The sequence below is a fragment of the Hevea brasiliensis genome, chromosome 1 (genome assembly GCF_030052815.1).
Source record: "Hevea brasiliensis isolate MT/VB/25A 57/8 chromosome 1, ASM3005281v1, whole genome shotgun sequence".
Classification (NCBI taxonomy): domain Eukaryota; kingdom Viridiplantae; phylum Streptophyta; class Magnoliopsida; order Malpighiales; family Euphorbiaceae; genus Hevea; species Hevea brasiliensis.
In genome coordinates this window covers 121,763,401-122,047,155 of record NC_079493.1, presented here as the reverse complement: position 1 = coordinate 122,047,155, position 283,755 = coordinate 121,763,401, and the positions used below count along the sequence as shown (strand labels likewise).

Below are 283,755 nucleotides of genomic sequence, written 5' to 3'. Positions count from 1 at the left end.
TTGCAACAAAGACGCTGTATCGCTCGCAAGAACGGAAAACCCAAATGGCATCCGCTGTGTGCAATTATCTAAGCCAACAGAAAGCTGAACAAAGCACCTAGAGAAATTCAATGCGAACAGAAGCAGAATGTAACAAAAATTAGGAATCTTTAGAGCAAGAAATCGGAGAATAAAGAAAGATTAAAACAAAAAGAAATAAGGCTTTGGATTAGGGATCGCCTCTCAGAGAGAGAAACTCAGAGAGAGAGAGAGAGAGAGAGAGAGAGAGAGAGAGAAGGCCTTGGGTGCTTCACGAGGAGAAACTCGGAGAGAGAAATTTTAGTCTGAAATTCTGTTTAGGGGGGAAATTATTATTAAATGAAGAAATAATACGTGGCAGGTTATGGATCGTTGATGTGGAGAATATGTACGGCGATATTAGGGTACAAGAGGATGTTACTTTGCCGAAAATTATATTTGAAAGACGAAATGACAACAACGGCCTTCCAGCGAGTTGCTATTAAGGAACACTTTTGGACAGGTGAGTTAGATAATATTAAAAACTAATTTAAAATTAAATTTAATAATAATAAAATAAATTTTCCAATTTATTTTTAATGATTTTAAAATGGTGTGCTTTTTTTAACAGTTTTGCCCTCCAATTTCATCGCGAAACAGGCACTCTGCTATGTCTGTGGCTCTGATGTTCAAGTGTGCCTTAGTGGATAAATTTTAACAATTGAATTTAAATTTATATGGTTATAATGTTTTAATTTTTTAATTTTAAAATATAATATAAATTTTTTAATTTTTAATTATTAATTTTTTAATTAAAAATTAATGAAAATAATTTTCACATAGTATTTTATTAATATTTCTCTATTCTCTCTTATATAAAGTATAAAATTATTTTCTATACACATAAAAAATTATTTTATTTATAAAGAGGATAATGATTCAATTTACACATAGTTTAAGAGAAAAAAGAGAAATACTAATTAAACTCTATGCTAAAACTGTTTAATTCAACGTCTTACAGAAAAATTAATAATTAGATATTATATAAATTTTACTGTATAAAATATAAAAATTGATGAAATTTTATGTTATATTTTTAAATTGATAGACTATAATATAATAACTATATATATTTAGAGATGATTGTTAAAATTTATCTGCATATTAGTGTATATTTAGTAGCGAGATTCGTTGATCTTAACCGTTAGCTCGAGAAATTGTATGTTTAGTCGATTTGTTAACGGTTTTTGATGGAAATCCATTTTGATTTGATTACATATCATAACGGATGGCACCTATAAATTTATATTTTTATTATTTTAAATTCTATATAAATTTTAATTTTTTAACTTACTTATATTTAACTTTGATTTTTTTTTTGTTGATATTCTAAATCCTATTTAATTTTTTATATTTATTTACAATTTATATTTTTTGTACAAGAGGTGTATGCTACATTTGGAGTGGTATGAATATCTAAGCTTTCTTGAAGAACTAGAAAAAAAAAAGTTATTTTAAAATTAATTATTATTATTATTATTATTATTATTATTTTGAAAACATGTTAATAAATATTTCATAATAAAAATAATTAAAACCTATCTATATATAATATAGATGCGAATATATGTAATTAATATATATTTTATAAGTTATTTTATAATAATAGCTATTTATTATAATACTAATAAGTAATTATTGAATAATTTATAACTTACATATAATATAAAATATAAAACGTTACCTGATAATATTATAAAAGATAATATCAAATATCAGACAGAAACTACCGTGTTAATATACATAGCTATTAATAATTTTGATTTTTATATATATTTTTTAATTTTAATATATACAAATAATATAATATTTTAAATTTTTATTAATTATTTCAAATTTGATTTTTATTATTTTTATCCCTCAGACATTTTAATAAATATTTCATAATAAAAATAAGTAAAATACACATATAATATATATAATTAATATGTGTTAATACATAATAAATTACTTTATAATAATTACTATTTATTATAATATTAATAGAGTATCTATAACTTACCTATAATAGAAAATATCATATAACAATACTATAAAAAAGAATATCACGGGCTAGACTACTAAAGTTATCTTCTTACTTTATATATAAACATAAAGAATGAGGCGTTTTTTTATTCAATATTAATTTAATTTTTCAATTTTACAAAACTAATTATTGATTTCCTTTCTCTCTCTATTTATAAAAGAAATATATATATATATAGATAATTACTATAAAAAAAATCTTATGATTCATCAAATTTTCACAACAAAAAAAATATTATCAAATCACCAAACATTAAATAATAAATTACCCTTAATTATAGTCATCAACGGAAAAATGAAACCATGATACATGCACAATACTTACTTGACTTTAATTTAATTTTTTACTTTTGACATTTCAAATATAAAAGCAATTGTCAATTTTCCATTTAATTCAAACATAAAAAAAATAATTATAAAATATGCACAATAAGTATAATAAGATTAATTTACAATTTATAATTATTTAATTTATATACGAATATTAATTTAATTATTTAAATTGAATTTATAAAAAATAATATCTATTAATTTAAAATTTATTTTATCATATCTTTTCGTTTGGTATGATTTTTATGAAATTTTATAGATTATAATGAATCTAATTATTAACTTAAATATAAAAAAATAAAATAATAAATATATCTTATATTATTAAGCATTTGAAAATATAAATGAAAGAAAATAAATTAAAATGATGAAAATAATATTGCGTGTGAGCTGGCTAATGATATATATTAATTTCTTTCAAATTCTATTCTTTTATTCTACAAAAAATAATTTGTTTTTTATATTTTCTTTACGATTTATATTTATATTTTATTTTGTATTTTTTGCATTGAAATTGTATTATCTAAATTAAAGTAATAAAAAATTATTTTTAGAATTAAAATTATTATAAAAATAAAAATTTTAAAGCATTTTATGCAATTTTGGAATATATTATTATATTTTTAAGTTAATAGAAATGAAAATATATGATCAGTCAAATAGAATATATTTCTTTTATTATTAATATGATTGATAATAATTACTAATTAACTTATTAATTGTAACACCCCAAGATTTTAAATTTTATTATTTATGAGTATTTTTGGTATTTTAATTTTATTTAAATTTTAGGAATTTTTTTGAGATTTTTCGGATTTTAAAAATCGGGTTCGATTTTTCGAAAATATAAACTTTGATGATTTTTAAAAATTAATTTAAAGACCACGTGGCAAAACTAAAAATATATTTGGAGTCTACTTATTTTTCTGAATTTTCTAAAATTTTTTTCGAAATTTTTGGACCTCGTTTTCGGTCCCGAGGCAGAGTAAAAATTCAAAATTTTGTATCCTAAATCGGACCGATCGAATCGAACCGGACCAGATCGGACCGATCGAATCGGACCGGCCTTTTCTTTTTCTTCCTTCTTCCTCCCACGCGCGTCGACCTCTCTCCCTTCTCTCTCTCTTTTCTCTCTCCTCCCTCCTCCCCTTGCCGCGCCGCCACCTCTCCTGCCTCCCCACCTCGCCGGCGCCCCACCTTGGCCCTCCCCCACGGCCGGCCGCCGCCTGGAACGCCGGAAAACGTCGCCCGAAGTTGAGCGACGCGTGCGCAACTGTTGGTCTTCCCAGCCGAAATCCGGTCGATCCGGCCACCAATCGGACCGGGTCTTGTGTCTAAAATCATCTACTCGTGGAGAGCTTTCCATAGACACCAAGAACACTAAAATCCATCGAGCCGTTTATCCAATTTTTGCCCGGAAAGTTTTAGCCCATTTTGACTTTCGGGCTAGATTTCTCACAAACCGTGAATCCCATGAGAAAACTGAGAGTACCAGAGCACTCCACTCGTCGAGAGCTTCGCGGCGACATAAATTTCAAATTTTTCTGACACCGTTTTTCGGTGGGTCCTACGGAACTTCGCAGTGTCTTTCCGAGCATTTAATAAGCTTAGAAAATTCTGAAAAATTTATGTACTAACCCCCGTGTTGTGGGCTTCGTGTAGGTATCCTCAATTCGCGGAAATTCGACAGTTGATCGAGTCTGTGAATTTCTGGCCAGACAGACCCGTTACCGGAAAAGTCTCCGAATTGGACCGAAGTTTTGGCTACCCCCACATTGTTAGGCGTCCCGAGCGCGTCCCCGAAGTCGGAATCGGCAAAGTTAAACCCGAACCTTGTTTTTAAGTAATTTTCTAGTGCTTAAATAGGATTAAAAATTCATAAAATATTCGTGGTAGCTTAGAAAATTATGATTCTTTTTGCAATCGCTTAGTAATATTGCTAAGGACCGCGGGGCAAAGTTTTAGAATTTTTAGAGCTGATTTGGGCATTTTTTACAAAAATGGTCAATTATAATGACTAAATTGAAATTTTACATATTGTGATGGATGATTGATTTGATAGGCCCAGGAGGGGCTGTGTGATGGGATTGAGTTGTGGACATATGGATTGTGAATATAGAAGTGTGTTTTGAGCCCTTTTGCAGGATGGGTAGGTCCTAGGTATAGGGGAGACTCTGCCGGATTTTTGGCACGACTTAGGACGTATTTGGTATTTTCTTTGTTTGTATTGAGTCAAATTTATTAAATGATTGTAAAAAAATTGTCAGGTGAGTCGGGACAGCCTTCTTCCTCCGCCCAGCCGCCTCAGTGACCACCGTCAAGTCTGTGAGTAAAATATTAATTTTAATTGTAATTTCGATATTATTATATGTTCAAGCATGCCCATGCATCACTTATATGCATATATCTATGTAGATAAATTCTATGCACGATTTATGTTGCATTCATAACTGTGAAAGTGCCATGGATGTTGTTGTGGTAATTTTGAGCAGTGTGCGTGCATTGGCGTGCGTGTGATGTGGTGTGGACTATGGATAGGACGGGTAGACACGGCTTGAGATCTTCGCTGGGACTCGGTCCTTCGACGTAGACACGGCTTGAGTTCTTCGCTGGGACCCCGATTTGGTTATTAAGTGGAAGTCCGAGCTGAGTTCTTCGCTGGCACCAGGTTGGATTTAAAAGAGCTGTATAGGGGATCAGCTCCCATATATTATGATTGATGTTACAGAGTGCGTGAGTGCTTCAAATTACCTTTTTGATGTTATGATGTGAAAATGTTGTTGATGTTGCATTTCACTCTACAGGGTGCATTAGTTTTAGATAGTTATAGAGATTATGGTTAAAATTGATATTTTACTCTCTGAGTCGAACGCTCACTCCTGTTCAATATTTTTCCAGGCCATAGGAGGATATTTTTGAGCTTAATAACATTCCTTTCCTCGCAGGTTGTTTATCAATATTTGTGTAATTTTATTTACTCCTAAAATTTTCGCATGTGTTAGAAATGTTTATTTGATTTGGGTCTGTAAACTAAATTATTATTGTGGACCTGTAAAATTATTATATGCATGTTTGATGGACTGGATGAGGGAGCTGAGCTCCCATTTATCATTATGATGATATGAGTATGTGGAGGGTGAGCTGAGCTCCCCAATTGATTGTTTATTGTGTTTACAGGTCGGGTGAGTCAAAAGCTCCCCGTTGGTAGGTCCATTTTATGGCCGGACTCTGTCCGGTTGGTTTCTTGAAATTGGGCCCAAATGGGCCTTAGAGTTGGGTAAATGAATAGTTAAGGCTTACTACGGGCCTCGGGGGTTTTAGGCTGGCCCAGGTCCTAGTGCCGGTCCGGCCCATAGGTTGGGTCGTGACATTAATAATATTATGAAACCTAAGAATGAAATGATTTAGTCACACTATCTATATAATTTATAAATGTGTGCATGAAGAACATTAACTTCGACTAAATTGCTCTTTATTATTTATAGTATTTATAATTATATTTTTTAATATTTAATTTAATTTTAAAATTTATATAAATTTAAAATTCTTAAAACTTAAAATTTAATTATCCATATAATTATAGCATTTATATAAATTTAAAATTTTTAGTCTTACTTGTATTTAAAGTCTACTTAATAACTTTATTATTATTTTTTAAATTCTCATTTAATGTAATTTCTTATAAGTTGATTAAAAAAATCATATTTCATATAAAATAAATTTATATTTTTCTTAATTATAAATATATTTATAAAATTATTAATTATTATATTAATATATAAATTAATTCTAATTAAAATTGAATTCATAAGCCTTATATAAATACTATTAATTATTAATTGATATATATATATATATATACTTGACAATGAAAAAGAAATTCCTATTCATTGATTTATAAAAAATATTTAATTAGTATGCAGTATATATTAAAATTATTCAAATCTAAAATTTTAAAATGATATGTAATTATGTACAAAATATATAAAAAATAAATTATATATATGAGAAAAACTTTTAAATAGATAAGCATATATTATTTAAAAGATTAATAATTAACAGAATTTGTTAAATTTGAATTTGGTTACATAATTAATAGCATATTATAATTTATAATATTAATTATTTTTTATTTTAAAATAATACATTATTAAAAGTTTAAAAATATTAATGTCTGTATATATATAACAAAATATAATATTTTTTTATTTTTTTAATATTATAATGTTATCTTAACTTAATAAACAGTAAATACATATAAAAAAATTAGAAATCACATAGAATTGTTTTTTCAATTTAATAATTTTATATTTAAATATAAATATAAATTAATATTTTAATTAAAAGAGTCACAATTTTCATAAAAATATAATTATTACATCATTTAATATAATTTTTATTTATTTAAAATAAATAATTTCTCTTTTTGTAAAAAAATATAATTTAAAAATGCATTATAAGTTAATTTATTAAAATATTTTACTATAAACTGAATAATTTTTCATACGTCTTTAACTGTAATATGTTCAATTAAAAATAATAATATATTAATGTTAATATTTTTTACTTTATTAGTACAAATTTTTTATTTTTTTATAGAAAAGGAATATTTTAGTTATTAATTTATTATTTATAAATAAATTATTAATATTAATACGTTTTTCAATCATATTTTAAAAGCTTTTCTCTATAATAAAAAAATATAAAATTATGTAAAATATTACATATCAAATAAAAATTAATAATATTAGTATTTATTGATATGTATGTGCGTAATTAATTTTGTCAAACAAAATTTAAAAAATAAATTAAAAATAACTAAAACTAAAAAAATAGAGATTATATAAAATTATACCAAATTAAATTTATTTTACTATTATGTGCATAAACCCTTAAATAACGTTGAAAAAAGTTTAAATTTTTAAGTTAATTATATATGTTTTTATAAAAATTATAAAATGACAAAAACTAATTAATCTTGATAAATTTAATACTTATGAACCAACAAAATAATAAATAATTAAATTTATATATTTATAAAACACTTACAATTATAAAAATTATATTATAATAATAAATTTCTTATTATAAATTTCGCCTCTATAATTTTTTGTTTTCCTTGATATACTTTCATTTTCATTAACATAATCTAAAAATAATAAATACACATAAAATATAAATATCAAAAAAATATTATGTTATCACAATAATAATTAATATATTATAATAGTATTATATCATATAAAAAATTATTAGAAAATAATATGTAAAAATATTAAATTATAGATACATACAATAAATACAAAAAATATATAAAAAAAAAAAAAAAAAAAATAAAAAAAAAAAAAAAAAAAAAAAAAAAAAAAAAAAAAAAAAAAAAAAAAAAAAAAAAAAAAAAAAAAAAAAAAAAAAAAAAAAAAAAAAAAAAAAATTAAAATATAATAATAAAAAAATAATTTATAAATTTAAATAATTTAATAGTGATAAAAAGTATAAGTAGCCAAATAGTAGTAGTTAGGGGTAGCTGTCTAGTCCTTTAGGGCTCTGGTTCTTGTGGTCGGTTTTTTTGTCCTTTTTTTTTTTTTTTTTTTTTTTTTTTTTTGTTTTTTTTTTTTTTTTTTTTTTTTTTTCCATTTTTTTGGGCATCTTAAAGTTTTTAGTCTTAAATTAAAAAAAAGCTAGCCAAAGCTTTTTAAAAAGCAAAAAGCAAAAATTTAAATGAAAAGCTCATTGATCAGATCAATGATTTCATCAATGATATCATAATATCATTATATTCCATATTCATTTCAAAAAAAAAAAAAAAATCCAAAAATTATATAAATTTATTCATAATATATTGAATATTTTAATTTTATTTTTATTTGAATATTTTTTTTTTTTAATATTAATTTTTTTTATTTTTTTTTATTATTTTGTTTTTTTTTTTTATCCTTTTTTTTTTATAAATTTTTTTTTGTTATTTTTGTTTTTTTTTTTTTATGTTCTTTTTTTTTGTTTTTTTTTTTTAAAGTCTTTTTTAGTATTTTTTTTTTTTTTTTTATTTTGATGATTTGAAAGAAAAAAAAGAGAAAAAAGAAAGAAAATTGCCACAAAATTTAATTACTTAAAACCAAAAATTAAAAGGAAAAGGAAATTGCCAAAAACCACATCATGATCATACTCTTCTTGTGTGAATTTCTCTCAATAGCAGCAGCAGCATACCTTACCATCTCCAAGTGAGAAATCTTATGACCTTACGTAAAAGGACTAAAAGCAAAGGGTAAAGCTTTCCAGATAAAAAAGGGTAAAGCTTTCCCAAGAAAAGCTCATCCTAAAGTCTCACATGGCTATCATGCGTTTGGTCCGACGGAGCTCATGTACGGAAGATACGTTGCTGTGATCAATTTAATCAGTTTGTTTTTAATATATTAATTATTTTTTATTTATTTTACAACGATTTTTGTTTTACAAAATTAGTAAAATAAATAAAAGTGGGATTAATCAGTTAATTAGATGTTTATTATATAAACTTTACTATATATGAAAAAATTAAGATAATTAAACTAGATAATCAAGTTAGTTAAAATTAAGTTAAAGACTCATCCCATCAAATGATGTGGGATTATGAAAGGGTAACGGATGGCTCTTAAGTTGGCCTCCTTCTAAACTCCAATAAGGTTGAGTTTAAGACTGAGAAGTGATAGATTTGAGGTAATTGGCCACCTTTTTGTCTGCAACAAAGGTTCCTTAGTGAAGTAAGGAAAGAAAAGAAAGCAGGTATTGCATAATTATAATTTATTTGGATGAGCCCGAGATTGAAGACTTCCATGTGTTAAAGATTTAGCATTCTAAGTGGGTCTAAAAAGTCTATATCAACTTTCTTTAATTCTAGCTTTAACGTGCAATATATATATATATATATATATATATATATATATATATATATATGTGATCCGTGTTGAACCACAATAGTCAAATACTCCACTTTCAGCTTTTCTAATTGAACTTTGTGTTTGCCGTCCAATTATTTTGCTTTGCCTTGATACAAAGAGAGGATCGCCTGCCTAGTGTCTCCCGCATAATTTTTAAATCGAACCAGATTGATCCGCCAAATCGAGTCGATCAATATTCAGACCCTTGTTTAAAAAAATCTATTTATTTCATAAGAAATTAAGTTGTATTTAGAGTTAAATACGTCACCCACTTATGATTTCAATAAGTCAATAATTTATATAAAATTAGACTGAAATAAAATCATTGTAAAAATTTAATTCAATTTTAATTCCTAATCTCTTGCATAGACCTTAAATCAAAATCAAAATCGCACACTTGTAATCCAAATAATATAATTAAAGATGGCAAATAAATCAATTCAACGGGTTTGAATCGTCTAATTTTTTCCTTGTAGAATCTAGTTGGATTATTTTAAATTATATATAAATTTAAATTATTCATTGAATTATTACATAAAAATTAGATCAATTTGATGTTTATGTATCGCATTTCTTTTCTCTCCATATTCTGATTTTTTGTAAAATAATTTTATTAATACTTAATAAACGAAATGACACCAATTTGAAATTCTCCACATAACTTAGTTCACATTTTGTTATGTTTGTTTGATTACCTTTAGGTTAAAAGCAATTAAACACCCTCGAATTGACCTTAACGTTCCATTTTTTTTTTAAACGTGTAGAATGGTAGTCCCTTGATGGAACTTGCCTTTGATAAAAAAAAAATATATATATATATATTACATGCAATTCCACATGTCTCAAATCAAAGGGTTGCATGGTTCAACAACCACCTCCATAATATATATTCAAAAGGACCCCATAGCCAAAAGATCATAGGAAGTATGTTCTTGGCATGTTATGAGAGAGAGAAAGAGAGAGAGATTTTTAATTAGTGCTCTACAGAAGAAGAGTTCAATTATTGAGCACTGCTATATGGCAGCCTTCCCACCCACTACTACTCCCTTTCCCTTTTCTTGAGATTGTTTTCACATATTTGCTTTTCTTTAGGATCCAAAATCTAACAATGTTAGATTATTCTATTTAGTACTAACCTAATTGCAAGACAAAAATTGAATCCATAGTAATCCATGCATATATAATGCAAGTAAATCCATCCCATATAATGCCATTATCTAATCATAAAAAATCTATCCTTAAAAAGAGAGAGATGGGTGTGTGTATTATGATGATTTTGGCATGTGGGATGGGCATATATGCATGCATATATATTATATTATATTGTAGTTTGAAAATGAAATTAAGAATGCTTCGATTTGTTGTTGTTGTAGGTGTTGGTTTTCTTAATGGAGGAGAATGGAGAAAGCTTGGCATGAAAGAAATTAACTTTTTTCAAAGCCTCCTTTAGTACCATCTTTCCCCATGTTTCAAGCAAGTTTCCAAGCGCATGGTTTAAGACCAATCTAACAAAGCAAAGGATACCTTGTTTTTCTTTCAAACTAAAAAAGGACATTGAATTGGACATCTTTAATTTCCTTTTAAACAGCATCCAATAGTTCTATTAAAAAAAAAAAATTCCCCATCAAGCATTAAAGACTAGCTACTAGCTAGGTTTTTTTTTTTTTTAATTTTCCTCAATTCAATTTTAGGAATATAATATAGTTTTATTTTAATTATTTGGCTTGGCCTTATTATTTAATTAAGGCTTGAATTGTGTCTATGGAAGTGTCAATTCTCCAAGGACTTAGCAATCAATAATTGCATCACCCCTTGCATCACCCCATGCCAAAAAATTCTAAAGACTTGGGCTTCTTATCATTTTGTTTTCTTTTCAATCAATAAAGTTGAAGAACAAGTCCAAGAGTTAGTTGACATTGTTGAACATGTATAGGACAAATTAAATGGGATCTTTACTAGGCAGAACACCATGTTGGTAGAAATATCTCACACTGGATCTACCATCTCTATAGAACAATTGGAGACAATGGTGAAACGCATTATAACGTAGACAAAGTTAATTAATTATATTCATTGAATTTTAAATTATAATTAGCAACTTTAGGGAAAGTTTTTTCTTCTTTAGACTCGTATATTATGGTTTATTAATTTGACTTGTCAACTGCTTCCAAAAACAAAATGACAAGAATTAATTATAAAACAAAAGAATCCTAATTAACCTTGATATTTATTCAGAAATCAGCATCATAATTTAAGATGATTTAGTGGGTTAGCTTGAAGATGAAAATCAATTGTGTAAAACAATTGATTAATTAATTAATTACTAATTTATTTTAATTAATTAGTTACTAATTTTATTAATTAACTCCTAATTTTTTTATTATAAAAAATGTAAGATTATTAAATTATTGACTCATTATCATGCATGCAAGCAAATTTTTATAATTCAGTTTTTATTCAAAGGCAATTTCCTAAAGCTTATATGCAATTACTTTATTAAACCATAGACCCTATAATTTTACTAAAAAAGCAAATAGAGTCTAATAATAAATGATTAATAACCTACTTAAAACAGGAGAAATTTGTTAGAAATAGTAAGCCACCATGTAAGAAAGGCAATATATATATATATATATATATATATATATATATATATATATATATATATATATATATATATATATATATATATATATATATAGACCTTTAAAGTTACGTTAAATAATTATATAAAAATTTAAAATATTTGGAGTCTTATTAAACTTAATTTCTAAAAAAATTAAAAAATCTTTTCAATTTTAATAATAGATCAAATAAGCCTATAGGATAAATAAATTTTTTAACTTTTAAAAATAGATTAAAATATACTAAATTATAATTGACCTCTATTATATATCCATTTAAGTATTTGCATAAAAATCTTTTAGTGTATGGATTTTAATCAGCAATCTTATATGTCTAATTTGCAATATCCTGATAAATATATGTTATATCCTAGAGTATATTAATAAGTTAAATTTATTATATCTTTGAACAAATACTTACTGTGATGTTGCAAATTATAGTTTAATTTTTTTTATTTATTTTAAAAGTTGAAGAACTTAACTATCTCTAAAATAATAAAAAGACTTATTTTACCTACTTTTAAAATTCAAAAGGTTTGTTCATTATTTCTTAAAATTTGAATGGCTTTTTTTCACATAATTAAATATGAATAATTTATTAATTATGCCTTATAATGGAGGAAAAGCTTATGTACAAATTAAGAAATATAATTTTTCAAAATAGGAATTTTTAACATGTTTCTAAAATTACAGAATTAAGGTATTTTAACGACAGATGAATATAAATTACAGAATTAAGTATATTAAAAACAAATTATACTTATAATTCTATGACCTAAGTATACCGGATTTGCAGAGAACTCATACAAAATTGCTCTAAAAAACATATAGAGACAAGACCATCAGTAGACAGTTTGAACGATAAAATTCCACAAAATATTACTTCCTTACTATTTTGCTTTTAATTTTCTTGAGTCAAGGTTACAGATCAAAGAATACGTACATGAAGAAAAATCAAATTATTTTACTTTGTAATCTACTTTCTGATTTCATAACCCATCTGATAAGATTAATTATTTAATTTTATTTAATTAGGAGCTAAACTTTTTAAAGTCCTTATCAAATAATTATACTGCAATCTCAATTATTGTATAATAAATTCATATTTACTAATATAGACTTAGACCGAATTGAGCTATATGTTTATTTCTACAAATAAAATAAAAGTAGTGAAGTGTTTATTTCTAAGTTTATAATTAATGATAGGAGTTTTTTTGTATCATTAATTTTTTTTAAGGAAAATATCATAAATTGAATTATTTTTAGGGTTAAAAAAGTATATATAATTATTAAATTACTAACTAATAAGATGCGTGTAAACAAATTTTTATAATTTAGTTTTTTTTTATTTAAATGCAATTTATTAAAGCTTGTAAGCAATTTATTAGATGATAGACTCTAGAAATTAACTTATACTAAAAATGCAAATAGAGTCTTATTAATTAATAACCTACTTTGATTTAAACAAGAGAAAATGGTTAGAAATCGTTAGCCACTCTTACAAAAAAATATATAGAGAAAATGGGTCGAATCTAATATATATATATATATATATATATATATTATAAAATCTTTATTCCAATCAATTAATATGAATTATTGAGTACCACGATTTATTAAAGTTAAATCATGTGAGGAATAAATCATCTAAATAGAATTCACCCTTAAAAACTGGCTTGTAAGGGGAGGGTACCTAGAGACTTATTAACCTATTGTTAAGGTTATTCCTTAGTAATGTAAAATCATAACAATACCCCACGCTTGGAGTACTAACGTTCTTGTAGATCACGATCATGTTGGTCACAACTAGCATCCTATACATTGAACCACCTGGCCTTACACAATGATTCTAGGCCACCACTCCATAGGCCCCCATTTTGAGTATTGAGTGTCGTAAGATGGGGTTGGTTCTATTACTAATTGATATGAATTGTTAAGCATCACGAGTCACTGAAGTTGAATCATGTGAGGGATAGACTACCTAAGTAAAATTCATCCTTGAAAACTGGCTTATAAGGAGAAGATGCCTAAAAACTCATTAACCTTTCACTAAATTAATTTTTTTATTATTATTATTATTATTATTATTATTATTATTATTATTATTATTATTATTTCTTAGTCATAAACGTGTTAAATAAAATTATTTTAGACTTTCATCAAAGGTGAAATTAAAGGTTTTTTTTAGGTGAACTTAAAGGCTTTTTTTCTCTTTTACAAATCATTATTCATTTGATTAAATACGAATAATATAACAACCATAATAATGCAATAGAAAGGCAGCTTTCAAGATATGTATATGTAAGATATGAATATGTTTATGAATCATGTATATGTATAAATAATTTCCTTAATCATGTATATGTATATATAATTTCCTTTTTTTCTCTATGGGGAGGCCTATAGAATCAACATTTGATGATGTATGTAGAGAGATTCAGTCTTGGATACTTAAAAACTTATTGTAAAATGAAAAAAGAACAAGAAAAAGAAAAAAAAAAAAAAACTAAAAAGTTATACAATGAGTGTGTGGTATATGTACTTTAGTTATATGAGGTTCAAATGCAGATTGATCAGTGATTATATTTTCCCTTTTCTCACTTTAATTTCCTTTTAAACAGCATCCAATAGTTCTATTAAAAAAAAAAAAATCCCCATCAAGCATTAAAGACTAGCTACTAGCTAGGGTGTTTTTTTTTTTTTTAATTTTCCTCAATTGAATTTTAGGAATATAATATAGTTTATTTTAATTATTTGGCTTGGCCTTATTATTTAATTAAGGCTTGAATTGTGTCATGGAAGTGTCAATTCTCCAAGGACTTAGCAATCAATAATTGCATCACCCCATGCCAAAAAATTCTAAAGACTTGGGCTCCTTGTAATTTTGTTTTCTAAAATTTGAAAATTTTTCTATCAATAAAGTTGAAGAACAAGTCCAACAATTAGTTGACATTGTTGAACATGTAAAGGACAAATTAAATGGGATCTTTATTAGGCAGAACACCATGTTGGTAGAAATATCTCACATTGGATCTACCATCTCTACAGAACAATTGGAGACAATGGTGAAATGCATTATAATGTAGACAAAGTTAATTAATTATATTCATGGAATTTTAAATTATAATTAGTAACTTTAGGGAAAGTTTTTTCTTCTTTAGACTCATATATTATGGCTTATTAATTTGACTTGCAACTGCTTCCAAAAACAAAATGACAATAATTAATTATAAAACAAAAAAATCCTAATTAATCTTGATATTTATTCAGAAATCAGCATTATAATTTAAGATGATTTAGTGGGTTAGCTTAAAGATGAAAATCAATTGTGTAAAACAATAGATTAATTAATTAGTTACTAAATTTATTAATTAACTCCTATTTTTTTATTATAAAAAAGTATAAGATTATTAAATTATTGACTCAATAACATGCATGCAAGCAAATTTTTATAATTCAGTTTTTATTTAAATGCAATTTCTTAAAGCTTATATGCAATTACTTTGTTAAATGATAGACCCTAGAATTTTACTAAAAAAGCAAATAGAGTCTAATAATAATTGATTAATAACCTACTTAAAACAGGAGAAATTTGTTAGAAGTAGTTAGCCACCCATGTAAGAAAGGAAAAAAAAATATTTAGACGCTTAAAATTATGTTAAATAATTATATAAATATTTAAAATATTTTGAGTCTAATTAAACTTACATTTTAAAAAAAATAAAAAAACTCTTTTTAATTTTTAATAATGGATCAAATAAGCCTATAAAATAAATAAGTTTTTTAATTTTTAAAAATAAATTAAAAAATACTAAATTATAATTGATCTTTGATATATATCTATTTAAGTATGTGCACGAAAATCTTCTAATGCATGAGTTTTCATCAGCAATCTTACATATCTAATTTGCAATATTCCGATAAGTATCTATTACAACCTATAGCATACTGATAAATTAAATTTATTATACCTTAGAGCAAATACTTACTGTGATATTACAAATTAAATACGTAAGATTGCTAATGAGGACTTGTGCATTTAAAGATTTTCGTGCACAGCCTTGATTAGATTTATATTAAATCTTCGTGCGCGATTTTAACTGGATTTATATTAGAGTCAAATTATAATTTAGTCTTTTTCATTTATTTTAAAAATTAAAATATTTATTCATCTCTAAAATAATAAAAAAATTTATTTTATCTACTTTTGAAATTCGAAAGATTTGTTCATTCTTTCTTAAAATTTAAATGATTTATGAATATCGAAATACTTTAAATAATTATATGACTATTAGCATATACTTTAGAGTCAAAATATACATTTTGCTTTAAAAAAAATATTAGATCTCATTAATTATTTAGGCATAAATATGTTAAATAAAAAGTATTTTTATACTTTCATCTATCTAAGGTAAAATTAGAGGTTTTTTTTTTTTAACAAATCATTATTCATTTGATTAAATATGAATAATGAGTTAACGTTCAACGGTCATTACTCTCTTTTTCAAGTAATTAAATACGAATAATTTATTAATTATGCTTTATACTCTAGGAAAAGCTTATGTACAAATTAAGAAATATAATTTTTCAAAATAGGAATTTTTAACACGTTTCTAAAATTACAGAATTAAGGTATTTCAACGACAGATGAATATAAATTACGGAATTAAGTATATTAAAAACAAATTATACTTATAATTCTATGACCTAAGTATAACTGATTCACAGGGAACTCGTACCAAATTGCACTAATAAACATATAATTCTATGACCTAAGTATAACTGATTTAAGGTATTTGTTATTAAATTATAAATAAAAAAAGGGTTACTTCAAGGAGGAAAACAACATTATTAATAATTTTTTTAAAAAATAATATAAAAGCTTGATTAAATTCCACGTGAAGCATGTCGAAATAAGGCAAGGGTAAGTTCAGAATTAGACATCTGTCTTTCAAATTGCTATAATTCCACACTTTCACCTAACACTGTACCTAAACTTTTGGCTTTATAGGGTGTTTTAGTGTGTGAGTGATGAACCACCTCTCCTCACTTATTTAACAAAAAGTTAAATAACATCTGATCTCTGTGTTCCTTTGATCTTACCCTTCTTGCTTACCAATCACAAAGATCTTGCCCGCAAGAAATAACAATCCAGCTCATTTTCACTTCAATTATTCTTCTTATCCCCATTCGGGTCTTTTCAGAGATTTTTAATACATTTTTTCTTCTCTTTAATCAAATTAATCAATTAATCATTGAATGCTTTCACTTTCGATGATTTCTTTCATTAGATTTTTCTCTCTCTTGCTGAAACCACGGCAGTAATACTGCTAGAAATCCTTCTTTTATTATTTTATTTTACTATATTTGGAATTTAAATTCGACACTTTATATTTTTAAAAGTTACTTCAACATCTTTGTGTTGAATTCCATGTTCTAATTAATATTGCATTTCTTGGCTGAAATAATTAGTGCTGCATTAAACCGTTTTGCTATTGCTAGTCATCAGCTAGCTTAAATTCCAAGCTGACATGGACATTGTTTCCTTGCAGGTAGCCAGTTTAAAATTGCATAGACAAGACGGTTAATCATTTGATTTGCTATATACCTAATCCACAAATTAATAGGAAAATTTCAGAGAGCTTAGCGGTTAAAAATTAAGCTACATTGCACCCTATTTAGAGTTTGAATTCCACTAATTATTGTTGGAATCTCTCATGGGGGCTGGTGGTATGTAAGTATTTTAAATCTCTAATGGTCTGTGAACTCTCCCTGGCCCAGGGATGGGAATACACCTTGCCCCTAAACTTTCTTATACTAAAAAAAATAATAATTGGAGAATTCTTGGTCTTATACGATTTATGATAAATCTAAAATGCAACAGGTAAAATAGGTGAGTCCATGATAAATAAGTTTTTTCTAAATTAATATTTAATTTAACCAATTTGTAAAAAAACTGTTGTTTTTTTACTGCATGTTTTATAGATTGATAAAATGCTAAAATTTAATCGGATCCAACATTATATCATATAAATAATTAATTAAGCAAGGGCTAAGTGCAAATATTTGGTGACAAATGATGGAATTAATTGTTTCTTTCAGAATTTCAAACATAACTTTTGCCTTAAAAAATTTGTTAAACTAAGAAATTGACCAATCAATATATATAGAGAGAGTAGTGGCAAACCCTTTATGCATCATCAGTAGTGTTTTCAACTGAATTCAAGTTTTGGGTGTGACCACACAAGTTCAATCTCCAAAGTATATACCTAAAGCAAGGGATTGGGAAGTTTCTTATAAAATTTCAAAGTAGGAAACCAAATAAAGAGAAAAAGAAAAAGTTGAAAAAGTTGATTGTATTTAGCAGAGGGCCAGCTAATTAATTGTGTTGCTTTAACTTAGTGGAATCTCATCAGGACAAATAAGTGGGGCTGATGGCAAACCCAGTAAAAGCTGTGCTTATTAATTAAAAGTGACTGAAAAATCTTTAATTAATTCCTTAAATTAATAAAATCTTAATTAATCAGGGTTAATATATCACTATATATATATATATATATATATATATATATATATATATATATATAGGGAATTCCAATCCTGGAAATTTCAATTCTCGCAAAAAATTAAAAAAAAAAAAAAGGATAAAGTCCACAAATGATTAAAAAGCTTTAAATATCCCAAAATTTCATCCATATAAAGCATTTATTGATTTAGTGTATACAAATATAACTGAAATATATAGCAATTAAGCAAAGGATCAAGTTTTGATTCCCTGTAATATACACCTCATTTTAATTCATTGCTTAATTACAGCCTTCTTCAACATCAAGAACATTGAGATCCTGAACATAGACTCCATGAAACTTTTTATTAACAATAGAACCAAATTGAAACCACAACACCCTTCTCACTCATCGATCAGCCACTCTCTCATTTCTTTCGCTGCTGCTGCTGCCTCAGTTCCTTGTAGAACTTCTCTATAAACTCCTCAGCTTTCTTGTCCACAATACCATTATCATCATCAACATCTCTCAATGGAAACGGCGAGTCCGTTATCCTCAATTGTCTCACCATTGGGCTCTTGCCAAACCCCGGCAACATGGGAGACGCCTCCATCATCACCTCATTGCTGTTGTTGTTTATCATCTCCAAAGCCAGCTTAACAGCGTTCATGGTTGTAACATCATCATCAAGAGTTTGTGGAGTGTGGAATGCACATGAGAAGAAGTTATTATGGTGGCGGTGGTGGTGGTGATGGTGGCGACGCTTGTTGACATGGAAGGGAAGTGAATACATGGGGGTGTTACTGCAGCTGAACTCGTACTCGTGGGGTGGGGCAGGGAAGGAGATGTCACGGTGGTGGTCATGATGGTGGAACATGAGATTCCCTATGGCTTTAGTTGCAATCTTGTTGCCGCGTTTAAGCATCATGTTGAGATCAACCAGAAGCTTTCTCTTTAATATGCCCTTTCGCAGCATGAAGAAGATAACACGCACGGTTTCCCATATTCTTTTGGCTATCAACGGTAGATTTTGTTCCATTTTCTGTGATTTTGCATCGAGAAAGAGAGAGACCATTTCTTTGGAATCTGTAAGAAAGAGAGAGAGAGAGAGAGAGAGAGAGAGAGAGAGAGAGAAGAGAGAAAGATATGTTTTGGGACGAGAGGAAGAGAGGGGCGGTGGAGGGTTATATAAAGGGGCTGTGAGAGCTGAAGGTGGAAGACAAACAAAAGTAAAAGTAGTGTACTAGAACGACCTATGGGTGCATTGGTTAATTAGGGTTATTTTAGTGATTATGAAATAATTGGTACAATCATTTTTTGGAGGAGTAATGATCCAGTGTAGTTAACCTTCCGTGAGCTTGAAAAGAGCTGTCTAAGAAATTTAAATTTATTTTCTTTCTCCCCTAACCAATTGGTCCAACTTAATTCTATAGGCTATTGGGGAATGGATGTCAAACTTAATCAGTTATCAGCTAAAATATTTAGCAAAATATCAAATGTGCTTTATCAATTAAAAAATAATAAAATTTATTTATCATATTATTAAAATAAAATTAATAAATTCAATAATTATGAATAAAATTAAAAGTTAAATACCATATATCGGCTTAGTTTATATTAGATAATGTGCAGTAAAGTAAGTTTACTTCAGAATTTAATTTGAAAAATTATTATGACAAAATATTTATTATATAAAAATAAAACATATAAAAATAATACAAATTTATCTAAAAATAATTACACTATTTTAGAATTTTAAATAGAAATAAAATATATATATACCATATTTTTGTAACTTTCTCAATATTTAGATATTCTAAATTCAAACATAATAATAATAATAATAATAATAATAATAATAATAATAATAATAATAATACAAAACTCAACTAAAAAATTAAAAAAAAATCAAAATAAAGAAGCCAGATAATTATGACAATTGTGTATTTTAACTATTAATTAATCAGATAAATCACTCTTTAAGCTTCCACAATAACCTTAAAACTACAAAAATTAAATAACTAACTGTAAAATCTTAGATTAAGTAATACACTTACAACCTCAGACTCAAACGAGAGATCTTTCCTGAGTCTTCCTATAAACCATTGGTATTGCCTGACAATGTAAAAGAAAGGACATTGAAGCAATCATACAAACATTTGCTCCATCTATCTAGTACCTGGGCCTTAACTAAATATTAAATAGCCAACCTTTTGGTGGGTTGGGCCGCTACTTTATTAAGGAAAATGCAGAAAACGCTTATATGCGGATGTATGTATACCTAATCAATAAGAAGCAAACAAATCATGTTTTAAAAAAAAAAAAAGCAAATAAATCATAATAATATGATATTTTATAGATTAATTAAATATATACATTCGATAAAATATATTTGTAATATTCTACATGGGTGATGAGCTTTTTGTGATACGATTTTGGTGACTGGTGATAAGGGTGGTATCTTCGATGATGGACATATGAACGAAGTGTTAGGGTAAATATTTGGGGTGGTATAAGTGAAATACGTGTATACATGATGCTTCTACAATTTCTTTTAAACACTCGCATGGACTTGAGATCAATTTACGACTTCTCCATCAGCAAAACAACGAAGAGTTAGAAAACAAAAGGGTATTTATTTAACATTAGTGATTTATTGGTGAATTGGATATTTTAAAGAATAATTAAAAATTTAGTAACTATGTTAAATTATTTTTTTTCAAAAATATATAAGTTAAACCCAACAACTTATCTTTGGTGTTCTTCTTTCAAAATATCTTTTTCTTTTAAAGCATTTATATAGCACCTTTTTTTTAATACTAATTACACATTGTTATATAAACAAAATGAATTTTAAAAAATAACAGAAATATATAGTCTTTAAATTTATAAAAAAAATTAATATATAAAAGCCAAAATTCATTATTAATATATATTTTTTTGTCCTCTTCATTAAAATTAAAATGAGGAGATTTGTGGGCCTAAATTTGAAATTAGTAAACATTGATGGACAGGGCAATCATCATTTCTGTTGGCCTTTCGATTTTTCCCTGTGTAAAAATGGATTCAGAATCAGAGGGGCCGAACCACAGCGCGGCCAGCCACTCCACAATATATATATATTTTTTTAAATTGATTTCAGTCGAAATCCAAACTTAGACTTGAAAATAATTATAATCCCATTAAGCTGAAATTTATTGGTGCTTGCCATAATATTTTTTTAACTAAAATTTTATCAATCAATTATAATATATTTTTAAATAATATTATTAACCTCTCCAAATATTTTTATATTCTCATTTTGGACTTGGTGGATTAGTTAGCTTATATAGCCTCTTAAATGCTTAAGATTAAAGGAGCTAAAACAAAAATAATTAAAGAGAATAACATACTTAGCTATAAAACTTTGAGCTCCTTATATAAATATCATGTCGCCTTAGATTGTTATTACGATTATAGCAATATGAGATTCTTATCTTAATAGAAGTATAATTAGAGTGTGATTTATAATCTGAATAAAGTGTGGTACTTATTTTTGGTGAACAATGTTTGTATAAGATCATAATTCTATTATTTAAGTTTTTTGGGTGTCACTGTATCGTTAGTCTAATTATTAAGTACGAATTTAAAATACTAGATGATGTATTAGATGACGAAATTTTAGTCACGGGATAAAATAAACTATCGCTTTAAAATTTTAGACACACTATCACATTAAATATATTTATTGAGTGACTTATCAAATATTTTTATAGTGAATTTGTACTTTTAGATGGCTTGTCAACACTTATTCATATAAATTTATATCTTAAACGTCTTATGAACAATTTTTTAGATGGATTTATACTTTAGATGATTTTTTAACGCTTCTTTAAAAGAATTTTAATTTATAAGTTGTACTAATAATATATATAACTTTATATTATATGTTTCCAAAAAATTATTTTGTTTCATATTTGATATTCTTAAGATTTTAATTACCGTTAACTTCTAACCATTACTATAATGAGTATGATTTAAAAAATTAATAATTTATCATATATATACTTGACTGAAATGTAAAATCCTAAACTTAATTATAGAGCCAACGTAGTCATTTTCACAACAAATAATGAAGCTATTCGAATACGTCTTACCTAATTACTTCATTCACATTTGCCAAAATAAGTAAATTACCTCATTCATGTGAAATTCATAATTTAAATTTCACACGAAATTTTGTGCATAATTATCCTTGACCTATTTTCTTGAAGGTAGAAAACAATATAATTGCCTGTTGAAAAAGGATTATTAATTTCAGCCAAATGATTATTTAAGAAGTGACATATGAACTGTATGTAACATCACCAGGGTGTTATTCATATTTAAAATTTTTAAACAATTTATAATAAAAGCAGTGTTTTTATTATCTAAGCTAAAATTAAAAGCTAATCATAGAATGTAATAATTTGGTGATTAATTTGATGAAATTATTTTATCTTATCTTGATTTTATTCTTCTTATAACTAAATAATATCTATATTTAAATGTGTAATAAGCGACGACGATAAATTATTCAATGATTCATATTATTGAATGTCACTTTCAGTTTAATAATACACTTTGAGTTTAATGATATATTCATTCCTATAATATTAAGTTAAATCGAGAATTATTAACCGATGATCCCTAACTCCCGGTCAATGAAACTATGAAAGCCTTCATTTTATATAGTTAAAAAAAATCAAAATTAAAAGTTTAATTATTAGTAAGGCAGAACAATATAATATATTTTGATTAACAAATCAATAAATTTTATTAAAAATTTATTGTTAAGTAATTTTTATAATTATTAAAAAAAATAATAATTGGGTTGTCTTTTCAGATGAGGCAAACAGAATAGCTGTTGTAATAATGTATATTTTCAATTCTGATATGGTGACCAGATCAAGCATTATGATGAGCATGTCATCTCCCTACTACACATCACACATCCAACGATGAGCCTCAGCTAACAAGCACCCTGTCTGTCCCCACATTGCATCACACACCCACCGTAATAATACTATATATACTCATTTCACATGTCATGTCATGTCATGTCATTCATACCATACTCATACATCAAAGCTCTAGCATCTTCTTCTATGTGTGTATGTATATGTATACATGCAACGTATGTATATACGCCCATTACACACAATCACATTAGAGTGTTACGATTAAGCAGTAGCAGTAACACCAACAACCAAATAAGTCAAAGAACTTGAAAATTACGAAGGTTTGGTGTAGAAGCTCAATTGAGTCGTGACTGAAATAAATGAGTGAATCTGAAGGTTTTTCCTCTTATTTATGTTATCCTGGCAACTTCAAGCGCCTCTGGCGTTTGCATGCGGATTCTGCAGGTGTCTGCCATGATGATGACGTAGCATGATTTTATTGGTTAAATAAAAATTTTATTTTTATTTGTGGAATTCAGCTTTAAATCAAGATGCATGCCCCAGTCCAACACAAAACCTTCCTCTTTCTCTCTCCATGCCTCCGCTTCCCCCTTTTTTCATACTTTATTGCCCCTTTTATTTTTTTTATTTACCACTTTGCCCCTCACTCCCTCCCTTGCTGTCAGAATGAATGAATTATTACAATTGAATAGAATATAATAATATTAAATTATACAATGAGAAATAATTATTTTTTTATCATCATAAATGTGATGATTTTCATAATATATTAATATCAACCATATTATCATTGATTATTTTTATAAATTAAAATTTTAGCATAGTTTGTTATGAATAATTAGGATATGAAAACTTTTATTGGTTATTGCATGAAATTATTTCTCTTCAATTTATTATGTAGAGCAATCAATTAATCTTCATTCATTTTATAGAACTTTGCACCACCTTGTACATAATATTTGAATTTAATTAACATTTGTAACAGAGGTGAGGCCAGGATTTAATCTTAAAAGCCAAAGTAATGCATTATTTGTCCATGTATTATATAAAACATTTATTATTTTATTTTAATAATATAATTTAACATGTATTTTTTTATATTTTATATTTTTATAATTATATTATAAAATTATATTAATGATATTTATAATTTTATTTGAAGCGTTAATGTAACACCCAAATTTTTAAATTTATTATTTTGTGAGTAATATTAATATTTTTATTTTATATAAATTTTAGGAAATTATTTGAAATTTTTCCGATTTTCAAAATCAGGTTTGATTTTCCAAAAATATAAAATTTCGATAATTTTTAAAAATTGATTTAAAGACCACGTGGCAAAACTAAAAATATATTTGGAATCTAATAATTTTTCTGAGTTTTTAAGAATTTTTTTCAGAATTTTTGGGCCTCATTTTCTGTCCCAAGACAGAGTAAAAATTTAAAATTTTGTATCCTGAATCGGACCAGCTGAATCAAACCGAACTGGATCGGACCGATCGAATCGGATCGGCCTTTTCTTTTCTTCTTCTTCCCTTCCCCGCGCATCCCGACCTCTCTTCCTCTCTCTCCCGTTTTCTCTCCTCCCTCCTCCCCAGGTCGCGCCGCCGCCACCCAACCCTCCCCACCTCACTGGCGCGCCGCCCCAGTGCCTCCTCACTGCCGGCTGACGTCCCAGGCAGCCGAAAAACACCAGCGAACTCCTCCCTTACGCGTGCGTGACGCCTCACCTTCCCTGCCGAAATCCGGCCGATCCGGCCACCGATTGGGGCGGGTCTTGTGTCAAACACCATCAACACCTCGAGAGTTTTCCATAGACACCAAGAACACCAAAATCCATTAAGCGGTTTGCCCAATTTTTGTCCGGGAAGTTTTAGCCCATTTTGATTTTTGGGTTAGATTTCTCGCAAACCGTGAACCCCACGAGAAAACCAATAGTACCAGAGCACTCCACTGTTGAGAGCTTCGCGGCAATATAAATTTCAAAATTTTCTAACACAGTTTTTCGGTGGGTCCCACGAAACTTCATAATTTTTTTCGAGCATTAAATGAGCTTAGAAAATTTCGTAAAAATTATATACTAACCCCCGTGTTGTGGGCTTTGTGTAGGTACCTTCAATTCGCGAAAATTCGAAAATTGCTCAGGTCTGTAAATTTTCGGCCAGACAGACCGGCTACCGAAAAAATCTTAGAATTGGATCGAGATTTTGGCTACCGCACCGTTGTCAGACGCCTCGAGCGCGTTTCCGAGATCGGAATAAGCATAGGTAAACCCGAAACTTGCTTTTTCGTAATTTTCTAGTGCTTGAATTGAATTCAAAAATTCATAAAATATTCGTGGTAGCTCAAAAAATTATGATTCTTTTTGCATTAGCTTAGTAATGTTGCTAAGGACCGCGGGGCAAAGTTTTAGAATTTTTAGAGCTTATTTGGGTAGTTTTTGGAAAAAGGATCAATTTTAAGGACTAAACTGTAATTTTATATATTGTGATTGATGACTGTTTGGATGGGCCCAGGAAGGGCTGTGTGATGTGATTGAGTTATGGATATATGGTTTGTGGATATAGAAGTGTGTTTTAAGCCTTTTTGCAGGTTGGGTAGGTCCTAGGTATAGGGGAGACTCTACCGGATTTTCAGCACGACTTAGGACGTATTTGGTCTTTTTATTAGTTTGTACTGAGTCAAATTTATTAAATAATTATAATAAAATTGTCAGGTGAGCCGGGACAGCCTTTCTCCTCCGCCCAGCCGCCACAGTGACTTCGGTTGAGTCTGTGAGTAAAATATTAATTTTAATTATAATTTCAATATTATTATATGTTCAAGCATGCCCATGCATCACTTATATGTATATATCTATGTAGTTAAACTCTAAGCATGTTTTATGTTGCATTCACAACTGTTAAAGTTTCATGGATGTTGTTGTGGTAATTTGGAGCAGTGTACGTGAGTTGGCGTGCGTGTGGTGTGGTGTTGGCTATGGACAGGACGGGTAGACACGGCTTGAGATCTTCGTTGGGACCTGGTCCTTCGGGGTAGACACGGCTTGAGTTCTTCGTTGGGACCCCGATTTGGTTTATTAAGTGGAAGTCCGAGCTTGAGTAATTCGCTGGCACAGTTTGGATTAAGAGAGCTGTATAGGGGATCAGCTCCCATATATGTATTGTTTGACATTATCGGGTGTGTGAGTGCTCCAAATAACCTTTTTGCTGTTATGATGTGAAAGTATTATCGATGTTGTATTTCACTCTGCAGGGTGCATTAGCTTTAGATAGTTATAGAGATTATGGTTAAAATTGATATTTTACTCTCTGAGTCGAACGCTCACTCATGTTCATTATTTTTCAGGCTACAGGACGATTATTGTTATGGTTCCCTACTTTTCTCCTTCGCAGGTTATTTATTAATGTTTGTGTAATTTTGTTAACTTATAGAATTCCGCATGTGTTAGAAATATTCATTTGATATGGGTCTGTAATATAATTACCATGTTGAACTTGTAAACTTATTATTATGCGTGTATATTGGACTGGATGAGGGAGCTGAGCTCCTATTTATTTCTATGACATATGAGTATGTGGAGGGTGAGCTGAGCTCCCAAATTGATTGTACATTGTGTTTACAGGTCGGGTGAGTCAAAAACTCCTCGTTGAAATGTCCATTTTATAGCCGAACTCTGTCCGGTTGAATTTTTGAAATTGGGCCCAAATGGGCCATAGAGTTGGGTTGAGGAATAATTATGCTTATTGTCTCGGGGGCTTTAGGCTGGCCCAGATCCTAGTGCCGGTCCAGCCCATAGGTTGAGTCGTGACAGTTAATAAGTAAATAAGTTTATTAATAGATTTTTTTTATTATTTTAAAAAATTACTTAACATATATCAATAAAAAGATAAATAAAATAAAAAAAGACGTATGTTATATGATGTTTTTTGAAATATTATTATTATTAAAATTTTTATATTTAAAATATGGGACATATTTAAAAAAAATAAATGTTTAAATTTTATAAATAATTTTTTAGTGAATAATTATTTAAATATATGATATAATTTAAAAAATCATCTTGTGCAATCTAATAAAAATATTATTTAAAAAATATTTGGAGATATATAATATGACAAGTATAGTTTTATAATGCATGGAATTATAAATTTAAAAATTTTTAAATTCTTAAAAAAATAATAAGAAGAATTTTAGATAACTATTATCATTTTATATGAGATAAGATCATAGTAGTTGAAATGTAAAATGTTAAAATTAAAATTGATATTTAATATGAGGGAAAAGAGATTTTTATTTCTTTTAAAAACTTTTACTTTAAAATTAATATGAGAAAATATTTTTAAATTAATTATTTTGAAAAATTATGGACTATACTTTAAACATAATTTTTTATTTGGTCCACTCAAATTCGAACTTATAGTGAAAATAAAATTAATATTTTGGAGCAAAATGCTATAAATTCAAATAGATAAATAGTATAATAAAATATAAAATTTTTAAACTTATGTGGCCAATTTAATTATTAAATTTTATTTTTATGAAATTAAAGGGTCAACTTAATTTTAAATATATATGTAATAACCTGAATTTTAAAATATAAAATTTATATTTTTATATAGTATTTAAATATTATTTTAATATTATCTAACTAATTTATAATTTTTGTAAAAATTTTATTTATATATTTTTAATGTTATTTCTAAACATTTTTTGTAAAATTATTTAACAGTCCAATTTCAATTAAAATGATTAGTTTTAAATATTAATATTAATTCAATTAACAAAATATATTATTGCATTATTGTTAACCTTAGTTTTAAGATTTGATTAATTGTTATTAATTTGATTATTATTATTAATTAATTATTGTATTTTCTTTATTCTTTAATTATACACGTATTTGTATTTTAGGACTTAATTGAAAAGAATTTTGAACTTATTTGAATATACCCAAAAAGTTAAGAGACTGAAAGTGTAATTAAAAGTTAACAAAAAAAAAACTCAAAATTGCATAGACCCCCCCTTTTTTATCTCTCTCGTTTTCCCTTCTGGTCAACTAGTAGCAGCGCTGGCAAGGCACAAATGGATTCCTCCACACCGGTTGACCACCAGACGGAGGTGGCTCACGGCAACAGGCGGGAAGAGAGAGAGAATAGAGAGAGAGATTTTCTCAAGTCAAAATCTGGTCGTTCCGTCCAGTGCCTAGCGACACCATCAATCTCAATTAGGGGTGAGCATTCGGTTCAAACCGAACCGAATCAAGTTAAATTATGAAAATCAAATTACATATTTTAGAAATCGAACCGAATCGAAATTGATAAAAAAATCGAATTGAACCGCTCTATTTCAGTTCAGTTCTATTCAAACTGATCGGTTTTGATTTTTTAATTTAGACTTGATTTTCAAGTTATTTGGTCTAATTTTGATTTTAGTTTGAACCTAATAATCATTAATCAATGAAATTAAATAATATATATATATTGTGTAGCTTGTTATTTGATTAAGTTAACTGGTAAAATCTTTAAAATATTATTGACTTAGAAATATTTAGTAAAATGATTTTAATTAATACAAGGACAATGTGGAGGACTTTCAGGAATATTTTCATAATTTTTAAAGTGCTGAAAATAAATATTTTGACTACATAGGATTTAGGGACCCGAATTAGAGTTTGGAGGATTGGATCAAGATTATGATCCTTGTAAGCCTCGGATGGGCATTATAATTATTGTTGTAGGTCTGAGGCCCTATGTGTTGTTGATATTGTGTTTTTCTTGTAGGGGGTTGTCTAGTTATAGAGTAAGATCTTAGGATTTGTTTTGATTCTGTAATTTGAATTAATTATTTAATTTTGTCAGTTTTTTTATAGAGGTCAATGTGTATGTTTAGATGATTGGTACCGACTATCTTATCCTTCCAGCCGGACCAGCTGCAGTCCAATTGATCAACCTGTGAGTTGGATATTGATTATTTTTGTAATTTCCATATTAATTATATGTATGGCATGTTCATGCATTTTATAAATAATTTATTATGCACATGAATAGTTAATATATTAGAGATATTTTGATTATTGCATATTTAATTATTGTTATTTATTTGTGATTGCTGCCTGATGATAATTTGGAGCTCTTTGCGTGTGTTGGCATGAGTATGATGTGGATATGGATATGGGTATGATGGGTAGTCGTGGTTGGACCTTGATTTGCTAGGACCGGATCCTTGTATATATGGATAAGTCGAGGTGAGTATGACTTTTAGTTGATCTCACTGACTCTGCACTTTGATTATTAAGCGAAAGTCTAGCTTAAGTTAACCTTATTGGCAGGTATTAGATTAAGAGAGTTCTATAGGGGATCATCTCCCATATACAGATATATTTTGATATGATACACTAGGTATGTGAGTAATTCTAAATTAATTTATAGCGTGAATATTAGATGAATTATTTATTTTATGTGTTGGATGTGTATTTTTATTGTAGGATTGCATTAGTTTTAGATAGTTATAGAAATTGCGTCTATAATCAATACCTAAATTCTCTGAGTCGAATGTTCATTCCTGTTTAAGTATTTTTTCCTAAGTTGCAAGACGAGCGAGTTTATTTCTTCGAGTCTAACCTGCATTTTACTCTGCTGGTTGTGCTTTTTAGTTAATATAGTTTATTATTTTTATTTCTTTATTTAATAATAAGAGCTCCACTGTGATAATTGTTAATGTAAATATTGTATTAATTAATAGAAAATTTATGACATTAAACAGTTTATACATAATGGATATTATAGTTGAGCTGGACTCCTCTAATTTTGATTTTTTTATAGATATTAGGTCGAGTTGGCCTAAAATAAAATTATAGTATTTTATTTTATTTTTGATTGCATGTTGGGCCTTAATTTTGGTACTGGATAGGGCTTTGGGAACAGTGAGATTTACTATGGGATTCAGAGACTTTATATTAGTCCAGGTCCTAATGCTGGTCCGGCCCGTGGGATCAAATCGTGACAATATAAAATTATATTAAAAATTTTTAAGTATATTATTTTTTTTAAATGTCATTTAAAAAATAAGACTGTAACAACCCATAAAAAAAAAAGGTGATTTGAGTTTGGCGTGTGACAATGGATTTTCACTGTCACTGCCAAACATTTAAAAAAAAAAAAAAAAAGAAGTTGAAAATCGGGAGGAGGAAACCCCCCCCCCCCCCCATTCTCTCTTCTCTCCTCTCTCCTCTCTCCTCTCCTTCTCTCTCTTCTTCTTCTTTCTTTTTCCGGTGACCGGCCGGTGACCTCCCAAGCAGCTCCCCACCCGGCCGGCGACCCTCCGGCGATGGCAAGAGCCACCAGAAAACGGCGGCAAGAGAGGGAGGAGAGAGAGAAAACGCGCGCACAGTGGGCAGCGGCTTTCCGGCGCGATTCCGGCTTCATCCGACGTCCGATCGAGGCGATTCAGGTGGCGTTGGAAAGCTTGTTCCGAGAGCTTTCTTTTGATACCAATTTTGCAGCAAATGGAGGTCGGATGAGTGAGATATGGAGGAGAGAAGTTTCGGGTTTTTCAAGTTTTTTCGTCAGATCTACGACGATCTGACCGTTGGATCGACGATCCGAGACCACCTATGGACTGAGGAAGAGGAGAGGAACATGGTGGTATGATCAGATCCGGCAAAAGTCGCAGGCGATCGGCGGCCGGCCACCGTGCGCGGTGGTGCCGGCGGTGGCTCCGGTGGGCTATGGAGATGATTCAACTTCCAGAGGTTTCCTCATAAATTTTTGAAATTTTTGAGACACAGATAAACTTCGGGTAAGACAATTTTTATTATTTCTCTGTCTGTGGAGCATAAATACAGTATTTCTTAAACAGGAAAATTTGGAGAAAAATTGTAAGAAAAATATATGATGAAAGTAAAATTATTTGGAGATATTCTATGGTGCTTGTTGAATTTTTTTGAGTGATTGTAGAATGTTTTTGAAAAATATAGATGGATTTTAGTTAGATTTTTAGCATATGGGCATATCAGATTATTTGAAATTAAGATATTTAAATTTTATATGATTGGTTGAAGCTTGAGGGTGGAGGTTTAAATATGTGAATATTGAATTGGGTTGAATTAATAATATGTTAGCTGTTGGAAACTTATGGAATTGAGTAAAATTCTTGAATAAAATATTAATGGGTGATTAGAAAATTACAATTCATTTTACAATAGCCTTATAATATTATTAAGGACCGCAGGGTAAAATTTTAGAATTTTTAGAGCTTATTTGAGTTGATTTTTGCAAAATGTCAACTATAGGGACTAAAACATAATTTTTAAGATTTTGAGTATTGTATGATTTGGAGGGCCCAGGAGGTGCTATGTGATATTGATGAGATGTGATTGTGGAAATTGAAAATTTAGAAGTGTTATTTGAGTCTTTTTGCAGGTTGAGTAGGTTCCAGGTATAGGGGAAACTCTGCCGGATTTTCGGCATGAATTAGGCTGTCTATTGCCTCTTTAGAGTTTTATCTTAACTTAGTACTAATAGATTTATAATTTAATTATTAGGTGATCGATGTCAGCTATTTTCCTGCATCCAGCAGCCACAATAGTCATCGGTGTACTGTGAGTAAAATATTAATTTTAATTGTAATTTTGATATTATTATATGTTCAAGCATGCCCATGCATCACTTATATGCATATATTTATGTAGTTAAACTCTATGCACGATTTATGTTGCATTCATAACTATTAAAGTGCCATGGATGTTGTTGTGGTAATTTAGAGCAGTGTGCGTGCGTTGGCGTGCGTGTGATGTGGTGTGGACTATGGACAGGACGGGTAGTCACGGCTTGAGATCTTCGCTGGGACCCGATCCTTCGGGGGTAGTCACGGCTTGAGTTCTTCGCTGGGACCCCGATTTGGTTTATTAAGCGAAAGTCCGGCTTAAGTTCTTCGCTGGCACCAGGTTGGATTTAAGAGAGCTGTATAGGGGATCGGCTCCCATATATTATGATTGATATTACTGGGTGTGTGAGTGCTCCAAATTACCTTTTTGCTGCTATGATGTGAAATTATTGCTGTTGTTGCATTTCACTTTACAGGGTGCATTAGTTTTAGATAGTTATAGAGATTATGGTTAAAATTGATATTTTACTCTCTGAGTCGAACGCTCACTCCTGTTCAATATTTTTCCAGGCCACAGGAGGAGACATTTTTCAGAATAACCTGTCCCTTTCCTCTCAGGTTATGAAAAGATTACTTAATTGTATTATTATTCTCCAAATTTGTAATTTAGGACTCCGCATGTGCTAGTAGTAGTATTAAACCTGTTAGGGACTGTATGAATTCAAGTTTTAGTATTAATAAATGAAAAGAAACAAATTTTATGAGTTTTAAATGGTTATAAATGAGGTAACAGGGTTGAGCTGGGCTCCCCTAATTTTAGTTTCTGATAATTTCTGGGCTAAGTTAGCCCGAAATAAAATTATAACAGTTTAATTTAAATTATTTTATATGCATATTGGGCCTAAATTATGGGCTTGGTTATGGGTTGATGAATAGTTAGACTTACTACGGGCCTCGGGGGCTTTAGGCTGGCCCAGGTCCTAGTGCCGGTCCAGCCCATAGGTTGGGTCGTGACAAAGACAAAAGTCTAATTTTCTACAAATATGTTAACATTTAAGGGGACAAACTTATTTATATTTGCTCAATTATAAATTTAAGATATAAATATATAAATTTTATTTAATTATTTTATATATAGATCTTATTATACATGTTGTGTATTAAATTTACATAAATTGAAGCAAAAATTTATTTTATTGAACTTCAAAAATTGTTTAAAAAAAATTCAAAGATGCCTGTAAATAAACATGTTGGGGAAATTTTGACATCATAAAATTGACATTCAATAGTAAATTGAAGTCACACTCATGGTAATTCCATGAAAGGATTTTAACCAACCCAACAAAGTATTTTATAGTTGTGTTAAAAAACAGAAAATAATAAAAAAATGAGTATTGGTTAGTACATTCTAGTTAATAAATCTTTTCAATTAAAGAAGTAGAATTAACCCATTGAACTGAAATTGATTGATCTAGTTATAGTTCAATGAATTAATCATTTTTCAAGAATGATGTAACAGTTTTAGATAATTACCACATAATCCTCATCAAAGAAAAATAATATCTGCACAGCCAATATTAATACTCAAACCTTGAGTTCATGAGAAATATATATATATATACTTATTTTAACTTTACTAAGTTATGGGTTATGTATTTTACTCAGAAAAGAAAAAAAAGTTATGGATTATGTAACTGACAGTGTAGATATTTGATATTTTCATTTAAATTATTCATCTTTAGTAAATTATTATTTAATTTATGTATTTTAACGAAACTAATTATTTAATTTTTATATTTTAAAAATATACTATTTAGTTCATATATTTTACTTGTATTAAACTGCTTAGTTTATTCGCCATTTTTTCGTTAATTAATATTGCTTAACCTATTATTTAGTCTTTTCGTTTTAATTAAACTAACTAGTTAACCCCTATATTTTGAAAAAATATATTAATTGGTACTTATAATTTGATTCCGTTAACTATTTAGTTTTATAATTTATTTTATACTTAAACTACAATAATTCCCTCTCCTTATTTTCTTCTTATTCTCTCTTACTTATCTCCTTATGTTTATTTTCTTATATACCAACATCCTTCTCCCCCTCATTAAAATTTCTATTTATCCAAAAATATATTTTTCAAAATATATAAACCAATTAATTAGTTTTACAAAAATAAAAGAATTAAAAAATAGTATTTTTTAAAATATAAGAATCAACTAGTTAATTTTTTTAAAATAAATGGACTAAATAATAATTTATAGTATGAATAATGAAAATTTTAATAAAAAGATTAAATAATTTAAAAGAAGTAAAATATCGAGATTAAATAATATATTTTTAACATACAAAACTAAATAATTAATTTTATTAAAATACAAAAATTAAATTATAATTTTCACTTTATCTTAAATGTGTCAAATTATATCTAATTTTATTGTGCTATAAATAATACATCAACATTTATTTTTCATTAATATAAATAAATTTTATTATCTTAAAATATTATTTTAAGTATTTTTATGATATAAAATATTTTATTCCAAAATAAAAATATTTTTTTTAAAGATAGGTATAAAATTTAATAACATTTATTTTAATAATTTTTATATAAAATGTATCAAATTATTAATTATGATAATAAATTATTATATTTTAAAAAAATATAAATTTTATAATATGCATTTAATATTTATTTAATTAAATATTAATTCAACTGAAGGGAAGATATCAAAACTTTTCCATCTCTTCAATTTTTTGAATGAAAAAAAATGTAATAGAATTTTTATAATCTTCAAAAATTTCTTCACTCTTACAAAATATTTCTTTAAAATAAATTTATTATTTTAAAATTTTATATCTTATTTCCAAAAATTAACATCTATCGCGCTTAATTTTTTTTAAATAAATTTTTTTATATTAAAAATAGATTTATATAAGTGATTTAAAAATATAATATAATCTTTAATAAAATTATAGATATATTAATTTATATAAATCACATTCACGATTTACATTTGATGTAAGAACTCAAAAACTCAATCATTAAGAGATTTATACGAATTGGGATACTATTAAATTAAAATTTATTAATTCATCTAATTATTAATAACATAAATTTTAATTTATAAAAATCCAAAAAAGTTTACTAACTCCCTAACAAAACTAGGGCTCTCCCCTCACCGTGGAGCTGAGCTCGCAGATTCTCTCTCTCTCTTTGTCTGAAGACGAAAGTGACGAGCCAATGAAAAAACCCACACGAAAACACACACAAGAGAGCAAAAACCTCAAAATACAAAAGAAAAAACAATGAAAACAAAGCAACAAAAGCTCAACCAAAGTACTTTACTTCCATTTGCTTTTTTCCTATCCTCCGCCTTCAACCACTGAGGCTGTTCTTTCTCTTTATTTACTCTCTATTAAAATTTTCGATACCCACTCTACTTTTTCATTTTTCCCCCTTCCAAATCCTTCACATGTTGCAAAAGCCCTCAACTTTTCTCAAAACCGGAAACGCTTCCTTTTCATTTTCTGCCTTTTGTTTTGCTTTTTTGTTTTGGGTGTGTTGATATGATGTGATACGAGCCCCTAGAAAATGTTTCAGCACCTGGGAACGATTGTTTTTGGAGCTTGGATCGCTAATACGGTGCCGTTTTGGCTGGTTCTACGGCCGTGATGGGGAGATCTCTTGATGAAAGATTCTGATTCGCGTTGTTATTTCATTGCCGCAGAGTCCAGCTCGAATCGGGAGAAAGTTTTCTAGGTGTTGTTTCTGTTATTATTTTCGGAAGCATTTTTCAGTGTTTTGGTGAAATTGATCGTTTGGTGTTGAGCTCTGATCTCGAAAGGTTTATGCTTTTCTTGTGTTTGGGGGGTGTCTAGTAATAGACAAAGCGAGGATAACGATGTCTCCAATCTGGATATCGCTGTCTCTACTGGCTTTATCTCTATCCTGGCGCTTCAAAATCAAGCATTAGAGAATACAAAAGTCGAAGTTTTAAAGTGGTCTGGTGCCCATTTATTGTTCTTTCTGGTGGTAAAGGAGGATAATCTATATGGGTTTGCTTTAAATTCTGTGGGCACTGTAATTTGTGGTCGTAAGTTCTGAGTGAAGTTCCCCTCGTGTCGATTTTTATGCTTTTCTTATGTTCCAGGAAGTGTTATAATCTATGCTTAAGCGAAGCTTTTCGGGTTTGTTTTAGGTATTTTAGCTTCTTTGGATATTGTGGGGTTATGTCAATTGCAGTATCATTTCTATCTTGAATTTGAAGCTCCACAATTTGCTTTCAAGTGTTGCTAAGGGAGGGAAACTGCTTGGGTCTTATTTGGTTATGCGTGGTTATTTTGAATTTGCAGCTAAGAGTATCCGCTAGGATCCCATTTGCGCATACTTTTTGGTGCTAACTAAGTGCTTAAATTAGATTTTTGAGGAAAGGATCTACTTGGGTTTGTTTGGATTTTTTGGTGGGTATCTGTGATTTGTGGTGAAATTTATTTTTAAGATGGCAATGTACTGCAAGGATGGTAAGCAACCAGCGAACTTGGACAATGCCAAGTATGTCCGCTACACGCCTGAGCAGGTCGAGGCCTTGGAGAGGCTTTATCACGATTGCCCCAAACCCAGCTCCATTCGTCGCCAACAGTTCATTAGGGAATGCCCAATGCTCTCTAACGTTGAACCCAAACAAATCAAAGTTTGGTTCCAAAATAGAAGGTACATATAAATTTTAGTTTCACATCAAGGAATATCATTTTTGTTTCTTTTCTTAAGCTTAGATTTTCTCCATTTATAACTGCAGTAGAAACAAATTTTTTATTATGTTTTTCCAAATTTTCTTGTTTGGGATAATGCAATTAAGTGGCTTAAGATTCCCTCGGTGATGAAGTCGAATGACGCTGAAAACATTGCACTTAAAAATTTAGTATTTTTTAAGTACATTTAAATCGTTTTCAGTTGGTGTGAGAATTTAAGAAAATAATAGAATTGGGATGTCGAATTTTACCATTGATTGCCAAAAGAAAATAAACAAAAAGAAAGGATTTTTTTCAGCATGTAGTCTGGTTTGGTACTGCTTTTAATGAAAACTATATTTCCAATCATTTTTCTTACTGAATTCTGTTGCAATGTTAATCATAACAATGTGTTTTGTTTTGATTTTCAGATGCAGAGAGAAGCAGAGGAAAGAGGCATCCCGCCTTCAAGCGGTGAATAGGAAGCTGACTGCAATGAACAAGCTTCTCATGGAGGAAAATGATAGGTTGCAGAAGCAGGTGTCACAGCTGGTGTACGAGAATGGCTACTTTCGCCAACATACCCAGAATGTGAGAATTTAGGCTGGCCTTTATTGCTATATTTCCTTTGTACATACCATAGACTTTCTGATTATTTTGGAAATTGTTGATTTTTTTTTTGATAAAAGAAATTTTTGATTAAAGGAAAAAAAAAAAACTTTTGAAATTGCCTTTTCCACTCCATTCCTCTTGAGACTCAAACACAACATTTCTCTTTTTGTATTTTGTATCAGTAACCAAGAGGATTAATGCTTTAGTTTATTTTTTTTTCTTTAATTGAAATATTATTGAATTGTATGAGAATTGAGATAGAATGGTTGTTTTCTAACAGACAACGCTTGCAACCAAAGATACAAGTTGTGAATCAGTGGTGACAAGCGGTCAACACCACTTGACACCTCAGCATCCGCCAAGGGATGCGAGCCCTGCAGGGTTAGTGGGGATATGGTTGTTGGGTCCTTTTCTGTTATCGTGCTTTGTGACCACTTTGTTGTGTGTGAATGTGTGTGAGTAATATTAAATTCATGTTTGTATTTTTTCTAGGCTTTTATCCATTGCAGAAGAGACTTTAACAGAGTTTCTTTCAAAGGCTACTGGAACTGCTGTGGAGTGGGTCCAAATGCCTGGAATGAAGGTATCTTTTGTCACTTTTCTTTTTTCTTTTTAAAATTTTACTGCAAGCAAATCGTTTCTCTCATAAAATATTTCAAAACTAGCTAATATTTTATTTTGCTTTTGGTAAAATCCTATCCAAGGGAGATATAAATGAAATGCACAGTGAACTGAATTTATATCCTTAACGTTACTACAGACCTTGATAATGTTGGCTCCCGAACGCCTTAACTTTCTGTTAATTTTTTACCTTTTATCTTAATTTTGTAATCTACAGATACCGTAAAATCAGTTTGCTCTTGGGTCTTAACTTTTTCTTTTACAAGCATTTAATTTTTTTTTTTTTTTTTATGGAATTGGCTGTTTTTAACGAACTTGTTTTCTCCCTGCAAAATAATTTGTGCAGCCTGGTCCGGATTCCATTGGAATCATTGCTATTTCACATGGTTGCACTGGCGTGGCAGCACGAGCCTGTGGCCTGGTGGGCTTAGAGCCTACAAGGGTAAGTGCACTTGGTTTCTTCCCTTCCTTGCCATTCTTCTAGTTTGAGCTAATAAAGCTAATACATTATACTTCACTATTTCCATGCAGGTTGCAGAAATCCTCAAGGATCGGCCATCATGGTTCCGTGATTGCCGAGCTGTGGATGTGCTGAATGTGCTGCCCACTGCCAATGGTGGAACCATTGAGCTGCTGTACATGCAGGTAAGAATGTTAGTCGTTTGGTACTTTATCATGTCTGTTGGAGGATTTTATTATGCAGTTGTTTAAAACTACAAACTTTTGTTGATGTTATAGCTCTATGCACCAACAACATTGGCGCCTGCTCGTGACTTCTGGTTGCTGCGCTATACTTCTGTTTTAGAAGATGGCAGCCTTGTGGTATGTTCCCCAAAGTTTTCAATTTTTTATTCATAACTTCTGCTGTTTTAGCTTTTTTATATTAATTGTGTCTGTTTTAATTTAGATCTGTGAAAGGTCACTTAAAAATACACAAAATGGCCCAAGCATGCCACCTGTACAGCATTTTGTGAGAGCTGAAATGCTGCCGAGTGGTTACCTGATACGACCTTGTGAAGGGGGTGGCTCAATCATACACATAGTTGATCATATGGATTTAGAGGTGGGCACTCCTTTACATTTTTTCATTTGATTTTTTTGTTTGTGAAATGTGAAGTTTCTTATTGACCAAAACTAGATAATAATTTGAATATTAATTTGTCCACCAGCCCTGGAGCGTGCCTGAAGTGCTGCGGCCCCTGTATGAATCATCAACAGTGCTTGCTCAAAAAACAACAATGGCTGTAAGATTGCAAGTTTATTTTCTTCTTGTTGCAGTGTAATTTTTCTACTTCTCGAGATTTTAAACAATTGTAGTGGCCTATATGCTTCTGGGTGATGTAATTGCAAGTTAGGAACTGTAGAGGATCTAATTTTTCAATTATGTCTTTTGTACTTTCTCTCAGGCTCTGCGCCAGCTAAGGCAGATTGCTCAGGAGGTTTCTCAGTCTAATGTAACCAACTGGGGCAGACGACCAGCAGCACTACGATCATTGAGTCAGAGGTTAAGCAGGTTAGTACCTCCTGTTTTATAGTATGTAATCTGGTCTGTTAATTGTTACCTTGCATTTAGAATCTTGATATGTAATTATGGCAGGGGTTTTAATGAGGCACTCAATGGTTTTACTGATGAGGGATGGTCAATGATGGGAAATGATGGCATGGATGATGTGACTGTCCTGGTGAATTCCTCACCTGAGAAGTTAATGGGTTTAAATCTTTCCTTTACTAATGGATTTCCAGCTGTCAGCAATGCAGTTTTGTGTGCCAAAGCATCGATGCTTTTACAGGTTAGGATACCAAAATATTTCATTTGATAGGTTTGCTAGGAAATAATTGGAAATAAAGACTGCTTGAACAATTAACTATAATAGTTGCACATTTTATCATTTTGTTAGGCAATAGTGTCTCTGCAAGTCTGCAGGTGTTATGCTGTGTTCTAACTTCAAAAATGAAGTTCTTGTAATTGATAATCATATTTCCACAGATTTATTCTGTCCAATGATCATTACCTAGAATATATAGTGTAAGAATATATTTTAGTATATGTATATCATTACCATTTCACTACTTTTGGTATCTACCCAGTAAAACTGAAAGATTATGGGATTGTAGAAATTCTTTTGAAGTTGTACTTACTAATCTTCTGGTTATTGTATTTTACATCAGTGTTAACATTTATCATTTTTCTTCCTCTTTGTGCCATGGCCCATGTGCTTCTCCTTCAGAATGTTCCTCCTGCAATCCTTCTTAGGTTCTTGCGGGAGCACAGGTCAGAATGGGCAGACAACAATATTGATGCTTACTCAGCTGCTGCAATTAAAGTTGGTCCTTGTAGCTTACCAGGGTCTCGAGTTGGAAGTTTTGGAGGTCAAGTCATACTCCCTCTTGCTCATACTATTGAGCATGAAGAGGTGAGCTAGTTGATAAAATTATATAGCTGTTATATCATGAAAATAGGCAAGCTGTTTCTTTGTCGTTTTTGCTCTCTTTAATGTGATGAGTTGTCTGTGCTTATTAGTTTTTGGAGGTCATTAAATTGGAAGGTGTGGGCCATTCTCCTGAAGATCCAATGATGCCTAGGGACATGTTTCTATTGCAAGTAAGTATTGTTTCTTTACACTTCTTTTTGGGGTAATGTTATTATCAACACGATATGGAAGATGTCCTGGCAGGAGGAAGTAAATGGTTGGATCAAGGAGGTGGCATTTGATGGGATGGGGTGGATTTAAGGGCGTGATTGTTACCTTTCAATGAAAATAAGATTTCATTGGATATGACAATTGGATGATGAAATTGATTGTTGATTGAAAAAGGATATAAAGTGAGGGAAAGCATTTAGATTCTAATGAAGTTTTAGTTGGCCGATATATGGAGTGAGCTACAGGATTTGAAATATGGACAAGTTATTTTTTGAATCTTCCCCTTTGTCTGGTGTTCAACAATATTCAGTTATCCTTGTATTTACCTTAAATGCATTGTTGATGTATCTTCAAATATATGTGTACTTAGCAAAGGGAATCTCTCTCTCTCTCTCTCTCTCTCTCTCTCTGTTCATAACTTACACAAGTTCCTGGATTAAAATTATGGAATGAAAGGAAAATTCACATTTTTGGTTCTCCGACTGCCCCTTCTAGATAATGTTGCTTAAGCTGGATTGATTATGGTATTTTGGGAACAGTCAGTATGGTTAGTGGTTTTGAATAATTGGTTATCTCTGTTTTGTTATGTTCATTACGACTCTGAATTTTAGTAGTTTTAAGAGGGAGGGTACTGCTTGCTTATCATTATACTTCTGCTGCCATGGTAGCACCTTTTACCTTTATATAGCATTCTTCATCATGGTTCTCTGGCTTATTTATCCCTGTTTGCTCCATTTTGACAGCTCTGTAGTGGAATGGATGAGAATGCTATCGGCACCTGTGCTGAACTTATATTTGCTCCCATTGATGCATCCTTTGCAGATGATGCGCCTCTTCTGCCTTCGGGTTTTCGCATAATTCCCCTTGATTCTGCAAAGGTTCGTTAATTGTATTAAAAATCATGTATTTCTCAATTTGTTTCTCTTGCACGTTCTTTGTTGATGCATTATGAATAATGCAGGAAGCCTCCAGTCCAAATCGAACCCTGGATCTTGCTTCTGCTCTTGAAACTGGACCAGCTGGAAACAAATCCTCTACCGATTATACTGCTAATTCTGGATGTATGAGATCTGTGATGACAATTGCATTTGAATTTGCATTTGAGAGCCATATGCAAGACCATGTAGCATCCATGGCTCGACAATATGTCCGAAGTATTATATCATCAGTTCAGAGAGTAGCATTAGCACTCTCTCCTTCTCATTTGGGGTCACATGCTGGTCTTCGGCCTCCACTTGGTACTCCTGAAGCACAGACGCTTGCTCGTTGGATCTGCCAGAGCTATAGGTATGGCACTTACACTTTCCATGGTAGTCTCTCAATCTGATTAGTATTTTTCCATGATATCAATTTATGTGGCTTGGGTATTTGTGCTACATTTGAGTTACATGAATTGGATTTACTCTGAAACTGAGATATTTTCTGCTTACTGAATCTTTGATGTGCACGATAAATCAATTCTTTTTTATTGTGACTAGTTTCTCTGACTTATACTTCTTCTGGTTCTTCTTTCTAAATGTAAAATATATTGGGGCTAATGTGTTTTAACTTATGGACTTGAAAGATGAAATGAAGTTGGTTGTTTAACATTTTTCTCTGATCCTACTATATTTTATAGTTTTGATGTACCTCATTAATGCGACATTATTTTCTTAATTAGCTTGAATTTGGGGTACAGAAGAGGAAAAAAAAGCTAGGTTGCTTGTGTCTTTTCACTTGTATAATAATACCTTGTTGTAATACATTATATGAAGTCCCAACTTAAATAAGTATTTCAGGACATTTTGTGTTGGAAGCATTGCATTGAATAAAGGCTGTGTTTTGTTTCATTTGTATGGCCATAACTTTGCAGGTGCTACTTGGGTGTGGAGTTACTCAAATCAAGCAGTGAAGGAAGCGAAACCATTCTCAAAACTTTGTGGCATCACTCAGATGCTATCATGTGCTGCTCTCTGAAGGTGCATAATACTTTAATACTTTCTCTTTATCATTTTGAATTTTACAATATGAATACCTAAATTCGGAATCTTTTAAAATCTGACCTACCCACCTTGGCGTCCTAACATGTCTTCCAAAGGAGATATTGTACAACACTACACTAAATACATTGAATAGAAATATTTCATGCAAATTGTTAGTAATGTTGATTTTTTTTTCCTGAGATACTTAAAAAACATTAGGAGTCTTTTCTTTTTTTTTTTGTTATTTATTTTCCTGCTTTCTTACTAGATGAATCTATGGAACCAGTGAAACATTATATGTTTCATCCTTTTCATCATCAACATTCAAACCTAAATTTCAAAATTTTCATTCTGCCAGTGCAAGTGGAGTAGATATTATCAGCTCCTTTTCGTTTAGATGCATTTACAATTATGTATTTAGATGTGAATTGCCAAGTTAAGTGGTTCTTGTGAAATTTTTTTTTCAATTTCCATGGCTAAGGGCTACCTATATATTTGAAGCCATTTGCTCTAATACTATAAAAGCATATGCAGGCTTTGCCAGTCTTCACTTTTGCAAACCAAGCAGGGCTTGACATGTTGGAGACGACTTTGGTAGCCTTGCAAGACATAACTTTGGAAAAGATATTTGATGATCATGGTCGAAAGACTCTCTGCTCAGAGTTCCCACAGATAACGCAACAGGTTTGCAGTTCTCCTAGAAATCTGAATATCTGATCAAAGGGAATAAAGAAATAATGCATGACTAAGAAATTATGCTCAAGGAAGTAAGCATTAGCATGATTGAGCCATTCCAGGATATTTTAGATTCCTGGGTAAAACTATAGAAATAAATGGCTTGCTGTTCAAAAACTTCTGTTAAAACATATTAAAATTTACTCGTATTTTAATATATATATATATATATATATATATATATATCTTTTGGTCTAGCATTTTTGTAGTAGACTGTATTACACTTGACAGTTTGGCATGCTTCGTCTCATATGTCTTTCTTCTGCTAGGGTTTTGCTTGTCTTCAAGGTGGAATCTGTTTGTCAAGCATGGGCAGGCCAGTCTCATATGAGCGAGCAGTGGCCTGGAAGGTGTTAAATGAAGAAGAAACTGCACATTGCATCTGCTTCATGTTTATAAACTGGTCTTTTGTCTAAGATTCGGTCCATAATCCTGTGAGGTTCAAAGAAAGGGAACTCCAGAACTGTGTTGTTTTGTTGGCATGTCTATCTTTAATGTATAACAGCCTTGGAAGAACTAAACATGGTGCCGTGCTCTTGTTCATTTGCTATGTGTTAAACTTCATTGTGTGTTGGAATCGTTGTCCCAAAAGTACCTCGGATGGTTGTATTTGACTTTTATATTATTAGGCTGCAATCACTCTGTTTCAGTTGGTTTGATCTTTGACCCTGTCTCATTTTAATTTTCCTGATGGATTTTGAGTTGGTGTCTTGTTCTGGTTCTGTTGCATGAAAACAGATTAAGGCCTTGTTTTGGGTGATTTTTTTTTGGATCATTGTCTGAATGATTAATCATTAGTAATAGCTGCAATCTTTTGCATAAAAAACTACTAAGGTGGAAAGGGCTATGAATTATTATTCCCAAAGGTGAGAAAATTATTTTTTCAAACCTTTGACGCAGCAACTTAAGAATTAATTGCCAGTTCATTTATGTTACTGATCAGTGATCACTAATAGTGAGTCTCACTGACCGCTAATGTTCATTTATTAGTTGAATTGATAAGAATATAATTTATATGGATTTATAAATTTAAAATTTATATTTGTTTCTCAAAAATAATAATCAAAAAGAAAATAAAAGGCTGAAGACGTATTCAAAGCAGCATAATAATTTATTTAATCAATTCAAAATAGATATTTATCCAGATATATAGATTGAGTACATGGTTCAACGGAAGACCCAGAGGTTAGAGTGAAAGTGAGAACTATATTTGACACAGCCCTTCACAGCGTCTAACAACTAAATCCTTGTTATTACATAAATCATCAGCTGAAAATTGCCACATTTTGCCAATAAAAGAACTGCTAGCCAGAGGATTTTTATGCATAACAGAAGAAAGTGGCAGGAAGAGCAAGAGAATCAGAGGTTTTGGACAAATTCCACGAGAGAGAGAGAGACGTACTGATCAATTTTTGATCATGTAAGATAACCCAAAAGAGCAAAAGAGGGAAGAAAGCAGAATTTAGACCCACCTAGAAAAACCAAAGAAGTTAAAAATATATGAAAGGTGGATGCAGAAAACAACCAAGGGAAGAAAATAAAATGCCCTTTAGTTGAAAGGGATAAAACAAGCATGGATCAACCCAAAAAACCTTTGCAAGGTAACCAAAAAGGTTGTTCCATAAAATGAAGCCAGGAAAAACATGTGCAAGACCTGAAGGGGATACTCATAGAAAGGCAATAATGAAAAATAGTTAATGGTTCAGAAAAGATGAGGATATTTAAGAACATTAAGAAGTCTTTTGGCCACTCAATTTGCCATTGTAAAATTGGTCATGTCCCTTGTAATAGCTGCAATGCAGCTAGAACTCCTGGCAATCCCTCCTCCATTCTTTTGAGCACCTTTAGGACTAAAAGATTGTGCCCTTCTTGTGCTTTTCTTCAAGATCTCCCTCATGGCCTCAGCTTGGGACAGGACTGGATATGCCCTACCAAACTTGTTAAACCTTGCACATGCACTCATATGAGCATTCACGGCCTCCTCTATTTTGCATCTTTTTTTCTCCTTCTCTTCCTTCACTGCTTCTGCACACAACCCACAAATCCACTTCCCTAAAAACTTGTTACGAACGCGATCAATGTACTCGGGGGTGCACTCTTCACTCATGCCACAACACTCACATTTTGCATCTTCAACCTCAGATATTGGTGGGAGCTGCTTGATATCTATTGCTTCCTTGCTCAGTTCATAAGAGATATCGGATATTGTTCGATGAAGATTATTGTCGTTTGAGAGTCTTGGTGGCTTGGAGAAGCTGATGGTCTTATTGTAAGTGCTAGCAATAGCCTCTCCATCTGGTGGTGCCATGATTGACAAAATAACCAGAAAATAATCAAGGCACCTGCAGAGTAGGGTATGAGTGATTTGAAAGGGAGAAACTTGTAGATAATTAACTTGGAGATTGTCTTAACGGTTGCAGCTAGAGGGTAAGTACATGCACCATACTTATAGTAGTTCACTCCCCTTTTCTTGAGAATCTTAACTGTGAATTTCTGTGGATCTTGGAGACTCACCTGTCAATCATCAATTCAAGCGTGAACAATCGTGAACTTGCTAGATATTTCAGGAAAGATTAGTAAGCCAAACAAGTTGATTTTACTTTTTGAGGGTTAACTCTTAACTTTAATCAGCACCATATGACTACCACCTCATTGAAAAAATGAGGATATTTTGCATGTTCAACCTTCTTTTTTGCCTGTTTTGGTAGATATGTTGGGTGTGGATCATCCTCTACCATTCCTTTCCGTAGTTAGCGTCCAATAAATGCATTCTATTTGCGGATAAGAGATGGCTTTTTGTATTTTTGATAGGGTACTTGAATAGTTGAAGCTGTAATACTTCATAACTTCGTTATAATTAATTAATTGATCATATATATATTTTGTATTTTATACTTCCCATTGGAAAATAATTAAGGAATTATTATGGGATTATAATTTGATATAATATATAATTATTGGGTTCTTCTTATGATATGCTTTAAGGATATAGAGCTTAATATATATATATATATATATATATATATATATATATATATATATATATATATATTCTTTCTTTTTTTTAATCCTAATAATTAATTATGAATACTGTATAAAGATTACAAAATTTAATTTTTCATTTCCCCTTCAACAATTATTTTTTCATCTGAAAGTATTATAAAACTTTAGAGCATTCACGAGGGATTATATTCTGACCAAGCACAATTTAATTAGCTATACTTCACATATATAGATTCACGAGCATCTAAATCATGCTAACCACAGGTATTTGAAGCAGTTAGGGATCACAACTTGGAATAAAAAAAGTCTCTGTGATATGAATCTTTCTCCATACGTGGGTTATCACATATATGTTGTGGACGGCTACTTCATAAATGTTTTTAACCCTAACTTTTACGTGCATGCAATGTGATAGTACTGACATATAAATAAGCGGATGGATATGACCTCTACTGGCTTGATTCTTTGCATGGTTCCTGTGGATCATCATTAATGTGATTGAACCTGCATGCTATAATTGGAAATTGAAAAGATATTGGGCTTTTAGACAAAAAGCTAGAGCTCCGCCAATCCACTAATTAATCAGCTTCGTGATCATGTATCTCGATTCGTTGGACATTGAATTCTGTGTCAAACTTTTTTTTTAATTACTATTTTATGAGTTAATTTTGTTAAAAATTTCTGTTAATTCATTTTTTTAATGCTTTTAACGTTAAAAAATATAAATAATATTTTTTATGAAACATATAAAACCTAAAATTAAAAAAAAAAAAAAACGTATTTGTGTCTCTCGTTTCATTCAAAAATTGTGGATGAAAGAAGATACATAATCTTGTGGACGTAAATATATAATTGGCAGCTCAATCTTATGGAGTAATATTAAACATTTATGAGTTAAGAAAATTGAGGCTGCCATGCATGCCACTGAAGATTAAGTTGGCATCACATAAAGTAGATTACTTTACAATTTTATTTATACATCTTTCATGCGTCATCATATATATATATATATATATATATATATATATATATATATATGATGTAACTTCTTTAAAAAATATTTTTTAAAAATATATAAATATAAAATCCTCACATCAAAAAAATTATTACATAAAATGAGACTGTTTTTAGCGTATATCAACTTTTTCACATGAATAGAGTTTTTATTATTTTTTTTATAAAAAAAAATCTCACATGAATAATAAGTTTGGCATAAATTTCTCCAAAGCGAAGTCCAATCAGTGTATAATTTGATGCTCCACATTAACATTATGACCTTAACACATTAATTTCGAGAGAGAGATGAGAGCATATAATTTCAAATTACCTAGCTAATAATTTCTTCTATTAAATAGGGTTTTAAGATTTTGAGGAAGAAAAATATTTTATAATATAATAATTTAAAGATTAATTTATAATTAAATTTTAAATTTAAAAATAGAATTAAAGTGGAAAATATATGATTTTAATAAATTTTCAAATAGTTAATTAAAAATATTAAAAAAAATAAATATAACCTATCGATATTTAATATAAGTGATTTGATATTTTTATTACTTAAGCGATGTCGATTATTCAACTTATCATGGATAAAGAAAATATCCACTGACTACGTTTTATCCCTTAGTGGCGTTGACAAATAAAAATTAAATTTCATCCACTGTACTTTCATCAATTATTGTAATGAAATTGATTTTAAACTTTAATTTATAATATAAAATCTTTGTTAACTTTAATTTAGTGCACATGAAAGTCTCTCTTATTTTAGATAGTCATTTTACAAATTATAAATCGAGTAAATTTCATTTGCCATTTCTTTAACTTTGATTTTTATAATTAAAATATTTTTAAATTTTAATTTATAATATATGACTTTCTAAATTTTAGCAAACAATAAAGACTTATAGTTAGTTCCCCGATTATCAAGCTAATGTGACATGCATTAAATAAAAAAATAATGATCTCTATCATAGTCTCATTCTCTCTTTTTGTCTCTGCCTCCCACATTCCTCCCATACCCAGCTAAGCTTAGCTTCTGTATTGAATTGCCCTCCATGGCCCGTATCCGCATTGTGCCTAGAACGATTCAGTTCATTCTGGTCGACTGGTGAATGAATCGCTGAAAAAAATCAAGCGATTAGGGACGTAGACCTTGAATTAAGGGTGAAGTGGTAAATGACATCATCCTACTGCCACAACGTGTTAGCGCTTAAGCCATGTATGAGTTAAGAGTAAGGGGTGGCTACGGTTCAAGAATAACTGGTTACGATTCACAGACTGCTGGTTCATATTCAATGATATTATGAACTTGAACCAAACCATTAGGAGACGGTTTGGAAGACAGATCCTGAATCGTCAGTTTCGGTTCGAGCCCGGTTTAAAACGGTTTGAAGAATGGTTCGCAAAAGGACTGTTCAAGACGGTTTGGAGGATGATTTGAGAGCAGTTTAGAGACGGTTTAAAAGTGATTTAGATGAAAAAAATTAGAAAAAAATTTTATTGATTCATAATTTAAGTTATATTTATAAAAATATTTTAATTTTTCTTAAAAATCTTTCAATCAAAATAAAATAAGAAAAAAGAAAATTAAAATAATTTATCTTTAAGAAAAATTTAATAAGTAAAGACTTGAACTTTATTAAAAAATAAGAGATTAAATTATTTTTTTTAAAGAAATTAAAAAAAATTGTATGAACTTAATTTGCCTGTATATCCCTTTAGGATTTACAGGAATTAAAATTTATAGTTATAGATACTTGCCTTTTTTTTTAAATTATATGATAATTGATAATTAAAAAAGTATAAAGAACAAAAAATTAAAATAGAGGGTATTGAAAATTTTATTGAGGACATAAAATAATAATAGAGTAATTGAGATAGTATTGAAAATTTCAGTAAGCATATAAAATATTAAGGTAGGAAAATTGAGATAGTACTGGAATTAAAAGAAGTGTAAAAAATAATTATTTAGAGAATTTGAGAGAAATTGAAAAAGTATTAAGAATTAAAGAGAGTGTAGAAAATTAATGATATATATGAATGAATTAGGAGAGGAGTGAGGTATTTATTAAATTCTTTTGTATTTAAATCGCCGGTTTAGTCCTGTTCATAATTATTTATTCAATCCGATTCAGAACCGCCAATTCATGATTCCTAAAAAATACGAACCTAAACCAAATTGCAGAAGGACAGTTTCGATCCGATTTGAAACCGGTTCCAGTTTTGAGCAGTTTCGATTTGATTTTGACCGAATCAATTTCAGTTCGGTTCCAGTTCGAAACCAGACTGTGGCTGCCCCTAAGTTAGAGATTGAATTTAATGTAGGATTTTCTTGTTTGGTTTCGATCTATCATCATCAATTTATTAAATATATAAATTCTTTTTCATTCATGATAATAAAATTTAAGTAAAAAATTTCTTTTAGTGTCGTTGGAGTATTAGGTTGAGTTTGAACTTAATTATTAGAAGTTTTGAGGATGGGATAATAATTATAATAACGCTTTAAAAACAGGACACTAATTATATAATAGCGTTCAAAATCAGATGCTATTCATAATAACGTAATAACGTGTAACTGATATCAATTAAAAATTATTAAATAAAATAATTAAAAAAATGAAAGGAAAGCCGAACGCTATCGAGGTAGCGTTCAACATTATTTTTTTAATTAATTATTTTATTTTATATTTTTAAATAAAATGTAAATATTATTTTAATAAATAATGTTATAATAATTAATATTGTAGATCATAATATTTTTATTATAAATAATTATTTTTTAATTTAAAATTAAATTAAATTTTAATTAAATAAAAATTTAAAATATAAAATGTTATTAATTTTGTTTAATAATTACTTCTAGAAAATAATAAATTACTAAATATTTAATTAAATTTTAAATTAAATAAAAAAGTTACAAATATAAAATATTGTTAATTTCGTTTTAATAATTATTTCAAAAAATAATTAATTATTAAATTTAAATGTTATTAATTTTATTTTAATAATTATTTTAAAAAATAAATTACTAATTATAATTAAGTATTGTTATTAATTTTTTTAATTATTAATTTTATAAAATAATTAATATTTATTGCATAGTATACTAGTTAAATAAGATTCGATTCGAGCTAAATGTTAACTCTTAAACCTTTTACTTTCACCAGTTCAATGATTGAATCAATTTTATAAATTTGTTTGTCTCGATTAATGTGTGCATTTGGTTAATATTAATTTTATTTACTATATATTTAATTAATTTTAGGCCAAATGACAAAAAAAAAAATTAAAACCTTTATGTTAATTATCAATTTTAACTAGGGTGACAACAAATTGAGTATTTATGAGTACTTAATTTGACTGAATCATAATAGAATAAGTTTGGATAGTATATAATTAAATTTGAGACATGGTTGAATTTAAGAAATAATATATGTAATGAGTTCGAATTTGGGTAGGACAATTTTCACAAATACCTTACCTGTTATTATCCCTACTTTTAATCAAACCTTTTATTTTTATCGATTTAATTATAAACTTTTCATATTATTTTTAATTTTGACAATTATATATAATTAAAAATAATTAAACTCATCAATTTACAAATTATTCAAATATTTTTATTTATATGTCAGTTCTAGCTCATCTATTTAATTTTATTAATTTATTAAATAAATTTAGTATTTTTATTATTTTTAATAAATTTTTTATTCATAAAAATATAATAATTGAATAACATATTTAATATTGTAATCTTAATAATTAGGAAAATTAATAATAATGCTTAATTATAATTAGTAATTTATTTTTTAAAATAATTATTAAAATAGAATTAACAATATTATATATTTTAATTTTTATTTAATTTAAATTTTAATTTAATATTTATTAATTTATTATTTTTGAAAGTAATTATTAAAACAAAATTAATAACATTTTATATTTTAATTTTTATTTAATTAAAATTTAATTTAATTTTAAAATAAAAAAGTTATTTTTATATAATAAAAATATTATGATTAAAATATTAATTATTATAATATTATTTATTAAAATAATATTTATATTTTATTTAAAAATATAAAATAAAACAATTAATAGAAAAAATAATGTTGGAGCTTTCTTTTAATTTTTGTTTAATTATTTTATTTAATAATTTTTAACTATAATTAGGTGCATGTTGTTATTGACAACATCTGGCTCAAAAAACTGTTATAATTAGTGTTTCACTTTTAAAACGGTATTATAATTAATGTCTCATTCTCAAAATTTTTTAACTCAATATAATTTTACTCTTTTAATAATTAAATTTAAATTTATTTTTTTAATATATTATTTTTTTTGCTATACACGTCTAATAAAAAACTTTATTAGGTTTGTGTTGTGTTAGAAAAAGGGAAAAAAAAATGGAAGCTCTCTCCTCATACAATACCAATTTTTTTCTACAACATATTTAGTTTGGATTATTGATATTGATGACGAAATTGGGTGGAAAATGAAGAATTGTAATGATATGGACAATAAATATTTTTTGGGGAGGAGAGATATATTTTATTTTTTTTTTCTGATATTTTTCTTAGGATTTATAAATTGATTATCTCAAATAAGATAAAATTTTTTATGTATTAAATTAAAACTAAGAAAGTTTTATATCACAAATTAAATTTAAAAAATTAGTAAAAAAAAATAAATTTGAAGAATGATCTGTTACAAAGCCGCAACTTTAGGTGTGAATTTACGAAATATTATCGTATGCTCTTGAAGCATATGCTCTCCTTGTAAAACATTTGACTCATTGTTCTTAATTTAGACAATAAGTATATTTATGTATGCATAGAGAGCACTGAACCCGTATGAACGCTAGGACTTTCCCGAATTTACCCATACATAAACAAAACTTACCAAAGAAAACTCTGGCAGTGTTGTATTTTCCTTCGAAACAAACACTCCTCCGTTACTCCACTGACAAAGCACATGCCTTTTCAACGTTGAGGCCGCGCGTCACCTGCTCTCTTGTGTCTGCAAAGCAAAAGAACGAAGAAACTACAAAATCCTCAAGAAAATCATAATCTTCTCTGTTTTTTTTTTTTTTTTTTTTTTTTAATAAAAACAGAATCAATCAAATGGAAATCATCCTGGTGAAATGCGTGGAAAAGAACCAAATGATGCTCAGAAACCCCATCTTTCTCTACGAACGCCTGCGCTGAATTCCCCTCCGAGGTTCTTTTTTTTATCCCCTTGAAATTGGTTTAGCTTGGAACCCAATGGCTTCGTTTTCGTGGTTTCTGTTTCCAAACTGATTTGGTTAACTTTGAGAGTTGAGCTATAGTTCTCATGATTGCTAGTTTACTTTTACATTGGTGAATTTGACTTTGAAATTGGCTTTAAGCTGCGAAGCTGAATTTGTGCATTGTGAAAGAAAAATAATGTATTAGTTCAAAAGAAATGGATTAAATTGTTCAAAATTTATGCTTAATTCTAATAATTGCTGACAATGTAGGTGAACTTACAATTACTGGGTAGGTGTTACTTGAATAACAATCAAGCTTATCGTGCTTATCACATTCTAAAAGGTATTAACTCGTCGCTATGATTAGGCTTGTACTGACTTGAGAGTTTGGTGTATCGAAATCTCATTCTTGCTTTCTTTATAAAATTCGAGGCACAGAAACAGCTCAGTCTCGCTATTTGTTTGCAATGTCGTGCTTTCAGATGGATCTTCTTAGTGAAGCTGAAGCAGTATTATTGCCTGCTAGAGAGCCTGATGCAGAGGTATCCTTTGCATTTTAGCATTCTATTAATTGATGTTTATGCACTGTCATCACCAACATCATCTTATGTATTTCCTCCCCCAAGGCATTGAGCATTCAGTGCTTTAAAAGGGGGATAGGGTTCTTAGATGGTCATCACAGCAGATAAAAGTGTTAAAATTTTTTTGGTGTGGATATGTCCTGGTCTTTAGTTGGCTCATGTTGATGTGATTTCTGTAATATGTAGGTTCCAGAAGGCGCAGCTGGTCATTACCTTCTTGGACTCATATACAGGTTAATGGAAATTATTGTTAATTTTAATATCACAGTTTGAAGTTTTCTTTGTATTTGTATCTTTTCATTCTTCTTAGCTCACAAAAATTTGTTATGGCATTACATGCTACTAGTCTTCATTAATTCAAGATTTTACGAGAATGAAAACCAGAACCATGAAACCCTTTTTCTTTCCCAGAGGATTCAGGACTCACATGTTGTTAATTATGTGGGAACATGTTCTGAAGTTGTTGGATGAAATGAAACTGGCTTCACCCTCACCAATCTGGTACTCTGGTTTAGACATTTGTGTAAGATAGAGAGCTTATCACTGTGCCAAAAGTTTAAATTATTAGCAGAGGTGCAACTCTAACACCTTATAGCATGGTAGCCCAAACGTCATGGGTCGTGGACAGGATGCTGGCTTATTGAGCTATTCCCACTCCATGCCAACAATTTGTTTGAGTTTACTTCTACCTTTCTGATCAATTTAGCAATATATTCAAGCACGCAAGCTTCCCATGTGGGATCATGCTGGATCTGATTGGGCTGAGTTCATTGACAACATGCATATCTAAGCCTTAATACATCATGAATAAAGCTTTCACGTGAGCTTCTTGTGAAGATCATGGTTAACATGCATGGGGATGGGTATAGGCTTCTATATTTTAACATTACATATTTATTAGCATGGATGATTACTTTATCAGCTAGATATGTTAGTGCTACAACCCTCTTATGTCTCCATGTTCTTTTCCAGGTAGGATCTAATGCATTTTAGCTCATCAACTTGTTAAACATATCAACTTCTCATGTGCTGTTGGTTTTCTGATCTTTTCCTTTTAGGTATACCAGTCGGAATGAAAAATCAGTCAAACACTTGAGGAAGGCATTGTTTATCTATCTGTTATTTTGGCCTGCATACAAGGAACTGTGTACATTAGGTCAGTGCAAAGAATATATTTGCCACTAACTTTTTTTGAGATAATGGAAAAACATTTGTGTTATGAGTAAGGAGTAGAGCAATTAGGGGGTTGGTCCAGCAGTTAAATAGGGAGATTCTATTGTACTAGTCTATTGTAATTACTCTCCAGTCAGTTGTAACTGTAGAAAGCAGTTATAAGATCCAAAGAAATATAAATAAGAGCTTACTTGTAAAGAGGAGACTATCGGAGATCATTAATAATCAAAGATATCTCTCATCTTTGAAATATGCTCTTTCTCTTCTCATGCAATCTATTTCTCTTCTCTACTCTCTCTTCTCTTTTCTCATCTATTTCTATCTCTTTCTCTTTCTATTTCTCCGTTTTAGTAAATGTGCAGGCTGATATGTAACAATTTGATTGCTGAACTTCTTAATGTAAAAAGATTATCATGATTTATAAGGTTCTTTTCAGTAAAGTAATTACATTTTGTCATCTGTTTTTGATTTAATGGGTTATTAATTCTGGAAATTTTCATATGCATCTTTGAGTACAATATTTCAAGGTGAGATGGACAATAAAACACGTCTACTTGCTTGCACAAGTGTAAACCCACTTATATGTGTGCAGCATAATTGATGGGTGTTTCATCCATGAATTTTGGTCAGTTTTTTACGCAAACAACTGTATATCATTATTTGGTGATCTTTTCAATTATTTATTGATTTATAAGATGCATACTAATATAAGTGGAAATGAGACAGAATTTTCTGGCATTACAATCTATATCTATGTCCAAATGTCATTAATTTGTTATACGTACCCATTTATAAAGTGTATTGATTGTGATATCATGACCTAGAAGACTCTAGTATATTATTGTGCGTGTTTTAATTACTTCACTTCTGTTCATTTTTATTGCGTGTCTTGTTTTGTTCTCTTTCTTTTTACTTGTAAGGCTTAAAAATCTCTTGTAATACACGTGCATGCAAATCTAATAGAAAATCAATAATTAGGTCCTAGCCTTGTGTGATATGCCTCTTTAATGTTCTCCTTTAAATAATTTTAGTTTAGCCCTTTTTATGATCAATTAAATGGTTAATTGATTTTGAATTATGCAAGAAATATTGTATTTGCATTTGTTTTAAGGCCTAGCTGTATACTTTTCAGGTGCTGCAGAAGAAACAAATGTTGTTTTCAGTGAAACTGCTTATAGTTATGCTCAAGAGTGTCATTTGTGTGATGGATCAAGTTACTCGCAAACAGCTTGTGAGGATCAAAGCTCAGGTCGTGTGGGGCCCTTCTTGGAAGATGGGAATCTGAGGCACTTGAGGCATTTGCAAGAGCACAATCTCAGAGATTTTTCTGAAAATATTCATGAAGCTGCTGTTTTTACTGAACCATCTGGTGATCCTATACAATACTCTGTCACCAGTGCTTAAACAGGTAAGTTATAAACTATGATAATCTATTGGGTTGAAAGATACTACATTTTGTTTACTGCATGCATGTATAAGTCACATTATGCATATAGTTTTACCTAAAATCTTTTTTTATCTCAAAAAATTTTGCATAAGATTCAGGAAATTTTACATGGTTCCCTGAGTTTAGGTTCTTATCTGTTGGAGTTATGGACTTAGGGTGCACTTCATATGCCATCTAGTCTTCCAAAGATGGCTTAAGATTTTAGTCAATATATTCCATGTTTTCTATTTTATAGAAGTTTATGAGTTAGTTATTCATGAAAAACAATACCAAAAGCCATTAAAATGCACTTGGTGAAAAGCAAAGTCAAAAATCATTTTTAAGCAAAAGTCTAGAATAGGATAATTTGATTGAATGGCAGCAACTTTAATACTAATATGCTTAGTGTTATGATAAATTCAGTATTTAGTCTACTTGAAGAAACAGTTTTGAGGGCACATCATCTGAACCATTCACTTGCAAAGGAGGAGCTTGGAATAATATATACAGGAATAAAGAAACACATATATTCAGATATGATTGGATTATCTCAAATGTAAAGTTTCTATTGGAAAATTTGTCCAATTTATTGATTTAAAACATGATTGTGTCTCATTCCTTCAGTGGCTTTCAGTAAAAATTAATGCAGCATACATAACGGTTTATTCATATTGTGTATATAGTATATAGTAACAAGTTTGTTCACCTTGTTCTTATTGGAAGTTATATCACATATTTACCAATATGAGTACATTTAGTTGTTTTATTCAGCTTATGCAGATTGTTGATGCCTAGAGGCATAAAGCCAAGACTCACCAAGTACGTCATTAAGCACTTAGCACAAACAGAGCAATCATACATGATAAACGAGAATTGAACTGAAATGCTTTTGCATAGGTTTTATTTGTCTTGTTGAAAGCACGTTTAACTTTAACATTCTATCATTTCGCTAGAAATATCTGGGGAACCATCATTTTAAAGTTGATTAGGCCATGAAGCATCTAAATATTAGCAGTTTCAAACTCACATTCTGCACAATGCACAACAATTATGACTAACACTTTCAATTTAACATCCTCTACTCATACTAGTAGGACTCTTGCGAGGATGTTAATCTGTTAGTTCGTTAGCCTGCAATGAATTTTCATTTGAAATTGCTCGACTCTTGTTAAGATTCTTGGGCTCTGCCCCTAGGCTCATATGATGTTGGATTGATAAAATAGTAGGCATCTGGTGGAATCCCATTTTCATCCAGAAATGCCTCAACTCTATGAACATTTTCACCAATATCGTCCACTATCTCTATTTCAGAATCTTCGTTTGCAATTTCAAGATGAGACTTGGCTAGGTGTGCTGCTTCATTTCCACCATTTAGTATTCCAGTTTCTTCTTGTACAATTTCCAATACATTCTTTGCATCTTCATTATTTTTAACATCAATCTCATCGTCTCCTACACCTCCATCTTCTCTTCTTTCAAATTCTTCTGGACCATTTTTATCTTGGGATTCTTCCTTAGGTCCATTTAGTTCCTTCACCATCCCCTTGCGCCCCAAAACTATGGTTATGTTTCTTTCACTGGGATTTTGAGGATTCACATTGTAACTCTCATGTTGGTGGTGCGAGTTATTGACTTTGTATAGCAACCACATGCAAATTCCTGCAAGCAAAACAAACTGAAGAACCCTTTTCTTATCCAACACTTTCGATCTGTAATTTCGCCCACTTGAATGGTGGGATGTAAGATTTTGTTCCATTGATCCCTGGGAAAAATTGAAAGCAACTAAGAAGTGGGAAGATAGAAATAATATGGGCATAGAAAAAGCTTGTCAATCGATATAGATTCTTCTGAGTTTTCATCTTTTTGTGCCCCTTACTTGCCATGCGACTTCTAAAATTAGAGGCGTTCACTGTTAATATTATATGATCCTATTATTTAATATTTCTTGTTCGACATGAAAAGAAACATATATGTAAAGCTATTATGTATCTAATTAAGGTGAACTCTCTTGCCAAGAAAAGAAACTAGCCTTTGTACTCCTAGATTCCTACTTCCAAAACTTAAAAACAAGAAAAAAGAACAGCTGCTAAAAATTATTGATAATTAACAATAATCTCATTATTTTCAAAGTTAATCAATAAACATATTACAATCACAAGTATGATTACCTGAAGATTACTTGTTGATGATGACAATGATGCAAGAATGGTAGGAGTTGGAAAAGAACAACAGATGTGTATGAAACAACCTCTTGATTGTCAAATGTTAGAACCTGCAAAAGAGAACCCAACTGAAGTAGGAACAAAGAAATTCTATGCTTGAGATTCTTGAAAAGATATTAGAAAGAAAAGAATTCAAAGAAGGCGAAAGATATCGCCTTTCTTTGTACACTAAGAAAATTCGTTAAAGGCAGCTTTGAAAGTCATGTGATAGGTTGAAATTCCAATGTGAAGGTTACACTTTGTCAACTTCATTTCCAAAACACTCCCTGAAATCCCTACTAATGGTTTGGATTTGCTCTTTTTTCGAATTTTGATCAATTGGGATTTGTCAATTAATCAGAGGGCATTGATGGAAAGAAAAATTTTAGTCCGCCGTCCATTTTTCTTTCAAAATTGGCTTTTTCAAATTATAAGCAAGGCAATGAGATTTTGACTCAAAGAAGCAGCTTCAAATACGGCAATTCGGCAAATGGGCAGTGACTGGTGAGCACAGGACTAGTTTGTAATTTTACCGACGATTCTTTCAAGATTGTAACACTAAAAAGCTTTTATTTTATTTTATTTTATTTTATTTTATTTTTAACATTGTCTTTTATTCTTATAACCCATTAGATCTAAAATTAAGACTTTATTTGATTCAAAATGCCATATTTGTGAGAAGTATACTTTTCAGAAAGTACATTTTCATGAAATTTAGTATGATATAAATATATTTAGTATGTAAATAAATTCTCAAGAAATAATTTGCTTCAAAATTATAACAGACAATAATGAACTTAATATAATGTAAAGTGTAGCAAATTAAAGGATAAATTGATAAATTATATTACATTTAATTAAGAAATTGCAGTTTATCAAATTTGATCTAAATAAGTTATTACTTTTACATAAAGAAAGTAGAAAGGCATATTCTCGAAAAGTTAATTTGATAATGTAAATCAAATAAAATTATTTTTTACATATCCAAGAAAGTGTTATTTTCTTAGTCTACTAACTTATGCAAAGAAGTATCGGGCCTATCGACCCATTTTAGACAAAGAAACTCAAAACAGAAACTCCTCTTCCCACTTCCCTCGCATTTACAGTTTGAGAAATTCCAATATCACTAGGTAATTTTTGCCTTATTTTAATTCTGAAACATCTCAATTGGGAGATGTCTGATAAAAAGAGAAATTGAAATTCAGAATATGATAATGGACTCAAATCATCTTTCAACTCTATTGCTTGGCCACCTCATCATGTTGATCTTTGTTTGGCGTGCAGCTTCGCAAATGGAAATATATCAACTTTTTCTGACTCGAGCGTATAATAGTGGGTTGGAATGCATCTTTTAGGATTGTGCACAGCTTGTGCACCTGCTTATGCAGTAGACTAGAAAATTTTCCCGACTCACTAAACTCCTATATAACCTATGCACCTGTTTATGTAGTATCATAGAGAATCTCTAAAACTTATCGAAATATGCATAGGGACCTGCATGACCATATAAACTCATCTCCAACCTTCCTTTCCGGACTTGGTTTGGCATAACATGCTGCACAAGCACAATTCTAGCTATGCATCTTCATGTAAATTGGCTGAAGTGGCAAATCATTATACACATGTAATGACCTCACTCAACGCCATTTTTAGTCTATTCTAGGATTTTTGTTAGGTGATATTGAAGCTTTCTTATATCACTTTTTGCTGTATAAAGAAACAATTGAAGGAAAAGGAAAGAGAAAGTAGTAGACATGCCATTTTCAGTCTAAAGAGCTTGGATTCTTCTTTTTCTTCTTCACTATTTCTTCACAGCAAACATAGGCTTTCTGTAGTCTTAATTTATTTTCATGTTTTATTCTTCTTTAGTTTAGAATCTCTTATATTAAGCATGAATAGTGAGTAGTTTTTTAATATTCTAAATTTAAGAATATAATATTTGAATTATTTTGTGGATTTGAACTACATTAGTCGAAATTTTATGAATTTTTTGAAGTTTTATCCATATGTTATGTGCTTCATGACATATTTAGTGTAAAATCTCATTAAGTTATGTTTTAAATTTTTGGTCAAAAGACTGAAAGGAGAAAATTAAGTAATAGATAATCAGGAAATTAGACTTGATTAGTTTAGATTCAGAAATAGACTAAGGATTAAGAGGGCTTAATAGATTAATTAAAGAATCTAATGAGTCTTTGTTGATTTTAAACTCCATGAAAGTAAGATGTAATTTATCGACACACTCTTTGTCTCACTCGAAAGAGATTTCAAAGGATTTTATAATTGATCTCCTTAAAACTCATAATCTTTATAAAAAGAACTAACTAGGAAAAATCCTAATTTGTCTTGAATATGAATCCTTAACTTTGGAATCGTCTTTTTATAATTGTTACTTAATATTTTCTGAGTGCTTAATTAAATCTCATTTCATAAATTTTCATTGTTAATCTCTCAATTTATTTAATTAGCCAATTATTAAATAAGTCATTGTTTAATTGAATTTTGTATTTTCATACCTTAAACTTCATTTTTTCGCAAATTCATAGTTCATTTTATATCAAAAATTCAATTTATAACACAATTATTTAAGGTAACGATATCTATTTTCTTTAGTGCACTTACAATTGAATCATATCAAATCAAATCCAATCAAATTAATCAAATAAGGCCTAAAGAAAAAAGGGTAAAAAAGAAAATAAAGAAAAAAAAAACCAGTAAAAGAAGGGGTCTATTTAGTACTTGAGAGCCATGCCTGCCAGCAAAATCCAAACAAACGAATAGCACCCTTGGGCCTGTCGACCCATTTTAGACAAAGAAACTCAGGACAAAAACTCCTCTTCCCACTGCCCTGGCATTCACAGTTGGAGAAATTCCAATATCACTGGCCTTATTTCAGTTCTGAAACATCTCAATTGGGAGATGCCTGATAAGAAGAGAAATTGAAATTCAGAATATGATAGTAGATTCAAATCATCTTTCAACTCTATTGCTTGGCCACCTCATCATGTTGATCATTGTTTGGCGTGCGGCTTCTGGGATGGAAATATATCGACTTTTTCTGACTCGAGCACATAATAGTGGGGGTTGGAACGCATCTTCTAGGATTGATGAAGTTGACCCAGTTGGTGTAACTTTCATGGGCTCCATTGACTGCACCCTGCTCCTGCTGCTCTTATTGTTTCTGGTTTGCTTTCCCGCATGTGGGAATGGGTACCCAACTTGGGCTTTCTAAAGACTATTGCTGAGTGCTTCTCAGGATGAGAAGGGGACCAATGGGATGGTGAGGTCTTACATGATCTCTTCAAGGCTGCTGTTTTGAGAGATTAGTCTCGTGTTGGCTAATGTGAAGCTATGGGAAAAAGCTGTAAATGTGGCAACTTTGCCATGTATTTGCAGGCTCTGGACTAGTTATCTCAAATCTGCTTTCATCATTTTGATACTTGGTTCAATAAGTGTTTAGAATCTGAAAAACGATGCTCTGAGCATCTATAGCAAGATTACATGCTATTGAAATGCGGTTGTTTCTCACAAAAAATATTTTCTAGGAAACATGCATGGAATCACCGATCACTGTTTTCCATCTTTCTTTTCTCTGCATTTGATCATGAGCTCATGGCAAGCCAAGTTATGATGCAGATCATACTCTCTCCCTCTCTAGCTCCCACAACTTTCTTGTACAGATGATCATTAGCATGAAGCTCATATTACTGCATTTCTTGAAAATCTTTATATTAACTTCTTTTTTTCAACCAATGCATGCATGGAGATGCAAACCTTCTTGTGGATATGATAAATTAACCATGAATAACATTGATATTTGATCATTTGTGTACTGGCATTGAAATTCAATTCACACTGGATTTTGAGTCCGTAAAAAATTGCTTGCTTGTATAAGTGAAATATATTATGATAAATTCTTGAAATGGCTACGAATGATAGATATAAGGGTACAACTTTAATTAAATTCAAAACCTATGTTGATTTTAAGGCTTATTATTAGAAACAAATAACAAATTTTTGTAAACACATAATTATTAGGATAAATTTTAATCGCAATCACTTAATTTTACTAATCATTTTATTTTAGTTATTATATTTTAATTTATTTCAATAAAATTTTTTATTTTTTATTTTTTATTCACTAACAATCACTTAAACAAAAATCAGATAAAATATTTTATAAAACTCTCATGCAGGCTGTAGCGTGTTTTATGTGATTTTAAGTCATAAAAAAATTATATCTTTATCATTTACGATTAAAATTTATTTTTTTTTAATTTTTTTAATCTAAAAATAGAGATTAGTAAAAATAATAAATAATATGAAAATAATTTTTTTTTTATTTTTTAATCCAACATAGCAATAAGATAAATTTTTATGATTTAAAGTCACATAAGATATGTCATTAAAAATAAAAATTTTATTAAAATAAATTAAAATATAGTGATGGAAATGAACAATTAACAAAAATTAAGTGATACTGAGAAAATTTATTCTAATTATTAAGAATAGAGGCACGTGAGAACCACGTGATATGTAGGCGCATGCTATAATGTTAGCGTTAAACACTAACAGAGACTTGATTATCGGCCCTCGTCAATAGTTTAAGGTATGGGCCCAATTGAAATAAAATGGGACTTGGTTGGGATGATATTTGATTTGATTATTTCTTTTTAATTTTTAATTTAAAATATAATTTTTAATTTATAAAATAATTAAAAAAAATAATTAATTATTTAATAAAATTATTTAAAATTAATTTTTAAATAATTTAAATATTTAATTAAAAAGTAATTTAAAAGAATTTAATTTATTAAAATAATAAAAAAAGATATATTATTAAGTATTTTATTTATTAAAATAAGGATAGTGTTAATTTTTTTTAAAATTTTAAAAATAATATAGTATTTTATTTTGTTAAAATATAATTTTAAAATAAATAAATAAGTTATAAATAAAGTTATTTACTTGTGATTTTTTATTTATTTTAATTAATTTTTTTAATTTATAATTTAATTAAATAGTAATTATTTTTTATTTATAAATAAATTTAATTTATAATTTAAATTAAATTCCCTTAATAATTATTATAAACTAAAATCGAAAACGTCCTCAAATCAAATTGAAATCAGATTAGAACTGCCTAAGAATCGAAATCGGCTGAAATCGATCTTGAGTTACCGGTTTTGATCCGGTATGCGACCGGACCAGTGGCTAAGGCTACAAGAGCTAATGATGAAGCACAAACGCACGTGTGAGAGAAGCATCATCAAAGGACAGTATCAACTCTCAATTGGTTGGAGCCACGTGGAATTTGACCCACCTCCACAATTTCGTTAGCCTTTAGAAAATGAAACTAAAGAAAGAAAGAAGTCACATGATAACTGACAACACCACCTCCTTTGTCACGTGCCCAGTGGACCCCACCCCACCGTTCCCTTCCCCTGCCCTCTCCTTTTTTTTTTTTTTTTTTAAAAAGCCTTTATCTTATTTAATTTTAATCAGGGATTGGTTGAGAGGATGGCAGGATGCTCTTCACTTTTTTATCTCTGTTAAAAAAATTGAAGCAATAATTACGTGTAATCCATTTTACCAATTTCTATTTACCTTAACCTCAACCTGTAGAATGACGATTCTTTGGAAGAAATATTTAATTATTAAATTAAAATTTATTAATAAATATAAAAATAAATTAGTAAAATTTAATTATTCTTAAATATTTGAGGAAATATTATCAAATTTTGTATAATCTTCTTTAATATTTTAATTTTTTTAACATAAACCCAAGTGAGCGGAGGAGATTAAAAGTGAAATAATTCTCTTAATAGGCCACGAGGATGAGATCATGACCGTTATTTTGATTAAGTTGAGCTGTAACCATCGTGCTTAAACGTGGGTAGGGAATATTAATAGCAGGTAATGAATAATGAACAGCAATTAATTAAGTTCGGAGGGAAAAATGAGAAAATTATGAAATTAAGTTATACAAAGAGGAGAGTACAGTTCCCAATATTTAAAAAAATAATAGTAATAATAATTTGGAGCAGAGGAATCCGGCTGTAAACTTGGACGCTTTAAGGAATCACAGCGACAAAATCTGCCATAGATCGATTCTCTAGGGTTGAATTTTCGGACATTACATTTATTTTCAAATATTTAATAAACTTATTAATTATATAATTTTTTCATAAATATTTTTAAAATAATATTTAATATTTTAAGTATAATTAAAATATTATTTTTTTATTTATATTATTTTATAATATAATTTTTTTATAAATAATAATTATTTATTTTTTTAAATTATTAGCTACATCTAAAATATCAAAGGTAATTAATTATTTTTTAATTTTATATTTTATTTTATAAAATATAATAAATATTTATATAATTTTTTAAAATTAATATTACCACTTTCTTCTATTTGCCATGTTGTCGTTCGTTTTTTAAGATTTTCAAAGAAGAATAATTAAGTAAATTACTTATATTTTTTTTATGAAAATGATATTATTTAATTATTTTTTTAATTATAATAAAAATTTTAAATGTGATTATTATTTGTAGATAGAGAGAATAATATTTATATTAGCATTTAAAAATTAAAGGAGTAATTTATAAAAAAATTATTTCTTTTAAATTTTAGATATTAAAAGAGTGTTTTAAACATGATATAATTATTTTTATATTTAATAATTAATTTAATAACTATTTTTATAAAATATTTTAATTTTAAATTATTATATAAATAATTAATAACTAGCAATTAAATACTTGTAAAACTTATAACAAGTAAAACAATCAATAATTATTGGAACAATTAATATTATGCAACATATCTAAACTTGTTTTTTTCTCCCATTAATTTTTCAGGTTTTTGTATGTGAAATGCAACTTTTCCTTAATTGAAATGCGACTTATACCTACTTTAAGTTCGTAAATGATTTAAAATCATCTTTGTGCAGGTTTTTTTTTTTAATTATTATCTTCCAAGTGTCCAAAAAATATATTTTAAAAAAAATATATTTTTTAAATTTTAATAATTTTATTAAAATATAAAAAATAATTATACATGTATGATATAAATATATATTATTAGTTAATTTTAATGATAATTTTTTAGAAAATATTTTTTCTGAAAAATATTTTGTATTTGTATGGAGCCTTAAATACTTATTTCAATTTATAAGATTCAAAGTTTTGGACTAAGATTACCTGAATTGATTCGATTTCAATTTAGACTTGAATTATTTTGATTATTAATATTTTTTATTTGCTATTTTAAAATTTAAATTAAATCAAATAAAAATTATCTGATCAGATCTGTTATAATTTAAAAAGAAAAAGAAATAATTTTAATTCAATTTGAATTTATAAATTATTAACTGATTTTAATCTCAAAATGGAATTAATTATAAGCCCCAACCAGACTTTGGAGTCTAGGCATATTAGAAATCAATCGAGTCACCTACTCCAATAAATATTTTAACTTAACTGAACCCAAATTGCTGCCCACTTTTTATCAAGCATTGAATTTGCATATTTATAATGCACTCTTTACTTTTTATTCTTTAAGCTTTGATTAAAGTAATATTAAAAGGAAACAGCAAGTATTAGGCAGAGTAAGGCTTATTAGGAGAAATCAGATTGATTGAAGAAAAATATATTATTAAGAGAGTCATTATAAATTTAAAAAAAAAAATTAATTTTTTTATAAATTATAAAATAGATAAAAAATTAATAAAAAAAATAAAAATAGGGTTTACTTTTGTGAAATAAACTATATGTAATTTTTTAACTTGCACCGAGAACTTGCAAGTCACTTCCTTATTTTTTATTAATATTCCTTTTTCATGCAAAAAGATACTCCTATTTTCCATTATTTTCACTTTGGCCCCTCTTTTACTCCTCAAAACCCACCCGTAATCCACCACCAGTCTCCATTCTCACTCTCTCTAAAAGGCTTCACGCTCACTTCTCTCTCTACATTCCACATATCATTCACTCACTTTTAACACTCTTTCTCTCTAAAACCTCACCTCACACTTCCCCTTCCCCTACGTAGGGACCAATGGACGTACCGGACTTCTTCATGGGTGGGTACTACCGCGGAGGAGCAGCGGCAGAGTTCTTTCCAGAGAAAAGAATTTCCGATCAGAAACCTGGGGACCACTTCGCAGTTGATGACCTCCTTGATTTTCCAAACGAGGATGATGCTATAATGACAGATGATTTCTTTGATAATATCACTACAAACTGCGCTGCCACTACTGATTCTTCCACGTTCACCTCCAATGACAGCAGCAATTCTTCCATTTCTGGCAATCAAGTCGGTTACCAAAGCTTCGCCGATTCTCACTTCTCCAGCGAACTCTGCGTTCCGGTAATTACCTAATTATTATCGTAATGGATTCGATTTTGGGAACTTTTCATTATCGTTGAGCTGCTTAATTAATTGTGTAACTGAATTTTGAACTTGAGAAATTCTTTTCCGCTGTGCTGCAGTATGATGACTTGGCTGAGCTTGAATGGCTCTCAAATTTTGTGGAAGATTCTTTCTCAACGGAGCAAAACCTCCAAGCGAACCTCCACATTCTCTCCGGATCCAAACCACCCACACCCGAATCCTCTTCATCTGAATCCCACTCGGAACCATCAGCCCGTAACCTTAATAACTCAATGTTTCAGCCCGAAACTCCACTCCCCGGTAAGGCCCGCTCTAAGCGCCCCCGAGCAGCCCCCTGTGATTGGTCCACGCGTCTTCTCCACCTCTCACCCCATACCAAACCATTCTCCAAAAAGCAAGGAAATCATAATCCGAATTTTGTTACAGAGACTCCGGTGAGGAAATGTCTTCATTGTGCAGCGGAGAAGACGCCTCAGTGGCGGACAGGCCCAATGGGACCAAAAACCTTGTGTAATGCTTGTGGAGTCCGGTACAAGTCGGGTCGGTTGGTACCGGAATATCGACCTGCAGCGAGTCCAACTTTTGTATTGACCAAGCATTCAAATTCACATAGGAAGGTTTTGGAGCTCAGGAGGCAAAAGGAATTGCAAAGAGCACAGCAGGAACAGTTTCTACATCCAAGTTCCATTTTTGGTGTATCCAACGGTGGCGATGATTTCTTTATGCATCATCATAGTGGGCCCAATTTTAGGCATATGATCTAATGGGTCCGAGCGTAGGATTAATTGGTAATTTTGCCTCATCAGATTTAAATTCGTAGCTTTTTCTTTGAAAAAAAAAAAGAGAATTAAGTGGAAAAAAAAAAAAAAGAGAGAGACGAGGGGAAGAGAAGGAATTAATTGATTCTTCAATGGAAATAATTTTTGTTTGCAAAAAAATAGCAAATATCAAAACTAATTTGAATTTCATGGGTTTTTTTATTGAAAAAATTAATAATATTTAAAATAATTTTAAAAAAATAAATTACATGATGCATTAAAAAATAATGTAGCCATCACTAAAAAAAAAATCAGTTGTATTGAGTTTTTGCTGGAATCAATGAAATGGTGCAACACTTTAATGAAAACCTTTGGCCCACGGAAAGTATGGTGTGTCCATACCTAAAACACACTTGCACATGAAATGTTGGTTGGCAAATTCATTGCCTCTGGTACCCAATTTTCAGTTGCTCTTTTATTTCCTTGGTTCAATGTCAAGTTATTGTTTCACATATCACGAATAATTATTTTTTAAATTAATATATCCTTATCAAGAAAATTGTATTCTTTTTAGGATTTATTTATTGTTTTATAATTACTGGGCATGGATTTCAGTGAAGAAGAATAATGAAAAATAGGGATTGTGCACCAGCTAAACATCGTGTTCAGTACGTACCATCTTCATAGAAATAAGGTAAACAAATATATAAATATATGAAATCAAGGTATGATTATAATATCGAGAAAGAGAAAATAAAGTTATGAAAGAAGAAATAATTGCAAGTCAGCTTGCTGCAGAAGCAGTTAATGGTGCAGTAGTACATAAGGCCATGTGGATCAGTTATTAAAACAAATGAACACTTAATTACAATTAGGTGTTGCATTGGGGTGTTATGTAACTGTCCACTTGATCGTAGACATTGCTCTTTCATGCTTACTAAAGCTATTACATTTGATTAATATTGGAGTCGAGAATTAGCAAAATAGGAAAGCAGAGCTTTGAAATCTTCTAATTATTGGTCACTTTTATTTTTTTAGACCCAGAAAAGCCACAAAAAAAAAAAAAAATACTAATGTGTATAAGAGTACACTAAAGTACAGAGTGTGGATGTAGAATGCTACTAAATAAATAAATAAATATGTGGGCAACTCATTACATGCATGCATAGACATGTGAGATTATGCAAGAATAGACATGCATATGTGAGGAAGCAAAGGCAGCACATGCACTATGACGTGCATGACTGTTTCTTTGCAATTGTTTTTAGATAATATCTCCAAATTCCCACTGTGGCTTTGTTTCCCATTGTGTCTAGCGAAGGATCTTTCCATGTTATTTGCTAAGATGTTGATAGGGTTCCCATCACCCACCACCACCACCCCCACACTAATTATTTTAACTTTTGAATGCCCTTTTTACATAATAGTAATATTATATATGCCTTTTTTATTATTTGCTTCTTCTTTACATAATTTGTTGAATTTTGGAATTAATTTTAAATCTCAAAATTTTGCCATTCAAGTGTTCCTTTAATCGAGGACAAAGGTAAGCTCAAATTTTTCTCTTTCTTGGGAAATTTGAGGACTTCAGAATTTTGGGTAGTGAGGTAATGTTGGTCATCTGGCTTGTTATGGGCTAAGTGTGGGTCATTGTCGGTAGGTAAAAGCTGTGGTTAGTGATTGCTTGCCCCCATGGAAATGGTGGGTAATAGTCATCTTTCACTTCAGTGATTTGGCTCCAACCTATGCTTCAGAAATATGAAGGTGATAGAAACCAAATTAAGATAGTCATATTTATTTGATTCTATTGATTCTCTCATTAATTATTTATGGTCATTTTTTTTGGGTAGATATATGTATAATCATAATATATATCCACAATATTCTTTGTGAATTTGATTACTCAAAAATATCTGTAATTGGACAATCTCTCCATTTCTGATGGATCTTCTCTCACGTGGCCAAGAAGACAAATTTTCTCATTCAGTATGTATTAGGTTTCTTTTGGAGGAGTGGGTAGCTTCTAGCTTTCCATGGGTGGACGGTTCTTTGTATATATATATATATATAATAAAGAAGAGTTGGCATGGAAGAAACAAATAATCTACAGGGATATAATTGGGAACTTGACCTAGCTAGCTAGATGATGGTAAGCCTTTTGAAAAGACAAAAATAAATATTATAATTTTGACTGTTTATGAATACCCCATTAGCTTTAGGGCACATGGGATCCATGGGTAGCCCAATTCCAGTTGGGTTTTTATATTTGATCTTAGTACTGAAGCAAGGGAGGCTCCAGTTCATCATCCCCTTCTCCTTGTCTATTGTTTTGAATGACCGCTACTGCTTTTTGCAAAACTTATCTGTGTGCTTAATTATAACTATTACATAATCCCTCAAATGTCTCCACCCTTTTGAAATTGACCAAAGTTTATATGTGCTTAAATATATCTATGTATATGATTGGGCTACGTGAGATTGATCCATGTCATGTAGTGAGGAGTTAGGTTCAATGCCCAGTATCCCCAGGCCTCTAGACCCAAATTGAAATGAAAGAAAGAAAGAAAAAGAGTGAAGTGAGCCCGTGAACTCGAGTACGATGGCACGGGAATTGAATGAGAAAGATGAATGGTTTGCTTGCTTTAGTTTAAAGCCACCAGTTTGTTGTCAATTTTAAGCAAAAAACATATCTGTGACTGTGAGTAGGATAATCAAAATATTTATAGACAAGCGTGTATCCATGAAAAAGAGTGATAAGAACATCAGTGGAGGTGATGGTCTACAATCCAACTTGCATGCTTCAAAGGTTTTGGTTTCGTCTTCATCTCCTATGGCTAACGTTTGTTGCTCCATTGAAATGGAGCCTAGAACCTTGAGAGAAGGCCAGCTAACCCATGCTAGGGTAACTTCTTTATAATTTAACTTCAGTTCTTCTCTTTACTGATAAGTTAGCTAGGGGTTGAAAATTAAAAGGTTATTAAGTGCTACAATTGTAGAAAATAGGGAAATTATTATCAGTACAATGTTAACTGTATCTATTTTCTTAAGCTTGACCTATTCATTATTGTGATGCTCGCAGGAGGTGGCTGCAGATGTAGTGCAAAAGATGGAACCCAAAGAAGCCTCCAATGTATTCATTGAGGTACGTCAACTTTCATGTAAACCTTTTTAAACCCCTTAGATTCTGCATCATAATATGTTTCAAAGAATGTAAATCATTCGCGAAAATATAATTGTACTGCTACTGAATTTTGTTCAATGCTACAGAATAATATTTTCAGAATTTGGAAAATAAAGATTTGCATGTCACTGTTTTTTATAATTTGTTTCTGCAGGGATTGAGGTCAATTCCAAAAATGAAAGTAGAAGAAATGGAGGAAAATGAACATCAACAGAAGCACAAACTTCTTGTTGTTGATTGCAATGAAAAGGCTGAACCTGAAATGATTGAAAGTCCTTGCCAATGCTCACTCGATAGGAGCAACATAGAAATGGAATCCCCAGAACAAACAATTAAGGAGCCTCTTTCAGCCCCATTTTGATTTCCATTTGATTATGCTTTTGGATGGATGCACGTTTATTATTCACTAGATGACTTGGTTTAGTTTATGTGAAGAAGCTTGCAATTTGTAATATTTATACTTCTTATTAGGTTTGGTTTGCCATATGTTTCTTCAAGAAAAATCAATATGAATTTCATCAAGTTATGGGATTTTAGTTGTTAAAGAAGTCACTAACATAAGTAGGTTTGCTATAGTGGTGAATATTTAATTAATATATTTCATGGATTGATTAAGCGTTGGATTCATAAAATCTGATAGTTTGTGGAGAGCATCACTTTGCACATTCAACGTTCGAATGTAATTTAATATCCATAGTCCATTGATTGGTTTTGTTATAAAAATTGAAAGTTGGATGAAATTAAAAATTGGAATTTTTTAAGGATTAAATCAAAATTGCTCTAAAATGAAAAATTAAATTGTAAAAATAAATTTTTTGATCTAATATATATATATATATATATATATATATATATATATATATATATATATATATATATTTGAAGACAATTTTAATGTCATTAAGCTAAAAGCGTTTGTGTTGGTATGGTTGTCCTGCCTGAAAAGAGGAAAGACCGATAATTAGTCATGATAGACAAAATTACCCTTGCACTGATGAGCTGAATGAGTGGGAGGAGGACAGAAGAAGTAAGGTCAGTTTCGTCACCAAACTATTTAAACTGAGAATTTTGAATCGCATTAGATTGAGGTTTAGTTAGGGTTTCAAATTTTTGATTTTCGGCTCCATTTTAGCGGAGGGATCCCATCTACTGCTCTGGTGATTGGGAGGGAAAGCCATAAAAGCCCAAATCACAATTCACAGGTACTCTCTCTCTCTCTCTGTATACTTTTGCACGAATATGGTATTAGGAATCTCTGTTTGCATTCTAAGAAAATGTCGAGAAATTAGAAGAAGACCAGATTCGTTTTTCCTAAGCTGCAGAAAGAGAAGAGAAAATATAATACTTATAATATTGCTTAGCCTAATTTCAAGTTTATGTTAGAATTTGGGTACGAAATCGTTTTTCATTATTGAGCAATTGTGGTATCATGAGATGGCTTTGTGTGATTATTTCTTCCCTCATTTCTGAGTGTTGAGTTGCCTACTTGCAATTTAAGGTATCAGTCATGTTTCTCATTTTATTTTTCTATTTATCTCTGAAGGCTAATCATTTTGTTGTTTGCTGGTAAAGGCCAGCTTCTCTTTTGAAGACATTAGAAGATGAGTAATACAGTGCATAGAACTCCCAAATCCTCTGGGAATCGGTCATTGTTTTTCCAAGATTTGGCTTCCCCTGTCTCTACCCATAAAGGGAAATTCTCAACGCCAGGTCAGGCAGCAGCAGTATCTGCTTTATGGCGTGAAAATTTTGGTGGTTCAGATCTTCCACCCCCTCCCATGTATACCTTGGAGGACCGCTCAGATTTCTCTCCCGAGTCTGGAATTCCTGATTACCCTCTTTCCCCTGAAATAAAATCAGACCCAAGGACTCCATTCCAAAGTTCTGGGAGGGACTTCATGACTCCAGTAAAAAGCAAATCTGAGGCCAGCGCTTCGTTTGCTTTAATGAGTAGTCACCAGAATCAACAGGGTTCAGCAAGTTCAGCATGGTGGTCACCAACTAAGGCTAGTAGCAGTGAGCAAGAAGATAAGGGGAAAGGTTCTCCAGTTGAGGGTGTGGTCCAACCTGGTGCTTTGATCACACTTCCACCTCCAAGGGAAGTTGCAAGGCCAGAGATGCAGAGGAACTGCTTGCCTGCAGGGAATCTTGATGAGGAGGAATGGGTTACTGTTTATGGGTATGTTTTGTCTCTCATCTATATGTACTTGTTGCTCATTTTATTTACTTTTTCAGTGCTCTGTCATCTTATCTATTATATCTTCCTTCAGTTTTTTGTTTGCCAAACTTTCTGCATTGTTTTTGAACGTGATTTCTACTTTGTTCATCTATTGGCATTAAATCTCAATCTTTGGTTGAACACCTGTATTTTTTCAGATTTTACAAAGTTGTAAATGATATCAGCCTAGTATCATTTTCTTTGCAGTTGAATCATTTTGCATTTTACAATGATGCAATTCTCTTAGTTACTGTAGTGGAATTGAAAAGTAACTCATGGTTATTTTTTGAAAATTCCTTTTCAAAATACTTGTGTTCTATCTTAATATGCTTTCCCCTTTTGATAGGTCTAAATATTCTTCTTACAATTATTGCAAGCAATCACTTTAGTGCTATTCTCTTAAAGTCATCCAGAGCACTAGAGGAGACACACTTTAAAGGCAAACAAACGTATGAAATGTCTAATGCCTAGAGCCTAGTTGATACTTGATAAAGTTTGTTTATTAGAACTTCATTTGATGGGGAATATATTTTTGTGAAATATTAAGACAAGCAGTCAGATGAAAATGTGATAGCTCCCAATTTAATATATGTATCAGGGATGTATTCTTTCTTCTAGATGTGGCCCCAGTGTATATCAACATAAGTAGAGATGGCAGGTTTGATAAAGGCAAAAAGCTGTATTTTTTTTTGGGTAAAAAGTGTGCATGACATAATATGGTTTTGTGCAATTTTTTCTGGATTGAGCTTGAGCATTTACCTGAAGATGTGTTATAGCAACTAACGGCACCTATTTCCTTGAGGTTTGAAAGCTTTGAGTTAGACGATCGAGTCTCTTTGTACTCTTGTTCCCTCTCTTGAAGAATGTGAAGTTGTAAACTCTTTTGTAGCATTGTTCAATCCAGAAAATTTCATTGATAAAAGTTAATTGTCAGTGTTCAATCTCCATCTAACATTCTTTCCCTCCTCTTTTTCTTTTTAATTCTTTTTTGCATTTTCTCTGGTGTGTTCTGTTGGTTGCAGATCTACACTGCTGATCCTAAATATTTCTTTCCAGGTTCTCTCCTGGTGATACCAATCTAGTTTTACGGGAGTTTGAGAAATGTGGTGTGATCTTGAAACATGTTCCTGGTCCAAGGGATGCTAACTGGATGCACATTCTTTATCAGGTTCTACTTGTTTGCTAATATTATGTAATTTGAGGTTGAGGATTCTTTTTTTATTTTTGGTTGATTTAAGTGGAACAGTTGATAACTGATAAATCCAGGAGGTTGAACATGATGACAATGTCACGTTCGTGCAGTTAATTTTTTGAGATCTAGAGCAGTGAACTGTTGCACGGAATTTATGTAAAACGTGGAAGTGCCTGTGCATGTTATTTATCTTGTTATGTGTTGGGTAGTTTGTATATAATAGATAATGGTTGGTTTTGGCTGTCATTTCTTAGGATTCTTTTAATTTCAAAATATGAAAATGATATTTATAATCCTATTTTGTCAGTGTTTACAAAATGTGCTTACTGTTATTTGAACTTTTTTATGATCTGAAGAATTCAACTGAGGCTATAGGTCTGAAATGCTACTGCTGCTGTCTTTTTTCTCTTCTTCGTTTTCCTGCTCCTCCTTTTTTCAACTTTAAAAAAAGTTTGTCAGTGCTTATAGAGTATAGAGTCTATTGAACAATGTTATCCATCTGTTTTCATTAGTGTTTACCACAATTGAGGCCTTGTCTTTCTTAACTTGTAGATTTTGCTGATAAGCATAGGTAAAGTGGAATTGAGTTTTCCTGTTAATTTTTTAGCCAATGATATTAAGATATGACATAATTGTAAGTTTGCTGATGATATATTTAGCAAGTTATCATTAACTGAACTGTCATTTTCGTTGGTGTAGAGTCAATCTGATGCTCAGAAGGCTCTCAGCAAGAACGGGATGCAAATAAATGGGGTGCTAATAGTAGGCGTGAAACCAGTAGATCCAATGCAACGCCAAGCTTTGAATGAAAGACTTAACAATCAGGGATTCATGACTTTACCCCCACCACCATCTAGAAGTGCAGATTTGAAGACAATAAGAGCTTCTTCTCGCCCCTACTATCTTCAAAATGGCAGTGGCAGCACCCAGCAGTCAGCAGTTGCCATTGCTTCCCCAACCAAGTCTCTAGTGTCCAAAATATTTGATGTTATGTTTGGCATTTAGGTTAATATTTTGCTCATGCATGGCCTTTTATTATCTTCTACAATGAGATGCATTACGGCCATTGGCAATTCAAGTATGAGGTTGAGAGTCTTTCTTTCTCTTTTTAGCTTGATTCGATATATTCTCTATATGAGAGTTGTTATATTTTGAATTTGTAAAAGATTGGTGATAAATGTTTGAAGGTTGAGAAATGACTCCCCAAGCCTCCCAAATCTCTCAAACAGGGGTGCCGCAATGGTAATTGAATTTGATTAAAAGTTTTAATAATTTAATTATTGTAAATTTAATTAAATTATCTATATCAATTTAAAACTTGATTATTATTGGAATATTATTTAAATTTATTTGATTTTGTATATTTTAATTAATAATTTATATAAAAATATTTTTATTTATAATTTATATTTTAAAAATTCAATAATTCTATTTGTTCAAAATATAAAACTACAAATTATGAATATCATAATAAAAATATATAATATATTTAATTATTTATTTATATAAAAATAATTTTTAATCGTATTTGTTTCAGGGAAACTAGTCTTTGCATGTTTTAATGTTTAGAAAAATATATCAACAAAAAATATTTTTTTGGTAAAAGAGAATTAAATTTTTTTTAATGAAAATAATTTTCTCTTAAAAAAAATCATTTTGTGGGCTGTAGCAATTTTATTAAATGTAAAAATATTATAAATATATAATATAAATATATATTATTAATTTAATATTAAAACAAAAAATAAAGAATATTTTTGTTTAAAATATTATTAATGAAAAACATTTTTAAAAAAGATGTGATAATGTTAGTATGTCATGTCAGATATCGTGTTGACATTAGCATAATGTCAGTAGCATATAATGTTAAATGTAATGATGATGTCAGTATATCACACCAGCGACCTGTTGAATCCTTAAACTGTCAGCAATGGTGTTACCTATTGAATCCTTAAATTGAATCCTTAAACTGTCGTTAACGGCATGTTGGTACAATCCTCAATTTTTAACAAAATTTAGTTCAATTTTTGAATTGAAAATGTGTAAATGTACGTGATATTAAATTGTTTTTTTCTTAATATTTTTTATATATAAATTATTTTAAATGAATATTTAATATATAAAATTTTAACTTGAAATAAGCGTTGTTCACTCTGTTCCATTTCAATAGTTTTTCAAGGTTTTTATACAAAGATTAAACAGGTGGTTGAATAATATTATTTTTATAAAAGAACACTAATAATTGATTAAAATATCTTTATAGTATCATTGAAATGTGAAAATGTATTAAGAAGAGATAAATATTTTGAAAATAATAATAGATAAAAATAAAATTAAAAAAAATTAATATTTTTTATTTTTTAAAATAACAAATAAAATGATATATATATATAGCATTTTATTTGTTATTTTAAAAAATAAAATATATTTTAAATTATCTATTAGAAGTATGGAGTATTTTTGAAACCTAAATCTACCATAAACTCAATTCAATTGGGTTAGAAAAAAAATCCAAACTTTCCATCCCCACTCTCAAATTTGTTCCATTTGTTAGTTTTGGCACAAGTACTGAAGTACATACCCAAAAGCTAAAACTGAAATATATCAAATAGAAATATCTTCCCAAAATAACATGATCAATTTCAATTTTCAAGGTCGGAGAGCTCAATCAGTAACCAATAACCATCCACAGGCTCAGGACTTGCATAGGCAATTAATGAGCTTCAATTGAGGTAAGAAACTTTTGTTTTTCTCAGAAGAAAGAATTAAATTTCACTAATGTTTCCAATGGAAAGAAATGATCATAAAATGTCCAAATGTAAATCATGCATGCCCTTGAGTTCTGGCAATAGTTGTCGTGAAAAGAGCTTTGTTTTCTGATTTTGCTGTGGATAATCATAATGGGTGCCAGCTTCATGGTCAACGACATCCATCTTTATTGCCTGGTACTAAGGCTATTTCTTTGCCTTGTATAACTACAGGTAATGCGATGATTAAGCTTCCATCCATGAAGTACTTGGATATTTTATCTGCTCATGCAACAATTGTAGCATGGTTAATAGTAATTTTTTTTTAATAAAAGAAATCTACCATGAGATATTTGCTTAGATTAAATTTGAATGTAAGCCCTTTTTTTTTTATCATAGCCAGAAACTTGGTAAATTGTACTTTCATCTCTCAATTTAAATAAATATTTTATTTTAATTTATTAAAATAAAATCTCTTAATTTTAATTTTATTTTAAAAAAAAAATTTTAACTTGTTATAGCAAGTTTTTAAATTTTTTTTATTAATACTAAATTAATATTTAATCAAAATAAATATATAAATTATTATTTATTATTTATTTTTATATAAATATTAAAATATTGTTTAAAATTATTATTATTATTATTATTATTATTATTATTATTATTATTATTATTATAGTTTGTTATAAATTGAATTTAATTAAAAATAAATAACATATGTATAATTAATAATTTTATTAATAAATTTAGTTAAATTAAAATTATTTTATTTATAATAATTGTTAATTAATTTAATAATAAAAGTAAGAAAGAGAAGGAAAAAAATAGTAAAAGGGTAATTTTATTATTTTTAACATAAAACTTGTTGGAGGTTATGGTGACTTTTTTGGAAACAAAATTAAAGTTAGAAATTTTATTTTAATAAAATTAAAGTTAGAAATTTTATTTTAATAAAATTAAAGTTAGAAATTTTATTTTAATAAAATTAAAATTAAATAATTGAAATGAAATAACAGAGACTATTAATGTAATTTACCCCATAATCTTGAGTAGACGCAAAAGAGATATTTTTCTCATTTATAATTATTTTAGGTAATATTTGGTATAAATAAATTTTATAAAATTTTATGAAATTTATTCATAAATTTAAAATTTTAGGTATTATTTGGTATAAATGAATTTCACAAAATTTTATAAAATTTATTTATAAATCTAAAATTTTAGTATTTGATTTAAATAAAAATTCATTTAGAATTTTTAATAATTAACTCTATAAAATTTATTATAACTAAATTAAATTTCATCGAAATTGATAGAGTTTATAAATGAATTTTAAATTTAAAATCATATATATTTCAAACGATAAAATTATTTTCTGATTATATATCATTTTATTTTATTTTATTCTAAACACAAAATTTATTTCATTTGAAATAAAATTCATATTTAATATAAAATATATCAAATAAAAGAAATTTATTTATAAATAAATTCTATTATGGAATTTATTTACAAATGAGACGGTGCAATTTACCCCATAATTTTGAGTCAGACACAAAATAGATATTTCTTTTTATTTATAATTATTTTAGATAGTATTTGATATAAATGAATTTCATAAAATTTTGTGAAATTCATCTATAAATATAAAATTTTAATATTTGATTTAAATGAAAATTCATTTAAAATTTTTAATAATTAATTCTATAAAATTTATTGTAATTAAACTAAATTTTATCAAAATTAATAGAATTTATAAATAAATTTTAAATTTAAAATTATATATACTTCAAGTGATTAAATTATCCTCTAATTTATCATTTTATTTTACTTTATTTTAAACATGAAAATTATTTTATTTGAAATAAATCCTACATTTAGTATAAAATATATTAAAAAAATAAAATTTATGATAGAATTTATTTATAAATAAATTTCTTTATTTAGTATTTATTAATAAATAAAATAAATTTTATTATAAAATTGAATCAAACAGAATCTTAATCTCAATTAATAAAAAAAATTGTGAAATCTTTAATTTTGGTATAAATGATTAATCTTTTTATTAAATTAAAGATACAAATTTACTTTGGGGTCAAAAAAAACCTAAATGTAATATTATCTTATCACGATAAAAAAAAAAAAACTAAAAAGGATTGAAATGTAAAATGCATATGGAGTTACTAATTTCATTTCATTCAAGTCCAAATAGTCAAAATGTTTGGTTGATACCTTAAAATTGAAACCCAATCATTCTCCTCCAACTTAGTACATCTCATTTTTGAGCATGCTTAATATAATTTTTTTCCTATATCGTAAAAAATAATACAATAATTACTTATTAATATTATAAAATTATAAACTTTTGATAATTGAAACTAAATAAAAAAAAATATATATTAAAATATATAGTATGATGTTCTTTCTCAGGGTGTGAATATCATGAATTTTTTCCTGCCTCCAAGTCCTCATCTGGGTCGTCACTGCCTCCTCTATAAAGCCAACACCATTTCCCTTCTACGCTGCGAAAGCACCACCCGTCACAGAGTAAGACATTTTTAAAAGGTTAATCAAAAGTGAAGCTGTGATGATGATGAATGGCCAAAAAGTGCCGCCACTGGAGGTGGCTGTGCAGCTACCGGACTCCAAGGTGGCTGCTATGGAGAACAGTGGCACAATGAGTGGGCCGCTGATGGGGACGACGAGGCCTTTTGCACGGAAAGCTGAAGTCTTGCACGTGGCACTTAGGCTGTTGTGCATGGCCACATCTGTGGCAGCTCTTTCGTTTATGGTCACAGCCCATCAGTCCAGCTCTGTCTCCATCTATGGGTTTAAGCTTCCTGTTTACTCTAAGTGGTCCTTCTCTCACTCGTTCATGTAAGATTCTAAGTTTCTTGGGTCTAAATAATTGTCAAAATGTCGTGTCTTTGTTTTTTACTCAGGCGCTTTTTGTTGTTGATCATGATGTTTCTATCGTTTGGTCGCTGAGAAAGTGAGGGGAAATCAGTAGAAAAAAGGGAATTTAGATATCACATCATTTCCATCTAACGGGGGTTTTCCCTCTTTCCCTTAATCTTCTTTGGGTTTTTCTTTTTCACGGTTTCTGATGGTGCAAACGAGTTTAAAGTTTTCTTCTTTCTTTTCTTTTTTTTTTTTAATTCCCAACATTTTCATGGCAACCAAACAGTCCATCATAATTTTTTTAATTGACTGGAATGTCCTTAATTTGAGAATTGAATCACTGGGATTGAATGACCGTCAAAAGCCGGGTCATTTCCTCGTTTGTTTGTCATGTTATGCGGGAACTACTGATTCTGTTGAACTTTGTGTTGACGAAATTGCCCTCTTTTTTGTTGCTTCCACGAGTAAAAACAAATTTTTGCTACCTTCCAGATTCATGGCATTTGAATGAACAGAATAAAACTCGTGAGCCGTTTTTGTTTTTAATTACTATATTATTTTTTGGAATGACACGGAATTTTCAAGGTCATTGATGTTGAAATGACAAATGAGTGACATTAATGGTTGAGTGCATTTTTACTAAATTCCTGAAATGGATTGCCATTACATTATGACAAAGCTTCTATTCAGGGGTTGGGTTATATATAGATTTCTTAAAGCAAAATTTTGCAATCATTTTAGATATATTTCACTCCTCAAGTATCAATGACATGATTGTTAAAAGGGAAGGATTCAAACAACAGTGAATAGTCTAATTTTGAATAATTAAAATGCCTTGGAAAAGTGTATGATCAGTTTTTGTTGATTCTGTTATTGGGTGGTGAACAGGTATTTAGTTGGAGTCTCAGCAGCTGTAGTTGCACACTCCTTGCTGCAACTGCTAATTAGCATGTCAAGGTTGCTTAGAAAATCTCCAGTGATTACATCAAGGAGTCATGCATGGCTTATTTTTGCAGGCGATCAGGTATTGTATTTTGCTAGTTGTTTCTCATAGATTACTAGATTAACACCTTGGGGTAATTTTATGTTGATGTGCTTGGCTTTATTTATTTTTCTTTTCTGATATTGGAGCAGTTCTATATGCGCTGGTTGTACCAATAGAATCTTACCAACTAATATTATAGAACAAAGCCACATCAACAATAAGGAAATATCTATCATCACCCAATGAACTATACAGGTAAAGGCGGGATTATGAGTGGACTGGGAAACAATACTAAGCTGAAAAGATTTGAATTTGATGCTTTTAAACTTAAGAAATACGAAGGAAGATCTAATAAAAACACTGCTATTTTCTGTTTAGTGGTTAAGCATTGATCATGGGAAAACTATCTTGACGTTAGAAGAGCTAGATGTAAATGAAATTTTGTGCAAGTTCTTCTTCTTCTTCTTCTTCTTCTTCTTTTTTTTTTTTTTTTAATTATAAATACAACATATAGCAGAATATAAACAGGGTTAGAAAGTGATACAAGTTGCAGTTCCTCTTGTTCTTTTGAAAAAAAACTAAGGGAGACTTGGACAGTTGGACTATTGCCTTGGTGAAAATGTCATTATTGTATTTTTAGGTCAAGCCTCATTACTTGCATCATACCATGCTGTATAAGCTTCATCATCTTCTTCTTAAAGTATATATAAAAGAACTGCTTTCAGTATGTTACACATCTGATGTCAATAGATTGTCTATTTTTCTCGAACTGTTAATGCTGAAGCAGTTTAAGACATCTGATATTCCACTTTCTTAATTTTTTGGTCAAAAGAAATTTCACATTTTTCTTTTTTGGCAGAGAAACTATTTTAATGTAGTTCAGAATTTTGTAGCTTACCCTGGTATTCATCTTTCAAGAATTCTGTTTTCATCTTGTGTTTAACTTGGGCATCTTTCCAAATAGTCCTCATCTGCCATGCGCTTAAAATATCCGAATCTTTTATTAATTTTGTTTCACCTTAAGTACAATTAGTGCTTTTAAGGGCCTGATTAATCTTCAAGTTTGCAGGTGTTTGCATATGCAATGATTGGTGCTGGGGCTGCTGCATCAGGGGTCACCAACCTGAACCGCACAGGAATCCAACATGCCCCTTTGCCAAATTTCTGCAAGCCCTTACACTACTTCTGTGACCATGTTGCTGTCTCTATAGCCTTCACTTTTTTCAGCTGCTTCTTGCTTGCTGCATTGGCCGTTCATGAGGTTATGTGGCTCTCCAAGTCAAAGTATTGAAGTTCCTTTGCCTTCGATACTGGATGTTTGCGCACTTATATGAGCATGTACACTTTTAGGAAATATATATATGCTCTAATTAGTTCCACTGATCGACTTTCTTAATGGAAAATTCTGTAGTTTACCACGTTTAAGTTGCCTTAATTAGTAAAGAGCAAAGATGGGGGTTTATCTAATTATGATAACATGTTCTAATTCAGTGATTATGACCAGATTGTTGAAAGTCTTGTGTTGATGGAACTGGCCAGTTCTCTCTCATTCTTTGATCCTTTAATGTGGTCTTTTGGGTTGCGCAGAGGACAACCACAAGCCTCCCCATCGGTCTTTTCTTTTGGAGATGCATTTATAACATCTCGTGCAACGATTTTTTGTATCTGCAAAAAAGTTTTAAAGATTGAAACTTTAGACAAATTAAAACTTCTCTTCTTAGTTATGTAGGGAAACATTCACCACCAATAGTTCAAAGCCATTTCGGAATGTGCCAAATTATTCTTGCATGCAAACGAAGGAATAAGGCCAAGATTAGGATAGCCTAGCTTAGCTTTGTCCAATGCTTAAAAGTATATCACTTAAGCATTAACTTCGAGCCTCCATTCTTCAAAATTTTCAAGATTAGGATAGGAAATGAGATACTATAATCTTGCCTCAGACAGGAATAAGGCCAAGATTATGATTTGGGGATGCAACAATATGGATAATGGTATCCACTTCCTAATCTTTCGAGTAATATTTCTCAAAGCGCTAATTTTAACTGGGCTATTACTGTTGGTAATGAGGGTCCATTTTAAAGTCGGATTCTATCTCTTTCCTGACACCATCTTCAGGCGCGACATAGCCTATTGAAAGGGACTGCACTTCACTTTAACTGCTACCATTTAAAAGGAACGTTCCTTCTCTAACAAACCATAGCAACCACTAACTGCCAAATCCCGCCACTTTTTTTCTGAATAAAAACTACCCACTAGCTACCTTAACTATGTAACTCTCTTCCGATGATAAATCACATTCCGTATTACATCAAATGCACCAACATTCGTTTTCACATTCTCTAACCAGTAACCTTTCAAGGAGAGAAAAATGAAAAACATGGCCTTTCTTGTGGGTCTCTTTTGCACTTGTTCTCTATTCTTTCTAGCATCCATGAATGGTTTGGTTGGTGCAGCAAGGGTGTTCAAAGTGAGTGATGAGTTGGGTTGGCAAGAACCTGGAGGCAATGATTGCGTACTCTGCAAGTATATAGGTCGTTCAAGTAGTAAAGAAAATATATCGTCCCACAGAGATTTGTTGTTTGAGTACCAAACTACAAAAAGTTATGATTATTTGGACTATCGATAATTTGTGCCAAAAATAGAGTAAGAGATGCAACAAATTAAATTGGGAAAACTAAAGAAATTATAATGAATTAAATAATTAAAATTCTAAACACTATACTAATTTACTAAAATTTTAGCAAGTAACAAAAGATTTAATTAATTAATGGTAAAAATTAATTCCAGAGTTGAGATTCATGAAGTAAATTTCATTGAGATTTGGATAGGCAAAGCCAAGATTAAGGAAAATATAAGTTTGAAAGAAGTTGATTCTGATTTTCTTTAATTTCTCTTTCAAGCAAACTAAAGAGTATTTTAAAGGAAACTAAACCTCATTCTCATGCGATGTTTAATTACCCAAAACCCTTTAAGCATTTTAAACTTGAAATTACTCTTAACCCATTAGTTTATTTCTAATACTAGGTGATTAAGTTCATTATCTTGATTATCTATCATAAATTTTCACCTATCGGTCCTTCAATCTAAGATTAAGAACAAAACCCAAAGGGTACCAACAATGGATATGTAAATAAGCATACAAGATAAGAATCAAAGCTTATATATACTAAAATCTGATTAAAAATAGTCCAAATCCACAAATAAAACTTAAATCATTACACATAACTCTAAAATTTTAAGTATCTACTCACTCATGCTTGTATTTACAAGTAGAAAATATGAAATAAAGCAAGAAAACATGAAAATAAAACTAAAAATAAAAGAACTCAGAAGAAGAAAATCCAAATCTTAGAAAATGGAAGCTAAAAAATGTCACTCAGCAGGTGTTCTTTCTCCAAAAATGGCATGATTTCCTCTTTCATTCTTCTTTTGATTTTTTCTCTCTATTTCTCCTTATGGTAAAAATGAGAATATGATGCTTATATATCCCCTCAAGGTTTGCCCTAAAAATAGTCTCTAAAGAGATAAAAACAAAAAGTGTAAAAGGTGTGAAAAGAGAAAATTTTTCCATGTCAGCAAATAGCCAGCGCCATTCCACATGCCTCATGTTGATTTAAGTTATTTTCCACATGCCTCATGTTGATTCAGAGAAGGAGCCTTTAGATTCTGCATGACCAGCTATACGGGGCATGTGGGAGTCCCTGAAACTTTCGGCGTGTTTTGCTCCAAAATCTCTATTTACACGACCCAGTGTGAATTTACATGCCTCATGTGGATTCCTGCTGGCTAACTCTTTTCTTCACACGACTCTCAACACGGGGCATGTTGAGGCCCTTGAAAGTCTCAGCTGATCTTCTTCTTTAAGCTAATTTTCTTCATTTTTCACACCACTTTAGGCTTTCAAATTACTTTGAATTTCTTCTATATGGACCTTTTTGCCTTTAAACCTTATTAAAACCTCTAAAAAACATTAAAATTTCGAAAATCAAATATAATGAAACTAAAATTAACAAATTAACTAAAATAAACATTAAAAGCATAAAATTACTAAACTAAAAAGGGCAAAATGAATGTAAAACTACCCTAAAATACTTATATAAAATGAGTTTATCAAATTCCCCCAAACTCAAATCTTTGTTTGTCCTCAAGCAAATTAAAAACAATTATATGCAATTGGGGTACATTTTCTTAAATTCATGAAAATCACTCATTCAAGCTTTCAAACTTACCTCTAGCCACCAACAAACCATATACCCACCTTCAAGATATAAGGAATTCAATTCTCACCAAAGTTATCATCACTTAGCCTTAGGTCAATTATTCATTCCATCAAACCCAAACCAATCAATTACATAGAGAAATCATGCTAAAATAGACTCTAAACCAATCCATAAACTAAAGCATCTCAAATGATGATGAAAATAGTTTAAATGGATGAATAATGTGCCAATCCCATAGGCAAACCAACTAATCCAATCTCCACTAATGTAGCAAAACACAATCAAGAGATCAAAATGACTTTTAATGGATGTAATAGGGCTAAGGGGTAATAATGTAGCTAACAAAGAAAAGGCAAAAGGGAAGCAAAACATGAGAATAATTAAATTATTAAAAAGATCAAGATACAATTTTCTTTATTATTATTTTATTTATTGTTATTATTATTTTTTGAATCAAATGGGAGGAAGAACTTTACAATAAATCACCCATGCTAGCATACAATTTTTGAAACTTTTTTAGGGACTACATAAATAACATTGAATTTTGCATTGCAATTATCCCTTTTTAATCCACCCTCAAACTCATTTCTTTATATACTTAGGTGGTAAATAATTTTTTTTTTCACAACATGATATGATTGCTAGCCAATTTTATGTTAGTACTTCTCCCACTTGATTGTTATATACCCTTTTTTTCTATTATTTGCATATCTATCACTTAAATAAATTATTCTCATAAAGGGTAGGTAAGTGTTTAGGTTTATGGCTAGGTAAATTATGGGTGCTAAGGAAATAAGGGGTATAAATGAAGGCTCAAATTGGTTTTAAAGGGAAATTTTTAAAGTGAGGTTGGTTAAGGTAAAAAATGTGGGTCTAAAATTCGAAAAATGCCTTAATCATTTCTCTTTTCAAGTGAATGCTAAAATTTTGCCTCGAAAGGTCTAGAAGGCTTGTTCTAGGTTTGGTGAGATACAATTAGTTATTTCTTATTCTAGAGTTTTCTCCAAGCACTCAAAACTCAATGTAATTAATTGGGTGACCCTTGGCTAAGAAGATATAAACTTAGATAAGAATCTCATAACCTCATACCAATCCGAAACTTTCAATTCATCAAACCCATCAAGAGGTAAGCTCAATTGCTTTTCAAAATGATTCTCAATCTTCTAAAAATTAGGTAAAAATTTATTTATTTATATTTATTTATTTTTATGTATGCATGATTCCTAAAATGAATGCAAAAATTAAATAAAAAATAAAAATAAAAAATGAAATAAAAACTATACGTAATCTATATGATATCTATATGCAAGTGTATATATTTACATGGTGTAGGTATATGGTGTATGTGAACTAAGTAACTAGGTATAAATGAAATGCAATGAAATGCAATTTAAGTAATGTAAATGAAAAGGATTAAAAATTTTGCAAAAATTTTGCCCTCCCCCAAACTCAAATTAGACAATGTCCTCATTGGCTTAATCGAAGTGGCAGAAATATCAATGAAATCAATAAATGATAACTTGGAGAGATATAAACTAAGGAAGAGTGGAACAAGTTATCATGTAGAACGTACATGCCTCGTGGTGAATGATCAGAATATGTACATGAGGCATGTGAATTATAAGTATTGGGAGCATGAGGCATGTTAATCAAAAAGCATGAGGCGTGTTGAAGTAAAAGTAAATTAACATGCCCTGTGCCTACTGCTAAGGAATTGATGTGGGGTATCAACATGGGGCATGTGATGCTCCATGAAAAATTCGGTGGGTTTTCGAAAATTTTGAAAATTTGAAGTAATGCAAATAGCTCATAGGAGAGCAAGGCCCTTAGCATGAGGCATGGCAAAGGGAAGCAGTGTCAACATGTGGCAGATGAATGTCGAGAAGTTACCTTAGAAACTGAATTGTCAAGGCCAAGAGAAGAGCAGCTGCTGTATTGTCAATAATTCAGTTATATGACTATTAAAAAGCAATATCAGTAATGCTATTACAATAGTCAATAGAAACTTAAATTAAAGAAAATGATCAATTCAATAGAAATCTGGATAACAAGGATAGTGCAAGTATCACAGCAAAAGAAAACTATGCAGCCAGTAACAATGAACAAGCCAACGTAAGATTCATGAAACAAACAGAATTAAAAGAAATAAAAATTAAATCATTTACAAATAGATAAAACATATAAATGTTCCAATAACCAGGAAATTAACAGTTGAAGAATAAAGCAAACTGACCAATTTGCGCAATTAAAAGCTAAAGTTTCACAAACTAACTGAAATTAACAAAAACAAAATTCTAAAAGTAGACAGCTGGTTGGTCTTCTTCATTGGTGGATGGCATGGGCTCATTTGCTGCTGTAGGTACTTGCTCAGTGGATTTCTCAGAAGCAGTATCCAGGTTTTCTACCATATTCTTCATCTCTTTAAAAATGTCTTGGCCCCATTTATACAACTGGTTAAAAGAGGCTGCCAGCTTGTTGTAAATATCAATCATTTCTTTGTCATGGATTTTCTGCTTTTTCCTGAATGCAGAAAACTTCTTTTTAATCTTTTTCTCAAGCTGGGCTTGCTTTTGACCAAGAGTATCAACCTTAGCTTCTAAAGCCTTTAAAGAAACCATAATATCATAATTAGCATTAGAAACAGGCTATTGTGCTGCACTCATTCTGTCAATTTTTGCTTCCAAATCCTTAAGAAAAACAAGTCTGATTGTCCAGCAGTAGGTGGGTGTGAGCTAGAAGGACTAGCATCAGTATGTTGTCCTATAGTTTGTGATTGCTGCTGCTCTGTACCCTCATGTCCCCCATTTACCAACACATAAACATCACCCTTCTTTACACAAAATTTCATTTGAGTCATAATAATTATATTTAGAAAAGACTGGCCAACCATAGACACCATAGCATACTGGTTAGGGTTAAAACCAAATGATTTGGCAATTACAGTCACCATCCCTCCAATAACTATACTGCCAGCTGAATGCTTAGAGACTATATGTTCCATATGAGAGCAAAGAAAATAAGCACCATTTTTTTTTTCTTCTCTTTCATGCACTATAAAAGAATAAATCATTCTTTCCTGCAACCCCATTACTGTGCCCTCTACCTAGTATAGTGTAAGACATGAATCTTTGCAAGTATCTCAGAGCAGGTTCTTGAATAGCTGAGGCCTTAACAGAACTAGGGTTGTAGTATTTCCCATATGGTGCAATGGACTTCCAAAATGTAGGGGGATCGTAGATAGTTCTTTGCCACTCTATCACTTTTTCTCCATCATTACAAAAACCAAATAAAGCATTCACTTGAATAGTGTCAAATTCTCTGTCCTGACCCAAACACCTAAAGGAAATGGTGTCCCTATGGTTACTTTGCATAGGTTGGAATTCCAATTGCAATGAGCTTAAGAATTCAATTGTCAATTCCCTCGAAACAGGTTCTTGAATCCTAGCAAAATCACTCCAACCTATATTTTCTAAATATTCACTAACATATTCATAAAGCACTATCTCCCTAATACTGTGCTCATCAATGTACTTGGTGGCTAAAATTTTCTTTTTAGAAAGGGCCTCATAATTTTTCCTCATTTCAAAGTCCCTAAAAGTCCATGGGTAAGATGAGTTTACTTGACTTCCAGATGGAGGGATAACTGGAGTAGTTTGAGACACTGTTGGTGAATGATGCAGGGGTGATTGGACCCTAATTGGAGCAAAAGAAACCTGTGGTGAGATACGATTTTGGGCAGCAGAGCGGGTTCTGGCACTAACGGGTCTTGGGGAGTTAACTCTAGGCTGTTTCGGTGAAGCAGAGGAGTGGAGAACTGGTTTCTTTCTTTTTCGTGTCTCGTATATAGCTGAAGGGGCGGATTTGGTGTGTTTTTGGGAGGAAGGTGTGGAGTCTTGGGTGGCATTGTCGGGATTAGGGTTGGAATGAGAGGATTGGCGAGGTGGAGAGCTAGGGTTCGTATCGGGAATTTGGGGATTTGGGGACGAAATGTGTGTTTCTGGTTGAGCATTGGGTGGTGTAGGGTTTGATGTTGGAGTTGAAGAATTACTATTGGCAGCCATTTTTATGGCTCGCAGCTTGGGTATGTGGGTTGAAAGCTGTTTATTGCGCACCATGGAAGGAACAGTGAAGGCTTAGGTCGTGCGGTTGATGAGATGAAATAGGATAAAATGGCTAAGGTAAAGATTTAAGTGGTGATATACCTAGTGTCTAACATGAGGCATGTTAAGAATAATGAGGGGTGACATGCCCTGTGTGAATTGGTGTAAGATGAGTAACATGAGGCATGTTGGAATAAAAGGGAAAAATGACATGCCCGGTGTTATTGTACATGAAGTGCTACATGAGGCATGTGAGACCCCTTGAAACTCTCGGCAGGTTTTACATTTTTAGCAAGTTAAACTACCCAGAATAGGTTTTGGTGGTGACACTACCCCCAGCATACATCATGTTGAACCTAGTGTTAAATGACCTGATGAAAAACCTAGAACTGTGATCCCAAACACACTAAAACCAACCCTAAAACATAATTTGCATAGAAATTTCACTCAAAATTCAATAGGAACCCAATTAATTGCTAAGAACAATTAAAATCTATCAATCCACCAAACACAAACTAAAACATTATTCAAGTAATATTCACATTAACAATCACACAACAAGGAATAACACCCAAATTCAACCCCAAACTCATCATTAAAAATTCATGAACAAGTTCACATGGTTAAATTTCTGCAGAATTGTATTATGAAATTTCACAAAATATACAATGGCAAGTATGTCAATCTCAGTGCACTATATCAAAATTAATTACCCAAAAAGTAAAATCAAAAGCATATTGCTATTGATTACCATGAAAGTTCTTATATTTCTCACCAATTTCCTCAAAATGCTGCAACTCAAATGGCCTTTCACTCCACCATGTTGCTGCAATCAGACATAAAGCTTAAATTAGTTCAGATTTGACTTTGTTAAAATCAATATCATCATGGAAGACAAATATAAGGTTCAGCAACTTCCCATGCATTAATTCTTTCAATTCAGCATACATATTTGCTTGAAAATCTCCACCAACCTGCAGAAAGAAATTTTAATGTCAAATTTGAGTTCAATGGGATATAAGATGAAACAAAATAAAAGAAAAATTAAGTATAAGGAAAAATTTTTGGGGTGCCTCCCAAAGAGCGCTAATTTTAGGTCATTAGCTTGACCCTCTTTAATTTAGTGAATTGGTGGATCATCAAGGAAACAACTTGTTCCTTTCTCAATGGGCTGGCCTGTGATATAAATCTTGAGCCTTTGACCATTAACTTTAAAAAGACCAGAATTTTCACTCCAAATATCTATAGCTCCATGTGGATAAACTTTGACGACCTTGAAAGAACTAGACCATGTTGATTTCAACTTTCCAGGAAAGAGTCTAAGTCTAGAATTATACAATAAAACCAGATCACCCTCTTTAAACTCCTTTCTTTTAATATACTTATCATGCCAAAATCTAGTAATTTCCTTAAAAATCCTAGCATTCTCATATGCATCCAATCTTATCTCTTCAAGTTCATTTAATTGAAGTAACCTTTTCTCACCAGCATTGTTTAAGTCAAAATTCAAAGTTCGGATTTCCCAATATGCTTTGTGCTCTAACTCAACCGGCAAATGACATGATTTTCCATAGACTAGCTTAAAAGGTGTAGTTCCAATGGGTGTCTTGTAAGCTATCCTGTACGCCCATAATGCATCATCTAGCCTCAATGACTAATCCTTCCTTGAATGATTAACAGTTTTTACCAGAATTCTGTTCAATTCCCTATTAGATACTTCAACTTGCCCACTAGTCTGAAGATGATAAGATGTAGCTACCTTATGAGTAATCCCATATTTCTTCAAAAGATTTTCAAACTGTTTATTGCAGAAATGAGATCCACCATCACTGTTTATAGCTCTTGGAGCTCCAAATCTAGTGAAAATAAACCTTTTCAAAAACTTCACTACTACCCTTGCTTCATTTGTAGGGGAAGCAATTGCCTCAACCTATTTAGACACATAATCCACACCTACCAAAATGTACTTATTCCTAAAAGATGATGGGAATGGTCCCATGAAATCTATGCTCCAAACATCAAATAACTCAATCTCCAAAATTCCTTGTTGTGGCATCTCATTTTTTCTTGAAATATTCTCCACTCTTTCACATCTGTCACATCTCAAAATAAATTATCTCACAATTTTAAACATGTGTGGCCAATAAAATCCAGCTTGAAGTATTTTACCTACTATTTTTTTCACACTAAAATGACCTCCATAGGCAGAAGAATGACAATGCTCTAGAATGTTTCCTATTTCCTCTTCAGGCACGCACCTTCTAACTAGGCCATCATTACATCTCTTGAATAACAATGGATCCTCCCATGTATAAAATTTCACATCATGCAAAAATTTCTTTTTCTGTTAATAGCTCAAATCTGGTGGGAGAACTCCACAAGACAGGTAATTGACAAAATTTGCAAACCACGGCAATGTAGCAACAACAACTAGCAATTGCTCATTCGAGAAAAACTCATCAATTGGAAATTCCTCTTTATTTCCATCCTTACTTTCATACTTAATCCTTGATAGATGGTCTGCCACAACATTTTCAGCTCCCTTTTTATCTTTAATTTGTAAGTCAAACTCCTGTAGCAATAGAACCCATCTTATCAGTCTTGGTTTTGCTTCTTTTTTATTCATCAAATATCTTATGGCTGCATGGTCTGTATAGACAATCACTTTCGATCCAACCAGGTATGATCTGAACTTTTCCACAGCAAATACCACAGTTAAAAATTCTTTCTCAATGGTGGCATAATTTACTTGAGCATCATCTAGAGTTTTGCTGGCATAATAGATTGCATATGACCTCTTCTCTTTTTTCTGACCAAGTACAACTCCCACAGCAAAGTCACTAGCATCACACATAATCTCAAATGACAATGACCAATCCGGAGGTTGCATAATAGGGGCTGTTGTTAGAGCTTCCTTCAACCTATTAAAAGAATCAAAACAAGCGTGGTCAAAATTAAAAGGAACATCATGATTTAACAAATTTGTAAGAGGTTTAGCAATTTTTGAGAAATCTTTTATAAATCGTCGTTAGAACCTAGCATGCCCAAGAAAACTTTTAATTCCTTTCACTGAAGTTGGTGCAGGCATCTTCTCAATCACTTCTACTTTGGCCTTGTCCACTTTAATTCCTGTATGTGATACCAAATGTCCAAGCACAATGCCTTCTTACACCATAAAATGACATTTCTCCCAATTTAGCACCAAATCTGTTTCTTCACATCTTTTAAGCACTTTAGAGAGGTTAGATAGACAATCATCAAAAGAAAAACCATATACAAAAAAATCGTCCATGAAAACTTCCATAATTTCCTCAATAAAATCAGAGAAAATGGCCATCATACACCGCTAAAAAGTAACTGGTGCATTACATAAGCTAAAAGGCATCCTTCTATATGCAAATGTGTCATATGGACATGTGAATGTGGTTTTCTCTTGATCATAGGATGTATTGGGATTTGGAAAAAATCAGAATACCCATCCAAATAACAAAATATAAATGTTTTACTAACCTCTCTAACATTTGATCAATAAAAGGCAAGGGAAAATGGTCTTTCCTAGTGGCACTATTAAGCTTCCTGTAATCTATACACATCCTCCACCCTGTGACAATTCTAGTAGGTATCAACTCATTATTTTCATTTTTCACAATGGTCACACCTCCTTTCTTAGGAACGACATGAACTGGGCTAACCCAACTACTATCAGAAATAGGATAAATGATCCCAGCTTCAAGCAGTTTCAAGACTTCTTTCTTCACCACCTCTTTCATATTAGGATTTAATCTTCTTTGATGTTTTATGATAGCATTAAAATTATCCTCTAAAAGAATCCTATGCATGCACAGGGTGGGGTTTATACCTTTTATGTCATCAATGGTGTAACCAATGACTTTCCTATGTGCTCTTAACTCTCTCAGCAATTTTTTAACTTGTACATTACTCAAATTTGCATTAATAATGACAGGATAAGTTGAATTAGATCTAAGAAAAACATACCTTAATGTAGATGGAAGTGGTTTGAGGTCTACCTGTGGTGCGTCCTTCTCATCTAGCAAAGATGGTTGTGCAACTTCATATTTCAATTCTTCAACTTGCAAAACTTCATCTCCTACTGTACCAAACAATTCTCCAAAGGGTCCTCAGGATATCTTTCCTTAAATTTTGCTTCCACAATCTCATCAATAACATCCACCCTTAAACAAGGATCAACTCTATGATGTTTCTTCAAAGTCTGATTCAAATTAAATTCCACCTCCTCTTCTCCAACTTTTAATGTTAATCTATCATTCTTTACATCAATTATAGCCCCTACTGTGGCTAAAAATGGCCTTCCCAAGATGATAGGTATGTGAATATCCTCTTTCATCTCAAGAACCACAAAATCTACAGGAATGAAAAATTTTCCAACTTTTAAGGGCACATTTTCCAAAATTCCCACTGGATATTTGATGGATCTATCAACTAGCTGCAAAAAAATGGTGGTGGGCTTCAAATCTCCTACCTTCAGCTTTTCACAAATGGAGAGTGGTATCAAACTTATACTAGCTCTAAGATCACACAATGCCTTTTCAATACTAGTATCCCTAATGTGACAAGGAATAGAGAAACTTCCTGGATCCTTCAATTTTGGTGGAAGTTTATTCTGTAAAAGAGCACTACACTCCTCTGTTACTGCCACAGTTTCATAATCTTCTAATCTCCTCTTGTTTGATAAAATTTCTTTCAGGAATTTAGTATATGAGGGCATTTGAGAAATTGCATCTGTAAATGGAATGTTGATGTATAACTTTTTCAAAACTTCCAAAAATTTCCCAAACTGCTTATCTAGCTTTGCTTTCTGAAACCTCTGAGGATATGACAATGGTGGCTTGTATGGTGGTGGAGGCACATACTTTTCCTCTTCTTCTTTTTCAACTTCCTTCTTCTTGTTTGCTTCCTCATTAACTTCATCATGATTCAAAATAGATTCATTTTTGTCTTCATCTTCTTTCTTCTTTTCCTCTTCTTCTTTATCTTTCTTTTCATTTCCCAAAATTTTCCCACTCCGTAGGATCACTGCTTTGCAATGTTCTGTAGGATTCTCTGGTTGACTTGGAAGTTTTCCTTGTGCTTTGCTAGAAGAGCTTGCTTATTGAGCTATTTGGTTTTCCAACATCCTGTTATGAGTGGCAAGCTGGTCTATCCTTGAAGTTAATTGTTGAATCATTTCTCCTTGTTTTTGTTGAGCAGTTAAGAAATTCTCCATCATAGACTTAAAAATTGAATCTTGGTCTGAAGACTGAACTGGTGGTTGTGGAATAGGTGCATTTTGATTCCTTTGTGGTGGAAATCTAGGTGGTACTTTGTTTTGCTTAAAATTCTGCTGTTGTTGCTAGAAATTAGGAGGTTGTTGATAATTCTGTTGTTGCCCTTGTCGACTTCCCCAAGAAAAGTTAGGGTGGTTCCTCCATGTTGGATTATATGTAGCAGAAAAAGGATTACTAACTGGTTTCTGGTTGTAATTCCCAACAAAATCAACTTGCTCATTTCCAAACTCTTGCCCATAGGATGGAAAATCATTAATACAATGCATATTTCCCGCACCAACATCTTCTGTATGACTAGATCCTCTAATTGATGAGTCAACCTTCATGCTTAACTTATCCATTTTTCTCGTCAAAGCATCAAATTTGGCATTGAACATACTCACGGCATCTAATTCATATACACCAGCTGGTGGCTTCTTCATTTCATTTCTTTCACAGCTCCATTGATAATTGTTGTAATCAATTTTATCCAATGCTGAATAAGCTTCATCTTCTGACTTTTCTATAAGATCACCTCCTGAAGATGCATCAATTATACTTCTAATTGTTGGAGAAACACCATTGTAGAAATGTTGAACTAGCATCCATTTAGGGATTCCATGATGTGGACATCTCCTTTGAAGATCCTTATATCTCTCCCAAGCTTCATAGAGACTCTCATCATCCCTTGGTCTGAAAGAAGTTAGTCCATTTCTCAATTTTGCAGTCTTGCTAGGAGAAAAGTATTGAGCCAAGAAAGCTTGTGACAACTCATCCCAAGTAGTTATTGAACCCAGAGGTAATGAATGTAACCACTCCCTAGCACGATCCTTCAAAGAAAAAGGAAATAATCTCAGCTGGATGGCATCATCTGACACTCCATTTATCTTCAGCATGTCACTAATCTCAAGAAAATGTGCAAAGTGCACATGTGGACTCTCAGTAGGACCTCCCCCAAACTGTAATTGTTGAACCATTTAACAAAGTGAGGGCTTCAATTCAAAGTTATTTGCTTCCACTCTAGGCCTTGTAATACTGGGTCTAAAATCTCCAAAATTAGGAAAAGCATTGTCAACACCATATTTTGGCCGATCAAACCAATCCCCAGTACTAAGTCTCCCTTTGACAGCTAACCACATTTTCGATCTCTCTTTGCTAGATCACCACATTTCCGATCTTTCCTCACAAAGAATTGAATCAATGATAAGTCCTCACATTAGTCAAAGCCTTACCAGTCTATTAAATCACTCACCGATCTCTCAAACCCATTGTCGAATCTCCTGACCAGTCAAGTATATTCCTGATCTCTGTTGACAAACGAAATTGAACTGACACTAGATCTTTGTTACCATTTTTGTTGCCGATCTCCCTTTCGAAAGTTTAAAAATAATCAAAGGTTCCGTTCCGGTTTAATGATGATCCCGATCTTAAATGTTCAAGCCAAATTCCTAATTTTAATCAAGTCCCGTTTAGCGTTGGTTCCCTACCAATCTCATGCTCATTGTGTTTTCCGATCTCTCACACTTGGGTTAATAATCACTTTCAGTTATTTCAACATACTCAGACAATCAAGTGTTTAAATAATTTAGAAATTTTCCAATCACAACCATTCATCGAACAAAAGAGGCATTCCATTTCATTTCATTTCAAGAAGTTGTACAAGTTATTCAGCTGGAGGATCACCCCCAGCCTGATCTACATTTTGTCCGTTCCCTCTCTCACCCTCAGCCTCCTCCTCACTCTCCTCACCTTCATCCTCGGGAGCCAGGTTGGCCATCCAGGAGAAGTCCTCCTCAGGGTAACGCTTCTTAAGCTCAGCCAGGAGATCTTTGTGAGCATTCACATAAGCGCCGGCCACTCCAGTCACTATCTCTTCCTCTTTCACCTTGAGCTCCTCAGCAAGGCGAGTGAGTTGAGCAGCTTCATCGGCTCGGAGCGCTTGCACTTCTTCAAAAGACTGAGCTTGCTCGGCCAGCTTGTCCTCATAAAACTTCATTTGCCCCTCAAGTTGAGATATGTAGCCCTGAGCGGATGAAAGTTGAGATCGGAGGGAAGCTGCCTCATGACCCATCCTCTCGACCTCTTTACCCAGGCGATGCGCCTTCTCCCGTATGATGTGCTGGTTCACCAGGCACTCCACGTTCAGGCTCATGGATCGGGTCAGGATATCATCAAGGTTATCTGGAGATAGCCTATCCCGATCTTCTCGGAGACAGATAGACGACGCCAAGACCTTAGCGAAACCAGGGTTTTCTCGAACCGTACGATTCTTCTCCAGTGAGTGGACTAAGACTTGGGCACCGCGGGAGATAGTCCTCATGTTAGGTTGAGAAGAACCCTCTTCTGCATTCGGAGCAACTGGAGGAGGTGGAGGCGGCTCTTCCCGGCGAGGAGGGGATCGGACCACTTCTGCGATCACCGGTCCCGAAGGTTGCGACGAGCCTTCTTGTATTTCCCTGGGCTCATGCCTGGGTGTCTGCATTTCCTCAACTCGTTTCATCTTCCGTACCTTCCGGGATATCTCCCTCTTTCGCTTCCGGCTCTCCTTGGAGGCTTCGCCGCTGGCCATACCTGCACAAAGAAGAGGTCAGTGAGATCGCTAAGGTCCTGAGATCTGAGATGTAGAAAATACCGATGCCGAGGTCAGAGAGCTGGAGTCCGCGATCTTGGCCGGTGATCAATTCCATAGTCCAATGGTGCAGCTCGGCGGTCACTGCATCCAAGCAAGAGAACTTCTCTCTGGACGCCTGCTCCTTCAACTCCATCACCATGGCACCCTCTTCCCTATTCAATACGAGACGCTTCGGAATTAAAGGGCCTTGGTGTAGCTACCATTTAGGGAACCCTCAAAGCCGTTCAGAATTTTGCTCCTTAGAATGAAGAAGCGGTTCTTCCAGTTTTTCAGGGAGGAGGGCAGATCGATGAAGAGCCCGCAATGTGGCTTCGCCTGGAAAAACCAGTACTCGTCGTCCTTTCGATGAGTTAATCTATGCAGTTCGGCGAATACCTTAGGCGTAGGACGGAATCCCTTAGCTCGACAGAGGCCTCGAAAGGCTGCTAAGATCCGCCACGAGTTCGGGTGAACTTGAGCTATGCACACTTGGAAAAATTTTAAGACTTCCTTAAAGAAGTCGTCAAGAGGGAACCGCAGCCCGGCTTTCAACTGTTCTTCGTATACCATAGTCATGTCGTTCTCTTCGAAGAAATGATCGGCCCGGAGATCGCCGTGACACCGGATAAGTTCATATGAATCAGGCTCAATGTTGTACTCCTGGCTGAATGACTGTAGATCGGTTTCTTGAAGGACCGACGGCAGTTCGTCCATGGGAAGATTCTCTCTCCCTGAAGAAGGCGCATGCCTTGAGGACGTCACTTGTTCCCGAACTGGAACGGAGACTCTAGGAGGTTCAGGTCGCACCCTTGGCCCGACCACCTCTACTTCATCAGATGACCACGAGAATTGGATGGAAGGAGGACTCGCCGCTCTCTGACCTTCGGCGCCGCTCATTTTCAAAGAAAATAAAGAATTTGAACTAAAAGAAGGATCAAAACCCTTACCGGAGCTTGATCGGAGTCGGAAGAGCTTGAGAAAATGAGAGAATTTCGAAGTTGTTCGCGAGAAGCTAAAAATGACACAAGAGAGCAAATGGCTAACCCCCACCCCTATTTATACTCGTCCGAGCATTTAATGCTCACGGCATCCCAGGCGGTGCATCGGTCAGCGAGATCTGCCAGCTGTTTCTGACATCTCATGAATATTCCAGAAGTTCCATAAAGAGATCGGCTAACTAGAGATCGACAGATTAAGATAAACCTTTTGAATGGCGGATCGGTTTAGGGTCATTTAAATTAAAGGTCAGATCGGGTAAATACTTCAGAGATCGGAAAATAATTAATGCAATAATAATAAAATGATAATTGACAAATAAAATCTTTATTTCCAAAAGATCGGATTACATCATTTGGGCGATCTCTAGAGATCGGATTGCATTAAAATTGGACTACATCATTTCGGTGATCTCTAGAGATCGGATTGCATTAAAATTGGACTACATCATTTCTGTGATCTCTAGAGATCATATTACATTGAAATTGGACTACATCATTTGGGCGATCTCAGAGACCGGTGGAACATCCCATCTAAAAGGGGGCCTATGTCAAAGTCAACATTGTGACTGATCCAAAGGATGTCATCGACCGGAACCGAGCCGCTGTCGGAACACCCAATGTGAAGGAAAGCCGCTGTCGGAACACCCAATGTGGTGAGAAGCCGAATAAACTTGGAAGAACAACCGCTAAGGGTCAACAGAACATTAGTAGTCTTCTCGGCTGAAATCGGTTCACCGATTATACCAATCGAACGACTCGAGATCGGCACGATCAAGGTCCGCGATCCAGATCGGTTAATTGATCCAGTTCTCTCACCATCATCAGATAAGGTTATCACGATTATTCGAGCACTGGGGTCATAAATTTTCAGTCGGGGAATAAAGAGGTCCATCAGAAAGGGATCAACAGCCACAATCATGGCCGGAACATCTGCCGGAGCAGTTAGAACTGGAAAGTAAGAAGGAAGAGAGGGAAATCGAATGAAGAAAGTCTCCTCTGTCAGGGGGTATATATAGGGAAAATCGGGCATTTATTGCTAAGCAGAAAATGAAGCGGACGCTTCGGGAATCGAGGGGAATTAATGCTTTGACCGGACCGAGCCTGATTAAGGGAAATATCGGAATAACAGAGATCGGAAAATGGGAGACCAGTATGCAAGATCGGAGAAGGATCTCGTTGAAAAGACCGAAAAAGAGGTGAGGTCGGGAGACAAAGAAAATAAGACAGCTCCTGGCAATTATCGTCATAATCAGAGCCAAGGTAGTTAAAGCGTTGCAGGAGAAATCTCAACCGCATGCCCCAGAATCGCCTGCATTTCTGACATGCATACGTCAGGACAGCGCTGTACATGCTAATCTCCACCGTTGATCTTACTTGTAAGGACGAGCTCGGAGCCCTCGGATCAAAGAAGAAAAACGACAAAATCAGCGCCCTTCACTTTCAGCCCTCGGATCGCCCTGGACAAGAAAATTTAGGACCGTCAGATTAGAAGAAGAAAATGACAAAAATTCTGAAGGGGATCTCAGCCGTCCATTCTGATCCTCTTTAATCCCTGAGCCTCAGATCATGTCCTTCGAAATCCTGACCCTCCATCTCCCTCAAAATAGATCCTGACCCTTCACAGGAAACACCCGGTCCCTATAAATACCCGCATGAAAACTGTTCAGGGGGGACGAAAAAAAGAACGAAGTTACTATAGCGGAAGAACTCTGAAATTTAATTCAGATCGTTACTTAGCTTCCACAAGAAGAACTTTTGAAACTAGTTTTCTGAAGTGTTTTCTTAAAAGATTTGGAACGCTGAAACTCTCCATTTTCAGCTCGTTCCTTATCCCGTAGCGTTCACATTTTTCAGTTCCTTGTTATCTTTATTTTCACTTCCATCGCCCATGCTCAATCTCATTTAAACTCGGGTATAATTCTGACTCGATTGCATTTAGTGAAGCACTCTTTGTTCCAAGGAGAACCTTAGTCTCCCGACTATCAACTTGCAATCTTATTACGTTTTGTGATTATCGGTTAGTTCACTAGAATCGACTCCTTACAGGTCAGTATTCATGTTGCCATTTTATTAAGTTTAGTTTTTGTTCTACGCATTCCCATTCTTCTTTCTTTATGTATGTTATTTTCTTTAAGTTCATATCACGCTAGAAAGATATAAAGAAAGGTTGTGCTCTAGTTTATTTCCGTGTCAATACCTTTGTTAATCTTTATTATTTCTGAGCGTAAGTCATCTAGTTCCAAGCGATACATAAGTAGTTGAATGAGATGTAGGTAACGACAACTTAAGAGTCCTTTTGAAATAATGAAGAGTTTGAATAATAAGCCTGGAAAATGGTAAAGCTGAGTCACTAAAATAACTCAATAGGTTATAGGGCAAGACGTCCTAAGACGAGCAAAACCAAAACCCGGGTAACTAAATGGAATAGATCGGTTGCCAAAAATGCTGGTAAGACGACCATATTGGAAGGTCGGAGGATTCGGTTTGGCATCCCCTGCCCAGTCCTAAGGTACCAATAAGTTAAAGAGGTCTCGCGCAGACCCCCTGACACCTTTGAAAGTCAGAACCCTTAGCCTTAGGCTCTCTCGATAGGTAAAATTTAGAGAGATCGGAAAAATCCTCATCCGACCACCGTTTAATTAAAAGAGGTCGGAGGAGAGTTCCTATCCGATTCTCAATCTAAAACTTTAACAAATATTTTAAAGGAAATCGGAAGAGAGTTCTTATCCAGTTCCCAAGCTTAAAAACATTAACAAATATTTTAAAAGAGATCGGAGGAGAGTTTTTATCCGATCCTCAAGCTAAAAATAAATATTAAAAGAGATCGGAGGAGAGTTCTTATCCGATTCTCAAGCTTAAAATTTTAATAAATATTAAAAGAGATCGGAGGAGAGTTCTTAGCCGATCCTCAAGCTAAAAATAAATATTAAAAGAGATCGGAGGAGAGTTCTTATCCGATTCTCAAGCTTAAAATTTTAATAAATATTAAAAGAGATCGGAGGAGAGTTCTTATCCGATCCTCAAGCTAAAAATAAATATTAAAAGAGATCGGAGGAGAGTTCTTATCCGATTCTCAAGCTTAAAATTTTAATAAATATTAAAAGAGATCGAAGGAGAGTTCTTATCCGATTCTCAAGCTTAAAATTTTAATAAATATTAAAAGAGACCGGAGGAGAGTTCTTATCCGGTTCTCAAGCTTAAAAATTTTAAATATTAAAAGAGACCGGAGGAGAGTTCTTATCCGGTTCTCAAGCTTAAAAATTTTAATATTAAAAGAGATCGGAGGAGAGTTCTTATCCGGTTCTCAATCTAAAATTTAAATAAATATTCAAAAGAAATCGGAGGAGAGTTCTCATCCAATTCCAAAAATTGAATTCTAATAAAATAGCCCTTCAAACAAAACTAATATACAACAGTAACTCACTAAGGTTATCTCATTTACTTATGTATCTGGGTAATCCAAACTTAGTGAAAAATTAAATATTCCTTTTTGTTAAAAGGATTAACATTTCCATTCAAGCCCTCCTAACTAATTTATAAAATGCGAAGTTAAATCTACTTACCCTTATTAAGGGACGAGGTGGGGTGCCTAACACCTTCCCCACCCGTTTACAGACCCCGAATTTGGAATCTCTATTTTGAAGTGGTTTTATTTCAATTTGTCTTCACAAATGGTTTTCTTTAGTTTCCCTCAAAACTAAGGTGGCGACTCCTCATTCTTTTCTACTTCGGTGAGGGTTCGTTCAGGCGACCGCAAAATCCCGTGCGACAGCTTGGCGACTCCGCTGGGGATTTTATCCAAACTAAATCCCGGTCTAGAGGTCCAAAAGTAGATTTAATTTTGTGTATTTCATAGTTAGACGGGCTCACTCCGCAAAATTCTATACATTAATTATTGTTATTCCTGCTAACCATTTTTGTTTGTCTTGCTTGTCTTATTTCCTTACAGTGCTCTACATTTAAAAAAGGAAGGAAAAATAAAATCTCCCTGAATTGGGAAGAGGTAAAGGTGTCCCTTCACACACTGAACACTCACACGATGTCCTCACACACATCAGCCCTATACCCGGGCTTTCTTACCCTCTTAGGAAAGTAGGAGGGAGTCATGTAGCGGTACCCGTGGGTTTTACCCCGTTAGTATCCGTGAAGGCTTCTGCTCAAATTGAAACTCGTTCTATTCACTGTGATACTCGTGGAATTTTCCCGACAGTATCGTGGGGGATAGAATGGGGCTCTACTGTTTACAGTAGGGGCAATTTGGGAACCTGTGGCTCTTAGAAAACTAGATCCTGAGCTAAACTATCACGATAGCTGAAAGCCGTAGTAAGCTACCTTATAAGATAGAACTATCCAATTAGGTAGCACTCATCCGGTATCAGGAGTCTCCCTATCCTAGGACAAAAGGGGCATACTTACTCTTAACCTATTCTGTTTATTTTATCTTGTTCTTATTTTTAAAGGTAGTCTTGAATCATATTGTTAAGAAAACCTACACATTTTCCTACTTTGATAAATGTGTAGGTACCACTCCGCCAATAATATAATACAGGATTACCTGAATTTATCCTGCTAACGAGTTTTTCCGCAGGCGTCATCAAACCAAAAGTCTGTGAAAAGGATAGGCATCATTTTTATCATGGCATCCTCGAGTCAGTCGGCAGAAGAAGTCCAAAATGCTAAGCTTTGGTCCAAATCAGCTCATAGTCCAGTACCCCCGCAAAATGATGTTTCCAAGGCACATGCCGGCTTGCTACCTTCATTGGATCTGAATAAAATTGAGGTCAGAATGAACAGTCTCGAGGGTCTGTCTAACGGTTAGAGGTCGCTTCCCGACCAGATCAAGGCGCGATTTGAGAAGAAGTACGGGAGGATTGCAACCCTAATGCGAGTCAATGTCCAAATCTCGGCATTAAAGGCCATGCTGTCGGTTTGGAGTCCCAAGTATGAAGTATTCTCTCTCAATGATATTGATACAGTTCCCACAATGGAAGAATATCAGACATTACTAGAGATTCCTTACCTGACGCAAAATCGGATCTACCTTCATCTCGAGCATAGGCAGGCTTGGAAACGATTGACACATATGATTGGTATTTCCCCAGAAGAAGTAAAGTCAAAAGAAACTGTCAAAGGAAACACGCATGGTTGGTATTGGACACATCTCAAGAAGTGGTTAGATCAATACATCCGAGAGAAACAGTGGGATTGAGCTTCAGTAACACTCGCCTTGGGAATCTATGGCCTGATTTTGTTCCCGGGACCATCGGGAATCATAACCCGCAGCACGGTGGAAGTATTCTGGGCGGTAGAAAAGCAGGAGGTCAATCTGATACCGGCAATTCTTGCGGAGACCTTATTAACCCTTACCTACTGCAGACAACAGGGCAAAGGGTCCATTAAGTGTTATTCTCAATTGTTGTACCTTTGGATTATCAGTCACATGTGCCCTGTGGAGACAAAAGGATTGACTTGGTACCTTGACCAGCCTCCCATCGAGAAGATGACCCAGTTGGTAATCATCCAAGAATGAATGAAGCAGTATGGAACGGATTTTGAGTTTCAATAGCCATGATTACTGTTGGAGGAAACTGTGGGCGTCAGGCCAATCCGTTTTGATCAGCACGGGAGGTAATCGGTCGGTATCCCTAATCGGAGTGACTGGATACACAAGTTACACTCCGGCATTGGTAATGAGGCAGTTTGGCTCAACACAGTCCAGAATCAACATTGAAGAATATCACCAAGGTCATTTCTACCATGAGCTCAAGGAAGAGGAAGGGTTGAAAATGGCTCACAAATCTTGGGAAAACATCTCTCTGATGGAAAGGTCGCCTAAAGGTCCAAGTGCCACACGCGATTATCTTGAATGGAGGGCTGACAGGGACCGAGAACACTCAACTACAGAATTCGAAGACAGCGACCCTCGCCAAAACATCCTATTAGAAGAAGCTGATAATCGTCTGGCTGACTCACTACAAAAGGCAAATACCGAGAACTCACAATTGCAAGAACAAGTGAAACAGCTGGAAAACCAACGGCAGAACCTTAAAAGGAAAGTGAGAAGGCTCAGGGAAGAGGCAAAAGCCGAAAAGATAGGGTTCGAAGAGCAAGAGGAATGATGGAAAAAGGAAAAAGACTCTCTCCAAGCTGTGGTAAAAGAACTAGAAATGCAAAATAGTAAGCTTCAAGAAAAAATAAAATACCAAGAAATACTCGTTGAGGAGTACAAACAAGAAAACAAAAAGAAGAAGCTCGAATTGAAAGAACAGGCACTACTCATCAACGATATTCTGAAAGAGTATGCTAAGGAAAGGAAAGAGAAAGAAAGACAAGCCGCTCTCTATCAAGAACTGAAAGAGAATGTTGACCAGCTGGAGAGAACAACAGCACAGGGAAAACAAGAACTATTACCTGAATCCGAGTATGCTCTGAAAGCATTCGACCCTGCCAAACAAGAAGAAAGGTTATATGAGTATCTCAGAAAATGTCATCTCATTATAAAGAACCTCCCAGAGCCTAGGCCGATGTAAAGAACACGGTGTACAAATTATTCGGTTAATGAAATGATTTTTGGACCATTGTTTAGCAAATTTGTGAATGAATAATATGACTCCCGTAGGAACTCCCTCACTAGGGTTATGTGAAAAATTGAATGCGCTACATGGACAAGTATCATAAATGCGCATTCAATCCAGTCATTCACAGTCAGACTATCGAATGATGCCATGATAAAGTTGATGCAATTATCCTTTTGCAGATTATATTCTGGCTCCCAAATGCCACTGTATCCTTCGTCCAGACCAGGGCTTTTAGTTTTTTTTACGAAATTCGAAATTCATTAAAACTTTTTACTCCTTACAGAAAGTCAACATTGCTGCAAACAAGGCAAGCCTGACCAAGCACACGGTTCAACCTAAAAGAGTGTACTTAACAAGATCTCGAACAAAGAAGATAATGGAAGATCAGGAACAAGTACATAACCTACAAGGGCAGGTTTCCGAATTGAAGGATCAGGTCTCGGAACTTATGAGACTAATGAGAGAAATGTCCCAGAATAAGCCTGCTTCAGAACCTAACTTACCACTACCTCCTCCACCTCCTACAACAATGGATCCTCACCAGGCTTCAACTTCTTTTACCTTTCAGTCGCCTATTCCGGACCCGACAATCACTGTCAATCCGGCTACCATGAATAATGACCTACCTTACTCTCATTACCCAACCGTTTCAAACACCGACCCATACCCTTCAATTCTAATCCCTCCAGTCCACTCTACCCCTCACCTCCCAATTGGGGGAGCATTTCATGCAGTGGGAGGAGAAAATAAGACGAGAGAAAATGAAAAACTATTTGCTCTAGAAGAGAGATTGAGAGCAATCGAAGGACTGAATATGTATGGTTCAGTCGATGTAGCATCACTTAGATTGGTTCCTGATGTGGTAGTGCCACCTAAATTCAAGGTCCCGGATTTCGACAAGTACACCGGGAACTCAGATCCCCGCATTCACCTGGTAACCTACATTGCCAAAATGTCTGCCTTGACAGAAGATGATAGGCTTCTCATCCACTTCTTTCATGAGAGCCTCTCAGGAGCAGCCCTGAGATGGTGCATACAATTGGACAGGAGCAAACTGCACTCCTGGAAGGATTTAGCTGACGCCTTCTTAAAAAAGTATAAGTTCAACTGCGACGTGGCCCCTACAAGGAGAGATCTCCAAAATTTGGTGCAAAGGGACAGGGAAAGCTTCAAAGAGTATGCCCAGAGATGGAGAGAGAAGGCTGCAGAAGTATATCCTCCGGTGACCGACAATGAACTCTGCTCCCTATTCATCGAAACACTAAAGGCTCCTTACTTCAACTTAATGATTGGGAATACTTCCAACAGCTTCTCTGACATCATTCAGGCCGGTGAAAGAATAGAGGCCAATTTAAGAATGGGACGATTGCAGGATTTGGCTGAGAACCCTGCAAAGAAGGCTGCCAATTTTGGCAAGAAAAAGGAGGGTGATGTGCATTCCATCACTCGGCAGAATAATTACTCCCCACTTCCCCAAAATAACTATCAACCATACTCTTCTCCTCCTGGCCAAACCATCGCAAACATTCCGCCTCCTTTCCCGAATTATCCACACCCGCGCCCACAATATCCCCCATCTACAAATTACCAACCTAGATCACCTCCTCCTCCTGCTCAACCAAGACCACCACAAAACAACCCAAGACCCCCGAGAAACCCTGATCCACCTCTTCCCCTCCCGCTCAGTGAAATATACCGATACCTTATCGGTATAAACCAGATTGTACCAGTTCCCCTAGACCCAATTCAGCCTCCATATCCTAGGTGGTATAATGCCACTGCCCGTTGTGAGTATCATGGAGGGGCACAAGGGCATTCAACTGACAATTGCGGAGCACTTAGGGGGAGAGTGCACGCTTTAATCCAAAACGGATGGCTGAAAATTGAGGGAAATGGTTCCCTCCCTAATGTTACCTCAAACCCATTGCCCAACCATAATGCAGGCAATGGTGTAAATATGATAGAGTCTGACGGAGAGAGGTCAACACCGGAGGTAGACAAGATGATTCCTCACTTTGAGGATATTTTTGCCGTGGCAATAAAGGAAGGCTACCTTTGCCCTCGAGCATCAAAATCAGTAGAGGATGCGGGATGTCCTTACCATGGAGGGGCAGCTGATCATGAGTTGCAGAACTGTGAGGAATTCAAGCAAGAGGTTCAGAACTTATTATCCCTCAAAGTTCTGAGGTGCCGGACAAGGTCGAAAACGGAAGGGGGAGTGAACACAACTAGATACAGCCAGAATGCTTCTACTTCTAAATCCAAAATCACCTTCTCACCCCCAGTAGCCTCACCGCCAGTGACGGTTATCCGAACTCCTCCTCAGCTCCCTGTCACCAATACTCACGCTGTTCCTTGGAACTATAATTTTCAAGTTTTCACTCAAGGAGCGTCAAGCAGTACATCAGCTCCTAATCTTGCCTCACCCCCGGCACCACCAAAACCATGTTTTACTCCTCATGTGCATTTTAAAATGACTTATACCGGACCTACCGCCAGTACTACTCCCCAGGTTAATCTTCAGCCCGTTGCTGCCACAAAATCCTCCCCACCTGAGCAAGAAGTCAAGTTTATAACTCGAAGTGGGAGATGTTACGGGAACGAAGAGAAAGAAAAGAAGAAGGGGAAAGTAAAAATGGGAGAGTCACCGAAGGATACAGAAGAGGAGGATGAGAAGACAGGGGAAGTGGAGCCTGCCGGACGAAAAGAAGAAGAGGAGCTGCTGCTCCAAATAATGAAACAAAGTGAGTATGATGTGGTGGAGCAGTTGAGAAAGACACCTGCCCGAATTTCACTGTTATCATTGATCCTGAGTTCAGAAGTGCACCGACAAGCCTTGCAGAGAATCCTGGGTCAGGCCTTTGTAAACCCCGACATCACTCCGGGGTAATTTGAGAAGATAGTGGGACAAATCCAGGCATCCAGTTTTGTTACTTTCTCGGAAGACGAGATAGATCCTGCAGGCCTGACACATAATAAAGCCTTACATGTGACAGTAAAATATAAGGGTTGTATAGTAGCCAAGGTACTGATTGATAACGGATCAGCTCTCAATGTACTCCCTAGTGCTACCTTGGCTAGGTTGCCAATTGATCAATCAGATATACGTCAAAGTGCTATGGTGGTAAGAGCCTTTGACGGTGCCAGAAGAGAAGTGTTGGGAGATATTGATTTACCACTCCAAATTGGCGCATGTACCTTCAACGTCACATTCCAGGTGATGAATATTGAGCCGGCCTACACTATGTTGCTGGGGAGGCCTTGGATCCATTATGCGAACACCGTTCCCTCAACTCTACACCAGAAGATAAAATACATTATGGACGGCAAAATCATCACCGTAAGAGGTGAAGAAGCCATTTTGGTCACCAAGCCACAATCACTCCCTTATGTGGAAGCGGCTGAGGAGTCGTTAGAAAGCTCCTTCCAGGCCCTTGAGTTGCAAGAAACCAGAAATGAAGGGGCTCTGGCTATGGTAGCTAAGATAATGTTGAGGAGTGGGTACAAAGAAGGCAAAGGCCTAGGCGCCACATTACAGGGAATCGTTGAACCCATACCAACTATCCAGAAGATAGGCCGCTGCGGTTTGGGATATGAGGAAGATGCCCTTATGAATGGGCGATTCTGGATGAGGAAAATGCTTCGGGATCAGAGATTTGACCAGAAAATGGGAAAAGGGAAAGTAGTCCCGAGAATCACAGAGGTCTTTACTAAACCGGTCATCGAAAATCCGACAGAGGATGAAGAATCACCTGATGAACCATCCATTGACGTCATCCACCTGGATTCCTTGTATGAGGCTCTGGTTTCGCCGATAGCTGAGGGGCAAGAGTTGGACAACTGGACAGCGGAGGACATCCCTGTACTTAATTTCGAGTAAAGTACCTTTGGTTATATGCACTTGATCATTTTGTCCATGATGACAAGTGTAACATTGTAAATTGACCATTTTCTTATGTCATAAATTTTTAATCAATCAATAGCGCATTTATTTCCAAATCTTTTCTCCATTTGAATTCCATCCTTATAATATATTCTATTTTCGTTCATTCAGGACCATTCATCAATTAACACCTAATAATTCAATAGACTCGGAAATTCCTCTGGTTAATTTTGAAACCCCTATAACTGCCATTACTTCAAGTGATTCTGAGGTGGAGCTCACAGAAGAAAACGATGAAAAGGATGAACCTTCCTTAGTGCCTTGTGGCGATGAAACACGCACCATAAATCTAGGCACGGAAGAAGTGAAGAGGGAACTTAAGGTTATGGAGAGTGAAGAAGTGGGAGATATGATCAGTTTGCTTAGAGAATTCCTGGACGTATTTTCCTGGAGCTATGATGATATGGTTGGTTTGGACCCCCAGATAGTGGCACACAAAATTCCCCTTATTCCGGGGACAATCCCGGTGAAACAGAAACTAAGAAGAATGAATCCTGACATACTGCTCAAAGTTCGGGATGAAGTCAAGAAACATTATGATGCTGGGTTCCTGGAAGTAGTCAAATACCCCCAATGGATAGCTAACGTCGTCCCGATAATGAAAAAGGACGGGAGAGTTAGGGTGTGCGTTGACTACAGGGATCTTAATAGAGCAAGCTTAAAGGATGACTTCCCTCTCCCCCACATCGATGTGTTAGTAGACAATGCGGCGGGATTGGGCAGATGTTCATGCATTGATGGGGCATCTGGGTACAATCAAATCCCAATGGATAAGGAAGGCAAAGAGAAAACCGCTTTTATCACTCAATGGGGAGTATTTTGCTATCGGGTCATGCCTTTCGGGCTGAAGAATGCCGGTGCTACCTATCAACGCGCTATGGTCACATTATTCCACGATATGATGCATAAAGAAGTAGAGGTGTACGTGGATGATATGATTATCAAATCCAGAGGAGAAGAGAGCCACGTACAGGTGGTGAGGAAAGTATTTGAGAGATTCAGGAAATATCAGTTGAAACTGAATCCAGCAAATGCATATTCAGAGCTAGGTCAGGGAAATTGTTAGGATTCATAGTGAGCGAGAAGGGAATAGAGGTAGATCCCGATAAAGTTTGAGCTATTCAAGAGATGCCATCCCCAAGAACAGAAAGGGAGGTGCGCAGTTTCCTGGGAAAATTGAACTATATATCAAGGTTTATTTCCAATCTCACTGCTAAGGCCGAGCCTATTTTTAAACTGCTCCAAAAGAACAATACCACTCAATGGGATTCAGTTTGTCAAGAGGCTTTCGAGACAATCAAGCAGTATCTGTCAAGCCCACCAATATTGGTTCCACCCGTGGCGGGGAGACCTCTGATCCTGTATATGGCAGTCCAACAGAATTCGATGGGATGCGTTTTGGGACAACATGATGACACTGGCTGAAAAGAGAGGGCTATCTATTACCTGAGTAAAAAGTTCAATGATTGTGAGTCGAGGTACTCTTTCTTAGAGAAGACTTGCTGCGCGTTAGCCTGGACGGCAAACCGCCTCAAGCACTGCATGTTGAATCACAAGACATGGCTCATCTCCAGGATGGATCCTATCAAATATGTATTCGAAAGCCCATTCGTGCCAGGCAGGATAGCCAAGTGGCAGGTCATACTCTCCCAATATGACATAGTCTATATGACCCAGAAGGCGGTAAAAGGTAGCGTGATCGCTGACCTCCTAGCGGAAAATCCTATCCAAGATTATGAAGCTCTGGATTTTGAGTTCCCTGATGAACATATTAATGAAGTAGACTGCGAAGAAAAAGGGCCAGCCGATGTATGGGAAATGTATTTCGACGGAGCTGTCAATTTGTCCGGTAATGGAATTGGAGCTGTGTTGATATCCCCGGATGGAAAACACTTTCCGATAGCTATCAAGTTGAGATTTGACTGCACCAACAACGTCGCAGAATACGAAGCTTGTGTGATGGGTCTACAGGCTGCCATCGAAATGAAAATCAGAAAGTTGAAGGTGTATGGAGACTCAGCTCTGATCATTTATTAGGTTAAGGGAGAATGGCAAACTAAGGATCCTAAGCTAATCCCGTATCAGAAATACTTACTGAAGCTGATTAAGAAATTCAAAGAAATCTCTTTCACTCACCTTAGTAGAGACAAGAATCAATTTGCTGATGCCTTAGCTACTCTAGCTGTTATGGCTCAAATCGAAGAAGGGCAGATGACTCAGATACTGAAGATTAAGACAAGGAATGAGCCAGCTTATTGCTTCGTGATTGAAGAAGAACCTGATGATGAACCTTGGTATCATGACATCCTGGTCTACTGCAAAACCAGAGAATTCCCTTCGGGGGCAAGCAAAAATGAAAAGAGGATGATTCAGAGATTAGCATTGGGATACTTCCCCAGTGGAGAGACCCTATACAAGAGGAGCTCCAACGGCGAATTGTTGAGATGTGTGGATGCAAAGGAGGCGAAGAAAATCCTTTTCGAGACTCATGAAGGAAACTGTGCCACCCATACTAATGGACATATGATGGCTAAGCAAATCATGCGACGGGGCTATTTCTGGACCACCATGGAAAAGGACTGCATCGAATATTTCCAAAAATGCCATAAGTGTCAGATCTACGCAGATCCGATAAATGTTCCACCTCACAAATTGTTCAACCTCGTTTCGCCATGGCCTTTCGCAATGTGGGGCATCGACGTGATTGGCCCCATCAACCCTAAGGCATCCAACGGATACAGGTTTATCCTGGTAGCAATCGACTATTTTTCCAAATGGGTCGAAGCAACATCATACGCCCATATTACACAGAACACGTTTCTCAAATTCCTCAGAAACAACATCATTTGCCAGCATGGTCTCCCCAACGAAATCATCACTGATAACGCCAAGAATCTGAATGGTCCGAAGATTCAGAAATTATGTGATCAATACAAGATCCGACATCTCAATTCCTCCGCATCGTCCCGGATGAATGGAGCGGTGGAAGCCGCGAACAAAAATCTCAAAAGAATAATCCGGAAAATGACAGTCACATATAGGGATTGGCATGATATGCTTCCCTATGCTCTTCACGCATACCGGACTTCTGTAAGAACCTCAACCGGGGCAACTCCATACTCACTGATTTACGAGATGGAAGCAGTATTACCTATTGAAGTTGAAATTCCTTCCTTAAGGATTCTGAAGGAGTCAGGTATCGATGAGTCAGAATGGATCCAGTCAAGGTTGGATCAATTAAACTTGCTGGACGAGAAAAGGTTAGCAGCAGCATGTCATGGGCAGTTGTACCAGAGGAGAATGGTTAGGGCATTTGACAAAAGCGTTCGCCTACGCGAATTCCAACCCGGGGACCTGATTTTGAAGAAAGTACTGTCGAATCAAAACGATCCCCGGAGTAAATGGTCACCAACCTACGAGGGACCCTATGTGGTTAAAAAGGCATTTTCCGAGGGAGCCTTGATCTTGGCTCACATGGACAGTGAAGAATTGCCAAGACCTGTGAATGCTGACACCGTCAAGAGATACTATGCCTAAAAAAAAAAAAAAGGGATAGGAGTGAAAACCCGAAAAGGCGCTCCTAGCAAAATGTGTGAAAGAAGGCGAAAACCCTGAAGGGGCGCTTTCTGTAAAATGAGTAAAGGATGAAAACCCGGAAGGGCGTCCTGAAAAAGTGAGCAAAAAAAAAAAAAAAAAAAGGGGAGTCCCAAGAACCAAAATGGAGAAATAAGGAATGTGGTATGAAACCGAGGATGGAGAAGAAACCGTCACGACATGAGGCTTCAGAAGACTTGAAATAATGGCAGTTAAGGGATTTCAAAGCCAGCCACAAGGAATATGTGAGATCTATCCTTGTACCCTTTTCCTTTGAAACTTTATCTTTGTTTTTATTAAAGCTATAATAAAGTCACATTTCGTTCCCTATGCTTTTATCTTCTCTTTATACCCACTCTTTAACATTATCTTTCTGCAATCTCGTTATGTAATGCGCTATTAATCGATTAAAATTTTTGCCATAAGACTAAGATTTGACAATTGATAACCTCACGTACTTTACTATGAGATTTGCAGGAAATGACTTGGAAGAAAAGAGGGGTAGGAGTAAAAACCCAAAAGGGCGCTCCTAGCAAAATGTGTGAAAGAAGGCGAAAACCCCGAAGGGCGCTCAGAAATGAGTGAAGGATGAAACCCGAAGGGCCCCAAAAGTGAAAAAAAAAAAAAAACTAGAGGTGAAAACTCGGAAGGGCGCTTCTAGTCATATAGACAAAAGGGAAGTGAAAACCCGCAAGGGCACTTTTCGGGAGAAAGTCGAAAAAACAGAAATGGGGCATTGGAAGAAATGAGGCCATAGGTCAAGTCTTGCAACTCGTCCTCCATTCATCATTGGCCTTCGGGATTCTGTTAAGTACACTTCATTGGGGAGAAATTTCTTGTGTCCGGATTATGCTTGCTTTGTAAGTGCATTTAAATTTCCTATTATCAACCTCTGGTTCCTTGATCTAAGTTGATTTTAATTTCCTGCATTTAAATTTCCTGTAATCAACCTCTGGTTCCTTGATCTAAGTTGATTTTAATTTCCTGCATTTAAATTTCCTGTAATCAATCTCTGGTTCCTTGATCTAAGTTGATTTTAATTTCATGCATTTAAATTTCCTGTTATTAACCTCTGGTTCCTTGATCTAAGTTGATTTTAATTTCCTGCATTTAAATTTCCTGTTATCAACCTCTGGTTCCTTGATCTAAGTTGATTTTAATTTCCTGCAATTTAAATTTTCTGTTATCAACCTCTGGTTCCTTGATCTAAGTTGATTTTAATTTCCTGCATTTAAATTTCCTGTTATCAACCTCTGGTTCCTTGATCTAAGTTGATTTTAATTTCCTGCATTTAAATTTCCTGTTATCAACCTCTGGTTCCTTGATCTAAGTTGATTTTAATTTCCTGCATTTAAATTTCCTGTAATTAACCTCTGGTTCCTTGATCTAAGTTGATTTTAATTTACTGCAATTTACATTTCCTGTTATCAACCTCTGGTTCCTTGATCTAAGTTGATTTTAATTTACTGCAATTTACATTTCCTGTTATCAACCTCTGGTTCCTTGATCTACGTTGATTTTAATTTCCTGCATTTAAATTTCCTGTTATCAACCTCTGGTTCCTTGATCTAAGTTGATTTTAATTTCATGCAATTTAAATTTCCTGTTATCAACCTCTGGTTCCTTGATCCAAGTTGATTTTAATTTTCTAGTATTTTAACTTCTGTTGCCGATCTTTAGGTCACTAACTTAGCTATGCTTTAGTTCCCTAACTTCGAACACCTAATCGTCCAAAATATGGGTCTGAATCTTTACATAATTCCTACACGGGAAATTTTTCCCTTAATAGAAATTATGAAAAGAGGGGCAGCTATCGACACCATATTTTGGCCGATTAAACCAATCTCCAGTACTAAGTCTCCCTTTGACAGCTAACCACATTTCCGATCTCTTTTTGCTAGATCACCACATTTCCGATCTTTCCTCACAAAGAATTGAATCAATGCTAAGTCCTCACATCAGTCAAAGCCTTACCGGTCTATTAAATCACTCACCGATCTCTCAAACCCATTGTCGAATCTCCTGACCAGTCAAGTATATTCCTGATCTCTATTGACAAATGAAATTGAACTGACACTAGATCTTTGTTACCATTTTTGTTGCCGATCTCCCTTTCGAAAGTTTAAAAATAATCAAAGGTTCCATTCCGGTTTAATGACCATCCCAATCTTAAATGTTCAAGCCAAATTCCTAATTTTAATCAAGTCCCGTTTAGCGTTGGTTCCCTACCGATCTCATACTCATTGTGTTTTCCGATCTCTCACACTTGGGTTAATAATCACTTTCAGTTATTTCAACATACTCAGACAATCAAGTGTTTAAATAATTTAGAAATTTTCCAATCATAACCATTCATCGAACAAAAGAGGCATTCCATTTCATTTCATTTCAAGAAGTTGTACAAGTTATTCAGCTGGAGGATCACCCCCAGCCTGATCTACATTTTGTCCGTTCCCTCTTTCACCCTCAGCCTCCTCCTCACTCTCCTCACCTTCATCCTCGGGAGCCAGGTTGGCCATCCAGGAGAAGTCCTCCTCAGGGTAATGCTTCTTGAGCTCAGCCAGGAGATCTCTGTGAGCATTCACATAAGCGTCGGCCACTCCAGTCACTATCTCTTCCTCTTTCACCTTGAGCTCCTCAGCAAGGTGAGCGAGTTGAGCAGCTTCATCGGCCCGGAGCGCTTGCACTTCTTCAAAAGCGTGAGCTTGCTCGGCCAGCTTGTCCTCATAAAACTTCATTCGCCCCTCAAGTTGAGATATGTAGCCCTGAGCGGATGAAAGTTGAGATCGGAGGGAAACTGCCTCATGACCCATCCTCTCGACCTCTTTACCCAGGCGATGCGCCTTCTCCCGTATGATGTGCTGGTTCACCAGGCACTCCACGTTCAGGCTCATGGATCGGGTCAGGATATCATCAAGGTTATCTGGAGACAGCCTATCCCGATCTTCTCGGAGACAGATAGAGGACGCCAAGACCTTAGCGAAACCAGGGTTTTCTCGAACCGTACGATTCTTCTCCAGTGAGTGGACTAAGACTTGGGCACCGCGGGAGATAGTCCTCACGTTAGGTTGAGAAGAACCCTCTTCTACATTCGGAGCGACTGGAGGAGGTGGAGGCAGCTTTTCCCGGCGAGGAGGGGATCGGACCACTTCTGCGATCACCGGTCCCGAAGGTTGAGACGAGCCTTCTTGTATTTCCCTGGGCTCATGCCTGGGTGTCTGCATTTCCTCAACTCGTTTCATCTCCTGTACCTTCCGGGATATCTCCCTCTTTCGCATCCAGCTCTCCTTGGAGGCTTCGCCGCTGGCCATACCTGCACAAAGAAGAGGTCAGTGAGATCGCTAAGGTCCTGAGATCTGAGATGTAGAAAATACCGATGCCGAGGTCAGAGAGCTGGAGTCCGCGATCTTGGCCGGTGATCAATTCCATAGTCCAATGGTGCAGCTCGGTGGTCACTGCATCCAAGCAAGAGAACTTCTCTCTGGACGCCTGCTCCTTCAACTCCATCACCATGGCACCCTCTTCCCTATTCAATACGAGACGCTTCGGAATTAAAGGGCCTTGGTGTAGCCAGCTACGAGGGAAACCCTCAAAGCCATTCGAAATTTTGCTCCTTAGAATGAAGAAGCGGTTCTTCCAGTTTTTCAGGGAGGAGGGCAGATCGATGAAGAGCCCGCAATGTGGCTTCGCCTGGAAAAACCAGTACTCATCGTCCTTTCGACGAGTTAATTTATGCAGTTCGGCGAATACCTTAGGCGTAGGACGGAATCCCTTAGCTCGACAGAGGCCTCGAAAGGCTACTAAGATCCGCCACGAATTCCGGTGAACTTGAGCTATGCACACTTGGAAAATTTTAAGACTTCCTTAAAGAAGTCGTCAAGAGGGAACCGCAGCCCGGCTTTCAACTATTCTTCGTATACCATAATCATGTCGTTCTCTTCGAAGAAATGATCGGCTCGGAGATCGCCGTGACACCGGATAAGTTCATATGAATCGGGCTCAATGTTGTACTCCTGGCTGAATGACTGCAGATCGGTTTCTTGAAGGACCGACGGCAGTTCGTCCATGGGAAGATTCTCTCTCCCTGAAGAAGGCGCATGCCTTGAGGACGTCACTTGTTCCCGAACTAGAACGGAGACTCTAGGAGGTTCAGGTCGCGCCCTTGGCCCGACCACCTCTACTTCATTAGATGACCACGAGAACTGGATGGAAGGAGGACTCGCCGCTCTCTGACCTTCGGCGCTGCTCATTTTCAAAGAAAATAAAGAATTTGAACTAAAAGAAGGATCAAAACCCTTACCGGAGCTTGATCGGAGTCGCAAGAGCTTGAGAAAATGAGAGAATTTCGAAGTTGTTCGCGAGAAGCTGAAAATGACACAAGAGAGCAAATGGCTAACCCCCACCCCTATTTATACTCGTCCGAGCATTTAATGCTCACGGCATCCCAGGCGGTGCATCGGTCAGCGAGATCTGCCAGCTGTTTCTGACATCTCATGAATATTCCAGAAGTTCCATAAAGAGATCGGCTAACTAGAGATCGACAGATTAAGATAAACCTTTTGAATGGCGGATCGGTTTAGGGTCATTTAAATTAAAGGTCAGATCGGGTAAATACTTCAGAGATCGAAAAATAATTAATGCAATAATAATAAAATGATAATTGACAAATAAAATCTTTATTTCCAAAAGATCGGATTACATCATTTGGGCGATCTCTAGAGATCGGATTGCATTAAAATTGGACTGCATCATTTCGGTGATCTCTAGAGATCGGATTGCATTAAAATTGGACTACATCATTTCTGTGATCTCTAGAGATCAGATTACATTGAAATTGGACTACATCATTTGGGCGATCTCAGAGACCGGTGGAACATCCCATCTAAAAGGGGGCCTATGTCAAAGTCAACATTGTGACTGATCCAAAGGATGTCATCGACCGGAACCGAGCCGCTGTCGGAACACCCAATGTGAAGGAAAGCCGCTGTCGGAACACCCAATGTGGTGAGAAGCCGAATAAACTTGGAAGAACAACCGCTAAGGGTCGACAGAACATTAGTAGTCTTCTCGGCTGAAATCGGTTCACCGATTATACCGATCGAACGACTCGAGATCGGCACGATCAAGGTCCGCGATCCAGATCGGTTAATTGATCCAGTTCTCTCACCATCATCAGATAAGGTTATCACGATTATTCGAGCACCGGGGTCGTAAATTTTCAGTCGGGGAATAAAGAGGTCCATCGGAAAGGGATCAACAGCCACAATCATGGCCGGAACATCTGCCGGAGCAGCTAGAACTGGAAAGTAAGAAGGAAGAGAGGGAAATCGAATGAAGAAAGTCTCCTCTGTCAGGGGGTATATATAGGGAAAATCGGGCATTTATTGCTAAGCAGAAAACGAAGCGGACGCTTCGGGAATCGAGGGGAATTAATGCTTTGACCGGACCGGGCCTGATTAAGGGAAATATCGGAATAACAGAGATCGGAAGATGGGAGACCGGTATGCAAGATCGGAGAAGGATCTCGTTGAAAAGACCGGAAAAGAGGGGAGGTCGGGAGACAAAGAGAATAAGACAGCTCCTGGCAATTATCGTCATAATCAGAGCCAAGGTAGTTAAAGCGTTGCAGGAGAAATCTCAACCGCACGCCCCAGAATCGCCCGCATTTCTGACATGCGTACGTCAGGACAGCGCTGTACATCCTAATCTCGGAGGAGAGTTCTCATCCAATTCCAAAAATTGAATTCTAATAAAATAGCCCTTCAAACAAAACTAATATACAACAGTAACTCACTAAGGTTATCTCATTTACTTATGTATCTGGGTAATCCAAACTTAGTGAAAAATTAAATATTCCTTTTTGTTAAAAGGATTAACATTTCCATTCAAGCCCTCCTAACTAATTTATAAAATGCGAAGTTAAATCTACTTACCCTTATTAAGGGACGAGGTGGGGTGCCTAACACCTTCCCCAACCGTTTACGGACCCCGAACTTGGAATCTCTGTTTTGAAGTGGTTTTATTTCAATTTGTCTTCACAAATGGTTTTCTTTAGTTTCCCTCAAAAATAAGGTGGCGACTCCTCATTCTTTTCCACTTCGGTGAGGGTTCGTTCAGGCGACCGCAAAATCCCTTGCGACAAGCATGATCCTTAATTGATCGGTTATTATTGTTTGCCATAGCTTCTATCACTTGTTGCTCTTGCTGTCTTTAAATTATGAGTTCAACTTTTCTTCTTTTTGACTCTGCTCTTAAAGCTTTAGCTATCTTTTCAATCTTAGGATCAAAAATTAAATCAATTTCTGCACTTTTTGTTCTTCTCATATAAAAGATATGTACTTGAAAAATCAAAATAAGAAAATCTCAAAGTATAATGATAAAAAAAAGAAATTAAAATAAAAAAAATAAAATACCCAAATTAACCAAACAATCAATCGTCTAATATCAAACAGAACAATTCTCTGGCAACGGCGCCAAAAACTTGATTGCGTACTCCGCAAGTATACGGGTCATTCAAGTAGTAAAGAAAAGATATCGTCCCATAGAGATTTATTGTTTGAGTACCAAACTATAAAAGTTATGATTATTTGGGCTATTGATAATTTGTGCCAAAAATAGAGTAAGAGATACAATAAATTAAATTGGGAAAAATAAGGAAATTATAATGAATTAAGTAATTAAAAATCTAAGCACTATACTAATTTACTAAAATTTCAGCAAGTAACAAAAGATTTAATTAATTAATGGTAAAAATTAATTCCAGAGTTAAGGTTCATGAAGTAAATTTCATTGGGATTTGGATAGGCAAAGCCAAGATTAAGGGAAATACAAGTTTGAAGGAAGTTGATTCTGATTTTCTTTAATTTCTCTTTCAAGCAAACTAAAGAGTGTTTTAAAGGAAACTAAACCCCATTCTCATGCGATGTTTAATTACCCAAAACTCTTTAAGCATTTTAATCAACTTGAAATTCCTCTTAACCCACTAGTTTATTTCTAATACTAGATGATTAAGTTCATTATCTTAATTATCTATCATAGATTTTTACCTCTCGATCCTTCGATCTAAGATTAAGAACAAAACCTAAACAGTATCAACAATGGATATGTAAATAAGCATACAAGATTAGAATTAAAGCTTATATATACTAAAATTTGGTTAAAACCAGTCTAAATCCACAATAAAACTTAAATCATTACACCCAACTCTGAAATCTTAAGTATCTACTCACTCATGCTTGTATTTACAAGTAGAAAATATAAAATAAAGCAAGAAAATATGAAAATAAAACTAAAAATAAAAGAACTCAGAAGAAGAAAATCCAAATATCTGAAAATGGAAGCTAGAAAACGTCACTTTGCAGGTATTCTTCCTCAAAAAATGGCGTGATTCCCTCTTTCCTTCTTCTTTTGATTTTTCCTCTCTCTTTCTCCCTATGGTAAAAATGAGAATATGATACTTATATATTCCCTCAAGGTTTACCCTAAAAATAATCTCTAAAGGGATAAAAACAAAAGGTGTAAAAGGTGTGAAAAGAGAAAATTTTTCCATGTCAGTAAATCTGCCAGTGCTATCCCACATGCCTCATGTTGATTCGGAGGAGGAGCCTTTAGATTCTGCATGACTAGCTACACGGGGCATGTGGGAGTCCCTGAAACTTTCGGCGTGTTTTGCTTCAAAATCTCTGTTTACACAATCCAGTGTGAATTTACATGCCTCATGTGGATTCCTGCTGGCTAACTCTTATCTTCACACAACTCTCAACACTGGGCGTGTTGAGGCCCTTGAAAGTCTCGGCTGGTCTTCTTCTTTAAGCCAATATTCTTCATTTTTCACGCCACTTTAGGCTTCTAAATCACTTTGAATTTCTTCTATATGGACATTTTTGCCTTTAAACCTTATTCAAACCTATTAAAAACATTAAAATTCCGAAAATCAAATATAATAAAACTAAAATTAACAAATTAACTAAAATAAGTATTAAAAGCATAAAATTACTAAACTAAAAAGGGCAAAATGGATGCAAAACTACTCTTAAATACTTATATAAAATGAGTTTATTAGGCAACAACACTGCAATGTACACCCAATGGGCTGAAAGGAATAGATTTCAAGTTGGAGATTCTCTCTGTGAGTTTATTTCAATTTGTTTCACTTGAAAACTGTCATTTCCTGTCCAAACTTTAGTAACTGTGAAAATAGTAGAGGCTTCAATTTCCAAATAATATCTTACAATTTTAAATCGTTTGTGAATAGATGGTTGAATCATTTAGGACAGAATTGATGAGATTATGCAAATTGCTTGCAGTTGTTGCGCAGTAAAATTTCTTCCAGCAGATTAATATGATTATCAACTTCGAAAACAGTTCTTTTCTCTGTAAAAAAAGAAAGTTCTATAGTTGAAAGTTTGGTTACAGGCAAACAAGTGCTATATAACACATGAACATCTCTTGGGTTGTCTTGTTCTTGCACTGTCACAGTACTGATTTCTTTTGTTTGCAGTATTGGGGTACAAGAATGACTCGGTTTTTCAAGTGGACAAATGGGGTTATTACCACTGCAACACCAGCAAACCTATTGTTGCCTTCAACAATAGAAGGAGCATTTTCAATCTTGACAGGCCAGGACCTTTCTACTTTATTATTGGAGCCCCTAATCACTGCAAAAATGGCCAGCGTTTGATTGTGGAAGTGATGGGTCTGCACCACCAAAGATCACATTCTCCACCATTCATTGCAACTCCATCTGATTCTTATCAGCTGGCACCATCACCACAGCCAAGTTCAGGAGAAATAGTCTCAGTGAGACTTGTTTCAGTCTTGGTGGTTCTTCTTGCCACATTAGTAGCTTTACTATGGTCACCTTAAAACAACTTTCATATGGCATTTATTCTTTGTCAATCGGTGTCAGGTTTCAGCTAGCTGTTGGAATCCTGTATTAAAAATTTGTCTTTTGAGTAATTTCGTAGCTATTGAACATAATTGCTTTCGACATTCCAGGATGAGTTTTGTTTGTTTCCAATGTTTTTAAAGCTTGTTATTTCAGTTGTATGATTTTGTGTCTTACAAGCAACATGTTTGATATTTTGACAGCTACTCAAATTTGGAATTAAATGTCCAAAGGAAAGGTAAATTGTTCAAATCCTAATGGCATAACTATAATCAGAATGTCAATTTTAGCCTTTTAGATGAAGATGTTCATTAATGCTGATGAAGAGGGATTGATGAAATTTCTCAGTTAAATGAGTTTCTTTAAATTTTTTACAAGACAAACTTAAACACTAACCGAAAGGATAAGAGTCCCCCAATCAACCACAATTTACAAGGTTCTTGAAAATTTATCATCAGCAAGACTTCAGGTTTTCTAGTTCTAGTAATTATTGAGTGAATTTGCATTTAAGTTCATTGCAAATCATGTTGTTTGTAAATTGTACCCTGTCAGCATGTTAGAGTTTGTTGATAGTTTATTAAAATTTCTTGACATTTCACCGAAAGAATCGGAAAAAAAAGGACAATTTATTTCTGAAATTATTGGGCAGATCAGGAACAAGCAGATTTCACCATTAGTAGGTGTGATACCCAAAGGATTTTGCACTTTCAACATCAGAGTTGGATGAGTCTGATTGATTGTTGAATAGCACTGGATAAGGTTCGATTTGTTTTGTAATCAAGGTTTTAGAAGGTTGTAATTTCAATTCCTTGTTGACAGCAACAATTCTGCTCTTCTTGCCTCTTTGTTTCTTCCATTTCTGCTTCCTCAACCAGTGTCTAGCTAACTGAACTCCCAGATAGATAAACACAGTTACCATGCTCCCAGCACCAATAGTCAATATAGTCTCAAGCATCCATCTTGTTTTGCGATCATTTGGCAAGATCACCCATGAGGCTGCAACAAAAGCTGTTGCCATGAAAGACAAAGCCACCCATATGACCTTGTGAGTGATCACCATTAGCCTCATTAGTTTTCTTCTCTCGAAGGGGATGATGCTCACTAGAATAATTACAATGCACAGAGATGTGAACAATGCAATGCTGTTGCTCATAGCGAAGATCTTAAAAGCCAAATTTCTACCAACTGTTGACTGGCCTATTAGCGTTCCCTGCTGATAGAAACCCCCAGGGGGATTCAAACCAACAGTAAAAGTAACTGTGGCTATCAGAATGGCTACTAGTATGATTGTGTTTCGAGCATTTTGTAGTCCCTCCCTATGTGTGTCATATTGTCTATTTCGACGATTTCTGTGGAGCTCCCTCTGTTCTTTCCTGTGTCTCTTGCTTAGATACTTGCGTTGATGATGCAATTCTGTTCTTTCTGATGAGGATCCTTGTTCATATTTATCATCCTGGATTTCTTCAGATTGAGAGAGAGCATCAGCTTCAGCAGTGGTTTCATCAAGTTCATCATTGATCACATGCTGATTGTTGGTTTTGTTGCCAACATCATTCCCCATATTCGTCATAAACGTAGGTGGCTTCTCAAATTTTTGATCAGATGCATATCTGGATCCAATTGTCACATTCTGAGAAGTCGAAGTCTCGACCTCTGATGAAAGTTGTGATGTTATAGAGCTATAAGGATAGCCAGATTTCAACAAAGCTCTAATATGCTCAGTTTCACCGGTGACTCTTGCTTGATTAAGAAGGTCGAGTGCTGTATGTCCATGATAGTTTCTATGCTCGACATCAACAATTGCCGTAACGATTATGTATTCTGCTAGCTAGGATATAGTTGAAGGAAAGAATTAACCAGATTAAAATGGCTTACGAGCATTAGAGACCTTTTCTTATTATTATTGTTATTATTATTTTCCATTTTGCTTCTTACAAAACAATCCCAAAGCAAAGCGTAAAATAAGCATGAGACATATGATATATCCTTACTTGATAGCAGCTTGCAGAAACAGCAAGATGTAAGACTGTGTTGCCATACAGATCCGGTCGGCGGAAAAGATCGTTGCTCCCTAAAGTCTCCGTCATTGTGACGAAAGCTTTGCATTTACCAAATTTAGCAGCAAGGTGCATTACTGTTTCTGCCTTTTTGGTGAGAAGCATGAAAGATTTGGGAGCCATTGTCATAAATTCAGTAAGTAGGAGAACGTCACCATTCATTGCTGCAAAGTGCAATGGTGTGTAGGCATTCTTATTAAACCTGTTAGCACACCTTGGTTCTACTTTTAGAATCAATCTTGTAATCTCCAAGAGACCTCTTTCACAAGCGTAGTGCAATGGTACACAACCATCCTCGTCGGTCTCCCAAGCAAATTCTGGCCACCCTTCGAGTACTTTCCTCACAATATCTGCACCAGCAGCTCCACTGAATTGAGTTTTAGGTGGAGCTATAGTTGAACTTGAAACTAGCTTAATTAATTAATTAACCTCATTACATAAAAAGAAGGGATGAGTTCAGAATTCAACAGAACACCAATCCTGCCTTACAGAACCGATTGATTTTCAGACTTTAAACAATCAATTCCCATGAATATTAGAGAAAAACTAATTAATTAGAGGTCTGCTAGTGAACATCAAATAATTCATTAATCTCTTATAAGAAAGTAAAATAAGTTTCAAACTACCGTTAGCAAATGAAGTATCTAAGCTACTTACTTGTGTTTTCTTTTAATATTAAATTGCGTGGACTGATCCTTTCTTGCACAATTCCAGCCAACTCAGGACATAGTTCAGCAATCTTTCTGGCTATTTTATTGTGCCCCATTCTTGAATCCCCAGGTGTAACCTATTCTGCAATGATCGCAGACGAAAGAGAGATAAATAAAGGGGCGATGCCTCTGCACAAGGAGAAAACAACACGGCTTTCCTCTCTGCTTATGATCCGTTCTCAGTCGTCAACCCTGAAGTTCGGCTGGAACTTTCGAAGAATGAGCTTACTGATTTCTCATTTAATTCACATCTTGGAAAGCATGGAATCTTTTAACACTGTAGGTGGAAAGAAAATCTTTCCACTTTTCTTTTGCCTGCTGTCGGGCCCCCAACGTTTTGCTTCGTTCCTTCGTAAGTGGAGAAATTTTAATTCCGTTTTGTAAACAATAATTTTGTAAAAATTTAATTTAATTGATTTTTTAATTATTTTTTATATTTAAAATAAAAAAATTAATTTTTTAATTAAAAATTATTTAAAAAATAATAATAAAATTCATGTATGAAAAAATTACGCTGTAGATTCTGCTATGGTTTGGTTTGATATTGAAATCAGATTGATGTGACTCAAAATTGAAATTAAGTCCTCATCATTCAAAACTCTAGTTGATTAAAACTAATTTAAAATTAAATCAAAATCAACTGATTCATTTTAATACGGTATTGGGTCACCAAAATTTTTTTTATAAATTATTATTTAGTTCTTTGTTTATATTAAAATTAATAATTTAATTTTTATATTTTTCAAAATATAATTTAATTTTTTTATATTTAATTCTGTTAATTATTTAATCTTTTTTTTATCTATTTTTATAATTTAATATTTAATTATGAGATTAGAAAATAATAATAAGAGACAAAAATTAAACGATAATAAAAATTTGAAGGCAAAAAATATTTATCATTAATGAAAATATTCTCTAATTTTTATAATCAAATTTTAAATTTATCAATTAAATTTTTAGGTTTAAAGAATTTATTAATGGGCTTTATTATCACTAAAATAATTGAAGATGGAATATATAAATTAACACTTAACTTTTATTAAAATAATTTAACAATACTTTAAATTTTATTATTATTTATTTGATTTTATAATTTTATTTTTAGAATTAATAAATTTAGTTAAACAAAATTTTAATAAATTTATCTCCCATTTTGATATACCATAATACTAAATTATTCTAATTTTTTTTTTACTTTTTAATTTTAAAAATAAATATACATTAATTTTTTAATGAACTTGTGTATTTATATTATTAAAGTTATAAAAATAAATAAAATAAAAATAATTAAAACTAGCGTCTAGGATTTTATATAACCCATTAATCAAATAATCTTCTAGATTGCTGGACCAATATTAAGATGTTCGAATTTCTCTAATTAATTTATTTGTTGTGCTGTACTCCATCAAATGTACACTTTTCAATTAGCTATTACCTTCTCTGAGCCTTCAAGGGATTCATCTTCCGAGTTCCAGCCACTTTCTAGGAAATTCATATCGGTGGATGATTCTTTTGAAGTGGGTGAAGCCTGAAGGGCTTTTCCAAAGTCTATAACATGATTTTTAAAAATTTAATTTAAATTTTGCATAATCGCAATATTAATTTATATATAAAATAAATTATAATATAACATTATTATTAGTAGAAAGAATACAAGTGATGATGATAAAGATTGTATATATATATGTTGTCTTATTACAGAGATATTACATCTATTTATACATGAGAATATGAGCTAATTTTGACAAGAATAATAATTGCTGTAATTATGCTAAATTAATCTCCTATAATCATGCTAATTGCTGTAATTATACTAAACAAATCTCCTATAATCAAGGTGGTAGCATAGGTGCCAACTTGAGTTTACTTAAGAGATCCTGAAAGCGAGCGGGAGGATGTGTTTTGGTGAATATATTAGCGGTTTGGTTGATAGAGGAGACAGGAATTAAACGTATGGTGCTATGAGCAACATGATGACGTACAAAATGACAATTAATTTCGATGTGTTTGGTATGCTCATGAAATACATCATTATGAGAAATTTGCATGGCACTTCTATTATCGCAATGAAGCATCGTGGCAGAAGAATGAATGACACCCAAATCAGTTAATAACCACAGTAACTAAAGTAATTCAGATGTAGCATCAGCAAGAGCACGATATTCAGATTCTGTGCTAGAACGTGCAGCAATAGTTTGCTTTTTGCTATGCCAGAGATAAGAGAATCACCCAAGAAGAAATAATAACCACTTGTAGAGCGACGATTTGTCAGATCACTAGCCCAATCAGCATTAGAGTAGCAAGATAATACTAGGGAGGAGGTAGAAGAAAAGTGCAAACCATGAAAAAGAGTGCCTTTGATATAACGAAGGATTCGAAGTACTACAGAGAAATGAGTTGAGCCAGGAGCAGACATAAACTGGTTGATTAGATGAACAGAATATGAAATATCAGGTCGAGTAACTGTGAGATAAACAAGACTCCCGACAACCTGTCGATATAAAGTAGGATCATCAAGAGGAGTGCCATCAAGAGGTGTAAGTTTACAATTGAGCTCCATCGGGGTTGATACTGTTTTGCTATCAATGATGCCTACTCGAGAAAGTAAGTCGGATGCATACTTGGCTTGAGAGAGATAATAGCGATCAGAATTTTGAGAAACTTTAAGACCCAAAAAATAGCTGAGAAAACCCAGGTCTTTCATTTCAAAATGCTGATTGAGATAATGTTGTAACTCTGAAATACCAAATGAATCATCTCCTGTTATTATCATATCATCAACATAAAGCAACAGAAGAACAATACCACTATCAGTTCGGCGAGTGAATAATGCAGAATCATATGGACTAGAGAGAAAATCACGTTGAGCAAGAGTGGAACTAAATTTGGCAAACTAGGCCCTAGGAGCTTGTTTTAATCCATACAAGGCTCGCCGAAGTTTGCAAACCTTATGAGGAGAATGATAACTAGGAGGAGGATGCATATAAATCTCTTCTGTTAAATCACCATGAAGAAAAGCATTTTTGACTTCCATCTGGAAAAGTTTCCATTTAGAACTACTGTAATAGCTAAGAGACTGCAAACAGATGTTAATGGGGCCACTGGAGCAAAAGTTTCTTCATAGTCGATACCATACTCTTGAGTGTACCCTTTGGCTACTAAGAGAGCTTTGTAGCATTCAATAGTTCCATCAGAACGGGTCTTGATTTTGTAAATCCATTTGCAACCAATAGGGGTCTTGTTTGGTGGAAGATCAACTAAATCCCAAGTATGAGTTTTCTCTAAAGCCTAAAGTTCTTCAGTCATAGCTTGCTGCCAAAGAGGGTCAGTACTTGCCTCACGATAAGAACAATGCTCATGAAGGGTTGCAATAGTAGAGTAACAGTGAAAATCAGAAAGATAATGAAGAGTTTCTCTTACAAGGGTAGAACGACGAAGAGTACTATTAGGAGGAAATGCAGGCGCAAGTACTGGATTAACAAGAACCTGTCCCGTTTGTGGATCCTGTACCTGGACACCACGGGGAGAAAAAATAACATTTAGTCATTTTTCACACAACTGACCAACAGAAATAAGATTGAGTGCCAAATTAGGGATATAATAGGTGGCGGGGAGATGAAGATTTGAGGTAGACACATGACCAGTATGTGTGATGTTCATTTTAGTATCATTTGCAGTATGGATTGGTGGTAAGAAAGATACAGGTTTTTGCAGAAGATAAGAATTTAAGATTAGTGGTCATATGATTATAACATGCAGAGTAAAAAAGCCAATAAGAATTACCCGGAGTGGCAGACATGACAGCAGGGGAATTAGAAGAAATAACCTGTTTGAATAGTGCCTCAAGATCACTCATGTTGATGGTAGTAGAACCCTCAGTAGCAGCAATAGCAGTGACAGAGGAAGATCCAGGCTTTGAGACATTCTTGAATTTAGAATGCCCTCTTTTTAGTCTTGGAGGGCATGTGGGACAATGTTTAAGAATATGACTGTAAATATGACATTATTTGCAATCTATAGTAGGACAATAAGCAAAAGCATGACTAATTTGATTACAATTCTTACAGAGTTGATTGCCAGATCTCTGATGTGAGGATCGAGTAGTTGCAAGAGCTATTTCAAATTGAGGAGTTTTATCTAAACTAAGATGATTCTCTTAAAAAATAATCTCTTGAATAGCAGTATCCAATGATGGGAGTGGATTTCGATGTAGCAGGGACGCTCAAACGGCCTCATATTCTGGTCGAAGAGCTATTAGAACTTGAATGAGATGAAGATGATCTTCACTGATTTTGGCCTGAGATGTTTGATTCCAAATGGGTTGGACCTGGGCAAAAAAATCATTCACAGATTGACTTGCTTCTTATTTCAGATTATGAAGAGTAGTCCACAACTGATAATAGTAGGCAAATCCAGTGGTCTGATATCGATTAGCCAAAAAATCTCACATTTCTTTTACAGAGTCATAATCAGAAAATTAGATGTGAATGGACGAGACAGAGGTATTGCGAAACCATGTGATGATCTAATGATTTTTACTATCCCAATCCTCAAGACGGTCAACAAATTTTGCATCAGTTCCATCGTTCTCTTTTGTCGGTGTAATGATATCTCCGGTAACAATAAGTCAAAACTTGCGACCTATCAAAAAACTTTTCATTCCTTGAACCCAAATATTATAGTTGGAAACAGTCAGAACCGTTGCAATAGGTTTTGAAATATTAGATTTCTCTATTGGTTTTCTAGTCTGTAGTAGAGTGTATATTGATAACAAGATGAGGAGAAAAAGTAATATAATAACAGGAATGAAAGAATGAACCAAAACAGGTTGTAGAGAGAGAAGAGAGACCCCCGAAACTAGGAATAAAAGCCTTAAGGCTCTGATACCATATTAGCAGAAAGAATACAAGTGATGATGGAAAAGATTGTGTATATATATGCTATCTTATTTACAGAGATACTATATCTATTTATACTTGAGAATATGAGCTAATTTTGACAAGAATAATAATTGATGTAATTATACTAAACTAATCTCCTATAATCATACTAATTGCTATAATTTTGCTAAACAAATATCCTAAAATCATGTAAAGACAGATTTTCTTATAATCATGCTAACAATTATGATATAAAGGATGTGACTGTTGTATTTTTATTTTCTCTGTGACGTATTAATTGTGCCTATAAAATTAAGAATGAATTATAATTTAGTCTTTAATATTATTTTTATTAACAAGTTGATACTTATATTTTAAAAAATTCCTTAAAACTTTCTTAAATTTTATTTCAGTTTAGAAGATATTTGATTTAATTGTTAAGTACAACAACCGAACTTATTTATTTGGTAGATGTTTTAAAAAGGCAATTGAAAATTAATAGGTTACTTATCAATTATCTTTTTTATCAACTTTAATTATAGAATTGTTTATAGACTGCTCTATATTTCTTTTATTATTTGACAAAAACGTCACTATATTTTTAATTATGACGGCACCCATTTACAAGTTCTTTCTCATACTGGCTTCTATATCTATTAAATACGGGTTTAACGAATTTTATATCACTTCAATTTTATTATTATTATTATTATTATTATTATTATTAACTCTTACGTGTTTTGGATGAATGAAGTATTTTTCATGATAGGAAACATTCGGGTATTGCTCATTTCTTAGGTTATTGGATTTATATCTACATGTATTTTTTTTAAGTTTAATTATAATTTTAACTACCGCATCTGATTGACAGCGAGACTTAAATATCTTTAAATAAAGAATTATTTTACAATTATATTTTTAAAATTATTTAATTTTAATTTTTATATTTTAATAATAAATTTTAAAAAATATATTTTAATAATAAAATAAATAATATAATAAATTATTAATTATATATTTATTTTAATAATAAAATAAATTATAAAAAATATATTATTATTAATCATTTTACATATTAATAATAATAAATAAATATAATTTTATCAAATATTTAATATAAATCAACCATCAATTATCATTTAACGGTAACAACCGTAAATTATCAATAATTAATTATATTTAATAGTTAAATTAAATAGGTCCTTAAACATTTATATCTTTCATTTCATTCAGCTGGTTATACTTAAAGAAGACTAAAATACCCTTACAAAAGTCAGCAATCACGATGTTTTAATTTATTTTTTTTTTAAATAAATGGATAAAAGTGTTAACCATGATAAAACTCAAAAATAAAAGTCATTTATTTAGAATTTGATTGATGAAATATGTTAGAATACGCTTAGAAAATGAATAAAGAGATAATTTGTTGGATTTAATGGAATTAAAATTTAAAGAAATTTAATGAATTTTTAAAAATACGGGATAATTTGTTAAGAACTGAATTGTAAATCACTCTAAAATAAAAAAAAATAATAATAATAAAAAGTGAAGAATTCCAAAGACAAAGGGGAGTTCCATAGAGGAAGCATAGGATTGAGTAATGATAGAAAGTGAAGAATTAAGAGAAGAAGAAGAAAAAGAAAAATCTGACGATAATGATTAAATTAAACAAGAGAGGTTTCCAAATCAGCTGGAGGTTTTATTTTATTTTTTTAAGCAATTTTTTGATACTTTTGAAAATTACTATTGGAAATAGTGATTGTCAAATTTCGAATTCTGATTTTTTATACTGAGGTAAATACTCCATTATTGAGCTGCTAATTTAATGATATTATTGTGAGTTTTTTAAAAGTATATTTATAATATGGAGAGCAGTTACTAGAATAGAAACTCTCTTGAGTTCTCTCATCTCAGTTCTAAGTGTTTTTGTAACATGGTATCAGTTCTAAGTGTTTTTGTAACATGGTATTAGAGCTGTGATCTTTGGAACTTGTTTGTTTTCTGATTCACCTATATAGATCTTGTTTCTATCTTAAGAAAATATAGTAAAAATCTGCAAAATTAACATTGAATATGGAGGAATTTTTAGAAACCCATGAACAAAACCCAGAGAAGAGTCGTCCATGGGGCAAATAGGATTAATGGAATTAATCTTCAAATAGGAAGGGTTCTGCGCTTTGGAGATGCTGTTAAGAAGAAGAATTTCACTAAGGAGCACAAATATTGTGATAATTGCAAGGCAACTACACCAACTGAACCAAGGATTTTGTGGAACATGAATCTTGCAAGGATGGTACAATAGGAAGTTGCCAAATACATGAAAGGCAAAGATGTGGAGAAGGTAAATTGTAGTGCAAATTGTTCCAATTTTGCAGGTAAATATCCTAATTTGTGCTTTTCTAGTATGAATGATACTAAGATGGGAACATGGATAGTTGACACATGAGCAACCAGTCACATGTGTTCTAACTTCAATTACCTGATTAACCCATGCAAACAGTCCCATATAAGCCTTGTATATCTCCCTGATGGATCTATTCAACGAGTTACTCATGTGGGAAATGTAAAAGTTCACCCAACTTGACCTTAACCAATGTTCTGTATTTTCCACATTTCAAATATAACCTACTATTTGTTAGCAAACTCATACAAAATACAAGCATGATAGTTCATTTCTTACCTTAATTTTGTATCCTGCAAGACCTTTTGACTAGAAAGATTGTAGCTATTGACAAGGCACATGCTGGTCTCTAGAAGTTTGATTCTTCATTCTTTAATTCTCAGTTCTTTGCAAATATTGTGTCTTCAGTCAAATTTGATTTTCAATTAAGTGAAACCTGTAATACAGTTCGTATGAGTAAAGATTTTGACATTTCTCTATGACATTCTAATTAGGTCATGCACCTAAATCCACAATTGCTAAAACTCTGGATTTTGATGTATCTAATGAAAATTTACCAGTTTGAGAAGTGTGTCCATTAGCAAAACAAGGGAGATTACCTTTCCCTGTTAGTAGTACATCCATTACTGAAATATTGCTTTACTTCATGTTGATTTGGGGGAACCATCTCAAGTTACATATATCAAGTTACATCCATTTTTGGGGCTAGATATTTCTTAACGTTGGTAGATGACTTTAGCAAAGCAACCTAGACATGTTTGCTTCATGATAAAACCCAAACCTCCTCTATGCTTACTACTTTTTTGAATATGATGTAAAACTAATTTACCAAGTCAGTAAAAGTCATCAGGACAGATAATGTCACACCCTACCCCTCTGTAAGGTATAACATGATCCCGTAATATACCTAATGAATTACCGAATTTCACCTATCAATAACCCATTAAATATACTACAAGGGATTTTGAACTAATTTCTATTCATTTTAAAGTTTAAAGAAATGTTGAATAATTGTTAAAAAGCCTTTAGTTGAAGTTTAGGTCATGAATTCAAATTTTGATTTATCTGAAATTTTGAAAATTTTATAAAAATTTTGACAGAGTACCGGCTAAAATTTGAAAAAACAGTTTTTCACAACCTGTTAAAACACTCTTAATATGAATATTTTCCACAACTCCATTTAATATCAACACCATTCAATCTCAACCAATACAATTTCAACAAGTTTCAGTATCATTGAAGTTAATGCAATTTATACATAAAATTCTCAATTCAAGAAAAGAAAACAAAATAATATTATTACAATTTTGATTGTACAACTGCTCATTCGATTCTATAAATATATATGTACAAATAATTTACATCAAAAGAAATGTACAAGGGTATAAAATATTATACCCGTAAAAGATCCCAAAATATGTTTCTCTGTAGCTATAGCAACTCACTCTACTACTTTATCTTTCTCTCTATCTGCGACAGCAAGAAAAAGCCATCGCTGAGTAATTTACTCAGTGGTGCACAACAATAAATTTTTAAAAGTCACAAGAAAAATAATCATTCATTTGGGAACAAAATTTAAAAATTTTCACAATCACAGTTCTCAAGTTGAAGTTAAGATTTTTAATAACAATTTATCAAAATAAATTATAAACAATAGTGTTGCCAATAAATACACAACTTAGGTCATGACACAAAATTTCACGATCAATGCCGTGTTATACACCACGACAAAGCAATCTACAACCTCACTAACTGAAATTAATGAGAGAGGTGGCTAGCTAGCTATATGAGTACTCATCCGATTTCAAACTCAACTGGCAAGTCAGAGAGGGAAGAATATAATCAATCTGAACTCTATAGATAAAGGAGGAACACAATAATATTGTCATGCCAAGTGTGATTTCAAAGTCCAATTCAAAACCAAATCATTCAAATATTTCATACAATTCACAAATCATATTTCATTCCAAATTTTTTATTTACAAAGTAGGCTACACACTATTTTTTAAATAAGATTTTCAAAGACATAACAATCAAAATTATTCACAGCATTTATTTCAAGAATTGTCAAGTAGAAACAAAGAATTTTAAGTTTGTTGTGCATAAATCTCTTATGTTGCTTTGACTTAGTCCACTCTTCCTCCTTCCTTGGAGGGCTCCTTTCCCACTGAAACACATAATTAGGGCGTTTCAATATCCATCCAAATCATTTCTAAATAATTAATCCAACAATTGAATTTTGCATACTTAATTTACTTATAAATTCACCTAAGGGTTGAGTTCTTTGTATTTAATAATATTGTGGTTACTATTCATATTACTATTCATGCAAATTTTTCACTTTTTCATAATTAATTGGTATACCATTTCTAAACACATGGTCATACCACATTTTAGGTCACAAATTTGTTGGCATTGGTTGCCAATTACAATTCAAGGCCTATTAGATGAAATTCTAAAATTTCAGATTTGATCACTTAAGATTACTATTCCATTAGACCAATCTATAGTAGAAATTTGACTAAACTTTCTCCATCAAAGTTGTTCCTTAATGTGTCTAGTTTAATTCCCTTTTTGAATCACTCCATTTGGAGTTTTGTAGCTCAAGTTATAGTATTTTTACCATAACTAGCCGGATTGATCATTTCCAGATTTTCTGGGCAAGTTTTGGTTCTGACAGTTTTGGTGACCTAACTTTGGTTAGCAATTTGACTAGGTTATGGTCAGAATTTGGATTTCTGTTCTTCATGAAAGTTGTTCTACTATGTATAAGCTTTCCAATGGTTTAAAAATCAGGTCATTTAGACCTCTCTACACAAAGTTACGCCCATTTGAACATATACTGTTCATTTGGTCAATTCTGCCAAAAATTAGGGCACCAATTCCGGGTTCAACCTAATTTTAGACCAACTTATGGTCAGTTTTTGGGCAAGGTTTCTTCATAAAAAAATATAGCATTATGACCCTAATTTCATCTCCAATTAGTCTCACACCAATTGGAGCAACACAATTCAACTTATGGCTTGTTAACCTAGCTGGACTCATTAGTCCAGAATTCCACAATTCCATATCCACAACTCAACTCAATTCCAATTATAAATTTACAATTCAAAACACCCTAAATGACCAAAATTAAGCATCATACACATTAATTGGTCAATAATTTTCAAAATCCCCAATTTCCCTCAATTTCTATAAACCCTAATTTGTCATCTTACTAATCCATGCAATTTCATGAAATTTCTCTTCACTAAACACATATACCACTTCATCTAAGTCCCAATTCACATCCAACTAAACTAAAACACATTAAAACCCTAGTAAACCATGGCTGGCCGAAATTTCATCTCTCCCCACATGCATGATTTTCATGTTTATTTACATAATTTATCAATTTCCTCTTATATTCATGCATATACACTTAATTAAGTAGAGAGAGAACTCACCTCAAAGATGCTCTTCTCAACTTCTATTCTTTCACTTTTCTTTCAAATTTCTTGCTTCAATTCTTCTCTTCTAGGGTCAATTAGGAGTTTTCTATGGTTTATGGTTAGGGTTTATGATAAGAAATCAAGCTTTGGAAGCTTGAATTGGCTTGTTAATGGAGAAATTTAGAGAGAGATTTTGAGAGAGAGTGGGAAGGCCAAACAAGAGGAAGAATACCCAATTTTCTTTTCTTTTAATGTTTGTCTTTTTATGATATCATTATCCCCAAATTTTCAAAATTTAAAAATTATAAATTTTTATTGTGTCATTGATAATGTCATAAAGCATTTAATTTGAATTTTTCATTTCCTTTTTCCTTTCTTTCCCTACACTTCTTCATTTTTAATCTATTTTTCATAATTTTAATTTCTTACATTTTAATGGATATTCAGGCCAAGAGTCACCTCTAAGGGTGAATTGATCATATTGCCCTTTATCGGTCTGATCAATTTTTTCAATAGCACTGAGTTACTTCCTGAACTCTGATTCAATTATTTGAGCTTGTTCTTTATTCTTTTCTATGATTTTCATAATACGGTTAGCTTCGCAATTATCCTTAGGCCTGGAGTATCATAGGGTCCCACACAAAATTAGGGTAGTAACTGAGCTCGTAGTCACTTCCCGGTTCGATCACCCATCGCCGGGACCTCGGCTCATTTAACTGATTATGCTTTATTTTTTTTATTTCCATTTCACCTTCATATAATTTCTATTAACTTTTATTTATGACTTTTCTAGATGGCATAAATATAGTTCTAAACATTCTGACTATCCGAACGGACACTAGTTATCGAAATAATAAAATGTATAGACTACTTAATATAGGAGTATTACAGATAATGGGTCTAAATTTGTCAATACTACAAGTCAAAAACTTTGCCATGATAAGGGAGTTATCCATCAGAAATCTTACCCATGTACTCCCTAACAAAATGGTGTAGTAGAAAGGAAACACCAACATTTACTACAAATAGCCAAGGCCCTCATGTTGTAAGCTAGCATGCTAAAGAAATTTTGGGGTGAATCCATTCTTAAAATCACATATATTATAAATAGACTACCTACATCAACTCTCCAGTGGTAATCTCCTTATGAAGTACTCCACAATTAGAAACCAAACTACCAAATATTAAAAACATTTGGGTGCCTTTGTTTTTACTAATACTAAACCACACAAATTAAAGTTTGAACCTAGAGCCACAAAAATTGTTTTTCTTAGATATGTGTCCAGTAAAAAAGCATACAAACTATATGATCTCACTTAAAATACAGTTTGTATATCAAGAGATATCATTTTTCATGAGCCTATCTTTCCTTTTTAACATAAACCTTTACCTGACACATACATTTCTTTGCCCATTCCTGCAACTCATCTAGACACCTTAAATACTAAATTTCATAATACATATTCTTTTGATTCAGTTAGTATTCCTCCAATCCCACATGGTGTTGATTCTTTAATTACTTATGTTCAACCTACTTCTAATTCATTAACCCCAAATAATTCACATTTACTTCAAAATTCTCATTCCCTAGTAGAACCCTATATTAGAAAGAATATAAGACTCAAATCCAAAATTGCTTGGTTACAGGACTTTGTTGCAAATGTACAAAATTCAAATGCAAATGCCTTAATCAATGCTACATCTATTGGTCAGTTGGATCTGCCAAGGATGTCTCTGTAACATCCCTAATTTTTAAATTTATTATTTTATGGGTAAACATTAGTATTTATTTTATTAAAAATTTTGGAAAATTATTTGAAATTTTTCGAATTTTAGAAATAGGATTTGATTTTGAAAATCAATAAACTTTGTTAATTTTTGCGAATTAATTTAAAGACCACGTGGCAAAACTAAAAATATATGTAAAACTAAAAATATATTTAGACTCTACACATTTTTCTGAGTTTTCTAGAAATTTTTCAGAATTTTTGGGCCTCGTTTTTTATCCCAAGGTAGAGCAAAAATTTAATTTTGGGTATCTTAAATCAAACTGGTCAAATCAAATCGAACCGAATCAGGCAGGTTCAATCGAACCGGTCCCCTTCCTTCTTTTCTTCTCCTTCCTTCTCTCTCCCCGAAGCCCCACTTCTCCCTCCCGTTTCTCTCTCCTCCCTCTCCCTCTGCACCGGCCACTGCCTTCCCTCCCCTCCCAGCGTCGCCGGTGACCTTTTTCGCCCCTTCCCCTCAACTGGCTGGCCTACAGGTCACCAAAAAACCGCACCAAAAACCTTCCCTAGGCGCGTGCGTCGCTTCAATTTCCTGGGCGGATTCCGACAAATTCGACCACCAATTAAACTGGGTCTTGCCCTAAAACCCATCTATACCTTGAGAGCTTTCCATAAACACTAAGAACACAAAAATCCATCCAGCAGTTTATCCAATTTTTGTCCGAAAAGTTTTAGCCCATTTCGATTTTAGGGCTAGATCTCTCGCAAACCGTGAACCCCACGAAAAATCTGAGAGTACCAGAGTGCTCCCCTCGACAAGAGCTTCGCGGCAATACTCATTTCAAATTTTTCTGTCATTGTTTTTCAATGGGTCCCACAGAACTTCGCAGTATTTTTTCGGGCATTAAATGAGCTTAATAAATTTTGTAAAAATTATGTACTAACCCCCGTGTTGTAGATTTTGCGTAGGTATGCTCATTTTGTGAAAATTCGACAGTTGCTCGGGCTAGCAATTTCGGGCAGGGCAGGCAGGCAGGCTATCAAAAAAGCTTCAGAATTGGTCGAGATTATAGGCTACCTCACCATTTTCTGACATCCCGGACGCGTCCCAAGGGTCAAAATTGGCATAGATAAACCTGAACTCTCATTTTTCTTAATTATCTAAGCTTGATTTCAATTAAAAATCTATAAAATATTCATGGTAAGTTAGAAAATTATAATTCCTTTTGCATTAGCTTAATAATATTGCTAAGGACTGCGGAACAAAATTTTAAAATTTTTAGAGCTCATTTGGGTAGTTTTTGCAAAGGGTTAATTGTAGGGACTAAATGATAATTTTTCAAATTGAGGTTGTTGACTATTTGGATGGGCCCAGGAGGAGCCATGTGATGTGATTGAGTGGTGGTTGTGTGACTTGTGGATATAGAAGTGTATTTTGAACCCTTTTGCAGGTTGGGTAGGTTCTAGGTATAGGGGAGACTCTGCCGAATTTTCGACACGACTTAGGGTGTTTTTGGTTCTTTTTAAGCTTGTATTGATTCAATTGTATTAAATAATTGTAATAAAATTGTTAGGTGAGCCGGGACAACTTTTCTCCTCTGTCCAGCCGCCATAGTGACTTCGGTTTACATCTGTGAGTAAAGTATTGATTTTAATTATAATTTCAATATTATTATATGTTCAGGCATGCCCATGCATCACTTATAAATATATATCTATGTAGTTAAACACTAGGTAGGTTTTATATTGTATTCTTAATTGATGAAGTGCCATGAATATTATTTTATGGTAATTTGGAGTAGTGTACGTGTGTTGGCGTGCGTGTGGTGTGTAGTGTTAGATATGGACAGGACGGGTAGATGCAACTGGAGCTTGACTCGCTGGGACCGGATCCTTTTATGGATAAGTCGGGGTAGGCACGGCTCAAGATGATCTCGCTAGCTCCTACATTTGGTCTATTAAGTGAAAGTCTGGCTTGAGATGTACTCGCTGGTAGAGGTTGGATTAAGAGAGCTATATAGGGGATCAACTTCCATATGTGTACTGTTTGCATATTATATGGGTGTGTGAGTGTTCTAAATTACCTTTTGCTGTTATGATGTGATTTGTATGAAAATTATAATGGTATTGCATTCCACTCTTTAAAATTCATTAGCTTTAGATAGCTATAGAAATTGTAGTTAAAATCAGTGTTTTACTCTCTGAGTCTAACACTCACTCCTATTCGCCTTATTTTTTCAGGATACAGGAGATTTCTTGTTGAGTTCTAACCTGCGTCTCTCCCTCGCAGGTCATCTATTAATGTCTGTGATATTTTATATAATTTCACTAACTTATAGAATTTCGCATGTGTTAGAAATATTTTATTTGAATTGGGTCTGTAATATAATATCGTGTTGGATCTGTAAATTTATTAGATATATGTATGATTGGATTGAATGAGGAAGCTGAGCTCCCATTTGATTTTATGACATTATGAGTATGTGGAGTGTGAGCTGAGCTCTCCAAATTATTATATATTGTACTTACAAGTCGGGCGAGTCAAAAACTTCCCGTTGTATGGCCCATGTTATGGTTGGATTCCGTCCGATTGTTTTCTTAATATCGGGCTTAATATGGGCCTTAGGATTGGATTAAGGAATAGTTAGGCTTACTATGGGCCTTGGAGGCTTTAGGCTAGCCCAGGTCCTAGTGCCGGTCCAGCCCATAGGTTGGGTCGTGACAGTCTCCTACTATGTATCCCTCACAATTTGTTTTTCACCCAAATTGCCTTGATTTTATAGCAAATGTGTTGCAATCTATTGAACCTACTCATTATTGTCAAGCTAGAAATGACCCAAATTGGGTTAATGCTATGCAAAAGGAATTATCTGCACTAGAAGAAAATCATACCTGACAGCTCAGCTCTTTACCTCCAAATAAGAAACCAATAGCTTCCAAGTGGGTGTATAGAATTAAACACAAGCTAGATGGGACTATTGATAGATATAAGGCTAGGTTGGTTGCTAAAGGATATAACCAACTGCTAGGGATTGACTACATTATAAGTTTTTCACCCATTACCAAACTAGTCACAGTAAGGCTTTTCCTTGCTATTGCTATTGTTAGAAATTGGGCTATCCACCAGCTTGATATTAACAATGCATACCTCCATGGCTACATTGATGAGGAACTCTATATGTTACCTCCTGATGGGTAAGAAAAAGCTCAACCAGGTCAAGTTTGTAAACCGGTTAAGTCATTATATGGGTTAAAACAAGAAGGGAGGCAATAGAATAAGGAATTTACATCAAAATTAAAGAAGCTTGGCTTCCACCAATCTGCATTAAACCATTGTTTGTTCACTAAATCTTCTGGTGCTACATTTGAGGGTTTATTGGTGTCTGTTGATGACATCCTTATTACGGGTGCAGATGAGTCTTTAATTATTGCCACCAAGAATTACTTGCATGATCAGTTCACTATTAAGGATATGGGATATGCTAAGTACTTCCTAGGTATTGAATTGGCTAGATCCTCTTCTGGGTTATATCTTCATCAAAGGAAATACATAATGGATATTTTCACCAATGCTGGTCTGCAAAATGCTAAATCTATTGCTTATCCTATGGTAAAAGGCTCACATCTCACTAATACTGAAGGAGAGATAATGACAAATCCAGAAAGATACAGGAGGTTCGTAGGGAGATTGCTTTATTTGAGAATTACTAGACTAGATATCACGTTTGCGGTACAACAATTGACCTAATTTCTTCAGTGTCCTCGCATTCCACATTGGAATGCTGCTATACACATTCTTAAATATTTGATAGGCTGCCCATCTAAAGGAGTTTTCTTCTCGGCAGATTCATATTTCAAATTGAATGCATTTTGCGATGCTGATTGGGCAGCTTGCTTGGACACCAGGAGGTCAATTAGTGGTTATTGCATCTTTCTTGGATCCTTTTTAGTGTCTTGGAAGACTAAGAAACAGAACATAGAGAGTCGATCTTCAGCAGAAGCAGAAAATCAGAGCATGACTGCAACTGTTTGTAAACTCAAGTGGATTTCTTATTTGTTGAAAGACTTTCAGATTGCTCCTTCTCCACCAATCAATCTTCACTGTGATAACCAAGCTGCATTGCATATAGTTGTCTTTCATGAAAGAACCAAGCATTTAGAGATAGATTGTCATGTGGTTCGTAACAAGGTCTCTAAAGGGTTTATCACTATTGTTAAAGTTTATTGCAAAATGCAACTTGCTGACCTATTCACGAAGCCCTCGTCCAATTCTTCATTTCAATTTCTTGTTTCCAAGCTAGGACTAGTGAGTCCTCACCAGTCTCTCACTTGAGGGGGGGCTGTAACCATCTTAATTTTTTAGCTAGCTAATTTCTAAAAGTAGGTAGCTAATTCCAGTTGGTTAGGTAGTTAAGAAAAATCAACAATGGCTAGCTAACAACTAGCATTTAGCTGTAATTTTCCCGCTAATTTCCTTCCCCTTTCTTCTTACTGATCAGTTGTATATAAGAAGAGCAGTTACTAGAATAGAAACTCTCTTGAGTTCTCTCATTTCAGTTATAAGTGTTTTGTAACAATGTGCACTAGATGCATCTAGTAATCTCTCAATTCCTAATTACTCCATGTCCAAGTAAAAGGTGCCGATTACTTATGTAGAAAGGTACTAGTTGCAGGAAATTCTAAATATATGGCCCACCAGTGCACTTTCAGTGGAAGTCCATTATAAGAAGACATGAAAATATAAGCAAATGTTATGCAACATATACTCTGCTTAACTGCTTTGGATGAACATATAAAATTCTTAAAAAGGGCCCCAAAAGCATTTTCTTTCTATTATATGAAGTCAAATTTATAACCTTACTAATTTAGGATTCATTTGCAAGTTCTATCATTTTAAACCAACCACCAAAAATGGGACTATATTCAATCAGAAATACTTTCGCTGAAATTCATCAATTTATTTCATGCATGTAGCTATAGTTACACTAGGCTTTACCAGCAAAAATTAAGCATGCATTATTTTTCAGTAACAATCAGTACGAGTAGAATCCGGGACTGTAATTGGGTTCAATGGCTGAAGCTGCGCTTCCTAGTTCCTTATTTTTACTCTCTGACTTCCTCCACTTAATTTTCCTCTGCCATTGATTAGCCAGAATCACACCTATAACAGTAAAGGTTATTCCCACTGTGCCACTGCAGAGTACAATTACCAACACAGACATAATCCATTCTGTGCCTTGACCATGCGGCATAATCACCCATGTTGCTGCTAGATAACTTGTTACCATAAACGACACTGCTACCCACATCACTCTGTCAGCCATCTTTAGCATTCTCATCAGTGGCTTTCTTCGAAGGGGAATGATCCTGACTAGTATAAAGACCACTGAAAGAGATGTGCACAATGCAATAGTGTTACTTATTTCAAAAACCTTGAAAGCTGTTGTTTTGGCTACCATTGATTTTCCTTTCAGAGGTCCATCCTGGTAGACACCACCTGGAGGACTTATCCCAGCTGAAAAACTTACTGTTGCAATCAAAACTGCAACTACTATAATGGTGTTCCTAGCATTTTGTAATGCCTCCACCTGCATCGTTTGCAGGTGAGAACTAGTCTTTCTATCTAATTTCTGTGGCGTTGGTTTTTGCACATTGTTAGATTTCCTCATCTTATTTCCTTGAGCAACACAAGGCAATTTAACATCTATGTGGTGTTTGTTGTTGTCATTTCCTTCTCCAGTTGGTGCAGAAGTGATGCCTGTTAACAGTTGATTGCTCCTTTTACCTCCGGCTTCAATTAACAAGGCTGTAAGAACTCTCTTTTTTCCATCGCTGTCCACTACCTGTTCAAGTATGTCCAGCGCTGTGAGTCCTGAGTAATTTGGAGCATTGAGCTCCAATATGTGTTCATTGATCAAGTATTCTGCAATCTGAAAATCACAACTACGTGTCAAAATTGAAGTCATGTTTAAAAAAGGAGTTTCATCAACAACAATATATAATGAAACAAAATGGGATAATTTTGTCTAAGAATAAGAACGAATAAGACCGGATACTTTGCTTTCGTTTGGATTGTCTATGAAATGAAGCGACCGCAATGTCTCAAAAATCACAATAATTGCATCCGCCAGGCTTAGCCTGATAAAAAAAGAACAACATTTGCGGGTATGTAGGGTATTGTAGGGTATAGCTGCTGATGTATTGTTAATGGGCTGTAACATGGATGTTGGGCTTAGCAGTGCTTTGTATTGTTCATTTTAGTTAGTGTGCTGTGCGCATGTATCAGAGAGACTATAAAAGCTTCTGTACAGAGAATTTTATGTTTTAGTGAAATGATAATTTCTCTTCCACTTTCCTAAATTGTTCAGGGTATGTATCATAGGGAGAGATTCTTACTTCGCAGCAGCCTGTAGAGACAGCAAGATGCAAAACTGTATTGCCGTGTTGGTCTGGCAAGCGGAGGTGGAAAGAGTTCTTGAAAATATTCTCCATGCTAATGAAAGCGCCGAAGTCGCCGGATTTAACAGCAAGGTGAAATACAGTCACCCTGTTTTGTGAATAAATTGAAAGATTCGGGCACTCTTGATATAAATTCAAGAATTATGGCAGCTTCACCATTCATCGCTGCCAAATGCAATGGCGCATATCCTTTATCATTAAGCAGCAAACAGCTTCTTGGTTCGTACTCTAAAATAATTCTTGTAATCTCCAAATTGCTGTTTTGACAAGCGCAGTGAAGAGGTAAACACCCATCTTTGTCGCGTTTCCATGCAAATTTTGGCCTCGCTTCCAGTATCTCCTTCACAATGCCTGCACAGTAAAAAAAAAAAAAAAGAAAATTCCTCGTCTTTTCATTGTGTCGATTAATTTAAGGTAGTAGTTTTAATTGGACATACTTACTTGTGTTTTTTCTTGATACTGATTCGTGCAAAGCATTTGACGGGAATCTAGCTTCTTCGATATCCATTAACCAGCTTTGATTGAGCATTAGCTTAACCACATCAAGATGCCCCCTGCTGCAAGCTATGGAAAATGCGCTCTCCTTCATAGAGTTAAGTACTGTGGCTACCTCTGGTTTGGTCTCCAACAGCAACATCACGATATCAGCATTTCCTCCGCGACAGGCTTCATGCAAAGGACTATCCCCCTGAGCGTTCTCAGCTGAAACCAAATCAGGGCACAGCTCTACAATTGCTCTGGCTACTTCTGCATGGCCTATTCTTGAAGCCCGGTGTAATACCGTGTTGGAGCAACTTGCGGATCGTTGTTGGAGCATCCCTTTGTCCTCTTTAACTAATGTTTCGAAGGCAACTTTATCGTTCTTCAGAATGGCATTTGAAAGCCTTGGGTCCATTTCCTTGAACTTCAGGACCACCTATTTCCCCTTCTCCTTTTCGTCCTTGGCTTAATTAAGACTAACCAAGTACAATGTTCAGCAATACCCTAAGAATTGGCAACAAAAACAAGAAGCTATTCTGGAAAAGAAAAAGTCCTTTTCTTTCTTTGCTTGTTGTCAGCTTGTATTTCATTATATATAGACTCCTTATAACTATTACCTTCTTGGAAGTTTCTTGGAAATCATCTTCCATGTACTTCCAACCACCTTCAAGGAAATTCACTGGTAAAAGTTACTTGAACTGGGAGACATTCGGTGAGAAGAAATAAAGTAGCTCGGCTCTGTGTTAGTCTAGATTGCTGTTAGCTTACTTAATTAGCTGCCGTTAGTTTGTGTTAAATTACTCAGTGATTTTGTAGGATTAAAAATTCTTGCATATAATACAGCAATCACTACTGATTTTTCATGATATATGAGTTACATACATCCATCATAATCAATTATTATCATGATGGCATAATCATCAATGTGGTGAGATTCACCAGCCATGGAGTCGTTGTTTTGTATATTCTAATGAAGCAATAATAAGGACAAAAAATAGAAAGAATAAAGATATGAAAGATACATAATGGCAATGAGTCATAAAAGTAAATGTGTACATTTACTTAATACAATCCTTGTCTTTGGGGAAAAAAAAAAATGTACATCCAATAAGACCTAGCGCGTCTTTCAAGGAAGACGTCATACCTCAACAGCTTTTGGAATTGCATCCACCTATGAAAGTTCTTCTCAAATGGGCCCAAGCACAGGGCCCCCATGTGAAGTTCTAATCAACGCCATTATTTAATTGACACATTTATTGCTGCAAATCTTGGAAAGAAGCACCAAGTGACGAAGAAGGTGACATGGAGGAAATTTCTTAGTAATGACTGTCTAGGGAAAAAGTGCATCGGCCAGTGCACTTCTAATTAATTACGTATTAAATGCCCCACTAATAGAGTTTATATCATTAATAATATTCCCCTTGTCCCATAAACATTATTTTTATATTACGAAAATGGTTATTGGTTCAAATTAATCCTCATTAAAAATACATCAGTTGGTTCTCATCAATATAATTTGGAGGCTATTGGTTAAATTTTTTCTTTTCAGTTAATTTTAATTATTTTTTATTTACCAATAAAAAATAATAATTTTATTTTTATTTCAAATAAATCTCTTTAATGAATTATTTTAAACATGAAAAAAATAATATTCTTATTATATTATATAAGTATATATTATATACAAGTATGACATATGACAGATTAATATTTTATTTTTTTAGTAAATATCAATAATTAGTCTTTAATTATATAAAAATATAAAAAATTATTTAATTTAAAATTTTAAAATTTTAAATATTTTTATTATGTTCTCCTATGTGAATGTATATTTTTTTTAATCAATAAAGTTATTATTATAATGCTTATTACATTCAATAACTCTGCTCTAATTAGGGGTGTGCAGTTTTTAGTTTAAATCGAAAAATCGAATCGAATCGATTAATTTGGTTCAATCGGTTTAGTTTTAAAATTTAATCGGTTCGGTTCGGTTTATAATTTTGATAATTTCAGATTAATTGGTTCAGTTCGGTTATTTTTATAAAAAAATCAAAAAAACCGAAATTATTAATATATATAGAAAATAAAAAAAAATCGAATCAAATTGAATCGAACCGAATTGAACCGAACCAAAATCAAAGAAAACCGAACCGAACCTTAAGATTTTTGAGTTTTGATTTCTAATTTTTTTTGTTTTTATGTTTTTATTATTTAGATTTAATGTTAAAAATATGAAATTTTATAAATTTCGGTTTGATCAGTTTAAAACCGAACCGAATCGATATTTATCGGTTCGATTCGGTTCGATTTTCTCTTATCAATCGGTTCGGTTCGGTTTTTAAAATTTTTTATTTTTCGATTTTTAATTTTATCGATTCGGAACCAAACCGACCGTTTGCACACCGCTAGCTCTAATGAAATTAAAATAATTTATATAAGTTGTGTGATTGTAACTTAATAAAACAAAAATGAAGACGTCAATCTATTGCCCAATGATTTTAATCAAGTACATTTACAATGAGTGCATAGTAATCCAAAAATTTGACAAAGTTAAGCTGTATAATTTTGAATCATTTTTTAAATCATGAACATGGGGCGTGGATGTAAAATTGCAAGCCCTGACCTCATGCTTTGATCATTGCAAACATATCTAAATACCTTTATTTTATAATTATATCTAAAATGTAAAATCTAAAGATAGATAAATAGATAATTTTAACTATTATATAATATGATAAGTAATATATAAATATTATAAATATGAATTTATAATAATTAATTAAAATCTTAATATGTGATTTCTCAATTAAATAAAAAATTATATGAATAAATCAAATTATAAAATGAAATTACTTATTATTTATGAAGAACATCGAGATTCATATCGTTATAAGAATTTAAATTATGATATTTAAATACATATTCAAATTTTAAATTAGTTATATTAAATTAGTTTTGGCTTATGTTTATACTTTTATTAATATTTTCAAATAAAAACTAATTAAAATAGTATTTATCATGCCCATACTGTTAAAATTAAAGCAAATATGATAACTTCAAATTAAGACTTGTATGGTATTAATGGTACTCTTACTACCAAAATTATGACATATATAATAAATTTTCAAATTAAGGTTTTAGTACTCATGATACTTGTACTATCATACTTATGACATATATGATAAACTTTTAAATTGGGCCTATCATAATTAGGGCATATAGGTTTCTGAATTAGGATATGGCTGGATCTATGATACTCATATTTCCTAAATCGTGAAATATATGTTAAACGTTCAATTAAGGACATGTATGATACTTAGGATACTCATTTTATCAGAATTAGAGCATATAAGCTAAATTTTTAAATTAGGCCATGAATAGTACTCGTGATACTAATATTATCAAAATTAGGGGATTATTAGGATTATAAACGAGTCAAAGTATACTTTAAAAATTTAAAAGTTTAAAGCATACTTATGATACTCATTCTATTAGAATTAGAGCATATAAGATAAATTTTTAAATTAGGCCATGAATAATACTCGTGATACTATTATTATAAAAATTACGGGATTATGAGGATTATAAATGAGTCAAAGCATACTTTAAAAATTTTAAAATTTAAAGCATACTTATGATACTCATTCTATTAGAGTTAGAGCATATAAGCTACAATTTTAAATTAGGTCATGAATAGTACTTGTGATTCTAATATTATCAAAATTAGGGGTTTATTAGGATTATTAACGAGTCAAAGCATATTTTGAGTCACCAGCATATTTTACGTTAATATCAATTATTTTTATATAAAATAAGAAATTTTCATTACCAATATACTCGTTGTTTTTATATAAAAAACAATTTAGAAATATATTATTGAATATCATAATATTAAAATAAAATTATAATAAGATACTATATATTAAAATAAATATGCATTATTATTATTATAAAATTAATTTTTTATACATTTTCCTATAATGTAATAAGTTATTTTAATATTATGATCAACTCAATTAATGTAACTAAATAAAAAACAATATACAAGAACAATTTATGAAAACGCTGAACTAAAATTATAATCAGGTATTATACATTAAAGTAACAACTATAAATTATATATTACTAATTTTACAAGAACAATAATATTTACTTGATAATAATTTTTATATATTATGTTAAAATATTTTTCATAAAAATAAACAAGCATTATGAGTGTATATAATAAAAACATATTTATCATAAAAAGTATTGATAAAATTTTAGAGGCAAAGATAGTTAATTGAACTTTTATTTTTTCACACACATATATATTAAGACCTTCTATCATAATAATTAACTAATTTAATATCACAAAAGTTTTATTTTAATTATGTTATAAGATAAAAATACAAAAATATAAAATGCAAGTATATGAGAAAAACAATAGTAACTTAGACTGTTAGGTTCCATATGTATTTTTGCTAATTTCATTTTAGTAAAATAAAAGATTTTAAAATTTAAAATGAATGTGAAGCTTTTTTTAATGATAAGAATATACAAAATAGTAATTTGTATTGAAATTTGTATTTTGTATTGAAACTTATGGTGCTTTTAAAGCTAATATAAATACATGAGATAGAATTTTAATATTAAATTTAAATTGTGAACATTAAATTCATCAATTTATCTCATGTAAGTAAGCTATAGTTACACCAGGTCTTACCAGCAAAAGCATGCCTGATTTTTCAGTAACAATCAGTACGAGTAGAATCCGGATCTGTAATTGGGTTCAATGGCTGAAGTTACGCTTCCTAGTTCCTTATTTATACTCTCTGACTTCCTCCACTTATTTTTCCTCTGCCATTGATTAGCCAGAATCGCACCTATAACAATAAAGGTTATTCCAACGGTGCCACCACTGAGGGCAAGTATCAACATAGACATAATCCATTCTGTGCCTTGACTATGCGGCATAATCACCCATGTTGCTGCTAGATAACTTGTTACCATAAATGATACTGCTACCCACATCACTCTATCAGCCATCTTCAGCATTCTCATCAGTGGCTTTCTTCGAAAGGGAATGATCCTGACCAGTATAAAGACCACTGAAAGAGATGTGCACAATGCAATAGTGTTACTTATTTCAAAAACCTTGAAAGCTGTTGTTTTGGCTACCATTGATTTCCCTTTCAAAGGTCCATCCTGGTAGACGCCACCTGGAGGACTTATTCCAGCAGATAAACTTACTGTTGCAATCAAAACTGCTACTACTATAATGGTGTTCCTTGCATTTTGTAGCGCCTCAACCTGCATCGTTTGCAGGTGAGAACTAGTCTCTCTATCTAATTTTTGTAGCGATGGTATTTGCAGAGTGTTAGATTTCCTCATCTTATTTCCTTGAGCAACACATGGCAATTTAACATCTATGTGGTGTTTGGTGTTGTCATTTCCTTCTCCAATTGGTGCAGAAGAGATACCTGTTAACAGTTGATTGCTCCTTTTACCTCCGGCTTCAATTAACAAGGCTGTAAGAACTCTTTTTTTTCCATCACTGTCCGCTCCCTGTTCAAGCAAGTCCAGTGCTGTGAGTCCTGAGTAATTTGGGGCATTGAGCTCCAATATGTGTTCGTTGATCAAGTATTCTGCAATCTGAAAATCACAAGTACGTGTTAAAAAATTCCTAAACTCATGTTAAAAACAGAGGGGTTTCATCAACAACAATATATAATGAAATAAAATGGGATAATTTTGTCTACGAAATAAGACGGGATACGCCTCAAAAATCACGAGAATTTCATCCACCAGGCTTAACCTGATAAAAAAAGAAAAACACTTGCTGGTATGTATTATAGGGAGAGATTCTTACGTCGTAGCAGCCTGTAGAGACAGCAAGATGCAAAACTGTATTGCCGTGTTGGTCTGGCAAGCGGAGGTGGAAAGAGTTCTTGAAAATATTCTCCATGCTAACGAAAGCGCCGAAGTCGCCGGATTTGACAGCAAGGTGAAATACAGAGTCACCCTGTTTTGTAAATAAATTGAAAGATTTGGGAACTCTTGATATAAATTCAAGAATTATGGCAGCTTCACCATTCATCGCTGCCAAATGCAATGGCGCATATCCTTTATCATTAAGCAGCAAACAGCTTCTTGGTTCGTACTCTAAAATAATTCTTGTAATCTCCAAATTGCTGTTTTGACAAGCGCAGTGTAGAGGTAAACACCCATCCTTGTCGCGTTTCCATGCAAATTTTGGCCTCGCTTCCAATATCTCCTTCACAATGCCTGCACAGTAAAAAAAAAATTATCCTCGTCTTTTCATTGTGTCGATTAATTGAAGGTAGTAGTTTTAATTGGACATAATTGTGTTTTTTCTTGATACTGATTCGTGCAAAGCATTTGAAGGGAATCTATCTTCTTCGATATCCATTAACCAGCTTTGATTGAGCATTAGCTTAACTACATCAAGATGCCCCCTGCTACAAGCTATGGAAAATGCGCTCTCCTTCATAGAGTTAAGTCCTGTGACTACCTCTGGTTTGGTCTCCAACAGCAACATCACGATATCGGCATTTCCTCCGCGACAAGCTTCATGCAAAGGAGTATCCCCCAGGGCATTCTCAGCTGAAACCAAATCAGGGCACAGCTCTACAATTGCTCTGGCTACTTTTGCGTGGCCTATTCTTGAAGCCCGGTGTAATACCGTGTTGGAGCAACTTGCGGATCGTTGTTGGAGCATCCCTTTGTCCTCTTTAACTAATGTTTCGAAGGCAACTTTATCGTTCTTCAGAATGGCATTTGAAAGCCTTGGGTCCATTTCCTTGAGCTTCAGGACTACCTATTCCCCCTTCGCCTTTTCGTCCTTGGCTTAATTAAGAGTAACCAATGTTCAGCAACACCCTTCGGAATTGGCAACGAAAAAAACAAGCTATTCTTGAAAAAAACGTCCCCTTTTTTTCTTTGCTTGCCTCAGCTTGTATTCCATTATATATAGGATATTATCACCTTCTTGGAAGTTTAATTGGTACTTCCAACCACCTTCAAGGAAATTCACTGGTAAAAGTTACTTGAAGTGGGAGACATACGGTGAAGAGAATAAAGTAGCCCAGCTGCACAGGTCGGCTGTGTTAGTTTAGGTTGCTGTTACCTTAGTTAACTGCTGTTAGTTTGTGCTAGAATTGAGAATTACTCAAATACTTTAACATAATTGCTGTATTTTTCATTTATTTTTGCTGCCATGTGAATGAAATTAGTTATTTAGGTAACGGCTAGTTAGTTAATTAGTTGGACGCGTGTAGTACTCTCAATTTGTTGTTACTCTATATAATCTATATTCAATTGTATGTTGCAACTAGTGCTTGATCAACGACAGATTCAGTTTTCTTCATCTTGTTCTTAGTTTAGTAACCATGGATCCTCTTTTAAAAGGGGCAAATCTGAATTGTTTTCACTTAAAATCTAATGAAGCAATAATAAGGAAAAAAAAAAGAAGAAAGAATATAAATATAAAAGATATATAATGGGCAATGACTCCTAAAAGTAAATGTGAACATCAAATTACTTAACGATATTATATAGCTCAGTTGTCAATTGAACACTGAAATCCAAATTGATTTCACTTTAGTAAATTAAGTGTCCATTATATTGAGGATGCCTTCGAGTTTTTGTAAGCCCTTTTGGTCATTCCATCTTTTCGAGGGCTTTTGCGTCTTTGAGCTTGAGATTTTTTTTTTCCCCTCGCGTGTTTCCTCTTGCTTTGCTTTTGCTCGATTGCTTAGTGTCTGTGCTTTCATTTGCCTTTCCTTCTTTGCCCTTCCAGGAATGCTGCTGTTTGTCTTATACGTTGTGGCATTATTATTTTTAGACCCTAGTAGTACAGGAAACAAAGACAAAAAAAAAAGGAAAGAGAAGGTAAAAAGTTTTTCTTAAAATCTGTATAGGTACGCACCATTTATTTAGTGCGATCATCTATCTGGATTGATGATACCATGTTCAGTGTGCCAAATGCTTGTGTGTGTGAGAAAGTGAGAGGAAGGCAAAGAACCAAACCTGATAGTCTCCTCTGGAGACTGCATCTGCAAGATGCAATATTGTGTTAGTGTGTTACCATCTTGGTCTTGCTGGTGGAGAAGGTGAGAGGAATCAGTAACCTGTGCTGAACTTTGATCACATTATATCTGTGGAATCTTACAAGACGAAAGACTCTTTCTACATCTTTTGTGAGACATTTTAGCAAATTGAGAGAAGTAGAAACGAATACTTCAAGTATTGCTACATAACCATTAATCGCTGCCAGGTGCAGTAGTGCATATTCATGGCTATTGCATTGCATAGCCAGGCCTGGATGTGATCTCAATAGCAGTTTCATTATCTCAAGCTGTCCTTTCGGTAGAAGCACAGTGCAATGGAGAAAATCCGTTCTTGTTTTTTTTGGAGCGAAATTAGGCGTCACTCCTAATATATCTTTTACAATATTTACACAATTATATTAGACACACAGATTTTTAATATTGAACTTAGGAAATTGTGAAATGAAAATTATTTTGACTTAAAAAGAAATAGTCAACAGAAATTTGCACGCTACATTGTTCTGTATTAGAGAAAAGTTGCCCATTAGAAATTAAGGAGCATCTTCTTTTGATAAGAAAATTGAGGAGCATCTAAAATAAGCTTTTATTTTTCTTAACCGAAAAACAATGTTCATTGTATAGCAATAATAAGGACCATGAAGGTTGATTTTCCTTTTCATAGGCCCATCATGGTACACACCAGCAGGACTTAACCCTAGTAAGGACCATGAAAAGAGAAATGAACTGTGCCTTTTATTTGACTTTTTTTTTCCTCTCATAATATTGAAAACAATTAGAATGAGTGATATCCTAGATCATAATTTGTCTTTATGTCTGAATTTTTAATTTGACTTGATATTAATCTCCTTGTCTTCCGCTGTGTGTCTATATTTCGACGTATGCTTAACTCTGTTTCCCTTTCCTTCCACTCCTTGTTGCGTCGCCTTTGATCAGCAGTGATCACACCTACACAAATAAAAGCCATTCCAAGTATGCCTCCTCCCACCGCGATTACCAACACAGACATCCATTCTGTCCCTCGACTATGCGGCGCGATCACCCATGCAGCTGCAAGATAACTTGATGCCATAAATGACACTGCTACCCACATTACCCTGTCAGCGATCTTGAGCATTCTTATCAATGTTTCTCTTCGAAAGGGGATGATCCTCACCAGAATCATGACCAATGAAAGAGAAATGAACAATGCAATTGTATTACTTATTGTAAAAACCTTGAAAGCTGTCATTTTGTCGACTGTCGACTTCCCTTTCATTGGTCCATCCGTGAAGACACCACCAGGAGGACTTATCCCTGCCGAAAAAGTCACTGTTGCAATCAAAGTAGCAACTAAAATAATTGTGTTTCTTGAATTTTGTAGTGACTCTTCTTCCATCTTTTGCATGCGATCGATGTTTTCAGTGATTTCCATTTGTTCTGGGTTGCGACGCGTCTTTTCTTTTTGCATATTTGTTGAAGTAACAGGTTTTGCTTTAGGTCTTCTTCTTTTTCTTTCACCAACTTTATCTTGCAGTGAGCTTACAGGAAGATTATGGAGCGATGGTAAGACTGAGATTATACGCTCTGGATTAGAGTCGTCGTCACTGTCTCCAGCTGTTCCGTTTAACATTTCTGCCTTTCTTTTACCACCTGCTACGATTAGTAAAGTTTCAAGAGCTTCTTTTTCTCCACCATAGCTCCCAGCCTGGTCGAGTACGTCCAGCGGTGTGAGTTCTTTGTTGTTCAAGGCATTGACGTTTGTTATCTTTTCCTTGATCAAGTACTCGGCAATCTGAACCAAATTCCACAAGCCTCCAGTTAAAAATAAGCGTTCACACTGAAAAATTCGTTATTCTCCTTTAAATTCGTTATTCTCCTTTAAACAGAAAATTAATTAATCTGCTCAATATTTTAGCATTAAATTAAATACACAGAAACATAATTAACATCAAATACGCACAATGATCAGTGGCAGATTTAGAAAAAAAAAATTCTAGGATCTATATAGGTAAATTATATAATATATTCTTAAATAAAAGCAGTAAACTTTTAAATTTAAGAAGTTGAGATCCACAACTTTATGAATAAAAATACACATGCACCAAGAGTATACATAATTGATTTCCTATAAAATATATTCTTCATTAATAAAGAAGATTTAATACTTAAATTTTTTAGTATTAATTTAAATAAATGTATAAATATACAATATTAATTTTAAAAAAGAGAGGCGATTTGACCCTTTTTTTTGAGACCACCCCCAAAGTGATTTCAATTTAGTTCAGATTTGTAAATCATTGATCAATTAATTTGATTTGTAATTTGACCATATCAATTTCAGTCAAATTTCAAACTCAGTGGCAATGCATAGATTAATACACATATGATATGTATATATTATAATATAAAGAATAAAAAGAATATTATTTGAATCTGATTTATTATGCATTTAAAATATAAATATGTGAATTTCACCTCACTTTAATTATGTGAGGATTTCATTGTATATATTATGTTTTAGTTTCATATATATAATTGGCTGAATATAAATTTCCCAAAGGAAAGAGGTTGTAATTTCACACCTTGTGGGCACTTTTGCTTTCACATGCGAGATGCAATACGGTGTTGCCCCATCCATCTTGACGACGTAAGAAGTGTGAATGAGAAAAACTTAATTTCTCTACTAAGAAAAAGAAAGCATCGACTTTGCTGTGTCTCGTGGCCAAGTGAAAAACTGATTCCTTGTTATCTGTGAGCCTTCTATAAGTGGATGGATAGTTGCTCAAAAATTTTTTAAGAATTGAAATACTCCCATTCATCGCTGCCAAGTGCAGTGCTACATAGCCATCTTTATTATAGTCGAAATGTCTTCTAGACTTACTATCAAGCAGTCGACCCACCACATATGATTCCCCTTGCATACAAGCAGAATGCACTGTTGAATTTCCATCTTCGTCAAGCTTTTCGACTAAGTTTGGCATCTTATCAACAAGTGCTTCAAAAATTTCTGCATTATCAATTCTAATTTTTCATTTCTCCGCAAGAAATGCCACATTATTAGCTAATTAAATGATAAAAAATATTCTAAAAAATATAATAAAATATTAAAGATTAAAGATCAATTTTTTTTAATTTTTTGATATTTACATATTTTAATGAAAGAAAAATGAGTATTTAATATACACAAAAACAAACTATACTTATAATAATATGTGATTTCAAAAAATAAATCTAATTAATGCCAAATAAAGATTACATGTAAAATACTAAGACAAAAAATAAATAAAATATTCTAAGCAGGATAAAAAAATATGACCAAACGAACATATATATAAAAAAGAGTTAGATAAAAATAAAGCCAAAAAAATTTGTTCCAATGACCAAACCTCCAAATTTTAAAGAAATAAACAATATCCATTATTCTATAATGAAGAATTATGCAATATGATTTGTAAAGGGTGGAGGGGGAGGAGGAGGAATTGGGTGGAGCCTTAGAAATTTAAACAAAAATAGTGAGTAGGGGACGGATTATGCAGCACATAGCTTATTATTCAGTGGCCTACTAATTAATGACAAAAAAAATTCAAATAAAAAATAAACCAAGAATATCATATATATATATATATATATACACCTGTATTTCCTTGAAGTATAGCAGCATGAAGACAAGTTTGATCATAACCATCTATTTGCACTAACTCAGGCCGCTCCAAAAGGAGCTTCACCAACTCAAGGTGCCCATTCCTGCAAGCCAGGAAAAGGGGGGACTGGTTCTTTGCGTTGGCCTTATAACCGGCCTCTGTTTTGACCCCAAGTAGCAGCGTTAGCATCTTAAGATCCCCACGACGACAAGCTTCATGAAATGGAGTCTCCCCTTGCTTGTTCTCCGCAGCCACCAAGTCAGAACGCCACTCGGTGATTTTCTTGGCCATTTCGAGGTGTCCATGGATTGAAGCAAGATGTAACACTGTATCTAAGGAATCAGTCGTTCTTTGCTCAAGGATTGCTTTATCCGCTTTAACTAGCTCCTCAAATGTTTCCATTTCATCTTGAGCAATTGCTTCGATAACTGTTAAATCCATTTTCTTACAACTTTTTCGAATCAATTTCTTCCTAGTTATTAGACCTGAGCTTCCAGATTCAAGGCGTTTATAAATCTTGCAAACTGATCTTTTCTTATAGATGCTCGAATGCTCCAGTTACAACTTAATTTTATTCTTTTTTAATTGTAACCATAATTTTTATTTTTAAAGTTGCCTATAAGGCTCTCTTTCAATTATATAATTTTTTTTTTTGTAATTTCATATATGGAAATTTTAAAATAAACTGATGGTAGTATATTATATTCTAAGATTAGGGAAAAAAAAATATGTGCTTGGAAAATAAAAATGTTTTAAAAAATTCGTTTTCTAAATTTAAGAAAAATAATAAATATAAAAATAAAAAATTATTGATTGTAAAAAATGTCAAAATAATTTATAAAATAAGTAACTAAAAATAATTGTGAAGCGTTCCAAAATTTTTAAATAAAAAAAGATGTTTTCATTAAATATTCAACTTTTTGAAAGTGCCAATTTTTAATTTCATTTTAAAAAATTAAATAAAATAAAATAAAATATCAATTTTATTGGCTTAAAGTCCCCTCTATTTATTGGTATCTTGCCACCAAATTATAAATAAAAAAGCCGACAGGGCTAACCACTAATCATTTAGGCCTGTATTAATATAACCTTTTGTATTTGTTTTGCACAAGACATGCTAATTAAAAAACAAGTTCCTTGTTCCTTGGAGTTAGGGTTTCGCCAGCTGACATTTTTATTTTTTCCATTTGGGTGCTCAAAAACTCGATTAGGTGAATGCCTGCATGGAATGTCAATTTGGTGGCAACTTCATTTATAATTAGATTTTAAATAATTATTTATATTTTATATGTTCAAATTACACCTAATTAACATTTCATTCACCTAATCCAGTTTTTAATTTATACACAAATGGAACAAATAAAAATATAAAATTGGGTTAGTCTTACATTTTTAAAATAAAATAATTTTAGCTTCTATGATTTGGCAAACATATAATTTTGTAGAATTTTATTAAATTATTGTTAATTTTAGTAAAAATATCAAAATAACTTTATCTTTATTTTTTATTTAAAAATAATTTATTCCATAAAATTTTATTTTTTAAATAATTGTCTTTGAAATTTTCTTTTATTAGTAATTTACTTTCTGTATTTTTAAATTATGAGTTTCATTAAATTAAAAAATTTTAAATTTAAATTATTAAAAAATAAATTAATTACTTTAAGGATCTTAAAATTTTTAAATAATTACAAAATTATCTATATATTTTATAAATTGATTTTTAAATATTATAACTACTTATAAATAAGTTTGTAAAATTTTATCTATATCATTATTATTTTAATAATATATAAATAATTATATATATATATTTTATAATATTTTTATATATTATATTATATTGTTGTTTATATATAAAAAAAATATGAATATAGAAGCAAATTGTTATTGAGATAAAATTTTAAGAATTAAATTATTTTCATATTAAAAAATAAAATTAAAAATATTTTAATATTTTTACTAAATTTAATGGGTAATTTTATCATAAAAATTTTTGTAATAAATTTAGTGAAATTTATTTGAAAATTTCACATATTTTAATAAAATTTATAATGGTATATTCAATTCTGTAAAATTCAAATGATAGAATTAAAATTTATTTTTTTTAAACACAAAATTTCAAATTTGAAAATAAATGTTATAAAATTTTGTGGAATTCTTTCATTCCAAACAGTTTCAAACAATCTTAAACTGAATTCCACAAATTGAATTTCATATGTTAAATATTAAATTTTAATATTGCGGAGTGAGGAGACACTTCAAAAATTCAAAGCTGCTATCTTCTCTCTCCTCTCCTCTGATGTTCGATGCAGCTCAGACAACCTCCCTCGATGCCGCAAAACCCGAACTCATCCATCAAGTGCAGTTGGAATCAGCAGAATTAATTAATTCCTGAAATAAGGACACCTTTATTGCTGCAAATCCTGGAAAGAAGCACCAAATGATGATGAAGTTAACATGGAGGAAATTCCTAAGGTCCAGGGAAAAAGTGCATGCAGATAATTCTGAACGAGGATCACCACTGCACTTTTAATTAAGTAGGTATTAAAAAATACCCTACCAATAGAGTTAATCCAATTTTAAGCTTATAGATGAGGCTCTAAGAATGATTTTTATCTCTCTATTATATTCTCGTATGTGAAAGCTCGCTAGGCTTGATGCGTGAATAAGCACAGATCCACTTTATTTTATGCTGAAATATTGAGTGTTCAAGATCCGAACTCTGAACTTTTTAATTTGAGAAACTCTCGTATCATGTCAAAGAATCATTCAATTTAAAAATTTAAATTTATAGATACAGGTTCCAATTTCAATAATAATTTTATATCTCTCTATTATATTTATAATTATTTAAAATTTATTGTAAATTGAAAACTTCTAAACTTTTAAAATCAGTTTGGTAGTAATCTGAAATCTAAATGTAAAATATTCAAATAATAGAGCTAGTGTGTTCTATTGAGGCCCATCACATTCTTCGGAAATAATTGTCTCAAACAGGCCACATCTAGCTAAGCCCATCTATCCACCAATCTGGCAAGATGAAGCCATAGGCCACAGCCCAGGAACACATGTGCCAGAGGAGCCGTACTGGCTCACATAAGTTGCGTTGCCCAACAGAACCTCAACTCGGTTCTCACGAGCCTTTTAATGGGAAGTACATTGGTAGGATTGGCTGCCCATTGGGAACTTGTTATTTAGGGAAACATATAGAGATACACACACGTTATTAAATTTGTCTTTATTCCTTCATTTTAAAAAAGATTCAGAATTAGTGACCAAGAGTAGCATGATGGTGATTAGAGCTTGTTTGTTAGCCTTCTTCTCTTCAATGATTAACAAAGTGTTTACATCATAGTTTGCTTTAATTTTTTTTTCGTGGAAATATAAAAATATAAATAATGACTCATTAAATAATTATTAAGCCTCAAATCAATCAAAATCCAAGTCCATTATCTGATAATTGGCTTTAATTCACATAATTATCCTCCATAATTATGGGAAAAAAAGAATATACTATAATGTTGCCTTGTAGCTTACAAATGGGTTATTTTCAACAAATCAAATTGGCTAAGTATCTCATTAAAAATCACAAGTAAATTAAACCCTCTCTTTTTATCTTAATTCTCAACCAACTAAAGGGTTGAAACATGCAATTCCACTTTAATCTATGGAACATCACCACAATTTCACAAAGAGAATTAAGCCACTTAATGATATTACACCTCACCAACTTGCTCAATTAACATGGAGGCAATATATAACACGTCTAAAAGTGGATTAAGCCACCAAATGACATTACACCTTACCAACTGGGTTTTGATCATTTGGATTGTAGAATGTCCATGGGCTTAATGCTCAATTTGACCTTCTAAGTGATTAAGAATGATTTCATTTGATTGGCATAAAAGTGGCAAGACTCATATGATTTAGGGGGGGCTAGTTAAGTGCATAATGTTGAATAAAATCATGATAGCAAATTCATTGTTGATATTTGTCAAGAGCAAGTGCCATACAGCTTTCCATACGTACGACCAGAAATTATAATAATTTCTTTTTAAATAATTGTAGAACAAGAATAGCTTTAATTAAATTGTCCTTTCAGAGGGATGTGCTCAAGAAAAATCATGTGGAAAATGACATCCAGAATTGTGCTTGTCCTAAAAATTGTGGTATATGTGTAGCACTATTGGTGCTAGAATTTTTTTTTTTTTTCTTCCCCAAGAATTTTAAGCATCTTCAATTGGGCACCCACAAAGGGAATGGATAAAGATTAATATAAGCTTAATATATAAATTAATCTTTAAATTATTTAGAAAAAATTTAATGCACTCCCAATTTTCTTATTTTGATCAATAAATTTAAAAAATTATATATATATATATATATATAAAGAAAAAATAAAGAGTGTAAAAGATATAAAAATTGTAATAAAGTTAAAAAGAAAAAAAAGGAAAAATAAAATTTATACACGCCCAGTGGGACTCGAACCCACAATCGCCTGATTAGAAGTCAGGCGCCTTATCCATTAGGCCATGGGCGCTTGTTGTTCAGGGCTTCTCTATAAATTTATAAATATATAAAAAAAAAGCAAATAATTAATAAAATTATCTAAGTGTGTGTGTATATATATATATTCAACAAATTAGGGTTTACTTCACTGTTAGGAAATTTTTTTTAATTACCCAAATAAGCATTGATGAGGGGAGCAAGAGGAGTAAGTTGAATCCAGCTCTATTAGAGAGGTAAGGGGCCTCAAATTGGAACTGATTAATGAGTCTTAACTAGCAAATGAGCTTCATTCTATTGGATTTTAGAAGAAAGTTTAGAATCCAGCAAAGCAACTAGGGATAATGTATGTATGCTTCAGGGTCAGAGGATTGGACAGCACAGCCTACTACTGATTTGGATTGCAAACTACTTCACTGTTTAGATTGAATTTTACTTCTTTCTCAAAACCCAACCCATAAACATTGACAATTAATTCACTGCTCTAACTCTCCACCTTCCTTAATAGAGGCTAATACTGTGGTTAATACAAACCTAAATGATTGATTAGTCTCTTATCACAAATGGGTATCAGATTACAATCAAGACACATCTCTTAATAAAATTATAGTATATATGCTTTTTCTATGAGCAATATGAGATCATGAAGAATTAGCTCCATGCACTTAGACACTCAAACACAAATAGGTATCAGTTAAAAATAACGTTCTTGGGTTTTTAATTCATGGGTCATCAAAGAGGAGGCATATTATAATTAAAATTTCTTATAGACTCAACCTCCAGAGAATTTAATTCAAAAGATACAAGAGCCTTCTGGGGCCCAATAGTAGGTGTAAGAGGGTCAATTTTTTTAGAAGCCATTCCCACAAGAAATTTACAAGATCAATCATCAATGGCGATACAAACCTCATATTTTTGCAGGCACGTCTATCTAAGACCCACTACCTTTGTCATTTGCCAACATTGTTATCTGCTCTACGACATGAGAATCATCTGCTCCATTATGCAACTGTGCCATTAAGCCTATGTCCTTAAATTATCCTCCTTGCTTTGCAAATCGAAGTAGGACAATTGCCCTTAAAGGAGATGGGGCTCACTCTTCTGTGCCATCAACTCTTGGTTGCATATCATTCCAACTACCTTAAGAATTTAAAATGCATTACAAATGACCTAAACTCATTGAAAATTCATTCATTTCATTATCTTCATTTGAAAAAAAAAAAATGGATGGTAAGTCAATTGCATAACTTAAATAATGTATAAACCAGCATGTCTAATTGTCTTATTATTATAACAAGTAACTTGTAAACATAGAGAAAGAGAAAAGATCTCATTACCTAGCTAGTAGGCAAAACAAAGATTTTTTTTTTTTTTTTTACAGATGAAAATACTATCTAATTAATAATTCAATAATAAAATATATCTATGTTTTGTAACAAAGAAAATTGAAAGTTCTTCTATCAATCTTTTTATTTAAAAAAAAAAATTCAATGTCTTGAATGTGGACAATAAAATCAATTGATTAATAAAAAAAAATAAAAGAAACAAAATTTTGTTTGCTTTTCTTTAACCTTTTCTTTTCTTTTTATGGCTTGTTCAGTTAGGTCTTTCTTTAATTTAAATCTTCATTTCTTATTGAACTGTACATAATTGGACAGTTGCCATTGAAAAACATTTTAATTCTGACTTGATCATGAGTATAAAAGATCAAATGGGAACTTAGTTCTGTTTTCAACATGGCATGCACCTGCTTTTTCTATATTAACCATTAGTTAATATACTAGTTTAGGTTATCTCTCATTGATTAATTTTCTTTTTCTGACTTTGGGATGCTATGAATTAAATTCCACAAGATATATGTAACTTAATTTATATGGTCTAATCAAGAAGCAAAATTGATAATTAGTTTATTTCAAATGGGATAATATCTTTCTTCGAAGTTATTTAAAAAAAATGGTAATGGTTAACGAGTGGGAATTTTTTTATGCAAGAATTGTATCTAAAAACTTTTGTAAAAAAATTGCAAGATGTAACAATGTGGGTGCTCTCAATAATAAAGAAAGGTTAACAATATTTTATCCAAAATGAACTTATAACTTGTAAATTGATTTGAACCAAATTGTAATTTAAAATGACTTGGCATGATTCTGCAACAAAAGATGAGACAAAAAATAATCCTAACCCAAAATAAATTTATTAGGGTATGATTGAAAATTCTTGTTAGAATAAAAAAATAAACTTTTCATCATTAGAATGGAAGAAATATATCTTAATTGGATGGATGATTATTTCCCATATAATTTAGAATTTTTATAATTTAGTGTTATTTTTAATTTTTTTTTGTCATACATAAAATATTTATTGCAGGATAAAAGATAAGACTGATATAAATGAGTGTATTTCTATTAAGATTTGAATTGAAGAATTAATACTATAAATGTAAGCATTATATGGTAGACATTGATTTTAGACTATTTATAGAAAAATAACATAAAATCCAAGAAGAAAAGACTCTTGATTATTACATAGGGGTTAGCTATTGTACTTATAGTAAAAAAAACTTATTATAATATTAAAATAGTAAATGTATTAGTTAAATTTAGAAGAGAATGAAAGTGACAATTTAATATATTTAATATGAATATTTAATAGTGTAATATCTCTTAAATATAATAGATTAATGGATATATAGAGTGAATTTTTAACTTTTTGATATGTTAATTTGTATTATTTAATTAATAATAAAAAATTACATGCTCATAAATATAGCTCTAATGAAATAGTTAACCATATAAATATTTCTATCATATTTATTTGATTTATTTCTATATGAATTTAACATTTTTTGCAACGCCATGGTGAATTTTCTCCTAACAAAATAAAATGCCAACTCCAAAGCCCACTCAAAAAAATAAAAATAATAATTGCCTCTACATATGTACAATATTGATTGTGTTCTTTTAATATCATAGTAATAATCTTTCTAGTCAATGCATAGTATACCAATTTATATATGGAAGGGATCTCAAATTTAATCCTCAAAAAGTTTCATGTGGGAAAATTTGTAAAAAATTAAAGCAGTGCAATTATTGAATTAAGATTGATGAGGTGAAAAGGAAAATAATTATATAAACTTTGTAGCGTGAAAAATTATTGCTTATACCTAATTAATTATGAATTTAAGATGTAACTATGTGAGATTTTATATATTTAATATATGAGTTTTACCATATATTTTGTATTTTAAAATCATGATAAATCAAATCTAGGTAAAAAAATTCATTATAGCAGTGATTAATTAGCTATAAAAACATATGAATTACAAGGACTAAAAGGACAATGTGAAATGCCATGTTAACATGCCATGATAAGGTCCCAGTGTCTCCCTAAAGTAAAGCCAAATGCAAGAGCTAGGGTTCTTGATTTTGACTTCTGATCTACCAAACTCATGCTCGTGCTGCATGTGGTTAAGAATCTGCTATCTCTCTTCTCTGCATAATTTCAATGCCCAAAAATTTATTAAGTTCTTCTTTTAATTAGTCTTCGTTTATGAACAATTTTGCTTAAAGAAAGTGAAAGTAGCTCAGAGAATTTTGAGAAACTAAGATATAATTTTTTAATAGGACATGTGGTAAGTTAATTAAACAATTAATAAGAAATCAACAATAAAATAAAAATAAAAGTACATTAGCTAATTAAAATCTGTTCTTCAACATCCTGATTTGGCCATCTGGGATTTGATCAACCACCAAATATATATGTCAACTTGTGACAATTCAAGATTTGATTCATTCAAGTTTTTATTTATTTATATATAAATATATATCAAATATTTTTCTTTAAGCTTCTGACCTTTTTGTTTTAAATTGATGATATTCTTTGTAGCTAGCTAACGTTCTGGAAGCAAGCACGTCTGATAATTAATCGCTAACTAATAGCAAGATTACTTGCCGCCTATGCTAAAGTCTAGAACAGGTAAGCTGGCTAGTTTCATAACAATGATTACATATGTTTTGGTGATCATTGCATTAATAAGATTGGATTAATGGGGTTTCAATTAATGTTTGAAAATTTGCAAGCAAACATTGGATTTGGGTTTTTAGCTATCTACTCATTGGTGTGTGTGTGTATATATATATATATATATAAATGGTCATAGTCATGAACTAACGAGGTAGTCATGAACTAACGAGGAGGTTTTATCTCTTATTGTTCTTCCAATAATTGAACTAATTAACCAAATATTTCAGTTATGTTTGAATTTGATTTTAAGTTTTCAACTATCATACACGCAATTATAATTTGGTTACGGTATTGACAATTTGCATCAAGCACTTTATAAAAAAAATATAATTTTAATTACTATAATTATGATTTCTGCAATAACGATTATACTATTTAGTGACATAATATTTATAGTACTATTTATATAAAAAGTTATCACTCATAACTTTTAGAAGTTGAAAAAATATTTTAATCAAGATGAACAAGATGATATCACTATTTTTATATTTAACAGCTAATTCAACAGTTATTTTTATCGAACAATTTTATTTTAAATTATTATAAAATAGCTAATCACTAACGATTAATATCTATTAACTAATAAAACAGTTAACAGCTATTAAAATAATTATCTTAAGAGCCATTGTCAAACAAAATTGATGTAAATAAGAAAGTAATGTTTTATGAGTATTTTGCCATACTAAATAAGGTTAAAATATTTTAACATTAATTATAACTTTTGAAATATTATTATAGTGTTGAGTTCTTATATACCTATTACAAAAATATGTAATTTAAATAGATACATAAAATAAAAAATTTTTTAAATATTTTTAATAAAAATTAATATCCTTCAATTTTGTCAAGTCAATAACTAATAATGATCACGATTAGTTTATTGTTAGGACCAATTTCAATATTAATTTTTTATTGACCTCAATTTTTCTTTTACTTCATATTTTAATAATGTCTTTAATCGTTATATTCACCATTTTGTAAATATTTGTATTAACATTTATTTTATTAATTATATATTTATAAAAAAATAATATTAATTTTATTCGTATCACATGTTTTATTTACATTTAAAGATAAGAAAATATTAATTTTTTAAAGTAAACAATTAAAATTAAAATACAGATACATCCAATTCATCTCACCAGGAGGTGGACAAATAGCAAAACGGATATTTATTTTGTTGACGGTGACGGAATGGAAAATCCGCAGCGTGTCCATCTCGTTCCCATAGCTATGATTTTTACTGTCCGCTTTTGTCACGTGATGATTCGATAATCACTCAAACGGCATCCAAAGAACCGTTTTTTGTATTCACATTAATTAATTTTTAAAAAAAACAAACCCATAAAAAATCTAAAATTTTTTAAATTTATTAAAAAAAAAGTAAAATGCACAAAAATAAAGAATTCAATTGCGTAAATTCATATTCGAATCCTTAGTCAACAATTAAAGTGGAAAAATTTTCATTTCTGATTAAGAAGAAAATATTAATTGTTTTTTATTATTTTTTTACAATTTACCAAACTTAAATTTGTCGCACGTATCGTCTATTCCAACGGCACATTATGCTCATGCGAGATGATGACAACAAGTTCCAATTAATCTTTCCAACGGTACATTTTCCAATTTGCTTTCAAAGTGGCGACCATGATTGCGCTACTTATATATATGCGCTATTTTGGCACTTTTTGTTACTCTTTAACAATTTCCAATACATCTCCTTTCAAACTTTAGTATTATTAAAGTGTTGTTTTTTAATATTATAAATTTATTTAATTAAAATTAAATCAATTTTAGTGAAAAAGAAGTTCACAATTTAGGGGAAAAAATTACTTTATTATTTAGTATTTTTATAATTAAAATTTTTTAAATTTAATTTTAAATTATTTTTTTAATATTTTTTAATTAATATATGGTTATTAACATTAAAATAAATTAAATTATTATGACAAGATTGTAATATTCTTCCAGCTGTCTATTACTATAAGGTAGAAAATATCATTCCAATAATTTGCTTTTGTCTACTAATAATTTCTAATATCTATATAAATTGAAATTCTTATATTTAATTTTCAATTTTAACTCAGGTAATAGTCATTTTTAAGATTATGGGTTTTCAAATTATAATTCAGGCAATTGTAATGCAATATGAAATAAAATAATTCATTAATTTATATATACTCTCAAATTATATTTATTATTATGTGCATAAAATTAATAGAACAAGAAGCAGGGATTAATTATAATTCCAGAACGAAAATCAATATAGTTAACCTGATAAAGAAATATATTTATATTCTAAATAACAATTTTAGCCTCTAATTCCAAGCTGAAGCTCCAAAGTAGCTGGAAACCAAACTCTCCAATTCCAACAACTGGTCAGAGAATTCTCCACTCATCATCTCTGTAGGATCGTAAACCCACCCATCCACTGAGTCAAACAATATGAACTCGGTCTGTGGCTCGGCGAAGTCAAGACTCCCTTCAATATTTGGCAACTCCACAATTTCGCTTAATTCCTCGGATTCTGAAACATCCTCAGACACTGACACCGAGGATGATGACTCCGATATTGCTGATGATGACGAAGAAGGAGATGAAGAAGAAGACGAAGATGAAGACGAGGGTAATGAGTTAAACTCAACCATCGAAGCAGCTTTAGCGGCGGCTGCCTGAATATCTTGCGGCATTAATGACACTGGACGAGGCAGTGAGTCAACGAGTTCTGGGAAATTTAGAATCGCGGAGTTCCCTTTAATACTCATGGCGGCTACATCGTGGGCACGAGCAGCCATTTCCGCCGTAGGGAATGTTCCAAGCCAAATACGTGATTTCTTGCGGGGTTGACGGATTTCTGACACCCATTTGCCCCAGCTTCTCATCCTAACACCTCTATAGACAGGGTGCTTGCTATCTTTTGCTCGTTTTGTTGTTCTGTCTACTGGCTCTTGAGCTTTGGACTTGCTGGAGGTGTTGGTGGTGGTGGTGGCGGCTGCGGCGGCGGTGGGGGAAGATGGTGATGTTGGTGGAGATGAAGAATAGATGCTGGTACTTTGTTCTGACATTGTTGAGGGATACTGCAGTAGGAGATGATTCTTGAAAAGAAGACGCTGGTATTAGCAATTTAACAGAGAGAAAGGAAGAGGACAACGAGGAAGATGAGAATTATTAATGGGTATTTGTAGGAAAGGGCAAAGGAAGGATACGCTCCTTTATAGTGACTTTCGACCTACCATGAATATTTCCATTGACGAAGACTTGTTAATCGAGAGTTGTAAAATGGAGAAATACATAACCATATTTATTAAAAAATAATGCAAGAAAAAAAAAATGCATGATGAAAAAAGAATTAGGGTATTAAAGGAAATTAAGCAATTATAAAAAAAAATGAGGGTGAAAAAATAATAAAAGCAGAAGAAGACAAAGAGGGAAGTGATGAAGTGAAGGGAAAGGGAAGAATGGGTCTGCTGTGAAAAGTGGGTCTAGACAGACACTGATTAATACAATACCACTGTTGGACCAAACATATCCTCTTTCTTACCAGTTTTTGTCCACGTCCCTATTGTTTTGGCCGTTTGGGATGTTGCTTCTTTGTCTGTTTTACGTGCATTTCATTGTTTATTTTTATTTTTATTTTTTTTTATCAATGATTGATTTTTTTATTTCTTTTACCAGTCTGGTGTTGAAGAGAGTTGCGTTGTCTGATAAGGTGAAAAGTTATAAGTAAAATTGGAGGAGAAGGGAGAAAAACAACATCTTAGATTCTGTATAAAGTTGGAAGCCAACCCACCACAGCTTTCTTGGATTTTGCTATGTATATCACTCACCTCACAGATTTGATTCACAATGTCCACTCCTTCGTCCTTCTACTAAAAAAATCTATTTGTACTTTGGAACATGCGTCAAGAGCTAAAAATCTTTGATCTAGTGCCTCCTCAATGCAAGCAAGGGCAATCCGTTCTTATGATTTAATGCACTAAATGTATATTTCATTTGTTTTGGATACATCAAATATATGGCATTCTAGCTAGCTAGCTTAATTAGAAAACTGAAACCATGCCTGATCATTACACTATCATTATCGTATGATTATCATATTATTATATTATTATATAGTACATCAATCATCTTTTGCCATCACAATGAGACCTTAAATTCCGTAGTTTAAACAAAGCACTAATTAATAATCACATGGGTACTAATTAAACCCTCAAATTAAGTTCTCAAGTAGGGTTGGTAATCATCAATATTTTGGCAAGAAGAAAGTAGCAGTTGAAGTACAGTTGAGTATAGTTTAATTGTAAGTTTATTCAATAAATATAATTAATTTAAAGATAATTAATAATTATATATATCTGACTGTCATTTTCAGTTTCTGCTCGATCCCAACTACACACATAGTAATAATTAAATATGTAAACACGAAGAAGAAGAAGATGACGAAACCTCTGTTCCCTTTCTTCTGCAAGAGTAGAGAAGCTTCACGTTCATGGGCATCGAGCTCGAGGAATGCATATATTTTTTTATCTGCAGCCAGCGCAGGGTATTGATAGAATACAACTCCAATATTCGATCAAATGGGTCCGTTCTGCTAATTTTTAGATTTCCCATCCTTGTTTTAGATATCTTGTCTAGGACATTAATCCCTTTGTTTGTTGTTTTCTGGTTTAGACTTGAAGGTGAGAGTTTTATATGCCTCAACTAGCTTAACTAGATTAATTAATTTGTTTCTTTATTTTTATTATTCAATGAAAATTTAATAGACTCAGACAAGTAGATACATTTCCTCCATTATTATTATTATTATTTTTTTCTATGATTCCCCTATTTTAGAGTATTTTTTTTATTTTAAAGGCCCAAATTCGAGATATTATTTAAGAGGAATCGAGTCTCTTCCACTCGACATAATCTCTATTAGTATATCTCCTTCATTTTTTATACTTCAAAAGTTTGTATGATTATACAGGAAATTGTTACTTAGACTCGATATATTATAGACCAAAAACATAAATATATGGGAATCATTTTTTGATATATGGGTGAGTCCCATCATATATCTTGTGTCTTAAATTCATGATAGGCTAAATTTAAATTTTAAAAAAAAATCTTGATTATACGTAAATATATGCGCGCGCACATAAACATATATATATATATATATATATATATATATATATATATATATTTTATTTATTTAACTTCAATTAATATTTAAATTCAAAATCTTATAAAACTAAAAACAACTCAAATACTAATAAATTAAAACTAATGAATATTAATTTTGTCAAATTATTCTTAGTTTTAGGCATCAAATCTCAATTATTGGTTTAAATCAACATTTCAAAAAAAGGGAAGATTTTGTTGTTTGTAGATTGATATTACTTATTAAGTTAATTAGGGGTTTTCCAACTGAATCTTCCCTTGTCAATTATTAGTGCTAAACTCACATAATTTAATTAAAATACAACCATGGAATAATCACCACCAAATCCTCCTCCACAAATGATCATTCAAATTCAGCAAATTCTGAATGAATAGCTCTAAGAATATTTCTAGTAGTTGGAATTTGATAGAATTGTAATTGTCAATCTCCTAAACCTATGAATCAATCTCTGGGAGATCTGGTCATTCTTGCATAATGTTAAAATTATAAACTAATAATAGACTAGAAAATCAAAACTTCAAAAACTAGAGCTTGTTTACCGTGTAATTCTTTATGGGTACAGTTGACACTCTCTTGCAATGGTTTTCCTTTTTCTTTTTGTTTCTTTATTCCTTCCCTTTCAGTTTGCCTTTTTTTCTTCCTTTGATACTGTCTTATTGTGTCAGGATATAACTTTCTAATTAATGATCCTTCTTATCTTAAATTTGAAAAATTTTTATCTAAATTTGACCTAAATATATGATTTGGATAAATATTTTCTCTTTTAATTAGCTTTTGAGATGAAATTAACTTTAATACATTTTCTTTATATGGTATTAGAGTTTTTGAGATAAAATTAAGTTTAATTCATTTTCTTTATATGGTATTAGAGTTTACCCTGCTTCAATGTTGGACCATCCAGATATGTTCATATTTGTAAATTTTATTCTCTAAATATTTAGATTCTACCCTGCTTCAATATTAGGCCGTTCACATATACTCATACCTATAAATTTTGTGCTTCGAATGGGTCTTCTATAAATGCTTGTACTTGCAAAATTCATACTCCGGATGAACCACCTATAGATGTTTATGCCTGTAAATTTCACAATACATTTCAAATTTTACATTTGAATATTCATATCTAGGCATGAGAGGGTGTGTTATCCTATATTAGTTTAAGATAATGAATTTGTGCTAATTTTTAATTTAGAATAAGAAATTTACGTTAATTTTTTGGACGAAATTATAATCGGAGCATTTTGATTATAAATTAAATTTAGATAAAAAAATTTTCAATGATTTTGCTTAATTTATTCATCGTTAGGTGGGATTTTTTACTCTCCTACCTGTTAAGGGCAAATTTTCAATTGTCTGTTAAAAAAATAATGCATGCATGTTGTTGAAGTTCTAAATCGGACAACTCTCCTTAATTAATTGGCTAACCTAATCTTACTTTGTTGGGGTGGAGTGGAATTAGCACGTGATTATTTTATATAATTATTTATTCCTTAATGGTTAGGTTACAAGGTAAGGTAACATTAAATTAATTCATAATTATTTGGGAATATATATACCTCTCAGTCTCACTACTAAACTATTTGCATATTTATTTTAAATTAAATATTTTGGAATTGAACTTGACTTTACTTTAAAATATTGAATCAAATTAATTAATTAATTAATCGATAAACGTGATATACTTGGGTCAACAGTAGAGAGCCATGATTGGCACTTCATCTTTTTTTTTTTAATTAATTAAGCTGCATTTAGGGCTGAGCAGAATTCGGTTAAAACCGAAAAATCGAACCAAATCGAGTCAATTCGATTCAATCGGTTCGGTTTTAAAATTAAATCGGTTCGGTTCGATTTTGAATTATAAAAATTTCGATTATTTTAGTTTGGTTCGGTTTTAAAGATAAAAAAAATCGGTTAAACTGAACAGAACCGAATAGTAATTTATATAGTCAAGTCAAATTAAATCGAACTGAATCGATTTTTAAATTGATTTATTTTTATGAAAAATTTATGAATTATATTTAATTTTATATATATTAATTATTTAATTTCATTGATTAATGGTTATTAGGTTCAAATCAAAGTTAAACTTAGACCAAATAACTTGAAAATCAAGTCTAAATTCAAAAATCAATAAAAAATCAAACCAATCGATTTAAACCGAACCCAACCAAAATAGAACGGTTCGATTCGATTCGATTTTTCACCTATTTCAGTTCGATTTGATTTTTGTAATTTAATTCAGTTCGGTTCAATTCGACTCAATTTGAACCGAATGCTCACCCCTAGCTGCATTGATAATTATAATCATTTTAGGAGTGAGTGCAAGTGTATAATTATAAATCTCCCATACAGTGATGGATAACTTTAATATATATGAATTCTTTATTATCAAATATCAAAATTTTATATTTTTTTTAAAGAGAAATTTATTATTATTATTATAAACTTTTTTTATATTTTTATATATCTTTTCATTTTAAATTAATATTTAACATCAGTAAATCAAAATGTTTGAGGATGTAATTAAATCCAATTTTAGTTTAAAATTTAAAGATAAAAACACACATAAAAAATATTTAATTTTTTTTAAAAATGCAGATTTTTTTTTCTTTTTTTTAGGTGGAAAATCTCAAGAGTTTGATGTAAATGAGAAAAATGTTGGGCACGTTAAAGAAGAGGAAATAATCACAAAATATAAATCCAAATAAGAGTACTTGAAAGACATCCTATTTATTTTACACATGGCGGAGGACAAATTATGTCATGTAACATGTTACTAAATATCACTTTGTACAAAAATCATTTGACTTGGTGCCCAATTGTCTGTACCTTAATGTATACAAAGTCAACAAGGACAACAAGGCAATTCTGCATATAAATAAATAAATTTTTAATTTTAACTCATAATTTAATTGAATTTCTTATTTTATAAATTTATATTTTTTAATCCACCTGTTACTATTTTTCGAGTTAATTTTATTTATAAAATCTAAGCTTAATTAGCTATATTTATAGTGTCATTCGACTTTAATTTATATTAAAAAAATTTCTAATTTTAATTTAAGTATCATTAAAATTCATATGATTTGCTATTATAGGTATATAGGTTAATGTATAATTAAATTTCATTTATCATCTTTCAATTTTAATAAATATATCACTGACATTTCTTACCTTTAATTTATCTTATGAAAATTTTTAAATTTTTATTTAATATAAAATATATTAAATAATAATTAATATTAAAATAATAATAAATCAAATCAAAATCGTACTGAAATTTTAATTCAATTTCAATTTTTACTCATGTCTCAAATCCAACTAGAACTGCACGTGCTAGTGGTAGGTTGCTTTCTTCCTAGGTAGCTTTAAAGTTGATGAACTAAAGCATGTTGTGCATGCTGCCTTTACTTTCTCCCAACCATTTCAACTTTTGAAATCTCCTTTCATAAAGATTCTCACACCTCACACTATTCTCACCCTTCCCCATTTTCAACCCATCAAATGAAGAGATTTTGATAGCTTACTCACAAAGATACCTTACTTTTTTAAAGCTCTTATGCAAGTTCTACTATAATTGAAGTTTTCTTTTAAATATTTTTTTCTTAAAATTTAAATAATTAAATTTAATCAAGATTAATAAAGCTGAGATCAAATCAGAACTATAATTGAAAAAATCTTTTGATCTGAATATCCATTTTTATTTCATTTATGAGGTGCAACAATTTACCCTAATTTCAAAAATTAACCATTGCAAATCCAAAAATCATTTAGCCCAATTCATTGTGATATTATTGCATGAATAAAACAATTCGAACATTAACAATCTAGAATACGACACCGTTTCAATACTCAAATAAGCCAGAATTACCCATTTGGATCAGCTGTCGGATTGGTTCCTGGGTTTGCAAACCTCGCCGGTCGCCTTGGACTTTGGATCAACTTGTAAATCGAAGACTGCCCAAACTAATCACGTTGCAGAAGAAAATACAGAGCGCAAGGCATCAAAATAATTCCAATGAGTGCAGGTGCAAAACAATCTAATTTTATTCTTATTAGACATTCTTTCATTGATTTATGAATAAATTTTACCCATTAGTTGTTTGCAATTTTTCCATTTTTTTTAGTATTCAAACAGAACTCTGCTAGTGTTTCTACAGTTATGGAGAAAAATCTTGGATACAATATTTCATATGTGTATTTGGTTGGGCAACTGTATTTCCTCTTTTGTGTTTTCTGTTTGTTGTCTTGTTGAAATAAGATCTAGGGTTCTCAAAAGTATCTCTAAAAAACCGTCCTTTTGTAATTATTCCCCAACCTGCTATAATTGTTAGATGGATGGATAGTTTAAGATTGTGTTAGTTCTGTGATTGGTAAACTTGATTAAATTTCTGTTTAATATTTGTATCTTGGTGGGATTTGTATGGAAAATCATGTAATAGAAACAGGCAAGTTTACAAAGAGACATTGTTGCCTCTCAACTGAAAGCCCAATTTAAGAAAAATTGCACTTCTGAATCTGTTGGAGTTAAATGACAAGTTTCAAGATTTGTTCATTTTGGATTGTCTAACTGACTTTAGATGTTATGATTATACATTGTTTTTTCTCAAGGGCTTTGATTTTAATGCTACATTTCTCTAGGGCACTGATCCATTAAAATCAAACCCTACATTTCTACTGTTCTGAAATTCAAATTTTGGATACCTCTGGAGAAGAAAGAAAAACGAAGACTCTTTCAATTGCTGTATTTCATGGATTCTTACTGTATTCTTATGAAGATTGATATTATTGGCAGGTGGTGCATTCGGTGGAAATAGAGGACTAAGGCCTGTACCGCCGGAGAAAGGAGTGTTCCCTTTGGACCACATGCATGAATGCGACTTGGTAATGAATTCTCCATAAGTTTTTTATTTTGTAGGAGAAACAATTTCTTGCTTGTTTAGTGGATTAAAGAGTAATGTTGAAGTGGAAGATAAATACTGATATAACTTGAGTTTTAATTTTCCATTTATTTTATCAATTTAGTCCTTTCATCGTTATTTATTTTCCTATTTATATTTGATTTTTCTTAGTTCCTGTATTTGCTTGTTTATAGGAGAAGAAAGATTACCTTAATTGTCTCAGATCTTCCGGCCATCAATCTGAAAAATGTAGAGATTTCTCCAAAAAATACCTGCAATGTCGCATGGAAAAGTAAGCTTGATAATTTCCTATATAATCTTCATGATGGATATGGATGTTTATGCTTTCGGTAAAGGTTTTATCTTGTACAACCAATGACCTTTGGCTTAGTGGTATTGGAGTCGTTTCTAGGACTATGAGGTATCAAGTTCGAGTCCCAATTCGAGTCGATTGTATGAAAAAAAAGGTTTTGGTCTTTTGTAGCTAAATTTATCTGGTTTTTGCTTAAACTCTGAAATCCTAATGAGAAGCATATCTTGTGGAGGTTTTTAGGGGAGGATATGGAGGTATATGCCAATGCTAGAATAAGGGCATACTTGTTTGGAAGAGATTTTTTTTCCCCGTATTTTTTAGTACAGGAAAAGTATAAATTTCTTTTGGTCAGAATCTAGTAGCTTTAATCTTCTTTTTGCAGAAAATCTATGCATGATATGGGCATAACCTTTATTCTTAGATTGCATAGTGATTGTGAAAAACTGTCTTGGTTTATCCTTTTTTCTGTGAAACCCAAATGGTAAGCAACCATGTTTGTGGTGGTTGCATGCAAGAGGCACCTGAAAAGAACAGGAAAAATGAAGGAAAGCACCAAACCTACATCCTAAAATATCAACAAAATCCAAGAAAGAAATGGAAAGCTCAAGGCAGTGAAACATGTTTTGAAAAACCAAGTTTAACAAACCTATTGAATAACCAGTACATTTACATAAAGATTGTTTGCTATATCTGTGTGTGTGTGGAACTGATATGCGTGGAACTGATAATCAAGGAATGCTCTAACTACTCAATGCTATTAGTTTTTCGCCTGTAGATTTTAGGACGGACTGGCATCTACCATAAGAATTTAGGAAGCTAGTTCGCTGCTTGTTTTCAACACTTCCAGCTATATTTGTTTTGAGCCAAATTGCTGTTGTAGAATGTTGCTTACGTACACAAGACTCATGCATGATAAGAATTATCAAATGGTGATTGAATGATAGGGCTGGAATCAGGAAAAGGCCTAGAAGAAGGGAAGTGGCCCAAGTCCAAGGTTCTGGAATTGTATTACTAAGCAGATCCTTTCCCTTCTTCTATAGGCCTTTTCGTGATTCCAGCCCTATCATTGAAAATGTAAAATAAGATTTTAGGAGGTCAATTCATTTATCTGACCACATATCCACTGTGCTATTTGGCACCATCATATGGCTCAGAGGGGGAAGGGATGAAACAATTATGTACATTTTGTTGGGGTTGCAGAATTAATGTTGGTTAACAAGTGTTTTATTTGTCAGATACATATCGTAGCCGTTGGATAATTTGTTTTATTCAAGTCTCTTGTTACATAGAGGGCTGCCACATTTGCTGAAATTTTCATTATTATTCTGCAGGAATTTGATGGCAAGGCAGGCCATGTCAGAACTCGGGTTTGAAAAGGAACCTGGTTTGGAATCTTCTGAAGAAAAGAACAACGAGAGCATTGATAACTGAGTTGGAAATAGTGGCAGATCTATTTGGAATTAAAGACTGAAGCTTATGCAGGTGCTGGCAGAGTTATCGGAATTCATATTCTTTTGATCAAATATACTTTTTGTGGTTATCATAGATTGCACACAACCAAGATAACGGGGCATTTTAGGGTTTGATTAGAACTCTGTTCAGCTTTTAGGGAACTTCTGTTTGTGTTTTTTAGCCTCTAGTTGTGTGGATCTATCTACTTATTTGACAGTTGATCTGCAACAATGAACTTTGTAATTCACGATGATGATTTTAGCAAAGTTTGAGCTTGATTCTATAGGTTCTGCATTTAGCCAATAAAAAAAAATTGAGGCTAGGATATGTTGCAACAAAGATCATCTACACCAACAAAGTCTGGTTTTATGATTTTTTTTTTTTTTCATTTAGCTCTCTATGAGATTAATTTCACATTAATATTTAAAAATTATATATATATTTTTTATATTATTTTCCTCCACATTATTTTAAATCTCTCCATTTACATCCTTATTCATTCCCGTATATGCACATTCCATTATTTACAAAGATCATCTAATCCAAAAATAATTTCTCTAAAACTGATTTTGTTTTTGTTTGGTAATGGTAGATCAGAACTAGATAACATGTCCTCAAATCTTATTTTCCTGAAAATATAAGAAGATTAAAAACTTGAATGACAAATTTCCCCCATTTTTGGTGGAAATTAAACAATAATCAAACAATTCAACTTCTGAGCAATGACCATTTGGTGGATTACCAAGTAGGGCGATCTTTACAAGACAAGTTCAATGTCGTATTCTAGTAGTAGTATTTCAACCTCGTAACAAGGCAAAGTATGAGCAATCATAAACAAGTGTTATCCCTGTAAAGAAATCCACAGTTTCCTGGATAGTCCAAAAAACTTAAAAAGTAAAACGGCTGGCGGGAGACAAACATTAAGACGCCTCTAATACATTGTATTTAATAAATTACCAACAAGACATAAACAAATCCTCTCTCTCTGTCTCTCTGCCTTGAAGGCTTCGCTGAAGAGCTTTCTCTCGTATAAACGGTCAATGACTTTATTTTCCACTCTTTCTCCCACTTCTTCTTTCCTTTCTCATTCTTCTATGGCTTCCCATTCCTCTCTGCAACTTTCCAAGTCATTCCACTTCTCGTAAGCTTTCTTAATCTTGACTTGCATATGTTTGTGTTAACTGCATCTGGGTTCTGCAAAGATCGGTAAAAAGGGTGGCTTTTTATAGTCCTTGATCGAATGCAATCTTTGAATGCTGTTGTTTGAGAATATATGTGAACTTTGATCTCAACATGTGTTTTTAATCTTCTTTTGATTCATCTGCTATTTTTTTTAAATCCCCGGGATTGAATGTATTGAGAGAATGTTTCTTCTTTTTAATTAAGCATTGAATAGTTATGCTACAAGTTTTAGAGGTGGTTCTTTTTCTGGGTAATGTAAATGCAACTTGAATACTGGCATGGGCTTTCAATTTGTAGGAATTTTCTTGTCTCATTGGAAAATGGATCCATAAATGCCAGAGGACAAGTATCACTGATTCACACACACACAAGTAGAGATAAAGTTAATTAAAACAAAGTAATCATAGAATACAGGATATATATATATATGTGTGTGTGTGTGTGTGGAAAGATTTGATAACATGTTCTGAGTAGCAAGGATACAGAAAATGGACAGAAACGGGACAGAAACGACATAACACATGGACACAACAGTTTTCTACATTGTAGGAACTTAGATGTTAGGAAATTATTAAACTGGGAAAAAAAATATATTGAATATTAGTTTACAACAATAATCTAGTGTCAAACAGTATTCTGCATCATCGATTTACTTTCTTAAACTGTTGTTTAATAAAGGAAGCTTTAGTACATAAATTTTTATTTTTTCTCACTTTTTTTTTTCTCAAGTGCATAATTTTTGAAAGTTATAATTAAAAATCCGTCTTCAAAATTTTAAATTGCAAACTAACCTCTGAAGTTTCATAAAATTTCCCCAAAGTTTCCTTAGAGTTTCCACGGTTTAAAAGAAAAAAAAGAAGAAAAAAAGAAAGAAGGAGGTTTTTGGTGTCTGAAATGTGTCCAACATGGGAATGTTGGTCTTTTAAAAGTTTGTGTGCTTCATAGGTTGTATGATGCAAGTCTTTTAGGATACATGATGTTGCTCTTCAGAAGAAACAAAGTGAACTAAGAGTAAAGATTATGTTAAAATTACTCCCTTCTGCTGCATGAAGAATATCCAAGCAGTTAGATTGATAGAATATGTTACAGTAATTGTCCTGTTCTTGCTCATGGCTACGAATTTAGGAAGATAAACAGTCTGTTCAACAACATTAGAAAAAAAAGTTAAGGATCAGATGTTTATGCTGTACAGCAATAGCATTCAAAATGTCTTATAGATGGGAGGCCAGAAAATTTCATCATTGATTGGTTGTCCTTTTGATGTCACAGAAAGTCTTTTGGATCAAAAAGCAAAAGGACCATGGCTGATGTACCCAAATTAAATATAAATGGGAAGAAACTTGGAAATTTTCTCTTTCTGAAGAATAGTGGTTCACTTGAATTGTTCTTTGCACATTGCTGTTCTTCACACTGTTTTTCTTTAAGAGCATTATCATCTATGGCCTCTTCTGATTCTGCTGAAGAAACTATGGGTGACAATAGTGCCGCTGTGGCTAAAGCTGACAATAATGAAATGGAGTTCAATCGTGTAAATTGTCTTTTATGGGTATTGCATGAATCTGCTGCAAGCTTTTCAATTGCAATTCAGTCACTTAAACTGCCAGGAAGAAGTGCAGAGCTCGCAATGGCTTGGAACGGGAAGGATGTTCATGAATGGCATAAACGTATTGCTTACCAGGTAAGTGCCTAGCATATCAAAGCATTAACATTCTTCTCTTCTTTTCTTTTCTTTTATTTTCTCTTTGTTTTTTTGGGTTCATAAATTTGACATTTTAGAATTATCATGCACTTATGTTTGCTTATATTGAAGATTTTCTTGCTATTTCTGGTGTTCTAGGTTATTTACAATCATTTCGACATATTGCACATCCATTCACACGTTTCTGCTCATATTTTGTTCCTTGCCTTTTAACAACTATCACTGAGATAATTTAATTGATTGGAGGTGAACAATCTTTATGAATCATTAGAAGACATGAAAAATTGGAACAAGACCATTGACTATTGTGGCTGTCCAGGTAGCTGTTTATGCTTTGTTAAAAACGGCAATTGAAGTAGAGATTTTGCTTTCTCTTGATCGTCACAACAATGCATCCCCCGTTAAAGAAATGTGAGTAAATTTTTTTTTTTTTTTTTGCAAATACAAATTAACCCATATGTTATGGTACATTAGTAACTAAAGAAATTATAGTGGATGATGTTTACTAGAAGATATTTATCCAATCTTGAATGCATGCATATTATGTTTTAGCTTGATGCTAACCTTTGAGAGCAATTTCATTCTGGAACCTTTTTTGGGTAAAGCCAAATGACTAGTTTAAATATGGCCAAGATGCCGTCTGTATGTCTGACTCAGTATATCATTGTGACAATTCTTCATCTTATTGCAATCACTGATGGTCAAGATAGCAACTTGGTCTAACGCATTTGCTTCTTCATTTACTTTAGCTTGACCCCAAAGATAAACTTGGTGGGAGAGTACATTGAAAGTCAGTTGAACATGAAGCATGCTGACTTAGTACAATGGTTTAGAGTGGTGGAATTGCCTCGTATTGCAGGTTTTTTCATTCCCTTGCTGAGGAAGTGGTCCGCGGAATATGCTGGAAGGTTTGTTCAAAGACTCTTTGCTTTTAACTTGTTAAAGTTTACCTGCAGTCATTGAGGAGTGAATTTTAGTCGATAGATATATGTATTCAGTGGTGTTGCAGGAATCATTGTGGCAATAAGCTGCTGCGCTGCCGTTGCAAAGCTGGGTTCTGGAAGAATTTCTTGTCCTATGTTTACACTATCAGTTGAGGATGTATTAGTAGAGCTCATGGATCTTTCACATAGTCTTGTAGAAGTGGACAAATTGCATCAATTAGCAACTGAGGCTGGATTTGAACTCAACTTCCTATCCCATTTTGGAGCAAAGGTACTGCCTTGCAACAAAATTGAAGAGCTAGAATTCTGGATTGGACTGGCTCAGCGAAAACTCTCAGTGGCATTCGGCAAAGAAATGGTGGTCAGAGGCACAGAAAACTCTCATGAAAAGGTCAATTCTATGGTTCAGAAAAGTCTCCTGGTCAATTTTAATTTTTTGAGAAGCGGTAAAGTTATTTTAGTTTTCATGATGTTATTTTAGTTTTCATGTTTTAACAGAAAATTTATGTAGAAGACTGAGTTCGTTTCCAGTAGATGAGTTTTAGACAAAAATATATTGGTCAAGTCCAAATCCAGATTTGATGCTTGTAACAACGCATATCTGGTGTATATAAATTCCACATAATTTTTTCTAACGTTAGCTGTATGGAATTTCTGGCATTAGTTAAAACTACATTCCTTTTGACATTTTAATAAGGTATCTCTTACAAATCTTTAACAGGTTCAGGCAGATAGCTTGGCTACTGTTGGACTTTTTGCCTTCCTGGGAAGAAAGACTAGATTATTCTTGTCAAGAATGAATGTTAAGGATCTTGATGAGCTGGTTAAAGACTTCCTCAAGTAACTTATGTATTTGGATGGATGCTGAATATTGTATTTATTTTTAACATTAATTCTGTAATAGACTAATAGGTTAAATGTTTTGTCTGCAGTTACTTGGAGTGTGGTATCCTTTTCATTCACCCTGAACTTGCTTCCATATCAGCATATGAATGTTTCATGGAGGTAGGCTCCTATAATAATTTTGTTGGAAATGGATAATGTGAAGTAACCTAATATGCAAAACTCATCTTTATAGGCAGTAACTGAAGAAATCGGATGGCTTGATTTTTATGGTACCTGTTGTCCTCTGAGCAATCAAGAAAGGAAAAGGTCAAAGCAGCATCCAATTCAAGCAGAGAAAGAGATTATCCTATCCACAGTATTTACTATTTGTTACGATGTTTTCTCTGGCTTTGCTCACTTCAGCCGTTCAACTCAACAGCCTTTAGATACAAAATCACTGAAATTTTTGCTGCAAAGGTTGCAAACAGCATCTGCTTCAATGCTTATTTGTTTAGTTATCATCTATTGCAGTGGCAAATTTATTTTTATGACATGGAACTACCAATTTTGCAGCCAGAGTCTGTTAACTGTTTGTCTGGAAGACTACCGGGCTGTTTATGCCAGATCTTGGTATGCTCTCTCATTTCCATGCAGTTGAATATGAACTCCATTAGAGATATAGGAGACAACTAACTTCTGTTGAATTTCTCTTGCAGTGAATTGCCGAAGATTGCAGAAGCAGGTGCCTCTGATCGCTCCCTGTCTGTAGGACTAAAGGGCACAGAAAAGTTATCTGTGGCAATGGAAGCACAACAGAATCCAACTGAGTTAATGCTACAGGGATGCGTAAAAGTTAAATCTCAACAAGGAATTAGGCTAAGAAAGGTATGGCTGCTTGTTTAAAACCACCATTGTGTCATTATGTTGGTTAAAAACGACCAACATAAAGAAGCTGTGAACAATTAATTTATATAAGCTATAGTCTTTAATTTTCAATCAGTTGAAGGAAGAACTGATGTTGTTTGTTGACACATATGGGGTGGTGAAACGAGAATGTTGAGTAGAAGTTTGAGATAAAATAGAACTGAGCCAAGGTTTTAAGTAACTGAAACTGGCTAATAGTCAACTTAGATTAAAACTATGGAAGATAAAACAGCATTTTGGTGGCTAATAAGAGAAATAAAATCTATGTAGTATAGCTTGTTTTTCTTGGGGCCATTGGGAAGGTTTATCAAGCCTTGAGTTATACCATTGGTGGTAGCCATCCCCTATCATAAGGGAAACTAAGATTTCTCAATTGTAAGCCCGTCTTAACTAGACTAAGGGAAACTAAACTAAGGGAATAAGGAAATAAGCTGGTCAAGAGATACCCAGCTGCTGAAACTGAGAGATTCTTAGATATACTCACTCAACTACGTTATTGTAAACCAAGCCAATCAAATCATTACACATCATTCAATGTTTATCTATAATTATATAAACATGAAAAAATAATTGAAAATTAAATTACATTTTTATTCATGAATACAACAAATCTCTTAATACTTCATTTTTCAATTACTAGTCTTGCACAAAAAGGCTTTTGGCAAAATAAGGTGTAGGTGTTCATTGTATTGATATATTACATATTTAGTTATATTCTTGGTTTAATTTTAACCATCATTTTGCTGCTTGTGTGAAAGAAATTTATGGCAGCAGTGAACTATTTGGTTTAATTCTATGACAGCGTCAGTGTGACCAATTTCATCATTGATTCTATCATTTAAAACCCTTGGAAAAACTGTAAATTGGACCTTTTCTTTTTCCAATGAAAGTAACTACCTTTGTTTCTTTAAACAAAATACCCTGGTTTCCAACCATTGAACCAAATGGGCCACTAGATTAGAGTGAGAAGCTGCTTACAGAAATGAAATACAATGAAGTGGTGAAGAGATTTACACGGGTATGTATGTGTCTATGTCATAAGGTTAACACGAATGTATATGTGTACGTGTCAACTCGGTGACATATTTGCGTATGTGTCTCTTCATGCTAAATGCATATGTATTTATTTGGCAATCATTATTTTATATGCATTTTAGAGCAGGCTGGCAACTTTGCTGTGACAGAAGTAATAACCTTAATGGAGGCCTCCGGCATCTCCATCAAATCAAGTCCTCTGAATGAGAGTTTACTTAGGAGATACAGTGTCAAATTAGCATCTACAAGTTCTGTAAGCCAAAATGAGCCCTGCTTCTTGACAATGAGCGTAACTAAATAAATTTTGGATGCTGGATTGCTAACTCAATTTTTTTGAAGGATGTATGCATGGGAACCCAATTGCTCTTTGTAGACATTATGGATGCATTGGGATTAGTCTTAAAGCAATTACGTGGCCAGAAAATTTCAAGAAGGCAACGAAGGAAGTTGAAGAGAACTCTTACTGACATTGCTACACTTATCCCAATTACAATTTTAATGCTAATTCCTGTAAGACCTTATCAGTCCTTTCTCTTTGCAAATTCTGTCTTAACTGGTGATGTTTGAGAACTGACTAAATGCAGTAGCTAGTTACTCATGTAAGACCATTCTTGAAAAAAGTAGCTTGCCAAAGTTTTCTTGTATTAACTCTTCAACAAGTTATGCACATGTATGGGACTTCTAATCACTCACTGCTGAGTGTGTACAACTTCTTAGCCAAGTTCAGAAGTTACGAAAAACAAATTGAATGATGGAACCTTTCACTCTACACAAATTACATGCCTCTGCATTATATGATTTCCTCTATTATTTGGATTCTTGTTATCAGCTTTACAGTACCAGGCAACGAGTGTCATCTATTCTGAGAGAAATGCATTCTATAGCAAATTTAGTTGATTCTAGTTTCTTTCTTGCATGCAACGGCCATGTAATTTCTGAAGTGAGTAGCGCATTAGTGAGATATTTTGGTTGAATCCTTCATAACACAAATGCATTGATAATTAGCACTGCTGCTGTTAGACTCGCAATGTAGTTAGTTGAAAATTACTACGTTTTTATACCATTTCGTAAAGTTGAACTCATAAAGCCACATATCTGGATACCCATGCTCATAACTTGGAAAACTTGATATGTTGATGAACTAACAAGAGAGTTTACTTTAAGCGAAAGTAGAGCAATCCTTGAAAAGAAATGATTCATTCTTAATGCCCTCTAAATCAGGTCTCTGCTGTAGGCCATGCGGCAATGCTAGCAGTTATCAAGAACTACATGCCATCCTTGGTATTGCATTCTTCACCTGTTCACATATTTTGCTATTACTTTACCGATATGCTAATCCTGTTTTTGTTTACTGTGATTAGATCCCTTCTCCATACTCTTCTGAGCGGCTTGATGTTGTCAAACAACTAAATAGAACTAAAAAGATGGAAGTTCAATCGTGGAGCAACCTTCAAGATCCATCCTCTATAATCAACCTTGACGACCAATCTTCTAATCCTGTTGTATAATAATTTTCATGGAATAGTTGCCCTCCCTTTAATGCCACCAGTGCCTAATTGTATATGTAGAGTCCCTAAATACTTGACGATGAATATGATGCATACTGAAGTTTAATATAACTTGGTATCTTACAGTGTGTAGGATAATCTCCATCTGCCTCTGCTCTGTTTTTGCATGAAATCTAACAGTCTCACAAGGTACTAATAGGAGGAAAACAGTGGCATAAATGGGGAGAAGAGGAGGAGAAGTCTTATCTTTAAATAATAGAAAACAGAAGGGATGAGGAACAAATCCAACTCCTTTTTGCTTATTACAGCACATTTTCCGGATGAGATGGATCCTGAAGTTTAAGAATTCCTCCAATAAGCCCACGTAAAGGCAAAGATGAGTTGGTAATCAATAGCTTATCATCTGCAACTTAAGGCAAATGCATTCAAAGTAAGAAGTTCAAAGCATAAATGCCACAGGCTCTGAACCTTAGATATTTGCTATAGACAACAAAGCTTAAATTGAGATGCCTAGTCGCCCACTACTGCTTCAAATTCCAGGGTTACAAATCTTAGCGCCATTGGACAACTACAGGCGAAGAACGGTCTGGTAGTGCAACGTAGCAATAAACATCACTAACATCATCTTTATTAACTATGTTCAAATACATTGTACCACAGACATTCCTGTGAGTGTGGGGAAACACAAAAACACAAGCTGAAAATGAACAAGAAACTTGAAACCACATCTCTCTGCCTAATCTCAAATACAGAATCTAGTTCCGGGATCTCCCCACGCCTTCATCACTTTCAATCCTAAACTTTCATTATTGCCAAAGAATGTTTTACCTGGTTCGATCTATTCACTTCAAATAAATGCACTATTGAACCAGAGGAGGCCCATCAAGGTGAAACATATGAAGTTCAAAGATTTAAGCCACCCTCTTTGGATCACGTGCTGCTGCAAGATGGTCCTACAAGGCAGAAAAGCTGCATTTAGTACCAAACACTGATCTATATATAATTGACCTGAAACACATTAAAATTGCAAATCCCATTCATGGTAAAATCCATAATACAGTATCCGGAAAAAACTGGAAATTGTTGCAGAGAAGCAAGATTAATGCCTTTTCAGGAACAATACATCATGCGTCATTTAACATATATAACACATAATCCCCTTTATAGTCACTTTTCAGCCTTTTTTGCTACTCATAAAAAGGTAAATTTACTGGTCAGGTGGGTTTCAGGTACCTTGATACTAAATTTGAATTGACCCACAAATAAAATTTAACTTAGAAACTAGAAACCTCATACAAATATCTGTATAACAATGTTGACATATAAAAAAAGAAACCATGCCTCAAGTATATCAATTCTAGTCTCCCTGGATCACTTCCGATCTCACAGCTCCTATACTCGATCATCGGAATTCATTGTTAGTTTGCTACAGGTAGAAGGGCTTTTACAGTGTGGTGTGGGTTTCTAAAATTTCCTAGCCTGGCCTTGATGTGAATGGGTTTGTTTGTGTTCTTTAGGTGTAAATTTAGAGGGATCATGTTGATGAATCCTTTCCTTTAATTCATTGTGGTGGAGAAAATGTGAAGAATCGGGGTTCTTGACGCGTGAAAGATATCATGGAATAGATCCCTTTTGGGGAATTTATTTGACACGAAATGAATTGCTTATAGGACATGCAATGATAAATAATTGGAATATTAAATATTTTTTACTACTTAATCTAATTCTTACAGATTGAAATTCTATAGAGCAAATCACTAATTTGGTGATAATGGTGTGCAAAATTGCCTTGTCTAATACCATCTAGCAACAACTGTCTTAAACATGGGAAAACTGATCCAACAGGGTCAACTTTAAATTCACCCCAATTTTTGATATGGTGAAAATTCTCAATAAACTGAAACTGACTCGAACACTAATTTGCACCAAAGTCATTTTGCTCTGGGTAACATCTATAATGCTTGAAGAAGGTAAGCAACTAAACATGAAGACAGGATTTAAACATGCGTCCCCAGCATTGTGCCAAACTAGGCTTTAAAACCATGCTTCATAACGTCTACAAACCAAATCCCAACTCCCAACAGCCACCCACCTGGTCCTCTTTCTTTCGTCTCTCTGCTCACCCATAACTGTCCTACTACATGCCATTGAAAGCTCAACATTGTCACAAGCAAAATGAAAAGGGGTATTTCATGAATCAGACATAATGCACATGCCCATATTAACTAATTTAGCAAAGGCATCAAGAAGGTCGCACCCAGGCAAACCTGAGGTGGACCACATCACAAGATGTGCCCTGTTTGACAGTTAGAATACCAAAAAAAAGAAAAAAAAAATAAAAATAAAAAAATTCAAGGTATTGCACCGACAAGGCATTGATGTTCACTTAATGACAACTTCAAACCAATTCCCGTATCCCTCCCCTGACCTGCCCCCTCCACGCGCCGCCCCCCCCCCCACCCCAACCACCCGAAAAAAAAAAAAAAAATAAATAAATAAATAAACACTACTTCTTCCCATTCTTTTCTCTCACCATTTCACTATGAGCCACTAAACTCTCAAAATAATCACAGCAAAGAAGAAGAAAGGGAAATAGTAAGCATTTTAAAGGCCAAGCAAACATTCTGATATAAGCTTTCCTCCGGAATTTAATCACGATAATAAAACATTCTGAAAGAAAAGGACAGAAAGCTATAGTCTTATAATGGCCATTTACCACTATCTTCGAGAAGCCACAACTCATACACATGAAGAAAGAGAATTTATATCAAAAACAGAGCCATCAATGCCAGAACTCGAACTCACCGAAATAAAATCAAATGCTCTGGTTTCCTCTTTCTTTGAGTTGTTCATCAATGAACTAGGAGCTTGATTTGGATAATTTGATTGCAAAATATCCGGAAAGGCTGAAGAATATCCACCTCCATTAGCACCAAGAACATTACTAACTCCAGGATTTTGTGCATTGAGGTTACTTAAGTGTTGGAAGTTGGACATTGTAGCCAGAAATTGCTGATGCGCAAGAAAATTCCCCATGGCACCATAATTTACAGGCTGCGTACGAAATGCAGGATTCAACATAATGCCAGGAGGAATATTATATGTCATAGTACCAGAAGGAAATATTGAATTTGCATTCATTGTGGTCGCTTGAGAACCAAGTATGCTAGTTAAAGCATCATTTGAGAGCTGATGTCCAGAATGATTACTTGGATCTGCAAAGATACTTTCTGGGAGCACCACAGATGTGGTTCCTGGTTGATTCATCTTTGGGACATTTTCATTAATGGACATACCAGCCATTAAATCATTAACATCCATTTTACAATTTCCTTGCTCCTGGGTCAGTTCAGCATTCGACCCAAAAATATCGAATGGCTCTGTTCCATTTTTATTTGTTGGCATATGATTCTCATTAGTGCCTGGTTTACTGTCAACAGTCATCCCAGAAAAGAGATCATCTGCATGTTCTCTACTCTCATTAGTGTGGAATGAAACATCTGCAAAGGGATCATCATCATTTTTTTGTTCTCTGGAGTTCCCACCATCATAACTATCTCCAAATAGGTCATCAATTAAATTTGTTGTGGGCATTGTCAGATTTGCCGTCTTCTCATCAATTGGCTCCTTTATAGAATCATTTGTTTCAAAGAAATCATTTGAATCTCCCGTGTCTATTAAGTCAGGCATCTGAACAGAAGCGGTCTCAGCCTTAACTGACTTTTCTGAATTTCCCATAAAGGGACCTGTCCGTTCCCCACCCAAAAGGCTCAATACCTGTTCATCAAAGGCAAAACTTTTATAGCCACATAATGTAACCTTGTGAATTTTAAAAGAATCTCTATGTGATCTATATCAGTTTGTCCCATATTAATATCTTCTGAATTATCAAAAAGCGAACACACGGACCAGCTAATAAGATAAAAATAATGTTATTCTAGTAAGGGGCAAGGCAAAAAAGAAGTAAACAAAATAAAGAAAATCTAACCTTATTTTTCAAATTAAAGGATTTGGCTAAAAGTTAAAATGAGTTATTTAATTATCAACTAGTGTAGACCACCCAAATTAGTACTAGATTATTAGTCATGTGGGCTTAATGATGTTATTCTAATAAGGAGCAACACTATGATCTAAACATTCCCAAAAGAAGCTGAAAGATTGAAGTTCCGTGGCAGGAATCCCTCTAGCAATGTCCAATGACTTAGGCATCAAAGATGTCCAGTTGCTTTACTATTAATAATTCAGTCCTTGAACCAATGATTACAGTGATGATTGCTATAACAGTTGAGAAGCAAGCCTAGCATATAAGTTTTTAACAACTTATCACATCCAGAAATTAACCACAGCATCCCCTGTGGTGGGAAAAAGCAGAGCAAATTAGGTAAGTAAAAGCAGAACCTGATACATATTCATGAGAAATACTTACCTTCGTAGACTTTTCCCTTAGAGAAGATTGAGGAGACTCAGTACATCTGACAACAGTATCCTTATTTTCACAGAAGTATGAAGTTACAATTGAAAAATGCTCATCATCCCTTTTCCTCAGTATTGACTCAAGCACACACACAGCTTTCATGCAAACCTGGAAAACAATAATCCCCATGAAAATTTAAGAAAATAATATCCACAATATAAATGTAACATAAGCTGTTGATAACCTATTTTTCTCTCTTTTTCTAAACCAACAAACAAGATAACAAAATACGATACACAAATGATGAGCAACGGTATGCCAAAACAAAATTTCTAACTAGTAGGAAGAAAGGTAATTAAATTTGTGCATTTGAAAGAGGACGAGAGGAGGAATTTTGCATTATTAATAGAATAACAAAAGGATCATGCCTGCCACACAGGAGACTGGAGCTTAGATTCAAGGGCATGACTTAGGGCACGTGCATCCAACTTTGCTGCCTCTAATAGAAAAACTTGAATGGCATCACGGGTGGGTTGTAGACGTATGCCACCAGATGTTACAATAGTCTCCAATAATCTCTCCTCACGAGTCTTACTCTCTGTATAACTTGAACTGGAGCCCCCATTTTTTGTCTCAGCATTTGAGACCCTAATGTCCTGGCCCCAAGGTCCGCTAGTTGCATTCTTCAAAACTCCAAAACTACCCTGAGTTTCATTGCGTAACTGAACTGGTTCATATCTATCTGCGTGATCATTTTCTATGGTCAATGACCTACGAAGATTAGGACCTTTGTAGCTTCCATTGTCATTCTTTCGTAATGAATGGCCTTGTGTGAAGTTACTAAGTCCCTGCTTAATAGATGCACTTCCAATACCAACTACCTCACTAAGAAACGATTTCCTATCTTCTGATGGCATTTCAAAATTTGTATTCCCAAATCCTTGTATCCGTTCGTTAAGATCTTCAGTAGTTGTTGGCTTATTCTCCTCTGAAAAAATAGCAGAGATAGCCTCATGAGCAGTGTCCCTCACAGCCTTATTAAGGGCATCCCCCTTCAAAGGATCTGTCTGACCCCTGTAATGAAATAATTGGCGTACAGCAGCTGAATGTCTTTGCATTTCCCTCCTGAACTCCACACCTGACTTGCCCACAGCATATTTTATCAACCTCAGAGCCTGCACAGAATTCAAGTACATTAATTAGTCTGCAATTGCAGAAGTAATGATATTAATTCCAATTTATGTTACCACTTACTAACAATAAAGTGCATTTAAAAAACGATACAAACTTTGAATCTTATTAGAAACAACACTCTCCACTCAACTGACTCTGAGAACCTTCATAATTCCCAATAGTAAAAGGCAAAAACATGAAAACATAACTTTCAGCATATATAATATATATTTCCCAACATGTCCAGCACCAGAAGGCGCAAATCACTGTACCTCCAATCAAATTGCTAGAACCCAAGTCCACCAGACATTCCTAATCCTACCACAATAGCAACAATTTGAAGGATCCAAAATCTTATCTTTCTGCCCATTATCAGAAACAAAAGTTTTCGCCTAAATTATCATTCAAAATAACTTAAAAATCTGATTTAAATTCTTGGTAAATCTATTAAAGTTTCACTAAAAACCTGAAAAATAGACATCAATGCATAATTTCGAATAAATCCATCCTAAAACAGCATAATATTAACAATCAGAATACGAAAACCAACATACCTTTTGTTTAACAATGGGGCTCTTATGTTCAAGCCGCTTCAAGATAAATTCTGATACCTCTTTAACGATACTGACATGAGAAGACCGCAAGAGCTCGCAAATCTCTTCCAATTTGTAAACAGGCGTTACCTTGTCTTCCTGGGAGGTTACAGTATCGACCATCTTCGATCTCCAGTACGACTCCACCGCTCTCCTACTCGAATCCATATCTCCAAATCCCCTTTTAATCTAAACAACAACCCTTGATTTCCACAATCAATTTATTATCTCCTAATCAATATGATCAAATTCACAAACTTTCAACTTCTTTCCTTCATGAAAAGTCAAAAGAGCTTTAAACTAAAGAAAAATAATCGAAATCCGCGGACAAATTGAGATTGCGATGGCAAAAGATTCGAAGAACGGAGATCGAATTTCAATATGAAGATTAATTATGCGCCATTCAATTGGATCGAACCAAATCCCCTGAAAAATGGATTAGGCGTGGAGTGTGCGGGGGGTTTGGAGAAGATTGAAATGAGGGTTTTTGATTTTTAGAGTTCCTTTCTTTTTTTTTTTTTTTGAAAACTTGATTTTTAGAGTTCTTTGGATTGAAGAAATGTGGAAGGGTATTGCGTAAAGAGACAGGCTTCAGAATCAAGAAAGGAAACAGGTCAGCAGGTGAGTGCGTGCCTCGCCGACGTCGTGTGCGGTTTGTGTTGGTGCTTTTAGGCTGCGCTACCTGCGCACGTTAGTATGCACCCGTCGTTACTGATTTTTTTTTTCTTTTTTGAGTTTTGGTATACGCCAAACCCTTTATTGTACAAATTGAAAATGAAAAAAATAATAAAAAAGTCCAAAGTTTTTTTTTTTTTTTCATGCGAAGTGAAATAACTCTTCGTTTCTCAAATTATAATAAATATAAAATTATAGCCGTACTCTTAAATATCCAGTGAATTTATAAAGTATTTAATTTTATTTATAAATCAATTAAATTTATAAAAATTATTTAAAATAAATTAAAAATTATAAATAAGATATTTTTACTTAAAATTTATTTATTTATTTATTTTAAAATTATATTTTAATAAATTAAAAAATTATATTATTTTAATAATTTTTTTAAATATCAATATTATTTCTATTTTAATGATACTTAACGATATATATATATTTTTTATCATTTTAACAAGATTAAAGATCATTTTAACTTTTAAAGTATTTTTAAATAGTTAATTAAACCCCTAAACAGAATTTGAGGTTAATTGGACCCCCCCATATTTTTAAATAGGCTATATAAGCCCAAAGTTAACAGAGTTTATCTCCCATTAAATTTAATCATACAAGTCTCACCAATCACTATTTAATCACCACTCCACAAAACAAAGTTCACTTTTGCATTTCTTCGAACGCCGTGTGTGCAAGCTCATTCCCTCCTCCACCGCAGCAATAATCTGTTTTTTGAACACTAAAACAAGCTGCAAATTGCTCATGCAAATGTTCTTAAATGCAATACATATTTCTCGGTTCAATTAGAAAATATTTTTCCCTAAACAAATAACTCTTTATACATGCAGTTAATAGTAGCAACTGTGCCAATCAAGTTCACCAGATTATATGCCTTCGCGTAAAGTGGAATAGAAACAAGCTATTTATCATATCATATGCATGTTCAAGTTACCTCCAGCACCCATAAAATTGCAAGCTAATAACTTTTACAAAGAACGTAAGGCATGACCAAGTAATTAAATAATCATTTATCATTATACAGTCATTATATGTATGGTTTACATGATAATCCAAAAGTGAATTAAGAGAAAAGAAATAACACAAAGTAAAATAAATAAGAATTGGTTTAAAATCCAATTATGTTGTTGATTCAATTAACAACCACATAATGCTAAAATATACGCAACTTAACTCAACTCAACTAAGTCTTTATTCCAAAAATTTAGGGTCGGCTATACGGATTCGCTTTCTCCACTCTAAACGATTTTTGGTTAACTCATTCATAAGTTAAAACCTATCATTGAAATTGAGTTGCAAAAGTTTCAAGTTGATTTGGAGCTTTAAAAATTCTTTATTGCTATGCAGACCTTGCAGAGAAGTCTTCCCAGCTTACGCTGCATACACTAGCAATAGAAAATCAGCAATTGTTTCAAGGATCAGCTTGCATCTCCCAACAGCTGTGGCAATCGACCTAACCCATTGAGCCATAAAAGCTGGATTTGTGCCTGACATAGCTTGCAAGCAACTTGCCCTCAAGCTTGTATCCATTCCAATAAGAATAAGAAAGTGGAAGCATAGTCAATGGCGTAGAGATCAGAAGATGTGGAGATGAACATGGAAGGGATTGTTCTGGAGACCCAATTTGAGAATACAGGTGTGAACTTGGATAAGGACAATGGCGCAAATGAGTATGATCTAACATAGTTAAATAGCCGTTTGAGTCACAAGACACAAATTTGGGTCCAATTGCATTATTTTCAATACTTTTGGGGCTTATATACAATTCAACTCAATTCAACTAAGTTTTGGAGTCGGCGCTTTTTCCACTTTAAACGATTTTGGGTTAAATTCTCATAAATGTGTAATGCTTCTAGGTCATGTTGTACTACTTTCCTCCAAGTCAATTTAGGTCTACCCTTTTTTTCTTTCTATCCTTTAACCTAATGTGCTCTACTTGTCTAACTGGAGCCTCTGTATGTCTATGCTTCACATGACCAAACCACCTCAATCTGCCTTCTCTCAACTTATCCTCAATTGGCACCATTCCTACCTTTTCTCTAATACTCTCATTACGGACTTTATCTAGTCTACTATGACCACTCATCCACCTTAACATTCTCATCTCTACAACTCTTATCTTAGACACATACAATTCCTTCAGTGCCCAACAGTCACTACCATATAACACAGCCGGTCATATGGCTATACGGTAAAATTTTCCTTTCAACTTATTGGGAATCTCGCGATAACATAGAACTCCCGTGGCATGTCTCCACTTCAACCATCCGGCTTTAATCCTATGACTAACATTCTCATCGCACCCCCCATCTACTTGAAGTACTAAGCCGAGATATTTAAAGTGATTACTTTGGGACAGTATCACTCCATCAAAACTAACTCCTTCCCTGAATTTGCAATGCATATATTCTGTTTTCGTTCTATTTAACTTAAAGCCCTTTAACTCTAGAGTACTTCTCCAAAGCTTTAACTTTCTATTGACTCCTTCTCGCGTTTCATCTATATCATCCGCAAACATCATGCACCAAGGAATACTCTCTTGTATATGTTTCGTCAATTCATCTAAAACTAATGTAAAAAGGTAAGGGCTTATAGCTGATCTTTGGTGTAATACAATTGAGATTAGAAAATCTCTTGTGTCCCCTCCCATTGTACGCACAATAGTAGTTGCTCCTTAATACATATCTTTTGTACGTACCTAATACATACCATTTTTTATTCTAACACACTCCATAAAACATCTCTTGGAACACTATCATAAACTTTCTCCAAATCAATAAAAACCATGTGTAGATCTTTCTTCACATCTCTATATTTCTTCATCAAGCTTCTAATAAGAAATATCGCTTCCATAGTTGAACGACTGGGCATGAAGCCAAATTGATTGAGAGAGATAGAAGTATCATAACGTAGTCGATGCTCCACAACTTTGTAGTATGGCTCATGAGTTTAATTCCCCTATAGTTCGAGCAACTCTATATGTCTCCCTTATTTTTAAAAATAGGTATTAAAATATTCTTTTTCCACTCATCATGCATTTTCTTTAAGTTTAAAATCTTATTAAATAATTTAGTTAACTATGCCACTCTCATATCTCCCAAACACTTACACACTTCAATTGGTATTCCATCGGGTCCACAGGCTTTACCCACTTTCATTCTCTTAATCCTTCTAGTATAATTCACATTCTTTTTTATTATTTTATAGTCTATATTCATACTATTACCATTTTGACTATTATTAAAGAGATTATTAAAATAATTTCTCCATTCTTCTTTAATATCCTTATCTTTCATCAATACTTTTGGAGCTTATATAGCTTATTTAAAAATATAAAGGGCCCAATTAACTCCAAATTTTGTTAAGGGGCTTAATTGACTATTTGAAAATACTTCAAATTTTGTTAAGGGGCTTAATGGACTATTTAAAAATACTTCGGGAATTAAAATAAGCCTTTCACCTTTTAACAAATTAAATTACTTTTAAACACTTGTCCATTTACTAAATAATTAATTACTTATTTTTAAATTAACTTATAAGTTAAAAAATATATTTTACTTAAAAAATAAAAGTAAGTAATTAAGCCAAATACCCTCCCAGCCATTTAGTGTTTCAATATTAATGGCTACCCATTAATTAAATGAATTCAACCATGCATATTAATTTGAACAGAAATTCTAACTTTCACTTTCTCACCACTTTCACCCTGTACATGCAATGTTTGGATTATTTTTCTTATAAATTGGTCAAAACTAAAAGTTGTAAATAAATTAATAGAAAACAAACTGGCCAAATATGAATATATCCAATAAATTAATCAAGAAACTTCACTCACAGTATCTGCAACATCATCTAATTCATCAACTATCATCTCATTTTTGAAAAGCAATTTAAGGTATGGAAGTACTTCAGGAAGCACAGGCAAATCTGCTATGTTAATACTCATCATATCAAATGCAATGCAGGTTTTGTGCATGTGTGTCTCATCAAAAACAGGTATTTTTGGGTATCTCTGGCTGAAGTGGGTCAGGATGATACGATATACACCAGCAGAGTCTCCTACTTCTATGGCTTCCTTTGTTGTGCTGTGGTTTCTAGCTACAGCTTCTTCTACCAAGTCATCCTCAAAAGTCGCCTGCAAGACACCCAAAAACATTCAATCGCACTACCTTATTTTCTTTCCCCTGAACAATATTTCTAGTTCATGCTCTCTCTCTCTCTCTCTCTCTCTCTCTCTCTCTCTCTCTCCATATGTGTATAGCACTCCACCAAGCTGAATAGGCCAACTAGACCTTTAAAGAATATGTCTTTTTAACTATATTCACTTGGAATATATGTTAATGCATGACTTTAAAGTGGCGATTATATGACCACTGAATCAGAAACATATTCTGACATCTGACTTGAAGTTTCTTAATGTATATGCAAGCAGGGCTCCATCAGAGAGAAAACCCACACAATGAAAGCTTTGTTGTCACCATTTACCAGTTGCAGATCGATGTACAACTCAAACCAATAGAATTTTAAGATATTGCACGAGCTTTCTCAAAAAGATGACTAATTAAATACAATAGAATTTCATTACTTGCCTCGTGTATAAGGACTGTTGCTCCACGAGATGCTTCTACCAGTTCTGGACAGGGCCTAGTGTCACCCGAGTACCCAATCTTCCACCCTGGTATCATTTTTCCAACAGAATTGATTCTTTCTGCTGCCTTTAGCACAATGCCAAATGCCTGAGGACAATGCACAACAGGGAAACTAATCAATGCCTCCAATCCTGCTTCATTAAGCACTTTCTTCAAACCCTTAAGAACTGCAAAATTCATGGCATTGTCAACTGGATTGCCTGGTCTCTTCCAATAGCTCTGCATACGGCTACCTCTGGCAAACAGAGTTGACTCAGTATTCATTGCAGGTTTGTTTACATCCTCAAGATTATTTGGACTTCCTGAAGCTGAGTGATGCTTATACTCACTATTTCCCTCAGAAGCTTCCCAGGAAGCTAGAGAAGTACTCCTACAATCAAGGAACTGCATATCTAGGTCCTCCAGTCTTTGATATGCATCTAGAAATCTCTTAAGCTGCCTTGGCCCAATAACAGCTAATGGCTCATGGGCCACGCCCTTCAACAAATCACGTCGCAGAGCAAGTATCCTCGCTAATCCTGTATGGTGATCAGCATGAATATGAGAAATCCAAATACACTTCAGATTTCTTACAACCAAATCAGCACCCTCCACACCAAACCTGTTTTCAGTTGCCAATCATTACACTTCTAAAGGGAACAATAATGCTGATAATAAGAACAGCATTTTCATCATAGTTTTGAATTACATTACCTTCTTTTCAGTTGTCCAAGTGTTCCTTCCCCACAGTCTAGGAGCAAACCTCCTTTAGAGAAGAGATTAATATAGACAGAACTAACATTTCGGTACTTAGAAGGTTGGGATGAACCAGTCCCCAGAAGCACAATCTCCAGGTCATCTCTCCTTATGTCTTCCAAACAACTAGGAACAGCATATTTGTCTTGCACAAGGGTCATGTCTCCTTTCGTTTCTGCTGATCCAAGCAACAACTGACGAACATGTTGGGCAGCACCAACAATTTCTGGAATCTCTGTCACTAACTCTTGAATGACTGCTGAGGGAGCCATCAAACTTGGAATACTGGATTTATCCAATCCAAGATGAGCATGAGGACGTAAAGTGAACTGTTCAACATTAAGTTAGAAAAAAAAAAGTTATTTAATGGAAGTGTACATGCACATGCACCAAATTATGACATTCTAAAGTAATTGCAAAACATTTCATGATGTTGAACAGCCAAATGATAGCCTGGGAAATAGGAAAACAACCCAGACATTGGCATTAATGCATACTAAAGGAAAAAAAATAATTAATTAATATCTCCTCATGTATTGGAAAACCAAAAAAGGACTAAAAATTTCAGGAAAGGAGGATAATATTATTGAATTTCAGGGGGTTTATAACAGAAATAATGAAAGCAGCATTTGCATAAAAAATAACACATAATGATAGTTAACCACTCAATTAAGCTTGATAACGAAAGAAAATGACATATATCAAATTAGTAACATTGAATAAGGAAATAAAAATCAGTTCTGATGACACTTAGAGAAATATTTTATCATAAAGTTTCATAACAGGAAAGTCACAAGAGACACTCTGAGAAGAACAGGAAATATTTGATCAAGCAGAGAAGGTGATAAAAAAGGTGAATTTCATTCTCAAGTAGCTAGGCACTGAAAATGGTCAAAAAAAAAAGAAAAAAAAAAGGGACATTTTGCATACCTTAAGAAGATTTTCAGCTGATATGCTTTCAGGAAACTTTGAGACACAATCCTGATAGAAGGAAAAAAAATCAACACTTTAGTTGCCCTGAGCTTTCAAAAAATAGCCATCGCATCTAAAGAATCCAGAAATGCCCTCTGAGGATGTTCAACAAACCTTGCCTGAAAAACTGGAGTCTACTTTTGAGCTGTTAACCTGCTTAAGTGACCAAAAACCTGGAGCTGGAAAGAACTGAGGGCATAGGTAATTAAGCCTTGCAGCAATTCTGGCACTGGATTTAAGAATGGGAATTTCCACATTCTTCCTGCAAAGAACACAAGTACCCAAGGCTCCATCAAGTAAGACAAATACCATCATTCATTTGGAAGAAGAACAGATAGAAAGCCACTTACATTTCATGTCTAGCCATAATGTGCTGGGCTGAACCAAAATTCTTCATCCAGTTCTGGTAATTGGGACTGCTTATTACAGAAGGAGGACTTAAATGAATGATACAAGTCACCGTTTTCACATTCTCTGGTGAGCTAACCAAGTAATCTGCATAGTAACTATGAAGGGATTGTATCGACAATAATTCCTGCATGTGAGATTCTGTTGGGCAGTCAACAAGAAATACAATCGGACCAGGAATTGATGGACCCATTACATCACTTGGATGAACCTGCAAAATACAATAAACAAATGTTTCAACACTCAGATGGGTAACACTACAAGAGCAAAACCACAGGTTTTATTGACTTTAGAACCCACCACAATATTCTGGTGATCTGACTTCACCGATTTCCCTGATTGCAGTTCACCATATTTTGGCCCAGGTTTCAGACCAAGAGCTTTTGCTTTTTCAGGGTCAAACTTCCCCACAATATCAGGCAATTCACAAAGATATATCACAGACATATCACCAGGCTTTCCTGCAGATCCTTCTGAGCAGCTTGGTCGTAGGAGAATGGCTGATATTTTGACAACCTCATTGTCAACAAGGTTAATTGGATCTGTGAAGTTACTTGCACCAAGCTGAGCAGTGGCATCAGAACCAAAACTGGTTGTATGAACCATGGCAGCATGAGGAATGAAAGATTTCATTGCATCAACCAAATACTGAAGATCTGAAGGGCCCCATACGTTGACCTTCATGACAGCAAAAACTACACTTTTTAGTCGACAAGTAGCATCACAATTATCAATTTAGGAATAAATTATCAGGTAGATAGGATTAAAAAAAAAAAAATCAATTTGAGACTCACTGACATTCCTTCTTCCCCCATGCCAGCCAAAGTCAACAACAAACCTGTCAGGCAAAGTGAATATCCAGAAATTCACGGTTCTCACACTTATTTCACAACCATCCAAATATCAGTAAATAATTATGCTCAAAGACAACAAAACATCGCGATATTACAAGATTTTGTGGTTATAAGAAAAAAAATTGTAAGCATGACATCCTATTTAATCTATAAAGATACAAACCTGGAATGCCACCAGCTGTCTCTGAGCACACTCGAGAGAGAAATACATGACCTATCTGAAAAATGTTAACAGAGCCCAAATATTTGTTCCACATTAGGAAGAATCATTAGCATATGAATGTGGATGCATGAATGTGTGTGCATGTGTTTGTGTTTTTCTGTTTTAGAAAATATCTCACACCTTTGATAGCTTAATCTTATGCTCTGTGCAGAATCGCTGCAATCCCTGCATGAGGTAGTACCTAGATTAGTGAACAAAATAGATTTTGGTGTCCATTTACCATGCAGGATATATTGCAGACTTAAGCCCTTGATGGCAAGAACATCTACTATGAGAAATCGCCATATGAGGATGCTTGTCTTGTCAGTTTATTGCTTAAAGTATACAGGCATCACTAGTATGCTAGTTATAGAATTACCTGAAAGGGCTCAATTTTAGTATACAGGCATCACTAGTATGCTTAAACTTTCAACCATCTTCTAACTATAAAGTGTAAATCACAGAAAGACAAAAGAATCCAAAGCATAGAAGCTGTTCCTCTTTAATAACTATGATTAAGCCACGCATAATACAGATAAAATAAGTTCAATTTCTAACCCAACGAGTAAAAGAAGTATCCCGAATTACAGAAGGATGTCTAACATTACTACCACTGTATGATTACCTCACCAGCATTAAAAATGAATCTTTGCTTGTCAAAGAAGAACAAGATTGAAGGTGAAGTATCCTGAGTATCCATTCCAGTCCCCAGAATCTGGAAAACATAGGAATACAAACAATATCACGAAATTTGAAGCTATAACTAAATATATGCACTAGAAATTCAACAATCAACTTCAAATAACCAAATGCATACTAAAATTTGACATAAGGGATTTGGATTTAATTTTATTATAAATTATTGATAAATTGTGGATTTCAAATATTATCATTTCATTTCACTTATTAAGAACTTTTTAGAGTGGATTTGAAATAACACAATTTTATAAGAAAAAATTATTTCAAATCCACGTTCAAATAAGATGCCTAATATATAATCACGACTTTAATCAATTGAACAAAACATAAACGATTTATCAAATTCAAATCTCACATTTCAAATTCCACCATAAAAACACAAGTTAAATAAAATCAATTACAGTTCACTGACTAATGGAACGTATCCTGGAAAAATCTTTTTATCAAACCCATGAGCTGAAAAAAAGAACACCATCTCCTATACAAATACAAAAGTGCAGTAATTTTTTGGGGAAAATGAACGTTATGCACCTATCATTAAGAATTTCTCAGCCCAATTCTTCAATTACATTTCAAATGCAATTTGAAAATCAACAGGTTAAACAAATACAATTCAAATGCCAAATGCCCAATGCAACTGACATATGACTCTTATCTTCAATCGAATTCGTCTCTCTGAGACCTCTTAAGCCCAGAAACAGAAACAAGAACCATTTCCAACCAAAAAAATTAAAATTAAAATTACCTGCAAGTAAGAGATTGTATTGGTAGGATTAAGCTTCCGAACTTTCAACTGGAGATTCCTTTTGGGCTTATCACTTTTATCTCTGCCCTCAGCCTTTCTTTTATTAAACCCAAAAGTTTCATTACCACTCTCTTCCATTGGAAGACCTTTGTCCCTTTCTCTACTCTTGCTATTAGTCTCTCTACTAAAAGTACTATTACTTCTGCTTCTAAAATTACGAGACTGGTGGCTAGGCGTGGTAGGGTGTCGTCTAGAAGAAGAAGAAGAAGAAGAGAAGATGGTGAAGAGAGAGTAAGGCTTGGGTTTAGAGAAAGAGAAAGGCAGAAAGGGCTTTAGAGGAGAGAAGAGGAGGCGCAGATTTGAGGTTTGGAGCATTTGGGTGTTACGTGATCCCTTGTTAGTGGAAGATTTTGTAAGGGCGATTTTGCAAGGGCTTTAGATGGGTGGCAGGGAAAGAAAGAGGCAACCACGCATTGCGTGAATGTGTATACACACACACACACACACACACACACACACATATATATATATATATTAATTTCTTATAACATGTTATAAATTTATTAATAATAAAAAAATAAAAAGTGTTTAATTTAATTAGTCAATTTTATTTATTTATGAATAAAAAATTGTAAGTGGATTAATAATGTTTGAATTGATTTATATGTTGATAAAATTTCCTGTAAGTAAGAAAGGTGAAAAAGTAGATTATTGATATTTTTACTTTAATAAGTTAAGAAAAATTACTTAAAATAAGTTTTTTATTTTAAAATTATTTTTTATTAATTATATAATTTTAATAATTAAAAAAAAATAATATTATTTTTATTTTGACAACCACAACATTTGATTATATATTTTTTATAGTCATTTTAATAAATAAAATTATTTTTAATACATTTGAATTAAATAATTATATTGATCATTTAACTACTTATTTTAAATTAAGTTATAAGTTAAAAACATATATTTTAAGTTAAAATTAAAAAAAAAGTAGTCAAATTAAATATTTTCTTAATTTGATTTAAAAAATAAAAGATTATAAATAAATTAGTGTTTAATTTAGTTTACAAGTTTTAAAAAAAAACTTAAAATATATAAAAAAATTATAAGTAAAATGTAACACCCCTGATTTTATATATTATTATTGGGCTTCGTGTAGGTATCCTCAATTCGCGAAAATTTGACAGTTGTCCGGATCTGTGAATTTCCAGCCAGACAGACTAGCTACCGGAAAAGTTTCCGAATTGGATCGAGGTTTTGGCTACCCCACCATTGTCAGGCATCCCGAGCGCGTTCCCGAAGTCGGAATCGGCAAAGGTAAACCCGAACCTTGTTTTTACGTAATTTTCTAGTGCTTAAATAGGATTAAAAATCCGTAAAATATTCGTGGTAGCTTAGAAAATTATGATTCTTTTTGCAATAGCTTAGTAATATTGCTAAGGACCGCGGGGCAAAGTATTAGAATTTTTAGAGCTTATTTGGGCAGTTTTTGCAAAAATGGTCAATTATAAGGACTAAATTGAAATTTTACATATTGTGATGGATGATTGATTTGATGGGCCCAGGAGGGGCTGTGTGATGTGATTGAGTTGTGGATATATGGATTGTGAGTATAGAAGTGTGTTTTAAGCCCTTTTGCAGGTTGGGTAGGTCCTAGGTATAGGGGAGACTCTGCCGGATTTTCGGCACGACTTAGGACGTATTGGTCTTTTTCTTTATTTGTATTGAGTCAAATTTATTAAATGATTGTAATAAAATTGTCAGGTGATCCGGGACAGCCTTCTTCCTCCGCCCAGCCACCACAGTAATTTGTCGTCAAGTCTGTGAGTAAAATATTAATTTTAATTGTAATTTCGATATTATTATATGTTCAGCATGCCCATGCATCACTTATATGCATATATTTATGTAGTTAAACTCTAGGCACGATTTATGATGCATGATAACTGTTAAAGTGCCATGATGTTGTTGTGGTAATTTGGAGCAGTGTGCGTGCGTTGGCGTGCGTGTGATGTGGTGTGGACTATGGATAGGACGGGGTAGTCACGGCTTGAGTAATTCGCTGGGACCCGATCCTTCGAGGGGTAGTCACGGCTTGAGTAATTCGCTGGGACCCTCGATTTGGTTATTAAGTGGAAGTCCGAGCTTGAGTAATTCGGCACCGAGTTGGATTTAAGAGAGTCAGTATAGGATCGGCTCCCATATGTTATGATTGATACTACAGTGTGTGAGTGCTCCAAATTACCTTTTGATGTTATGATGTGAAAATGATGTTGATGTTGCATTTCACTCTACAGGTGCATTAGTTTTAGATAGTTATAGAGATTATGGTTAAAATTGATATTTTACTCTCTGAGTCGAACGCTCACTCTGTTCAAAAATTTTTACAGCCACAGGAGGATACTTTTTGAGGTTAAACTGCTTTCTCCCTCGCAGGTCAATTATTACTGTTTGTATAAACTTGTTAAATCTTAGAATTTCAGCATGTGTTAGGAATGTTTATTTGTTTTGGGTCTGTAAACTAAATGATTATTTTTGGAACTGTAAGCTTAATATTCTATGCATGTTGGATGGATTGGATGAGGGAGCTGAGCTCCCATTTATTTTTTTTTATGCTGATGAGTATGTGGAGGGTGAGCTGAGCTCCCCAATTGGGTATTTGTTGTGTTTACAGTCGAGTGAGTCGAAAACTCCCGTTGGAAAGTCCATTGTATGGCAGGACTCTGTCCGTGTGTTTCTTGATATTGGGCCCATATGGGCCTTAGAATTAGGTAAATGAACAGTTAAGTCTTACTACGGGCCTCGGGGTCTTTAGGCTGGCCCAGTCCTAGTCTTGGTCCGCCCATAGGTTGGATCGTGATGATGTGGTATCGAGCTTAGGCTCCATTCATAGGAAAAATTATCTAAGTGTTGGGAATAGTCTACTAGGAGTCACATGCGGAGTATAGGATTACATTTCGTCTTTTCCTGTAATTCTTTGTTTCTAGATTCTACGTTATATCTCTGAAATATAAGATTACCTCGATTAGTGTCTTGATTTTCGTGGAGTACACAGAAATGTGAAATAGAGTTAGTAGACATGTGAGGTCTATCATGAGGATACGTACTCCAAGAAATGTTATATTTTTGTCTGTATGGGTTTAAATGGTGTGCCCATTTCGTGTAAGACACGAGTACATAAAAGTGAGTCTTAAAAGTACAGTTGCCCTAGATAAGGATGAGGATACCACTCTGCGGTCATCGGTAGATGACCCAATCGAATAAGTTTGTGATAATAGAAGATTCGGGAGAGATAAGAAATTAGGAGACCTAGTCCAGCCGGGGCGTATCGTAGTAACTATACAATGTTCTCGATGTCCGCTCTGTAGCTGCAGACACGATCGACATGAGATTATTGTGTAGAGCTGCGTACTTCCCTGTAGTGCTTATGATGAGGATGTTGCAGGCAGTCTCTGTTTTGGTACAGTAGTACCAGAACAGAGTTTTATATCTGCAGAGGAGTTGGGAACTCCTGGTTAAGAGCCTAGAGCTAGAATATCAAAAGGTCACAGTTGGGTGGTAACTAGAGTCAGTGACTCGATTACCTAGCATGAGCTAGAGTTACTGATGAGAGTTGCCATCGGACTGCAGGTTTGGACTAGTTGCAAAGTAAAGGTGACACCTATAGAGTGAGAATAGTATACTTTGTGTGTATCAGTATGGAATAAAGTACAACCCTACTACCTAGGGAAGGTCGAAACTATGAATTGATGATTTACGGAGCTATGATATAATAAATGAGACATTAATTTGACATGGTTTTGGGCAAGGTGGTAAATGTAGTACCTTTGTTGCAGCAAGTTATGGTATAGTCCTATCTTTTCAGAAGGGATCGAAAGTTATTACTAATAATGGTGACCAATAAAATAGTGTCCCAGATGGGACTGTAGAGTGTGGTAGAGAGTAGTTGGCTCGGGTATCCTGGAGAGGATACAAGTTCCATTATAGGAATCATATATAATCAGATCATGATGGATGTAAATCCTTTGAATTGGATGACAGGTTTGGGTGCCCGGAATCTTAAGTTTTGGGCTAGTTGAGTAAACATGGAAAATAATAATAATAATAATAATAATAATAATAATAATAATAATAATAATAATAATAATAATAATAATAATAATAATAATAAAATTACTGCAAAATTAGTTCTCGAGGTAGTAAGGGTATTATGTAAGCTAAAGGATAAGAATAGAGATCATACAATAAAAGTATGACTGTAATTTGCTGAGTTCCTTTCTAATTTCAAATTATTCAAAACAATAGTATAATCTAATTATAATAGTGTCAAGAGTAATAAATTAGCAAAGATAAATTATAGAAGGCCAATGGATAGAGAAAGTGCAGAATGAAAGTTTGGACAATTGATTGCAGATGCAATATAATCTAAATGCTAGTGGAAGTACTAGCTAGAGTGGTCAAAGGACCAAATCTGAGTAGCATAGACATGTGATAACGTGGTAGAAACTCTGAAAGATATAGTTTGCAGGTACAGCTGTCATGTTAGGAAGAAGAATGGAACCAGGGATAGAATAGTTAAGTTCTATTTTGGGTAAGACAAAGGAGATAAACGGAAGGACAACCTGAAGAGCGCATAATAAAAGGAACAAAGTTAAGATATAGGGTAGGCTAAGTGTTATTCTTGGCAAGGTGAATGACAAGGATGGAGAACCCAAAATGGGACCATATTAGCAAGAATAGTGATGGAGGTATGGAATACAATAATAATGAGTAAATGTTAGAAGGTGTGCGATGGTATTGCGGACTACCTAAATAGGTAGAGAAAGAGAAGTTAGTAAGCAGTAAGTTGAATAAAAGTCAGTCTAAGGGATCAAATAGGTATGATGAGAGGAAAAGAATGATAGATAATGACACATAGGTTTTAGGTTAGACTTTTGAGATAGTGAGAAGGTAGTTAGAGGTTCGTTATGAATGTCAGGCAAACATTTTTAGTGTGATCAACAGAATCACTTTGTAGTGAAGCAATAACGACAGGACAATAGTAGGGGTAGAACGAAAAGTGATAAGTCTGGATGGTTATAAATCACTAGAAAGTTCAAGGATCAAATTAATGACCCTAGATAAGGGTGGAATTAGTGTTGGAAGAATTTATTAGTGAGAGAAATCTTTCAGGAATCAACAAAAGTTAAGGGCACAATATAAACGATGATAGATATGAATCATAGGTCGAGTATAAGTAAAGTTAATAAATTAAAAAAAAAAAATAAATATTATGGCAGGAAGGACGATGGTACAGTAAAGGGTTCATGCAGATGATACCTTATAGGTAGAGCACAATTGTGCTAGGAGATGATGAAATTTGAAGAGAAAGACTAAGAAACATAGGTTAAACATTATTATATGGACAATCGGGCGTAGTTGAATATAAGAGGATATTTTCTTTCTTTTCAAGTTTAGCTTGTGCTTTTGGTTCTAGAAGGTTATATAAGGAACAGAAACTGAGACAAGGAGACCTAGTTATTGAGAGTTTGGTAGGCACAAATTCATACATAATTTCCTGATATGAGAATGACAGTAAGTGCATACCTAGTGTTAAGTATGAAAGGACGATCAGAGTAATGACAGGAGTTAAATTGAGTTAGCTACTAAGGCTTGCGACTGTTTTAAACTATGAGCTAGATGAAGTACTATTTATGGATGAGTTTCAATAGATGAAATTGTTCTTTGATGGGTAATTTGAGGTTGAAGTTTAGAAAGCTATGGGCGATATATGATTATATTAAGGAGAATGAACACGTGAAGTATCTTGTTTGGAATTAAGGCATGACACATATTTCCTACAGCCGTGTTAGTTCAGATGGAACTTATAGTTTATGGGGCTCATATTCATCCATGATAAGCAATTTCCTACTAAGGCTGGTAGGGAATGATAATGTTCTGATAGTTAAGTTGGAAAAAAGGTGATACAAGAAAAATTTTCTATGGGTAATTATAAGTGTTACATAAGGTGAAGAATGTGCTGGTAGGAGTAAATCATAGGGTTAGAATTCTTGAAGTAATGAAACTAGTAATCAAGATAAGACTAAGAAATAAAAAGAAAGTTAAAGTTGATGATGGGATAGACATCTTTGAAGGAAAAGGTGTAAGGATGAGATAGGACTAAAATTAAGGAATAAGTACAGCAGATTGAAAGGATACCAACAATACCAAAAATAGGAAAAGGGAAGTGGATAAGATGCAAAGGACAGGAAGAGAGCTCGATAGAGTCAGTTATAATGATGAGGATAAGGAGTGTCTAACCACTGCCCCTGTGTTGGCACTACCTGTGAGTGGTGAAGGATACACCGTGTATTGTGACGCCTCCAGAGTTGGCCTTGGGTGTGTTTTGATGCAGAATGGAAAGGTAGTGGCTTATGCTTCAAGGCAGCTGAAGAGGCATGAGCAGAACTACCCCACCCATGATTTGGAAATGGCGGCTGTAGTCTTTGCACTGAAAATCTGGAGACACTATCTGTATGGTGAAGTGTGCGAGATATACACCGACCATAAGAGTTTAAAGTACATCTTCCAACAGAGGAATTTAAACTTGAGACAGAGGAGATGGATGGAGCTTCTGAAAGACTATGATTGCACCATCCAGTACCACCATAGGAAGGCCAATGTTGTAGCAGATGCTTTGAGCAGGAAATCTTCTGGCAGTTTGGCGCACATTTCAGCAGAGAAGAGACCGTTGATTCAGGAAGTACATGAGTTGATGGATCAAGGTTTAATCCTAGATCTTTCAGATGAGGGGGTATTGTTGGCTCACTTTTCAGTGAGGCCAGACTTGAGGGACAGAGTTAGAGTTTCCCAACACAGAGACCAACAATTGATGAAGATCATAGAAAGAGTACAGCAAGGTGAAGGTGGTGAGTTTGGATTTGCCAATGATGGCGCCCTAGTGCATGGTTCTAGGATATGTGTGCCCGATGTGGACAACCTCAGGAATAAAATCATGCGAGAGGCACACTACACACTTTACAGTGTCCACCCAGGTTCCACCAAAATGTATCATGATGTGAAAGATAGCTACTGGTGGAATGGCATGAAGAGAGACATAGCAGACTTTGTGTCCAAGTGCTTGACTTGTCAGAAGGTGAAGTTTGAACACCAGAGACCGTCAGGGAAGCTGCAAGAGCTCCCTATCCCAGAATGGAAGTGGGAAATGATTACTATGGATTTTGTGACTGGGTTGCCTCGTACCACGCGAGGATATGATTCAATATGGGTAATTGTAGACCGCTTAACTAAATCAGCTCACTTTTTGCCAGTGAAGATCACGTATTCTGTTGCACAGTATACCCGACTCTACACTCGAGAAATAGTCAGATTGCATGGAGTTCCTGCTTCCATAATATCTGACAGAGGGCCCCAGTTCACTTGTCGATATTGGAGAAAGTTGCGAGAGGCACTTGGCACACAGTTGAACTTCAGAACGGCTTTCCACCCTCAGACAGACGGAATTGAAAGGACAATCCAAACACTGGAAGACATGCTTCGCATGAGTGTTTTGGATTTTGGAGGTCAATGGGATGAGCAGCTAGCTTTGGTGGAGTTTGCCTACAACAACAGTTATCACTCCAAAGATAGGGATGCCACCCATGAGGCACTATATGGAAGAAAGTGTAGGTCTCTCTGTGTTGGGCGGAAATGGGGAAGCGAAGGTGCATGATGTAGACCTAGTGCGGACACTTGAGGTAGTTCCTTTAATCGAGGAACGATCAAAACTTTCAAGATGGCGTAAGAGTTATGCGGACCCAGACGGAGGGATGTGGAGTTTGCGATGGCGACTATGTATTCCTGAAGGTTTCTCCAATGAAGGGAGTCATGAGATTTGGAAAGAAGGGCAAGTTGGCACCTCGGTATATTGGACCTTTTGAGGTTACTGATAGAGTTGGAGCAGTTGCCTACCGGTTGGAGCTACCACCCAACCTCTCTCACGTTCATCCCGTGTTTTACATCTCCATGCTCAGGAAATACATTCCAGATCCTTCTCATGTACTACAGCCGGATGTAATAGAGCTAAAAGAAAACTTGACATTTGAGGAGCAACCTGTAGCCATAGTGGACCACCAAGTGGTGCTGAGATCAAAACAGATCCCTATGGTTAAAGTTTTGTGGAGGAGCCAGTCAGTGGAAGAGTGCACCTGGGAGTCAAAACGGGACATGCGTAGCAAGTACCCTTATCTGTTCAATGTGCAATCATGTACTTTATTCTGCCTTGTGTAAAATTCGAGGACGAATTTTCTGTAAGGGGGGGAGAATGTAACACCCCTGATTTTATATATTATTATTGGGCTTCGTGTAGGTATCCTCAATTCGCGAAAATTTGACAGTTGTCCGGATCTGTGAATTTCCGGCCAGACAGACTAGCTACCGGAAAAGTCTCCGAATTGGATCGAGGTTTTGGCTACCCCACCATTGTCAGGCATCCCCAGCGCGTTCCCGAAGTCGGAATCGGGAAAGGTAAAACCGAACCTTTTTTTTACGTAATTTTCTAGTTATTAAATAGGATTATAAATCCGTAAAATATTCTTGGTATCTTAGACAATTATGATTCTTTTGCAATAGCTTAGTAATATTGCTAAGGACCATGGCAAAGTATTAGAATTTTTAGAGCTTATTTGGGCAGTTTTTGCAAAAATGATCAATTATAAGGACTAAATTGAAATTTTACATATTGTGATGGATGATTGATTTGATGGGCCCAGGAGGGGCTGTGTGATGTGATTGAGTTGTGGATATATGGATTGTGAGTATAGAAGTGTGTTTTAAGCCCTTTTGCAGGTTGGGTAGGTCCTAGGTATAGGGGAGACTCTGCGGATTTTCTACGACTTAGGACGTATTGGTCTTTTTCTTTGTTTGTATTGAGTCAAATTTATTAAATGATTGTAATAAAATTGTCAGGTGATCCGGGACAGCCTTCTTCCTCCGCCCAGCCGCCACAGTAATTTGTCGTCAAGTCTGTGAGTAAAATATTAATTTTAATTGTAATTTCGATATTATTATATGTTCAGCATGCCCATGCATCACTTATATGCATATATTTATGTAGTTAAACTCTAGGCACGATTTATGATGCATGATAATCAAGTAAGTGCCATGATGTTGTTGTGATAATTTGGAGCAGTGTGCGTGCGTTGGCGTGCGTGTGATGTGGTGTGGACTATGGATAGGACGGGGTAGTCACGGCTTGAGTAATTCGTTGGGACCCGATCCTTCGAGGGGTAGTCACGGCTTGAGTAATTCGCTGGGACCCTCAATTTGGTTATTAAGTGGAAGTCCGAGCTTGAGTAATTCGGCACCAAAGTTGGATTTAAGAGAGTCAGATAGGGATCACTCCATATGTTATGATTGATACTACAGGGTGTGTGAGTGCTCCAAATTACCTTTTTGATGTTATGATGTGAAAATGATGTTGATGTTGCATTTCACTCTACAGGGTGCATTAGTTTTAGATAATTATAGAGATTATGGTTAAAATTGATATTTTACTCTCTGAGTCGAACGCTCACTCCTGTTCAAAAATTTTTACAGGCCACAGGAGGATACTTTTTTTGAGGTTAACTCGCTTTCTCCTCGCAGTCAATTATTACCGCTTGTATAAACTTGTTAAATCTTAGAATTTCCGCATGTGTTAGGAATGTTTATTTGATTTGGGTCTGTAAACTAAATTATTATTTTTGGACCTGTAAACTTAATATTCTATGCATGTTGGATGGATTGGATGAGGGAGCTGAGCTCCCATTTATTTTTATGATGATGAGTATGTGGAGGGTGAGCTGAGCTCCCCAATTGAGTATTTATTGTGTTTACAGGTCGGGTGAGTCGAAAACTCCCCGTTGGAAAGTCCATTTTATGGCGGACTATGTCCGTTTGTTTTCTTGAAATTGGGCCCAAATGGGCCTTAGAATTGGGTAAATGAACAGTTAGGCTTACTACGGGCCTCGGGGGCTTTAGGCTGGCCCAGGTCCTAGTGCCGGTCCGGCCCATAGGTTGGGTCGTGACATAAAATATTTCTCATTTATTTATTTTCTTGTTTTAAAATTATTCTTTAATTAAAATAAGGACTATATTGTTCTAATAATTTTTTTGAAATATCACTAGTCTCTTTACTTTAACACTTATAACATTTAATTGCATATATTTTATTCTTTTAATAAATTGAATAATTTTAAACACATTTAACTAAGTATTTATAAATATTTTATTAAATAATTAATTATCTATTTTTAAAATAATTTATAAATTAAAATTTATATTTTAAGTGAAAAACTAAAAATAAGTACAAGCTAATCAATTGGGCTTGGCATTTTTTTATCATCATTTATATGATTGCTACCCATTCCAAAATATGTTCCACTAATTCATTGTTTGCCTTACAAGACAATAAATCAAAATGTATTATAATTTAAAGGGTAAATGTGTAAAAAAATCTCAAATTTTTTCCTTTTTTTAAATAAAAATATTCTAAATTATTAATTTTATTATAATTATACCTTATTATCTATTCTAACATTAATTTTAATAATTCTGTCACGTCAACATGTTTGATAATAGGAAAAATATTTAAAAAATTTCTAAACTTTACATTTTTTTACAATTTTATTACAAGTCATCACTTCTATTCTCTCAAATTAAAATTAGTTAAACATTTCTCAAATTAAAATTAGTTAAATCTAATTTACAATAAAATAAATCCTAATTAATGAATTAATAGGTTAAGAATTTTGGTATTATTAAGGTGGATCTAATTGAGTTGTTGAGAGAGAATATTAACGAGGAGTGAGGTTGAGTTTTCATAAAAGTACAGTTGGAATGAATAAAGGTGATGATTTTTCGAAATGATAAAGTATGATTGAAAAATATGTTATATGCTCTAATGTGTGGTAGGGAATGAATAAGCACATTGGTCGATAATAGTGGAGTGAGTAGGTGTGGAAGATTAGTGTCGAATAATTTTGTGAAATATGGAAATTAAGGGGAGCTAGTGACAAAAGAATAAAGAGGTAAAAATGAACCCTGGTATCATTGGTGGGAACGGTGTCATTTTGTTGGAAATGAATTTTTTTCATTAAAAATTAGATTTAATAAGTATCAAATTGAGGGGTTAGAAGTGATGACAAGATACTTCTGCTAGTATCTAACAGAACAATGATAGGGTTCAATTGCAGTAGAGTTCAAAATTCAGGATATATTTTTTTAAAATATAATTTAAGATGTAATTATAAAAAAATGTAAAATTTGAGATTTTTTGGGGACACTTTCCTTGGTAGAATTACCGGTAAAATAAACAGTATAATATAATTATAATAAATTAATAGTTTAAAGTATTTTAGTGTATAATTATAAAAAAAAGAGATTTTTTTTTAAATTTGTCCTAAAAAATTGATGTAAAAAGATTTAAACTAGCATAATTCATTGAAATACATTAAATTAATACTAATTTAATTTAATTGTATAAATGTATCATTTAGTAGTATAGTATTATATGTATGATAAATTTTTTCATCAAAACCATAAACTATTATCATATAATTCCTTGAAATTACATTGATTAAAAAAAAATGAATATCATCATTGGATCAATAATTTAATGGAACTTCTAATTTCTTAATATGAATATAAATGCCCTAATGTGAACATAACATTTTGAATTTGTCCATAAACTCAAATGCACTATTGAAAAACAGAGAAGAAAAACAAAACAAAACCAGAAAAGCAAATAGATGAGCATGATAGAAAAGTTGCTGCACATCGTCTGCATAATTGGTTTCTCATAAAGCAAAAGTTAATCACAACAAGGCTTTACAACAACAAAGACAAAATGGAACAGTAAAGAAAAGAGGGAGGAGCATAATCTCCCCCTTTCTTTTTATTACAAGGTCATGGATTAGAAGCACAAACTTTCAATACTCACTGGACAAGGGCGCATGGTCGCTAGGGATGTACAAGTTTCCATAGATGAGACCAGCTACCCCACCTCCAATAAGCGGCCCGACCCAGTAGACCCAGTTGTCGTGGAAGTCACCGCTAGCGACGGCTGGCCCAAAGGACCGGGCTGGGTTCATTGAGCCACCGGAGAATGGGCCTGCAGCCAGGATATTGGCACCAACAATAAAGCCAATGGCAATGGGCGCAATGATGCCAAGGGAACCTTTCTTGGGGTCAGCTGCAGTTGCGTACACCGTGTATACCAAAGCAAATGTGATGACTATCTCCATAACCACTCCTTCAATGGCTCCAACTCCAGCTGCTACGCTGTGGGTGGGGATTGCCTGAAAGAGAACAACAAAAATATCATATCAATTCAATTAAAATGTTAAAATAATTTTCAACCTTTGGCAGAGAACCTTCTACTGTCATCCTTGTGGACGAATTAAGGAAGTAAAATGTCAAAACTACCCTTGATTACATGCATAAGAAGAAATAATGATATTCTGAGGATAGGATATGGAAGTCATGAACTACTTCTATATACATATATATAAAAGATGGTATCCATGGACGAAGAACTTACCAAGCCTCCTGTGACAAATTTGAGAAGGAAGCAGGCAACGATGGAGCCAAGAAGCTGGGCGATCCAGTAAAAGACGCCAGTGAGGATAGTGATTTGGCCACCAAGAGCCAAACCAAAGGTAACAGCAGGGTTAACATGGCCACCGGAGATGTTGGCTCCCACGGCTACTGCAACAAAGAGAGCAAATCCATGGCAAATAGCAATAGCTACTAGCCCAGCAGGATCAAGAGCTGCATCATATGTCAGTTTATCTGTACAAGAGACAAGAAAGAAAAAGAAGTCAGGGGAAAAAAAAAAGAACATAACTATGTACGATTTGTGATACTAAATAATATCAAGAATTAGTAACTAAAAAAGGGTTTAATAATTAATATAGTTTAGATAATCCAGATAGGTAGATCAGACGAAGAGAGAGAAAATGAACTAACTGTAAGCAATGGCTGAACCAACACCAGCAAAAACAAAGAGCAAGGTTGAGATAAATTCAGCAAGATAGGCTTTAAAAGAGCCTAAACTAAAAGAATCATCAAAGCGACCAAAGGCAATTCTGGCCATAATTTTTGAAAGAAGATTAGCTTAACTTGGCTCAGCTTAGAGGGAAGTGAACTCTTCAGTGGAGAAGAGGGCCAGGCAATGGCCTTTCTCTTCACATGTCACATATATAGGAGCATAATAGTTTTATTATTAAATGAAGTCGTGGGTTATTGTTCTAATTAATTATATATTTTATTTATACATATATAGGGATAAATAAAAAGAATATGGAGATGTCTACATGCACATATCCAATCAAGTTTCTTCTGCCATCATAGCTGTCACTAACTTACTTTATTAGAAATGTCTGGATGCATATCAATGATTCATCCATGTTACCAACTTCCACAGAAGGATAGAGGCAAGTGTGAAGAAGATAATGACAAAGAAAAAGGAGGTGATTGGGGCATGACTAGTCTTTGGTCCGCAAAAGGGCACCGACCATGTTAAAAAAAAGGTCTAGAACTTGCTGGATTTGAAAAATGAGTGGCTAGGATTGGTCATTAATGGGGAATTAGGGATTATATTTATGTATATAATTTGATTATTTGAAGCTTTTTAAGGTAATATAATTGTAATTAGTTTAGGATTAGGTTAAGAAGAGGCCGGCTAAATGGACATGGATGGAAAGGAATTTGGCTTTCATGGGGAAGAAACTTTCCTGAAGAGTCAGATGGTTTTTTAATTTTTTTTTCTTATAATTATTAATAAGGACTTTAACTCAATGATATCGAAATCGTATTCAGAAAAATAAAATATCAAATTCCAATTCCGATCAGAGTGGATTATAATGTGATGATATTAACCTAATTATTTATCTTGCTTTGCCTTTTTCTTATTGAAAATTTCTGTCTGTTCCTTCCTGCCCTTTTCAACCCTTGGAAAAGGGGATTTGGATATCCATTGTGTGATTCTATTGTTCTATGGGGCAGGGATTTGTGGTTGAGAATCGGCGAATTTTATGTGATGCCAACCCACAACTTTAATTTTTTCCCCCTTTTTTTCACGGTTGAAATTGATAATTCACTATATCACCATTGATGACCGTTAAATCATTATATTGGGCAAAGCAAAATCACTGAATCTTTTAATTCAAGCCACAGGGAAATACATTGAAACATCACATGTGCTGTGTCTCCATTGAAATCATATTATCCACTAGTAGTACTCAAAGAGATTTATTAGATAGTAAGCAATGAACAACTAAACTTTTGAAACCTGTAAAAGCTGAGTATAGTTCAGACAGGAAGGACAAGTAAAAACCAGCCTGTAACCATGAAACAAGGAAATGTAGACAGTTCAACCCTGAAACCATTGTTGCTAAATGTACAGTCATTTTCAGAAGTCACTCCTGTAAAAATTAAGAAGCATGCAAACCTAATTTACGGAGGATAAAGCAGGCCACTGTATCTTACAGAAAACAAAAACAAGAGAATGAATTTCTTTTCTACTTACCAGTCTCTTAAGTCTCAAAGAGAGTGGTTGATTATCCAACAGGCCTCCATCACTTCTGAAGATACACTCTAAATTCAAGCATGTGGCATTTCATCATGAATTAGTGCTACCACCAGCCAAAAAACATCTTGTTCAATGACAATATACCTTTAAAACATCTGCAGCTGCATCTGTTCGCTCCTTGTTCCAGAGATTCAACATGAGCACAGTTAAGTGAAATGTTATAGATTCGATAAATGTAGATTTGTATATCCCCAAGTCTGTCAAGTGCAACATAAATTAGTGAGATTATATTAAAGTAAAAAGAGAAGGAACAATAGGAAGAAAATAAATGGATTAATTCTCAGAAGAAATGGAAGCAAATTAATTAGCTTCAGCACAGGAGAAAATGGACAAATATTATATTTCTGTGAAACCATAAACGGCTATCAAGTATCAACTAAAGAAAGAATGTTCCACAATCTCTTCATTTAAAATTACCCAACCCGTAGTGACTTTGATGCTTATGTGTAAAACTAGCAAGAGGTATGCTAGTTAGATCCACTTTACTTTAACACGTTTCACTACAAGAAAATATCAGAATAGAAACCGAATTTAGAAACGGATTTATATCGGTTTATAATTTGAAACGGATTTTGAAACGGAAATCTGGTAGAACAACTTAAATACATTAAAAACCAAATAGCAACTGATTAGAAACCGAAATTAGAAACGGAAACTCGTCGGTTTCTAAATTATGAAGAACATTTTGATGGCAAATTTAGCAACTGTTTATAAACCGATTACAAACCGATTTTTGAAACCGAATAATTTTCCGTTTCTAATATTTGTCATATTAGAAACCGAATATATCGGTTCCTAATTTCTTTCACTTTAATTTAGAAACCGATTTCATTCGGTTTCAAAATAAAAGTATTATCTATTTATATTTAGAAACCGATTCTTATCGGTTTCAACATTCATATAATTTCCATTTTATTTACTAAAAATTAAATTCTGTATAGAAACCGATTCCTATCGGTTTCAATTTTCCTTTGTTATATTTAGAAACCGATTTATTTCGGTTTCAAAATAAATCTAATCATTAATTTTATTTATTAAATTTTAAGGATAAATTAGGAACCGATTCATATCGGTTTCTAATTACCTAACAATTTAGAAACCGATTTATATCGGTTTCAAAAGTAATGTAATTTCTATTTTATTTACTAAATTTTAAAATAAAATAGAAACCGATTCCTTTCGGTTTCTAATTACTCAATAAATTTAGAAACCGATTGCTTTCGGTTTCAAATTTTACTTAAATCGTTAGAAACCGATTCCTATCGGTTTCTATTTTCTTTTATTATATTTAGAAACCGATTTATGTCGGTTTCTAATTGAAAGTAATTTAGAAACCGATTGCTTTCGGTTTCAAATATTAAATTGTTCTCTAATTATATTTATAATTTCTATATTATTTACTAAATTTTCAAAATAGAAACCGATTATTATCGGTTTCTAATTTTTTCACTGATGCTTAGAAACTGATAACTTTCGGTTTCAAAATTTATCGATTATATATTTGATTTAATAAATTTTAAAGTAAAGTTAGAAACCGATTTCTGTCGGTTTCAAAATCAATGAAATTTTAAAATAAATTAGGAACCGATTTATATCGGTTTCTAATTCTTTTAGTTATATTTAGAAACCGATAGCTTTCGGTTTCAAAAATTAAAGTGTTATCTAATTATTTTTATTTAATTTTAATTTTAATTATATAGAATTATATTAATTTTATTTTCATAAATTATAGGGTTAATTTAATTTCAAATATATATATTATATTAATTTTTTTTCAACTATATTAATTTTTTATACCATTCTAGAGAAATGTCTTTCATAAACTTACGCTATTAAAATAATTTAAATCAATAATTAATTATATTTATAAAAATAAAAAAATATTTACAAGTAAATACTAATTTAATACTAGCTCCATTCTATGTCAATAATTTTGTTAATTCTTTGCAAAATACTATACCAATCAAAAAGGAGAAGAGAAAATTCAAGTATAATATAAAACCAATGGATGACAATGGAAAACAAACAGCAGGATTTATCAGAAACAACCTCACAGCCTGATAACACGAAGCAAAACTATGTACAATCTATTGCATTGCATCAGAAGCAAATCATTCGATACAGACATATCAAAATTAAATGTCTTCCATGATCCATGTCAATCTGCCTTTGTTGTTTCAAATTCATTTTTTTTTCCCATATCACAAAGAAGTGCTCTACCCCTCCTCCCACTAAATCAAACCTAGCTCCATAGACCTAAACAGTTAAACCTAGGGGTGGGCATAAATCAGTTTTAACAAAAAACAGAACCATACCATTTTAATTCAGTTCGGTTCGGTTATTATTTTTGGAGAATTTTGATTTTGAGCTCAATTTGGTTACTTTAGCTAAATTTAAATTAAAAAAAAAAAGACCAAATTTAAAGAATTAATGGGCCTTTCTCCAATTGACTCAAAAGTCCAAATAAAATAATCTGCGACCTAAACAATGTTTAAAACCCATCCCGCACTCTTCAAATGAAAAGGTCCGTGACCTAACCCTCATTTTCAACCTTTCTGTTCTTCATTTCTGATCTCAAATTATCCAATATTCCGATACCCTTCCTTCCTGACCTCCCCGCCTCACTATCACCGTCATGCCTGCCTCGTTGGCCCTTCCCATTCACTTCCTTTTTCAAGTTTCGCATTCACTTTGGCGCTGTTTCAGTGGTGTTCACCGTCATTTATTACATCTCTTTTTAGTTTCTCCATCATTCTTCGTCTGTGGATTGTTGCTTTTTAATGGAAAGGCTTTTTGAGGATTCTCTCTTGCACGCTTGTGGGTTGTTCTTTGTGTTCTCTTCTTCCTTTGGTAGTGGTACTGTTTGCATAGATTGGTTTATGAGTGTACATTTTTCACAAATTTTGAATTCTATCTGCATAAATCTGTTTTTGAGTTGAATGTCCGTGAGGCGAGTCTTGTTAGTGTGTTTGCGTGTTTAAATAAGTGCTTTATTGTCATAATCCATATTAACGGATCGCATTGTTGCAATTCGTGGCTTACCTTTAAGTATCTGAATTTCTAAACTCACCGCAATCACTAATTCACCACCAAAATTTTTTAGAAAGAGAAAATGTGATGCAATTTGAGATATGTTCATCACAGTTTATCTTGGTTTTTAGTTTTATTTCTGAGAAATGCTGAAATTGTAAATGAAATGAAATCCATTCATTCAGTTTTACAGCCCAACACAATGTGTAACTATATGCACTTTAGTCGTTTCTGTGCATTCTGAAATGTTATATAGACATTTCAGAATGCTATTGAGAAATTGGAAGTAATTTTAATGGGAATTTAGTTTTATGAAGTTGGGGTTGCACTGGTATTTTGGCTATAATTTTTTCTAGCTTCCTTCCCTTTGGTGCCTTTCATCATATAGTGCACTCGGCAATGTAAAACTAACTGAAGCAAAATATTTCGATTTGAAGCAGTTAGTTTTACTTATTATCATATAAGTGATTGACAATTCTCGTGAAGTGTTAAAATTTTGTTGTTTCAAATTGATAATCAAGTTATTGACGAGTTAATTGTACAAATGGTTATTTAACTATAATTTAGTTTCATTTTTATCATATAACTTTTACTTCTTGTAATTAGGCCATGCATGCAACTTTAGTTTTGTTTCAATTTGGTACAACATCCAGATTCTTGGAAAAGTCTCACGGGAATGCTGTCATGAACCATGAAGCATTCATTTACACATTTGGTTTTGATAAATTGCATACAATTAGGATATGTGAGAGTACCGAAGTTGAAACAAAATTTAAGTTTTATGATATAATTCTTTGCCAATCACATGACTAATATAAAATTAATCTTCGAGTTTGGTAGCCATTAGTATAATTAACCTGAATACTGACATATTAACATCATAGAATAAAAGCAGTAGAATACAGCCTGGAAATCATTTGTATGATTGTATGATTTCATAAATGAATTCTAATTTCGTGTTTTTTTTTTTTTTTTTTAAAGGTATGTATATTACATTTGGTTATTAGAGCCATTGACCCTTTTGGTTTGTCTATATCTCAATTATCTTTAACCTTACCAATTTGGTGCGATTTTTCTTACATCATCAGGTGTCAAATTGGATTTGAAGTTGCTATCTTTAGCAATAGATCTATTTTATTAAATACTCAGGAGAATTTTAAGCTGAAGGCAAGTATATATCAGCTTAGGTTGGGTTGAAACTGAGTGAGGTCCCTTTTTCTCTTTGCATTTTTCAAAGATGAGAATTTGTTTCATTCATGGTTGTATAAGCAAACAGGAGGCTTGATTACATTTCAAATGCCTTTAATAATCTTCTGCTTGCAATGAATGCCAATTGTTGGATCTGAGATAATATTTTAGTTTTACATTTAAGAAGATGGATCTTGTCATTGTGAAAATGGACTAGTACATCATGCCAAGCGGCCCCATGTTGCATGGTAGAACCAGAAACTCTCAGGCCACCATGTTGTGCAGGGTTTGAGAAGATAGAGAAGAGAAATATAGGTTTTATTTTAGGAAAAATTGTTATTTAGTCTTTCTATTTTATTCTTTAGTCCGTCTATCCAATTTAAATTAAGTTTTCTATTAGTCAATGTGATGCAATGTGTAGTGTGTAGAGATAATTACATGAACAAATCTTCAAAGAACAGCAAAGGTTTAATCCAAAACTTCAAGAAGAAAGAGATAAAAATAAAGTAAAGAAACTTTATTGAAAATTGAAGAAATAAATAAAATTACAAATAAAAGATTGTATGTTTATTTTATTGCTATACTAATATCTATTTTTTCATGTCCTTTAATTTTAATGATTATTATGTTTTTTAATTTTATACTATTATGCCATATAATGTAGTTATTTATTTATTTATTTACTTTGAGGTGTTAAATTTTATACAATAATTTCTTGTGAATTTCTTTTTTTTTTTTTTTAACTACACTGTCTCATTCTCTCTTTTGGTCACTATCTCGTTATTTTGTCCCTTGCTTTCATTATCACAGGTAAGTAATATTTTAATATGGCGTTTTAATTTGTAGATGCATGCATATCAATTTTTGAGGTGATAATTTTTCTATTTGTAGAAATTTTGTAACATCTCTCATTGTTCTCTGGTGCAAATTTTATGTTGTGCACTTGGAGAACTAATGGGAGATGTCTTTGAATTTTTACAAATATATGACATGTCATTATCTCATGCATTATTGGTAGAGATGATACAATTCTAATTGGGTTAGGGCCTTACCTTTCAACGCATGATTGGGGATATGATGTAATTCGATATATGACATATCATTACTAATATTCACTTAATTATTACAACTATTAGGAAAATGGGATCGGATCGGAGATGGATGTATGCTAGGTTAAAAGATGGTCTATTGACCTCGGAATTCATAGAAGGTATTGAACAATTCATAACATTTGCTAAGCAACATCCAGAGTGGATGGATGGGGATAAATCAAGTGTCCATGTAATCATCGAAAGTGTCGAATCGTAATTATCCGATGAGAATACAATTCGGTTACATTTGATGAAGCATGGATTTGTGCCATATTATTATAAATGGATTCTACATGGGAACCCCGCACAAGTAATATTGATAGTCAAAACATAAATGTTATGATAGCGGAGTCTGCTCAAGAGGTTGATAATAGCACAAGCAATACCTATGAGCAAATGGTAATGGATGCAAGAGTCCCGATTTCTTTCAGATGTAATGGAGGAGCCTCCAAATCCATCACCAAAAATTGTATGACATGTTGCAAGTCGTTAATCAAGAGGTGTGGCAGTTGTGAAAGCCATTCAGCTCTCGGTTGTTGCAAGGATGTTGAACATCAAGGCGTAACATCATTTGTCGAAGGTGTTTTGATGACATTTGTCAACTTATGAAAGAGGTGTTACTGGATGAAAATTTAATGACTCAAAACTTTTACTGACTGAAGAAGTTGGTTCAAGCATTGGGCCTACATTGAGAAGATTCATTGTTGTACTAATGGATGTATGTTATATTGAATGAAGATAGTGAGTTAACGAATTGCAAATTTTGTGACCATCCACGGTTCAAACGACATAGTCGAGGCGCTTCTAATTTTCAAACCAATGTGCCACATAAGAAAATGTACTACTTTCCTCTCACACAGAGATTGCAAAGATTATATGCTTCGAATGCAACAGCAAAAGAAATGAGATGGCATGCTGAGCATGACCATGAAGATGGGGTAATGTGTCATTGTTCAGATGCAACTACATGGAAGCATTTTAATAAAACACATCCTTCATTTCTTCTTGAGGTTCGAATGTAAGGCTAGGACTGCACCGATGGGTTTCAACCATTCGGTCGATCCGACAACAATATTCATCTTGGCAGTCATTGTCACTCCTTACAATTTGCCTCCTTGGTTATGTATGAAGGAAGAGTATATGTTCCTAACGGTACTAGTTCCTGGTCCGAGAAACCCAAAAGACAAATTGGATGTGTACTTACAGCCCCTTATTGCAGAGTTGAAACAGTTGTGGGAAGTTGGAGTTGAGACATATGATGCATCAAAGAAGAATAATTTTAATATGAGGGTTGCGTTATTATGGACAATAAGTGATTTCCCTGCATATTCAATGTTATCCGATTGGAGCACAACAGGCGAGACTGCTTGTCCATATTGTAGGGACGATTCAGATGCATTCACATTGACAAAGGGTGGTAAACAATCATGGTTTGACAATCATCGTAAATTCTTACCAGCTAACCATCCTTTCGATTTTAATAAAATTGCTTTTAGAAAGAACAAGACAGTTACAAAAAGTGCTCCCCCCATTCTATCTGGTGAGGAAATTTTAGAACAAATAGAACATCTAGGATTAATGTGTGTCACAGATATGGGTGCAGATGAGAATAACAGTTGCAAAGCAAAAAACACGGGTTGGAAGAGACGGAGCATTTTTTGGGATTTGCCATATTGGAGTACTAACATGCTTCGCCACAACTTGGATGTCATGCATATAGAGAAAAATGTATTTGAAAATATTTTTAATACTGTGATGAATGTTGAAGGGAAGACGAAGGACAATGCAAAATCAAGAGAAGATTTGAAAGAGTTTTGTCACCGACCTGAGTTAGAGAGGGATATGGCAACAGGAAAGTATCCTAAAGCATGTTACACATTAGACAAACAATCAAAAGCAGTGTTGTGTGAATGGCTTAAAAATCTTAGATTCCCAGATGGTTATGTGTCAAACATGGGTAGGTGTATAGACATGAGAAAACTAAAGTTGTTTGGGATGAAAAGCCATGATTGTCATGTCTTTATGCAAAGATTACTCCCAATAGCATTTAGTGAATTGCTTCCAAAAAATGTGTGGCAAGCATTGACCGAATTGAGCAATTTCTTTAGAGAGTTAACTTCAACAACACTTAGAGAAGAAGCCATGTTACAGCTCAATGAAGAGATTCCTATTATATTATGTAAACTAGAGCGTATATTCCCTCCAAGTTTCTTTGACTCCATGGAACATCTCCCAGTGCATTTGGCTTATGAAGCATGGATTGCTGGTCCTGTGCAATATCGGTGGATGTATCCATTTGAGAGGTAACTAGTTTAATGTATTGTTGTATACTATCATTACATGGAGAAATAAAAACTTTGTTGTGACTAAATAGTAAATGGTACAGGTACCTTAGGAAGTTAAAAAATAATGTGAAAAATAAAGCCAAAGTGGAAGGTTCCATATGCAATGCATACTTAGTTGAAGAAGCATCGTCATTCTGCGCTCATTATTTTGAACCCCATGTCAACACAAGGCATCGAAAGGTTCCACGCAATGATGATACAGTCGAACATATGGATGAACATCTAGGGAATCTATCAATTTTCACTCATTCCGGTAGGCCACTGGAAAAGGAAAGGTTACATATCTCACGAACAAGAATTTCAAGCGAGACAAATGTACATCTTGTTGAATTGTATAGAAGTAAAACCGTACATTGAGTAAGTTTTTCTAATATTCAATTATTATAATTGTTGCAATGCCATTATTGATTCCAAACATGTAATTAACTATTTTCATTGTGTGCAGCATTTTTGTTAATGAGTTACACATGGCCAATCCAAATATCAATGATAAACAAGTTGATGAGAAACTAGAGCGTGAATTTGATAAGTGGTTCAATAAATATGTTCACAATCCCTCCAACAATATATCAAGCCAGTTTTAAAGGATCTATCAAAGGGTCCATTAAGAAGTGTTATGTGCTACAATAGTTATGTAGTTAATGGTTATAAATTTCACACTAAAGGTTATGGTTCGCATAGGGCAACGATGAACAGTGGGGTATGTATCAAGGGACTATTTACAGTACTAATGAAAGTGACTACTATGGACAATTAATTGAAGTGCTACGATTGGAGTACCCTGGATTACCAATCAAAAGAACTGTATTGTTTAAATGTGATTGGTTTGATCCAACACCAAATGTGGGAACAAAGATTCATCCAAAATATAAACTTGTGGATATTAATCATAAAAGATCCTTCAATAGGTATGAACCATTTGTTCTTGCTATCCAAGCTGCTCAGGTGAATTATTCCATATATCCAAGCTTAAAACGTGACAAGGATAATTGGTGGGAGCTGTTCAAAATCAAAGCGAGATCTGTTATTGATCTTCCTGAGCAAGTGAATGTCACAACCCCCCCTGCACGGGAAGAACCATTTCAAGAAGATGAAATGGAAGTCCCTTTGATTCAAATTGACGATGATGATGATCAACAACAATACTTGAATGATCAAAATGGTGTACTAGTTGAAATTAATGAAGAGGATGTTGAAGATGAAGAAGAGCTTGAATTGGACTCAGAAAGTGATGAGGAATGCGATGATGTATATGATAGTGATACTAATTAGAATTAGGTATTTCTCTTAATGAATTTATATTTCTAAACTTGAAGTATAAACTCTAACTAATTTCATCTGTATTATGTATCATAAGTTGAATGAAGCTAACTAATTAATACAATTATTTATGCAGGATGCGAGGCAACGGTCGCAGGGGAGGTTTGTTGGGTCATTCACAGTCAAGGCAGTTACCTGTGCAGGATGAGCCCAATGATCAACTAGACCAATCTACACAGGGTCAGCCTCAGGTTCCTTCACGATCCACTGGGAGGTCGGCACCAGATCCAGAGGGGTCTACTGCTTCAACACAGCATCGAGCTATACCTCCACCTCCACCGCCACCACCTATTACCCCATCTTCTGAGCCTGCAATTGGATCAACCTCTGGTCATGAAGGTCATTCAGTTGGGGCAGCACCAATATCATCGATGGATGGCCTATCACTCACTACATTTGGAAGAAAGAAAAGAATAAAGCTCATTAATGGCACGTAAGTATTTAAAATTAATTAACTTTATCTATGATTTGGTATTTCATATCATTGGGAATTGAAGTACTGTGTTTCTACATTTACATAAAATCAATATATTTGCTGTCTTTCTTTTGTACAGGTTACATCCATCTGAGGAATGTGCTAAGAAGATGAAGAATATCTTCAAGGAGAGGATGGACCCAGAGGGGCACTGTTGGAAAACTATCACGCCTGAAACAAAAGAGTTTTACTGGGATGAATTTCAAGTAATAAAATAAATATTTAAATATTAGCTATCAGATAACTAATTTGCATAGTTTATGAAACCTCAAAAAAGAATGTTATGAACAAATATCATTTAAGTGATGAGAATTTGTGAATTAATGTAAAAGAACACAATTGAAGTATATTAATGCTTAAATGATCTATATGTACAGCTTGTGTGATATTGAAAATATATATTGTTGTGAGTTGTTGTAGTTGGGGTGGATGTTATTTATTGTTGAGAATATATGAAGTGTTTTTAACAGGTGCAATTAATACCTAATAACTAGGTTGGATTGTCCAAAATTTAGGGGAAATGCTGTCAATTTTTTTCTAAAATATTATCATACTAATACAACTGTCTTAATTTTTATTTATTTTATACCAGAAATACTTTGATTGGCAAGAGGTGACTCCACTAGTAAAGGAAGCTTGGAGGCGTAAGGCTGCAGAGCGCTATAAGGCCCTAATGTGCAATGTCAGGAAAGGAAAATCCAAGGTCATCGTGCCTAATAGTACAATGCAAAAATGGAAGGAGGCATGGAGTAGCCCAGAGTTTAAAGCCAAGAGCCATCAATTCACTGCTAACCGTTGTAGTGAGATAGGGGGAGTTGGGGCAGGCATCTCTAGACACACAGGGGGTTCAGTTTCACATGCTACTCACGCAGATAGAATGGTAATGATTTCATATTTACTATAGGATGGTAATGATTTCATATTTACTAGTTTTGTTATTGTCTGTCTACATATTAGTAGCAAATAATCGAACATTATTATAAACATCACTAAAATCATTATATCTTTTAGGAAGCCCACTTGGCCAAGACCTTTTCTTATGAACTTTTCCATAAGACCCACACTAGGAAAGGCACCTCCGATATGGTTGATTCACGAGCGCAATCAATTAAGGTAAGTGAACAAGTATTTTATGTCTTTCAATTATATGAAAAAAATGAATAAGTGAGTTTGTTTATTCAATTGCCAAGAAAAATAAATTTAAAATATGTGTATTGACTTATGCAGGATGCATTTTTGGCGCTTAAGGAGCAGTCGTCTCAACCACAAGAGGGGTGCAGTGACCCTCCTATTGTAGATGAGGTCGCACTATATTATCAAGTTGTGGGGGGGGAGAAGAAGAACAGGGTTTATGGCATTGGATCTCAAGCATCAATTTTTTACCCTAGCTCATCACATGGATCATCTTCTACTGCATCCTATTGTGCTCAGTCAGAGGCAATGCAGGAAGAGATTCAACAATTGCATCAGACTATTGCAACGCTCAAGGATAGTTTGGTTGCAATGGAGGAGAGAGATCGACAACGCGAGTTGATGCTAGAGGAGAGATATAGACAACGTGAGCAGACATTGGAGGAGCGCATGCAACAAATGATGCAAAACATGATGTCACAAATGATGCAGGGTACGCAGTTTACAGCCCCAACTCCACATGCGACTCATCAAGATGATGGTAGAGAGGCTGATAGTGGTGATGAGTGATTATCTTGTTGATGACAAGTAGCTTGTTTTTTTGTTATTATGATATTTTATTTTTCCATACAGTATATTATTGTCATAACCCTTCACTGTCATATTTATATATAATATTGACTGATATTTGATATTTGATAGCCTGATATTATAAATATTATGATATTGAGCATTTAAAATTAATATTATATTATATGCTTCAATACAGGAAATAATATATTAAATAAAAAAATAAAAATTTTCTACTAGTAATTTGAAACGGATTAAAAACGAATTTTTCCGTTTCTAATCCAACAACACAAGTATCGGTTTCAGAATTTAGAAACCGATTTGCAACGGAATTTCTGTTTCAAAAAAATTGAAACCGAAATATCAGTTTTTAAATTAAAACGGAATTTGAAACCGAATATATGCGGTTTCTAAATTTGAAACGGAATAGTGGTTTGAAAATAGATTCAGAATTTGAAACGGACGCCATTTTCCGTTTCAAATTCATTTAGAAACTTGCGGATTTAAAACTGAATATTTCGGTTTCAAATCGGTTTCTAAATGTATTTAGAAACCGATTTTAACTGATTTGAAACCGAATATTCGGTTTCAAATCTCCTTTTTTCTTGTAGTGTTGTCATCTTCAACTTTAAGTTCAACTGCAACATCATATCCTTAACTCAACTCTTGGTCCTTATCTTCATTGTCAGAAAGATTTTCATTGGAATCACTTTCTACGGTCTCATCCAGGGGAAGCATCACTAATTCCCAATATGGAGTTCTGAAAATTGAGTCGCTATCAACCAATTCTGGGTGTACAGCCAAAGGAAGAGGCATGACTGAGAGAAACTGAGACTTGGGCTGTAAACCGCCCGTGTTTCAGACCCCCCGAAAAGACCGCCAAAATGGATCAGTGAAAAGCAACTCAAGTATGCAACTAGAAACATGAAAGTTGAAAGTCGATGCCTAACCGTTGGCATTAATTATATTATAGCAGTGTAAAGGGAATAAAAGAAAAAAAAATTCAACTTCTTGAACAATAAAGTGAAATTGTTAACGAAGAAATAAAAAGGTGGTAATTACTTTAATGTTTTCAAAGATGAACGTTGTACTAGAAGAGAATATGTAAATCAATCTATGCAAAAAGCTGGGATGGATTTTAGGCTTTGCTTAAGAGAGAGAGATTCTTGTTTTTCTGAAGTTGGTTCTCTGCAGATTCTTGTTTTTTCTGCTCTTTACAGTAACCTTAGAGATAAAGATACCAAACTTGAAATAGAAGTGTGCTAACAATTTCAATCAAGACAAGAATACACCAGGAAACCATATAGAGAGAGAGTGTGTTCATCATCTGCAGTATAGAATTTAGTCAAGGAAAGGAAAGAACCCAAGAATAAAGTGGCGTTGTATTCCGATATCCATCAAGAACACTTCCAAGAGAGCTTGTAAGTAGCATACGTTTTAACCATGGTGTGCCTAGGAGTTCTTGTTGGGTGCAAACACTCCCGTTCAATCACAGGCTATGTCCTATCAGCTCTGGTGATCATAGCCATTCTCATTTGCTTGAGAATTTTTTGTTATACTATTTATCGGCTGTTGAAGAAGGAAGAACTGCGTGATCATGGCGTGGAAATGCAGCTGGAGAGGACAAGATATGTGTGATCTTGGCAGGAGATTATGCTTCTCTGGTTGTTCAGCAGTATACACAGTATAGTTCGTCTCATCAGTCCAGCCATTTTACGTTGCTATCTTTATTGGCCAGTCTCATAGTCAGCCTGCTATCAATTCTTTCTAATTGCTGTTAATGAAATTTCTTGCTACCTGCTTTGGGATATATGATTGCTCTCTCTCTCTCTCTCTCTCTCTTTTTTTTCAAATACAACATTCTTTTTCTTTTCATTTTCTATTTCCTGATGAGATAATCATATCGCAGCAAACCTTGAAGGACAAGGGCAAAAGTAAATAGAAAAAGAGAGAAGTCAATGTCATTTCCCTAGCAGATAGAAATGGACTATTAATAAAGCAGAAGCATCCAAGATAAGATTTTCTAGAAGGGTCTCTATTGAGCAATTCATTTTCACCAAAAGGCCCACAGGCAGAGCAACTTAAAATAAGCTGCAGGCCCCAAATGAAATTAGACAAAACAGGGAAGTGAAAGAGCACTTAGGATCTGTTTGTCATTACTATTTGTGTTGCTGTTAAAAAAGTACAACCTTAAACATATTAATCAGAAGCTATTAAAATTAGTTTTATGTTAAATTTGACATGTTTTAGTTAAAAAATTCTAAAATAGCTTAACAACTTTTTCAAACTATTATTTTTTTTTTAACGTTTAAAATGGTGCTTTTCTAAAAAGTAGATTTGAATCATAATGTCAAGTAGATTAAAGCTCTGTTTGATATTGAATTTCAGAGTCTAAAACTGTTTTTCTGAATAAAAGTATCATTTTAAATACCATTAAGAAAAGTAATTTAAACTATTTTATTATTTTAGTGTTCTTATAACTAAAACTGATCAAATTTAATTTTTAATTATTTTTAACACCCTCTATCTAATATATTTAAAAAATTAATTTTCTCAATAGCTATTTTAACAGTAATACCAAACAGACCTAACTCTTTAATAATTATTGTTGTGTATATTTACCAACTTGCACTAACACTAAAACAAGACTACAATAATCAATTAATACAAAAGAGCTTGATCTCTCTCAAATACAATTCTCAAATGGTTAATACTGTACATTTGAAAAACAAAATAAAACTAAATTTCATAATTCCCTATTGCAGCTCAAAATGCTCATAACCAGTGGGTGATAAAGGGCCACTATCCTTGTTGGCACGCGACACCCGCCACAGTTTTATGACTCCGTCAAGACTACCTGTGCAAACTGTGCATTCTTCTTCGTTATCCTCCCCTAATCGCCCCAGAAATGCTGATACACACCTAACAGGTCCTCTGTGCCCTACCAAAACTGCCAGGCATGTATGTTGCCCATCCAATTCTCTCAGCCAAACCCTGCCAGTTGAATCGGCTGAGCCACTGATCACATAGCTTCCCACATTGCTTATGCACATAACTGCATGCGTGTGACCCTGGAGTGCACCACCATATTGTAATTGGCCAGAGAACCCACCCCTAAGCCAGTAATGAATGTACCCATCCGTGCATCCACCATACAGGACTCTGTTATCTATGGTCAGGGTCAAGGTCTTTACAGGTGAGAACTTGGCAGGCAGGGTTGTGATGAGAGAATGTGGCCCATCCCCAATGCAAAAGTTTCGACGCCAGACTCTGACAGTGGCGTCATCAGAAGCAGTGTAGAGTACTCCTTCATCAGCCACAACAATGGCGTTGATTGGCTCGGGATGAGCTTGGATGGTCTCAATGCATTTAAGGTCTGATAATCTCCATACTTTCACTGTTTTATCAAGGGAAGCTGAATATAGGGTGTCATCAGAAATGTTGATTGCTAATGATGTTATCGGTCCTAAGTGCTTCATCTGTTAAAAATAGTGTGCATGTCACAATCAAGTATTGGTCACATTTAATAGTAACAAACTAACATTTGAGTTTTAACTTCCTTAACAACCCAAATAGCACATCTTTTTGTTCACCTGAAAGTTTAAAAACTTTCTAGACAGACTGGTTCTCCTAAGGCACTGCTTCCCAGGTGGAAAGTTTTTACCTAAATGAGACCATTGCAATAACCTTCTGATATATGTAACATATTCTTTACTTCCTTATTAGTAGTGCAGCTCTTCCTTGAGTCAGAAAGGCACTTTCAATTTACCATATAAAGACACAGGGCAACCTAACAGAGTAAGTAGAATAAGATCAAGCTGCATAATATGATGTAAAAGCAATTTTGAAAGGGAACTTTCATTAAGTACTATGTCCAAAAAGAAGAGGAAAGTTAGTTGCAGTGCAATATTGCAGCAACAACTTTCAGATAAAATTTATCACGTGGATGTCCTTAAGATTCACATGACCACTCGCACAGTTCAATGAAAAGAGTTATCTACAGAGACAACTCAAATTCCGTGCATAATATAAATAGGAGGTTGATGTGTGCACACTTAATAGAAAGCAATTAACTTCTAGGCATTTTTAAAATTTTTTTCCTTGTTGCCGTCAGGTGAAATCCACAATGAAACTAAAAAATTTATATTCAAGAAAAGTACATTTTAATAGTTGAGACTCAAAAAAAGATTTGCAGTGTAAAGACCATGTCCACTTGCCAACCAAAGGATTCATTTTTCACTATTTTTTGGTTTTGCCCTGCCATCTCCATTCATTATCCTAAACTTAAAAGAAATGGTTAGAATTTCTACTTCTTCCAACATTAAAGAAGCTTCACAGAAGCATACAAATCTAACAATAAGGCTTACCATTTCTACACCAAAAAGCTTCTGTTATGCATTTATTGGCTTAAAGAGCTATAATAAATCTGTTTATATAGTGGGTGAGAAAGGTGCGAAGGCGAACCATCAAGTACATGTTGGAGTGTGAAATTCATTTACGACCTCAAGTTGTATATATTGCAAAGAATTGGTATTTTACACAAAGCTAAAGATTAATTAGGCCTTATTTATGCATTAGCACTTTCCAAGTGGGTACTTAGGCTTCTTGGAAGGCAAACAAAATGCTCTTAAAAATGTTATTTTCTTAGTAAAGGGTCTCCCATGAAGCATCCATTAATGTAAATTCATGATCTAATCTAAGAAAAGAACAATTGTAAGCCTTAACTAAGTTCCAAACGAAATCAGAAAGTAGAGACTATCATCAATGTAAAAGATGAAGTGTGCAGACTATCATCAATGTAAAAGATGAGGTGTGCAACCCCACACAAAAAACAAAGGAGTAAATGCAATAAATATGGACAAAAGCCACATTAAATATTACCATCTTATCTTTTCCGGCAATGTAGCTCCGGACATAACCTCCGGTCTTGGGTATGGTAGCCAATCGGACATGTTTGAAAGCCCCATCCCATGTTCTTCGCCAAACTCGAATCTTGCCATCACCATAGGCAGCATAAATCCTATCATGTGAAACCTCCAATGCCACAACCATACATGCCTTAGTCTTGAGTTGTCCACATTCCATGAACTCAGGCAATTTCCATATTCGTATCAGATTCGCATTAGAACCAGTATAAATGAGACCATTTGACATAACCATGGAAAGAATCTGGCCATCCTTCTTGAGGATGGAAGAAAGACAAGAATAAGTGGTTTTAGAGCTGGAAACGACATTAGTTGGCGTGTGAGGACGAGGAGGAGAGGAGTATGGAGAGGAACGGCGGTGTGGGGTGGCTAAATGCGTTGGAGAATAGGGAAAATGAGAGAAAGAAGGTGGTTCTTCAGAAGAGAGACTCCTCAAGAACTTGTGGGTTGTTTCTCTAATTGCAAAAGATGGGTTTGGTGGTGAGTTTGGTGAGTCAAATGAGGCCATATCAGTCTCTCAATGCAACTGCGATGCAGATGCAAATTGCAAAGAAAAAACCTTTAGGTACTGTAATGTTTTTATGAATTATTATGGTAAACTGAGCTATAAATGAATTCTTGGGGACCCTCCCATGGAAATCTTGGGATAACTGCCATTTACCTCATATTTACATGAAGCAAATGTGAATTTAAAAGCCCAATACCACAAAAAATTTGAAGAATTCTATGTTGGTTGCCATTGCTAAATTGGCTGCTAAGCTTCTTTCTCAACTAAAACATTTTCGCATGTGACTACATTAATTTAAAGGCCACCATTAGCTCTTCTCAGCTCCTCTTACTCATCAAGAAAAAAAAAAAAAGGCCACCACGAAGGAGATTGATTTTTTTTTTTTTTTTTGCGTTTTTATTTACTTTAGAAATGTTTAAAAGAAAAATACTGCTGGTATTTATTTATTAGGTAAAATATAAAAAAAAATATGATATCGCTGCTTTAATGTTTGAGAAACCATGATTTAATTTTTATCAACTTGATATAAATAAAATTTATATATTAAAACATAAAATGATAATTTTTTATATATTTTTTTATTTTTATTTTATACATTAGAATAAATATTTTTAGAACTTCAATTCTTAAAATTAGAAGACTAGCAATAAGTTGAAGAAAAATTGATAATAGTAAAATCATGAAGGAAATTTATAGAATATTCTTAGTAAAATAAAAAATAATGTAAAGAATGAATCTTGTATCTATGTGGAGAAATTAAAATGTGTTTAAGGATCATTAAATAATTCTTTAAAAGCAAGTGGAGAAGGTTAAGATAAACAACCATTGTGATAGATCAAGTTTTATCTCCTTTTATTTAGATTTTTTTAATCTTAGAACAATTATGATAGATGGTGGTTTATTAATTAAAATTTAGTTTGCATTTTGATTAGTAGTTAAAAAATTAATTTATAATTAACATTGACTTTTTCAATGTGATTAATCAATTTTGGAAAATCTTTAATTATAAGATAGTTAAAATATATATATATATATATATATATATATATATATATATTCCAAGAGAAAATAAAAAAAAAAAAAAAAAAAAAGTAGAAAGCTCAAGACTTGATCGCCGGTCTCCTGAGCATGATATGGTTGTCTCAAAGACTGAAACTTGAAGGAAAAGGTTAAAACTTTGACAACAGAAAATATTCACTATGCACGCTCTGAAGCAACCCCACAGTCCCAAGACCACCACTTCCTCCGCTAAGATGCTGGAGCGAGTCCTCTCCTCCCGTCGGGTTTCTCCCCACCCCGACGACGCCGTTTCCGATTCCGACGCTTCGACTATCTTGGGCGACGAGTCCAAGACCAAGAAACAGAGCCTCTCTTTATTGGCTGCTAATTACATGTCCCGCTTGTCCCACTTCTGCACTTGTCCTACCCCGTGTCTCATCCTCTGCCTCCTCTTTGTATTCGTTTATATTGCGTCGCTGCTTTATCATTCGCGGGATTTCGTCTGCGTTTCTCCTTTCGATCCTAAGACACGGGTCGGATTTTTCGGGCTTGATGGTCTCGAGTCGGACTTTGGAGCCCTTGGTGTTCCTTGGTGTAAGTCTCTTTTTCCTCATCAATGCATAGATGTTCTTGGGTTTGATTTAGATCTGGGTTTGGATCTTTATATTTGATCATGCTCTTGTTGGTTTTGCTGGGGGCAATATGCGCAAAGAAAATGATTTCTGGTTTGAATTCTAGTGAGATATCCTTTTAACTTGGTCATTTAATGGGATGGGACCGTAACAACTAGTGCCCTTTATCATTCTTGGGTGATGGCTTATTTAAAATCAAGTTTCCAGTTTCGCAAAACTTCTCACTTTGAGGTGGCTTATTCCAGCTATTATTTTCAATAGGAATTTAACTGAATGTAAAGGTGACATTCTTCCCTAATTAGAACGAGGATTAGTAGTTGTGTGTGTGTGTGTGTGTAAGAGAGGGAGCATTGGGTATTAGGGGAATGCAGGGATGGTGCTTTTGCTCCTACTAGAGGGATGACTGAAGTGAAAACTACGCTCGAACTGCCATTTTCTCTGATGTTTTAAATTTTTGAAATATTTTGGAGTATTGTTTAATACTTCCAACCACTTTATTATGGTTTATGGACTTTTTGGTCCCCAAACATTCTTGTATTTGGTGGAAATAGCCTCATTCAATCTGTAAAAATTTATGGTTGCCTAATCTTATTTCACTCTTTTGTGTTCTACTTAACAAGTTAAGTTGGTGCAGAGCTCATATCTGTGATCACACTCGAGGACTTGGGATGCTATCATTCTCTTTACTTTTATTGGAAAAGAAAAATTATGAGTTACAATAGTTTTGATTTTTTTTTCCATTTATCAGCGTTATTGATTTATTGGAAATGTGAGTTTGAGCTCTTATAATCTACTCCCTTGTAATTCTTGTCCTTGGTAAAAGGCAGATCGAAACATGGAAAAACGGTGGAGTGGACATCCAAGGATTTAATCAAGGGCTTGGAAGAGTTTGTACCAATATACGAAACTAGGCCAATAAAAAACAACATGTATGGAATGGGTTTTGACCACAGCTTTGGGCTTTGGTTTATTGCAAGGTGGCTGAAGCCAGATCTGATGATTGAGAGTGGTGCTTTCAAGGGGCATTCCACTTGGGTTCTGCGACAAGCAATGCCAGACACACCAATTATTTCATTGTCACCCAGACATCCAGAGAAATACCTAAAAAAGGGGCCTGCTTATGTTGATAGAAACTGCACCTACTTTGCTGGAAAAGATTTTGTGGATTTTGGAAGTGTTGAATGGAAGAATGTGATGAAGAAACATGGGATTACTGATCTCAGTCGAGTTCTTATCTTCTTTGACGACCATCAGAATGAATTAAAAAGGTGTTCACAATCGCATTACCTAACTAGTAATCATTATCCTCCATACATTGTGTGTGCAAATATACTTGAACTCTATTAAATTTTCCATGCTTATTTTTCTTAGATTTTTTATTTTTATTTATTTTATTTATTTATTTTGCAGAGTAAAGCAAGCATTGAATGCTGGCTTTCAACATCTTGTTTTTGAGGACAACTATGATACTGGAACTGGAGATCATTATTCCTTAAGGCAGATATGTGATCAGTTCTATATAAGAGGTGCACTCTCTCCCCTTCTGTTCACATAAGTATCATGGTTGCTTGTCATCTACAATATGAGCTATGTTTTGAAAACTTTTTTTTTTGTTTTTTTGGGGGGGGGGGGCGGGGCGCGGGGTGGGTGGTGGTGTTGTGGGGAGTAAGGGTTGCTTGTCATCTACAATATGAGCTATGTTTTGAAAACTAAACAATATCAAGCGGGGGGAGGGGAAGTAAGGGTTCAGTCTTTTACATTCCAGAAAGTTTAACTGATGGTTGACAAAGTGATGTTGGCATGATGTAATAAATATGAATTATCATTATATTTATAAATTGGGTAATCATGGTGCCAAAATGATAGCATGGTTGGAGTGTAGGTTTGAGCCTTACAGATATTTAATACTCCCAAAATAATTTTACATGAAACAGATGGTGTGACAGAAACTTTCCATTCTAACGTTAAGCTAACCAGCTGAATTGCCATAACTTGGATGAAATTAACTGATTCTCAGTTAAACTGACTAGGTCAACTGATTGATAATTTGGATTGAATAAGCTAGATTTTTAATGGCACCTCATTCAGTGACTAGCCTAGTTGCTTGTTATTCTGGTATTTTTTGCCAGTCTGGTCCGGGTTTCAGAAAATATGAACATTATTCTTTTGTTAACTCTAAATGAAAAGTTTTTTTTTTTAATTTTATAGACGAGAAACTTGCAATTCTATTAAAATAGGAATGGAGATGAATTGGATTTTGACAAAAAGAAAATATTTAGAGAGTTGGGGGCAGGCGTCATGTATTGCAAAGGATATTTTGTTGGTTCAACTAGATTTAGGAACTTACAACAACTGATAGGCAACATTTGGGGCTATTTTATGGTCTTACCATTTGATATCATTCTACTTTATATAGCCTTAACTCACACCTTGACATTTGGTTGTGAAGCATGAATCTTTTTCCTTCACTTTACCTTGTTTGGGACCGTTGTATAGTTTTACAGTGCATCATATGTCTTTGATATATATCCTACTGGCCTTCCCCTTTTGTTAGTTCCTTAAGAGAAATATAGATATTTTTTTTTCTTGTGACTTAATGATTTGAATTTGCATTTTGCAATCTTATTCTCAATTGATTTGCATCTTTATCTTTCATATAATAAGGTTGTAGTTCTTGCCTTGTTCTATCAACCAGTGAATTCCTAACTTTGATTTTGTCAGCTATATCCTCTCACTTTTCATCTCTGAACATCAGAGATGATAATGGTCATCAATCTATTACCAACACAAGAAGCTAAGGACCCCAATTTGATTCATGGTTTGTTCCTTGTCTGATTCATTTTCTCCCATTCATAATTGCCTAGGGGACAGTTGCAAAGATTACTTGTTTCCCCACAACTGTACCGGGGTGTGCTCTTTTTTTTTCTTCCCTTCTCCAAAAGAGTTAGTAAACAGAAAAAAAAAAAAATAAAAGTTAGCTTTTCAATTATCAGAAGAGTAAACCGCAAATAATGAAAACTTCCCCCTTTGTCCATTCTTCTCAAAGTGCACAAAATTTATGATGACTATGAAGAAGAAATAGAGGGAAAGGAAGAAATAATCTTGACGAGGGCTACAAAAGTTATGTCATGTTTGAAATATTTTGTGATATGATTTTTTTTCCTTGAAATTCAAAGACTAAATATTTTGTTATCACCTGTATTTTTTCACTGAAGAATTTCCTCCTTGGTCTTAGTTTATTGACTTGCTATAGGCATCTGATTGTAGATCAGAAATTGAGTGATATTTTGAAGATTCACTTCATTTTTTAAGGCCTTTCTTTTCTTGGTTGTTTACTTTAATCTAGGAGGCGGTCATAGCTGCTTTAGGGATAGTGACGAAACCAGGATTAGACCAAAAAGGAAGAAATTCTGGGAGAAGGCAGTTGATATAGATGAACTATGTGGCCCAAATGAAGCTTGGTGGGGTGTTAGAGGCTTTATGCGGGATAACTTTAATCACAGTAATAAGCCAATTTCCTATGAGGAACATTTTCAGAACAGCCGGTTTATTGAATCAATCCTGGATGTTTATTGGGAGCTTCCTCCGGTAGCTGGTCCTTCCCTCACTCATCAAACACGGTATGATCCTGCTCGAACTACCTCACCTATTGTGGAAGATGGTCGCTATGGCCTGTTTCAGCGGCTTGGTCTAGGTAGACTAGAGACATCTGTATTTAATGGTTATACACAGATGGTATATCTTCAAATCTCTGAACAAGAGTCTTAAAGCTGTCCAGAGCGGATGACGGAGCTGTCAGTTTTGCATAGATTGAAAAACAAGTTTGTTAATATTAATGCCTTTTCCACATAGGTTTTCAGAATGAACCTTGCAAATTGTTTTTTACAACCCCCACCCCATCCCTTCCCCTCACCTCCTTCCCCCAACTCCTCCCCCCCCCCACCCCCTCCTCCCTCCCTCTTTCTTTTTTTCCCTCTTCATCTTTCTTTTTTCCTGTTCATTTTAATGTTCATTCAATTTTCTGTAGTACTTTACCCCATTACTTCCTTTCTAACATGTTTGTTCAATCTCTTGTTAATATCTATTCCCTTATTTGCTGTCTGCAAATTGCTAATCTCCTTACATTGACTTTGTAATTATGTGATGAAGATGGGCAAGCACTCAAAACCCATGAGTTCACTATACTATTTCTAACTTTGTTGAACAGAACTGGCACAATTGCCAGTGTAGCCTCTAAAATGTGATTATACACATTATCTGTATTAATGACCCATTTTCCACAATCAATACAAGGTACCTGTTATGGTGCAAGTTGTTATAGCAGTTGTGGGGCTCTAAAAACAACAAATTGGAGACAAAACATAAATGGAGTGAAGCAGTGCATCCCAGCATGTGATAATACTTGTATGTAAAACAGGTGTAGCCATTATTCCTCATAATTGCAAACTCATAACAGTCTTTTCTTGTGAGCCTTCTCATATTTGTCCAATACCATATTGCATACCAAATGATAAGCATTTGGGATCAAATGTTAGTAACTGAGTAGTAATTAGAGCTAATACCGGTGGTTTCTAGGCAAACAATCCATTCTTTTACACAAATTGGAATACACCTGGAAAGAGTAGAGCTAAGAGAATAATTAAACTAGGCAAACTTAAATATTTGTCTCTTAAATGTAAAAAGTTTTTCTTACCCCAGTTCACTAAATACAGCAAACTTATGACATTTCCATACATATATTGCTCATGAGCATAGAGCTCAACTTTGACACACACTTTAGGCTTCTTGGAATTTCAGAAAAATTCTTTTTAAGCTTTCCTTTGCTCAATGATGCTAATGCGCTAATTACGATTCTTGCATTTCTCCATGGCCCTAGGAGCTGCAAACAAGCACAAGGATCAAAACCCATTTTCTAAGAAGATGCATAAATGTTAAAAGTATGTCCACACAAACAAAAGTCGACCAATAAATTCATCCAAAAGGTCTAGAAAATAAAAATTATGACCATAATGGATTGCTGGAGTTTATGATTAGATACTATTAGCTATGTGCGAATTGAAGTTTATGCATATGGCATTATAAGTGAATAGAACCTACCAAGCCCAATAGCCTCTGAACCTTTCATGATCCTCAGCCTCCTGCATGAATCGGTAAACATCCTGTAATAACATAGAACAGAGTTCCATCAATATCTTGTTTTTCAGGGCCCAAATTATGCAAATTCGGCTCACTGAAAATAATTTATTCATGAACATCAAAAAGAGAATATCGAAAGTGAAATGCACTTACTCCCAGGGTACATCACCAACAAGCATCCAATCACCATCCTTGTCTTCATAAGTAAGAACATATTCAGAGCCATGGAGAAGATCCTTTAAACAAGTCTCACTCAGCCCATCTCGCCCTGGAAATCCATGGGAACCACATTGTCCTGAATCATAGTCAACACAAGTGGATTACTTTTCAAGACATCTAAGAACAATCAAGTGAAGAAATATGCCGATAAAATGTCATCAAGCAACCTTGCTAGCTTGCAGTGCTAATATATTGCATGGGAGTTGATTAAAGGGAGCTAAGGGGTGGAGTGAAGGTTGACTCATTAGCTTCGTTTATGAGTTCTTTTAAGATGTAAATGAAAGTTAATGAAGGTTAAATATTTACATCCATGAACCTCCAAATGCTCATTTTTCTCAACCCCATTTGGAAGTTAAATTAGAGCAGATTGGCAATGAGTCTGTCCCTAGAAAAGAAACATTCTTCTAAAATCCCAAATTCCTAGTGGTGGAGCTGGTCAATAGTTAACAACAGAACAGGTACAAACCCGCTATCACTCGCAAGTCCTTTTTTGGTAGGCAGTTCTTAAAATTATCATAGCAGAATTGGTTTTTCATTTTAAACATTTTATTTTAAGCATCCAATCAGAAAATTCACTGAAAAAGTTATATAGCATAAACTTTCAAGAATCAAATGCTTCATTCAATTATACAGCAAACAAATGTAGCACCACTTAAGATTTTTGCACTTGTTGATTGGAGAGTAGAAGATAGCTGCTCCTGCTTTAAGGGATTCATAACAATATTCCATCAGAGCTTTGTAAGCGTTTTATGATTCTTATTATAAAAAATCTCATTTAAGCACCAAACCAATTCAGGACAGATTTTTTCACTGAAACAATTTGCTTATCAACTGTATATGAACGCGCAAATGTGTCGAGATGTGTGTGACCGTGCATGAGCGTATGTGAGAGAGAGAGAGAGAGAGAGAGAAAGAGAGGGAAAAGAGGAGGTTTGGCATACCAATAGTAAAGCAACTGAACATCTTCTCAAGTGCAGATGAGAGTTCCACATAGTTGCTGTAGGTTTTGAGGTCGACCTTCCTGAGGTATGGTGCACCATCCATGCTAACCTTTACATAGAGGCACCCAAAACCTGATTTGCCTTCAGCATCTTCATTGATCTTTGTCAAATTAGAGGCCATAGTGTTCTTACGGAAAGAACGAATAGGTGGCCATCCTACCACTTGTGCCCTGTTGCAGAAACTTTTGGATCAGAACTCACCAAATTTACTATAATATTGAAATGGAATTGACTGGTCTAAGGAAGGAAAACAGCTAAGGATGAAAGGTACTAAAGAGAAGAAAAATAACAAACTAGAAGAAGTAAGTCATAAATTGCACACGAAAAGCTTCATAAATCTAGAAAAGCATGTATTATTAATTTTCAAGTGACTATATAGGAATTCTGTAGATTCTTCAAAGCAAATCACTTGACATAGTCTGGAGATTACAGAAGTGAAAAACATAAAAATTTAGATGCTACCATGGCAAGAATCACAAAAAGAAGTGACAACTAAACAGAAAGTTAAATGTGCAGCAGCAAACAATCATAAGGAGCAGGGCAAAGAGACCGACTAGAGATTAATTAAACCAAATACAATAAAGAGAAAGCAGAAACTTATGACCAAATTAAATGAATGAGAACATGATAAGAAGAGGAAGAGGATGTTTTTCCAATTTCTAGTTTATAGGTCCCAAACCACCTTTAATAACACTCTACTGCGCTGAGTAGAATACTTGTGCCTAAACCTGAGATTAGTCATTCCATTTATCTTCCCACAAACCAGAGCAGCGAGAAACACAACGTAAATGGTTTGATTTGCTCACAGTTTCATTTTTCTTGGGACATATAATTTTGTTTTCTACCCTTTCCCACAATTCTCGTTACAGTTAAAGATTGATGAAGGGAACAAACAGAGTTACAAAGCAAAACAGCCCAGACAAAGAAACCAACTCCTAACTGTTGGTTAGTTGAACTTACTTTGCGGCAGGAGCATTATTGTTCTCATTTGCACCAGATACTTGACTTCCCTTCTCTTGAACTGGCTTTGAAGATTGAGTAATAACACCAACAACCTCCTTCTTAGATACAGAAGATTTCTGGGTATTACCATTATCACCTCTGGGAGAAAATAACACAGCCCCCGTATTCAAATCAGCGTCAGATCCATTATTCACAGAGAAAACCCATTTCCCAGAGGACGCATCAATGGCATCTGAGAAACCTCTCTTAGCACCTGAAACTAAATTCTTTGATGGGCTAAGAGAATACCCATTAGTGTTGGTGTCAATATCTTTACCAAAAAGAGACACTCCAGGCAACGGTTTTCTCTCCGGGGACTGAGACCCAGGCAAACCAAGCCTCAGTTCAGTTTCTTTCAGGTTGAGAGAAGAAGTCTTGTTTTTGTTGCTGTTCTCTTCTGTTGAGAGAGCAGAGGAGGAAGAAGAGGAAGAGGAGAGCTTGTCAGAGATTCTTTCCATGGGAGAACTCTCTGATAAACCTATGTAATCATGTTCTTGTGGTATAGACATCAAATTTGTTCAAGATGAAAGAAACCAGAAAAAGGTTGAGAGGAATATATGAACAAGCCAGGAGAATGGTTAGAGAGAGAGAGAGAAAAGAGGGGGGGGGGGGGGGGGGGGTGTTAATAGGTTGCTGGTTAGCTTTGCAAGGGCTGGTTTTTGTTGATGCAGAAAGGGAGCTTTTTTGGGCTCTCTGTAGCTATTACTTTGTTTTTCATTTATATATAAATATTTGATTTTTGTTAAAAAAACTTTTACCTTTTTTCGGGTTCTTAACATTTTCCATAGCAGCCTTACCACAGAGTAAACGCATGATGACTTTAGATATGGGATCACGAATGCCATATCCAGTTTAGTTCTTCAGTCTCTTAGACTGTGTTAAGTGTTAATTTAGCTAAACACCAAATTGGAAAATGGATTCTGCTAACTATATTTTATCAGAAGCAAGTTTTTGTACAGGATTAAATCAGGCACTCAACACTAAATCTATTATGCAGCAGCAACGACTAAATCAAGAGAAATTCTGATACGATGGGATTGAAACGTGGATTATGTATGTATTAAATAACGAAATTTCACATGAATGGATTATTAAAATATATGGGGGAGCAGTTGTCCTAAATTAAATGTAATGTTTATACTAAAAGAGAAAGGTTCCACCGACAGCTCACTGAGTGTTCCCCGGCAAACTTTTGCACAGTGTTTGGATGTTTTTACTTTATTAGCCTCATTATTGATACCACCTGCATGGTTATATTTAACAGGGTATAAGAAAAAGGAAAGGATGATAAAAAAAGAGTGCATGGACAGGAACAGAGCAGAAAGTGATGGGACAAAAACGAACAACTGCTTGTCTTATGCTTCTGGCAAATATCAAATGCTGTGACAAAACTTCATGGTATGCTTGGGAAGAGAGAAAGTAGAGGAAGAGAAAGAGGGGAAGAGAAGGTATATTATTCGCTCTCTGAGCTAATTATTTTCTTTTTCGAACATAAAACATAACTCTTCATTTTTCAATATTGTTCACTCATTTTTATTTCTTTTCCTTTCCATTATTATGCATACATAAATATGTTCATTTCCTCTATGTGTGTTATTGCTGGAAAGCTGACATCGAACAATCAGAGCACCAGAGAAAAGTGATAACTGAAAAGGCCACTTCAACATCTGATAATAAATTTCTTTTTTTATTAATTTTAAATTAAATAAGACAAAACTGTCCAAAAAAAGTAATACTTTTAAATAAGTTACACTTAAATTGATAAAATAAAAAAAATTAAAATTCCCCTATTTTTGGCAAAACTCAATAATTTCAAATGCAAGTGAGAGGTGATTTTCTGAATACTAATTTTCACTTTACTGTTGAGGTCAGTGAATTACTGATTTTAAAGGTTAATAATGTCGGGAGGTGAATCTTTTTCTTACCACGCCTGTATCTTGTCCTAATTATTGTGTAAGAGTAATCCAAAAGTACAAATCACGCGCAATAAATCCCACGCTCCATGACCAAGTATACGAATGCAACGCTTCAGATTCACCCACGTTACCACTTTTAGTTGTCAGCGAACATAACGGCGTTTAGTTGCTAGAGTTGACGGAAGTATACCTCGCTTCCTCATGATTGCGTCATTGGAGACCCATTGACTGACACGGTCAAGTAAACCGGTTATTTGACCATTCCGTTTACCGTTTGTCCCCTAAAGGTAAAACCTTCTGTCTAAGACCACCTTTTCCACTCTCCTCTTTGCTATTTCCAGATTCAACATTCTTTTGTAAATTATCTTTTTATTTCTAGTTATAAAAACCATTATTTTTTTATAATTTATAAAAATTTCACCACTTTAAAAACAATTTCAATCTCATTACAAGTAAAGCTAATTGATTTTTTTTATTAAAATTTATTATATTCAGAAATTGTAATCATAAAATTTTTTTTTCTTCTTTTAAAAAAAGTATAATAAAATACGAGGGTCAGTCAATACATTGCATCGTGGAAGAAGCCGCCTAACGGCGGCATTTTAGAACATAAATGGGTACGTAGGGCGGCTCATGGTTATTTTTTCTGATTTTAAAGTTAGGAGATCAAAATTGAATTGAAAGGCTATTCAATTTCTGTTTTAATCTACTCTTAATCCCTATTTTGATTCAAATATAATTAAAATTAATAGAGTTTATTAATTTTAATTTCAAAATAAGCAGGCAGAGGCTATTAATATCTACACATCATTATTATTTTAACATGATATCATTGTTGAAATTAAAAAATTGTGGAAAAAAAAAATCAACTTTGAAAGATTTAATATGAATTCAATAAATGCTGCAAACTATGCATAATCTTCGCACAAGATTTTGTCTCATCCACCCCAAAAGAGTGTTATCTGAAACATCCAATCAACTTTATAGAAAATCTCTATGTCTAAGCATGCTTATTGTAAGAACTTTGATTGATATCTTCCTTCTTCTCCTTCTTTCAAGTCCAAATTAACCCACTTCAGCCAACTAATGAGATTGTTAATCATTTATTAGCAATTTAATTGACTAAATTTCTTTCAAATATTATGCTACTTTGACCATGTGTTACTCCATCAACTAACAAAGCCAACATTATATCTTTAATGGAGCTTCAAAAGTCATAAATTCTGACTAATGAGCCTTTGCAATGATGTCCAAGTCAGTTATGGAAATATTTTTACTATTTTATTATAATATTAAATTAATAATATGTGTTTATATCACGTATATATAAATATTTTTCACATTTTAATTAAATTATTAAAGTGTAAAAAAAATAAATTCGTTTCACCTTTGATTAAGAAAATATTACTCATTGATATATTTTTCTAAGTGTTTCAAACGTTAAAAAATATAGAAAATATTTTTTGTGAAATAAATAGAATATTTATATTTTAATTTAAATTTAAATTTAAAGTTAAATTAATTTTGTTTTTATTTTATGAAAAAAGTTTTTTTACAAAAATTTATTTTTTTAAATAATTTATTTTATTTAATTTTAATATTAAAAAATAAAAAATATATAATATACTGCTTAAAATATATATTGAACAATATTATTTTTATCAAGTTAAAATATTATAAACAATTTTATTTTGTATTATAAATAAGAAAACAAATATAAAATAATAAATGGTGATAATCACCATTGATAAACTACAAGTTATACATTTATATAATGTTTTTATAAATTTCTCATATTTAATGAAACATAATTTTTTCTTTTAAAATAAGAAAGTTATTTTTTTAAAAGAATAAATTAATTTAATTTAAAAAAAAAAATTTCATTTTAATCAATTTTTCTAATTATCCTAAACACTAAAAATATATATTTTTAAAAACAAACAGAGCATAAATCATTTTAAGAAAGGCAAAATTAAAGAAAAAAAAAATGGCAAGCAGATTCTTATTATCAGTAGACAGTAGGGATCAATTTTGAGATCCTGAGGCCACCTTTATCCTGCTAAAAGAAAACAAAGGCTTTTCCATGTGCTGTCAAAATGCTTTCTTGTGCGCTTGCGACTGTATGTTTATTCCAGGCAGGCTTTCAACTGCCCAAACACATGGCAGCTTATTATTCCTGATAAGACCTTTAACAAGGCCTTGTTTGTATGTGCAGCCAACTGCTTCAAAATGGAACTTCAAATTATTGCCTAATATGTGAATAGGATGATATTAATTATGAGCCTAATTAATATTATGGAGGTTCTCAAAACAATTTTTTTAATGTTTTAATTCAATATTTTGATGATGGGATTGAGGTTTAATTTAATCTTTAAAATATTAAATTAATGATTTTATGAATTAAATTAAATGAGATAGAACATGACTATAATTGAGGTGATTTTGATTTAATTATATCCAACCAAACCTATATATTATATAATATATTTTTTTACATAATTGACTTTATTAAAATTTGAATTTCAAATTTCATAATTTTAGATATGATTCCAATATTATTAAGCTAAAGTTTATCGATTTACATGTTTAACTTTTGTAAAGTTGAAGTAAAAAGATTTTTCTCTCTATCACATTCAAATCAACTAAAAATAACAATAACAATAATAATATTATTCAATATTAATTTGAAATAAGGTGTTTAAGTTATATAAGATTTAGACAAATCACATTCTTTTGAGTTAATCTTTAGAGTTGAGTTAGACTCGATCTATTTTTTTCTATATAATATCAGAGTTTGTTCTGTTTCAATATTAGAGCACCCACAAATATATTTACTTACAAATTTTATGCTTCAGATATTCATATTTGAATATAAAATACACTGTTTCAAATTAATTTAAAATAAGGTGTTTGAATTATATATAATTTAAATATATATTTTTTTAAGTTAATTTTTTAGTGAAGTTAACACTGATCTAATTTCTCTACATGATGTCAGAGTTTGCTCTACTTCAATTTTAAGGAACCCATAAATATATTTATCGATAAATTTTATATTTTATATATTCGTATTTGAATGTGAGATATACTGTTTCATATTGATTTGAAATAAAGTGTTTGAATTATATATGATTTAAATATTTTTTTTTAAATTAATTTTTGGGTGAAATTAGTGCTAATCTATTTTGCATGGCATTGTCAATGTTCCTAATCGGAGATGATGAGTTTTGCTAAAATTGAAAGGATGCATTTTTATCTTTAAAGGACCAAAGAATCCTTTGAATCTTTTCAGTGCCTTGAGTGTGTCAAGTTATTGAATATTGTTGCCATTTATTCCTCCTCCTGTAAAAGCCTATAACACACAGATCCACAGTCCTGTCCTTCTAAATTTAAAAACAATTCTTTAATGGTACCAAGTGGATTCAATGGATAATTTGAACCAAATCAACCTAATCCATTTGACACATCAAGATTTTAATCCCTTGGTTTTTATTTTCTTTTTTAGAAATAAAAAATAATAATTTTATTTTAGAACTCAAGGGCTTGAATAGTATAGATATATTTTTTTAAGGGATGACCAAGAATTGACTTTTTAATTATTTTAAACAAAGAAATTATTCTTATGTTAAAAAATTGTTACATTTATAATATAATGTTCCAATCAATTTGGTATAAAAATTAAGATGGAGACTATTAATTTGAGGACAAGTACCACACATTGCAAATAATATATATGAAGAATGCAACCAACTTTAATGAGAATATAAAGCTATAAATTGGAAGATAACTTTAATTACTAAGAATGAAATTTGGTCCCTCCATGTGGATAGCTACTTAAGGGGCCACTATAACTATATACTTGCTACTGAGATTAAATCTACAATTTTAAAGTTGTATTTCTCTATATCAACCTTATATATTTAAAATAAATAATTATAAAGTATTTATTAAAAAAATCAAATTTTAATTAATAAGGAATACGTTTATAATAAATAATTTTAAAATACTTATTAGTAAAGTTAAATCTCGATTGATAAGGAAATAGAACTCTCATTTTTACTAATTTTAACTTGTAAACTCACTTTGCAGTCATTAAATTTTTTTTTATATATGTGTAAAAAAATCTAAATTTTATTTATTATAAACTAAAAAATAAATATATAAATTTTACTAATTATATATATAAATTTTATTATTATTAAATTAAATAGTTATATATAAATTTATATATTTATTATATATATATATTCATTAATTTTATATAAGTTTGGATATAAATATTTTATATAATAATTATTAAATTAATTAATTAAATTAATATTTGATGTATTTTTTTTTTTCAGACTGATATTGTACATTGGTGCCACGCTATGAGTGGGAATTGAATAGAATCCCGCAATCACCGTCCTGTTTGACTATGCGCATGGAGAAGGATGGTGGCGTCCTTTTATAAGAAGTGGGTCCGAATTTGTAAACATGTGCCCCCCGCTAGAGTGGTGGGTCCTACCACAGTGGGGTCACCAAGTATTCCCATTTTTTCAATAGGAGGGTCATTGGGTATTCTAACACTTTAGTATTTGCTCAAATCTTTCACATTATTTTATTTTATTTTTATAAAAATGCATATATATATATATATATATATATTGAAATTTAGAGGAATTACAAAGTTTTTGGTTTCCACATTATTTAGTAATCAATTTATAAAATTTAATAATTTTATTAATATATTTTTAAAATTTTATTCTGTAAATAAAATATTATATTTATTTATTTATTTTTATTTAAAATTTATATATTATTAAAAAAATAATTAAATAACCTTATTTTTATAAAAAAAATTATATTAATAATAGACTAAATTATTTTTTATATCACCTAAAAAATTATGTAAATATAATAATAAAGAATAAAATTAAAACAATAATTAATATTTTAAGATTTTTTTTAAATGGAACAAATAATTTTAAAAAAAAAAATTCAAACATAATAAATAAAAATAAGTGAAAGTAGTATTTTTATTTATTTTAATTACCTTTAATCTTTAATAATGTTATATGAGATAGTAAAATTAAAAGGAAAAATTATTCCTGTAATATTCTTGCTCTCTCTTCCTCAGTCTCTCTTCATTTTTATCTCCTGTCTCTTTTTTTCAATCTTCATAATTATCAAAATACATGAATTAATTAAAAAAAAAAAAAGAGAGGGACCTACTTGCCCCGCACTATGTCTACAGTGAGCACTAGTTGGCAAGCTGATAAGCAAAGGCTAACCCAAAATATAGAGAGATTGAATTGAACTCTGTTCTTCAAAAAGAAAAATTCTGTTTGTTGGACTCAACAATTTTCTCTACAGCGGTCCATTCTCGTCATTGAGTCGTTTTTATATTTTATATTTATGTTAAAAAAATTATAAAAAAATAATTTTCTCTCGAACATTGTTTGGTTAAATGAATTACTTATTGTTAGCTTTACTTTTCACGAATTAAGTTATCTAGTTTAGAATAAATAACTTACTTTTAGAGAAATATAATAAAAAATAGCATTTCACTTATCAGAAAGTGAATAATACTTTCAATTAAACAAGTTAATTTTTTACATTTTCTGAAAACTTAAATTTCCTTTCTCAATGACTGAAAATGATTTCCCTTCATTCATTTCATTTTAATTTCATTCATTCTTTCTTTCTTTCACTTTCACCCTCCACTGAAGCTAAGTCCAATTCCCTGTTGGTGAAGGTGATGTGTGCCTGAAAATGAACCTTTGAAAAGCTTTATCAAAACCCTTGTTAACATTTTTTAGGAGCAAACCTATGTTTATGTGCCTGACAATTGGCAAGGCAAGAATTTTCACTATATATTTTGATTCAAGAAAATCAAATAATTAACTTAATAACAGTTTTAAGCAGATTTACATATATCTTGAAAGCATATTATTTGCAGGCCCACAAGGTTTTGATAGGGTGAGAAAGAATGTTCATTTCCAAGTGAACTCTCATTAGAACCATTGTCAATTGTGGCTCTCAAAGTCTTAAAGCCACTTTGTGACTGCACCATATATTGCTTTTCTCTGAATTGTTTCTATCAATGAACAATGAAACTATATATTTTTCCCCTTATGCATATGAAACTTATTTGAAATTCCAATCTCAGTACTGCATTTCAAGGGCTGCTCTATCTAGGTACTGTAATACTTGCGACTATGCCAGTTAGTGCACCTAAACCCGGCCAAGAGTTGGTTTAGCTCTTGAACCAAACTGGGATTGGCTCGGGTTAAACTCGAAATCAGCCTAGTCAATAGTTCAAGGCCTTGAACCTGCTCTGAAACTGATTTATAGGATAGAATTATTTCGAATTGAAATGAGTTTGAACTGAAATCATTTTTGAATTAAAACCAGACTAAATCGGCAATTCTAACTCTAAATTAGAGTGAAACCAATCGGGACGAAGTCTAAGCATGCACCTACCCTTTGCCATGGAGTTACTACCTTATCAACTACTTATTTTATTTAGCCACACAATCGAAGCAATGATACAATGGCTCATTCATGAAAGAAAAAGGGAAAAAAAAAAAAAAAGGACATAGAATTTTGCTTATTTGATGGCGACTATTGAGGGCGCCTACACTTACTATTGCATCCTCTAAACCCACAGGATTGGTCATCTCAATGTGCTTTTGGTCTATGTATATGATATTGGTAGGACAAGATTTGAGATAAAATGCATTATTGGTGAGGTCCAATTGCACATTCCATACATATCATTCAATCAAGTTTGCATGTATATTGGGGTCACTACTGATCGCTAGTAAGAGACTTCACTCAGACAGCGATAATGGTAGGCCCCTTGAGTTGAGATACATTACAAAGTATTTCTAGCATAATCCAAATACAACCTATAAATTCTAAGCTGTCATGCCTCTAACTGAAACACCTAATCAAAGTTCCCATCAACTTATCATGATAAAAGGGAAGTGGTTAGCTGTTAATCCACTAGAATTTTCAACTGAAATAGCAAGATTTTGTGAAGCAAGTGATATTAATTTGGTCTTTTTAATCAGTGATTAACAGGAAAGAGGTTTCGTCTAGCACAAGTTATTATAGTTTGAACTTCGAATTGAGTATGTTTAGTCATTAATGTTCAAAGAAAATGATGGGAACCTAATAATGCTGCACATAGAGGCATGCATTATCTTTTATGGGCTAGACCACAGATTGTATACAGCTGCAATGCCAAGAGTTAGATGCTGCATTAAAACTGATATAGCCCCAGATATTGATTATACCACAAGAGTTATTTTTTAACAGTGATGCAACATATAGAAGGCTAGTATTCTGTACTAATTTATCTTACTTCTTTTAGCATATTTTTGAATCATTAATGTGTATTCTGATAACATTGTAGCGGATCGAAAGCAAGTTCTTGCAAGTTTTGGATTATTCACCATCTAGGCATCTACTTATGACCCAGAAGCAATTTTGGCCTCCGATTGTGATTCCATGTGTGGGTTCATGGTCTTTTTCCTTTTGTTCTTGGTGGGAATAATCCAGGCCTTCTGTAAACAAATTGATTGAGGAATCTAGGCGCTTGATTTAATTCTCTCCACTCATCAATATATTGCCCATTGAATCACACATATCAGAAGTCACTGGATATGCTGCTAGCCTGCAACGTATCCATATTAATTACTTTTACTCAGAAGAACTAGCCTGAGTTATTCACCATTAAAGGAAAAAAAAAAATCAGTTTTATCTAGAAAATTTGAGAATTCTGATAGTGGGACATCGTTATTCCTGAAATCTTTTAAGCGGCAAAAAAGTTCAAATGGTGAAATGATATCAGAAGCCTACATGTTGAAGATGATCAAATTTGTCATACTATTATTGAGTGAAAGTGAATCAGCAGTGTTGGGAATTGAGCTGAAGATCACTTTGAAGTTGTTGGTTTTCCAACGTTGATTAATTTTAAGTGCTATTGCTATAATGGAGAACAACATAGTGGGAATTGACTACTTGTGTGCAAAACATAAGCAATATAATTAGCAGTCAAGCTATAACCTGGGTAGAGCAACTATTGCCAAATGCAGAGATGACCCTAGAAACTATATTATTCAAGAACTGCAAAATCTTGTGTGCAATTTCAGCAGATTTTGAGAATGGAAGAGCAAAGAAGTAGTACTGGGAATTCAAGATCCTGCTGCTTTGAAGTTTTGAGCACAGGTCAAATCAATCATGATCCGAAAGGCTCACCACCCAAGAATATTAATATGTGAAGTAGTTCAAAATTTTAATGAGAAGTTTATGTTTATTCCTTAAAGCTTTTACTGAAAATGACATAAACCTAATCATAGCAGATTAAGAATGGAAGTTACGGCATGTATGTACTGGGAAAACCAAGCCACAAAAATCCTGATTACACTGTCAAATCATTCTATACATCTCTATGTCCAAATAGTGTTTAGCATGTTAATGATCCCTTAATATATTACAAGGAAAAGAGTCATATATCATTCTGTATAGTTGAATTCATCATCTGTATGTGTTTATTGAAATGGTCCAAATCCACCAACCTGTGGGCATCTAATAAATTGCAGACACACTTCTAATTTCTGAGCAGATTTTTAATCCATTTAAGATAAATAATTCTGAATCACAACCAATAAAATCCATCTCTGATTGAATATATTAATGTAGTGGTAGAAAAAATCATGAAAGGCAACCAGGCATTGGACAAGCATTTTCAAGGCTCCCCCACAATTATTAAAATAATCAATCATTTTAGGGATGAATTTATGTTTCCACTGCTCTTATTTAGGAGAAAAAAAAAAACCCACAACACTTTTATAAATGATTAATTTTCCCTAATTATTTTAATTTAACCAATTCTATCTTCAGCTTTTTAGAGTGGCCATAGGTCTCCATAGTAATAGATGTTGTAAAAACATGGATAGAATAATATTATTTTACTAAGAAAATCCAAATATTATGGTTTTTTAGTCTTGTACCTAATGACTAAGTTTTCACTAATACAAAGTTTCATAGGATTATCAATCAAAAATCAATCACAATTCACACATCAGAATGGATATTTATTAACCAGTCATTTCACACATTCTGGCTTTCATATCTTTGAGACAGCTACCCCTTGGTTAAATTATTCATGGCATGGCATGTATTATGTAAACTATTGGCTGTACTTTATATTGCAGATTAAAAGATTGCCAAGATTTCAAGTTGAAGTGCAAATAAATTCCTGTAATGATGAGATTCAAGATGTGGGTTTGATCTGATCTGATCTTGATGGTGGAAATGGAAAACATTATTTAAACAATGATTGGGGCTGTTTTTGCCCAACACAAACAGTGTAAAACTGGGCCTCATATGCTGTCCATAAAGTTGAGGAATGGTTTCTAAATATGATGGGCCTGGTTACTATCTCTATCAAAGATTCCAAGCTATTTTTGTGCATTTTTAATATTTTATTATTTAATTATATATATAAAAAAAAATGAAAATGAAACTTTATCAGTGAGATTGTAATTATTCTACTTATCTTAATTGTTTTTAATTATAATTCAACTGAGTATTCTATCATTAGTCGATATGTCCGAGTGGTTAAGGAGACAGACTCGAAATCTGTTGGGCTTTGCCTGCGCAGGTTCGAATCCTGCTGTCGACGTTTTCATTTATTCATTTTTTTTAATTTTGCTTGGGTTAGGTCGAAATTCGTATACTTTTCCAAGGGCAAACACGTCTTTTTACTCAGTTCAACCATCGTCTTCATCACATATCACCGCATGCCGCATCAGTCGCTCCCTCCATCTCCCTGTCCTCCATGGCCTCAGCTCTTCACTCAAATCTCACCTTTTCCACTTTCCTCTATCCAAAACCCAATCTCAAAACCCTAACCAAACCTCCGAACACCACTATAGCTACAACCATACGCTGCGGCGGTCCTCGATCCAACCGCGGTCCTCTCGTCAGAGGCCGTATCTTAAGTACCGAAGCAATCCTTGCTGTCCAATCTCTCAAACGAGCCTATAAAAAATCATCATCAAACCTCACAGATCTCCCTGATCTCTCCCGCCTCATTAAATCAGACCTCCTCTCTATACTCCGCGAGCTCCTCCGGCAAGACCTCTGTCCCCTCGCCATCCACGTGCTCTCAACGCTCCGATCTGAATACTCTGGCCAGATTGATTTGGGCCTCTACGCAGACGTAATCTCTGGTCTCTCTAGGAACAAATTGTGCGAGCACATTGACAAGTTAATTGAGTATTTGGAGAAAGATGAGGGTGGGATTCAGTGGGAGACAGATAAGGGATTGTTGAGGGTGATAAGAGGCGTGGTGGATGCGGGAAGAAGGGAATCGGCGGTGAAGATTTGTGAGATTTTGAGGAGGAGTGGGTGTGGGGAAACGTGGCCGGCGGATGAGTATGTGGTTGGTGTTTTGAGTAAAGGGCTAAGGAGGATGGGGGAGACGGAGTTGGCGAGTGAGGTTGACGAGAAATTTGGTGGGATTTTTAGGGGCAAGTTGGAGAATTTGAGAGTGTAAAATAAAACGTTTTATTAGTGTTGGTGTAAATTTTGGCTATTTTTATTTACATTTGCTTTTTAAATTAAAAAAAGGGTATATAGTAATTTTATATTATTAAAGTAAAATTATTTATATGTAAAGTTAAATTTTTAATGAAAATCAAGGAAATAATATAAATAATATTTATGAAATTGCCGTGATAATGGACACAAGCTAATTTTAAGTTGAAATTAGCCGTTTTGCTTTCCGTTTGTGGCCAATGACAGGAGGATATTAAATTCGATTGAGGGGTGAATTTGTATAAATTTAATATTAAATTATTCTAATTTAATTTTGACTTTGTTGAGAACGATTTTATTTTATTTTCAATTATAAATATGATTAGGTTTTGAATTAAAAAGAAAGTTGGCAATTGCTTTAATGATTCAAATTTTGATTTAATTTAAAATTAATAAATATTAATTAATGTTAATTTTAATAATTTATTCTAATTTAATTGTAATTTTAATTCATGGCATGAGCAGTGTAAATGAAATGATAATAAGGGATAATAAAGATTAAGTGCATCTAGTATACGTGTATTTATAAAGTAATTAATTTTATTTTGATAAAAAATTTATTTTGACTTTTAAAATTATGTCAAAAAATTTTATAAATTTTTAAAATATTTTAAGATTTAATTAAACTCTTCTATTATTTATGCAATACATTTAAGTCTCAAATTAATAGAAATTAGCTAACATTGAATCAATATTGACTTGCACGATCACATGACTCAAGTTTGCCATTTATTTCCATTGTTACCGTCATCTCTCTTGTCACTCGCATGTCCACCAATGCTACCACTTGCACTGAATGAGTTTTACTTTATTTGATCGAAGGAATAAATATTTGGGAATTTTAATTGATATATTTTTTGGGGGGTTTTCATTTTTTGATTCTGTGTGAATGCTTGCTTGCTTGCTTTAGGTGGTGCATTTGCATAAAAGGAAATGAGTGAAAAATGGTAGTTGTCCTCGATTCACCATGATTGGTGAGAGCTTGGGTTCAACATATCTTTCCTGAGAAGCTTAGTGCAAGTTTACTCATTTGTATTATTTTGATTATAATGGTTGTGCTTTCACTTCTCCACTTGCTTAGATTTTTGGTTGCAAATTTGTCTTACATGTATTATCCTATCATCAGTTTATATATGATTTCTATTGTGTACAGCAATGATGCCTCAATTGCCAGGAGGTCAGAGTTTTGTTATTTTTCTATGTGACAATAAGATTTGTTAGAATTTGGGAGATAATGGTGTTAATTTTAGTTCGATTATTTGGGACTAGATTGAGCTATTACTTGAGTTGGCTAACTACATTAAATGGTTCTGTTAAAAGGATAACCTTGCACCTTCCATTTGCCATTCGATGCTCACTGAGCTTTTAGCCTTTTTATTGAGAAAGTGAAGAAACAATGAAAATTTTTGAAAGAGAAGGGAAAGGTGAAGGTGGCGGTGGTTTGATGATGGCTGAAGGGCACTTAATTGTAGCTTTCTAAACGGATTTATTTCTGTTAATTTTGAACTTGAATATCTCGTTTTAAATAGTTAAAAGAGCTTAATTAAAATTTAAAATATTTTAAAAGCTTATATAATTATTTGAAATCATTTTAAAATTTTAAATATATCATTTATATATTTTTTTAATTTTAAAATATATTTATTTTTAAATGAAAATTCTATGCATTACTTTTTAGCACACTAAATAGCATAATGAATTGAAGTGATAAAGTGAAAATGTGGTCTCATATGAAAATTTTATGTTTAAAAGCCAAGTGTAACTTTCAAAGGTAGTTCTAAATTCCCATTGATTTGGAATAGATGAATACAGCCCAGTAAAGGTTATGGGAGCTAAAGATATTCTCATATTCATATAATGAAATGGCAACCATCCATTTTATCTCACCTGGATGTATGTGTGTCTGTATATATATATATATTTAAAGAGATACAGTATAAATTATATTACTATAAATTATATTATAAAGTTACATCATAATTTTAATTAATCTAAATTAAAATATACACAAATAATATAAGCTAATAAAATTAATTTTCATGGTTTATTAAAAAAAAAATACATGTAACTTTTTAATTTCAGAACCTCAACCCAACTTACCTTGCAATTGGACCACAGTCAGTAGCTGCATATGTGAATAGTGCTTAGCGCAGCATCTCCCTCTATCTCTCTTACTCTGCTTCAAGCCCTAGAAATCCCAGAATCACATCATTATCGGTCGGTTGCAGCTTTTTTAAAATGAGTACTACCAATACTTCGCCTCCACCAGAAGATGCATGGGTTCTTGCTTACCAAAAATTGCTTCCTCAATGGCGATCGGTCACCCTCTCATCTCACCAGGTTTTTTTTGTTCTTTGTTTCTGTTACTTCCTTTTAATTTCCCCTTCCAACTATGAATTTGGGCTTTTCTTCATCTTCTGGCGCATTTTTTTTTTTTGTTCTTTCTTGTTGTTTTCTTTTACAAATTTTTTGGTAAATAAATCAATCCCTTATAAAAAGTTAAGAACTTCAGACGGTAAGAATTAATTTTCCTATTGCTGAATTACGATAAATGACTGAAATTTCCCCTATTTTCACCATCAAATGTTTATGGTTATGGAGGTATTGCAGGGTTAAAAAGAAAAGAATATATATATACACTTTTCTTCATCTTCTGGCGTATATTTTTTATATTTTGTTGTTGTTGTTGTTTTCTTTTAGAAATTTTTGGGGAAATAAATCAATCCCTGATAAAAAGTTAAGAACTTCAGGCGGTCAGAGTTAATTTACCTATTGCTGAATTACGATAAATGACTGAAATTTTCCCTATTTTCACCATCAAATGTTTATGGTTATGGAGGTATTGCAGGGTTAAAAAGAAAAGAAAAGAATATATATATATATATACACACACACACACACACACTTTTCTTCATCTTCTGGCGCATATTTTTGTTGTTGTTGTTGTTGTTGTTTTCTTTTACAAATTTTTTGGGAAATAAATCAATCCCTGGTAAAAAGTTAAGAACTTCAGGCGGTCAGAATTAATTTTCCTATTGCTGAATTACGATAAATGACTGAAATTTTCCCTATTTTCACCACCAAATGTTTATGGTTATGGAGGTAGTGTAGGGTTAGCACACACACACACACACACACTTAATAGACGACATGCAAGGCAAGTTTCCAATTTTCTGTAGTTCTGGACATGTCTAGTTTCTACTTCAATTTGTAGAGCAAAATTTGTAATTTTCTATCTGGTCATGTGTTGGAAGAAGATTTTTGAGCTGGGCCTATGTGCAATTAAACTGCAATCTTAACCGTGTTTTAATGTTTCATTTCTGTGGCAGTCAAGAATACCAATTTCAATATCTAGAGTTAATCAATTTGATGCTGCAAGATTAGACATTGAAATGTCAGCAATGCTAAAAGAGCAATTGGTCAAGGTCTTCTCTCTAATGAAGGTATTTGTTTGGCTCTTCTGGTTTATTCATTTTAAATTATTTGGTCATGTATATTGATCATATGCTGCATGAGGCAATGTTTAATTTGTTTCTTCCATTTATTGGGATTAGCCAGGAATGTTATTTCAATATGAGCCAGAACTTGATGCTTTCCTTGAGTTTCTTATTTGGAGGTTCTCTATTTGGGTAGATAAGCCTACTCCAGGAAATGCTCTGATGAATCTGAGGTATAGAGATGATCGTGCAGTGGTACCACGAGAAAAAGGTAAGCAGGTCTGCTCTTTTGCTGCATATGCTGTTATTTTATGAGGCTGGCTCTAGTTTTATGTGTTAATCTTAGATTATTATGTTTACATTGAATGCCTTTGCACTTGATAGGTGCTCCTCTAGCAAATTCAGTGGTTGTAGATGACTTTCATTGCTCTCATGGACCTGTTTAAATAGGCTTTTTATGTGCTTGTGAATATGTTCTTCATCTAAGCTATGATCACCCTTTTTGGGAATCTTATGGGCCTTTTAAATTCACGTTCTTTATGCTTTGATATGACTTAATTTCTGTGATTTCATCAATGGAACTTGTGTTTTCAATATATTTAAATCGAAGATTCATGTCATTCTAACATTCAAAAGGTTAAAAAGGCTTAAGGATTGTATCGGACTGGTTTGAAACTCTAGTTGAGCTGAGTAAGTTCATGTACAAGTTCTTTGATAATTCACCATTACAATGATACTTGGCACTTTTTATCTGTTACCAGCTTGAACTAGTTGTCATCTAACTTTTGCCTGGCACACTGTGTTTCCTACAGTCAGAACAGGTTTGGAAGGACCTGGACTTACTATGGCTCAGAAACTTTGGTATTGCATTGCCACTGTTGGTGGTCAGTATATCTGGGCTCGCTTGCAGACATTCTCTGCTTTTCGTAGATGGGGTGATTCTGAACAGGTACTTTTTTGTTTATTTGTTTTAAATATTTTCTTTTCACCCTGGAAAAATTGGTGGAGGATTGAACGGGGTAGTAATTTGCTTTTTGTATTCTTCAGAGGCCATTAGCACGGCGAGCATGGATTTTGATACAACGTATTGAGGGACTTTATAAGGCTGCTTCATTTGGCAACCTACTCATATTTCTTTTCACAGGAAGGTACGATTTTGAGCATGGTTTTTCTAATTTTCTAGAAGAACAACTAGTACAAAATTAAGCCATGAAATTTAGTTAACTTTGGTTTTTATAAGATGTTATTGTTAGATAAACATTCTTGATTGTTATTGGTGACTCTGTTTTTGAAAAATTATTTATAACTGAATCTGTGCAAAGAAAAATATTAATGTATCTATTGTTTCAATTTGACAAAAAAATGACAAATAAATGGGTAAGCATTTGAATTGATCAATTGCATGTCATTCTCGATATAAAAAGAAAGATTATATTGACCTTACTTGTTTGATTTACAGCGAAACAGATGATCTGTAATAAAATTTTAAGATGACCAAGTAATAACCGTATATTTAGGCTAAATTAATTTGTCATATATCACTCTTCTCTATGGATTAATGTGGAATATTATTGATCTTTGGAAATGTAACTTATGCCTTTGTTATGGTAGTAGTGATTTCTGACAGGATTTAAGAATTGTTCTAGCAAAAGTTTACTACATATCATTTGCTGATGCATTTGCATGGATGACTCCATATATTTACTTATTTTGGGAAAATCAATTCTTTTGTTGTTTACTTATTTAAATTAAATATCTTCTATTTTTGTGACAAATATCATAATTGTATTATATAGTTTTATTGTTTGAAAAATTCATAACTTGAAAAGAGTGTTTAGTTGATGACCTCTTTGTAGTTGATGAATCTTCATTTCTTGTCTTGTTTTGATGCAGGTTTAGGAACCTTGTTGAAAGAGTCTTAAGAGCAAGGCTTGTCTACGGACACCCTAACATGAACCGAGCTGTTAGCTTTGAGTACATGAATCGCCAATTAGTGTGGAATGAATTTTCGGTAATTGATTCTAAATTCCCAGTATCTATGAGCATTTGTTCTTTAATAAGATTTACATGCTATCTAGTCTATGTTGGCTCGAAATTTCATATACAAGGCAAATGCCTTTAATAACTTGTTTTGTTATATCTGTATCTTTGTGCTGCTCTGAAAGGTCTCTTTCTGTTCTTATCAACTTGTTCTTTTGGCTCCTGAATCATCTAATGTCCTTTTGGTATTTAATAATGCTCTTCATTATTCAGAATTGGCAAAATGATTGCTTTTAATTAATCAATTGACATTAGTGATGGATAAGCTGGAGTGAGACTGCGTACTGTGCTTAGACAAAGCCCAGAATTTTTTTCTTTTAAAAAAGACAACAACATAAACAAAAAAAGGACCAACTCATAGGTTGATAGAGAGGAAAAATGGAATTGCAAATCAGATATGGGGTCACTTTTTTTTTTTTTTTCCCTCTTACATGAGACAAATTACCTACTATTTATACTCATGGCTGTATTCAGTATTTCATTTCATCTAATCATTTATTGTTGCCTTCAATTTTAACAATTTGTAAGTTCTATACCATAAAAACCCTGCAAAGTAAAACATTTTGGATGCCTTGTCGGCATGCTCAAGCATTACCTGAAACTAAAATGCATCTTTAATACCTCCTTGCAGGAGGCTTATGTCGTGATATGATGCCTGTTCAGTTATTTTGTTCTCTTTCCTGGGCTTCCTTTTGATAAACACCTTGTGCGAACTGTTCTAGACCTTGGCTACAAAGTTAAGAACAATGTATTAGAGGAAATTGAAGGCCTCAAAATTGTGTATACAACTAATGAGATTAAGTTTCTAATTATTCTTTAACTTAATGTTTTGAAGTAGATTCGAGCAAATTGCTATTAAGCTGGATATTATTATTAAAACTCCTTGGGTTGACTTGAAATTGACTAGAGTAATTCTTCTTTTAGATGGCCTGCTGCTGAAACCTGTCCAGGTAAATCTTATTACAGAGCTCATTGACTACATGGTTGTGTGCCTCCACCATTTATTATATTACTAGCTTTGGAGGATTTATACTAGTCACTTGATTTTGTTTGCCTCTTTTAGAGTTTCATGTCCTTTGGCTACTGCTTGAAATACCTAAGTATCAGCCACGATGAAATCTGTCTTGGCAAATTTGTTCTTGAACTTGCATTCATTTGGTGATTTGCAGGAGATGCTGTTGTTGCTTCTTCCTCTTCTTAACTCATCATCCATAAAAAACTTACTTAGTCCATTTTCGAAGGACAAATCCTCTAGTTCTGCAGGAGATGATGGTACTTGTCCTGTTTGCCAGGCAATTCCAACCATTCCATTCCTCGCCCTGCCCTGTCAACACAGGTAAATTAATTATTTTCCCCCTGTCCTCAATTATTTCAGCTTTTTGGAAGCTACATCCAGCTTAGATTCTAGACTGCATACTGCATTATCGGTTCCTTTTTCTATGGTGATAAGGCCTAACTACACATTCTTAATCCTTGTAGCATATTGCCTTATTTTTCTTTTTCCAGTTTTATTTTTTATGTGGCTTACTGGGTTGTAAATAGCAGTGGCAAAATCCTAAGCCCCAATTAGTGCTCATTTGCTCTTCTGTTTGGCTTTTAAGTTATTTCATGGTCTGTAACACTTCCTAAAGCAACATTTCCTAACACACCCTACGGCAATCTTTCCATTCTTTAAATACTTTTCAAATCTGGCTTCAGGCATAATGTTTTGCTTCAAGTCTTGACTTTTTCCTATTGGCAGGTACTGCTACTACTGCCTTAGAACACGATGTGCTGCATCTTCATCATTTCGGTGTCCTAGTTGCAGTGAACCAGTGGTAGCTATGCAGCGGCATGGTTTTTCAGCCAGTGATACAAATCCTAGTTAAGAACTGATAAGATCAATATAAAGTACTGTAAGAGAAAAAAAAAAGAAAAGAAAAGTAGTGCCAGAATTAGGCATATAATTTAATCACGGGATAAAGTTTTTTTTTATTTTTAGAAGCAATTGTTCCCCAATTGAGCCGGGAATCATTCTTTGTCATAATTCTAAATTAAGAAATTCTTCTCTCAATTCATAAATTCCTCTGCACAGTTGTTTTCTTCTTGATTTACAGCTCCATTATGCAACAGTTTGACACCTTGTTCAATAATTGGAGTTGAGTTGACCCATTATTGAGTTCTCTAAGGTCCTTTCCTTTGGTTTCTGTAATGTACTGGTGCATGTAAGAATAATTAAAGCCCATAGCAGTGGCTGCAATCGCTATGAAGTGATAGCAACTGGTGGGTGTTCGTGTGAATGCTTTTGTAAGAAATGCATATATTTCACGTCTCCAAGCCTCACTTTTTGAGTGGAAGCGTGTACACGATATAATTTATGCCCAAACACCAGATTGAAAACAAGATGAGAAAACGTTGATGCCTTGGCCTGAAATAGGTAACTTTGGTGCATTTCTTTGTTCTTTGCCTTTTCTTCTTCCTCATTGGCAGGATGGTTTTGTAATTTCATCATGCTCTAGGGAACCTTTCCTCAGATCATTGCATCCGCCATGAACGGCAAGAGGTAGCTTTCCCAGAGTCATGATTATTTTCTAGCTGCTCTCTGTTAGTCTGTTATATCTGTCTGGTTCAGGTGGTTAAGCAGGTAGGAGGCTGGGGTGGATGGAGCTCTTGTAGCATACTCTTGAAAACCATTAACATTGTTGAGAGGGATGTAATTTTTCAAACTTTAGGGAGTAATTAATTGATGAACTATATGACAAAGGTCTTGTTTGGCAACAATTTTTAAAGTGTTTAATGTTTTGATCCTAATTAAAATATTAACTCTTATTTGGAGGTATAAATATTTATAATAGTATTTAGAAATTAAAAGAGTAGATCATGAAATATTATTTCTTTAAGGTAATGTTTGGTATTTTGATTAGAATCATAAAGATAATATCATTATTTTTATATTTAACCGCTATTTTTATTAAATATTTTTACTTTAAATTAGCATATAATTAATTAATTAATTATTAATAATTAATATCTATAATTAATTAACAATTAACAGTAACTAAAATAGTTAACCGTTACTAGAACAGACCTAAAATCATCTCTGGATTTTTCTTGAATGTTTGGTAGATGATTTAAAAAAGGGTTCAGCACTAAACTAATAGAAATTTAGCTTAATGACAAAATCTTTTCATTCCACTCTCTCCTTTTTATATTAATACCCTTTTAAAATAGAGACTTCATTCGAGCTATATTAGCAATCAAATCATATATTTAAACTAATCATTAACTATATTTTATATTATAAATACAATATTCTAATTTTTGTTCTTTTTGTTGGTTTCTGAAATTAGGTGATATCATAAGATTCATGCTAATTAATCAAAACAAATATCATTATATTAGATTTTTTTTATAGATATTCAAGGAATACTTGAAGCTTCCCTAATATCAACTGATTTAACATGGAAGTTTGGTCTCGACATTCTGCCTCAGAGGGATGTCTTCACATCCCAATAAACAGCATAGATCTCAGAGGATGGCAGATGATGTACCCTTGTAATTAGCAGAGCTAATGTTGTACATATATTTTTTGCATATATCTTCATGTTGGGATTCCACAAAACAATCATTTTCATTCAATTTGTGGGCCTACTAAACGTTGGATGCATTATATATCAGTCAAAGGATATCGTCAAATATCTAATGATTTTCACTGTTAGATATTTTATCTTTCACCTTATTAACTGTGTAGCTATGGACTCTTCAAGAATTACTTCATTCTATAAAACAACAAATCAAAATGATCCAAAAATCAAATCTTTAATTTTTTTTTTTTTTTTTTTACAAGAAAGCATCCTATTGATCATATTTAGTTTGTTTTTATCCTGTTGATTAGTATTTGCAGACGTACCTCAGAAAATATTAACTCAAAAATTCAAAATATATATCTATATGAATAGAGCACTATTGGCTGAATTGTACAATCATTATATTTTGTCCCAAAGTTTGAAGTCTAAATTAAATGAAAATTAACCATCAAATGGGTTATCCTATCTTTTTGCTTGGAAGCTTGTGCACTTTAGGGCAAAGTTAGCAGCCCACGACCACAATATATATTAGAATAAAATGAGATTTAAATAGTACATATGTAATTGGTGCGTGAGTAGAAGTTTTCTTTTGCTAATTATAAATTACATTTTTTTTTCTATTATGCTGAAATTTTAGGGTTATTATCTAGCCTCATTTGATTCGGTAGTCGAGGATAATATCACTTAAAGTTTGTTTAATATTACTGTTGAAATTACTATTAAAAATTATTTTTTTCAATATATTAATTAAAGAATATTAAAAAATTATTTAAAATTAAAAAATTAATTTTTAATTATAAAAATAATAAAATAATAAAACTATTTTTTTTTTTCAAACTAATATTTTAATGGTATATAAAATGGTTTTTTTTTTTCCTTGAAAAACAGTTTTTGCCTCCAATCTCAATGTGAAATAGGCACTCACTTGAAAAACTTATAATTAAGTTTCCACTTTCCTTAAAAAAAAAAAATTAGGGCTATTTTCTACACAGCTTCAGTATTTCTGCTTGCTGAGTTGAATTATTGCACTTGAAAAAAGAAGGCATGATAATGTGAAGTAGACAAATTAATACTATAAACTATACCCTAAATCCTACCCTAACCCTAATTCAAAAACAATTCCAATGCACCACCTCAAATCAAGGAAACAAGTTATATAAGTTCCTAGAAAACCATTAGTTTATGGACTGAAAACACTGCCCACCAGCTTTTCTTGCCCCACTTTATAATAAAGCAAAAGCAAAGAATAAAAAAGGCTACTAAATGAATGAAAGGAAGAAAGAAAGAGAAGGGAACATATGCAAAGGTCTCTAACCCCACATCTCTATAAAAATTCTTTGAGGAAATGGACTCAAAGTTTCTTCAACCTCATCTGGGAAAGCAAACAGGACTTTGAAAGCTTTCGCAAAGGGCTTTGATAGCTTGCATAAACAAGGAAATATGACAAAGTGAAAGAAAGTGAAGGGAAAAAGAAATTGTATTTTTTATATGCTTCTTTTTTGAAGTCAGCTGGAAATTGGAGTGCAGAAATCTTGCTCATCAGTGCAAAGCTAATGATGGCAGGAAACCCTAGCCGGTGGAGCTTGCATCCACCATCACAGCAGCCTTCTTCTTTGTTATCTTCATCTCTTTCTCCATCTCTCTTCCCTTCCCAATATGTGCTCGGATCTTCTTCTTCACTTCCTTTCAATTTTTTGCCTGATAATCAAGAACTTCCTCAGTCATGGAGCCAACTACTTTTGTATATATCCCTCTTTGAAGTTTACTTCTTATTATATGCATTTAACATGCTGTACTTGATTCACAGAGTTTCTTTAATTTCTGATTTACAGATCATATTTTCATTTATCTTCTAACAGTTACACTATCTACCGCACATATATATGTATTGATTTTCTCTTTTCAAAAAATCAAAATTCAAAGCTATGGCAAATTGTATAAACTTTATTTCCCTCTCTTTCTGTATCTGCCTCTCTGAATATATCATGCTTATTACCACCACTAACTAGTTATACATAATATATTTGGACATGGTTTTCAGCTTTTGTAACTAACAAAAATGTTGGCAGGGGCTTGTATTAACTTGGAGAGTTCTTTTTTTTTTTTTTTTAGGGGGGGTTTGTCAGGAGAAGAAGAAGATAGGTTTGGTCTGAGTCACTTTCAACCCAAAAAGTTGGAAAATTGGGAAGACCATATCTTAAATAACAATTTGTACGGTCATGAAGATGAAGAATTTCAGCCGCCCAGACCTACATGGTCACAAGTCTTGCCAGTTTCCTCCCTAAGGTCTTGTGTTACAACTAGTAATATACTGGACTTCTCTTATAACAAGTCAGATGTGAGGAATCAACATCCAGATCAATCATCTGAGGTGGGTAACACAGAGAGAGAGAGAGAGAGAGAGAGAGAGAGAGAGAGAGAGAGACCAACTCTCCTTCTTTCTTTTCTATGTTAAATAACAAATTTCATGATATGTATGAATTATCAAGTAAGTTTGTTCATCTAGGTTCTTCTCATTTCCTTTCCTTTTGCTTCTTTCTTTGATATATAGTGCAATAGTACGGCTGCCGGTGGAATCTGTAAGAAGCCTAGGATTCAGCCGTCTTCAAGCCAACCACCTCTAAAGGTATATAGCAGCTTCTCTCTCTTTCTATTTTTATGAGCGTGGGTGCGCCTGTCATGTAATGTCTTTCTTGATTGTCTATTTCTCTAGGCATGTGTGATTCTTCTGCTATGTTTCATCTATGAAATTAAAATATGACAAAAATTTTAACAAATCCCAGTGCTCTATAATTTACTCTTTAATGTGTATGTTACTCCACCAAGCCAGGTAAGGAAGGAGAAGTTGGGTGATAGAATCACAGCCCTTCACCAGCTAGTTTCCCCATTTGGAAAGGTAAAGCCTCCTCTTCTTTATTCACAAACTCTGAACAGAACGAAGAATAAAAAAGCAGTGATCTTTTTTTATTCTTCTTCTTCTTTTCTATGATAAAACCCATAAAGCCTTTTTTTTTTTAAAGAAAATTCTTTTTCACCCATCAAAGACCTCTGTGTGCTCTTTATCTTTACTCTTTTGGCTCTCTCTTTTTGACGTTGAAGAGACTTGGGGGTATGGGTGACGTGTTCCTCTTTTGCAGACTGACACAGCTTCTGTCTTGTTAGAAGCTATTGGATATATCAGATTCCTTCAAGGTCAAATTGAGGTGATGTTTTCTTCCACATTTTTATACTCTCTGCGAGCAATTCAGAATCAGTGAGAAGCATGCAGTTAAAGTGCTCAATTATTCATGCTTTTTCTAATCATTAATTCTTTAGTTATGGAAGTCATAAATCTTATTCTCTCTTTTGCCTCCTTTCAATTTTGCAGGCCCTTAGCTCCCCTTACTTGGGCACTGCATCTTCAAACATGAGGAACCAACAGTCTGTAAGTACCCCCACAAATCTGCACACACACACACACACACTCCTCTTTTCCCAATGCAAGACCGAGACTCTCTCTCTCTCTCTCTCTCTCTCTCTTCTGTGTATGCACATGTGCTAGTGTATATTTAAAAAAGAAAATTTTTTATTTTGTTAGGTTCAAGGAGAAAGGAATTCTGTATTTCCTGAAGACCCAGGCCAGGTATGCTTTATTGGATCCATCAAAAAAAAAAAAAAAAACTTTCTATATGGAAAAGAATCTGTATTAACTATGTTATTATGAATAAAGAACATATATATAGCTATAGCTAAGAACAAGGTTCTCAGCTTTGTGTTCAACTTTAGCTAATTGGAAGTTAATCAAAACCACAATTTTGGACTACTTAATTATGTGTAATTGGGAATCATAAAAAGGGCTGATAGAGAAAAAGATTAAAAAGAAAAACACTAATACCTTTTCTTTTCTTTTCTTTCCCCTCCTTTTCATTTTTCACTTAGCTGTTGAATGACATCTGCCTGAAAAGAAAAGGAGGTCCTAACCAGCAGGTACTCTCCTTTTTTCCTTTTTTTTTTTTTCTTTGTGCAATATCTTTAATCTTTACACTAATTTAGCTTTCTCCTCATTTGACTTATTGTTCACTTTCTATCACTTTACAATCTTCATTAATTATCCTCATTCTCATCGTGGTTCTATAGAAATTAATTAGTTTCATTCATACCCGAAAAGGGTATTGATACCCTTTTGCTTTCTTTCTGCTCTGCTATTATTTTATCATAAATATATCAGGATAGCAATGACAAGCCAAAGGACTTGAGGAGTAGAGGGCTGTGCTTGATTCCTGTATCTTGCACCCAGCATGTTGGAAGCGACAATGGTGCTGACTATTGGGCTCCGGCAATCGGTGGGGGGTTTTGAAGCTATCTCTGTGGCATTTTTTTATTTTTTTTTTGATGAAATGGAGCTTTTAATTGAATGAAATAACATCATGAGCAGTCACTCTGCAGCAATCTAAGGCTGATTGCTCATGATGCTATGCATTCTAAAGATTGGAAAATGCCCAAATGATCGTTCCTTCCTGTACCTTCTAACTTAATTAATTAAGATAATGGTCTTGTATGTTCTATTGATGTTTCCATAATTAATTTATCTATGTTATAGAGCTTCATGTCTGTGAAGCTTATTGATCGATTAGTATTTTGTTGATCATCACAAAATGCTTATTTATTAGCATTCTTTCTTCTCCCATTATAACAAGAAAGAATGTATTTATTTGCTTACAAGCGGTGCTATTGAACGTGCATAGAGCCCAACTAGCTCCCAAGCAAGACAACAAGAGTTAGAGAACCAAAGTGAACTCCCACTTTGGCACTCGATGAAAGGAAAGGAGAAAATATAAAATAAAAGTTTTTTTTTAAATTAAGTTACCTGAAAAAATTGACACTTATTTACATACTAAAAGAGCCAATAACAGGTAGACACATATATAAATATATTTATCAAAAATTCTTTTATTTCAACATCAATTTATGCATAAATATTAGATTTATATAAATTGTTAATTAACAATAATTTTTTTTCATTTAATTCTAATTAATTAAGAGTTCAACTCAACAACTCTAATTTTATAACTAACAATAAAAGATTTTCCTTGTGTTTTGATGCAGAAATTTGAAATATGAGATTTGAATTTGATAAAAAAAATATATCTTTTGTTCAATTGATTAGAGTCATAAATATATATAGTACTCATGAATATAGAGAATATATTATTTAAGAGTGAATTTAAAATAATTTATAAAATAATATTTTTTTCAAAATAATTCTAAAAAAAAATTAATAAGAAAATGATGCTATTTAAAATTCACGATTTATCAAAAATATATACTAAAATAAAATTCAAATTTCATTATTTCAAATGTTAATATCCATAGAAAAAAAATATTTTGTTATAATGATAGTCAAAATTAAAGAGATTAATGATAAAAATTGAGACACATATTTAATTTAACTTATAAATCAATCAAACATATTTATCAGTAGAAAATTATAAATAAATTAATATTTAGTTTGATTTATAAGTTAAAAACTATTTAGAATTAATCAAAAGTGAAAAGTTAATTACTTATAACTTATTTATTTATTTTAAAATTATATTTTAATCAAATAAAAAACTATATTATGATAATAATTTTTTAAAATATCAAATACTATCCTTATTTTAACAATCACCATACCCAATTATATATTATTTTTATCATTTTGATAAATTAATTTACTTTTAAATTTTTTAATTAAATACTTAAATTATTTAAAAATTAATTTTAAATAATTTATTAAATAAATAATTAATTATTTTTAAATAAACTTATAAGTTAAAAATATATTTTAAATTAAAAATTAAAAATAAATAATCATATCAAATACCCTCTTATTATAATAAATCTTAAGAATTAAATTAAAACTACTATAAAACACAATTATACAAAGAAAATTAATTATTTTTTTTACAATTGAAACTTGTTTTTATTAATTTTTTACCATACTTTTGTTTTTTCTTCTGCTTTTCGTTGATTATAGAATGTCTTGACAGCCTGAAATTATTGCAGAAACCAAAAGGAAATATATAATTCATCCCCACAATTATAAGTCTGCAACAACACAACAAAACTGTACTCTTTCATACCTTTTAATAAAAAATATTATATATATATATTAAAGAAATTAAAATTAAAAAAAAAAATCTGTGGACAACTTTTTATCACTACTCACACTATAGCAATTAAAAAAAAAAAGCGCTGGTGTGGTGCCTGACCCGAATATGCTTATCTGGACCCCCTGCTTGGGTCTCTTTAGACCACTTATTAGATGCACTCAAGTGATTTGGAGCCACAAACCCTTTGTCTCTCCCTTTCTGACACGTGTGTTCCTCGTCATCCTGACGTTATATGCTACATCACATTCTTGTTAATTAATGATTATCCTCAATTTTTTTTCTAAAATATAAATTATTACCTCAACAAAATTTGGTTAAAGTATTATATATATTAGGTGAGTGATACAAATCAAGCTAGACTAAACACTTATAAAGGTTTAATAAATAATTTAGAACTTAAATTTTATTTGAAAAATTACTAAATTTCTAAATTTTTATTTATACTTGCTAAATTCTTGATTTTTTAAAATGATAATTACTCATCTCTTAGAATTTTTCCATATTAATTTTTTTTTTTTTGCAAAATCCAACCATTTGTAATTTTTTTTCCTTCATTTTCATGTTTTCATATATTTTCAAACTTTCTTTTCATAATAATGGCAAACAAAAATATTCTTCATTTATTTTATTTGTGATTGGATGGAGAGAAAAACATTCATTTACAAAAGTATTTTAAGGAATTTGAGGAAAGGCATTGAAAACTTTATTCAGGAGAATAAAAGTTTGTACAACTATTCTATTTTGACAATGATTTTAATTAAGGGGATGAAGGCATAAATTGTGAGAGAGAAGATTGGGATAAAAGAAAAAATAATAATAATTGTTGATGACTTTGATATCATTTTTATTTTTTAAAATATAAAAAATACTTTAAATTAATTTATAGCTATTAATTAAAAATAAATGTAAAGTGAGAAATGATTTTTTTTAAATAAGTGAGAAATGGATTTATTCTCTAAGTGTGAAATTTTATCTATAAATAATTAATTCAACAATATAAATTTAATTAAAACACATTTATGAAAATTAATTCCTCATTTCACTTCTTTAGAAAATTATAAGTGTTCATCAAATTAAATTCTACAATGTTTCATATTTTTTCGAGTCTGGATATTGAAAAGAGAACAATTAAATTTTATTCTGTTAGATAAGTGATACATTTTTAGCCATTAAAATAAATCAAATTTCAAGAAGGTGCATAATAGATGTTTCATTTGTAGCTTAGCGAAAGTATTCATAATTTTATTTAGAGATAAAAAGAAATTATCAATTTCCTATGAGTTTTTATTAATGTATTGAAATCTTTAAAATATTAATGAATTATATGCTCATGAATGTATAGTGTAGTTATGGATAAAGAAAATTCTTCCTCCATTTTAAATGCTTACATTTTGTTTATTTTGAGAAAAAAAAGATAAAAAAGAAATATTATTTTTTAATTTTTATTTAAATAGTAATTAAAAAATAAAAGAGGAGAAAACAGTAAAAATAAAAATTTTTAATTTTTCATTAATTTGAATTAAAGAGAGAAAAATAGAATAAAAATTATTTATTTATTTATTTTTATTTCCATTTCACAATCACTTGGCCGTCTACAAACTTATAAAAATTAATAAAAAGAAACAAGGAAAAAGAAAAATCTTACAACTACTTTTAGATTGGGAGGGAAACTGGAATTCTCTCCTCCCTTGTAAAGTTTCGAGACCTTGAGCAGGTGTTGCAAAATTTGTTAACAAACATGGCAGATAAATGGAAGCAGACTGCTCTCTTGGTCATTGACATGCAGGTATGTTTCTCTCCGTCCCTCTCTCTCTGAATCTATATATGCATATGTGTAACTGTAATTCCATTTGAAATTTACATGATTTGGTTTTGGTTTTTGTGGATTTCAGAATGATTTTATCCTTGAGGATGGGTTGATGAGAGTCGATGGAGGGAAAGCCATTGTCCCAAATGTGATAAAGGCGGTTGAAATCGCTAGGCAGCTTGGCATTCTTGTAGTCTGGGTAACCTTCTTCTTCTGTTTTGTATTGATTTTCACACAACCAGTTCAGTTTTCTTTTTCTTATAAGCTCTGTTTGTTCCTGGGTAAGCTATAATTCTTGGGAATTTTTAGTTGCCATAGAAAAGTGGAGGGTTTCTATTGAGAAACTGCATTCCAAGGCTTCATCCAATTTTATCCATTTTGGTAATTGCCATAGCCCCACTTCCCTGTGCTGTTTGTTTAGGCAATAATGTTGAGGAACTATTGTAAAAAATAGGAAATTCAGAAAATTTTGGGCCTACTTATAATTTGGTGGCTACTTTATGTTATGATAGTAGGGGACTGTGCAGAGAAAATTTTAGGGACTGTTCAGTTAGTGATTTGGAGGAGCCTTTTTGGGGGTCTTTGGAAGTTTACATCTTCGTTGCCTGTTGTTTGTCTCAAAAAGGCAAGAAAACCGTCTGTGTGTTCACCTGGGACTATTTCTTTTGCTTTGCTCTTCGTATACTTCGTTTAGTGCTCTGCTTGATTTTGTAGAGCAGATAAATTTAATCGCATTAATCTATTAGATGGAAATAAGTTGAAAAACTCTAGTTCATATGTCTCTTATTTATGGATGGTGAGTGTTATGGGAGTTTGTGGGTTTAGGTTGTCCGCGAACATGATTCACTAGGAAGAGATGTGGAACTTTTTCGCCGGCATTTGTACTCTTTGGGGAAAGTGGGTCCTACCTGTAAGGGAAGCAAGGGTGCAGAACTGGTTGGTGGACTCGTGATCAAAGAAGGGGATTATAAGGTGGTGAAGACACGCTTCAGTGCATTTTTTAACACCCATCTTCATTCATTCCTTCAGGCTGAGGGAATTAAGAGTTTGGTGATAGTTGGTAATTGCAATTTCAGGAATCATGACCCATCTAAATAGAATTATTTAATGAGGTATTGTTGATGTACATGTGATCGCGTTATTCCTGCATGTTTAGGTGTTCAAACTCCAAATTGCATCAGGCAGACTGTCTTTGATGCGGTGGCACTGGATTACCAAAATGTTTCTGTTATTTTTGATGCCACAGCCGCTGCTACACCTGATGTGCATGTTGGTATGTATTCTTAGATTTGAAATGAGTAAGTCTTGTTTTAAACAGATGTTCATACTTTCCCTTTTTTAGTTAAAACGTTAAAGAATTTTTACTTACATGCTCATAATATAATTGTCATATGTACAGGAGCAGATTTATAATATGCTAGAGATTTATTAAATAAAGAAAGATGGCGGAAAAAACTATTACTTAAAGATCTTTTATTAGTTGCATAACTTGTCCTCATTTGAGGTGTTGGAAGGAATGGGAAGAGAATGAATACTTTGTGGCTGAAGCATCTTCAAATGATTAGGCTAAAATCTTGAATTTAAAGATGGTGCACATGCATTTGTGGTGTGAGAGGGAGAATTTAAGTGTCTTTTCAAATGCATTCACATTATTATCTAAGGTGTTTTGGTGATGGAGTAAATATCTTGAATTTTGTATGATATTTGACAGGGGTTGGGAAGGAGTGCTGTAGCTCGTTTGTAGAAATAACTTTGATCTGTTATAATAGTATGTGGAATCAAGGAAGCTGAAGGCCTGAAGTGAAATAGTAAATTCTATAGAGGAGAAATTTAAATTGGCTGCTTTCCTCAGATTTCTGGATCTGCATATAAATTTCTGATACTCTCTAAATGCCCACATCAGATTTCAATGCACAGAGAAAACATGATAGACAATTTTAGAATGGGAATATTGTGGAAAGTAGATGAAACATATTTAGCAATGTGAAACAGATGGAACAATTGTGCCCTGATATAATTTTAGATAGTTATAGTACAAGTATTTTTTATCCGACTTCAAATGCTTCCAGATGAGGTGAAACCTAATTAAAATCACAATTTCATAACACCATCAACGTCTTACTGAGGAAATAAGATATGCCTAATTATAATTTTCACAGCATTGCTTATCTCTAATCTCAGAAGATAAATAAAAACCTGATTTCTCCATGTCTTATTCTACCTTTTGCACTCCCTCTTTGAAGACTAGATGCATCAGTAAAAAGCTTTGTAGTGTTTTTTCATTCTGCATACTTGGTAAATTGGATGTTCTTTTAATTTGTTATTGATATTTTATAATCTTTGTATATCATGTGTTGAAATTTTGGTTGGCTTAAAAAATTGGCATTCATGACCAACCTGGATTTCTATTTCAATGAAACAGCCAATGTCTTTGACATGAAAAATATTGGAGTCAGAGTCCCAACGTTGCAGGAATGGTGGGAGTCTGATTCTTGATCCACCTGATGACTGTACAAGGTTCGACCTCACTTATATGGTCCTTATATTGCAATCTATCTCATGCATGAGGCAGCTTGTGTTTGAACGAATTAATAGCATAGAAGTTGGTCGTGATCTGGATGGTTCATCAAGCTGCTATGTTAAAGGCTTTTACATTACGATCCAGTGGAGAAAGCTTTTTGTGCTATGTATTATTGAGTTGATGCTAGAGTGAATAATCTGTTTCACCGTTAAAAAAACAAAAAAAAAAAATCTGTTTCACCGTTGGAATACTTGTGAATTTGAAATAATTGGCATCTTGCAAGTGAACCATTCATGTTGTTCTGAATAATGTTGATAACTCTTTCCTTGATTTCCTGGTTATTACATGCTTATCAAGATAATTATTGAATATTGAATGTGAACACCATAGGCTTCATAAGCATTGTGATGCTGTATGGTTGGATGTGGAACCAAACAATTTGATGAATGATGGAGCCTACTAAAACAGGAGGTGTTGTACTGTTTGGAAATATGTGATCAGGAAGGGAATTAGCATCATTGCTTTAAACTGCATAGGCTGGCGAAGTCTTTTGGTGGCTTTATCTGCCTGTAATTTAGGAAGTAAACCAAGTAGTCTGGTAATCATTTTCTTGCACTATTGATTATCACTACCGTAACTGTGAAGATTAGAAGATGATGCACTGAAATTTGGAAGACTGTTTCTTTGGTTGATGTTAGCGAAAAATGTTGTTTATCTGGGAGGTGGCCCAGATCGAAACTTGCCCAAAATCATGTAAACATGTATTATGTAATAATATGTATATAGAGATTCATGTATGTTACATATATTCTCTGCCCTTTTATTCCTTTTATTTAGCTTCCAGGCAGAGGTTGCTTTTTCTCATTCTTAGTGTTGGAGGTAGAAGAAAATTCAAAGCTGAGATCTCCCATCACTAATTCCAGAGTCTTGATGGAATATGTGTCCTCATTGCAAGTGGGAACCCCTTGTGTACATTTTTGTGGAGAGAATCTGCCATTTGGGCTGGCATGCCCAGCAAACCAAACTATCCGTGTAATAATGTAGCTAATTTGAGGAACAAGGTGTAAAACTGTAAATTGGTGGAAACTTTGTTATTGAGACAAGCTTCTGTGTGGTGAAATTCTAAGATGAATTTGATTTACTATGAACATTATACATTCGGGTCCGCCATTTATCCCTATGGTTTGTGGTGAATTAAATTTGGCTTAAAGCTTAATTTCATACATATATTTATTAGGAAAGTCTCTATTTTTAACTTTTTATTTAAATTAGTCAAGAAAATTTAATTTTAAGCCTAAAATAAAGAAAATTTAAAAAAATTAAAATTTTTAATTTTTAAGTTTAAATAAAAAATTTGAGAAATTAAACTTGTTGATCTTTTATTTAATCAAGAAATTGAATCTATAAATTTTATTTTTTATATTAAATTAATTTAAAATTAAAACTTTTAGAATAATTTGAGTAAATTAAACTTTTAAGATGAAATTGAATATTTTACCAATTAAATTTATCAAAATTTTATAGGGTGTGTGTGGGCTGGCACTTGTAGAGGTGAAAGGCCCATGTAATGGGATTGTCTGCGTGAGATCAAGGAGTCCAGCCTAATGGGTGCAACCATTTTTGTGGGAATTCGTTGGATTCAAAAATATGCATTACAGTATACACACTGAAAAATCTAACCAAAATTTCACTGCCTAATTAGTGATCTTACATCAACATCATTGGCATTGATCCATTAACAAGCTGTGTTTCACAAACTTAATTGGCTTGAATGGACCCATAGAGTTAATTTTGACACCACTTGAGAGAAGTTCAATCCAACACTGAAGTCTAAACTATTAACTAAAAATTTAGCAATTTTGATTGCTGGTCTTACACCCTTTTCTTGCAAGGATCCTTTATTTTGTTGGAAATTTATGTAAATAATTAGAGGACGGTGTCTCAATTACTGATTAATCAAATCAAATTACTTAATTAACCTGCATGCTTTTCTAGTTTATCACACTCTAATGGGCAAAAAAAAAAAAAAAAAAGAAAAAAAAACAAAGGAATGCAATAATGCATTCTATTATTGAGTTGATATGGAATAATAATAATAATAATAATAATAATAATAATAATAATAATAATAATAATAATAATAATTGCGAGGAATTTGCTTAACCTGCTTTAATACAGTGATTAAAAATATATCATTCACTTATTTAATTTGATTTGGAGTTCTCACTCCTCTAATTTCTTGATTGAAAAAGTAATAATAATGACAAGAAATTTACTTAGCCTGGTTTAATACAATGGTTAAAAACATATTATTTACTTATTTAGCATGATTTGGAGTTCTCACTTCTTCAATATCTCTATTAAAAAAGTAATAATAATAACAAAAATCCTAAATTTTATTTGCTTCTCTCCTTCTCTCCCAAATTTTATTTAGAGTTTTATAATTCTATTCTGAAAGTCATATTGACTCAAACAGATGGAAATAATGAACTGATGGATTAACTAATTAATTTAATGAGCAAAAAAGTCTTAAAAAGAAAAAAGGTTGCTCATAGGTCATAATTTATTAAAATCATCATGGTGGGGGTGCCCATTAGTTTACTGGTAAAAGTCATCTAATAAATGTATTTTTTTTAATTTTTTTAATAAATATAACTTTTTTATATTATGTAAATATTAATAATTTTAAATTTTAATATTATATAAAAAAATAAATAAAATGTAATTTCACTCTAAAATTAACTCAAAAGAAAATAAATTTGCTAAGACTTACCTTATAAATGATAATCCACGTGCAGGTGGTTTTGTGGGCATCCCTATGTTTTTCATAAATTCTTCTGATCTACTGAAATCAATCATAATTGGACTTACCCTTTTGGCTTCTGTGCAGAAAATTGACCTGAGAGGCTTCACTAGTAAAAGCAAAAGAGCAAGTGCCATCCTATAATATTGCTGTGGAGCCTACCACATCTTGTCCCCCAAACAGAGTATTGTCAGTGAACCTTTTTTTTTTTTTTTTAAAAGACTTTCAGATCAAAATTTTTAATTTTTTTTTTTAAATCAAAGAAAGTGAAATGAGAGGATGTGTGAAGTGTGTAACCGGCAAGAAAAAGATTGCCGTTTGCTGGGATCATGGTGTGTTTCCACTCCAATAATTTACCTGCATATGGGTGCAAGATAATATATTTGAACCACTGCAAACTCAAAATATATAATATATAATAAAATTTATTTACTAAACAAATAAATATTATATATTTATATTTTAAATTTATAATAAATTAAATTTAAATAAAAATTTTTGAAAATATAAGTGTATTCTGGTTTTTTTTCTAAAAATTTTTAAGACAAAAATTCTTATTACTATTTAAGTTCTTAATATATATATATATATATATATATATATATATATATATATATATATATATATATATATATATATATTGTTATGCAGATGCATTATAAAAACACGAGATTTAACTAATGTAATACTGATAATTTGATATTTTTTATTTCTATTTTTTTTTTATTTATCAGCTGCCAATGGTAGCATGCACACCACAATGATCTTTCTTTCTACGTCCAATAAATCGCATAAACTAAGCAACTGCTTGGACAAAAGATTTTGTGAAGTTCCCTGTCCCTCCCTTTCTTTCTTTCTTTCTTTCTCTGTTTTTCCTTCTTTGGGAGAAGGAAGCTAGAGCGCAGCAATGGAGAAGATGGAAGAGCCTGCAGCTTCAGGACAAAGGGAAGTCCTGACTACCCACCAACACTCTCCTAAAAGAAGAAAAGGTGGCCTCATTACCATGCCATTCATTATAGGTACGTAAAAAAGAATTTGCAGTTTCTTTCTTGATTTCTTTACTAAGTTTGTCTACCTTTGAATTTAAACTAGAAAAGAAAATAAACAATCATTTTGGATGAAAAGAAAGTACATAAAATGCATATTTCTCTATGTTAATTTTTGGGTATTTATCGCTATTCATGTGTTAAAAGTTTTTGGATCTTGGTTTTGGATGTCATTAATTGTAACCAGCAAATGAGGCCTTTGAGAAGGTGGCAAGCTATGGACTTGTACCAAACTTGATATTCTACTTGATTAAAGATTATCACATGGGTGTAGATCAGGCTACCACCACAATCTTCCTCTGGAATGCTGCTACCAATTTCATGCCTCTTTTGGGTGCTTTCATCGCTGATTCATGCTTGGGTCGCTTCCTCACCATTGGCATGGGTTCCATCTGCAGTCTCTTGGTAATTTCTCCTCTACAATATAAATCTCAGTTTGTCTCTTGGTGCTTAAAAATGGGTTGAGTTGATAATTTCTTGAGTTTATTTTCACCATCTTTGTGCTTTAAATTTGTGATTAACTTAATTCTATTTGATTTATAAATAAATATGCAATTAGAGCATTTTAATTAAGTGATACCTGTTGTGTACTGTGGCTAGTCTTGTAGTCTTTTATTACTAGATGGCGGTCATTTCTTGTCCTACAAGTTCTTGAACGCTGAAAGGGACTGACTCAACATGTGAAAACAGGACCACAAGTTATCAAGTTGTTTGTTGAATTGATTCAATCCCATTATTTTTCCCCCCTTCAAAATGCGTTTTAACTCCTTCAGTCTAGCTCAAGGTGGCAAGTTGGTGAGAATCAATTTTTAAGAATCATAGGCCAACTTAACTTAAGGCTTTGGAAGTTTTTATTTTGTACAACGAGTGCCATAAGATATTTTTAGGTACATAAAAAATTAGAGAGATGCTTTGGACAAGAATAATATGGAGATATCTCATGATATTTTTGTCAGGATTAAAGTTTAAAATAATAAAATAAATATATGATAACCGTAATTTAGAAAGATTGTGTTTTCACTGTCAAAAATATAGTTGGTTTCGTTTCCTTCATTTTACACTCTTCAGAATCTTGAGGCTGATCTACCAAGAAATCCTGCCAAAAAATGTATGTGCAGATGAAAATGTTCTAGGACCCAGGCAAATTTTAGGCTGGCCAGACCCAATTAAAAATTATGGAGTTCTGGCAAATTGGCCTGGCAATCATTGATTGTCAACTATTTTGCACACTTGGATTGAAAAATGAAAATAAATATATGATAGAACATAGAGAAATGAGTTGTTTTGTGGTGCTAATAGATCACATAAACTTTGATGCAGGGGATGATCCTCATGTGGTTAACAGCCACGATTCCACATTTAAGGCCCCCTGCTTGCGTCCAAATGACCCAAACAAGCTGTGAAACCCCAACAGCAGGCCAAATGGCTGTGCTTGTTTCTTCCATGAGCTTAGTTTCCATTGGAGCAGGTGGCATTAGGCCGTGTTCCCTAGCATTTGGGGCTGATCAATTGGACAACAGATCTGACCCCAAAAACCAGAGGGTCTTGGAGAGCTACTTTGGCTGGTACTATGCCTCCACAGCCATTGCTGTTCTGATTGCTTTGACAGCAATTGTTTACATTCAAGACCATCATGGTTGGAGAGTGGGTTATGGGGTTCCTGCAATTCTTATGTTCTTCTCCGCTTTCTTGTTCTTTGTTGCTTCTCCAATTTACCTCAAGCAGAAAGCAAGCACGAGTTTGTTCACTGGCTTTGCACAAGTTCTTGTGGCTGCTTACAGGAATAGAAAAGTTCCATTCCCTCCAAGAGACTCAGATAGCAAGTATCATCACAAGAAGGATTCAGAATCCATCGCACTAACTGAGAATTTAAGGTACGAATATATCAGTACAGCAACTAAAGAAACCAATGCACAATATTAATAAAAAATTTTATTGCTATTAGGTTCTTGAACAAGGCTTGCAGTATTAGAAACCCAGAACAAGATTTAGCTCCTGATGGATCAGCATCAAACCCGTGGAGTCTTTGCACGGTAGAGAGAGTGGAAGAACTAAAAGTTATTATCAGGGTTATCCCAATATGGTCTACAGGGATTATGATGTCGATAAACGTTAGCCAAAGTTCATTTCAATTGCTCCAAGCTAGTTCCATGGACAGACACCTAACCTCAAATTTCCAAATCCCAGCAGGCTCTTTTCCTACGTTCGTAGTCATCTCCCTAGCAGCATGGGTTGTTCTCTATGATAGAGCAATACTTCCCTTAGCATCAAAAATCAAGGGTAAGCCAGTGAGGCTTGGTGTTAAACTAAGGATGGGAGTTGGTCTATTCCTATCTTGCGTTGCTATGGTGGTTGCGGGAATTGTTGAGAACATTCGACGAAGAAAAGCAATCCGGGAAGGGTACTTAAACAATCCTCAAGCTGTGTTGGACATGTCTGCACTATGGCTTGTACCACAGTTTTGCTTGAATGGCTTAGCAGAAGCATTTAATGCCATAGGCCAAACAGAGTTCTATTACTCAGAGTTTCCCAAGAACCTCTCAAGTATTGCTGGTGCTCTATTTGGACTAGGAATGGCAGTGGCAAACTTGTTGGCAACTGTTATTCTGAGTGCTGTTGATCACCTTACTTCAAAAGGAGGCAAAGATGGATGGGTTCCGAATAATATTAACAAGGGTCATTATGACAACTACTACTGGCTTCTGGCGATTATGAGTTCTATTAATCTGCTATATTTTCTGTTCTGCAGTTGGGCTTATGGTCCTTGCAAGGAACAAGTGACAAAGGTTAGGGATGAAGGGAATGGTTTTAACAAGGAGGAACAGGAAATGCCTATTCTAGGGACTATGATTTAAGAAGAAGGTAAGTTTCATGAAGGAGAAGAGTTATCAAGAGTTTAATATTTGGATTTCTTGGCTTGATTTGAGTGTAGCCATTTGTGTGATTGTTGTGTGATAGTGAGAATTAATTAAGCAAACTATCATTTTTGTAATTATTTCAAAGCTCTTCCTCCCTTTTGAAGCCCACTTGCACATGGCATGGGTATTCTCTATGAGTCTTATGTATGAGTTACATAATTAATTATATGTTTTTATATTATACTTCAAAATACAAATTTGTAACATAATTATTTTTTTCAATGAAATTCAATATCTTGATAATTGTGCTTGAATTTTGTCACTTATATTATATATTTTTCAATTAGTTTCGAGCTTCAATTCGAGACCTCATAACTGTAGATACGATTTTGTTGAGCTAATGCTCATCGATATATATATCGATGAGTATTAGCTCAACAAATATATAATTTTGATTATCATATATAATAAATGAAAAGCCATCATTAAACTACTGAACATTCAAGCATAAAATTTTCATATATTTATCTTGTGTCAAATATCACAATCATGATAACCATCTCAAATGGGATCCATGAACTTTTAGGTTATAATAAGAGAGGAAATTAAAAAAAAAAAAATTCCATCATGTTGAGAGCTATTATTATTATCAACAAGTCCTTGTCTGTCTGCCTTCAGCACAATGACTATCACTATTATCATCATTATTTTGATGTTTATATGAATTAACCTTACAAAAGGAATGATAAATTAAGAAAGAAAAATAGTTTGGCCTGGAAATTGATGAATGAAACCTCATCAAACATGCACAATATTTTTAGAGGTCAAAATTCAAAGATCTTTCTCCAATAATTGTTTGGTGCGTATCTATTGATGATTAGAAAGGTAGGCGAAAAAGAAAGGAGAAAAAAAAAAGGGAAAATAGCCAATTCATGGAGGACTCTTCCATGAAAATTTGATGGGGGATCCACACCACCACCTTTTGGTTAACAAAGAAGTTAATTGACGGCAGGAGAAGAGGAATCTGTCCACATAGAAAAGAAATGCGTGTGAAGTAGGGCCTTTTACAATGATGTTATTTAGGTATGATTGTAATATAAATGTCCTTTATTATGATTTTATTTGATAAAAAATATATTTTAAAGTTATATCTATTTTATTTAATGTGTTGGTCATGAAAAAAAAAAAAAAAACTGAGCAATTTTTTTTTTTTTTTTTTTGACATACCAAATTTTTTCATCAAATGCTCTTTTTGTTTTTGTTAATAGCATTTAAAAAAAATATATATTGAGCTAGCCTCATTTTATTATTTTTTTCTCAAATATTTATATTTTTTTTTTTTTTTTTTTTATTTATAAATAAAATAAAAATAAAATTTTTATTAAATATATGGATTTTATACATATTTGTATATGCTATTTTTATGTAGTTTGAATTTTGAATATGTCTTCATAGATATAAATTGTGTTCCAACACAAACGATGGAGATCAAAAGCGAAGTCTATAGTGGTAGTGAAGGGCGCAGGTTGATGAGTTTTGACATATTCGGGAAACATATTGGGATTAGAATTTGAGAGTTTTGAGTAATTATATCTTATTTTTTAATCATGGTAAGACTTTTTCTTTTATTTTGTCCGTGGATGTAGACCTCACGATCGAACCATATTAGATCCTGTGTTATTTTTATTCTCTATTTTATACATTGTGTACTTATGCGATTTTTGTGTACCTCTTAAATTTGTGTGCCTACCATAACAATGTCTTCAATCCATATAGACTGAATTTAAACAAAAATTTTCTGTAAATATAATTATTTAAGAAAACGGTGAGTTTTTTTTGCTTCAAAATTTTCTATAACTTTATAGAAGGGCATATTTGTAATTTTATTCAATTAGTATCATTTTCCTTCATCTCTTTATTTCTATTCAAATTAGAGTAATTGTATCTATACAGAGTAAGGATAACTCAGTGGATCAGTATCTTGTCTAAATTCTTTTCGCTTACGGCGTTTGAGTTGTTACGCTATAAGATATTAAAATTGTGCATCTACTTATAGCTTAAACATTTGGTACGATAGTAAACGCTTGATCTTATAATATACAAATCATTATATTTTGTTCTTCTTCCTTTTTTTAAAATGGAAAATCACTTTCTAATTTTCATTTTCTTATCTTAAATAAAATTTTAGGGATTGATTTGTTTACATCAAAAGTTGATATGATAAATAGTAAATGAGTGTTAAAATTAAATATTTTATATTTAATCAATAAATGATTAGGACAATATTGAGAAATTATTGAATACTCCAAATATATATATAATTACATTGGGTTTACCTTTTTATTTTAGTGTAAGAAACACTGATATTCTGTAATATTTCATTGCCTTAGTCCCTTTTCCAGTGTTCTAGCTTTCCTTTTGATTTCTCGCCCACAAGCTTTTACGATGCTTCATGCCTATTTCGTCCATTTCTTTTAGGGTGATGTCTTAATTTAGGGATCAATAGTGACTTCAGGAGAGACGATTTTAGTTTGTGGTTCCCTGTTTGAATGCTATTTGTTGCCCCTGCCTTGCTAGTGGCTGGTTTATTGTAAAGGTAACGTTTAGCATCGATCCATCCTTCAAGCACAAGTGATGCGGGTTTAGGTTTCATACCCGGTTCAGTTCCTAGGGCTCCAATTTATTAGGGCTTGGGCTCTTGTTAAGGCTCTTGAACTTTTAATTTCCTAGATTTGGGTATAGATTGTATAGATAGGTTAATTGTAAGTGAAATTGCTCTTATGTTTTTAATGAAATTATCCTTCATTTTCGTTAAAAAAAAAAAAACTGTTCCTGCAACTCCAATTATATAATTAACAATACAAGACGTGCAACAATGACCATGACAAATTCATCAAGCTCAAAGAATCCAATTTTACATTATTGTAATTATGCATGGGATTAACTGGTGTAATTATGCATGGGATTAACTGGTGTAATTACTAGGCGCTGAATCAAAGCTTACTTATCGCTGAGCCAGCTGCATTTTTTCCGTTTAAAGCCGTCCAAAGCTCACTTCCTCTACCTGCTGCATTGCTGCTTGAAGCTGTCCATTGCTTCCCTAATCCAATTACTTGTCCATTTTCCTTCCCTCTTAATTATGTCTATCAACACTGATGTTAGTTACCTTCTCTCCTCCAACTTTTGCCTCCATCTCTACCTCTCCCTGCCATGCATGATCGTTTTTATTTATGATACAGAAGCCAGTACTCATGACTAGAAATTCTAAACAAGTTTTAAGAGAAGAAGTTAACATGACACGCTGAAGTCGAGAGTTGGTTTAGTTTGGCCAGTAAATGAGTGTACAGTAGCTCCTGCAATATTGTCCATTTAGGTTGCCATGGCTCCAACATGCCATTAATGTCCATTGACATCCTGATTAATTATACATCTAAGAAAATCATTAAACAGAAGATTTAATAGAGAAAAACAAAGGTTAGAGTTGGATTAAAATTAACAGCGAATCTATCTGAAACGATGAAACGGCATCGCATGAGGCCCTTCAGTGCATGCACAACTTTTAAGCTCTGAGAAGTCAGGACATACACTGGACTACCTACACCTTTCGATAGTTGTTGAAGCCATTTCTTGGAAATCCTCACTTTGTCGTCTTCCATGTTTCTCATACTCCATCTCTTTATATATATATATAGTCATCCTCTATTTAGTTTTGAAGAGAAAGAAGGAAACAAAGCGTTCCTTACTATAATGGTTAGCTGAAATATGGGGTGAAGAAAATGTTGTCGGTTTGTTGGTACTATACAGATAGAGTGCATAGGTTGAGTTTATAATAGTTGCACTAATAGCTGCATTTAATTTAATTTTAAAAATTAATTTAAAGGAATTGACTATTTGAGTTTTTATATTTAGAATTATTGCCTTGTTTTATTGTCGATCAATATGAAATAACATAATTTTTTTATTTATACCTAAACATAAATATTCAGAACGTAAAATTTATGTGTAGTGGTCCAATATTAAAACAACAACACAGTTGCGTTAGAAGGAAAAATTAACACTCAAAATACGATGACATCACCTTTTTGAGCGATGATTTTTTTTTTCCTCAAATGATATCATATTTTAAGAAATACTTATATAAATAAATATATATATATATGAAAACCATGCTGTCATCAAGTCAGCATATATATGGGTCAATAGCCCCTGCAGATTTCTAACCAATCTTCTTGGCACTTAGAATAAATATAATGGTGTTGAATTTTATATTGAGCATATATTAGGAAGCTTAGGGGCCATATTTTAGGCATATTAGATCAAATTGCTACATTAAACAATTAGGAATTACTATTAGCAGCACAAATTTTGTAATAATATTAATTTTATCGTTATAAAATTAATAATCAGTAGCAATATAAATAATTACTGTTAATAATATATAAAAAAATCTGACAGCAATTGTTTTTACTTTTGATAAATTTTTAGCTTAACAATTATTGTTGCCAATAATTTTTTTTTGGTAGCAACTACAATTTTATTATAAAATTCCTATGGCTGTCACTATAAAAAAAAAAAAAAAAGTGGTTTCAGAGATGGAATTTGCGACGAAAATAAACCCGTCAGAAAAAATTTCTTTTAGCAATAAACTTTCAATAGATCCGTGACGAGTGGTTATGAACGAAATTTAAGGGAATACTAATGGATATTAAACTAATTAGTGAGTGGTTATGAACGAAATTTGCGAAGAATAATATTTTCGTCATAAATCTGTCAGGAAATTTGGATTTTAAAACTTAAATTTCTAATGTGGACAGCCACATTTTATACTCTTTCTTTCAAAACACATCTTCCTCTCTCTTTCTCGATAGTAAGGAGTTGCTATCTCTTTCCGTTTGTGACAATCCACCACTGTCGTTGCAATCACAAGTCACCATTTTCAATTGTGCACAAAGCCCAACTTTCATTCTCGAGTTCCTGATTCTCGATTCAGAGCTCAACAGGTAAATTAGTTGGTTTTAATTTTGATTTGATTTTAGTTTTAGATTAGACCAATCTGATTTTGAATTGGATTAAAATTGAATTTATATAGTTTGTATAGGCATTGGAGTTTTCTCTTCTACAATTTAGAGTTGGTTCTTTAATAATTCAGTTTACTGATGATTTTGATTGCACTCTTGCTATTAAGAATTTTTTTGTTGTGGAATTAAAAAGTGCGCCTAACTTGAATGATCTATGTGAATTTGATTATCCATCATATATTAGAATGGATATCACGCTGTGTTCGGAGTTTTCAGATTTTCCATTGTAAATAAGTGACTTATTGTATTTGGAATGGGATTTAAGGAATCAGTTTTCTATCCTAAATAATGTTCAGCCTGTTCTTTTTTCTTTGTTCAAACTGAATAATTAGCTGGACATATCCTTGTCAGATTATCCCTAGTTCTAATATAGTAGGAGTTGCATACGGGTCTAAAGGTGCTTTGTGCTTTTGGTAATTAGTGGAAGTAAATTTCCTTGAAGTTTCTTAGCAGTAGGTAAACAATTTAAAAAAAAAAAAAAAAAAAAGAAGAAGATGAAGAAGAAGAAATGAGGAAGGGTAGTAAAATGATTAGCCAGTTGTAACTTAAATTTCTGTTTATGGGTAAGGATCAAAATTGCCAACAGTTATGATTACAATTTGTTTTTTACCATACCCATTTTTTCTCATTTTACAAAAATCTGCACCATATCAATCATGAATAACCAGAACAGACAGATGAATACTTAAGTACAAATAGTCAGTGAAAAGCATTTGATCAAAGAAAGCCTAAATCACTGGATAGGATGCATTACCACCTAACTTATTGTTGTGGTAATTCATATATCGTTATCG

At 32.9% G+C, this 283,755-nt stretch overlaps 32 protein-coding genes, 1 long non-coding RNA gene, 3 other non-coding genes and 1 pseudogene across 47 annotated transcripts in view; 22 read left to right on the top strand and 15 right to left on the bottom strand.

Moving 5' to 3' along the window:
• The window catches only part of LOC110649269 (casein kinase 1-like protein HD16), a 7,745-nt gene extending 7,435 nt beyond the window's left edge, over positions 1-310 (bottom strand). For 2 of the 3 annotated variants that reach the window (XM_058150183.1, XM_058150184.1), the window contains exon 1: positions 1-310. This exon is cut by the window's left edge. The gene's annotated coding sequence lies outside the window, so the exon portion shown is untranslated. The other variant, XM_058150187.1, reaches the window with a different exon arrangement.
• Positions 311-18,626: 18,316 nt separating this feature from the next.
• Positions 18,627-19,629, bottom strand: LOC110639865 (uncharacterized). The gene has a single exon (XM_021790969.2). It carries the CDS (start codon positions 19,529-19,531, stop codon positions 18,884-18,886), a length of 648 nt encoding a protein of 215 aa, XP_021646661.2. The 5' UTR covers positions 19,532-19,629; the 3' UTR covers positions 18,627-18,883.
• An 11,091-nt stretch (positions 19,630-30,720) lies between these two features.
• LOC131181487 (uncharacterized) lies at positions 30,721-32,708 on the top strand. The gene is made up of 3 exons (XR_009150006.1): positions 30,721-31,196; positions 31,942-31,998; positions 32,574-32,708. It is a non-coding gene; the product is annotated as an uncharacterized LOC131181487 (long non-coding RNA).
• Positions 32,709-35,194: 2,486 nt separating this feature from the next.
• LOC110637465 (homeobox-leucine zipper protein ATHB-15) lies at positions 35,195-43,967 on the top strand. Its single transcript, XM_021787568.2, has 18 exons — positions 35,195-36,720; positions 37,169-37,328; positions 37,630-37,730; positions 37,842-37,932; positions 38,317-38,412; positions 38,502-38,615; positions 38,709-38,792; positions 38,878-39,033; positions 39,140-39,214; positions 39,377-39,483; positions 39,568-39,760; positions 40,199-40,384; positions 40,492-40,572; positions 41,356-41,490; positions 41,574-41,899; positions 42,465-42,570; positions 43,108-43,257; positions 43,578-43,967. The coding sequence occupies exons 1-18, from the start codon at positions 36,509-36,511 to the stop codon at positions 43,722-43,724; spliced, it is 2,520 nt and encodes an 839-aa protein (XP_021643260.1). The 5' UTR covers positions 35,195-36,508; the 3' UTR covers positions 43,725-43,967.
• Positions 43,968-44,398: 431 nt separating this feature from the next.
• Positions 44,399-45,743, bottom strand: LOC110637454 (uncharacterized). Its single transcript, XM_021787560.2, has one exon. It carries the CDS (start codon positions 45,614-45,616, stop codon positions 45,059-45,061), a length of 558 nt encoding a protein of 185 aa, XP_021643252.1. The 5' UTR covers positions 45,617-45,743; the 3' UTR covers positions 44,399-45,058.
• A 6,710-nt stretch (positions 45,744-52,453) lies between these two features.
• LOC110637450 (cell division cycle protein 27 homolog B) lies at positions 52,454-55,282 on the top strand. Its single transcript, XM_058128341.1, has 6 exons — positions 52,454-52,530; positions 52,700-52,715; positions 52,811-52,883; positions 52,973-53,082; positions 53,308-53,354; positions 54,180-55,282. Exons 1-6 carry the CDS (start codon positions 52,454-52,456, stop codon positions 54,304-54,306), a joined length of 450 nt encoding a protein of 149 aa, XP_057984324.1. The 3' UTR covers positions 54,307-55,282.
• Positions 55,283-56,678: 1,396 nt separating this feature from the next.
• LOC110637449 (uncharacterized) lies at positions 56,679-58,093 on the bottom strand. The gene is made up of 2 exons (XM_021787555.2): positions 57,889-58,093; positions 56,679-57,482 (listed from the first exon to the last, which is right to left on the bottom strand). Exon 2 carries the CDS (start codon positions 57,474-57,476, stop codon positions 56,889-56,891), a length of 588 nt encoding a protein of 195 aa, XP_021643247.2. The 5' UTR covers positions 57,477-57,482; positions 57,889-58,093; the 3' UTR covers positions 56,679-56,888.
• Positions 58,094-65,873: 7,780 nt separating this feature from the next.
• On the top strand, positions 65,874-67,138 carry LOC110637455 (GATA transcription factor 9). The gene is made up of 2 exons (XM_021787561.2): positions 65,874-66,301; positions 66,424-67,138. Exons 1-2 carry the CDS (start codon positions 65,990-65,992, stop codon positions 67,087-67,089), a joined length of 978 nt encoding a protein of 325 aa, XP_021643253.2. The 5' UTR covers positions 65,874-65,989; the 3' UTR covers positions 67,090-67,138.
• A 2,632-nt stretch (positions 67,139-69,770) lies between these two features.
• LOC110637474 (uncharacterized) lies at positions 69,771-70,795 on the top strand. Its single transcript, XM_021787588.2, has 3 exons — positions 69,771-69,985; positions 70,163-70,225; positions 70,419-70,795. The coding sequence occupies exons 1-3, from the start codon at positions 69,824-69,826 to the stop codon at positions 70,623-70,625; spliced, it is 432 nt and encodes a 143-aa protein (XP_021643280.2). The 5' UTR covers positions 69,771-69,823; the 3' UTR covers positions 70,626-70,795.
• A 513-nt stretch (positions 70,796-71,308) lies between these two features.
• On the top strand, positions 71,309-74,870 carry LOC110637469 (nuclear pore complex protein NUP35). 2 transcript variants are annotated; one of them, XM_021787578.2, is made up of 4 exons: positions 71,309-71,466; positions 71,842-72,443; positions 73,539-73,650; positions 74,374-74,870. In XM_021787578.2, the coding sequence occupies exons 2-4, from the start codon at positions 71,866-71,868 to the stop codon at positions 74,677-74,679; spliced, it is 996 nt and encodes a 331-aa protein (XP_021643270.2). In that variant the 5' UTR covers positions 71,309-71,466; positions 71,842-71,865; the 3' UTR covers positions 74,680-74,870. The 2 variants fall into 2 exon arrangements, with proteins under 2 accessions (XP_021643270.2, XP_021643272.2); XM_021787580.2 differs by having other exon boundaries at positions 71,315-71,466; positions 71,837-72,443.
• Positions 74,871-78,857: 3,987 nt separating this feature from the next.
• LOC110637456 (CASP-like protein 3A1) lies at positions 78,858-81,807 on the top strand. The gene is made up of 3 exons (XM_021787562.2): positions 78,858-79,301; positions 80,214-80,349; positions 81,380-81,807. Exons 1-3 carry the CDS (start codon positions 79,012-79,014, stop codon positions 81,599-81,601), a joined length of 648 nt encoding a protein of 215 aa, XP_021643254.2. The 5' UTR covers positions 78,858-79,011; the 3' UTR covers positions 81,602-81,807.
• An 871-nt stretch (positions 81,808-82,678) lies between these two features.
• Positions 82,679-120,667, top strand: LOC110637483 (early nodulin-like protein 7). Its single transcript, XM_021787597.2, has 3 exons — positions 82,679-82,811; positions 119,702-119,767; positions 120,140-120,667. Exons 1-3 carry the CDS (start codon positions 82,679-82,681, stop codon positions 120,502-120,504), a joined length of 564 nt encoding a protein of 187 aa, XP_021643289.2. The 3' UTR covers positions 120,505-120,667.
• LOC131170259 (small nucleolar RNA R71) lies at positions 94,531-94,637 on the top strand. Its single transcript, XR_009141153.1, has one exon. It is a non-coding gene; the product is annotated as a small nucleolar RNA R71 (small nucleolar RNA).
• A 469-nt stretch (positions 120,668-121,136) lies between the features above and the next one.
• LOC110637482 (ankyrin repeat-containing protein At2g01680) lies at positions 121,137-123,634 on the bottom strand. Of its 2 annotated transcripts, none has more exons than XM_021787595.2 (3): positions 123,241-123,634; positions 122,518-122,933; positions 121,137-122,354 (listed from the first exon to the last, which is right to left on the bottom strand). In XM_021787595.2, exons 1-3 carry the CDS (start codon positions 123,347-123,349, stop codon positions 121,200-121,202), a joined length of 1,680 nt encoding a protein of 559 aa, XP_021643287.1. In that variant the 5' UTR covers positions 123,350-123,634; the 3' UTR covers positions 121,137-121,199. The 2 variants fall into 2 exon arrangements, with proteins under 2 accessions (XP_021643287.1, XP_021643288.1); XM_021787596.2 differs by having other exon boundaries at positions 122,518-122,950; positions 123,241-123,633.
• Positions 123,635-130,271: 6,637 nt separating this feature from the next.
• Positions 130,272-140,068, top strand: LOC131169262 (uncharacterized mitochondrial protein AtMg00810-like). The gene is made up of 3 exons (XM_058128333.1): positions 130,272-130,469; positions 139,106-139,345; positions 139,493-140,068. Exons 1-3 carry the CDS (start codon positions 130,272-130,274, stop codon positions 140,066-140,068), a joined length of 1,014 nt encoding a protein of 337 aa, XP_057984316.1.
• A 604-nt stretch (positions 140,069-140,672) lies between these two features.
• On the bottom strand, positions 140,673-143,303 carry LOC110637446 (ankyrin repeat-containing protein NPR4-like; annotated as a pseudogene).
• A 3,976-nt stretch (positions 143,304-147,279) lies between these two features.
• On the bottom strand, positions 147,280-149,622 carry LOC110640418 (ankyrin repeat-containing protein At5g02620). Its single transcript, XM_021791723.2, has 3 exons — positions 149,020-149,622; positions 148,526-148,941; positions 147,280-148,308 (listed from the first exon to the last, which is right to left on the bottom strand). Exons 1-3 carry the CDS (start codon positions 149,471-149,473, stop codon positions 147,412-147,414), a joined length of 1,767 nt encoding a protein of 588 aa, XP_021647415.2. The 5' UTR covers positions 149,474-149,622; the 3' UTR covers positions 147,280-147,411.
• Positions 149,623-151,518: 1,896 nt separating this feature from the next.
• Positions 151,519-154,807, bottom strand: LOC110640444 (ankyrin repeat-containing protein ITN1-like). The gene is made up of 4 exons (XM_058128327.1): positions 154,360-154,807; positions 153,308-153,732; positions 151,634-152,517; positions 151,519-151,576 (listed from the first exon to the last, which is right to left on the bottom strand). The coding sequence occupies exons 1-4, from the start codon at positions 154,805-154,807 to the stop codon at positions 151,519-151,521; spliced, it is 1,815 nt and encodes a 604-aa protein (XP_057984310.1).
• Positions 154,808-158,836: 4,029 nt separating this feature from the next.
• TRNAR-UCU (transfer RNA arginine (anticodon UCU)) lies at positions 158,837-158,909 on the bottom strand. Its single transcript has one exon. It is a non-coding gene; the product is annotated as a tRNA-Arg (tRNA).
• A 6,225-nt stretch (positions 158,910-165,134) lies between these two features.
• LOC110639925 (dehydration-responsive element-binding protein 3-like) lies at positions 165,135-166,210 on the bottom strand. The gene has a single exon (XM_058150138.1). The coding sequence runs from the start codon at positions 165,961-165,963 to the stop codon at positions 165,217-165,219; it is 747 nt and encodes a 248-aa protein (XP_058006121.1). The 5' UTR covers positions 165,964-166,210; the 3' UTR covers positions 165,135-165,216.
• Positions 166,211-171,926: 5,716 nt separating this feature from the next.
• On the top strand, positions 171,927-175,011 carry LOC110639923 (uncharacterized). The gene is made up of 4 exons (XM_021791048.2): positions 171,927-172,090; positions 172,858-172,946; positions 173,158-173,255; positions 174,608-175,011. Exons 1-4 carry the CDS (start codon positions 172,081-172,083, stop codon positions 174,705-174,707), a joined length of 297 nt encoding a protein of 98 aa, XP_021646740.2. The 5' UTR covers positions 171,927-172,080; the 3' UTR covers positions 174,708-175,011.
• Positions 175,012-175,711: 700 nt separating this feature from the next.
• On the top strand, positions 175,712-235,713 carry LOC110639941 (uncharacterized). Of its 5 annotated transcripts, none has more exons than XM_058150098.1 (14): positions 175,712-175,869; positions 177,180-177,588; positions 177,929-178,020; positions 178,359-178,517; positions 178,608-178,944; positions 179,275-179,393; positions 179,486-179,558; positions 179,632-179,855; positions 179,952-180,008; positions 180,095-180,263; positions 181,465-181,590; positions 181,677-181,847; positions 182,572-182,618; positions 235,703-235,713. In XM_058150098.1, exons 1-13 carry the CDS (start codon positions 175,769-175,771, stop codon positions 182,587-182,589), a joined length of 2,055 nt encoding a protein of 684 aa, XP_058006081.1. In that variant the 5' UTR covers positions 175,712-175,768; the 3' UTR covers positions 182,590-182,618; positions 235,703-235,713. The 5 variants fall into 5 exon arrangements, with proteins under 5 accessions (XP_058006081.1, XP_021646763.2, XP_021646762.2 ...); XM_021791071.2 differs by lacking the exon at positions 235,703-235,713 and adding an exon at positions 182,699-182,977 and having other exon boundaries at positions 179,281-179,393; positions 182,559-182,618; XM_021791070.2 differs by lacking the exon at positions 235,703-235,713 and adding an exon at positions 182,699-182,977 and having other exon boundaries at positions 182,559-182,618.
• Positions 183,446-189,637, bottom strand: LOC110639943 (protein MODIFIED TRANSPORT TO THE VACUOLE 1). The gene is made up of 5 exons (XM_021791074.2): positions 188,987-189,637; positions 187,688-188,434; positions 187,272-187,427; positions 185,651-186,622; positions 183,446-183,798 (listed from the first exon to the last, which is right to left on the bottom strand). Exons 1-5 carry the CDS (start codon positions 189,191-189,193, stop codon positions 183,757-183,759), a joined length of 2,124 nt encoding a protein of 707 aa, XP_021646766.2. The 5' UTR covers positions 189,194-189,637; the 3' UTR covers positions 183,446-183,756.
• Positions 193,499-199,443, bottom strand: LOC110639945 (tRNAse Z TRZ4, mitochondrial). 2 transcript variants are annotated; one of them, XM_058150073.1, is made up of 12 exons: positions 198,977-199,443; positions 198,158-198,247; positions 197,674-197,718; positions 197,494-197,548; positions 197,271-197,314; positions 196,777-197,154; positions 196,419-196,687; positions 196,183-196,330; positions 196,027-196,077; positions 195,055-195,425; positions 194,302-194,962; positions 193,499-193,847 (listed from the first exon to the last, which is right to left on the bottom strand). In XM_058150073.1, the coding sequence occupies exons 1-12, from the start codon at positions 199,349-199,351 to the stop codon at positions 193,530-193,532; spliced, it is 2,805 nt and encodes a 934-aa protein (XP_058006056.1). In that variant the 5' UTR covers positions 199,352-199,443; the 3' UTR covers positions 193,499-193,529. The 2 variants fall into 2 exon arrangements, with proteins under 2 accessions (XP_058006056.1, XP_058006065.1); XM_058150082.1 differs by lacking the exon at positions 198,977-199,443 and having other exon boundaries at positions 198,163-198,247.
• On the bottom strand, positions 210,755-212,244 carry LOC110639949 (aquaporin TIP2-1). The gene is made up of 3 exons (XM_021791085.2): positions 211,967-212,244; positions 211,539-211,789; positions 210,755-211,296 (listed from the first exon to the last, which is right to left on the bottom strand). The coding sequence occupies exons 1-3, from the start codon at positions 212,091-212,093 to the stop codon at positions 210,928-210,930; spliced, it is 747 nt and encodes a 248-aa protein (XP_021646777.1). The 5' UTR covers positions 212,094-212,244; the 3' UTR covers positions 210,755-210,927.
• Positions 219,182-221,828, top strand: LOC110655973 (uncharacterized). The gene is made up of 5 exons (XM_058154547.1): positions 219,182-219,479; positions 219,638-219,837; positions 220,031-221,202; positions 221,286-221,576; positions 221,690-221,828. Exons 1-5 carry the CDS (start codon positions 219,182-219,184, stop codon positions 221,826-221,828), a joined length of 2,100 nt encoding a protein of 699 aa, XP_058010530.1.
• Positions 222,389-224,017, top strand: LOC110673441 (uncharacterized). The gene is made up of 4 exons (XM_058150115.1): positions 222,389-222,522; positions 222,641-222,997; positions 223,119-223,245; positions 223,632-224,017. Exons 1-4 carry the CDS (start codon positions 222,425-222,427, stop codon positions 223,941-223,943), a joined length of 894 nt encoding a protein of 297 aa, XP_058006098.1. The 5' UTR covers positions 222,389-222,424; the 3' UTR covers positions 223,944-224,017.
• On the top strand, positions 224,082-224,864 carry LOC131181545 (uncharacterized). Its single transcript, XM_058150124.1, has 2 exons — positions 224,082-224,152; positions 224,267-224,864. Exons 1-2 carry the CDS (start codon positions 224,123-224,125, stop codon positions 224,738-224,740), a joined length of 504 nt encoding a protein of 167 aa, XP_058006107.1. The 5' UTR covers positions 224,082-224,122; the 3' UTR covers positions 224,741-224,864.
• LOC110639930 (protein JINGUBANG) lies at positions 227,379-230,486 on the bottom strand. Its single transcript, XM_021791055.2, has 2 exons — positions 229,622-230,486; positions 227,379-228,219 (listed from the first exon to the last, which is right to left on the bottom strand). Exons 1-2 carry the CDS (start codon positions 230,171-230,173, stop codon positions 227,497-227,499), a joined length of 1,275 nt encoding a protein of 424 aa, XP_021646747.2. The 5' UTR covers positions 230,174-230,486; the 3' UTR covers positions 227,379-227,496.
• On the top strand, positions 231,250-235,911 carry LOC110639927 (uncharacterized). The gene is made up of 4 exons (XM_021791051.2): positions 231,250-231,766; positions 232,628-233,072; positions 233,215-233,330; positions 235,151-235,911. Exons 1-4 carry the CDS (start codon positions 231,373-231,375, stop codon positions 235,570-235,572), a joined length of 1,377 nt encoding a protein of 458 aa, XP_021646743.2. The 5' UTR covers positions 231,250-231,372; the 3' UTR covers positions 235,573-235,911.
• A 373-nt stretch (positions 235,912-236,284) lies between these two features.
• Positions 236,285-239,858, bottom strand: LOC110639929 (auxin-responsive protein IAA27). Its single transcript, XM_021791053.2, has 5 exons — positions 239,121-239,858; positions 238,101-238,330; positions 237,094-237,235; positions 236,902-236,963; positions 236,285-236,683 (listed from the first exon to the last, which is right to left on the bottom strand). Exons 1-5 carry the CDS (start codon positions 239,669-239,671, stop codon positions 236,646-236,648), a joined length of 1,023 nt encoding a protein of 340 aa, XP_021646745.2. The 5' UTR covers positions 239,672-239,858; the 3' UTR covers positions 236,285-236,645.
• A 10,814-nt stretch (positions 239,859-250,672) lies between these two features.
• Positions 250,673-250,754, top strand: TRNAS-CGA (transfer RNA serine (anticodon CGA)). Its single transcript has one exon. It is a non-coding gene; the product is annotated as a tRNA-Ser (tRNA).
• An 81-nt stretch (positions 250,755-250,835) lies between these two features.
• On the top strand, positions 250,836-252,905 carry LOC110639921 (protein THYLAKOID ASSEMBLY 8, chloroplastic). The gene is made up of 2 exons (XM_021791047.2): positions 250,836-251,604; positions 252,582-252,905. Exons 1-2 carry the CDS (start codon positions 250,911-250,913, stop codon positions 252,596-252,598), a joined length of 711 nt encoding a protein of 236 aa, XP_021646739.2. The 5' UTR covers positions 250,836-250,910; the 3' UTR covers positions 252,599-252,905.
• Positions 252,906-253,748: 843 nt separating this feature from the next.
• LOC110639947 (peroxisome biogenesis protein 2) lies at positions 253,749-259,221 on the top strand. Its single transcript, XM_058150067.1, has 8 exons — positions 253,749-254,011; positions 255,001-255,114; positions 255,226-255,379; positions 255,921-256,057; positions 256,156-256,256; positions 257,002-257,119; positions 258,318-258,484; positions 258,890-259,221. The coding sequence occupies exons 1-8, from the start codon at positions 253,910-253,912 to the stop codon at positions 259,014-259,016; spliced, it is 1,020 nt and encodes a 339-aa protein (XP_058006050.1). The 5' UTR covers positions 253,749-253,909; the 3' UTR covers positions 259,017-259,221.
• A 2,700-nt stretch (positions 259,222-261,921) lies between these two features.
• LOC110639939 (transcription factor bHLH68) lies at positions 261,922-265,256 on the top strand. Its single transcript, XM_021791066.2, has 9 exons — positions 261,922-262,455; positions 262,827-263,085; positions 263,266-263,340; positions 263,545-263,610; positions 263,852-263,917; positions 264,082-264,138; positions 264,292-264,336; positions 264,633-264,680; positions 264,922-265,256. Exons 1-9 carry the CDS (start codon positions 262,268-262,270, stop codon positions 265,048-265,050), a joined length of 933 nt encoding a protein of 310 aa, XP_021646758.2. The 5' UTR covers positions 261,922-262,267; the 3' UTR covers positions 265,051-265,256.
• A 3,201-nt stretch (positions 265,257-268,457) lies between these two features.
• Positions 268,458-272,329, top strand: LOC110639940 (probable inactive nicotinamidase At3g16190). Of its 3 annotated transcripts, none has more exons than XM_058150061.1 (6): positions 268,458-268,634; positions 268,741-268,854; positions 269,481-269,715; positions 269,812-269,928; positions 271,078-271,172; positions 272,014-272,329. In XM_058150061.1, exons 1-5 carry the CDS (start codon positions 268,587-268,589, stop codon positions 271,149-271,151), a joined length of 588 nt encoding a protein of 195 aa, XP_058006044.1. In that variant the 5' UTR covers positions 268,458-268,586; the 3' UTR covers positions 271,152-271,172; positions 272,014-272,329. The 3 variants fall into 3 exon arrangements, with proteins under 3 accessions (XP_058006044.1, XP_021646760.2, XP_021646761.2); XM_021791068.2 differs by having other exon boundaries at positions 268,460-268,634; positions 272,021-272,329; XM_021791069.2 differs by lacking the exon at positions 272,014-272,329 and adding an exon at positions 271,567-272,007 and having other exon boundaries at positions 268,460-268,634.
• Positions 272,330-274,707: 2,378 nt separating this feature from the next.
• Positions 274,708-278,140, top strand: LOC110639938 (protein NRT1/ PTR FAMILY 1.2). Its single transcript, XM_021791065.2, has 4 exons — positions 274,708-274,998; positions 275,213-275,430; positions 276,346-276,899; positions 276,971-278,140. The coding sequence occupies exons 1-4, from the start codon at positions 274,887-274,889 to the stop codon at positions 277,878-277,880; spliced, it is 1,794 nt and encodes a 597-aa protein (XP_021646757.2). The 5' UTR covers positions 274,708-274,886; the 3' UTR covers positions 277,881-278,140.
• The last annotated feature ends 5,615 nt before the right edge of the window (positions 278,141-283,755 follow it).

What these genes read in the sequence shown, in the direction of transcription:
- LOC110639865 (XM_021790969.2), bottom strand. Translation starts at nt 19,531, where the DNA reads ATGGTCTCTCTCTTTCTCGATGCAAAATCACAGAAAATGGAACAAAAT.
- LOC110637465 (XM_021787568.2), top strand. Translation starts at nt 36,509, where the DNA reads ATGGCAATGTACTGCAAGGATGGTAAGCAACCAGCGAACTTGGACAAT. An exon ending in TTGATCATATGGATTTAGAG is followed by an intron (nt 39,034 to 39,139) that starts GTGGGCACTCCT and finishes TTTGTCCACCAG; the next exon opens with CCCTGGAGCGTGCCTGAAGT. An exon ending in TTGAGTCAGAGGTTAAGCAG is followed by an intron (nt 39,484 to 39,567) that starts GTTAGTACCTCC and finishes TAATTATGGCAG; the next exon opens with GGGTTTTAATGAGGCACTCA.
- LOC110637454 (XM_021787560.2), bottom strand. Translation starts at nt 45,616, where the DNA reads ATGGCACCACCAGATGGAGAGGCTATTGCTAGCACTTACAATAAGACC.
- LOC110637450 (XM_058128341.1), top strand. Translation starts at nt 52,454, where the DNA reads ATGCGTGGAAAAGAACCAAATGATGCTCAGAAACCCCATCTTTCTCTA. An exon ending in TGCTTATCACATTCTAAAAG is followed by an intron (nt 52,884 to 52,972) that starts GTATTAACTCGT and finishes ATAAAATTCGAG; the next exon opens with GCACAGAAACAGCTCAGTCT. An exon ending in CTTCTTGGACTCATATACAG is followed by an intron (nt 53,355 to 54,179) that starts GTTAATGGAAAT and finishes TTTTCCTTTTAG; the next exon opens with GTATACCAGTCGGAATGAAA.
- LOC110637449 (XM_021787555.2), bottom strand. Translation starts at nt 57,476, where the DNA reads ATGGAACAAAATCTTACATCCCACCATTCAAGTGGGCGAAATTACAGA.
- LOC110637455 (XM_021787561.2), top strand. Translation starts at nt 65,990, where the DNA reads ATGGACGTACCGGACTTCTTCATGGGTGGGTACTACCGCGGAGGAGCA. An exon ending in CCAGCGAACTCTGCGTTCCG is followed by an intron (nt 66,302 to 66,423) that starts GTAATTACCTAA and finishes GCTGTGCTGCAG; the next exon opens with TATGATGACTTGGCTGAGCT.
- LOC110637474 (XM_021787588.2), top strand. Translation starts at nt 69,824, where the DNA reads ATGAAAAAGAGTGATAAGAACATCAGTGGAGGTGATGGTCTACAATCC. An exon ending in GCCAGCTAACCCATGCTAGG is followed by an intron (nt 69,986 to 70,162) that starts GTAACTTCTTTA and finishes TGATGCTCGCAG; the next exon opens with GAGGTGGCTGCAGATGTAGT. An exon ending in CCTCCAATGTATTCATTGAG is followed by an intron (nt 70,226 to 70,418) that starts GTACGTCAACTT and finishes TTGTTTCTGCAG; the next exon opens with GGATTGAGGTCAATTCCAAA.
- LOC110637469 (XM_021787578.2), top strand. Translation starts at nt 71,866, where the DNA reads ATGAGTAATACAGTGCATAGAACTCCCAAATCCTCTGGGAATCGGTCA. An exon ending in GAATGGGTTACTGTTTATGG is followed by an intron (nt 72,444 to 73,538) that starts GTATGTTTTGTC and finishes ATTTCTTTCCAG; the next exon opens with GTTCTCTCCTGGTGATACCA. An exon ending in GGATGCACATTCTTTATCAG is followed by an intron (nt 73,651 to 74,373) that starts GTTCTACTTGTT and finishes TCGTTGGTGTAG; the next exon opens with AGTCAATCTGATGCTCAGAA.
- LOC110637456 (XM_021787562.2), top strand. Translation starts at nt 79,012, where the DNA reads ATGATGATGAATGGCCAAAAAGTGCCGCCACTGGAGGTGGCTGTGCAG. An exon ending in TCCTTCTCTCACTCGTTCAT is followed by an intron (nt 79,302 to 80,213) that starts GTAAGATTCTAA and finishes GGTGGTGAACAG; the next exon opens with GTATTTAGTTGGAGTCTCAG. An exon ending in TTATTTTTGCAGGCGATCAG is followed by an intron (nt 80,350 to 81,379) that starts GTATTGTATTTT and finishes TCAAGTTTGCAG; the next exon opens with GTGTTTGCATATGCAATGAT.
- LOC110637483 (XM_021787597.2), top strand. Translation starts at nt 82,679, where the DNA reads ATGAAAAACATGGCCTTTCTTGTGGGTCTCTTTTGCACTTGTTCTCTA. An exon ending in GGGTTGGCAAGAACCTGGAG is followed by an intron (nt 82,812 to 119,701) that starts GCAATGATTGCG and finishes TGAGTTTATTAG; the next exon opens with GCAACAACACTGCAATGTAC. An exon ending in TCAAGTTGGAGATTCTCTCT is followed by an intron (nt 119,768 to 120,139) that starts GTGAGTTTATTT and finishes TTTTGTTTGCAG; the next exon opens with TATTGGGGTACAAGAATGAC.
- LOC110637482 (XM_021787595.2), bottom strand. Translation starts at nt 123,349, where the DNA reads ATGGGGCACAATAAAATAGCCAGAAAGATTGCTGAACTATGTCCTGAG. An exon ending in AATATTAAAAGAAAACACAA is followed by an intron (nt 122,934 to 123,240) that starts GTAAGTAGCTTA and finishes CTGCTGGTGCAG; the next exon opens with ATATTGTGAGGAAAGTACTC. An exon ending in TTTCTGCAAGCTGCTATCAA is followed by an intron (nt 122,355 to 122,517) that starts GTAAGGATATAT and finishes ACTATATCCTAG; the next exon opens with CTAGCAGAATACATAATCGT.
- LOC131169262 (XM_058128333.1), top strand. Translation starts at nt 130,272, where the DNA reads ATGAACAAAACCCAGAGAAGAGTCGTCCATGGGGCAAATAGGATTAAT. An exon ending in ACATGAATCTTGCAAGGATG is followed by an intron (nt 130,470 to 139,105) that starts GTACAATAGGAA and finishes GCTACATTTGAG; the next exon opens with GGTTTATTGGTGTCTGTTGA. An exon ending in AATCTATTGCTTATCCTATG is followed by an intron (nt 139,346 to 139,492) that starts GTAAAAGGCTCA and finishes TAATTTCTTCAG; the next exon opens with TGTCCTCGCATTCCACATTG.
- LOC110640418 (XM_021791723.2), bottom strand. Translation starts at nt 149,473, where the DNA reads ATGGACCCAAGGCTTTCAAATGCCATTCTGAAGAACGATAAAGTTGCC. An exon ending in AGTATCAAGAAAAAACACAA is followed by an intron (nt 148,942 to 149,019) that starts TTATGTCCAATT and finishes TTTACTGTGCAG; the next exon opens with GCATTGTGAAGGAGATATTG. An exon ending in TCTCTACAGGCTGCTACGAC is followed by an intron (nt 148,309 to 148,525) that starts GTAAGAATCTCT and finishes TGTGATTTTCAG; the next exon opens with ATTGCAGAATACTTGATCAA.
- LOC110640444 (XM_058128327.1), bottom strand. Translation starts at nt 154,807, where the DNA reads ATGGATTTAACAGTTATCGAAGCAATTGCTCAAGATGAAATGGAAACA. An exon ending in TATACTTCAAGGAAATACAG is followed by an intron (nt 153,733 to 154,359) that starts GTGTATATATAT and finishes TTGATAATGCAG; the next exon opens with AAATTTTTGAAGCACTTGTT. An exon ending in TGGAAGGAAAGGGAAACAGA is followed by an intron (nt 151,577 to 151,633) that starts GTTAAGCATACG and finishes ATTAATATCAAG; the next exon opens with TCAAATTAAAAATTCAGACA.
- LOC110639925 (XM_058150138.1), bottom strand. Translation starts at nt 165,963, where the DNA reads ATGTCAGAACAAAGTACCAGCATCTATTCTTCATCTCCACCAACATCA.
- LOC110639923 (XM_021791048.2), top strand. An exon ending in ACATGCATGAATGCGACTTG is followed by an intron (nt 172,947 to 173,157) that starts GTAATGAATTCT and finishes GCTTGTTTATAG; the next exon opens with GAGAAGAAAGATTACCTTAA. An exon ending in CTGCAATGTCGCATGGAAAA is followed by an intron (nt 173,256 to 174,607) that starts GTAAGCTTGATA and finishes ATTATTCTGCAG; the next exon opens with GAATTTGATGGCAAGGCAGG.
- LOC110639941 (XM_021791070.2), top strand. Translation starts at nt 175,769, where the DNA reads ATGACTTTATTTTCCACTCTTTCTCCCACTTCTTCTTTCCTTTCTCAT. An exon ending in TCCGCGGAATATGCTGGAAG is followed by an intron (nt 178,518 to 178,607) that starts GTTTGTTCAAAG and finishes ATATGTATTCAG; the next exon opens with TGGTGTTGCAGGAATCATTG. An exon ending in AGAACTACATGCCATCCTTG is followed by an intron (nt 182,619 to 182,698) that starts GTATTGCATTCT and finishes TACTGTGATTAG; the next exon opens with ATCCCTTCTCCATACTCTTC.
- LOC110639943 (XM_021791074.2), bottom strand. Translation starts at nt 189,193, where the DNA reads ATGGATTCGAGTAGGAGAGCGGTGGAGTCGTACTGGAGATCGAAGATG. An exon ending in GCCCCATTGTTAAACAAAAG is followed by an intron (nt 188,435 to 188,986) that starts GTATGTTGGTTT and finishes AATTCTGTGCAG; the next exon opens with GCTCTGAGGTTGATAAAATA. An exon ending in TAAGGGAAAAGTCTACGAAG is followed by an intron (nt 186,623 to 187,271) that starts GTAAGTATTTCT and finishes TTTGATGAACAG; the next exon opens with GTATTGAGCCTTTTGGGTGG.
- LOC110639945 (XM_058150073.1), bottom strand. Translation starts at nt 199,351, where the DNA reads ATGCTCCAAACCTCAAATCTGCGCCTCCTCTTCTCTCCTCTAAAGCCC. An exon ending in CAGCTGAAAATCTTCTTAAG is followed by an intron (nt 195,426 to 196,026) that starts GTATGCAAAATG and finishes AATGTTGAACAG; the next exon opens with TTCACTTTACGTCCTCATGC. An exon ending in CTTGGACAACTGAAAAGAAG is followed by an intron (nt 194,963 to 195,054) that starts GTAATGTAATTC and finishes AACTGAAAACAG; the next exon opens with GTTTGGTGTGGAGGGTGCTG.
- LOC110639949 (XM_021791085.2), bottom strand. Translation starts at nt 212,093, where the DNA reads ATGGCCAGAATTGCCTTTGGTCGCTTTGATGATTCTTTTAGTTTAGGC. An exon ending in TGGTTCAGCCATTGCTTACA is followed by an intron (nt 211,790 to 211,966) that starts GTTAGTTCATTT and finishes TCTCTTGTACAG; the next exon opens with ATAAACTGACATATGATGCA. An exon ending in AATTTGTCACAGGAGGCTTG is followed by an intron (nt 211,297 to 211,538) that starts GTAAGTTCTTCG and finishes GTTCTCTTTCAG; the next exon opens with GCAATCCCCACCCACAGCGT.
- LOC110655973 (XM_058154547.1), top strand. Translation starts at nt 219,182, where the DNA reads ATGGATTCTACATGGGAACCCCGCACAAGTAATATTGATAGTCAAAAC. An exon ending in TGGATGTATCCATTTGAGAG is followed by an intron (nt 221,203 to 221,285) that starts GTAACTAGTTTA and finishes TAAATGGTACAG; the next exon opens with GTACCTTAGGAAGTTAAAAA. An exon ending in AATGTACATCTTGTTGAATT is followed by an intron (nt 221,577 to 221,689) that starts GTATAGAAGTAA and finishes CATTGTGTGCAG; the next exon opens with CATTTTTGTTAATGAGTTAC.
- LOC110673441 (XM_058150115.1), top strand. Translation starts at nt 222,425, where the DNA reads ATGAAGAGGATGTTGAAGATGAAGAAGAGCTTGAATTGGACTCAGAAA. An exon ending in ATAAAGCTCATTAATGGCAC is followed by an intron (nt 222,998 to 223,118) that starts GTAAGTATTTAA and finishes TCTTTTGTACAG; the next exon opens with GTTACATCCATCTGAGGAAT. An exon ending in TTTACTGGGATGAATTTCAA is followed by an intron (nt 223,246 to 223,631) that starts GTAATAAAATAA and finishes ATTTTATACCAG; the next exon opens with AAATACTTTGATTGGCAAGA.
- LOC131181545 (XM_058150124.1), top strand. Translation starts at nt 224,123, where the DNA reads ATGGTTGATTCACGAGCGCAATCAATTAAG. An exon ending in CACGAGCGCAATCAATTAAG is followed by an intron (nt 224,153 to 224,266) that starts GTAAGTGAACAA and finishes TGACTTATGCAG; the next exon opens with GATGCATTTTTGGCGCTTAA.
- LOC110639930 (XM_021791055.2), bottom strand. Translation starts at nt 230,173, where the DNA reads ATGGCCTCATTTGACTCACCAAACTCACCACCAAACCCATCTTTTGCA. An exon ending in TTGCCGGAAAAGATAAGATG is followed by an intron (nt 228,220 to 229,621) that starts GTAATATTTAAT and finishes TATTTTTAACAG; the next exon opens with ATGAAGCACTTAGGACCGAT.
- LOC110639927 (XM_021791051.2), top strand. Translation starts at nt 231,373, where the DNA reads ATGCACGCTCTGAAGCAACCCCACAGTCCCAAGACCACCACTTCCTCC. An exon ending in CATCAGAATGAATTAAAAAG is followed by an intron (nt 233,073 to 233,214) that starts GTGTTCACAATC and finishes TTTATTTTGCAG; the next exon opens with AGTAAAGCAAGCATTGAATG. An exon ending in TGATCAGTTCTATATAAGAG is followed by an intron (nt 233,331 to 235,150) that starts GTGCACTCTCTC and finishes ACTTTAATCTAG; the next exon opens with GAGGCGGTCATAGCTGCTTT.
- LOC110639929 (XM_021791053.2), bottom strand. Translation starts at nt 239,671, where the DNA reads ATGTCTATACCACAAGAACATGATTACATAGGTTTATCAGAGAGTTCT. An exon ending in AATAATGCTCCTGCCGCAAA is followed by an intron (nt 238,331 to 239,120) that starts GTAAGTTCAACT and finishes TTTCTGCAACAG; the next exon opens with GGCACAAGTGGTAGGATGGC. An exon ending in GTTGGTGATGTACCCTGGGA is followed by an intron (nt 236,964 to 237,093) that starts GTAAGTGCATTT and finishes ATGTTATTACAG; the next exon opens with GATGTTTACCGATTCATGCA.
- LOC110639921 (XM_021791047.2), top strand. Translation starts at nt 250,911, where the DNA reads ATGGCCTCAGCTCTTCACTCAAATCTCACCTTTTCCACTTTCCTCTAT.
- LOC110639947 (XM_058150067.1), top strand. Translation starts at nt 253,910, where the DNA reads ATGAGTACTACCAATACTTCGCCTCCACCAGAAGATGCATGGGTTCTT. An exon ending in ATATTTCTTTTCACAGGAAG is followed by an intron (nt 256,257 to 257,001) that starts GTACGATTTTGA and finishes GTTTTGATGCAG; the next exon opens with GTTTAGGAACCTTGTTGAAA. An exon ending in GCCCTGCCCTGTCAACACAG is followed by an intron (nt 258,485 to 258,889) that starts GTAAATTAATTA and finishes TCCTATTGGCAG; the next exon opens with GTACTGCTACTACTGCCTTA.
- LOC110639939 (XM_021791066.2), top strand. Translation starts at nt 262,268, where the DNA reads ATGATGGCAGGAAACCCTAGCCGGTGGAGCTTGCATCCACCATCACAG. An exon ending in ATCCAGATCAATCATCTGAG is followed by an intron (nt 263,086 to 263,265) that starts GTGGGTAACACA and finishes TTTGATATATAG; the next exon opens with TGCAATAGTACGGCTGCCGG. An exon ending in TCCTTCAAGGTCAAATTGAG is followed by an intron (nt 263,918 to 264,081) that starts GTGATGTTTTCT and finishes TCAATTTTGCAG; the next exon opens with GCCCTTAGCTCCCCTTACTT.
- LOC110639940 (XM_058150061.1), top strand. Translation starts at nt 268,587, where the DNA reads ATGGCAGATAAATGGAAGCAGACTGCTCTCTTGGTCATTGACATGCAG. An exon ending in TCTTGGTCATTGACATGCAG is followed by an intron (nt 268,635 to 268,740) that starts GTATGTTTCTCT and finishes TGTGGATTTCAG; the next exon opens with AATGATTTTATCCTTGAGGA. An exon ending in TACACCTGATGTGCATGTTG is followed by an intron (nt 269,929 to 271,077) that starts GTATGTATTCTT and finishes TCAATGAAACAG; the next exon opens with CCAATGTCTTTGACATGAAA.
- LOC110639938 (XM_021791065.2), top strand. Translation starts at nt 274,887, where the DNA reads ATGGAGAAGATGGAAGAGCCTGCAGCTTCAGGACAAAGGGAAGTCCTG. An exon ending in TACCATGCCATTCATTATAG is followed by an intron (nt 274,999 to 275,212) that starts GTACGTAAAAAA and finishes AATTGTAACCAG; the next exon opens with CAAATGAGGCCTTTGAGAAG. An exon ending in GTTCCATCTGCAGTCTCTTG is followed by an intron (nt 275,431 to 276,345) that starts GTAATTTCTCCT and finishes ACTTTGATGCAG; the next exon opens with GGGATGATCCTCATGTGGTT.